The sequence below is a fragment of the Taudactylus pleione genome, unplaced genomic scaffold, assembly GCF_031769625.1.
Source record: "Taudactylus pleione unplaced genomic scaffold, aTauple2 ptg000013l, whole genome shotgun sequence".
Taxonomy (NCBI): Eukaryota; Metazoa; Chordata; class Amphibia; order Anura; family Myobatrachidae; genus Taudactylus; species Taudactylus pleione.
The window spans coordinates 3,416,988-3,630,604 of NW_028284416.1; the positions used below are offsets into that span (position 1 = coordinate 3,416,988).

General features: G+C 47.8%; 2 protein-coding genes across 5 annotated transcripts; both read right to left on the bottom strand.

Moving 5' to 3' along the window:
* Positions 1 to 27,848: 27,848 nt before the first annotated feature.
* GRIPAP1 (GRIP1 associated protein 1) lies at positions 27,849 to 135,411 on the bottom strand. 3 transcript variants are annotated; one of them, XM_088470261.1, is made up of 28 exons: positions 135,243 to 135,411; positions 127,984 to 128,050; positions 126,200 to 126,261; positions 124,989 to 125,015; positions 124,647 to 124,754; positions 124,481 to 124,571; positions 123,992 to 124,125; positions 121,138 to 121,186; positions 120,184 to 120,254; positions 116,843 to 116,878; positions 115,505 to 115,536; positions 114,368 to 114,415; positions 114,179 to 114,278; positions 112,528 to 112,605; positions 112,279 to 112,371; positions 108,478 to 108,612; positions 105,070 to 105,165; positions 104,779 to 104,991; positions 103,459 to 103,572; positions 103,149 to 103,226; positions 102,974 to 103,069; positions 102,697 to 102,753; positions 101,706 to 101,805; positions 54,715 to 54,842; positions 52,769 to 52,891; positions 52,327 to 52,420; positions 39,109 to 39,263; positions 27,849 to 29,345 (listed from the first exon to the last, which is right to left on the bottom strand). In XM_088470261.1, exons 1-28 carry the CDS (start codon positions 135,282 to 135,284, stop codon positions 29,256 to 29,258), a joined length of 2,517 nt encoding a protein of 838 aa, XP_088326387.1. In that variant the 5' UTR covers positions 135,285 to 135,411; the 3' UTR covers positions 27,849 to 29,255. The 3 variants fall into 3 exon arrangements, with proteins under 3 accessions (XP_088326387.1, XP_088326379.1, XP_088326395.1); XM_088470253.1 differs by having other exon boundaries at positions 124,427 to 124,571; XM_088470269.1 differs by lacking the exon at positions 112,279 to 112,371 and having other exon boundaries at positions 124,427 to 124,571; positions 135,243 to 135,410.
* A 4,506-nt stretch (positions 135,412 to 139,917) lies between these two features.
* Positions 139,918 to 179,002, bottom strand: TFE3 (transcription factor binding to IGHM enhancer 3). Of its 2 annotated transcripts, none has more exons than XM_088470280.1 (10): positions 178,642 to 179,002; positions 163,105 to 163,218; positions 159,910 to 160,150; positions 158,163 to 158,411; positions 155,949 to 156,041; positions 153,264 to 153,381; positions 153,094 to 153,150; positions 150,384 to 150,459; positions 145,094 to 145,241; positions 139,918 to 143,139 (listed from the first exon to the last, which is right to left on the bottom strand). In XM_088470280.1, exons 1-10 carry the CDS (start codon positions 178,743 to 178,745, stop codon positions 142,774 to 142,776), a joined length of 1,566 nt encoding a protein of 521 aa, XP_088326406.1. In that variant the 5' UTR covers positions 178,746 to 179,002; the 3' UTR covers positions 139,918 to 142,773. The 2 variants fall into 2 exon arrangements, with proteins under 2 accessions (XP_088326406.1, XP_088326413.1); XM_088470287.1 differs by having other exon boundaries at positions 178,906 to 179,001.
* Between the last annotated feature and the right edge of the window lie 34,615 nt (positions 179,003 to 213,617).

A 213,617-nucleotide genomic window follows, 5' to 3' on the forward strand; every position in this document is an offset into this window, starting at 1 on the left:
CACTTTTAACAGATACAGGTGTAGGATGGGAGTATTAATCTGCACTGCAGCACTGGGGACATATTCAGTGGGTAGGATGGGAGTATTAATCTCTGCACTGCAGCACTGATAACATATATAGGTATAGGATGGGAGTATTAATCTCTGCACTGGTAACAGATACAGGTGTGGGATGGGAGTATGAATCTGCATTGCAGCACTGGTAACAGATACAGGTGTAGGATGGGAGTATTAATCTCTGCACTGAGGACAGATTCAGTGGGTAACATGGGAGTATTAATGTCTGCACTGTAGCACTGGGGAAAGAACATGTGTAGGATAGGAGTATTAATCTCTGCACTGCAGCACTGGGGGCATTCGGGGTAGGATGGGGTATTACATTCTGTACTACAGCAGTGATGACAGATACAGGTGTTTGATGGGAGTATTAATTTCTGCACTGCAGCACTGGGGACATATACAGGTGTAGGATGGGAGTATTAATCTCTGCACTGCAGCACTGGGGACAGATACAGGTGTAGGATGGGAGTATTAATCTCTGCACTGCAGCACTGGGGACAGATACAGGTGTAGGATGGGAGTATTAATGTCTGCACTGCAGCACTGGGGACAGATACAGGTGTAGGATGGGAGTATTAATGTCTGCACTGCCGCACTGGGGACAGATACAGGTGTAGGATGGGAGTATTAATGTCTGCACTGCCGCACTGGGGACAGATACAGGTGTAGGATGGGAGTATTAATGTCTGCACTGCCGCACTGGGTACAGATACAGGTGTAGGATGGGAGTATTAATCTCTGCACTGCAGCACTGGGGACAGATACAGGTGTAGGATGGGAGTATTAATCTCAGCACTGCAGCACTGGTGACAGATACAGGTGTAGGATGGGAGTATTAATGTCTGCACTGCCGCACTGGGGACAGATACAGGTGTAGGATGGGAGTATTAATGTCTGCACTGCCGCACTGGGGACAGATACAGGTGTAGGATGGGAGTATTAATGTCTGCACTGCCGCACTGGGTACCGAACAGTTGTAGGATGGATGGGAGGTATACATATAGCAATGAAGTACTGGTGACAGATTTAGGGGTTAGGATGAGAGTTATAAACTTTTCACTACAGCCCAGGGATGGGGAACCTCAGGCCCGGGGGCTGTATAAGGCCCGGGGAATCACTTGGCCTGGCCCTTGGAGTTTTTTTCTGCTAGCCTCATCTGGCTAGCAGGGTGCCTAGAACGTCACCCTGCAGCCAGAATCTATGCAGCAGTGCCGCCTGGAGGGTCCTTAGCGGGGCTGTCAGGCAACTTTTAGCCTGGGGGGCAAATACATGCAGGCGGCCCTGGCAGAGGAGTAGCGTGTAGCCAGGGTGCCCGAAGAATATGCGTGCTACGGCGCCCACCCCCCCTCAAGTGTTCCAGAGAGGAGGCTCGCCATATGGGATTAATGTAAAGTAATAGTAAGCCCCTTATATAGTTCCCCCAGTAGTGGTCCCCCCTGTGCAGTGACCCTTGTGCCCCCAGTAGTAAGCCCCTTATATAGTGCCCCCAGTAGCAGTCCACACCCCATGCAGAGCCCCCAATAGTGGTAACCCTTATGCAGTGCCCCTTAAATAGTGGCCCCAGTTGTAATCTCACCCCTATGCAGTACCCCAGTATTGCCCTTTGTATAGAGCCCCCAGCAGTGGTCCCTCGATGCAGTGCCCCTAGTAGTAGTCCTCTCCTCCCTATGCAGTGCCCCTAGTAGTTGTCCCCTCCCCTTGTAGTGCCCTTAGTAGTAGTAGTCCCCCCCTTGTAGTAGTAGTCCCCCCCCTTGTAGTGCCCCCAGTAGTAGTCCCCCCCCTTGAAGTGCCCCCAGTTATAATCCCCAGTAGTGGTCCCCCCTTGTAGTGCCCCCCCCTGTAGTGCCCCCAGTAGTGATCCCCTTGTAGTACCCCCAGTAGTGGTCTCCCTCTTGTAGTGCCCCCAGTAGTAGTCCCTCCCTCTTGTAGTTCCCCCTGTAGTCTCACCTTGTAGTGCCCCCAGTAGTAGTAGTCCGCCCCCTTGTATTGCCCCCATTAGTAGTATTCCCCCCCTTGCAGTGCCTCCAGTAGTGGTTCCCCCCTTGTGGTTCCCCCAGTAGTGGTCTCCCCCCTTGTAGTGCCCCCAGTAGTAGTATTCCCCCCCTTGCAGTGCCTCCAGTAGTGGTTCCCCCCTTGTAGTGCCAGCCTCCCCCCCCCCAGTAGACACACATAGTAAAAAAAAAAAAAACACTTACCTGAATCCCCGCTCCCGCCGTCGCCATCCGCTCCTCCGTCTGTCCTTCCCGGGCATTATGGGAGAGACGTCATATGACGTTATGACGCCTCTCCCATTGCCCACTGTGGGAGCCGGAAGATGGAGCGGCTCCTGCAGTGGGCGCAGCAGCAGCTAATGAGAGTCTGACAGACTCTCATTGGCTGCTGATCAAAACAAACACACAGCTGCCGGAGCCGGCGACTGTGTGTTTGTCACTTGTGTAGCGCTGACCGAACTCCGTCCGGTCAGCGCTACACACGCACAGTGACACAGACACAGTGACAGTGACACAGACTGCCGGCCGCCCGCATGACGCTGCGGCCCGGGGGGCACATGGCACGATGCTCCGTGCATTGCTGTAATTACACGGTGATGATGTCACACGGAGGGGGCGTGGCCTGCACCCGGCCCGCGAATAAAGTATGTATCAAAATAGCCCTCAGCAGAAAAAAAGGTTCCCCACCCCTGCTATAGCCAGTTACACAAAGTATCTGGGAGTATTACCTTCTGTAATGGAGACTCATGTAGGTGTAGGATGCCAGATGTAATCTATGCACTGAAGCCAGATGCAGGGAATTTATTATGGGACTATAACATTTTGCTACATTACTACATTATGAAATATAGGGAGTATGATGGGTAATATCCAGCACTGTCAGAGAAGGTAGAGGATGGGAAATGTAACATTAGGACTGCAGCACTGTACAGGTGATGGGATGAAAGTAATGATCATTGCACTGGAGAACTAAAGCCAAAGAGGTATGAGGTAGCATTAACCTCTGCCCTGGAGCCATTGGGAATGCGGAAAGGATGGGAGTATTAATCCTTGTTTTGCAACACTGCTGTCACCGAGAGGGTGGATTTAAAGTAATAATCTCTGTAATACAACACTGCAGTCACTGAGTGAGAGCGGAGTGATCGCTAATACAGTTTTAAAGTCATTGAGAGGGAGTAGAATACGGGTGGTAATCTCTGTAGAAGTACATAGCAGTCACTGGAAGCAGTAATCTCAGCATTGCAGTAAATGAGGGAGCAGGTAGATTAGAATAGCAGTTACTGAGAGTACAATCACTGAGAATACAATCACTGAGGGTGCATTCATTGCGAGTGCAGTCACTGAGAGTACAATCACTGAGTGCGGTCACTGAGAGTACAATCACTGAGAGTGCGGTCACTGAGAATACAATCACTGAGGGTGCATTCATTGCGAGTGCAGTCACTGAGAGTACAATCACTGAGTGCGGTCACTGAGAGTACAATCACTGAGAGTGCAATTACTGAGAATACAATCACTGAGAGTACATTCATTGCGAGTGCAGTCACTGAGAGTACAATTACTGAGAGTGCAATCACTGAGAGAGCATTCATTGCAAGTAGTCAATGAGAGTGCGGTCACTGAGAATACAATCACTGAGGGTGCATTCATTGCGAGCACAGTCACTGAGAGTACAATCACTGAGAGTGCGATCACTGAGAGTGCATTCATTGCGAGTACAGTCACTGAGAGTACAATCAGTGAGAGTGCGATCACTGAGAGTGCATTCATTGCAAGTGCAGTCACTGAGAGTGCATTCATTGCGAGCACAGTCACTGAGAGTGCGATCACTGAGAATAAAATCACTGAGAGTGCAGTCACTGAGAGTACAATCACTGAAGAATGCAGTCACTGAGAGTACAATCACTGAAGAGTGCAGTCACTGTGAGTACAATCACTGAGAGTGCAGTCACTGAGAGTGGGGGTAGTAACAGGACTGCAGTAACTGACAGAAGGGTAAAATTGTGGTATCAGTCTCTGTAATAAGTACTGCAGTGCAGTCACTGAGAGGAGGGCATGATTAGAGTATTCATCTCTGTAATACATGACTGCAGTCACTGAGAGGAGGGCATGATTAGAGTATTCATCTCTGTAATAAGTACTGCAGTCACTGAGAGGAGGGCATCATTCGAGAACTCATCTCTGTAATACATGACTGCAGTCACTGAGAGGAGGGCATGATTAGAGAACTCATCTCTGTAATACATGACTGCAGTCACTGAGACGATGGCATGATTAGAGTATTCATCTCTGTAATACATGACTGCAGTCACTGAGAGGAGGGCATGATTACAGTATTCATCTCTAATACATGACTGCAGTCACTGAGAGGAGGGCATGATTAGAGTATTCATCTTTGTAATACATGACTGCAGTCACTGAGAGGAGGGCATGATTAGAGTATTCATCTCTGTAATACATGACTGCAGTCACTGAGAGGAGGGCATGATTAGAATATTCATCTCTGTAATACATGACTGCAGTCACTGAGAGGAGGGCATGATTAGAGTACTCATCTCTGTAATAAGTACTGCAGTCACTGAGAGGAGGGCATCATTAGAGAACTCATCTCTGTAATACATGACTGCAGTCACTGAGAGGAGGACATGATTAGAGTACTCATCTCTGTAATACATGACTGCAGTCACTGAGATGAGGGCATGATTAGAGTATTCATCTCTAATACATGACTGCAGTCACTGAGAGGAGGGCATGATTAGAGAACTCATCTCTGTAATACATAACTGCAGTCACTGAGAGGATGGCATGATTAGAGTACTCATCTCTGTAATAAGTACTGCAGTCACTGAGAGGAGGGCATCATTAGAGAACTCATCTCTGTAATACATGACTGCAGTCACTGAGAGGAGGGTATGATTAGAGTACTCATCTCTGTAATACATGACTGCAGTCACTGAGATGAGGGCATGATTAGAGTATTCATCTCTAATACATGACTGCAGTCACTGAGAGGAGGGCATGATTAGAGAACTCATCTCTGTAATACATGACTGCAGTCACTGAGAGGAGGGCATGATTAGAGTACTCATCTCTGTAATAGACGACTGCAGTCACTGAGAGGAGGGCATGATTAGAGTATTCATCTCTGTAATAAGTACTGCAGTCACTGAGAGGAGGGCATGATTAGAGTACTCATCTCTGTAATACATGACTGCAGTCACTGAGAGGAGTGCATGATTAGAGAACTCATCTCTGTAATACATGACTGCAGTCACTGAGAGGAGGGCATGATTAGAGTACTCATCTCTGTAATAAGTACTGCAGTCACTGAGAGGAGGGCATCATTAGAGAACTCATCTCTGTAATACATGACTGCAGTCACTGAGAGGAGGACATGATTAGAGTACTCATCTCTGTAATACATGACTGCAGTCACTGAGAGGAGGGCATCATTAGAGAACTCATCTCTGTAATACATGACTGCAGTCACTGAGAGGAGGGCATGATTAGAGTACTCATCTCTGTAATACATGACTGCAGTCACTGAGAGGAGGGCATGATTAGAGTACTCATCTCTGTAATACATGACTGCAGTCACTGAGATGAGGGCATGATTAGAGTATTCATCTCTAATACATGACTGCAGTCACTGAGAGGAGGGCATGATTAGAGTATTCATCTCTGTAATACATGACTGCAGTCACTGAGAGGAGGGCATGATTAGAGTACTCATCTCTGTAATAAGTACTGCAGTCACTGAGAGGAGGACATGATTAGAGTACTCATCTCTGTAATACATGACTGCAGTCACTGAGAGGAGGACATGATTAGAGTACTCATCTCTGTAATACATGACTGCAGTCACTGAGATGAGGGCATGATTACAGTATTCATCTCTAATACATGACTGCAGTCACTGAGAGGAGGGCATGATTAGAGTACTCATCTCTGTAATAAGTACTGCAGTCACTGAGAGGAGGGCATCATTAGAGAACTGATCTCTGTAATACATGAGTGCAGTCACTGAGAGGAGGGCATGATTAGAGTACTCCTCTCTGTAATACATGACTGCAGTCACTGAGATGAGGGTATGATTAGAGTATTCATCTCTAATACATGACTGCAGTCACTGAGAGGAGGGCATGATTAGAGAACTCATCTCTGTAACACATGACTGCAGTCACTGAGAGGATGGCATGATTAGAGTACTCATCTCTGTAATAAGTACTGCAGTCACTGAGAGGAGGACATCATTAGAGAACTCGTCTCTGTAATACATGACTGTAGTCACTGAGAGGAGGGCATGATTAGAGTACTCATCTCTGTAATACATGACTGCAGTCACTGAGAGGAGGGCATGATTAGAGAACTCATCTCTGTAATACATGACTGCAGTAACTGAGAGGAGGGCATGATTAGAGTACTCATCTCTGTAATACACGACTGCAGTCACTGAGAGGAGGGCATGATTAGAGTATTCATCTCTGTAATAAGTACTGCAGTCACTGAGAGGAGGGCATGATTAGAGTACTCATCTCTGTAATACATGACTGCAGTCACTGAGAGGAGGGCATGATTAGAGTACTCATCTCTGTAATACATGACTGCAGTCACTGAGAGGAGGGCATGATTAGAGTACTCATCTCTGTAATACACGACTGCAGTCACTGAGAGGAGGGCATGATTAGAGTACTCATCTCTGTAATACATGACTGCAGTCACTGAGAGGAGGGCATGATTAGAGTACTCATCTCCGTAATAAGTACTGCAGTCACTGGGAGGAGGGCATCATTAGAGAAGTCATCTCTGTAATACATGACTGCAGTCACTGAGAGGTGGGCATGATTAGAGTACTCATCTCTGTAATACATGACTGCAGTCACTGAGATGAGGGCATGATTAGAGTATTCATCTCTAATACATGACTGCAGTCACTGAGAGGAGGGCATGATTAGAGAACTCATCTCTGTAATACATGACTGCAGTCACTGAGAGGAGGACATCATTAGAGAACTCGTCTCTGTAATACATGACTGTAGTCACTGAGAGGAGGGCATGATTAGAGTACTCATCTCTGTAATACATGACTGCAGTCACTGAGAGGAGGGCATCATTAGAGAACTCATCTCTGTAATACATGACTGCAGTCACTGAAAGGAGGGCATGATTAGAGAACTCATCTCTGTAATACATGACTGCAGTCACTGAGAGGATGGCATGATTAGAGTATTCATCTCTGTAATACACGACTGCAGTCACTGAGAGGAGGGCATGATTACAGTATTCATCTCTAATACATGACTGCAGTCACTGAGAGGAGGGCATGATTAGAGTATTCATCTTTGTAATACATGACTGCAGTCACTGAGAGGAGGGCATGATTAGAGTATTCATCTCTGTAATACATGACTGCAGTCACTGAGAGGAGGGCATGATTAGAATATTCATCTCTGTAATACATGACTGCAGTCACTGAGAGGAGGGCATGATTAGAGTACTCATCTCTGTAATAAGTACTGCAGTCACTGAGAGGAGGGCATCATTAGAGAACTCATCTCTGTAATACATGACTGCAGTCACTGAGAGGAGGACATGATTAGAGTACTCATCTCTGTAATACATGACTGCAGTCACTGAGATGAGGGCATGATTAGAGTATTCATCTCTAATACATGACTGCAGTCACTGAGAGGAGGGCATGATTAGAGAACTCATCTCTGTAATACATAACTGCAGTCACTGAGAGGATGGCATGATTAGAGTACTCATCTCTGTAATAAGTACTGCAGTCACTGAGAGGAGGGCATCATTAGAGAACTCATCTCTGTAATACATGACTGCAGTCACTGAGAGGAGGGTATGATTAGAGTACTCATCTCTGTAATACATGACTGCAGTCACTGAGATGAGGGCATGATTAGAGTATTCATCTCTAATACATGACTGCAGTCAGTGAGAGGAGGGCATGATTAGAGAACTCATCTCTGTAATACATGACTGCAGTCACTGAGAGGAGGGCATGATTAGAGTACTCATCTCTGTAATAGACGACTGCAGTCACTGAGAGGAGGGCATGATTAGAGTATTCATCTCTGTAATAAGTATTGCAGTCACTGAGAGGAGGGCATGATTAGAGTACTCATCTCTGTAATACATGACTGCAGTCACTGAGAGGAGTGCATGATTAGAGTACTCATCTCTGTAATACATGACTGCAGTCACTGAGATGAGTGCATGATTAGAGTATTCATCTCTAATACATGACTGCAGTCACTGAGAGGAGGGCATGATTAGAGTACTCATCTCTGTAATAAGTACTGCAGTCACCGAGAGGAGGGCATCATTAGAGAACTGATCTCTGTAATACATGAGTGCAGTCACTGAGAGGAGGGCATGATTAGAGTACTCCTCTCTGTAATACATGACTGCAGTCACTGAGATGAGGGCATGATTAGAGTATTCATCTCTAATACATGACTGCAGTCACTGAGAGGAGGGCATGATTAGAGAACTCATCTCTGTAACACATGACTGCAGTCACTGAGAGGATGGCATGATTAGAGTACTCATCTCTGTAATAAGTACTGCAGTCACTGAGAGGAGGACATCATTAGAGAACTCGTCTCTGTAATACATGACTGTAGTCACTGAGAGGAGGGCATGATTAGAGTACTCATCTCTGTAATACATGACTGCAGTCACTGAGAGGAGGGCATGATTAGAGAACTCATCTCTGTAATACATGACTGCAGTAACTGAGAGGAGGGCATGATTAGAGTACTCATCTCTGTAAAACACGACTGCAGTCACTGAGAGGAGGGCATGATTAGAGTATTCATCTCTGTAATAAGTACTGCAGTCACTGAGAGGAGGGCATGATTAGAGTACTCATCTCTGTAATACATGACTGCAGTCACTGAGAGGAGTGCATGATTAGAGTACTCATCTCTGTAATACATGACTGCAGTCACTGAGAGGAGGGCATGATTAGAGTACTCATCTCTGTAATACACGACTGCAGTCACTGAGAGGAGGGCATGATTAGAGTACTCATCTCTGTAATACATGACTGCAGTCACTGAGAGGAGGGCATGATTAGAGAACTCATCTCTGTAATACATGACTGCAGTCACTGAGAGGATGGCATGATTAGAGTACTCATCTCCGTAATAAGTACTGCAGTCACTGAGAGGAGGGCATCATTAGAGAACTCATCTCTGTAATACATGACTGCAGTCACTGAGAGGTGGGCATGATTAGAGTACTCATCTCTGTAATACACAACTGCAGTCACTGAGAGGAGGGCATGATTAGAGTACTCATCTCTGTAATACATGACTGCAGTCACTGAGAGGGCATGATTAGAGAACTCATCTCTGTAATACATGACTGCAGTCACTGAGAGGATGGCATGATTAGAGTACTCATCTCTGTAATACATGACTGCAGTCACTGAGAGGACGGCATCATTTAGAGAACTCATCTCTGTAATACATGACTGCAGTCACTGAGAGGAGGACATGATTAGAGTACTCATCTCTGTAATACATGACTGCAGTCACTGAGATGAGGGCATGATTAGAGTATTCATCTCTAATACATGACTGCAGTCACTGAGAGGAGGACATGATTAGAGTACTCATCTCTGTAATAAGTACTGCAGTCACTGAGAGGAGGGCATCATTAGAGAACTCGTCTCTGTAATACATGACTGTAGTCACTGAGAGGAGGGCATGATTAGAGTACTCATCTCTGTAATACATGACTGCAGTCACTGAGATGAGGGCATGATTAGAGTATTCATCTCTAATACATGACTGCAGTCACTGAGAGGAGGGCATGATTAGAGAACTCATCTCTGTAATACATGACTGCAGTCACTGAGAGGAGGGCATGATTAGAGTACTCATCTCTGTAATACACGACTGCAGTCACTGAGAGGAGGGCATGATTAGAGTATTCATCTCTGTAATAAGTACTGCAGTCACTGAGAGGAGGGCATGATTAGAGTACTCATCTCTGTAATACATGACTGCAGTCACTGAGAGGAGGGCATGATTAGAGTACTCATCTCTGTAATACATGACTGCAGTCACTGAGAGGAGGGCATGATTAGAGTACTCATCTCTGTAATACACGACTGCAGTCACTGAGAGGAGGGCATGATTAGAGTACTCATCTCTGTAATACATGACTGCAGTCACTGAGAGGAGGGCATGATTAGAGAACTCATCTCTGTAATACATGACTGCAGTCACTGAGAGGATGGCATGATTAGAGTACTCATCTCTGTAATACATGACTGCAGTCACTGAGATGAGGGCATGATTAGAGTATTCATCTCTAATACATGACTGCAGTCACTGAGAGGAGGGCATGATTAGAGAACTCATCTCTGTAATACATGACTGCAGTCACTGAGAGGAGGACATGATTTGAGTACTCATCTCTGTAATACACGAACTGCAGTCACTGAGAGGAGGGCATGATTAGAGTATTCATCTCTGTAATAAGTACTGCAGTCACTGAGAGGAGGGCATGATTAGAGTATTCATCTCTGTAATATATGACTGCAGTCACTGAGAGGAGGGCATGATTAGAGTACTCATCTCTGTAATACATGACTGCAGTCACTGAGAGGAGGGCATGATTAGAGTACTCATCTCTGTAATACACGACTGCAGTCACTGAGAGGAGGGCATGATTAGAGTACTCATCTCTGTAATACACGACTGCAGTCACTGAGAGGAGGGCATGATTAGAGTACTCATCTCTGTAATACATGACTGCAGTCACTGAGAGGAGGGCATGATTAAAGTACTCATCTCTGTAATACACGACTGCAGTCACTGAGAGGAGGGCATGATTAGAGAACTCGTCTCTGTAATACATGACTGCAGTCACTGAGAGGAGGGCATGATTAGAGTACTCATCTCTGTAATACACGACTGCAGTCACTGAGAGGAGGGCATGATTAGAGAACTCATCTCTGTAATACATGACTGCAGTAACTGAGAGGAGGGCATGATTAGAGTACTCATCTCCGTAATAAGTACTGCAGTCACTGGGAGGAGGGCATCATTAGAGAACTCATCTCTGTAATACATGACTGCAGTCACTGAGAGGTGGGCATGATTAGAGTACTCATCTCTGTAATACATGACTGCAGTCACTGAGATGAGGGCATGATTAGAGTATTCATCTCTAATACATGACTGCAGTCACTGAGAGGAGGGCATGATTAGAGAACTCATCTCTGTAATACATGACTGCAGTCACTGAGAGGAGGACATCATTAGAGAACTCGTCTCTGTAATACATGACTGTAGTCACTGAGAGGAGGGCATGATTAGAGTACTCATCTCTGTAATACATGACTGCAGTCACTGAGAGGAGGGCATCATTAGAGAACTCATCTCTGTAATACATGACTGCAGTCACTGAAAGGAGGGCATGATTAGAGAACTCATCTCTGTAATACATGACTGCAGTCACTGAGAGGATGGCATGATTAGAGTATTCATCTCTGTAATACACGACTGCAGTCACTGAGAGGAGGGCATGATTACAGTATTCATCTCTAATACATGACTGCAGTCACTGAGAGGAGGGCATGATTAGAGTATTCATCTTTGTAATACATGACTGCAGTCACTGAGAGGAGGGCATGATTAGAGTATTCATCTCTGTAATACATGACTGCAGTCACTGAGAGGAGGGCATGATTAGAATATTCATCTCTGTAATACATGACTGCAGTCACTGAGAGGAGGGCATGATTAGAGTACTCATCTCTGTAATAAGTACTGCAGTCACTGAGAGGAGGGCATCATTAGAGAACTCATCTCTGTAATACATGACTGCAGTCACTGAGAGGAGGACATGATTAGAGTACTCATCTCTGTAATACATGACTGCAGTCACTGAGATGAGGGCATGATTAGAGTATTCATCTCTAATACATGACTGCAGTCACTGAGAGGAGGGCATGATTAGAGAACTCATCTCTGTAATACATAACTGCAGTCACTGAGAGGATGGCATGATTAGAGTACTCATCTCTGTAATAAGTACTGCAGTCACTGAGAGGAGGGCATCATTAGAGAACTCATCTCTGTAATACATGACTGCAGTCACTGAGAGGAGGGTATGATTAGAGTACTCATCTCTGTAATACATGACTGCAGTCACTGAGATGAGGGCATGATTAGAGTATTCATCTCTAATACATGACTGCAGTCACTGAGAGGAGGGCATGATTAGAGTACTCATCTCTGTAATAGACGACTGCAGTCACTGAGAGGAGGGCATGATTAGAGTATTCATCTCTGTAATAAGTATTGCAGTCACTGAGAGGAGGGCATGATTAGAGTACTCATCTCTGTAATACATGACTGCAGTCACTGAGAGGAGTGCATGATTAGAGTACTCATCTCTGTAATACATGACTGCAGTCACTGAGATGAGGGCATGATTAGAGTATTCATCTCTAATACATGACTGCAGTCACTGAGAGGAGGGCATGATTAGAGTACTCATCTCTGTAATAAGTACTGCAGTCACCGAGAGGAGGGCATCATTAGAGAACTGATCTCTGTAATACATGAGTGCAGTCACTGAGAGGAGGGCATGATTAGAGTACTCCTCTCTGTAATACATGACTGCAGTCACTCAGATGAGGGCATGATTAGAGTACTCATCTCTAATACATGACTGCAGTCACTGAGAGGAGGGCATGATTAGAGAACTCATCTCTGTAACACATGACTGCAGTCACTGAGAGGATGGCATGATTAGAGTACTCATCTCTGTAATAAGTACTGCAGTCACTGAGAGGAGGACATCATTAGAGAACTCGTCTCTGTAATACATGACTGTAGTCACTGAGAGGAGGGCATGATTAGAGTACTCATCTCTGTAATACATGACTGCAGTCACTGAGAGGAGGGCATGATTAGAGAACTCATCTCTGTAATACATGACTGCAGTAACTGAGAGGAGGGCATGATTAGAGTACTCATCTCTGTAATACACGACTGCAGTCACTGAGAGGAGGGCATGATTAGAGTATTCATCTCTGTAATAAGTACTGCAGTCACTGAGAGGAGGGCATGATTAGAGTACTCATCTCTGTAATACATGACTGCAGTCACTGAGAGGAGTGCATGATTAGAGTACTCATCTCTGTAATACATGACTGCAGTCACTGAGAGGAGGGCATGATTAGAGTACTCATCTCTGTAATACACGACTGCAGTCACTGAGAGGAGGGCATGATTAGAGTACTCATCTCTGTAATACATGACTGCAGTCACTGAGAGGAGGGCATGATTAGAGAACTCATCTCTGTAATACATGACTGCAGTCACTGAGAGGATGGCATGATTAGAGTACTCATCTCCGTAATAAGTACTGCAGTCACTGAGAGGAGGGCATCATTAGAGAACTCATCTCTGTAATACATGACTGCAGTCACTGAGAGGTGGGCATGATTAGAGTACTCATCTCTGTAATACACAACTGCAGTCACTGAGAGGAGGGCATGATTAGAGTACTCATCTCTGTAATACATGACTGCAGTCACTGAGAGGGCATGATTAGAGAACTCATCTCTGTAATACATGACTGCAGTCACTGAGAGGATGGCATGATTAGAGTACTCATCTCTGTAATACATGACTGCAGTCACTGAGAGGACGGCATCATTTAGAGAACTCATCTCTGTAATACATGACTGCAGTCACTGAGAGGAGGACATGATTAGAGTACTCATCTCTGTAATACATGACTGCAGTCACTGAGATGAGGGCATGATTAGAGTATTCATCTCTAATACATGACTGCAGTCACTGAGAGGAGGACATGATTAGAGTACTCATCTCTGTAATAAGTACTGCAGTCACTGAGAGGAGGGCATCATTAGAGAACTCGTCTCTGTAATACATGACTGTAGTCACTGAGAGGAGGGCATGATTAGAGTACTCATCTCTGTAATACATGACTGCAGTCACTGAGATGAGGGCATGATTAGAGTATTCATCTCTAATACATGACTGCAGTCACTGAGAGGAGGGCATGATTAGAGAACTCATCTCTGTAATACATGACTGCAGTCACTGAGAGGAGGGCATGATTAGAGTACTCATCTCTGTAATACACGACTGCAGTCACTGAGAGGAGGGCATGATTAGAGTATTCATCTCTGTAATAAGTACTGCAGTCACTGAGAGGAGGGCATGATTAGAGTACTCATCTCTGTAATACATGACTGCAGTCACTGAGAGGAGGGCATGATTAGAGTACTCATCTCTGTAATACATGACTGCAGTCACTGAGAGGAGGGCATGATTAGAGTACTCATCTCTGTAATACACGACTGCAGTCACTGAGAGGAGGGCATGATTAGAGTACTCATCTCTGTAATACATGACTGCAGTCACTGAGAGGAGGGCATGATTAGAGAACTCATCTCTGTAATACATGACTGCAGTCACTGAGAGGATGGCATGATTAGAGTACTCATCTCTGTAATACATGACTGCAGTCACTGAGATGAGGGCATGATTAGAGTATTCATCTCTAATACATGACTGCAGTCACTGAGAGGAGGGCATGATTAGAGAACTCATCTCTGTAATACATGACTGCAGTCACTGAGAGGAGGACATGATTTGAGTACTCATCTCTGTAATACACGAACTGCAGTCACTGAGAGGAGGGCATGATTAGAGTATTCATCTCTGTAATAAGTACTGCAGTCACTGAGAGGAGGGCATGATTAGAGTATTCATCTCTGTAATATATGACTGCAGTCACTGAGAGGAGGGCATGATTAGAGTACTCATCTCTGTAATACATGACTGCAGTCACTGAGAGGAGGGCATGATTAGAGTACTCATCTCTGTAATACACGACTGCAGTCACTGAGAGGAGGGCATGATTAGAGTACTCATCTCTGTAATACACGACTGCAGTCACTGAGAGGAGGGCATGATTAGAGTACTCATCTCTGTAATACATGACTGCAGTCACTGAGAGGAGGGCATGATTAAAGTACTCATCTCTGTAATACACGACTGCAGTCACTGAGAGGAGGGCATGATTAGAGTACTCATCTCTGTAATACACGACTGCAGTCACTGAGAGGAGGGCATGATTAGAGTACTCATCTCTGTAATACATGACTGCAGTCACTGAGAGGAGGGCATGATTAGAGTATTCATCTCTGTAATACATGACTGCAGTCACTGAGAGGAGGACATGATTAGAGTACTCATCTCTGTAATACATGACTGCAGTCACTGAGAGGAGGACATGATTAGAGTATTCATCTCTGTAATACATGACTGCAGTCACTGAGAGGAGTGCATGATTAGAGTATTCGTCTCTGTAATACATGACTGCAGTCACTGAGAGGAGGGCATGATTACAGTATTCGTCTCTGTAATACACGACTGCAGTCACTGAGAGGAGGGCATGATTAGAGTATTCATCTCTGTAATACATGACTGCAGTCACTGAGAGGAGGACATGATTAGAGAACTCATCTCTGTAATACATGACTGCAGTCACTGAGAGGAGGACATGATTAGAGTATTCGTCTCTGTAATACATGACTGCAGTCACTGAGAGGAGGACATGATTAGAGTATTCGTCTCTGTAATACATGACTGCAGTCACTGAGAGGAGGACATGATTAGAGTATTCGTCTCTGTAATACATGACTGCAGTCACTGAGAGGGGGTAGAATGAGGGTACTCACATGTCGAACTTTCAGATATCGATATTGTGAACATGTCGATATTCTGCAGGTGCCGACGTGTTCCATGTTAACGTTTCAACAATGTTACCATCATAACTGGCAACATAGTGTAATCATTATGATCGTCGACATAATGACAGCATCCCCACTAAACGATGAGGTACAGTTCTGGGGTCACTCTAACTACATGATAACAATGATGGGAAAATTCCCCAAAATGTGATTTTTTTTCCCCCTTATTTTCCACTATAACAGAGCATCGAACACTTGGGTCTATTCATCATCACTTCATTTATACAATTTCATTTATACAAAAGCAGGTTAAAATTAAAATTTAAAATTTTCACTTTCCTTTGTATAAATTGTCATCTATTCATTACAAAGGTAACGCAGGAGACATCACGGTAGGCCAAGAGCGCTTGTTATATCACGGCATACTTGCCTACTTAGGGAGTGCGTGAAAGCAGCACCTATGAGCACGGCAGTAAAGTGGACATCTGAGAGGCGTGTCATACATGTGATGGGTGTGTACTGCTACATCTGAGGGGCGTGTCATACATGTGATGGGTGTGTACTGCTACATCTGAGGGGCGTGTCATACATGTGATGGGCGTGTACTGCTACATCTGAGACAGTGGCGTAACTAAGGTATTTGGAGCCCAGGGCAAGTTAAAAAAATTGAGCCACCCCCGCCCAAGTAGGTGCATGTGCCAAAAAAGTGGGCATGGTACAAGGGGTGAGTCCACTGGGAAATGGAGGCATGGCAACATGACACACCACCGTTTCTCATCACTCTGGGAACATTCCTTTCCATTCCATACGCACCTTAATACCCCAAGTAGCAGTGCCCCTCTTGGAACGTCCACTGTAGTAGAGCCCCTTATGCAGGTCCCCAGTCGCAGTGCCCCCTGTAGTAGTGCCCCTATGTAGTGCACCCTTATACAGTCCCCCTAGTAGTGCCCCTTATACAGTGCCACTAGTAGTGGTGCTCCTATGCAGTGCTCCAAGTAGTGCCCCCAGTAGTGATCCCCCTTATACAGTGCCCCTTAGAAAGTGCCTAAGTAGTATTCCCCCCTATGCAGTGCCCCCAGTAGTGGTCCACCCTATGCAGTGCCCCTTATATAGTGCTTGCAGTAGTAGTCCTCCCTATGCAGTCCCCCTATGCAATGCTCCAATAGTGATCCATCCTATGCAGTGCCCCCCGATAGTGCCCCCAATAGTGGTCCCCCCTATGCAGTGCCCCTTATATAATGCCCCCAGTAGTGCCCCTTATATAGTGCCCCTAGTAGTAGTCCCCCCTATGCAGATCCCCCCCCAGCAGAGCCAGACAAAGACACACACACAAAAAAAACACTTCCACCAGAACCGCGCATAACTGAACCTAAGTTCACGCATGTGCAGGAGGACTGCTGAATAAGACCTCCAGAGGTGCCGCTCCCCTATTTGAATTTTGGACTGCGCTGTGGCCCCCCCTCAGCAGTGCTAATTTTGGTGGATCTTTGGATCAGCTGTCTCCGCGCCAGAGCAATGTTGATTTATTTAGCTGCTTGCGACGAGTCAGAATGTTAATCCTCGGGGGCCGTTGACAATTGACCATTGTTATGGTCACCATTACAATAATGCTGGATTCACCCATCTGACTGATTGCTGGAGGCCAATGTTTTCAGCAACGGTTATTTACCCCTGTCTGGTGTCTGGGGCATTCCCATAAACCTGTGAACAGACTTTGGGCCTGATAGCGCCTGTTGCCGGTATCGCGCCTGCGACTTTATGCAAATGTGGCTAAAAACTCCCGATAATCTGACTGAGAAAGTCCGGATTGTTTGGTTGTCAAAGCCGTCCGATCCGCCTGGCCATCGTTCACCATGCAGCGAATGGCGGTACTCTGATTATTACGTGCCCGCTCCTCCATGCACTATTGAGCAGTCTATGGCCGGCTTCAGACTACAACTGTTAACAGATAACAGATAAAGGTCCAGACGCTCAGCACAAGAAAGATGGAGGATGTAGGATCAGTGTTTTCAATAAATGTGTTATTCCTTTCAGATATCATTGACCATTACAGCGCTCCCTCTTTGTAAAACCGCTCTTGCAATAGTAGCCCTGGTGGCCTGTGTATGAAGGTGGTGCTATAAACGTGGCTGGTGTATTAGCTGAAGATCAGATCAGTTTTCAGGTCACACACATTAAGCAGCGTTGTAGCAATCATGCTGTATCTGTACATCCCTCAGCCCTGCACAGATTCCTATCTCTCCTCATTCTGACATCAGAGATAACCGGGGAGGCTGTCCCCTCCTGTGCCTGACTGCACTGCTCTGTATCACAAATGTGCATTGTGTTCTGGTAAATGAGTTCTACAGTAGGTTCTTAAACTTTTGTGAAGATTTGTGCCCTCAAATTATAGTTCTCCGGGCTGTCACTGCAATGGTATGCAATCGGAATCCCGACGGTCTAAATGGTGAACGTCGGCATCCCAACTGTCTAATCCCGGCAAGGGTCTAATGACAGGCATCGAAATCCCAACGCCTGTCATTTACCTATGCCGGGAGCCCGACCCCCGGCACCCCGATCGGGCTCGGACAGCCGTGGGGGGGAGGGTTAGGGGCTCCTGGGGGGGGGGACGTAGGGTTAGACACCCCCCGGGAGGGTTAGGCTAGGGCAAGGGTGGGTTAGGCACCCCCGGGGGGAGGTTAGGGTTAGGCACCCCCCCGGGAGACTTAGGGTTAGGCTGCTGGAAGGGGGGGGGATAGGTCAGGCTTGCCGACATTTAGCTCCCTCCTTACAGGGCTGGGGGCGTGACGCAGCCAAAGGGGGCGGGGCCCAGCACCTGACGCGGCGTTGGGGGCAGAGCATGGGGCATGACAGCGCAATTGCATCGAGGCTCCGCCCCCTCTTCACAATGCCGTGATTAATGGCATTGTGCAGCCAGGGGCGGAGCCATGATGATGCGATTCAGCAAGAATGGCGTCACCGGCTCCCCTGCTGCCGGGGTTTTTACTTAAAAGCGCGGGGGGGTGCGGACACATCGCTGGGGCCGGGAGGATTGCCTGCCTTCCCGGGAGGTCGGGAGAGGCGCCCGATTTTTGGGAGGCTCCCGACCAAATCGGGAGGGTAGGCAAGTATGGGTTAGGTTTAGGCACTTAGAGAGGGGTTAGGGTTAGGCACCCCTAAGGGAGGGTTAGGTTAGTTTGTACTTACCTTAGCTGCTGTCGGAATCTTCACTGGTGCCGGTCTTCCGGCGTCGGGATTTGAACCGCCGGACACGTGTCCGGCAGTAAATCATACCGATCCCACTACAATATAGTCTGCGTAAGAACACTATAGCCTCTAGATACACTGATAATATAGATACCACATCTACAGTGTATGCAGAGATTTATGTCTTTCCATTTAGCTTCATATGCGTCTGGCCGTTCAGTGGAGTCCATTAGCAATTTGAGTCCATTAGATTGTAAGCTCCCATGAGGAGAGCCCTCTCCCCCTTCCAGCTATATATCTTGCTTCTTGTGTCTTCTGTAGGACACTTGTTTGTTATACACCTCATATATTACGTCCTAGGTTTAATCCTCCCACTATTCCTGCATTAATGCTCCTCGAATGTCCCGTTGAGTGTTTGTAAAATGTTGCACCTCATAATAAGGTTATAATAATAATAATAATAATACTAATGAGTCTCGGACAGCTTTTCTGTGTATTTATATTTCAGAGTGCGCAGTCCGAAAACACAAGTGCTGAGACCTAGTTCTGTGCACCCCACAGATTACCTCAGATCCGCTACAGGGGTCGGTCTGCTAAAGTGGTGGGAAATGCAGAAGGTGTGACTGCGTATAAATATACCGAGGTTTTATTTTATTATACGTTTCTCCTCATCAGTATTATTTATATCAATATAATAATTTGCTACGGTCTGTCCGTCTCCAACATGCAAATGGGACAGACCTGAAGAGGAACGGAGTAAGTATGAGGGCGGGGGGCAGGATGGAGCCGGGGAAGGGAGAATTAGGATGTAGTGGTGCTGGGGGTGCACGTGAGAGGGGGGGGGGATTTGCAGTCAGAACAGGGGGTAGATCAGGTGTGCTTAGTACAGAGGAACGCACTAAACATTTCACATCACAGCCATTAGTGTTACAGGAAAGCACAGAGCAGCATTTAGTGTTACAGGAAAGCACGGAGCAGCATTTAGTGCTACAGGAAAGCGCAGAGCAGTCATTAGTGTTACAGGAAAGCGCAGAGCAGCATTTAGTGTTACAGGAAAGCACAGAGCAGCATTTAGTGCTGTAGGAAAGCACAGAGCAGCATTTAGTGTTACAGGAAAGGGCAGAGCAGCCATTAGTGTTACAGGAAAGCACAGAGCAGCATTTAGTGCTGTAGGAAAGCACAGAGCAGCATTTAGTGTTACAGGAAAGCACAGAGCAGCCATTAGTGTTACAGGAAAGCACAGAGCAGCATTTAGTGTTACAGGAAAGCGCGGAGCAGCGTTTAGTGTTACAGGAAAGCGCAGAGCAGCATTTAGTGTTACAGGAAAGCGCAGAGCAGCATTTAGTGTTACAGGAAAGCACAGAGCAGCATTTAGTGTTACAGGAAAGCACGGAGCAGCATTTAGTGCTGCAGGAAAGCGCAGAGCAGCGTTTAGGGCCCGATTCAGAGATAGACACAGAGCCAAGATTTATGCAGTTGAGCGATTTTTTGCTACTGCATATGTTCAAAAAGTCCAGGAATCCCGTTACTGCGCAGGCGCAAACCCAAGTGTCTGTTATATGTATGTATATATATATATATATATATATAAAAACAGATATATACATTCAAATGGGATCATTAGTATAATTTCCCTGCATTGGTTATAAGGCACAATGGCCCTCATTCAGAGCCGCTCGTTAGCGGCAGTACGCTCGTTCCGAGCGATGTTTGCACATCTGCGCATGCGTACGGTTTTTAGTACGCATGCGCGAACCAGTCAGTGCGGCCGAAAATCGTTGGTACGCAATATAGCGAGTGCCTGCTATTTTGAGTGACAGAATGAGGCGTATGTGGGTGGTAACAGGGGAAGGTGCTTGAAAATGGGGAGTGGAGATCCGAACGCAGGCGTGCTTAAAGGTCAAAACGGGCGTTTTATGGGTGTGCATATTTAAAACAGCAGCGTCAGTGACCACGTCACTGGGTTATTTTATAGCCAGAACTGCTCGCAAATTTGTGGTAGCAAACACCAACCACAAGAATAGCGAGCAGTTCATACGCTGGTCGATGTACTCGATTAATCTAATAAATAGCGGACATGACGTAGGATGCGAGCGGCCAGGGGGCGTTTTTAACAAATAAACGAGCGTATGTTTTGCTCGCTCGTTCAGACTTAGAGGTGTGAACAGACTGCAATGTGCGTACGGATCATTTGAATAGCCACCCCTTGTTTTTAAACGAGCGACCACAAATAGCGAATGGCTCTGAATGAGGGCCAATGATCCCTATGGCTACATGTATTGCCTGAAAAGTATCAGTGTGTTTTCATCAACATGTAGATCTTACTGACTGCTTTGGGGCTAATTTACATTTGGATGCAAGTCAGATTTATGACACGCCCCTCAGAAGTAGCGGTACACACCTATCACATGTATGACACGCCCCTCAGATGTAGCAGTACACACCCATCACATGTATGACACGCCTCTCAGATGTAGCAGTACACGCCCATCACATGTATGACACGCCCCTCAGATGTAGCAGTACACGCCCATCACATGTATGACACGCCCCTCAGATGTAGCAGTACACGCCCATCACATGTATGACACGCCTCTCAGATGTAGCAGTACACACCTATCACATGTATGACACGCCTCAGATGTAGCAGTACACACCTATCACATGTATGACACGCCCATCACATGTATGACACACCTTTCAGATGTAGCAGTACACGCCCTTCACATGTATGACACGCCTCTCAGATGTAGCAGTACACACCTATCACATGTATGACACGCCCCTCAGATGAAGCAGTACACACCTATCACATGTATGACACGCCCCTCAGATGTAGCAGTACACGCCCATCACATGTATGACACGCCCACTTTACTGCCGCGCTCATAGGTGCTGCTTTCACACTCTCCCTGACATGCTTTTTCAAAAGTAGGCGAGTATGGTTTACAATAACCATCGCAAATGTACAGACCACGCAGCTGGAAAGTACGCGTCTCACCGCTCGTACACCAACCGCATTGTGGAGCACAAAGGGTAGGCTGAGATTAGCATCTGCATATTCCCACAACCGCTATTGCGAGCGCAGCCCCCATTACCAACCATCAGGCCCTTAGTGTGGTACATGGCGATCGCACTGGGCACACACGGGCACGGATATTCCTCCAGGAGTCTTTTATGCACAAACCGCACCTCCAATATCACCCACGCTAATAACCGTTTGTTTGCTTTTTAAAAGTTGAATCCATCTATAGCTTTCCGCGTGCCGGGCATTTATGGGTTGGTGCGGGATCCCAGCTGTCAGAATTCCAACACCGGCATCCCGACAGGGTCACAATCCCGACAAAAGGAGATAAGTATACTCTCCTTCCCCTAACCCTCCCTCCCGCTGCCTAAACTCTTCTCCCCTAGGGGCCTATTCATCAACACTAAAATAACGGTTTTAAAGTATTCATGAACACAGGAGCTATCGCTGATATCTCCTGGATAAATCCATCTGCGTTAATTTCCACACTCCCCGTACATTAGCACATTATTATGGGGATGTAGGAATTAGGCTATTCATCAAATTCCGAAAATTATGTATTTTCGGAATTAGATGGTGTTACAATACGCCACTCTCAGGCGTATAGCAGGTTACACTTACGTGCTGTCAGCTGGGCAGGTCCGCCTCCAGCTCCCTCGTCCCTCCTCCGGCTCCTGCTCCGACATTGTGTTCTCCCAGCAGAACACAGTTAAAAAAAAAAAAAAAACCCACAATAAAGTTTTAAAAAAATAAATAAATCTTCAGACGGGAGGTCAGGGTTCGCAGCTGCAGCCTGTAATAGGCAGCCAGGTAGGTGGGAGAGCGGAGCGGAGGGGAGGAGGGGGGTGGTTGGGGGGACACAGAATTACCGTGGCTGTAGGCAGTGCTGCACATGCGCCAATTTTGTGAACGTAACGGCGCATGCGCAGCACTAACAGCTGCGGTTAGTGTAGACAGGGAAAAGCCGTCATCGCAAAAATAACACCTTTTCGGAATAGATACTGATGGAGAGGAGGAATGATGATTCCTCCGGTAATTAGGTAGAACTCAATGCCAGGTCTAAACCTAATTACCTCCATCGATTTGTTTAGTGTTGATGAATAGGCCCCCTAGTGCCTAACCCCAACCCCAACACTTACTGTCGGGAGGCCAGAATCCGGGATTCTGACTGGTGTCGGGAATCCAGCGCCAACGCCAGCCGGGATAATAACTACATCCCAGCAGTTACACTCTTTCTTGTCTGTATGTGACAGTTTGATATTACAGGAAAATACCTATTGCGGAGCGGGCAGTAAGACGTTCCAAAAATGGGAGAAAAATGCATTTAATGCGAATAATTATTTTTTAATCACCGATTTCTCATTTTAATGACGGCGTCAGATGGAAGCTCTGTCGTTCTGTGGAACGGCAGCACGTTTCTCGCTTGATTGAAGCGTTATCTTGGGACATCCAGTGGTTCTCCGAGGATGAACTCCCAGCAGCATCTGTTCCTGATTAGCAAAGTCAGCAGCCACACTGATCATCCTCTAAGGCAGATGACATAACCGGCCGATGGCACAGAAAAACATGGAACGTATTAAATATAATCAACACATATATAAAAAAGGAAATTAAAACATCTAGTTAAAACACACACACATATATATATATATATATATATATACTATAGCAGTACAAAGGAACATATAGTCCCGAAACATTGGTGTCATTTTATGTTCATGTATTTCTAAAATACACAGAGTTAATTTAATATTTTCAAATCAGTCCCTGACTGCCGTTGCTTGTGCGTACTGCTATAGTGGATGAATTTGTCCAGAGGGCACCGGAGCAATTGAAACCCCGTAGGAAGAGTGCCATTCCGAATTGGATTATATATATATATATATATATATATATATATATATATATATATAATGTTGTTTGTTGTCACACTATTTATCATTCGCAATAAGTTAAATTGTTTGTGTTATATACAAAAAAAAAATCTAAATTATACAGCTAAAACACATTAAAGGGTCTATTTGATAAAAGCTATATGAAAAGATTTTTTGTCGCTTTTCCCGGGCGACACTGGCCATCGGAGCTAAGTGTAGTCTTCCCACTTGCCAGGCTAGTTAGGAGCCAGGGAGAGTATGTAATGTATCAGACGTTTTATAAACATCCAAAAAAGTAAAACTAAATAAAGTAAAAAATTTGAAGAAAAAAAAAATTATATAGAAATAAAAGCAAAATATACTTGTCATTGTATAGACCAGGGGTTCCCAACCACGGTCCTCAAGGCACACTAACAGTCCAGGTTTTAGAGATAGCCATACTTAAGCACAAGTGACTTAATTAGTACCTCTAATTATTTTGATTTAACCATCTGTGCACAATCATGGATATCACTAAAACCAGGACTGTTAGTGTGCCTTGAGGATCGAGGTTGGGAATCACTGGTATAGCCTGTGCTATATAAATAATAGCTAGAAGCTGATTGGTCGCTATGGGCAACTCCTGGGGGGGGGGGGGGGGGGCTATAAGAAAATTGAAGCAGGCTACAACCCATGTATGAAGATGGTGGAAATGGGTCAAATGTGGCCGTTACGGAGTATGATGGGATACGAAGATCAGCTTAGGGATCCAGTGGGAGAAGACTTGGGCTATAGAATAACCAAATCCACTTGAAATTCTTTATTCTGAGACCAGACAACTGTAGCCTGTGATGTATCAGCCGGCCTTCTGTTGTGCATACCGTTGGCTTGCGTCTCCTTATGCCTAGAAAGCAGAACAGGTGGTGGGCCAGGTGTAGGCTAAGAGCAGTAAGGGTGCGTTCACCTAAATGCGACACAATTGAACGAGGACACCTTCACAGATCCCCCTTTAATAAGGCGCATTTCTTACAGGTGCAATAATCACGACCAGCAGCACCATCTAGCCGCTCCTGACGGGCGGATCGCCTAGCAACCCCAGAAGACAACACTTAATTCATTAGCATTGCGGCTATATTACATGATGTCATGGGCATTTGGGCTACTGAGAGGAAGAAGATTCCAAATTGAGTTCTAAAGAGGAAAACTGATGTATTTAATTTGAAATTTGATAGCGCCATTTAATTACATTTTATATAGAAAATGTGACTTTCATTGTTACAACGCTGTCATGACTCTATTCTCACTTCTTTAGATGTCACTTCATATTCTACCAACATCCAGAGTGCACATATGGGTCAGTTTTGCCTGATAATTATTGTCACTTTAAAAATACGGTCTAACTTACCGGAATCGCGGTCGTGTCCGTCACTAACAGGCAATTAAAAAAGGGCCCTGATGTACGCCTGGTGCAATACGGCTGTTTTGGCGAGATGCAGCCTGAATGAGTCTTATCTTGTGTACATTCAGGTGTTGGTGAGATTGATTTCCTGTTGCATATTAGTATAATGTAGTTGTTGTTGCTGGAATATAAAAGTCCTTCCATCACATAATACATTTGCAGTTATTAAACCCCACAAGCAGAGGAGACAGACCTTAACAACGCTGGACTTTGTTCAAACGTACATAAAGAATTAATGATAGATTGCATTGAAATCATTCTACTCAAACTAGTAAATTAACAAGTCGTTTAACGGCTTGTAAAGTTGCAGCCATGGAACGCAGGGCGTAATGCTCAACACGTGTATAAAAATCAGATCATTTGTTCAGTTTATTTAAGAGATGAGCGGTTCGGTTTTGTTCAGATCTGACAACGTCATCTCATTGGCTATCCGGCTGTCACGTTTTGGATAGCCAATAAGATGTTTTCAGTTCCAAACTTGGGCAAAGTTGGTGAAAAGGACACGGTGGATACCGAACCGCTCATCGCTTGTATATCGCACCCTCTTCCATTTGTTTAATTGATATTATTAATACCAGCTTTGCCTGAACACAACAGATTTTATTTTTGTATGTATGGATGAAATATATAGAATAAAACACCCCCTAGTATGATATATAAGCTGATTAGTCACCAAGTGGGGCATTGCCATACTGATTTACCAATCCACAGTCTGGGATGTAGTCACCATCCCAGCGGTCAGGATGCCAACACCAGAATCCCAACCACCGGCATCCCAACAGTAAGTATTAAAGATAGGAGGTTTAGACAGCGGAGGGGGGGAGAGTGGTTAGGTTTAGGCTGCAGGGGGTTAGGCCACGGGAGGGATATGTTTAGGCTACAGGAAGGCAGGGTTAGGCTGCGGGGAAGATTTAGGCTGCAAGAAGGGAGGGGTAGGCTGCGGGGAAGGAGGGTTAGGTTTAAGCTGTGGGAAGAGAGGGTTAGGTTTGGGCTGCGGGGAGGGAGGGCTAGGCTGCGGGAAAGGTGGGTTAGGCTGCGGGAGGGTTAGGCTGCAGGAGGGGAGGGCTAGGGGAAAGGTGGGTTAGGTTGCGGGAGGGTTAGGCTGCGGGAAGGGAGGGTGAGGCTGTGGGAAGGTAGGGTGAGGCTGCGGAGAGGATTAGGCTGTGGGAAGGGTTAGGTTTAGGCTGCTGGAGGGGAGGGTTAGGTTGCGGGAGGGGAGGGTTAGGCTGCTGGAGGGGAGGGTTAGGTTGCGGGAGGGGAGAGTTAGGTTTAGGCTGCGGGTAGGGAGGGTTAGGTTGCGGGAGGGGAGGGTTAGGTTTAGGCTGCGGGTAGGGAGGGTTAGACTGTGGGTAGGGAGGGTTAGGCTGCGGGAGGGGAGGGTTAGGTTTAGGCTGTGGGGGGCAAGGGTTAGGCTGTGGGAAGGTTAGGCTGCGGGTAGGGTGGGTTAGGCTGCGGGTAGGGAGGGTTAGGTTTAGGCTGTGGGAGGCGAGGGTTAGGCTGTGGGAAGGTTAGTTTTAGGCTGCGGGAGGGTTAGGCTGTGGGTAGAGAGGGTTAGACTGTGGGAGGGGATTGTTGTTTAGGCTGCGGGTAGGGAGGGTTAGGCTGCGGGTAGGGTTAGGCTGTGGGTAGAGAGGGTTAGACTGTGGGAGGGGATTGTTGTTTAGGCTGCGGGTAGGGAGGGTTAGGCTGCGGGTAGGGTTAGGCTGTGGGAGGGGATTGTTGTTTAGGCTGCGGGTAGGGAGGGTTAGGATTAGGCTACTTCTTACCTTCAGGCTTCAGGATTGTAAATGTCAGGATGCTGCTGTTGGTATTCTGATTGCCGGCTCCCCGTAACCAGCGTCGCAGTGTAAGTGCTCTCATACAGAACATCTGCGATGATGCTATACTGTAACTCTCAGCACTGTGTACATTTCACACCATGGGGTATAGTATTCATAATGCATTACAAAACACACACTACAGACTTACACACAATGACACAGCGACATTCACACACACTCACAATATGTATATGAAGACTAGTCAGCCTATATAGCTATATCAGTTCTACATTCATAACTTCAAATTATATGTCCAAATTCTATATTCTCCCTAATGAAATGAACACACTCTGTAACCTTATACCTTGGGACAATTACAAAAGTGACTTTGATTCTCCTTATAATTTACACTTAGTGTTCGTTACCCCTTATATAAATCCCAGCAGCAGGCACTATAATAATACTGGGCAGCCCATTAGGCGGGAGCCTGGCCACTTGTAGCTCTCCAGTCATTGCCTGCGCTCAGCCAGAGGAACAAGATCGGTGGGCAATTTGGTCGCAGACGTAGGTGGCCCGATATCATTGGTACCTGTTACTGCGATCGATGATCCGACCATCTTATTCATTTCTATCGAGTCGGTTGCGCAAGATCGCGCAACCGGCTCGACGGCATCCGCCCACTCGTAATAACCTTTATCAGATGCGAATCAAACACCAACACTCTGAATAGTTAACACTTTTATTTCCAGTCATGTTGCAGTCCTGTGCTGGCAGGTGGCATGCGTGACGTTACAATATGGCTGCTTAGAGTCGCATCCCTATATGATCGCTGCTGTACGCTCATCATTCCTCTCGCCGCCCCTACCCAGCCCGGTGCATAGCTGCACTTTATTTTTTTGTTATAAAGAAACGAAAAGTGTCCAGAAAAACAGTCATTAAAATACACATCTGTCATTGCTGACCGGCTACCGATAACCAACACATCTCCAGTGTAATAGGGTCCGCTTCGTCCTGGCGATAAGACACAGACATACAATTTCACTCACAATAATATATACAAGTCATTTTACATGGTGCATTATATATATATATAAAGCAGAACCTCACGCCAGGCAGAGCCTGACCCTTTGCACAGCAGGTCCCACCATCTGCAGAACATGATGGAAGTTGTTTAGTTGAGCGACGATTTCAGACCATGCTTGTGGATTTCCGTGTGAGAGCATGCAGGATACGGCTACGCCTGTCCCGATTTATCATGCCTGTACCTTGCAATCTCTAAACGAAACAGGCCTTTATGCTTTCATATTCCAATTCAGTTAGAGGAAACAGTATCTGGAGAGCGCATGAACCATAAACCTACTTCAGATACCCTCAAACTTGACAGAGCCTCGAACGAGGGTCCTACTGGTCCCCATCACCTCATCCTGGGACTGGTTACATTCGCCTTTCATGATTGGCGGAACTGAACACAGTTCGTACATGTTGCAATCTCCCGCTAACAGCCACGTGCGCAGTTGGTGGCGTAAGCCGCTTCTGTAGCCCATCCCTAATTACTGATCGGTCCATTGTATCATTTCACCTAGACATGATTAAGAAAATACTGGAAAACACGGCCTGCTGGGGACACCTGGAAACATCTGAGTAGCCTCGGCGTAAGTTGCATGGAGGATGTACGGTGCGAGGACAACACGGGTCACGTATGGTCACCGCCAAGGACATAGTAGTATAGCAGGGAGGACATCGCACTTTAGGGGCAGTGTGAAAGTAACATCACTATAAAATAGCCATTAGTATAGGGGGGGTCGTGGCCGAGAACAGAATAAAAATGGATCTTAGCATAAGGACGTTGTGGGAAATGGGGGTCTATCTACAGTATATATTAATGACTTCAGATCTGTGCAAATGTCCTGTACATTGTAACTTGGAAGCCGCCCTCACTCCGCAGCGCAGGGATTAGAGAGGAGGCTGTTAGGAGGCAGTGGAGCAGGTAAGTGGACATACACATACACATAGGTGGAATGCACAAGTCGGGGAGAGATTAAGACTAGAATTGAGGAGAAGATGCCCATATACAGGGAGACAGGAATTGGGGGGGGCTAGGCTAGTTCAAAATCTGAGATAGCAGAAGCGAAGACACAGTCCAGATTTCAGCTTTTGGAAGGGGTCTGGGGGGTCTCCTGGGCCGACACACATTCCTTGCTCAGTCGGACAATCTCCTGCGAGAGGGCTTCTAAGTCCTGCAAGGAAGACAAAAAAAATAATGGGGTCATACCACTTACAAAGGAGGGGGAACTTCACCGGCCTACACACAGCAGGGGCTGCCATATGCATGAGGATTTCAGGATATCACAATCACAAAAAAGAGCTGGAAAGACTATCATAATATAATAAAATATATATATGATACCTGTATCTAAGCTACTGCTGTACAGCCGTGACTCTGCCGTTAATACCTATGTGGGACACTTTGCCGCATAGTAGATAAGTTATAGGTGTGTTACCCTCTGCTCTTATGTATTCCATAATAACTACCATGGCGGCTTTAGGAGCTGATTTTGAAGCGTAGTCCTGACATCTGAGGCTTTGTGGTAATACAGAGCACATCATGCTACGGAATCGGTATGAGACACCGGCGCTCGGGATCCCGGCTGTTAGAATCCCAACGCCGGCATCCTGAAAGGGTTAACATACCGCACTTGTTGGGCGGTATGCTAACCCTCCCCCTCTGCCTACCCTAACCCTTACCCTCTTTGGTGCCTAACCCTAATCTACCCCCCTAGTGCCTAACCCTAACCTCCCACTCCCCTGTGCCTAACCCTAACCCTCCCCCCTTAGTGCCTAACCCTACCCCGCCCTCTAGTGCCTAACCCTATCCTTAAACCGAACACCCCGATACTTATCTTCTGTATCCAGTAAGTCGGGATGCTGGTGCCAGGCTACTGACTGAAGGATTTCGGCACCGGTAATAGGAGCGTCGGCATCCAGACCGCCGTGATGCCGAACGCATACCCATGCTAGATATTATGGAAGAACATGTAGCAGTTACTGGAAGCAGACTTCTACAATATTGGCCAAGAGGACTAATATCGGAGGCTGACATTTATACCACCAAGTCCGTAATTTTTAGTCCTTGTACCAGTACTGCAGAAATACCTTATAGTATATTATGATGGACGGAGGACGTGCGGAGGGAGCTGTATCACTTTCGCCGGCCCCCTCCCCTGGAGCGCCTGTCCATCACGTGGAGCCCCATGCTGCCTACATGAAGGTTAAAAACACAACTGAAGAAACCTGCATCCCCCAGCAGAAGCAAAAGGCTTTTCATGTTGCTATTCCCAGGTTGCAGGTTCTATGCGATCAGAAAATCAATGGGACGGATTCCTTGCACACTGGCAGCCTGAGATCTGTTTGACCTTCTCTCGTCCTCCGTGTACACCACACAGAGCAGGCCACCGGTCTCCGGGCGTGCTCAGAGGACGATGAGTGGAATTGCCATGTGTGCGCGCATGAGTGTGAGGGGCAGACAGATTAGGGGAGGGGGGCCGGAGGCAGAGCTGTCAAGCCCCAACGTTCACTCTTGTGAGACAGACTGAAAAATGAGACTCCCGGCCAATCAGAAGTTGGCTGGCTTTGTACAGTGGGAGCACGCTTCCCCACACGGAAGGTGTGCAGCCCAGTGATCACAGGGGGGAGAGTCGGCACTCGCCCTGTCTGTAGGAAGATGTTCAGTGTAGCAGGAATATGGCAGCACCAGTTTCTGGGTGTACTGAGGCCAGTGTATGAGTCACACAGATGATCCTCTCCTGCATCCTTGGACGCAGCAGAGGATCACAGGGGCCGGCAGGAGGAGCCTATTTACACAAGACACGCCTCTGGTGGCGTTAGCTTATTATTGCACAGCCGCTGCGTATAAATGCAAAGCAGTGGCAACATTACCGTACAACGCTGAATCAGGCATAGACATAATGAATTCTAACAACTGACGCTATGTTACGCCCAGGGTTGCATAAAAATCTGATTTTTTTTTTTTTTTAAATCATAACGGATTTATTTGATTTAAATCAGATTTTTTGGGGATTTAAATAGGATTTTTTATTATTTTCTTTTTTTTTAGTAAACGTTTTACATTTTTAAATGTTTATTTAAAAAAAAATGTTAATAAAAAAATCATATTTAAATAAATAAATAAATCCGGTTTTTTATTTTTATATATTTTTTTAAAAAATCCCAAATTTTATGCAACCCTATTACGCCCCTTATAAATGACACATTTTCCTTACAGCACTGGACGATCTTTTTTTTTTCTCTGGGAGATGATGGAATTTCCGATATATACCCGAACGTCAGCTGTCTAATAACACGGTCTGATTTTACCTCACAACCTGCCATGTTACCCGTATACTGCTCTAATATGCACTTTAAGGTATATATAAAATTGTATTATTATTAAACAATACTCTGTAAACCAATTCCTTGGATTAGTAATTCTGCCGACAGAATGTGCTTTTGCTTGGATGCATGTATCTGTGTGTGTGGCATGTATGTATGTGTGTGTGTGGCATGTGTACATATACACTCAGTACATTTCCATATAGTCTTGTACATTTTTTTCTCAGAAAGTTCACTCCCTTTATGATATTAGGATATAATTAACAATCGCCCAATCCTCATTAAGTTCTAAAGTTTGATCACTCTAACCTCATGGGACTAGTAAATCACAAAAGGTTTGACTTTGTCAGTATACTGTATGTAACAAAAAAATAAGACAATTTGAAGAAGCAATATGTGAAAAAGTAAGTACACCCATATCAATAGAGAAGGACATTTCCTAATCAGGTGCTCTTTGTTATTTGGTCATCAGGAAGCGTTACCACTTCTACATAATAGCAGGACCTCTGGCAGGTCAGTCTGAAGCAGTCCGGTAGGGATGTAGTTATGACAGTGAGATCCCAACAAGGGACTTTAGATAGGCGTCGGAACGACAGCCCGGACTAGGTGAGTCTGGAGCACCATTAGCGTTAGCGGCGGGTTACGCTTAGGGAGGGTAGCGGGGTTAGGTTTGGGGGTTGGGGTTAGGTACGCTTAGGGGGGAGGGTTAGGCACTACTAAGGGAGGATTAGGGAGAGGGAGAGGGGTAGGGATAAAGTACTTACAGTGCATCCGGAAAGTATTCACAGCACTTCACTTTTTCCACATTTTGTTATGTTACAGCATTATTCCAAAATGGAATAAATTAATTTTTGTCCTCAAAATTCTACACACAGTACCCCATAATGACAACGTGTACAAAGATTTTTTTTTATTTTTTAGATTTTTGCAAATTTGATGATAATAAAAAAATAAAAACTAAGACATCACATGTACATAAGTATTCACAGCCTTTGCCATGAAGCTCAAAATTAAGCTCAGGTGCATCCTGTTTCCACTGATCATCCTTGAGATGTTCCTACAGCTTAACTGGAGTCTACATGTGAAAATTCAGTTGTTTTGGACATGATTTTGAAAGGCATACACCTGTCTATATAAGGTCCCACACTTGACAGTGCATGTCAGAGCACAAACCAAGCATGAAGTCCAAGGAATTGTCTGTAGACCTCCGAGACAGAATTGTGGGGAAGGGTACAGAAAACTATCTGCTGCTTTGAAGGTCCCAACGAGCACAGTTGCCTCCATCATCCGTATGAAGTTCAGAACCACCAGGACACTTCCTAGAGTTGTCCGGCCGTCTAAACTGAGCGATCGTGGGAGAAGGGTGTTGACCAAGAACCTGATGGTCACTCTGTCAGAGCTACAGCATTCCTCTGTGGAGAGAAGAGAACCTTCCAGAAGGACAACCATCTCTGCAGCAATCCACCAAGATGAATGCAGCAATGTACAGAGACATCCTGGATGAAAACCTGCTCCAGAGCGCTCTTGACCTCAGACTGGGGCGACGGTTCATCTTTCAGCAGGACAATGACCCTAAGCACACAGCCAAGAAACTTTTTACATGTTGTCATTATGGGGTATTGTGTGTAGAATTTTGAGGACAAAAATTAATTTATTCCATTTTGGAATAAGGCTGTAACATAACAAAATGTGGAAAAAGTGAAGCGTTGTGAATACTTTTCAGATGCACTGTACCTGACCTTCGGGCTGCCGGCATCGTGGTTCATACCCATTCCGTCAGGTCTGTGTTACCACCTCTATATAATAGCAGGACCTCTGGTAGGTCAGTCTGGAGCACTCAGGACTGTGTTGCCACCTCTATATTATAGCAGAACCTCTGGTAGGTCAGTCTGGAGCTTTCAGGTCTGTTACCACCTCTATATAATAGCAGAACATCTGGCAGGACAGTCTGGAACACTCAGATGTGTTACCTACTCTAAATAATAACAGAACCTCTGCAGGTCAGTCTGGAGCACTCAGTTTTGTGTCACCACCACACCAAGGACAGAAGTTCTCTGTAATGAACTCAGAGCAGCAGTTGTGCTGCTCACCGGTCTGGGAAGGGTTATAAGACTATTTCCAAACAGTCCAACTTCTTACAGTGAGAAAGATTTTTTTTTCTATAAGTGGAGAACAATGAGGGCAGCTGTCAATCTTCCCAGTACCGAGTGTCCTAAAACAGTCACCCAAAGATCAGATCATATGAGGCTCAGAGAAATGACAGAGGACCCAAAGGCGACATTTGCGACTACCATGAAGACATACATTGAATAACTATGGCATTCATAAAGGAACAGCCAGGAAAGATGCTCTTCTATCTCTGCAGAACAAAAGGCAGCAGTATGGCTTACATTTGCAAAGTTGCATCTGAATGAAACAAGAGACTTCTCGAATGATTGTCTTCTGGACAAATGACAACAAATTAGAGCTGTTTTGGTCATAATGCACAGGACAATTTTTGGGGCAAACCAAATACATCATATCACCACAATGACCTCATACCAACCGTTTAGCATAGGAGGTGGCGGAGGGTGATCATTTGGGATTGAGCTGTTGGAAGGATATATTTTATAATATATAGAGTCCTCCATATATAGCGTCCAGCATCAACTCCGCTATATACCAGACCATTCTAGAGGAAACCAGCTTGGCCGAAACTGGGTCATGCAACAGGAGAAGGATCCTTAGTGCACCACTGAAGCGACAGCCGAAGGGATGACCTAGAAAAGAATCAAGGTTTTGGAAAGTCCAGACCTCAATCCCTTTGAGACACTGTGACGAGCTGCGTATAAACCACTGCTCTCCAATGCCAATAAACTGAAGCAGAGTTGCACATACTGTAGGAATGCGACAAAATTGCTTATATATGACGTAAGAGGCTGACAAACTAATACATAAAACTATATCATCAGGTAGTCTCACCTGCAGTTCCAGCATTATTTCCAGTCTACCCCTTGTCAGAAGTGCCCCTGTATCGCCAATCATGTTAGTAGGATCTCCCAAGTCATCAGTAGAGTTCCTGGCTCTCCTACCGTGTTGAAAGTATTCACTCGGCACAAAATGAGTCTCCCTGCCTCTGCCGACATATCACTGCTCTCTCAGCATATCAGTAATCTCCCTGCTTCCCCCAGCAGGTAGGTACTTTCCACATCTTCCCCAGCATGTAGGTACTTTCCCCATCTCTACTAGCACATTGGTACTCTCCCCATTCCCCCAGCACGTTGGTATTCTCCTTATTTCCCCCAGCACATTGGTATTCCCACCAACTCCCTGGCACATAGGTACTCTTCTCCATCTCCCCCAGGACTTTGGTACTCTCCTCATCTACCCTAGAACTTTGGTACTCTCCTCATCTCCCATAGCATGTTGGTACTCTCCCTCTCTCCCCCAGCACGTTGGTACTCTCCCGCCCTCCCCCAGCACATATGGTAGTCTCCCTGCCTCGCGCAGCACATTGGTAGACTCAGTCTCCTTCAGCACATTGATAGTCTCTGTGCTCCACTGGAACTCTCCCCATCTCCCCCCAGCAAGTTGGTAGTCTCCGTGCCTCCCACAGCATGGTTGTACTCTGTGTACCTCCCCCAGCATGTTGGTAGTCTCTGTACCTCCCACAACATGGTGGTACTCTGTGTACCTCCCCCAGCATGGTGGTAGTCTCTGTACCTCCCACAGCATGTTGGTTCAATAAAAAAATAACAAAGCAAAATATGTTAGGACTTTTCAAAAGATTAGATTTATAATTTTAGGAAGAGATAATAATCAGACCTTCAAATGTAAAAATACACATTCGAGATAGGGTGTAATTTATTTTTTTTCCCCTACAAACTCTGGTTTCCAAATCCTGTATATTTATATATCTAGATGACCCACTTATCGAACACTTTACTCTCACTAGCACTCTGGTGTCTTTTCTTTAAATACTTAATTTTGTAAATCTGGAAGCTGTAAATCCCGGGGTTTAATCAGGTCATGTAAGTTCTTGGGGCTCCTTTCACCCAGAAAGCACAAGCGATACAATCACCAGGAAGGGCAGTCCTGAGCCCACCGCGATTAATAATTCAGTGGCTCTGTATCCATCCCAGAAGATTGTCCCAGCTTCACCTGCCTGGAAAATCAGTTTCCTGCCCAGAGAATAGCTAAAAACAGCCGCAGATTACGCCGTTGCCCAAAGACACAAGTGACCAGTTATAATCACTGATTCACAAATTACCTGCAAGAAAATATGCTGCAACCTGCCGCAATCAGACAGTTACCTTCATTAGCTAAAATTTACTACAACAGGGTCCGAGTGGGTTACATTGCTTTTTTTTTTTTTTTTTTGCAGTCATCTATGACACGATGTTCAAAAAGATCCATTTTATACACTGCATCACTGTGCAGATGTTGAGTGGACATAATGATCATAAAAGTTCTGTTATACTTTGCCTTCCCAATACGCAATGTACTACCTAGCAGGAGACTGTCCTTTGGGAATACCTGCAACAGAACATGGGGTGACATTGAGTTAGATCAGCTCGGCCCCCTGCTTGCCCAAGCCCCCCCCCAGACTATCTGGGATCAATACGCAATAGTTTACAAATTGATTGATAACAACGATGGCTTTCCGATTCTGCAATCTGGCCTTCCAGACGGGCATCAACTAAAAAAAGCTTTGCCGGGTGAACCGAGAAGATCATCAAATGTTTGCAGGATCTGGCGCCCAAAGACCGTGTCCCGCTTCTTCTGTAACCTTTATATAGTTCCCTAGTCAGTATTCCCCTCTAGAATCCTTTTGTATTAACATATATGACCCCAAGAGTCCCACTGTGACTTTTAATCAATTATCGTTATCTCATGGTCAATGGCTGGAAGACCTGGTTGGAGGGGGGGTTGTACACCATGGCGCATGGCCAAATCAAAGAGAAAGCAACCAAGAGTCTGTGTCCAGATTATAGAGAGATCCTACTTAGGTGGTACCTGGCGCCCACTCGTCTTCGGGCGATATTCTCAGTATCCTAGGGTGGCTGCTGGGGGAACGGGGTCATGATGGCACCCTGTTCCGTAGTTGGGTGAACTGCCCCAAGATAATGAGCATTTGGCTGGAGGTACAGTACATTACATTACAGTACATTACCGTCTCCCCTCCTGACCCCACACTATCCCAGAGATAGCCAAGTGCACGGAGTAGCCCATAAGACACAGCTAGAAGACTACATGACCTCCCCGGTCACATCAGTCATCAATACACCCTGGTAATGTGGCCTCTCCACGGCTGACATAGGGCCTGATTCAGAGCCGCTCGTAAGCAGCCACTCGTTCGCTCCGAGCAATGTTTGCCCAACTGCGCATGCGTATGGATCGTTATACGCATGCGCGAACCAGTCAGTGCGGTCGAAATTCATGTGCTCGCAAAATAGCGAATGCCTGATAATTTGAGTGACAGAATGAGGTGTATGTGGGTGGTAACAGGGGAAGGTGCTTGAAAACGGGGAGTGGAGATCAGAACGCAGGCGTGCTTAAAGGTCAAAACGGGCGTTTTACGGGTGTGCATAATTAAAACAGCAGCGTCATTGACCACGTCACTGGGTTATTTTATAGCCAGAACTGCTCGCGAAATTGTGGTAGCAAAAACCAGCCACAAGGATAGCGAGCAGTTCATACCCTGGTCGATGTACTCGATTAATCTAATAAATAGCGGACATGACGTAGGATGCGAGCGGCCAGGGGGCGTAGTTTTCCAAAAAACGACGCAAGTTCAGACCTAGAGGCGTGAACAGACCGCAAAGAGTGAACGGTTCATTTGAATAGCCACCCCTATTTTCAGGACGAGCGAGCGCTAATTGCGTCCGGCTCTGAATCAGGCCCATAGTCTTTTTCTCTAAAAACAACAAAAGTTTTTCTATAATAGAATACACTGCTGTGATATCTGTGCAATACCCACAAAGATAAAGCTTCTGCTCCTACGAACTCCCCGCAGTCCTTCCACATCAGTTTCACGTCTGGCGCCGAGTGTTGGTAAACCTGAGCCGCCATTTGCAATGACCCTTGCTGCCCACCCCCCCTGCATAACGTCCCCTGCCCCGGTACACAGAACTAGTAGCCCTGCACCGGGTGCTGCGCCCCCAGAGTGGAATAGTCTGCAGAGCAGTATCATTTTCCAGCAGTACAGTTATGATGGTAATGACAGGCTGTAATTAGAGCAGAACAGCGTGCGTAGCGGAATGCCTTGCTAGCTCCTGCGGAGGGAGAACCCCTGAGTGCTTCTGTATCAGCACATTGCTACAATGGTTATTTCCAAGTATTGATTACCGGTGTTGCATAATGATAAGTCTATTATTGCTGTGTGGCTGATCTTCCACGCAGCTCGGAGCTTCCCCAAAGCGCTTGTCTGCTGCTGGGTTTTCACCTGAGCTGCAGGAGCATTGCGGGGGAAGAGCTCAAACACTCCACGGGGACATGGGGCCGAGGTCAGGGGGAGGCCAGGGAGTGATGCGTGAGTACAGAGACCGGGCTCACCTGTACTCCCAGCGTTCCTTCCAGCCCACCCTGTCAGAAGTGCCCCTGCATCGCTAATCATGTTGGTAGCAGCTCCCCCTCTCCCATATATCCCACCATGATGAAGATATTCCTGCAGTGCCTCACTCAGCATAGTCTCCCTGCATATTGTTAATCACCCTGGTTCCCCAGGCATGTCGGTACTCTAGCCATCTCCCCAGCATGTTGGCACTTCCCACAGCACGTCGGTAGTCTTCCTGAACTGCCCTACACTCTCTCTCGCCCCCAGCAGGTTGATAGAATCTAACTGGCTCCCCAACATGTCGGCACTACCCTTGTTTCCAATAGCAGGTCCATAGTCTCCCTGACTCTGATAGAACACCTGTGGTCTTCCATCTTCTGAAAACACATCTGTGGTCTCTCTTACTCTCCCAAAATATCAGTAGTCTTCTGCCCTTCCCAAAATAACAACTGGTCGCCATACATGTACATGTCTGCCTGCCTCTATCAGCATGCCGGTAGTATTCGTGCCGCTATCAGCATGCTGGTAGTATTCCTGCCTCTATCAGCATGCCGGTAGACCTCCTGCCTCTATCAGTAAGCCGGTAGACTCCCTGCCTCTATCAGCATGCCGGTAGTATTCCTGTCTTTCTAAGCATACCGGAAGTCTTACTGTCTCTATCGGCATGCCGGAAGTCTGTCTCTATTAGCATGCCAGTAGCCTTCCTGCCTCTATCAGCATGCCGGTAGACTTCCTGTCTCTATCAGCATGCTGGTAGCCTTCCTGCCTCTATCAACATGCCGGTAGCCTTCCTGCCTCTATCAGCATGCCGGTAGCCTTCCTGCCTCTATCAGCATGCCGGTAGACTTCCTGCCTCTATCAGCATGCCGGTAGACTTCCTGCCTCTATCAGCATGCTGGTAGCCTTCCTGCCTCTATCAGCATGCTGGTAGCCTTCCTGCCTCTACCAGCGTGCCAGTAGTCTCCATGCCTCTATCAGAATGCCGGTAGTCTTCCTGTCTCTGCCAGCATGTCGGCACCTGCTCCCATTCCTCCCATCACATTATTAGCACCCTCCGTCACCCCGAGGGCACTCACCTTCTGGAGGTGCATGTTTTTGGTGAGCTGCTCCTCCAACATGTTCTGTAGTTTTTTATTCATCTCCCTCAAGTTTTCATCACCAGGTTTCACCAGGTCCCTGAGAACACTACCGAGACTGCTGCGGTCTACCTGCCCATGGGTGGCGGACACATCTGCGGGGGAGAGAAAACCATCGGTTAATCCAGAAGACAGAAACAATCTATCCTAGAATTCAGTAAAGAAACGTTTCAGAAAGAAGGAGATGAAAAACCAGAATTAAAGAAAGGACGACACAATCTCTACCTCAAAAACCTTCATATTATATAATCCAGATGGTTTCATCGTCTCTCAGAGCCACCTGGGAAGAGCAGAACATGGGTTCAGAGAAAGTGGGGATGTGGGAGGAGTCCAGTGCGTGGGAGGAGCTAGTGAAATATACACTGGGAGGAGTCAGGATAAGGTATACGGACCCCACAGACTTACTATACCGCAGACAGAATTTATCATCATTATTTTATAAGATGCTTCTCCTAACCTATGTCCTTCTAAGAGCCCGAAGTGCAGCCTTCTTATGAGTGACGTATGAAGTATTCCATCTCTGTATCTCTGTCATGGTGACGATTCAACACGTACCATGTAATAAGGGTTCTGCCAGGCCCCAGTGTGCCCGCTGTACGTCTTGCCAGTTAGACAGGGATAAAGCAATGGTTTATTGATCGAGGTGTAAATAATTCAGGTTTATACAAACCAAATCTCTTTCCTCAGATCAACCACCACTCAGCAAATTGAGAATCAAGCAAAACTCCCCCCCCCCACTCCTCAGAACGCTCCGGCCTCCTCATGACACACCCCCACCCCCACCTCCCCATTTTATGCCTTAGTAAATAAAACATAGGCCAATCTTCCTGCAGCTAAATTATTCACACCTTACAGCCCCCCACTTGCTGACAGCCTCAAAATCCACAGTACGTGTCAGGTCCTGTTAGTCTCAGATCAGGCGGATGGGGTGGGGGCCAGGCATTATTGTGTGATATAGGATTGGAGGGGAAAACCGAACAGCATTAGGGTAAAGCAGGGTCCCCAGGCACGCTGCTACTGTTACAGAGGAATCCGGAGTTATGCCAGCCATGTGCAGACTATAGGGTGATTGCAGACACAGACATATAAGGAGGGGGGAGGAATCGGGCGCTGCCCCTGGCACATATTAATGGCACTGAGAGAATGAAAGTGACAGAAGCAGCTGCAAAACGGAATGTGAAGCCTTCAAAAGACGGACATACTGTGTCATTGTGCAGTTCATCATCATGGGCAGCGATGGGGCAGAGACTACTAACATGGGCAGCGATGGGGCAGAGACTACTAACATGGGCAGCGATAGGGAAGAGATTACTAACATGGGCAGCGATGGGGCAGAGACTACTAACATGGGCAGCGATGGAGCAGAGACTACTAACATGGGCAGCGATAGGGAAGAGACTACTAACATGGGCAGCGATAGGGAAGAGACTACTAACATGGGCAGAGATAGGGAAGAGATTACTAACATGGGCAGAGATAGGGAAGAGATTACTAACATGGGCAGAGATAGGGAAGAGATTACTAACATGGGCAGAGATAGGGAAGAGATTACTGACATGGGCAGCGATAGGGAAGAGATTACTGACATGGGCAGAGATAGGGAAGAGATTACTGACATGGGCAGAGATAGGGAAGAGATTACTGACATGGGCAGCGATAGGGAAGAGATTACTGACATGGGCAGCGATAGGCAAGAGATTACTAACATGGGCAGAGATAGGGAAGAGACTACTAACATGGGCAGCGATAGGGAAGAGACTACTAACATGGGCAGCGATAGGGAAGAGATTACTGACATGGGCAGCGATAGGGAAGAGATTACTAACATGGGCAGCGATAGGGAAGAGATTACTGACATGGGCAGCGATAGGGAAGAGATTACTAACATGGGCAGCGATAGGGAAGAGATTACTGACATGGGCAGCGATAGGGAAGAGATTACTGACATGGGCAGCGATAGGGAAGAGATTACTAACATGGGCAGCGATAGGGAAGAGATTACTGACATGGGCAGTGATAGGGAAGAGATTACTGACATGGGCAGCGATAGGGAAGAGATTACTGACATGGGCAGCGATAGGGAAGAGACTACTGACATGGGCAGCGATAGGGAAGAGATTACTGACATGGGCAGCGATAGGGAAGAGATTACTGACATGGGCAGCGATGGGGAAGAGATTACTAACATGACAGCGATAGGGAAGAGATTACTGACATGGGCAGCGATAGGGAAGAGATAACTGACATGGGCAGCGATAGGGAAGAGATTACTGACATGGGCAGCGATAGGGAAGAGATTACTAACATGGGCAGCGATAGGGAAGAGATTACTGACATGGGCAGCGATAGGGAAGAGATTACTAACATGGGCAGCGATAGGGAAGAGATTACTGACATGGGCAGAGATAGGGAAGAGACTACTAACATGGGCAGCGATAGGGAAGAGATTACTGACATGGGCAGCGATAGGGAAGAGATTACTAACATGGGCAGCGATAGGGAAGAGATTACTGACATGGGCAGCGATAGGGAAGAGATTACTAACATGGGCAGCGATAGGGAAGAGATTACTGACATGGGCAGCGATAGGGAAGAGATTACTGACATGGGCAGCGATAGGGAAGAGATTACTAACATGGGCAGCGATAGGGAAGAGATTACTGACATGGGCAGCGATAGGGAAGAGATTACTGACATGGGCAGCGATAGGGAAGAGATTACTGACATGGGCAGCGATAGGGAAGAGACTACTGACATGGGCAGCGATAGGGAAGAGATTACTGACATGGGCAGCGATAGGGAAGAGATTACTGACATGGGCAGCGATGGGGAAGAGATTACTAACATGACAGCGATAGGGAAGAGATTACTGACATGGGCAGCGATAGGGAAGAGATTACTGACATGGGCAGCGATAGGGAAGAGATTACTGACATGGGCAGCGATAGGGAAGAGATTACTGACATGGGCAGCGATAGGGAAGAGACTACTAACATGGGCAGAGATAGGGAAGAGATTACTAACATGGGCAGAGATAGGGAAGAGATTACTAACATGGGCAGAGATAGGGAAGCGATTACTAACATGGGCAGAGATAGGGAAGAGATTACTGACATGGGCTGCGATAGGGAAGAGATTACTGACATGGGCAGCGATAGGGAAGAGATTACTGACATGGGCAGCGATAGGGAAGAGATTACTGACATGGGCAGCGATAGGGAAGAGATTACTGACATGGGCAGCGATAGGGAAGAGATTACTAACATGGGCAGCGATAGGGAAGAGATTACTAACATGGGCAGGGATAGGGAAGAGATTACTGACATGGGCAGAGATAGGGAAGAGATTACTGACATTGACAGCGATAGGGAAGAGACTGCTAACATGGGCAGCGATGGGGCAGACTCTGGTACAGACGACAGGAGTACTTGGACCAACAAATTGGCACCAATAGGATGTGAGGATTGGAGTAGTCAAGATCCAAACTAATAACATCGTTGGATCACCAGAAAGAGCAGGATTCACATTGAGCTGTGGAGGTGGCATATGTCAGGCTGGCAGGGAAAGAATTACACTAACAGAGTAAGCAGCACAATCAGCAGGATCCAGACACATTATAAAAGAACTGTTACCTAATCTGCGCTAGACTGTATTAAGTCCCTAATGACAATCACCTACCACACAAATTTTTGGCAGACAGCAGCACTGCAATACTTAACTCCTGTCCTGCCTGAGTCCTGCATCAGCTGCAACGCTGAAATCCTGTACAGCGTCACCCTCTACTGCCAGTCTGTACAGCGTCACCCTCTACTGCCAGTCTGTACAGATTCACCCTCTGCTGCCACAGTCTGTACAGCATCACCCTCTCCTGCCACAGTATGTACAGCATCACCCTCTCCTGCCACTGTCTGTACAGCATCACCCTCTCCTGCCAGTCTGTACAACATCACCCTCTCCTGCCACAGTCTGTACAGCATCACCCTCTCCTGCCACAGTCTGTACAACATCACCCTCTCCTGCCAGTCTGTGCAGCATCACCCTCTCCTGCCACAGTCTGTACAGCATCACCCTCTCCTGCCAGTCTGTACAGCATCACCCTCTCCTGCCACAGTCTGTACAGCATCACCCTCTCCTGCCACAGTCTGTACAGCATCACCCTCTCCTGCCAGTCTGTACAGCATCACCCTCTCCTGCCGCAGTCTGTACAGCATCACCCCCTCCTGCCAGTCTGTACAGCATCACCCTCTCCTGCCAGTCTGTACAGCATCACCCCCTCCTGCCAGTCTGTACAGCATCACCCCCTCCTGCCAGTCTGTACAGCATCACCATCTCCTGCCACAGTCTGTACAGCATCACCCTCTCCTGCCACAGTCTGTACAGCATCACCCTCTCCTGCCACAGTCTGTACAGCATCACCCTCTCCTGCCACAGTATGTACAGCATCACCCTCTCCTGCCACAGTATGTACAGCATCACCCTCTCCTGCCACTGTCTGTACAGCATCACCCTCTCCTGCCAGTCTGTACAACATCACCCTCTCCTGCCACAGTCTGTACAGCATCACCCTCTCCTGCCACAGTCTGTACAACATCACCCTCTCCTGCCAGTCTGTGCAGCATCACCCTCTCCTGCCACAGTCTGTACAGCATCACCCTCTCCTGCCAGTCTGTACAGCATCACCCTCTCCTGCCACAGTCTGTACAGCATCACCCTCTCCTGCCAGTCTGTGCAGCATCACCCTCTCCTGCCACAGTCTGTACAGCATCACCCTCTCCTGCCACAGTCTGTACAGCATCACCCTCTCCTGTCACAGTCTGTACAGCATCACCCTCTCCTGCCAGTCTGTACAGCATCACCCTCTCCTGCCAGTCTGTACAGCATCACCCTCTCCTGCCAGTCTGTACAGCATCACCCTCTCCTGCCAGTCTGTACAGCATCACCCTCTCCTGCCAGTCTGTACAGCATCACCCTCTCCTGCCAGTCTGTACAGCATCACCCTCTCCTGCCAGTCTGTACAGCATCACCCTCTCCTGCCACAGTCTGTACAGCATCACCCTCTCCTGCCACAGTCTGTACAGCATCACCCTCTCCTGCCCCAGTCTGTACAGCATCACCCCCTCCTGTCACAGTCTGTACAGCATCACCCTCTCCTGCCAGTCTGTACAGCATCACCCTCTCCTACCAGTGTGTACAGCATCACCCTCTCCTACCAGTCTGTACAGCATCACCCTCTCCTACCACAGCCTGTACAGCATCACCCTCTCCTGCCAGTCTGTACAGCATCACCCTCTCCTGCCAGTCTGTACAGCATCACCCTCTCCTGCCAGTCTGTGCAGCATCACCCTCTCCTGTCCCAGTCTGTACAGCATCATCCTCTCCTGCCACAGTCTGTACAGCATCACCCTCTCCTGTCACAGTCTGTACAGCATCACCCTCTCCTGCCGCAGTCTGTACAGCATCACCCTCTCCTGCCGCAGTCTGTACAGCATCACCCTCTCCTGCCGCAGTCTGTACAGCATCACCCTCTCCTGCCACAGTCTGTACAGCATCACCCTCTCCTGCCACAGTCTGTACAGTGGGACAGCATCACCCCTGGTCACACGCACAGAGTACCTATACAGGGTGAATCTCTCCAACGTTGCACCTCCAGCAATGGTTACCTTTAGCTGCCCAGCACTAAACACAAGCACCCAGTCTTACACTCCGCAGTTAGGCAGTCAGAGCATTATTACACTGCTGTATGGGACATTTAAAAGGCTCATTTAGCCAAACACCAGTTATTCTCTAAACAGCTTAAGAATCTGGCTAAGAGCATCAGGGGCATAATTGAATAACAATTACAGTCAGTACGCCTTATACAATGAATATATTATGATTAATGGATAGAAGTATAGAGGATTGATATAGCACCAAACACGATCTGCTCATCATTTATTTCCCTGTCCATTGATTTTTTTTTTCAATATTATACGGCGTAACACCAAATATCACGTTGCTATACCTGTAATGGGGGTGGTACGCCTGCCAGGGGGTTTCACCTCTCATACTTATTTCAGTGGAAACTGGAAATACATTTAGTCGGGATAGTCAAGATATTTCTGTATAACATACTCCCGGGTCTGCAGATTTCAAGCAACACATGTGAAGAGAGGATTTGTGCCTAGATCACAGCTCTAACCTACGCTTCAGTAATTCCAGGACTAATTGTAAGAATGCCCGAATTATCCATCCAGTAGTGATAGCATCCCCTTCTACCACAGCCCTGCAAACATCAATTATCCTCTGCAAGATCCCTTCTCACTACCGCAGAGAACCCCTCTCAGAGCTGCATCATATCTAATTTAATCTGTGCAAGTAGCAAACAGCTTTACCGTGCCAAGTGCAACTACTAGTTTTCCGGAGATATTCATTATGTCTGTAAAACGCCAGCTTTACTTTCTGTACCGCAGAACTAAGCATTTGTCATTCCACGACAATACACGGCAACAGGGCAGATTCATTTATTGCAGAAATAGTTATTGAGATCCTATCACTTGCTGTATTTCCTGCTGGAGCAATGTATGGCACAGTATGAGTGCCAATTTCCCCCGACACCCAGGAGGGAAGATAAAGACAGGGTAAGGGTGTTTGATCCCAGTACAGATAACATTACAGTGAAGAGTACTGAGTTTGCCCTGGTCTATACCACTAGAACTGGACCTGCAGCAGATTTGCAGATATGCACCATGATTGTATAACACATTGTTGAGTGTTACTCAGACATCCATCGTAGCCGGAGCTCCTAGAAGATCGATAGGACAGTAGCCCTCATTCAGAGGCGGTCGTTAGATGCAAGCGGTCGCGCTGAATCAGGGCGGCCGCTTGCATCCTGAACAGCCGCCTCCTTGTCGATCGTTAAGCTGTGGGTTACCACCCACAGCTTAACGACCGACCAGGTTGATGGTCGCGATGGTGATCATCGGGGCTTACGACCAGACCGTAAGGTTGGGTCTGGGCAGTCGTAAGCCCCAGGGAGCTTTCTGCTCTGATGGAGCAGGAAGCTTCCAACTGACATCACTGATGATGTCAGTGCGGCCGCCCACAAAATTGTAGGGGTTCGTAAAGGAACGCCTCCGTTTTGCAAACCACTCCCCCGGCCCGTCTACCAAACGGGGGCAGCTGTCGATCAGCATCGACAGCTGCCCCTTTGGTAGCGAGCTCCGGAGCGACAGAGTTTCTCTGACGCTCCGGGGCTGATACACGCGCAGTGCGGTGCGCAGGCCTAACTATCGAGTCGATAACGAGCGCTTCGGCGCTCGAGACCGACTCTGAATAAGGTCCTGTGTCTTGATAAGATTTGATGCAGGTTAACATAACTGAGACTAGTGGTATGAGTTGTTACATCATCACTGTCCCTATCTCCGTATAAGGACTCTACCAAACTGCCCACTGCAACAAGACTGTCACACCGAGAGTCACTCCCTGCCTGCTCAGTAGGGACGGCCATCGGTAGGTTACCCATCGATGGTACCATTGGTGGATGACCTCAATGGTAAGAAACCATCGGCTGTGAACCATTGATGGTTTCATCCACTGATGGTCACCACTGTTTTAATAATGGCCGGGCAGTGGGCCAATCAGGGAGTGGGGACGGGGCTCCGTGTGTCATGTTGAGGGCGGAGCTAAGATCAGTGCCCTGGCACATGGAGGGGAGAGACAAACAAAACATTGTTTGGCTCTGTGCCATCGATGGCGGTGAACCATTGAATTACCGCCATCGATGGCAAAACCATCAACCAGCAGCGGTTAATTACTGATGGTCGATGCCATACCAACTGTTCTGTGATAGAAACTCCTCCCTCCTAATCTGTTGCATAGGGCTGACAGACGGTCTCATTCAGATGCGCTCGCAAGCGGGTCGATGTTTCTCAAATGCGCACGACGGAGGCGCTTCTGTCATGCGCATGCGCGAGACCCTAATAACGACGGGGTAGCCGTCGTTATGGGTCTCGCACCAAAGGGGGCGTGCCGTCGATGGTGATTGACAGCACGCCCCCTTTGGTGGGCGTGCCGAGGGCGTGGCTGCCCAGACGGAGGCGTTCCCATGGGAACGCCTACCGTCTGGGTCCGGCCCCACTGACTAGTGATGTCAGTGGGAGTGACTTTGGCTCTGATAGAGCCAAAATCACTCCAGGGCTTGCGGCAATGAGACCCTACCGCAAGGGTCTCGTCGCAAGCCCGATGGGCGCGATGGTCTTGACCATCGCGACCATCATCAGGGACGCTCGCATAAGCTGTGGGTGGTAACCCACAGCTATGCGAGCGTCCAAGAGGCCGCCTCGCAAAAAAAAAAAAAAACACGCCCTGATTCAGGCCCAGAGTCTGGTGACGCTCTTATAATGTATATTATTCAGGTCAGTAGCACACAGCCTTCCACAACAATGTAAAGATAAACCATATGCAAACAAACCATTGAATAATATTAAGCTGACAGCCATTTACCAAACAATGGTCTCCAATGAGCAGAATGGCACTAAGAATATTTAGTATCCCATATTTACCAAAAGCTGTCTTTTTTTCCCCCACAGCTCCAGACCCTTTTGAGAGGCCTTTCACCCAGGCCCATACCTCAGAAGCTTAAAAAATATCTGTCACATTCAAACACTGGAGGCAGCCATTTTGTGCATGGATAGCCGACTCGGTGATGTCACCAGCTCCCATGAAGTGAATAGGATGCGTGTTTAGGACTACTGGGTACAGCAGACAAGATGGCTGCCTACATGTATGTGATGTGTGGGTTTACTTCCACAGTGCGTTACTAATAGTGTAATATGAGGGACTGGTGTGAATGGCTAAAAACACAAACGCAGTGGAATACATTGTTGTAAAACAAAGGTTATTATTACAGGTTGGGTATCCCATATCCAAAATGCTTGGGACCAGGGGTATTTTGGATAACGGAATATTCCGTATTTTGGAATATTTGCATACCATAATGAGATATCTTGAGAATGGGACCCAAATCTAAAGACAGAATGCATTTATGCGTTATATACACCTTATACACACAGCCTGCAGGTCATTTTATACAATATCTTTAAAAATGTTGTCCATAAAAAAAAAAAGTTTGTGTACATACATGAAATTCATTTATGTTTCATATACACCTTATACACACAGCCTGAAGGTTAATTTATACTGTATTTTAATAATTTTGTGCTTCAAACAAAGTTTGTGTACATTGAACCATCAGAAAGCAAAGGTTTCACTTTTTCAGTCATGCTAAAAATATTCCGTATTTCGGAATATTCCATATTTCGGAATATTTGGATATGGGAGACTCGACCTGTATTATTATTATTAATAATAATAATAAAATAATAATAATGGAATATGCCAGCATTATATAAATAAATGTTAATAAATGATTGATAATATTTAAAAATATATAATTATCTAGGCACAAAAAAAAAATAAAATACAGCACATGACAAAAGCAAGAAGTTAGTACTGAGAAAAACTCTATCCCCGGAACCAATATAATTTCTGACAGCAGCACATTCTTGGAGCGGATAGAGCGCAATTCTATTGCAGCCAGTGTGAATAATAATATAACATTATATATACAGTACATAGCTGTGTGTGTACATACTAGACATACCCAAAGAGGAAGAATGGAAGTAAGGAGCACAAATGACTTTAAACAGTTTTCAGGTGGAGGAGTTGAGGCCACACGAGTGGAGACGAGGTAAGAAGATCCACACGCTGCCCAAGGACAGAGAGAGAGAGGGCAGCCAAAATGAGAGCTAGGAGGGGGGAAGAAAGCGGACGATGCCAACACAGCCTGGCAAACAGGTGGCGAGAGGAACGCCAAGCACTGGCATTTTACCCACATCCGCTCAAGCACCCACAATGCTTGGCAACAGCCGAATATTAAGCGCGAACTGTTGAAATCTCAGCTAGAAAATGTTTATTATAGCCATTAAAGCTGATCACTCGTACGTGTAAATAACAACGCAAAGACATTTCAGTTACAGTAAAATACTTTTACATCCATGTTACATTCCAGAAGATGGATGTTATTAAGCCCATGCTTAGCGTTTATAACGGTCCATGTGTTTCATTGTGAAGACATGAAGACGATTTAATCCAGAGACTATAAACCTCCCTTTCTTACATACAGCAGGAGTGGAATGTGTTGCAGCGGACCAGAGGCCGATCTACTGTGAAATGAATGACGCTTCAGATTCAGGGCACCTAACCCCGGAGGGGCCCCGAAGAAATTTTTTTTAAAGAGTGAAGTTTTCAACAAAATCAATGGAGTTTTTTTTAAATGTGTGTTATTAATATAAGGTTATTCTAGTAATAGAATCATGAGTTGAAGTACTTAATATTGACCTTAGAATATGCTCTACAGTAGTGTATGTAGGGGGGGTTTCTGGATACCCAGAAACCCCTCCTGATCAGCACTGGCCGGCAGACACAGCTCCGACCAAAGGATGGCACTCATGAGCTGGCCGGGCGCAGAATAAAGAACTGCTGTCAGTGTCACTGCTGAGTTGAAGTACTGCCAGGTGTCACTAGATGCTCCCATCTCCATTTGTGCTGACCCTTCTATCAGAAGTCGACCCTGCACTGCTGACCACAAACTGAAAGCTGTGCTGACAGAGGGGTGGCATTCAGCGCAGGGGCGAGAGCACACAGCGTGAGGGAGAGACCTGACTCGGGGGGATTCCAGAGATCCCACTCAGGAGAGTCAATAGCCAGGATCCTACAGAGGAAGTGAGTAAGTTTTTGTATGTAATCTACCTACAATTTATCTCTCTCTCACTGGGGGGGTTCTACATCCATCTATCTATCTACAGTCTCTAACTCTCTGGGGAGTTTCTACATCTATCTATCTATCTATCTATCTATCTATCTATCTACAGTCTCTAACTCTCTGGGGAGTTTCTACATCTATCTATCTATCTATCTATCTATCTATCTATCTACAGTCTCTAACTCTCTGGGGGGGTTTCCACATCTATCTATCTACAGTCTCTAACTCTCTGGGGAGTTTCCACATCTATCTATCTACAGTCTTGTACTCTCTGTGGGGTTTCTACATCTATCTATCTATCTATCTACAGTCTCGTACTCTCTTGGGGGTTTCTACATATATCTTTCTATCTACAGTGTCACTCTCTGTGGGGTTTCTACATCTACCTATCTACAGTCTCTTACTCTCTGGGGGGGTTTCCACATCTATCTATCTACAGTCTCTAACTCTCTGGGGGGTTTCTACATCTATCTATCTACAGTCTTGTACTCTCTGTGGGGTTTCTACATCTATCTATCTACAGTCTCTTACTCTCTGGGGGGGTTTCCACATCTATCTACAGTCTCTCACTCTGTGGGGGGTTTCTACATCTCCGCCATTTGGGCCTCAAGGTCCTTGCAAGGGCAGCAAGGCCCTTTGGACCTTGTTGGATGTTGCCCTACTGTTGCTGGTTGCAAAGGGGCCCCCAAAACAGTTCAAGCTTCAGGGCCCCAAAAATGTAGATCCGCCACTGCAGCAGACAGGCCGACTCGAAGAATCCAAGTTACCTTATCTATCTAACATACAGATGTGTCCAGGGGAGTTTCTAGAGAGGAGGGGGCCCGTGAGCAGTCTCTGACGCGGGCCCCCTCCTCTCCGCCCGGCAGTGCACTGAGCTGTGCGCGGCCAGCGCCGGAGTTATAGACTCTGGCACTAGAGTGTGCCCAGAGTCTATAGTGTCTGTACAGGTCACCGGGAAAATGGCCGTGGCGGCCATTTTCCCTGTACTGTGCATGCGCAAATGACCGGAAAATGGCCGCCACGCCCATTTTCCAGTCGTTTTACATCGCCGGACCCCTGCGCTGACGTGGGGCTCCAGAGAGGTAAGTAATATTATGGGTGCAGGGTGTGCGGTGCGGGCCCCCCTGGACCCAGGGGCCCGTGTTCCCCGCACACTCTGCACCCATTATAGATACGCCCCTGGATGTGTCCTTACTTACTGGGTGTCTTTACACCATATGGAGCAAGACGCCTGGCGCCACTGAGGCGAGTAGCGTTCCTCATCTGAGCTGCGAAAAGCAGCCCAGAGTGTATCAGAGACAAAGGGCTGTGACTTTAACCGCACAAGAATTGAAGTACAACAGATAATTTGAGGTGAACTTAAGTGGCGGCTGCTTGCGTCGGAGACCTTTTTACACAGATTCAGACTTAGTCACACACATATGAAAAATGCCGCACACCCTGTTGATCAGTGTACGCTAGCAATGTATTTTGGTCGCTTTCAGATGTTTAAATTATGTAAATAACGCACATTTTGAGCAAAAAAAAACACTTTGCGTGGCCGACGTGCACAAGACCTGGTGCACAGAGAGGGGCCATTTGGCGCGGCAAAAGCAGCAGTAAAAAAAAATAAATGGAGACATCTGTAGTCTGCAACAGATATCGGCTTTAAAGAGCAAAAAAAAAAATATAAGAACATAGGGCCTGATTCAGACCCGGACGCTAAGCCGCGAACGCACGCTATGGCCGATAGTCGCCAGTCTACGCATGCATCAATATGCGCATGCGCGGGACACTCACTGCGCTCGGGAATTGTGCGCTCGTAGTACACAGACTGGACGCTACTTTGAGTGACAGATAGCGCCGTTTGTGAGTGGTAACAGGGGAAGGTGCTTCTGAACAGGGGGAGTGGTGTTGCCAATGCTGGCGTGTCTGGGCGTTTAAACGGCGTTTTATGGGTGTGCATAATTAGCATGGAAGCGTCACTGTACACGTAACTTGGTTGTATTTCAGCCTGCAGTGATCGCAGTGCTTGCGGTGGGGTAGGGTCTACCTTAAGCGCTGCGTGCAGCTCCGATGGCTCTCGATGTGACTGATTAATCAGACACTTCCTAGAGATAATGTGTGCTAAGACAGAAAAGTGGGCATCCTTAGACCGGCGTGCGTTCACTCTACCATCGCTCTCTAATACATAAAGGACGTCCTTAAGTCTTGCCGTGCGATCGCTGAATTTGCATACTCGGCCCCTGACGGCTGCGAAAGTGAGCTGCTTAGCGTCCGGGTGTGAATCGCCCCCATAGATTATATATATATATAGTTATACTACTACAACCCCCAGCCCTGCCTTAAGTCATCAAAGATGGTACAAGCCCACGCACCTATCCTGCTGTCCATCACATAGGTCTCGATAATGGCGCTCTTACTGCGTAGATCCTCAGCCATCGAGGAGCTACTCACTTCTAAGTGCTTAACCTGCAGTAGAAAAGAAAGGACATTAAACCCTCATTTATAGCCGCTGGCAGAGCAGCATTATGTACAAAATGAATGGAGCCTGCGGTAAGCGCATGTAGAGAGAAAGCATTCATGTGGTGATAATATTTTTATAAAACAATCACCTTTACCCAACACAACCAGAGCCTGAAAGATTCAACCCTCACCTATGGAATTGTGGGTAGAGACAGGCAGACTGTTCCTATTAATATCTATAGGTGAAGTATGGAGGCAGGACTGCCATATAAACAGCAGCAATACAGAGATGTAGATTGTTAGAGCTCATCAGTGCAGATTAGGGACAATGTAGGTAGAACAAGGATGTGTTACCTTTTCTTCTAGCAACCATTTTTCCTGCTGAATTTCGGCTAGTCTCTGGAACAATTCGGACACCTCCTCATCAGACAGCTCCACCGGTCTCTGTGGCTGGGACTGAGGGCTTCCACTATTAGACTAGAATGCAGATCAGAACTCCTTGATTACCTGGAACTAATCTGCCTTTATACAGTGCCTGGCCACATTCCCACTTTATAACAGGATACATTTCTTCTATCCTAGTCATAACCAGACCCTTTCCCTTACTGACATATAAAGGTCCATCCCATTATATCTCCCAATGTCCTCACTTCCCACCCAGTCATATAAAGGTCCATCCCATCATATCTCTCAATGTCCTCTCTTACCACCCAGTGATATAAAGGTCCATCCCATCATATCTCTCAATGTCCTCTCTTACCACCCAGTGATATAAAGGTCCATCCCATCATATCTCTCAATGTCCTCTCTTACCACCCAGTGATATAAAGGTCCATCCCATCATATCTCTCAATGTCCTCTCTTACCACCCAGTGATATAAAGGTCCATCCCATCATATCTCTCAATGTCCTCTCTTACCACCCAGTGATATAAAGGTCCATCCCATCATATCTCTCAATGTCCTCTCTTACCACCCAGTCATATAAAGGTCCATTCCATCATATCTCCCAATGTCCTCTCTTCCCACCCAGTGATATAAAGGTCCATCCCGTCATATCTCCCAATGTCCTCTCTTCTCAACCAGAGATATAAAGGTCCATTCCATCATATCTCCCAATGTCCTCTCTTCCCACCCAGTGATATAAAGGTCCATCCTATCATATCTCTCAATGTCCTCTCTTACCACCCAGCAATATAAAGATCCATCCCATCATATCTCCCAATGTCCTCTCGTCCCACCCAGTGATATAAAGGCCCATCCCATTATATCTCCCAATGTCCTCTCTTCCCACCCAGTGCTATAAAGGTCCATCCCATTATATCTCCCAATGTCCTCTCTTCCCACATAGTGATATAAAGCTCCATCCCATCATATATCTCAATGTCCACTCTTCTGACCCAATGATATAAAGGTCCATCCCATTATATCTCCCAATGTCCTCTCTTACCGCCCAGCAATATAAAGATCCATCCCATCATATCTCCCAATGTCCTCTCGTCCCACCCAGTGATATAAAGGTCCATCCCGTCATATCTCCCAATGTCCACTCTTCTGACCCAGTGATATAAAGGTCCATCCCATTATATCTCCCAATGTCCTCTCTTCCCACATAGTGATATAAAGGTCCATCCCATTATATCTCCCAATGTCCTCTCTTCCCACATAGTGATATAAAGCTCCATCCCATCATATATCTCAATGTCCACTCTTCTGACCCAGTGATATAAAGTTCCATCCCATTATATCTCCCAATGTCCTCTCTTACCACCCAGTCATATAAAGGTCCATCCCGTCATATCTCACAATGTCCTCTCTTCTCACCCAGCAATATAAAGATCCATCCCATCATATCTCCCAATGTCCTCTCGTCCCACCCAGTGATATAAAGGTCCATCCCGTCATATCTCCCAATGTCCACTCTTCTGACCCAGTGATATAAAGGTCCATCCCATTATATCTCCCAATGTCCTCTCTTCCCACATAGTGATATAAAGGTCCATCCCATCCCATCCCATCCCCCAATGTCCTCTCTTCCCACATAGTGATATAAAGGTCCATCCCGTCATATCTCCCAATGTCCTCTCTTCCCACCCAGTGATATAAAGGTCCATCCAATCATATCTCCCAATGTCCACTCTTAGTTCTTCCACAGGTGTAAATTTGAGGAGGAAGGGATGTGAGGGTATTTATATCATTACACAGGTCTTCCAACTCAACACATTGCCATAGGCTTCCTCCACCACAAAACCGCCGAGTCCGTAGCTAAGAAGTCTTGTAACACCCACATCACGCCCTTACCTTATTGCTGCTGGGAGTTGCATTTTCCTTCATAATCTCCCTGTAGCTGAAGGAGGAGACACTGCTGCTATCACCAGTCTGCGTCCGACTAGGAGAACTAATCTCAGCCAACACCAGATCCTCCAGACCTAGGGAAGAGACTGTGAGTGAGTGACCAGCAACACAGCAAAGTGTCAGTGCCATAACTGCAGGCTATCGGCCCTTAGAAGCGTGCCTGTTATTTTAGACAATAACTAACAGCATAATGACATCACAAATGCTATTTGTTAACATTACTACAGAAAATGGGCTTATTTAAAGGGTAATGCCACTCAAAATTGATGCAACCTAATTGAAATCATTATGCTTAGTACTATCATTTACTGAAGTGACTCCTAATACTCGTGATAAAAAATGTACCTGAAATCACCCGGAGAAGACTCAGAAACACACCTTTGCTGATATTTACCATACATGTTGTGAATAGGTGATTTGCTTTGGCAACACCTGTAACCACTGAAATAATAAGAGCGGTGCCCAGTCTGATTACAGGCGTTGCTAAGGAAGATGCTGCATGTCAGTAAAAAACCTGCCTGCACGTGGCAGTAGCAGTGTGTTTGCTTTTACAACAGAAAATTTCAGGCATAAGTCATAGCTTAAAGATCAGGAGTTATTCATGTAACTTGCAGTACCCATAGCAATATGGCGTAACTAAAAGCAACCAATTAGATTCTAGCTGCAATTTTTCTACAGCAGTTTTAAAAAAAGAAATAAAATAGTGCAAACAGCAGTCTGCTTAGGCATGATGGCAGCCATGAGTGCTCCTCTGAGGGCTCTTCTGCTCCCTTAAAGTGGGGTCAGTGTATATTAACTATAGACTTACGGTTTTGTTTGTCAGGATAAAATGGAAATGTATTATCCTAACAAAGCACTATTGATGTGGAAGGAGTACCGTACTAAAGTGCACCGTATACAAATTACAGTGAATTAGCCAAGAGATGTTTATGCTTTCCAGTATTATGTTGTTGTAAATGGGATGTGGAGTCATAATCCCGGCAGTCAGGATGGCCACACCAGGGGCGCCTAGAGGCTCGGGGGGGGGGTCAGGTACTAATCGCTGCTGTGTGCTGGGCTGCAGTGGGGGGCTGCTCGCGGCTGCTGAGCTCTCCCCTCCACAGCGCCCAATAAAATATAATTTTTTAAATCCTAAGGGAGTGTGGCCATGCCGGGTGCGGTTAGGCCACGCCCCTTCGCTCAGGTCCACTCACCTCTCTATGCCCCTGGCAGACACCAGAATCCCAGCACCCGCATCCCGACAGTACAGTGTTACGGTTAGGCACTAGGGCAGTGTTGGCTAACCTTGACACTCCAGCTGTTATGGAACTACATAACCCAGCATGCACTGCTACAGTTTTGCTATTAGGGCATGCTAAAACTGTGGCAGGGCATGCTGGAGTGTCAAGGTTAGCCAACACTGCACTAGGGTAAGGGTTATGCTGCAGGAGGAGGAAAGGGGTATGTTTAGGCGGAATCGGTATGAAATACCGCTGGTTCGATTCCCGGCAGCGCCTGGCCGACAGATGTGCAGAGCCCGGCAGCGGAAGCCCGACAGCGCTGGAAATCCAGACTCCCTAAGGTAAGTATAAACCTAACCCCCTAACCCTCCTTAGGGGTGCCTAACCCTAACCCCCCCCCTTCCCCGCTGCCTAAACCTAAGTCCCCAGGGGGGGGAGGGGGTGCCTAACCCTAAGTCCCCCCGGAGGTGCCTAACTCTCCCTCCCCCTAGCCTAACCCTAACCCTCCCGGGGGGGTGCCCTAAACCTAACCCTCCCCCCCTGCGGCTGTCCGCTCACGGCGCCCGAATTCCTTCAATCGGGATGCAGGGCGCCGGTCTTCCGGCGTCAGGGGAATGTCAGGAGTCTGGCATTTCACCCTCGCCGGGATATGACAGTCGGGAAGCCGGCTGCTGGTATTAAGGCAGCCGGTTTCCCGATTGTATACCGTTTAGGCATAGGATACTTACTGACAGCCAGCGCTATTTTTCAACAGGAACTCACTTCCTGGACCTCACGTTAACTGTGACAATGTCCTGGGCCAAAATGTATTTTCCATAAGAGAAGTTTTATTTTAAAGTCCCTTTTGAGTGCCTTCTTTTCTAAATACGGTATATATGTATAATTAAAATATGTATATACAGTGCATCCGGAAAGTATTCACAACACTTGACTTTTTCCACATTTTGTTATGTTACAGCCTTATTCCATAATGGAATAAATTAATTTTAGTCCTCAAAATTCTACACACTATACCCCATAATGACAACGTGTAAAAAGTTTTTTTCGAGATTTTTGCTAATTTTATAAAAATAAATAAATTAGAAATCACATGTACAAAGGTATTCACAACCTTTGCTCAATAATTTGTTGATGCACCTTTGGCAGCAATTACAGCCTCAAGTCTTTTTGAATATGATGCCACAAGCTTGGTACACCTATCTTTGGGCAGTTTCGCCCATTCCTCTTTGCAGCACCTCTCAAGCTCCATCAGGTTGGATGGGAAGCGTCGATGCACAGCCATTTTCAGATCTCTGCAGAGATGTTCAATCGGATTCAAGTCTGGGCTCTGGCTGGGCCACTCAAGGACATTCACAGAGTTGTCCTGAAGCCGCTCCTTTCATATCTTGGCTGTGTGCTTAGGGTCGTTGCCCTGCTGAAAGATGAACCGTCACCCCAGTCTGAGGTCAAGAGCGCTCTGGAGCAGGTTTTCATCCAGGATGTCTCTGTACATTGCTGCATTCATCTTTCCCTCTATCCTGACTAGTATCTCAGTTCCTGCTGCTGAAAAACATCCCCACAGCATGATGCTGCCACCACCATGCTTCACTGTAGGGATGGTATTGGCCTGGTGATGAGCGATGCCTGGTTTCCTCCAAACATAATACCTGGCATTCACGCCAAAGATTTCAATCTTTGCCTCTCATGGTCCGAGAGTCCTTCAGGTGCATTTTGGCAAACTCCAGGCGGGCTACCATGTGCTTATTACAAAGGAGTGGCTTCCGTTTGGCCACTCTACCATACAGGCCTGATTGGTGGATTGCTGCAGAGATGGTTGTCCTTCTTGAAGGTTCTCCTCTCTGCACAGAGGAATGCTGTAGCTCTGACAGAGTGACCATCGGGTTCTTGGTCACCTCCCTGACTAGGGCCCTTCTCTCCCTGATCGCTCAGTTTAGACGGCTGGACAACTCTAGGAAGAGTCCTGGTGGTTCCGAACTTCTTCCATTTATGGATGATGGAGGCCACTGTGCTCATTGGGACCTTCAAAAGCAGCAGATATTTTTCTGTACCCTTCCCCAGATTTGTGCCTCGAGACAATCCTATCTCAGAGGTCTACAGACAATTCCCTGGACTTCATGCTTGGTTTGTGCTCTGACATGCACTGTCAAGTGTGGGACCTTAAATAGATAGATGTATGCCTTTCAAATCATGTCCAATCAACTGAATTTACCACAGGTGGACTCCAATTAAACAGTAGGAACATCTCAAGGATGATCAATGGAAACAGGATGCACCTGAGCTCAATTTTGAGCTTCATGGTAAAGGCCGTGAATACTTATGTACATGTGATTTCTTAGTGATTTTTTTATTAAATTTGCAAAAAACTCAAAAAAACTTTTTACACGTTGTCATTATGGGGTATAGTGTGTAGAATTTTGAGGACAAAAATGAATTTATTCCATTTTGGAATCAGGCTGTAACATAACAAAATGTGGAAAAAGTTAAGCGTTGTGAATACTTTCAGGATGCACTGTGTGTGTGTATATATAAATATATATATATATATATATATATATATATCTCATACAAACAGTGTCAGCTTGACAAATTGTTGCAATATTTTGGAACTAATATTCCCTGTATTTATAGAATTACAGTTTGAAAAGTAACTGAGAGCCGAGTTTGTATGATATTTTTATATGTAGATGGTGTGGTCACATTGCAAGGGCACCCCAGATGGTTGAGTGCCGTTAATCAATCCAGTTTCACAGGACACCAGTCACAGGCTGTGCCGTACACAGTGTCACAGGACACCAGTCACAGGCTGTAACATACACAGCGTCACAGGACACCAGTCACAGGCTGTACCATACACAGCGTCACAAGGCACCAGTCACAGGCTGTACCATACACAGTGTCACAGGCTGTACCATACACAGCTTCACAAGACACCAGTCACAGGCTGTACCATACACAGTGTCACAAGACACCAATCACAGGCTGTACCATACACAGCGTCACAGGACACCAGTCACAGCCTGTACCATACACAGCGTCACAAGACACCAGTCACAGGCTGTACCATACACAGCGTCACAGGACCCCAGTCACAGCCTGTACCAAACACAGTGTCACAGGACACCAGTCACAGGCTGTACCATACACAGCGTCACAGGACACCAGTCACAGGCTGTACCATACACAGTGTCACAGGACACCAATCACAGGCTGTACCATACACAGTGTCACAGGACACCAGTCACAGGCTGTACCATACACAGTGTCACAAGACACCAGTCACAGGCTGTACCATACACAGCGTCACAGGACACCAGTCACAGGCTGTACCATACACAGTGTCACAAGACACCAGTCACAGGCTGTACCATACACAGTGTCACAGGACACCAATCACAGGCTGTACCATACACAGCGTCACAGGACACCAGTCACAGGCTGTACCATACACAGTGTCACAAGACACCAGTCACAGGCTGTACCATACACAGCGTCACAGGACACCAGTCACAGGCTGTACCAAACAGTGTCACAGGACACCAGTCACAGCCTGTACCAAAGACAGCGTCACATTACCCCAGTCACAGTCTATACCATATACAGTGTCACAGGACCCCAGTCACAGCCTGTATCATACACAGTGTCACAAGACACCAGTCACAGGCTGTACCATACACAGTGTCACAGGACACCAGTCACAGGCTGTACCATACACAGTGTCACAAGACACCAGTCACAGGCTGTACCATACACAGCGTCACAGGACACCAGTCACAGGCTGTACCATACACAGTGTCACAAGACACCAGTCACAGGCTGTACCATACACAGCGTCACAAGACACCAGTCACAGGCTGTACCATACACAGCGTCACAGGACACCAGTCACAGGCTGTACCATACACAGTGTCACAAGACACCAGTCACAGGCTGTACCATACACAGCGTCACAGGACACCAATCACAGGCTGTACCATACACAGCGTCACAGGACACCAGTCACAGGCTGTACCATACACAGCGTCACAGGACACCAGTCACAGGCTGTACCATACACAGTGTCACAAGACACCAGTCACAGGCTGTACCATACACAGCGTCACAGGACACCAGTCACAGGCTGTACCATACACAGTGTCACAAGACACCAGTCACAGGCTGTACCATACACAGTGTCACAGGACACCAATCACAGGCTGTACCATACACAGCGTCACAGGACACCAGTCACAGGCTGTACCATACACAGTGTCACAAGACACCAGTCACAGGCTGTACCATACACAGCGTCACAGGACACCAGTCACAGGCTGTACCAAACAGTGTCACAGGACACCAGTCACAGCCTGTACCAAAGACAGCGTCACATTACCCCAGTCACAGTCTATACCATATACAGTGTCACAGGACCCCAGTCACAGCCTGTACCATACACAGCGTCACAGGACCCCAGTTGTCATGACAATCCATAGAGCATTTATTATCCTTGATTTGACACTTTGCGGCATGCACATTGTGATCTCCCCTGTGCCAGGCAGAGGTGACAGCAGCCCACCCATCCTTGCAGGAGAATGAAATAAGCCCAGGACCGTTATTACTGCAGCTCAGCACTTTCCACCATTACTTTTGAGGAAGGGTTTGGCTGTTCCAGCCTCCCACCTCCTGACTCATCACAGCCATGAAATATTAATGCCCTGCTGAAAGTCTTAATGCTTCCAGTGGGATCTAGAGGGAGGAGGGGAGTGGGTGTACAACCCAGCAGCCAGCACTCATCTCAAGGAAAGGAGAGCAAGCGGAATAGGGGGCGGAGGAGCCGAAATCCCCCCCATACACAAAACCTGAATAAACCCTGGCTGGTTACAGAGGCACGCAGCCCATCTATATGCAGAGACAGAGCATTGATTCCAGATCCTGATAACACTCCCATGCCGTTTGTCGCCACCAGATTAATCAGAACACAGAAATAGCAACACGCTCCTTAAACATGGCAGCTAACGTAGTGATGGTCCTTCTGTACGCCACACACGTGTAGGGGCTCATTCACTAACTGCAGCATACGTGGATGTGCAGCGTATTTATAAAGGCGTAAATGCTCCGGTCGGAGTAGCGCCTGCAATAGCGCCATCCGATGCATAGCGAGCACCTGTCACAGCGTATTTGGGGGTCTATTTACTAATCAGCTCCCAACTGTCATTTTTCAAACACAGCCTGTGAGATGACAGTTGGGAGCTGATTGGCTGGTACCTTATCACTTTTCACTCTGTCTCCTAACACTGCTTAGTAAATAGACCCCTTAGCTGGAAAACGCTGTGCGCACGCCAATAATAGCGGCCGCCCACCTACGCGCCTGTGAAGATTTGCGTGACTGTAGTCCTTATACAAGTCTGCACCTGGAGGTGCGATACCAGGGCTGGGAGCATTTTAGACTAGACCAGGCACAGTAAAGACATATTTGCGCAATTGCGAAAACTCTGTTGCACGGACGTGTATTATGCAGGGAGTTGCTAGAGAAGTATTTAAAGGCTTATTTACCTCTAGCACTGAATGTGCACTTGGCAAATAACACAGTTATAGTTACAAACATGGTCGTAACTGCATGATGTATATCTGTTGTAAATCAGGCGCGTCAGCTATTGGCGCCAACCTGAGCGTATCTTCCGATAGTTGCAGATTTGCCAGTAATTTTAGTTCGTTTGTTTTGGGATTTTTTTTTTTTTTTTTTTAGCGAGTGCAAATTACGCCTGTATCTTGGGGCACTAGCCAGTTGCTTTAACTGGGACGAAGGCCCAGGCTGACATGAGCACGGCGGAACCCATTAAAACATAAGTTCCGTAAAGCCGCGATGTGCGACGGTGAACACTGAGCAGTTATGGAAATACCCCAATTTTGCAAACAATATAAAATCTTCAAAGTTATGTGACAAACAGGGCCTGATTCAGAGCCGCTCGTAAGCGGCCGCTCGTTCGCTCCGAGCGATGTTCGCACATCTGCGCATGCGTATGGGTTTTAGTACGCATGCGCGAACCAGTCAGTGCGGTCGAAAATCGTGTGCTCGCAAAATAGCGAATGCCTGCTAATTTGAGTGACAGGATGAGGCGTTTGTGGGTGGTAACAGGGGAAGGTGCTTGAAAACGGGGAGTGGAGATCCGAACGCAGGCGTGCCAAACGGTCAAAACGGGCGTTTAATGGGTGTGCATAATTAACAAAGCAGCGTCATCGACCACGTCAGTTGGTTGTCTTTTAGCCTGAACTGTTCACATGATTGCAGTAGGAAAATCCAACCACAAGCAGTTCATACGCCTATCGATGTACTCGATTAATCTAATAAATAGCGGAGATGACGTATGATGCGAGCGGCCAGGGGGCGTTTTTTCCAAAATAGTGAGTGCATGTTTAGTTCGCTCGTTCAGACATAGAGGCATCAACAGACCGCAAAGAGCGAGCGCTTAATTTAAATAGCCAGCCCCTTTTTCTGAACGAGCGTCCGCAAACAGCGTCCGGCTCTGAATCATGCCCACAGTGTGCTGAGCAATTTCCCAGGACGCAGCCACAGTGTCTACTTGTTACTGCTGGAATACAATCTTTACGGGCAGCTTATGGCACTGTGGATGTACTAAGGAACGTCGCATTAAAAAAGCCTGGGGAGATTACAGCGATAATTCTTTCAATTAAATCTTAAATAACAGAATGTTATCTGTGTATAAAAAAACCATTTGGCCCACAGATTGGATTTTCCCTGAATTGTACCATACTTTAAGTGAAAAATCCATCCTTTATTTAATCTTCCATTAACCTCACATAGTTGCAGAACGATATCACAGCAAGCAGCAAATTTGTTCTCAAAACCAATATTGGGGTGTTAGCTCTGTGGCCAAAACGTACCGTTCCAGACGCCGCCTTGAGAGTTCTAACATGGTAAAAAATAAATGTACACGTGCTGTAACCCATAACCAGACCTGAAGTTCCGTTAATCTAACTTGTACGATAGAAACAAACATCTGATTGGATGCTATGGGGTACATCGGCTATGATAATAACTAAGACAATGGGACTGGACCCCTTTGGTTGACCCATGTCCATTTAAATACGTGTCTTCAAAAGTCACTGGCAGAACGATAAGATTTCTCCTCCCAGCAGTCAGGAGATGGCTTGAAGCCGGTTATTCAAGGGGTCTGTTGCCCCAAATAGAATATGCTGTTTAATGTAGACATCCCCTTTAAAGTACTTATTTGGGCTCCAGTGCCAAATGTCAGAGGGATCTATTTACTAAGCAGCGTCAGGAGACAGAGTGAAAAGTGATAAGGTGCCAGCCAATCAGCTCCCAACTGTCATTTTTCAAACACAGCCTGTGAGATGACAGTTGGGAGCGGATTGGCTGGCACCTTATCACTTTTCACTCTGTCTCCTGACACTGCTTAGTAAATAGACCCGAGAATCTTTTATGCAAATTGGCAGGGCATGCTGCAATTTGTAGTTCCACAGCAGCCGATGAGCCACAAAATGACCCAACCAATTCATTTATTTTATAATTGAACCATGCAGTTTAGGCGTCACATTAGGGGTTAACGCAAAATCAATCAGCAGAAGTCAGAGTTTAGCAATTTCTGCCATCGATTTACATTTACGTCTAGTGAGCACAGCCCGGTCTCCTCCATTGTGTTTAAATTAAAGGAAAAACACATTGTACTGTGAGCAAGGTTTAGATTTGACATTTTCCAATACGCATTAACTAAAATAAATGGACATAAATGAATCTGTTTATTTTCGGCGCTGACAGAATTACTGCGCACTTGGCCGATTATATTGTTGCCTCTTATGATGACAATTTCAGGGAACACGGAAGGATAATTTTTTTTTTTTTTATGTTAAATAATGATTTTCGCACTAAGAAAAAAAAAGGTTTCCTTCAGTATTAATCCTTTCTTAAAGAATTGCGCACATTAAAAACGTCCGTTCAACTTTTTATTTAGTTTGTATTACCCGGTCGATGACCAGATGATTTGTGAAGCTTGTTATTTATTTTACAGCTGGGCATATTCGTACGGGTGTTGTTTTTAGTCACCCATGGGTGTGCATCTGAAACCACAAAATGCTAATAAGCTGGGTACATACTAGACGATGTGGGTATCCAGAGACGGTACAATCTGGTGTACAACTGCCCGATATATCGCTCCCGTTGCATCCAGAAGCATGGTGTCGTCTGCTGTTTTTTCAGATTGTCCTGTACTGTAGGCAGATCTGAAGATACGAGGAACGACGCACGGGAGAGTGCAATAGTGCGTACACATAGGACCATGTGGACGATTTGTCATTCCGAATTGCCCCGAAGCGACAAATCATCCAAAATCTTGTCTACTGTGCACCCAGCTTTAAAGGAGTAATAATCTCTCTGGGGAATACGTAAATCCCTCTTAGCACTCAGGCATTCAATAACAGTGGGCACTTGAAAACAAGAACTTAAACTTCTGTCTTTTCAAACTAATTCGATACATGTCGGCTGTGCGGGTGCTGATCCGCTGAAGGGCGCTTCAGGTCACTTCATAGTGCTTGGGTTTCAGATTCAGGTTTTTTGGTTTCTCAAGCCTTCTTAGCAACCAATCAGATTCTAGCTTTCATTTGTCTAGTATGCATTATAAATTGATAGCCAGTATATAATTGGAAGGGGAATACCTTCAACTTGATCTGCGCCCCCTGCTATTAAGTGGACAAGACGTTAAAGTGGCGTTGCAAGTGATGAACCGGTCAGAGGCACTGACCGTTCCGTTCACTGTGCCCTTCGATTCCGTCAGCTGCGGCAGCTTCGTCTACGGGTCCCAGACTGTATGTCTACGCAGAGTTACAGCACACATCTACAGAGTTCTCAGTAGCCAAAAGAACACATAAGCTGAAAATCAGCCGTGGGCACCGCTGGGTATTTTTGTGACTGGCGCAGGCTGCCAGCAAGTGCTGGTCAACGCAGCCAAAAGAGGGAAAGATTTGCCAGAGAGGTGAGTTAGTACTTTCCCTCTTTGCCAAATTTGCTTTTAATACAGTCAAACAATTGTAATACATCTCCCCGTAGGTTTGATAATCCCCCCCCCTCAGGCTGAATTTCGCATAGCATATACTGACAACATTATCTAATTGAATTAACAGTCACTGGCCTAAGTGCTGATCCCTACATTTTCGACAGTTCGACCGTTGGTTGCATCTAAAGATGCACCCAGAGTTGTTCGAGCACATGAAGAGGCTCAAAGAGGGCGTCTCCGTTCTTGCACATCCGGACGCACGCTTGGGCACCAGGGAAGGACTTCTAGCGGCATTTTCATAAAGTCACAGAAGCAAAAGTCGCACAAAACAGACGGTGCAGCAAAATCAGGCCCATATATCGGGTACAGGTGGCTGCTGTGACATAAAGGGAGGGATTTTATTCAGAGCGATGGGTGTGAAGTGTTGGAGAAACAGGGGGGTGAAGGCACTTCGTGACCAGTAACATTGCCAATTAACACTCGTCCCCCATAGAGGTGCGCGGGTTTTGTAACAATTTATTTGGCTACCATATAAAGCGGTAATGAGTGCAGCCGAACGTTGCTCTGAACTGAGGTACTGATTCAGAGCCGCTCGTAAGCGGCCGCTCGTTCGCTCCGAGCGATGTTCGCACATCTGCGCATGCGTATGGGTTTTAGTACGCATGCGCGAACCAGTCAGTGCGGCCGAAAATCGTGTGCTCGCAAAGTAGCGAATGCCTGCTAATTTGAGTGACAGGATGAGGCGTTTGTGGGTGGTAACAGGGGAAGGTGCTTGAAAACGGGGAGTGGAGATCCGAACGCAGGCGTGCTTAAAGGTCAAAACGGGCGTTTTAAGGGTGTGCATAATTAACAAAGCAGCGTCATCGACCATGTCAGTTGGATGTCTTTTAGCCAGAACTGCTCGCATGATTGCGGTAGGAAAATGCAACCACATGAATAGCGAGCAGTTCATTCGCTTTTCGATGTACTCGATTAATCTAATAAATAGCGGAGATGACGTATGATGCGAGTGGCCAGGGGGCGTCTTTTACAAAAAAACGTCCGCATGTTTTCTTCGCTCGCTCAGACATAGAGGCGTCAACAGGCCGCAAAGAGCGAACGGTCAATTTAAATAGCCAGCCCCTTTTTCTGGACGAGCGAGCGCACATAGCGTCCGGCTCTGAATCAGGCCCTGAATTCTGACCCAAAGTAGCGTCCTTCTGGAAGAAGGAGGTCTGGGAAACCTAGTGTATATTAGGCTATCTCATGGGCATCAGCACAGGGGCACCTGAGCAGTCACCTCTGATACCTGTCCCCAATCACAGAAAAAGTAGTTGCTGGTTCACGATTGGGCAAAATAACCAGAAATCCAATGTGATTTTATTTGGAGGTGGTCGGTTAATTGTTGCTGGGGAAATACCTCCAGCACAAGGCAAAGCTAAGGGCACCAGCGCCTGGACTCTCTGGTCACTAACAGGTGGGCAGGTGGGACACACACACACGGACAGGAGGTGATACAGAGGTATATGGAGCCTCAGGTGTGGCAGGTGGGATACACACGCAGACAGGAGGTGATACGGAGGTATATGGAGCCTCAGGTGTGGCAGGTGGGATACACACGCAGACAGGAGGTGATACGGAGGTATATGGAGCCTCAGGTGTGGCAGGTGGGATACACACGCAGACAGGGGGTGATACGGAGGTATATGGAGCCTCAGGTGTGGCAGGTGGGATACACACGCAGACAGGAGGTGATACGGAGGTATATGGAGCCTCAGGTGTGGCAGGTGGGATACACACACAGACAGGGGGTGATACGGAGGTATATGGAGCCTCAGGTGTGGCAGGTGGGATACACACGCAGACAGGAGGTGATACGGAGGTATATGGAGCCTCAGGTGTGGCAGGTGGGATACACACACAGACAGGAGGTGATACGGAGGTATATGGAGCCTCAGGTGTGGCAGGTGAGATACACACACAGACAGGAGGTGATACGGAGGTATATGGAGCCTCAGGTGACGGGGCAGCAATCAGACAGGCCTGACCCCAGACGCTCTCATTGACTAAGGCTGGGGTTTGTTACTGCCTAATACTGCGCCAGGATCGTTTTACAGCGTGTGGCTCCAGCACAGAGCATCCAAGTATTGGATTTTTAGTGTCAGGATAAAAGAAGGAAAACAAACCCTGGACAGGAACATTTAGAACAGGGCTTCTGAGCACTGACAATGATGCGGAGATAACGAGGTGTCTCTGGAGGCCGAGACCAGGGGAGAGGAGTGTGCGAGACAAGTGCACAGTGCAGCCCGGGCCCGTCACCACAGTATCCAGCAATAGCCCAGTATATGTGCAACTAATGATCCTGCAGCATCCTGGAGTTTACAAGAATGAGCCTACAGAGTTAGAGTAACAGTATGGGAACAAGTTATCTTACAGCACCCTAGAGAATCATTTTACATAGAAGAATAATTTTGCAGTATTCCATAATATGATCCTGCAGTACCCAGAGTAACACAGTATATGTGCTATGAATGATGCTGCAGTACTCAGTGTAACACAGTATATGTGCTATGAATGATGCTGCAGTACTCAGTGTAACACAGTATATGTGCTTATATGAATGATCCTGCAGTACTCAGTGTAACACAGTATATGTGCTATGAATGATCCTGCAGTACTCGGTGTAACACAGTAAGTGTGCTATGAACGATCCTGCAGTACTCGGAGTAACACAGTATATGTGCTATGAATGATGCTGCAGTACCTGGAGTAACACAGTATATGTGCTATGAATGATCCTGCAGTACCTGGAGTAACACAGTATATGTGCTTATATGAATGATCCTGCAGTACTCAGTGTAACACAGTATATGTGCTATGAATGATCCTGCAGTACTCAGTGTAACACAGTATATGTGCTATGAATGATCCTGCAGTACTCGGTGTAACACAGTAAGTCTGCTATGAATGATCCTGCAGTACTCGGAGTAACACAGTATATGTGCTATGAATGATGCTGCAGTACCTGGAGTAACACAGTATATGTGCTATGAATGATCCTGCAGTACCTGGAGTAACACAGTATATGTGCTTATATGAATGATCCTGCAGTACTCAGTGTAACACAGTATATGTGCTATGAATGATCCTGCAGTACTCAGTGTAACACAGTATATGTGCTATGAATGATCCTGCAGTACTCGGTGTAACACAGTAAGTGTGCTATGAACGATCCTGCAGTACTCGGAGTAACACAGTATATGTGCTATGAATGATGCTGCAGTACCTGGAGTAACACAGTATATGTGCTATGAATGATCCTGCAGTACTCGGAGTAGCACAGTATATGTGCTATGAATGATGCTGCAGTACTCAGTGTAACACAGTATATGTGCTATGAATGATCCTGCAGTACTCGGTGTAACACAGTATATGTGCTATGAATGATCCTGCAGTACTCGGTGTAACACAGTATATGTGCTATGAATGATCCTGCAGTACCAGAGTAACACAGTATATGTGCTATGAATGATCCTGCAGTACTCGGTGTAACACAGTATATGTGCTATGAATGATGCTGCAGTACCTGGAGTAACACAGTATATGTGCTATGAATGATGCTGCAATACTCAGTGTAACACAGTATATGTGCTATGAATGATCCTGCAGTACTCAGTGTAACACAGTATATGTGCTATGAATGATGCTGCAGTACCTGGAGTAACACAGTATATATGCTATGAATGATGCTGCAGTACCCAGAGTAACACAGTATATGTGCTATGAATGATGCTGCAGTACTCAGTGTAACACAGTAAGTGTGCTATGAATGATGCTGCAGTACTCAGTGTAACACAGTATATGTGCTATGAATGATGCTGCAGTACCCACAGTATATATGCTATGAATGATGCTGCAGTACCCACAGTATATATGCTATGAATGATGCTGCAGTGCCCACAGTATATGTTCTATGAATGATGCTGCAGTACTCAGTGTAACACAGTAAGTGTGCTATGAATGATGTTGCAGTACTCAGTGTAACACAGTATATGTGCTATGAATGATGCTGTAGTACTCGGTGTAACACAGTAAGTGTGCTATGAACGATCCTGCAGTACTCAGTGTAACACAGTATATGTGCTATGAATGATGCTGCAGTACCTGGAGTAACACAGTATGTGTGCTATGAATGATCCTGCAGTACTCGGAGTAACACAGTATGTGTGCTATGAATGATCCTGCAGTACCAGGAGTAACACAGTATATGTGCTATGAATGATCCTGCAGTACTCGGAGTAACACAGCATGTGTGCTATGAATGATGCGGCAGTACTCGGAGTAACACAGTATATGTGCTATGAACGATCCTGCAGCATCCTGGAGTTTACAAGAATGAGCCTACAGAGTTAGAGTAACAGTATGGGAACAAGTTATCTTACAGCACCCTAGAGAATCATTTTACATAAAAGAATAATTTTGCAGTATTCCATAATATGATCCTGCAGTACTCGGAGTAACACAGTATATGTGCTATGAATGATCCTGCAGTACTCGGAGTAACACAGTATATATGCTATGAATGATGCTGCAGTACCCACAGTATATATGCTATGAATGATGCTGCAGTACCCACAGTATATGTGCTAAGAATGATGCTGCAGTACCCAGAGTAACACAGTATATGTGCTATGAATGATGCTGCAGTACCCAGAGTAACACAGTATATGTTCTATGAATGATGCTGCAGTACTCAGTGTAACACAGTAAGTGTGCTATGAATGATGCTGCAGTACTCAGTGTAATACAGTATATGTGCTCTGAATGATGCTGCAGTACTCAGTGTAACACAGTATATGTGCTATGAATGATCCTGCAGTACTCAGTGTAACACAGTATATGTGCTATGAATGATCCTGCAGTACTCAGTGTAACACAGTATATGTGCTATGAATGATGCTGCAGTACTCAGTGTAACACAGTATATGTGCTATGAATGATCCTGCAGTACTCGGAGTAACACAGCATGTGTGCTATGAATGATGCGGCAGTACTCGGAGTAACACAGTATATGTGCTATGAACGATCCTGCAGCATCCTGGAGTTTACAAGAATGAGCCTGCAGAACTAGAGTAACAGTATGGGAACAAGTTATCTTACAGCACCCTAGAGAATCATTTTACATAAAAGAATAATTTTGCAGTATTCCATAATATGATCCTGCAGTACCCAGAGTAACACAGTATATGTGCTATGAATGATGCTGCAGTACTCAGTGTAACACAGTATATGTGCTATGAATGATCCTGCAGTACTCAGTGTAACACAGTATATGTGCTATGAATGATGCTGCAGTACCTGGAGTAACACACTATATATGCTATGAATGATGCTGCAGTACCCAGAGTAGCACAGTATATGTGCTATGAATGATGCTGCAGTACTCAGTGTAACACAGTATATGTGCTTATATGAATGATCCTGCAGTACTCAGTGTAACACAGTATATGTGCTATGAATGATCCTGCAGTACTCAGTGTAACACAGTAAGTGTGCTATGAATGATGCTGCAGTACTCAGTGTAACACAGTATATGTGCTCTGAATGATGCTGCAGTACTCAGTGTAACACAGTATATGTGCTATGAATGATGCTGCAGTACTCAGTGTAACACAGTAAGTGTGCTATGAATGATGCTGCAGTACCCAGAGTAACACAGTATATGTGCTATGAATGATGCTGCAGTACTCAGTGTAACACAGTATACGTGCTATGAATGATCCTGCAGTACTCAGTGTAACACAGTATATGTGCTATGAATGATGCTGCAGTACTCGGTGTAACACAGTATATGTGCTATGAACGATCCTGCAGTACTCGGAGTAACACAGTATATGTGCTATGAATGATCCTGCAGTACCTGGAGTAACACAGTATATGTGCTATGAATGATCCTGCAGTGCTCGGAGTAACACAGTATGTGTGCTATGAATGATGCGGCAGTACTCGGAGTAACACAGTATATGTGCTATGAATGATCCTGCAGTACTCGGAGTAACACAGTATATGTGCTATGAATGATCCTGCAGCATCCTGGAGTTTACAAGAATGAGCCTGCAGAACTAGAGTAACAGTATGGGAACAAGTTATCTTACAGCACCCTAGAGAATCATTTTACATAAAAGAATAATTTTGCAGTATTCCATAATATGATCCTGCAGTACCCAGAGTAACACAGTATAAGTGCTATGAATGATGCTGCAGTAGCTGGAGTAATACAGTATATATGCTATGAATGATGCTGCAGTACTCAGTGTAACACAGTATATGTGCTATGAATGATGCTGTAGTACCCGGAGTAACACAGTATATGTGCTATGAATGATCCTGGAGTACCTGGAGTAACACAGTATATGTGCTATGAATGATCCTGCAGTACCCGGAGTAACACAGTATATGTGCTATGCATGATCCTGGAGTACCTGGAGTAACACAGTATATGTGCTATGAATGATCCTGCAGTACCCAGAGTAACACAGTACATGTGCTATGAATTATGCTGTAGTACCCGGAGTAACACAGTATATGTGCTATGAATGATGCTGCAGTACCCAGAGTAACACAGTATATGTTCTATGAATGATGCTGCAGTACCCGGAGTAACACAGTATATGTGCTATGAATGATGCTGCAGTACCCAGAGTAACACAGTATATCCGCTATGAATGGTGCTGCAGTACTCGGTGTAACACAGTATAAGTGCTATGAATGATGCTGTAGTACCCGGAGTAACACAGTATAAGTGCTATGAATGATGCTGTAGTACCCGGAGTAACACAGTATAAGTGCTATGAATGATGCTGTAGTACTCAGTGTAACACAGTATAAGTGACTTCTCATAGTCAGGGTAATCAGAGAGACAGGGGAGCTGCCGGTCACAGGAGAGCCAGTCGACGCTGCCGCCCTGATGAACTACACTTGTTATATGACGATACCACCACCTGGTAAGAAGAGATTGGCATAAACTAGCTCAGAGAAGTGGTCAGTGACCTGTGAAACGCGTAGCCACCAGCTACTTTATTCTACGACTCTGCAATGTAACGCACGAGAGATGCCGCTTACATTTCATTCCACCATTGTTGGAACCAACTGCAACAAACCTTTTATAAACTTTGACGCCATTCGCAAGAAGTGGTACCGCGTAATTCATTGGTAGTTCCTGCGCCGCAAAAGGTCCTTTTCTACAGTCACTGCATGAGGTTCTGGAACCCGCTTTCTCATTTAAAAGGCAGCAAACACCATTGCACTCATAAGTGCCTTCAGTGAGGGGCCGCAGACCCTTCTCTCCGCCATTTGCGTGTGAGTACCTTCTGTGACTACTAATATACAATCTTTCACTAGATAACAATTAGCATTCCCCTCTGATCACCGGCTGCTGAACATGACGATTTGTGAAGATGTAGTTTTAAATTTTTTTTTATTTTTTAACCAATTGGTTATTGACAACGTTACGGTCTCTGCAAATTAAACTCTTTGGGGCTAAAATTCAGCCACTTGTGGAGCGTATATTGTATTATTTGCATTGAACCTGCTCCAACCCCAGGCATCGGTGTGGGCGATAAAACATTGTACCAGGCAGGCACCCGCACACAGGCTGTGGCATCTAGTGACATGCGACATATACCCATTTTTTCCACGGACGCTTATTTTGATTTAGTTCCAATTCTGCACTAGATATAAAAAGTAACAAAACATATACAGGCGCTACGGATGCTCAAAAATTCACAATAAAAAATAAATAAAAATAGCATAGGATAAAAGTCAGTAAGATTTTTTTTTATTTAATTTTTTATTTAATTTTTATTGTGATTTCTGAACATCCAAAGCGCCTGTATATGTTTTGTTACTTTTTATATTTATTGTCGTTCTAAACAGTAGGGGTACTGTTATATAAAACAGAATAGGCTGCAGATGGAAAGGGAGCCAACGAACTTCCGTCTCTTTACCATTTCCAATTCTGCATTAGGCCCGATGTTTTTATATAATTTATTTATTTGTGGTCAATCTTTTCTGTTTGCTGGACTTAATACTGGAAGAATTGTTGAAACGAGAGGAAATAGTGTCTCCTGTCCACTAATTATTTAAGGTGGACCCAGGAGGAGGACGCCCAGATCCAGGTTATTAGTCATTAATTTTCTCCACATCTTAGTGAAAAATTCAGAATCATTTCAAGGCAAAATGTGGATAAATTATTACAAACTAATAGGAAATGGATTTGTGTCCTGGGCAGTATAATGAACTCATTAGCTGCTGTAATAATACATTCTGTGGTCTGGATAAACAGTTGTATGTAAGAGCATCATTAGCGATCTGGAGTCTCTCTGAGTAAGTATAGACAGTCACTGCGGCCCTGATTATTCTCATATTATCGAGTACTCTATAGGAAGACAAAAATCCAAGGGTTTGTCTTAGTGCATGTGTTCCCCTTTAAGAGGAGGTTGTTCCAAAGCATAATCCTATGCCAGGAAATGTAATATGAGGGGGACTAGGCAGAGAGAGTGGGGAAATAAAGAGAAGGAGCGATAAGGGGCAGAAGACCCAGAAGATAGCATAATACAGTCAGGGGAAGGAGAGATGAGAGGAAGAAGAGCAGGAAGATGGAGAGATAAAAGGTAGCAGACCAATGGGATGGGAAAATTAAGAGGATAAAAACCCGGGAATGGCGTGGTAAGGGGAAGGAGACACGGAGGATGGAAAGAATAGGGCAAGGAGAACAGGAGGATGGCCAGGTGAGGAGAAGGCGAATGGAAAGATGGGAAGGAGAACAGGAGGATGGCAGCTGAAGAGAAGGAGAACAGGAGAATGGAAAGATAAGGGGAAGGAGAACAGGAGAATGAAAGATAAGGTGAAGGAGAACAGGAGGATGGAAAGATGAGGGGAAGGAGAACAAGAGGATGGAAAGATGAGGGAAAGGAGAACAGATGGGTGGCCAGGTGAGGGGAAGGAGAACAAGAGGATGGAAAGATGAGGGAAAGGAGAACAGATGGGTGGCCAGGTGAGGGGAAGGAGAACAGGAGGATGGCCAGCTGAAGAGAAAGAGAACAGGAGAATGGAAAGATGAGGGGAAGGAGAACAGGAGGATGGCCAGGTGAGGAGAAGGAGAACAGAAGGATGGAAAGATGAATGGAAGGAGAACACGATGGAAAGATAAGGGGAAGGAGAACAGGAGGCTGGAAAGATGAGGGGAAGGAGAACAGGAGGATGGAAATATGAGGGGAAGGAGAACAGGGGGATGGAAAGATGAGGGGAAGGAGAACAGGAGGATGGAAAGGTGAGGAGAATAGGAGAACAGGAGGATGGAAATATGAGGGGAAGGAGAACAGGAGGATGGAAATATGAGGGGAAGGAGAACAGGAGGCTGGAAAGATGAGGGGAAGGAGAACAGGAGGATGGAAATATGAGGGGAAGGAGAACAGGAGGCTGGAAAGATGAGGGGAAGGAGAACAGGAGACTGGAGATGAGGGGAAGGAGAACAGGAGGATGGAAATATGAGGGGAAGGAGAACAGGAGGATGGAAAGGTGAGGAGAATAGGAGAACAGGAGGATGGAAAGGTGAGGAGAATAGGAGAACAGGAGGATGGAAATATGAGGGGAAGGAGAACAGGAGGCTGGAAAGATGAGGGGAAGGAGAACAGGAGGCTGGAAAGATGAGGGGAAGGAGAACAGGAGGATGGAAATATGAGGGGAAGGAGAACAGGAGGCTGGAAAGATGAGGGGAAGGAGAACAGGAGGATGGAAATATGAGGGGAAGGAGAACAGGAGGATGGAAATATGAGGGGAAGGAGAACAGGAGGCTGGAAAGATGAGGGGAAGGAGAACAGGAGGATGGAAATATGAGGGGAAGGAGAGCAGGAGGATGGAAAGATGGGGGGAAGGAGAACAGGAGGATGGAAAGATGAGGGGAAGGAGAACAGGAGGATGGCCATGTGAGGAGAAGGAGAACAGAAGGATGGAAATATGAGGAGAAGGAGAACAGGAGGATGGAAAGATGAGGGGAAGGAGAACAGGAGGATGGAAAGGCAAGAAGGAGAAAAGGAGGATGGAAAGGTGAGGAGAATAGGAGGATGGAAAGATAAGAGGAAGGAGAACAGGAGGATGGAAAAGTGAGGGGGAAGAAGGACAGGAGGATGGAAAGGTGAGGGGAAGGAGAACAGGAGGATGGAAAGATGAGGGGAAGGAGAACAGGAGGATGGAAAGATGAGGGGAAGGAGAACAGGAGGATGGAAAGATGAGGGGAAGGAGAACATGAGGATGGAAAGATGAGGGGAAGGAGAACATGAGGATGGAAAGGTGAGGGGAAGGAGAACAGGAGGATGGAAAGGTGAGGGGAAGGAGAACAGGAGGATGGAAAGATGAGGGGAAGGAGAACAGGAGGATGGAAATATGAGGAGAAGGAGAACAGGAGGATGGAAATATGAGGAGAAGGAGAACAGGAGGATGGAAAGATGAGGGGAAGGAGAACAGGAGGATGGCCAGGTGAGGAGCAGGAGAACAGGAGGATGGAAAGATGAGGGGAAGGAGAACAGGAGGATGGAAAGGTGAGGGGAAGGAGAACAGGAGGATGGAAAGGTGAGGGGAAGGAGAACAGGAGGATGGAAAGGTGAGGGGAAGGAGAACAGGAGGATGGAAAGGTGAGGGGAAGGAGAACAGGAGGATGGAAAGGTGAGGGGAAGGAGAACAGGAGGATGGATATGTGAGGGGAAGGAGAACAGGAGGATGGAAATGTGAGGGAAGGAGAACAGGAGGATGGCCAGGTGAGGGGAAGGAGAACAGGAGGATGGAAATGTGAGGGGAAGGAGAACAGGAGGATGGAAAGATGAGGGGAAGGAGAACAGGAGGATGGCCAGGTGAGGAGCAGGAGAACAGGAGGATGGAAAGATGAGGGGAAGGAGAACAGGAGGATGGAAAGGTGAGGGGAAGGAGAACAGGAGGATGGAAAGGTGAGGGGAAGGAGAACAGGAGGATGGAAAGGTGAGGGGAAGGAGAACAGGAGGATGGAAAGGTGAGGGGAAGGAGAACAGGAGGATGGAAAGGTGAGGGGAAGGAGAACAGGAGGATGGAAAGGTGAGGGGAAGGAGAACAGGAGGATGGAAAGGTGAGGGGAAGGAGAACAGGAGGATGGAAATGTGAGGGGAAGGAGAACAGGAGGATGGAAATGTGAGGGGAAGGAGGACAGGAGGATGGAAAGATAAGGGGAAGGAGAACAGATGGTGGCCAGATGAGGGGAAGGAGAACAGGAGGATGGAAAGGTGAGGGGAAGGAGAACAGGAGGATGGAAAGATGAGGGGAAGGAAGACAGGAGGATGGAAATATGAGGAGAAGGAGAACACGATGGAAAGAGAAGGGGAAGGAGAACAGGAGAATGGAAAGGTGAGGAGAAGGAGAACAGGAGGATGGAAAGATGAGGGGAAGGAGAACATGAGGATGGAAAGGTGAGAATAGGAGGATGGAAAGATGAGGGGAAGGAGAACAGGAGGATGGAAATATGAGGGGAAGGAGAACAGGAGGATGGAAAGATGAGGGGAAGGAGAACAGGAGGATGGAAAGATGAGGGGAAGGAGAACAGGAGGATGGCCATGTGAGGAGAAGGAGAACAGAAGGATGGAAAGATGAGGGGAAGAACAGGAGGATGGAAATGTGAGGGGAAGGACAGGAGAATGGAAAGATGAGGGGAAGGAGGACAGGAGAATGGAAAGATGAGGGGAAGGAGGACAGGAGGATGGAAAGATAGGTTAAAAGGACGCAGAGTGACATTGAAAGGGAATTTAAATTAGGAGGGTGAAGACTTTCCTGCCACTGCTGTGGCCATCACTGTTTCTGCAGCTATTGCTTCTTCAGCTCCTTACACTTTTGTTCTGGACTCAAACTCTGCAGCCACTTCCACTTTGTACTCTGTAGCACTCTGCTACTTCTGCTTTACAAACTGCTGTCCCTCTTTTACTCCTGCCTCTCAAACTGCATGACTCATTTCTTCTGCTCTACCTGCTCCCTCAGCTATACCCGTTCCACATCGTGCTGCTCCCCCAGATGCACCCACATGACACCATGCCGCTCCCTCTACTACACCAGCTCCTTACACTGCCGCTGCCACTGGTGCTAATGCTACAACTACTACACACTGGGCCTGATTCAGACCCACTCGCTAGGATGCATTTGCTCGTAGCTGCCGATATTTCGCAATGTGCGCATGCATCGCACTTCAAGTGCACGAACCAGTCCATGCGATCGCGAAACGATCGCTCCATGTCTAAAGACGCCCGGCCAGAATGAGTGACAGGAGAAGCTGTTTGTGGGTGGTGACTGGGGTTGGACAATGAAAACGGGGGAGTGGAGGTGCAAACGCAGGCGTGTCTGTGCGTCTTAACGCCATTCCAGAGGCGTGCATAATTAATACGGAGCGACATAGAACACGTCACCCGGCTGGATTTTACACTGAAGTGCTCGCAGTGCCTGCGGTAAGGTATGGTCAACCACAAGCGCTTTGTTCGCTTCCGATGGTTGCATATACTTCCTGGAGATGACATGTATAAGTGGGTGTCTTAATACAGGCTGGTGGGCATCTGCATACACAGGGCAATCGCATGCTAAGACATAGTGGGCGGGCTTATGCCTTGCCATGCTGTTAGCCAAATTTGCATTCGCATCGAGTGAACGCATCTAGCGAGAGGGGCTGAATCGGGCCCACTGTTCTATACCTGCTTTGTATGCTGCAGAAACCTCTACCACTCCTACTTCATGTATCCCCTGGCTACACTCTACTGCTTCTACATCACACACTACAGCCACATCTACTGCTTCTACATCACACACTACAGCCACTTCTGCTGCTTCTACATCACACACTACAGCCACATCTACTGCTTCTACATCACACACTACAGCCACATCTACTGCTTCTACATCACACACTACAGCCACATCTACTGCTTCTACATCACACACTACAGTCACATCTAGTGCTTCTACATCACACACTACAGTCACATCTACTGCTTCTACATCACACACTACAGCCACATCTACAGCTTCTACATCACACACTACAGCCACATCCGCTGCTTCTACATCACACACTACAGCCACATCTACTGCTTCTACATCACACACTACAGCCACATCTACAGCTTCTACATCACACACTACAGCCACATCCGCTGCTTCTACATCACACACTACAGTCACATCTACTGCTTCTACATCACACACTACAGTCACATCTACTGCTGCTGCATCACACACTACAGCCACATCTACTGCTTCTACATCACACACTACAGCCACATCTACAGCTTCTACATCACACACTACAGCCACATCTACTGCTTCTACATCACACACTACAGCCACATCTACTGCTTCTACATCACACACTACAGCCACATCTACTGCTTCTACATCACACACTACAGCCACATCTGCTGCTTCTACATCACACACTACAGTCACATCTACTGCTTCTACATCACACACTACAGCCACATCTACTGCTTCTACATCACACACTACAGCCACATCTACTGCTTCTACATCACACACTACAGCCACATCTACAGCTTCTACATCACACACTACAGCCACATCTAGTGCTTCTACATCACACACTACAGCCACATCTACTGCTTCTACATCACACACTACAGCCACATCTACTGCTTCTACATCACACACTACAGCCACATCTACAGCTTCTACATCACACACTACAGCCACATCCGCTGCTTCTACATCACACACTACAGTCACATCTACTTCTACATCACACACTACAGCCACATCTACTGCTTCTACATCACACACTACAGCCACATCTACTGCTTCTACATCACACACTACAGCCACATCTACTGCTTCTACATCACACACTACAGCCACATCTAGTGCTTCTACATCACACACTACAGCCACATCCGCTGGTTCTACATCACACACTACAGCCACATCTAGTGCTTCTACATCACACACTACAGCCACATCTACTGCTTCTACATCACACACTACAGTCACATCCGCTGCTTCTACATCACACACTACAGCCACATCTACTTCTACATCACACACTACAGCCACATCTACTGCTTCTACATCACAAACTACAGTCACATCCGCTGCTTCTACATCACAAACTACAGCCACATCTACTTCTACATCACACACTACAGTCACATCCGCTGCTTCTACATCACAAACTACAGCCACATCCGCTGCTTCTACATCACAAACTACAGCCACATCCGCTACTTCTACATCACACACTACAGTCACATCTACTGCTTCTACATCACACACTACAGCCACATCTACAGCTTCTACATCACACACTACAGCCACATCCGCTGCTTCTACATCACACACTACAGCCACATCTACTTCTACATCACACACTACAGTCACATCCGCTGCTTCTACATCACAAACTACAGCCACATCCGCTGCTTCTACATCACAAACTACAGCCACATCCGCTACTTCTACATCACACACTACAGTCACATCCGCTGCTTCTACATCACACACTACAGCCACATCTACTGCTTCTACATCACACACTACAGCCACATCTACTGCTTCTACATCACACACTACAGCCACATCTACTGCTTCTACATCACACACTACAGCCACATCTGCTGCTTCTACATCACACACTACAGCCACATCCGCTGCTTCTACATCACAAACTACAGCCACATCCGCTGCTTCTACATCACACACTACAGCCACATCCGCTGCTTCTACATCACAAACTACAGCCACATCCGCTACTTCTACATCACACACTACAGTCACATCCGCTGCTTCTACATCACACACTACAGCCACATCTGCTGCTTCTACATCACAAACTACAGTCACATCTGCTGCTTCTTCTCCTGAACCACCTTCCCACTATTGCTGGTTCTGCGACCTCTTACTGCTACCCACTTTGCCATTCCTGCTTCTCAGGCAATTAGTTTCAGTCTGATGCCACTCTGCTACTCCTCCTTCACACACTGCCGCTTTCTCAGCTACTCATTAACCCTTTCACTACTGCTTATACTACATTCCCCTCTGCTGCACCTCTTCCTCTGCAGTTCCTATTTCATATGATGCCGTCTCCTCTACTATTCCTGTTTTATTATAACTGCTCCACACTACGCTATGTCCTCTGCTTCTCATTGCTTTCCTTTGTACCCTATTACGAACTGCCCTCTGCACACAGAAATGTATTTATCCCCCTTTTCGCCTTCTACATTGCCCAGTTCGTCTTCAATCCTAGCAGCGCAGTGCATCATGTCTGCTTCTCCAACATCCCACTACTATTCTCCTCCTGCTACAGATGCTCACATTCCCACCTGTGTAGGAGTTAATGTATCTGGAATTGCCTAATGACATGTCCGAAGTTAATTATTCTAGCGTTTAGAGGTAATTTACCAGGAATGCAGCAAATCAATCAGGAATGATGTTCGTAACAAAGATTAAAGGAAATAAAATGATTTCTGTAGCTAATGGAGCTCTCAGAAAGAGAGGTAGAGAGAGGGGGGGGGGAGAGAGAGAGGAACAAGGGGCAGAGAGAAAGAGAGAGAGGGAGAGTGTCAGAGGGGTAAGAGAGAGGGAGAGAGTGTCAGAGGGGTAAGAGAGAGAGAGAGGAACAAGGGGCAGAGAGAAAGAGGGAGTGTCAGAGGGGGAAGAGAGAGAGGGAGAGAGTGTCAGAGGGGGAAGAGAGAGAGAGGGAGTGTCAGAGGGGGAATAGAGAGAGAGGGAGTGTCAGAGGGGGAATAGAGAGAGGAAGACAGTGTCAGAGGGGGAATAGAGAGAGGGGGAGAGAGTGTCAGAGGGGGAAGAAGAGAGGGAGAGAGTGTCAGAGTGGGAAGAGAGAGAGGGGGAAGAGAGAGAGAGGGAGGGAGAGAGTGTCAGAGGGGGAAGAGAGAGAGAAAGGTGGGAGAGGGGGATGCAGGGAGAGAGAGAAGGATGGAGGGAGAGAGAAGAGGAAGAAGGAGAGAGAGTGTCAGCGGGGGAAGAGAGATAGAGTCAGAGGGGGAATAGAGCGAGAGGGAGAAAGTGTGGAAGGGAGAGAGAGAGAAGTAGGGAGAGAGAGGGTGGGAGATAGCGAAAGAGAGAGAGAGAAGAAATGGAGGATGGGAGAGAGAGAAAGGTGGGAGAGGGGGATGCAGGGAGAGAGAAGAGGAAGGAGAGAGAATGTCAGTGGGGGAAGAGAGAGAGAGTCAGAGGGGGAATAGAGCGAGAGGGAGAAAGTGTGGAAGGGAGAGAGAGAGAGAGAAGTAGGGAGAGAGAGGGTGGGAGATAGAGAAAGAGAGAGAGAGAAGAAATGGAGGATGGGAGAGAGAGAAAGGTGGGAGAGGGGGATGCAGGGAGAGAGAGAAGGATGGAGGGAGAGAGAAGAGGAAGAAGGAGAGAGAGAGAGCACGAGAGAGAGAGAGAGAGAGAGAGAGAGAACAAGAGAGAAAAAAAAATGGAGGGAGTGAGTGAAATATAGAGAGAGAGAATAGCCCAGACACAAGCTGCAAGTTCTACCTTGTAAATAAATACAGATTTCTCTCTGTATAACACCAGCCGGACACACTGCATTAATAAATAATGTGATGCTATACAAGCCTGTGACAGAGAATAAAGCATGTACAGTATATTAGGAGATAAGACGTGGGGACTTGTTAGGGTGTATTGTATGCAGGTTGGTAGTAAGTGTTGGGTACGGGATGCCGATGCTGGGGTCCCTGGTGGTCAGAATCTGCTGGGGTCCCAAAACGCCAGCAACCCGACAGGGTAAGGATAACGACACCTGTCACTAAGTATCCTAACCCTACCCCTAACTCTACCTCCCCGCTTCCTAAACCTAACCCTTCCCCCCACGGACTAAACCTAACCCTCCCCACTGGTGCATAACCCTAACCCACACCCCTAGTGCCTAACCCTACCCCTAACTCTACCTCCCCGCTGCCTAAACCTAACCCTTCCTCCCACTGCCTAAACCTAACCCACACCCCAGGTGCCTAACCCTACCCCTAACTCTCCCTCCCCGCTGCCTAAACCTAACCCTTCCCCCCACTGCCTAAACCTAACCCTCCCCACTGGTGCATAACCCTAACCCACAGCCCTAGTGCCTAACCCTACACCAAACTCTAACTCCCCGCTGCCTAAACCTAATCCACCCCCCTAGTGCCTAACCCTTCCCCCTAACTCTCCCTCCCCGCTGCCTAAACCTAACCCTTCACCCCACGGCCTAAACCTAACCCTCCCCACTGGTGCATTACCCTAACCCACCCCCCTAGTGCCTAACCCTACCCCTAACTCTCCCTCCCCGCTGCCTAAACCTAACCCTTCACCCCACGACCTAAACCTAACCCTCCCCACTGGTGCATAACCCTAACCCACACCCCTAGTGCCTAACCCTACCCCTAACTCTCCCTCCCCGCTGCCTAAACCTAACCCTTCCCCCCACGGCCTAAACCTAACCCTCCCCCCACTGGTGCATAACCCTAACCCACCCCCCTAGTGCCTAACCCTACCCCTAACTCTCCCTCCCCGCTGCCTAAACCTAACCCTTCCCCCCATGGCCTAAACCTAACCCTCCCCACTGGTGCATAACCCTAACCCACCCCCCAGGTGCCTAACCCTACCCCTAACTCTCCCTCCCCGCTGCCTAAACCTAACCCTTCCCCCCACTGCCTAAACCTAACCCTCCCCACTGGTGCATAACCCTAACCCACAGCCCTAGTGCCTAACCCTACACCAAACTCTAACTCCCCGCTGCCTAAACCTAATCCACCCCCCTAGTGCCTAACCCTTCCCCCTAACTCTCCCTCCCCGCTGCCTAAACCTAACCCTTCACCCCACGGCCTAAACCTAACCCTCCCCACTGGTGCATTACCCTAACCCACCCCCCTAGTGCCTAACCCTACCCCTAACTCTCCCTCCCCGCTGCCTAAACCTAACCCTTCACCCCACGACCTAAACCTAACCCTCCCCACTGGTGCATAACCCTAACCCACACCCCTAGTGCCTAACCCTACCCCTAACTCTCCCTCCCCGCTGCCTAAACCTAACCCTTCCCCCCACGGCCTAAACCTAACCCTCCCCCCACTGGTGCATAACCCTAACCCACCCCCCTAGTGCCTAACCCTACCCCTAACTCTCCCTCCCCGCTGCCTAAACCTAACCCTTCCCCCCACGGCCTAAACCTAACCCTCCCCACTGGTGCATAACCCTAACCTACACCCCAGGTGCCTAACCCTACCCCTAACTCTCCCTCCCCGCTGCCTAAACCTAACCCTTCCCCCCACTGCCTAAACCTAACCCTCCCCACTGGTGCATAACCATAACCCACCCCCCTAGTGCCTAACCCTACCCCAAACTCTCCCTCCCCGCTGCCTAAACTTAACTCTCCCCACTGGTGCATAACCCTAACCCACCCCCCAGGTGCCTAACCCTACCCCTAACTCTCCCTCCCCACTGCCTAAACCTAACCCTTCCCCCCATGGCCTAAACCTAACCCACCCCCCAGGTGCCTAGCCCTGCTCCTAACCCCAATACTGTCGGGATTTCGGTGGTCTGGATGCTGGCGCTGGGATTCTGACTGATGTCGAGATTCCAGCACCAGCATTCTGAGTGCCAGAATCCCAACAGCCGGTATTTAAACTACATCCCGGCAGTAAATGATATGGCGTTTTTTTTATTTTTTATGTTACACCTGGTGGCAAAAAGGCGCAATGTGTGGAAGAGGCCGTGTGATGATAGGAGGCCGTGTCATTATAGGAGGCCGTGTCATCATAGGAGGCCGTGTCATCATAGGAGGCAGTGTCATCATAGGAGGCAGTGTGATCATAGGAGGCAGTGTGATCATAGGAGGCAGTGTGATCATAGGAGGCAGTGTGATCATAGGAGGCAGTGTGATTATAGGAGGCAGTGTGATTATAGGAGGCAGTGTAATTATATGAAGCAGTGTGATTATAGGAGGCAGTGTAATTATAGGAGGCAGTGTAATTATATGAAGCAGTGTGATTATAGGAGGCAGTGTAATTATATGAAGCAGTGTGATTATAGGAGGCAGTGTGATTATAGGAGGCAGTGTAATTGTAGGAGGCAGTGTAATTGTAGGAGGCAGTGTGATTATAGGAGGCAGTGTGATTATAGGAGGCAGTGTGATTATAGGAGGCAGTGTAATTGTAGGAGGCAGTGTGATTGTAGGAGGCAGTGTAATTGTAGGAGGCAGTGTGATTATAGGAGGCAGTGTGATTATAGGAGGCAGTGTAATTATATGAAGCAGTGTGATTATAGGAGGCAGTGTAATTATAGGAGGCAGTGTGATTATAGGAGGCAGTGTGATTATAGGAGGCAGTGTGATTATAGGAGGCAGTGTAATTGTAGGAGGCAGTGTGATTATAGGAGGCAGTGTAATTATAGGAGGCAGTACCAGACTAGGAACTAGTGGTGGACGAGAGAAGCAGCTTAGATTACATTGCGGGAGATGTGAATCAGGTCTCTCCTGTACTCCACCATCAATGACTGCCAGAAACCCAATGATCTTCCTAATTGCCCTGATCACCAAACGATCCACTCGGTGGCAGATTTGGACAGATATCGGTTTGTTCTACAACTGGGCAGAATGACCAGGTCTAGCATGGCACAACTAAACTTCCATGCCCCGACTGTGTCGTTCACTGTCCCGAATTTCATCCTATCAGAGTTTGAATGGACACAGTGTAAATGGCTATTGGGATGACCAATAATGCTTAATAAGGACTAAATGATCAGGATACTACCCGTGAGATTTGGGCCAGCGTACAATATTGAGTGCACTGCGGCAGACCCGTGTTATTCAGCCTTTGTTAGCGCCAGGATTCAATAGGACCTATGGATTGCCCCAAAGTAATCAATGTGAGACAACAAGGCATAATGGTGATTCCCTACCACTGCTGCATAGCTCTCTAATACTCTGCTAACACCCGACTCATAGCCTGTAACCGCAGCAACTAAGTGACCCAATACTCATCTCACTTAGCTGATAGTATTAGATGTAATAGATTAGGGAAATCTAGGAAATGTGTTATGACTATATAGAGTATTTTTATTTATTTACTAACAGCTATTCATATAGTGCACACACAGGGCCTGATTCAGACCAGCTCGCGAGCGCTATGCACTCGCAAGCGGGTCGATGGTGGCCCAGTGCGCATGCGCACGACGGAGCCGGCTCCGTCGTGCACATGCGCGAGACCCGGATAGCGACAGGCAAACCGTCGCTCCGAGTCTTGTACCAAAGGGGGCGTGCTGTCGATGTTGAGTGACAGCACGCCCCCTTTGGTGGAGGGGCCGGGGGGGTGGCTGCCCAGACGGAGGCGTGCCCATGGGAACGCCTACCGTCTGGGGCCGGCCCCACTGACATCACAAGTGATGTCAGTGGGAGAGATTTCGGCTCTGTTAGAGCAGAAATCTCTCTGGGGCTTGCGGCAACGAGACCCTACCACAATGGTCTCGTCACGACCATCTTCCTGGCCGCTCGCTATAGCTGTGGGTGGTCACCCACAGCTATGCGAGTGGCCAGGAGGCCGCTCTAAGAAAACAGATGGCCGGCCCTGATTCAGAGCGAGCGCTCTGTCAGAGCGTCCGGCTCTGAATCAGGCCCACATTCCACAGCGCTGTACAGAGAATACTTCAGTCATTCACATCAGTCCCTGCCCCAGTGAGCTTACAATCTATATTCCCTACCTCATGGACATGCATATACACACTAAGCTTCATTTCAGAAGACCAGTAACCTACCTGCATTGCTTTTGGTGTGTGGGAGGAAACCTGGAGCACGCAGCACTGGGAGAACATACAAACACTGTACAGATGGGCCATGTCTGGGAACAGAAATCATGATGCTAACCACTATGGCATCTGTGCTGCCCATATATGATATATATGCACCAGATATGGCTGCTTGCACTTCGGGGGATTCACGGTAGATAAAACATTGATTATTTGTGCCAACACCTCTACGGGACTCACTGCGCTGGGTTCCTACTGGGCCTCACATGTAATGGGATCTGCCCAACGATGTCAGAGCTGTCACTACGTACATGAAATAACAGGGCTTAGGATAGTGATTCAGAGATGGACGCTGTGGTACAGCCGCCGTGTCTTAGTACGCAGCCGCTGGGCTAAAACATTGCAAAAGCTGCAGGAGGCGCCTTCAGTAAAAAGACCCCCAATGCTATGCTGCGCAGATCCGCAGACAAATACTGAATTTACTTTCATCTCTGAATTAGGTCTATAGATTGTAAGCTTGCGAGCAGGGCCTTCCTACCTATATATCTGTCTGTTATTACCCAGTTTTGTTCTATTAATGTTTACAATTGTAAAGCGCAACGTAATATGCTGCGCTATATTCCAATATCCTGCCAAATAAGCTTCAGCTAATGAGACCAGACTCCTGAGTAATGCCATTTACACAGCAGTCCGTGCGCCGACATGGAGCATCCCACCTACAGTACGGATATTCTGCTCAGTAGACAGAAGGGGTGTGATATAACATGTCGGCGATCAGCATGCCGACATGGTCTGAATAGTGAAATTCAGGCTGTCCACATGGTCACAATTTTGACATTTAACATGTCGGCAAGTAGTGTCGACATGTTCAAAATGTCAACATTAGGCATGTCGACAGTATTTTACCCAAACCGCAGGCTAGCCATAACCGTCTTATAAGGTAGACATGCATCATAGCGACATTTAGTCAACGTAATTATGAACATGTCGGTATTCTAACTGAATTTGTCAACATTACAGTGTCGACATAGTAACGACATGCCCAGGGAAGAGCTATAAAAGGCAGCTTCACTAAAATAAAGAGAAAACATATGTCCCAGCTCCCTAAGAACAATATACAAAGAAATCAGCAGAAAATAATTCTGGGTAATTCCATTTAAATGACAACAACTCGCTGGGTCGATGGGTTTGATGCGGTGTATTTCCATATATCACCAAGGCAGTGGATCCCAAACCCGGACCTCAAGGCACTCCAACACTCCAGGTTTTAAGGATATCCATGGCTGAGTACAAGCAGACTTAATTAGTACATCAGTCAATTTGATTTAACCATCTGTGCTCAAGCACGGATATCCTTAAAACCTGGACTGTTAGCATGCCTCGAGGACCACGGTTTGGGAGCCGCTGACTGAACGTAGCTTCAAAGTCGCCAAAATAGATCTCCAAGCAAATCGTATTTTAATATAAAGTGCTGCATATGCTAGAGACAGTCATTAGTGGCGTCATTCACTTATCTAAGACTTGGTGAAAGTCGCACTGGTTAATGAGGCGTAAAACGGGGCACAGAAGGGTTAAACATAATCTATATTTCTGCCTTTGCCGATAATGAGTAATTCGGACGGACTGTTTTTAATTTCCCGTTGAAGAATTAAAATGCCTGTGTATTACTTCAGCTGTATTAATCCGCCATTTTGTCCATTTCTGAACGAATAGGAATTATCTAAATGTAGCCATTAGGGTAATTGGATTTGTATGCGCATTTATAAGCCATCCACTTTACTGTTGGCTGTTTATGTGGGTCCTGGCTGCGCATTCTGTGAAATAGGCAATTTGTCTCTCCCGCTCGCCCGTCCGTGTGGAGTCTGACGCTACCCGTATTCCCAGAGAAGCAATTTTCCCTCCCACAGTAGCTGGTTAGATCCGTTTTAGAGATTGTTACCATTCCAGAAGCCATGCATTTATCACAGTCCTTTCCGTATTGTACCTTACACGGCTTTACACTGTTTTACCATTAGTACTGACGTTTAAGTGACCCCCCATCCAATCAATATTAACGAGAGTGCGGCCAATCAACAAATAGGAGCTAGTTATTCTGTGACATCACAAGTTCTTGTTGAGTTGATCATTTATTGGCTGCATTCAAATAGAAGGTCAGCTACAAAATGGCTGCTTCCACCAAACGTGTGGTAAAAGTTCTCAGGGGTTCCTCATAAACACCTTGAATATCGGGCTTAGCCCCACAGACCCGGGGGCCTGAGGAATGACAGCCCAACACTCGCTAGATTGCTGCAGCGGCCTCTGCTTAACCACCAGTTACGTGCACGGTCAAGTTCCATTTATAAGCCCCTGGGGTCAATAAAAGTTACCCGTGGGTTGTAGCTGATCTACATTGCTTAGTGTTCATTCTAGCACCCTGCACCTGTCACAACCAGTGCAGTTCTTCTTTCCTGTCAGGGGTGTCGCTCTCTGCTCTGGTGCTTCTAGCACACTCTGGTCTGCATCTCAGCAGTTTGCTAGAAGCACCAGAACGGAGTGAGACCCCAGGCAGGATAGAGGAACTACACGGGCTGTGACAGGTACAGGGTGCGAGAATGAACACTAATTGCTTTCGGCTGTTCTCTTCTTGTGGGTAATATGAATGTCACAACCCTGACGTGCTCGGTTCCCCACAATAAATGTGTAATTCTCCCCCAAGGTGTGGCATAGCCACTTTAAAGTAGGGATGTGCAGGCTCGGATAGGTTCGAGTTTGCACGCTGAGTTCGGATTTTTCCCTCCAAAAAACGTGACTCAGAAGGAGGCAAAATGTCATCTTGCATAGACAAATATCATCATTCCTGCCTCTTTCTGAGTCCCGTTTTTTTGGGGGAAAAATCCGAACTCGGCGTGCAAACTCGAACCTATCCGAGCCTGCACATCCCTACTTTAAAGGAATGTGGTCAGTCACCGCGGGAAAATGCTGTTCCTAAAACTAGGGCTGGCGTTTCTTCACACAATGGCCAGCAGTGCCATAGGCCACCTAACAGTTCTCTCAGAACGCCCCCACAGAGCCCCAGGGTTAGCATTACTTACCTAAATCCGCTGCCGGGATCTTCACCCCTGCCAGGCTTCCAGCGTTGGGATTTGAACCATGCGGCCGGCGGTAACACATACTGATTCCCTTCTACGCTGTCTTCATAAGGTCGTACATTAGACTCCCAGACTCGGGATACTCCCCCCCCCCTGTGCTGTAGTTACTCCGATCCTCAATAACTCAGCCACAGTGAAGCTGTAGCCTTCACACAGCCATTGGGTTTATTCCACCGCTGTGGTGGGGATAGGCTTACGCTGCCATTACACTTTGCAGTTGCAGGCTGCTGCGACTGCTTTAGCGTCATTTACCGCTGTCTCCTCTGCGACTAAATGCTCGTGCACTGCAATCCAACATGGTGTCCCTAGCTAGGAGAGTAATCATTGCTGCCGCCAGGCTCCTTCACAGCCTGAAACATGGACACACCGTGGGCCACATGCCGCTGCTGTAGTGCCAGTTTCTTGGCTGTCCTGGCAGAATCCTTCCCTCCAGACCACTTACTGTGCTCTTATGCAAGAACAATGGGCTCCACGCTGCCAGGCTTAAGGTGTATTAAAGAATCAGCTTTAATCTGCGGGCCGCAGGACAACAGCAGTGCAGGGACAGGAGTCGCCACACGAGCGAGCAGCGTCCATGATAATGTGGCTGTATACATGGGCTACAAGCCATCCTTTAATCCTGTTTAATGCATTGTTCTGGGGGTGGGATGGGCACAAAGACATAGGGGCGAATTTAATTAAAAGCAAAACGTTTTCGTCGATTTGCGCTTTTAGCCTGTTTTCCGCTCTTCACCCTATTCAATTCCAGGATGTTTTCACCTGCGCAAAAACAGGCGAATAAGTTCTCCGGCCAGAGGCAGGCGAAATGAGGTGCAAAATCTCTATTTTGTGGGGACTTGATTCAGAACCCTTTGGAAAAAGAATAATAAGGCAACAAAAAAAAAAAAAAAAAAACTTAACACACCCTAAAAACGACTTGTCATTTTTGGGGCGAAAATGTAAAACGTGTTGGAAATTGGGTAAAAAGTAGTGGGCCTGGTATTTTGGGGGGCTATAAGGCTGACACAGGTGTTTTTAGGATTGCAGGAGGCTGCATCAGGTGTATTTTTTCAGTTTTTTTAAATCTTCAATATAAAGACACCAAAATATACTAGTACCCATCATGTACCCCAAATTTAACTACGGTACTTATTTTTCTCAAAAAACACATTGCTTTATATCATTTTTCCACACTTGTGCAAATATGCATATAACAGCCCTCTGACTCAATATAAGATCACTAAATACTTTTATTAGGGCTATTAATACTCTTCTATATTGATCCCCAAGGGTCACTTACGCTTCTTATGGGGTACAGCCTGAATTCCCCAAAATATGCTGGCCTTTTACTAGTTTCGCTATTCACTACATTCGCCTATCCGCGTTTTCGCCTTTGTTGGAATTGAATAGGGAGAAAAGCGGGGACACACATGGCGAATACATCGCGTCCAAACAGGCGAAATCATTGCGCTTTTCGTCTCTAATTGAATTCGGCCCATAGTCTGCAAAAATTAAAAACTGAAAAATATATGTAAATTCCCTGACTCAAAGAGCTAATCGGAGACTGGCTGCTGATATAGACAGACAAAAGGTAATTCAAACACTGCATACACACACACACACGATTTTGTTACCAACGATTTTCTGAACGATTATCTGTCAGATTTTTTAAAGTGTAACGAACGATTTTTTTTGAACTACAAACAATTTTTGCATATTCCCTTAATGAAAATCGTTGAGCTGGTTAGTCTGACTGAACTACAAATGTTAAGGCGCATGAACGATAATCGTTCATCGTTTTAAGCGAACGATTTTTTCTCAACGATTGAACGATATCGTTATCGATTATCGTTCAAAAAAATCGTGTGTGTATGCACCTTTAGAAACGGAATAGCAAGCGCTCTGTTAGAGTGAGGCAATAAAATTGTAACACAGAGGTAATAATGTTTCAAACTCATCAACATTAAACATAATAAATATTAAAACAGAAAAATGGAAAAAAAATTAAATTTTGTTATAAACAATTCATAACCCGCATTGACTCAGATGAATCATTAACGGAGGTAATATAAGATCTAAGGAAATTTTGATGTCTCACATATAATAGGTAAAGTGCATTTATTAGATGCAAATATCTGCATAGACGTGCAACAGTATAAACGCTCACGGGACTCCTGCTGGCATGAAAAATATAGTCCCAAATGCATCAACGTCGCCCCAATAGCTGGTGCATGGATTCCACTGGATGTATGGAAACGACTAACAGGCTTACGGGACTCCTGCTGGCACGAAGAGAGGAAACCAGCCCAATGGGCATCGTCGTCCCCCAGGCAAGTATGTAGCACCGACCGGTCCTGTTAACGGTCAATAATCCCTACAATTGCTGCAATACATCCAAGAGCACTGAAGTATGCAGATTACATAGCGGTAGAATCACAAGGTCCCTGATGCGTTTCAGTGCTAAGCACATCTTCATCAGAACCATACTGTATAGGTCTGCTTGAATCAATGTGAAACTACCTTATGTTACCTCTGTGTTACACTTTAATTGTCTCACTTCAGTTTGGAAAAGTGCTGGGTTTCTCTTTTCTGTGGCAGCCAGCAAACCCATAACCGATGCAGGCTGGCCCCCATATCAGACCACCAGGGTAAGGGTAAGCCTCGACATGTACTTTGACTATAGTGTGAGTTACATATGCAGCTAGAAGCAAGAGGACCAGCACCCTCCCAGCACTGGCACCGGAGACTGTGGGACAGCTGATCTTTACACTTTCCGAACAAACTTACTCTACCTCTTTGTCAAAAGGTTCTACGATCACCTCTGAGATGAATTTCACACCAGGACATTTGGGGCCTAATCCAGGGATGCATCCCAGCAGCTGGACCTTACTGACAGCCAGAGCTTACTGACCTTACTGACAGCCAGAGCTTACTGACCTTACTGACAGCCAGAGCTTACTGACCTTACTGACAGCCAGAGCTTACTGACCTTACTGACAGCCAGAGCTTACTGACCTTACTGACAGCCAGAGCTTACTGACCTTACTGACAGCCAGAGCTTACTGACCTTACTGACAGCCAGAGCTTACTGACCTTACTGGCAGCCAGAGCTTACTAACCTTACTGACAGCCACAGCTTACTGACCTTACTGGCAGCCAGAGCTTACTAACCTTACTGACAGCCAGAGCTTACTAACCTTACTGACAGCCACAGCTTACTGACAGCCAGAGCGTACTAACCTTACTGACAGCCAGAGCTTACTGACCTTACTGACAGCCAGAGCTTACTGACCTTACTGGCAGCCACAGCTTACTGACAGCCAGAGCTTACTGACCTTACTGACAGCCAGAGCGTACTAACCTTACTGACAGCCAGAGCGTACTAACCTTACTGACAGCCAGAGCGTACTAACCTTACTGACAGCCAGAGCGTACTAACCTTACTGACAGCCAGAGCTTACTAACCTTACTGACAGCCAGAGCTTACTAACCTTACTGACAGCCAGAGCTTACTAACCTTACTGACAGCCAGAGCGTACTAACCTTACTGACAGCCACAGCTTACTGACCTTACTGACAGCCAGAGCTTACAGACCTTACTGACAGCCAGAGCTTACTGACCTTACTGGCAGCCACAGCTTACTGACAGCCACAGCTTACTGACCTTACTGACAGCCACAGCTTACTGACCTTACTGGCAGCCAGAGCTTACTGACCTTACTGACAGCCAGAGCTTACTGACCTTACTGACAGCCAGAGCTTACTGACCTTACTGACAGCCAGAGCTTACTGACCTTACTGACAGCCAGAGCTTACTGACCTTACTGACAGCCAGAGCTTACTGACCTTACTGACAGCCAGAGCTTACTGACTTTACTGACAGCCAGAGCGTACTAACCTTACTGACAGCCACAGCTTACTGACCTTACTGACAGCCAGAGCTTACAGACCTTACTGACAGCCAGAGCTTACTGACCTTACTGACAGCCAGAGCTTACTGACCTTACTGACAGCCAGAGCTTACTGACCTTACTGACAGCCAGAGCTTACTGACATTACTGACAGCCAGAGCTTACTGACATTACTGACAGCCAGAGCTTACTAACCTTACTGACAGCCACAGCTTACTGACCTTACTGGCAGCCAGAGCTTACTAACCTTACTGACAGCCAGAGCTTACTAACCTTACTGACAGCCACAGCTTACTGACAGCCAGAGCGTACTAACCTTACTGACAGCCAGAGCTTACTGACCTTACTGACAGCCAGAGCTTACTGACCTTACTGGCAGCCACAGCTTACTGACAGTCAGAGCTTACTGACCTTACTGACAGCCAGAGCTTACTAACCTTACTGACAGCCAGAGCGTACTAACCTTACTGACAGCCAGAGCGTACTAACCTTACTGACAGCCAGAGCTTACTAACCTTACTGACAGCCAGAGCGTACTAACCTTACTGACAGCCAGAGCTTACTAACCTTACTGACAGCCAGAGCGTACTAACCTTACTGACAGCCACAGCTTAATGACCTTACTGACAGCCAGAGCTTACAGACCTTACTGACAGCCAGAGCTTACTGACCTTACTGGCAGCCACAGCTTACTGACAGCCACAGCTTACTGACCTTACTGACAGCCACAGCTTACTGACCTTACTGGCAGCCAGAGCTTACTGACCTTACTGACAGCCAGAGCTTACTGACCTTACTGACAGCCAGAGCTTACTAACCTTACTGACAGCCACAGCTTACTGACAGCCAGAGCGTACTAACCTTACTGACAGCCAGAGCTTACTGACCTTACTGACAGCCACAGCTTACTGACAACCAGAGCGTACTAACCTTACTGACAGCCAGAGCTTACTAACCTTACTGACAGCCACAGCTTACTGACAGCCAGAGCGTACTAACCTTACTGACAGCCAGAGCTTACTGACCTTACTGACAGCCAGAGCTTACTGACCTTACTGGCAGCCACAGCTTACTGACAGCCAGAGCTTACTGACCTCACTGACAGCCAGAGCGTACTAACATTACTGACAGCCAGAGTTTACTGACCTTACTGACAGCCAGAGTTTACTGACCTTACTGACAGCCAGAGCTTACTGACCTTACTGGCAGCCAGAGCTTACTGACCTTACTGGCAGCCAGAGCTTACTGACAGCCAGAGCTTACTGACCTTACTGACAGCCAGAGCTTACTGACCTTACTGACAGCCACAGCTTACTGACAGCCAGAGCGTACTAACCTTACTGACAGCCAGAGCTTACTGACCTTACTGACAACCAGAGCTTACTGACCTTACTGACAGCCACAGCTTACTGACAGCCAGAGCGTACTAACCTTACTGACAGCCAGAGCTTACTGACCTTACTGACAGCCAGAGCTTACTAACCTTACTGACAGCCAGAGCTTACTGACCTTACTGACAGCCAGAGCTTACTGACCTTACTGACAGCCAGAGCTTACTGACCTTACTGACAGCCAGAGCTTACTGACAGACAGAGCGTACTAACCTTACTGACAGCCAGAGCTTACTGACCTTACTGACAGCCAGAGCTTACTGACCTTACTGGCAGCCACAGCTTACTGACAGCCAGAGCTTACTGACCTTACTGACAGCCAGAGCTTACTGACCTTACTGACAGCCAGAGCTTACTGACCTTACTGGCAGCCACAGCTTACTGACAGCCAGAGCTTACTGACCTTACTGACAGCCAGAGCGTACTAACCTTACTGACAGCCAGAGCGTACTAACCTTACTGACAGCCAGAGCGTACTAACCTTACTGACAGCCAGAGCGTACTAACCTTACTGACAGCCAGAGCTTACTAACCTTACTGACAGCCAGAGCTTACTAACCTTACTGACAGCCAGAGCTTACTAACCTTACTGACAGCCAGAGCGTACTAACCTTACTGACAGCCACAGCTTACTGACCTTACTGACAGCCAGAGCTTACAGACCTTACTGACAGCCAGAGCTTACTGACCTTACTGGCAGCCACAGCTTACTGACAGCCACAGCTTACTGACCTTACTGACAGCCACAGCTTACTGACCTTACTGGCAGCCAGAGCTTACTGACCTTACTGACAGCCAGAGCTTACTGACCTTACTGACAGCCAGAGCTTACTGACCTTACTGACAGCCAGAGCTTACTGACCTTACTGACAGCCAGAGCTTACTGACCTTACTGACAGCCAGAGCTTACTGACCTTACTGACAGCCAGAGCTTACTGACATTACTGACAGCCAGAGCTTACTAACCTTACTGACAGCCACAGCTTACTGACCTTACTGGCAGCCAGAGCTTACTAACCTTACTGACAGCCAGAGCTTACTAACCTTACTGACAGCCACAGCTTACTGACAGCCAGAGCGTACTAACCTTACTGACAGCCAGAGCTTACTGACCTTACTGACAGCCAGAGCTTACTGACCTTACTGGCAGCCACAGCTTACTGACAGCCAGAGCTTACTGACCTTACTGACAGCCAGAGCTTACTAACCTTACTGACAGCCAGAGCGTACTAACCTTACTGACAGCCAGAGCGTACTAACCTTACTGACAGCCAGAGCTTACTAACCTTACTGACAGCCAGAGCGTACTAACCTTACTGACAGCCAGAGCTTACTAACCTTACTGACAGCCAGAGCGTACTAACCTTACTGACAGCCACAGCGTACTGACCTTACTGACAGCCAGAGCTTACAGACCTTACTGACAGCCAGAGCTTACTGACCTTACTGGCAGCCACAGCTTACTGACAGCCACAGCTTACTGACCTTACTGACAGCCACAGCTTACTGACCTTACTGGCAGCCAGAGCTTACTGACCTTACTGACAGCCAGAGCTTACTGACCTTACTGACAGCCAGAGCTTACTAACCTTACTGACAGCCACAGCTTACTGACAGCCAGAGCGTACTAACCTTACTGACAGCCAGAGCTTACTGACCTTACTGACAGCCACAGCTTACTGACAACCAGAGCGTACTGACCTTACTGACAGCCAGAGCTTACTAACCTTACTGACAGCCACAGCTTACTGACAGCCAGAGCGTACTAACCTTACTGACAGCCAGAGCTTACTGACCTTACTGACAGCCAGAGCTTACTGACCTTACTGGCAGCCACAGCTTACTGACCTCACTGACAGCCAGAGCGTACTAACCTTACTGACAGCCAGAGTTTACTGACCTTACTGACAGCCAGAGTTTACTGACCTTACTGACAGCCAGAGCTTACTGACCTTACTGGCAGCCAGAGCTTACTGACCTTACTGGCAGCCAGAGCTTACTGACAGCCAGAGCTTACTGACCTTACTGACAGCCAGAGCTTACTGACCTTACTGACAGCCACAGCTTACTGACAGCCAGAGCGTACTAACCTTACTGACAGCCAGAGCTTACTGACCTTACTGACAACCAGAGCTTACTGACCTTACTGACAGCCACAGCTTACTGACAGCCAGAGCGTACTAACCTTACTGACAGCCAGAGCTTACTGACCTTACTGACAGCCAGAGCTTACTAACCTTACTGACAGCCAGAGCTTACTGACCTTACTGACAGCCAGAGCTTACTGACCTTACTGACAGCCAGAGCTTACTGACAGACAGAGCGTACTAACCTTACTGACAGCCAGAGCTTACTGACCTTACTGACAGCCAGAGCTTACTGACCTTACTGGCAGCCACAGCTTACTGACAGCCAGAGCTTACTGACCTTACTGACAGCCAGAGCTTACTGACCTTACTGACAGCCAGAGCTTACTGACCTTACTGGCAGCCACAGCTTACTGACAGCCAGAGCTTACTGACCTTACTGACAGCCAGAGCGTACTAACCTTACTGACAGCCAGAGCGTACTAACCTTACTGACAGCCAGAGCGTACTAACCTTACTGACAGCCAGAGCGTACTAACCTTACTGACAGCCAGAGCTTACTAACCTTACTGACAGCCAGAGCTTACTAACCTTACTGACAGCCAGAGCTTACTAACCTTACTGACAGCCAGAGCGTACTAACCTTACTGACAGCCACAGCTTACTGACCTTACTGACAGCCAGAGCTTACAGACCTTACTGACAGCCAGAGCTTACTGACCTTACTGGCAGCCACAGCTTACTGACAGCCACAGCTTACTGACCTTACTGACAGCCACAGCTTACTGACCTTACTGGCAGCCAGAGCTTACTGACCTTACTGACAGCCAGAGCTTACTGACCTTACTGACAGCCAGAGCTTACTGACCTTACTGACAGCCAGAGCTTACTGACCTTACTGACAGCCAGAGCTTACTGACCTTACTGACAGCCAGAGCTTACTGACCTTACTGACAGCCAGAGCTTACTGACATTACTGACAGCCAGAGCTTACTAACCTTACTGACAGCCACAGCTTACTGACCTTACTGGCAGCCAGAGCTTACTAACCTTACTGACAGCCAGAGCTTACTAACCTTACTGACAGCCACAGCTTACTGACAGCCAGAGCGTACTAACCTTACTGACAGCCAGAGCTTACTGACCTTACTGACAGCCAGAGCTTACTGACCTTACTGGCAGCCACAGCTTACTGACAGCCAGAGCTTACTGACCTTACTGACAGCCAGAGCTTACTAACCTTACTGACAGCCAGAGCGTACTAACCTTACTGACAGCCAGAGCGTACTAACCTTACTGACAGCCAGAGCTTACTAACCTTACTGACAGCCAGAGCGTACTAACCTTACTGACAGCCAGAGCTTACTAACCTTACTGACAGCCAGAGCGTACTAACCTTACTGACAGCCACAGCTTACTGACCTTACTGACAGCCAGAGCTTACAGACCTTACTGACAGCCAGAGCTTACTGACCTTACTGGCAGCCACAGCTTACTGACAGCCACAGCTTACTGACCTTACTGACAGCCACAGCTTACTGACCTTACTGGCAGCCAGAGCTTACTGACCTTACTGACAGCCAGAGCTTACTGACCTTACTGACAGCCAGAGCTTACTAACCTTACTGACAGCCACAGCTTACTGACAGCCAGAGCGTACTAACCTTACTGACAGCCAGAGCTTACTGACCTTACTGACAGCCACAGCTTACTGACAACCAGAGCGTACTAACCTTACTGACAGCCAGAGCTTACTAACCTTACTGACAGCCACAGCTTACTGACAGCCAGAGCGTACTAACCTTACTGACAGCCAGAGCTTACTGACCTTACTGACAGCCAGAGCTTACTGACCTTACTGGCAGCCACAGCTTACTGACAGCCAGAGCTTACTGACCTAACTGACAGCCAGAGCGTACTAACCTTACTGACAGCCAGAGTTTACTGACCTTACTGACAGCCAGAGTTTACTGACCTTACTGACAGCCAGAGCTTACTGACCTTACTGGCAGCCAGAGCTTACTGACCTTACTGGCAGCCAGAGCTTACTGACAGCCAGAGCTTACTGACCTTACTGACAGCCAGAGCTTACTGACCTTACTGACAGCCACAGCTTACTGACAGCCAGAGCGTACTAACCTTACTGACAGCCAGAGCTTACTGACCTTACTGACAACCAGAGCTTACTGACCTTACTGACAGCCACAGCTTACTGACAGCCAGAGCGTACTAACCTTACTGACAGCCAGAGCTTACTGACCTTACTGACAGCCAGAGCTTACTAACCTTACTGACAGCCAGAGCGTACTGACCTTACTGACAGCCAGAGCTTACTGACCTTACTGACAGCCAGAGCTTACTGACCTTACTGACAGCCAGAGCTTACTGACAGACAGAGCGTACTAACCTTACTGACAGCCAGAGCTTACTGACCTTACTGACAGCCAGAGCTTACTGACCTTACTGGCAGCCACAGCTTACTGACAGCCAGAGCTTACTGACCTTACTGACAGCCAGAGCTTACTGACCTTACTGACAGCCACAGCTTACTGACCTTACTGGCAGCCACAGCTTACTGACAGCCAGAGCTTACTGACCTTACTGACAGCCAGAGCTTACTGACCTTACTGACAGCCAGAGCTTACTAACCTTACTGACAGCCACAGCTTACTGACAGCCAGAGCGTACTAACCTTACTGACAGCCAGAGCTTACTGACCTTACTGGCAGCCACAGCTTACTGACCTTACCGGCAGCCACAGCTTACTGACTTTACTGGCAGCCACAGCTTACTGACCTTACTGACAGCCACAGCTTACTGACCTTACTGACAGCCAGAGCTTACTGACCTTACTGACAGCCAGAGCTTACTAACCTTACTGACAGCCACAGCTTACTGACAGCCAGAGCGTACTAACCTTACTGACAGCCAGAGTTTACTGACCTTACTGACAGCCACAGCTTACTGACCTTACTGACAGCCACAGCTTACCAACCTTACTGACAGCCAGAGCTTACCGACAGCCAGAGCGTACTAACCTTACTGACAACCAGAGCTTACTGACAGCAGTAGCTTACTGACAACCAGAGCTTACTGACCTTACTGACAGCCAGAGCTTACTAACAGCTGGAGATTACTGACCTAACTGACAGCCAGAGTTTACTAACCTTACTGACAGCCAGAGCTTACTGACAGCAGTAGCTTACTGACCTTACTGACAGCCGAAGCTTACTGACCTTACCGATAGCCACAGCTTAATGAACTTACTGACAGCCGCAGCTTACTGGCCTTACTGACAGCCAGAGCTTACTAACCTTACTGACAGCCAGAGCTTACTAACCTTACTGACAGCCGCAGCTTACTGACCTCACTGATAGCCGCAACTTAATGACTTTACTGACAGCCGCAGATTACTGACAGCAGGATCTTACTGACAGCAGGAGCTTACTGTTCTTACTGATAGCCTCAGCTTAATGACCTTACCGACAGCCGCAGATTACTGACAGCTGGACCTTACTGACAGCAGGAGCTTACTGACCTTACTGACAGCCGGACCTTACTGATAGCCGGAGGCAAGTAGGACAGAGGCACAGATGGGGGAGGGGAAGCATTAGGCTGCCAACAACTCAGCAAGAAACTATATTAACAATTCAACCAGTTAATGTATATATGAATTTAGATATGAAAAAGGACTGAATATACATGGCCCATATATGAAAATGTAAAACCATTCCTAAGAGTAATAATAACACTCACTCAATAAGCCACAAATGTAATCCTTCCATCCAACGTGCTCTGATATCACAGCACCAGCATCCAGCACTGCAGGTATCTCCACATTTACAGCAACGGCCACCAATGTAGTCTATAGAACGTGGGAAGATACAGGGGTCTATGTACTAAGCCTTGGAGGGAGATAAAGTACCAACCAATCAGGTCCTAACTGTCATGTCACAGGCTGTGTTTGAAAAATGACAGTCAGGACCTGATTGGTTGGTACTTTATTTCCGTCCACTTTATCGCTCTCCAAGGCTTAGTACATATGGGGTCTATTTACAAAGCCTTGGATGGAGATAGAGTGAACGGATATAAAGTACCAACCAATCAGCTCCTAACTGCCATGTCACAGGCTGTGTTTGAAAAATGACAGGAGCTGGTTGGTTGGTACTTTATCTCTATCCAAGGCTTAGTAAATAGACCCCATAGTAACTAATGGAAAAACCTCTTATGTGAAGGGACCCAAGGGAGATGTCTCAATACAGTTTGGATACAGCACATGGCTCAGTGTAGAGCTGTCATTAAGTATATATATATATAAATAGTCAGAAATCAACTGCACTCGCCACTCCCAGATTTGGGGTGCAGATCTGCACTAGCCATTCCCAGGAATGGGTGCAAGGGGCTTGTGACCACATTGCTTAAATAAATAAAATCAGAAAACTCAGCAATCACCATGTTTAAACACTCGCAATAATGTACAAATAATGGGGTTTTGGTTCATGGATTGATCAATGCATTTAAGCCTGCAGCCCACATCACGGGACCCCACTTCTCTGCAGGTCCTACACTATCTGTCACACTGATGGAAACCTGGTAGCTGCTATCACATAGTTTAAACTATATATATATTTGTGACATTACTACATAATTTCCTCTTCTGGAAGCTGTCACAGTCAGACATTATGTTGGTTAGTGTAAAGTGTAGATCTGCACCATGTTAGATCCCATCCCATTCCAATAACACTGCATTTCAGTCCTTCGAGGCAACCGCGCCTCTTTACTCTCCAGAACCGTTTCCTTTGGTTAGAGGGACAATTTTATTAAGGATTCACCTGTGGAAGAGAAAGCCCTGCTTCCTTCCATCTTATCCAGCATAACTGTTATGGCCGTGCCCTGACTTCCAGGTCTCATGCCGAATTCCTCTGCCCGGCAGGTTGAAATCGCATCTATTCATTTTTATTTTGTCTATATGTAATGGTCACGTATGTCGTTCTGTCGTCTTGTACGCCGCGTGATGTTACAGTAATGCTTTGGTCTTTGCTTTGTACTTGTGCTATGGCTGTTGTGTATTGTATTTGCGCTCTGTAATTCTGTTGTTTTAATGTTTTCCCACTGTAGACACTTTGTAGCGCCTTAAATATGAGATAATAACATTAATAATAATAATATTAGGCCACTAGCTGTTGTCCTGGCTCGGCCTGGATTTCTTTTCTCTTCACCCTTTTTTCTCCTCTTCTTTTACCCCCTCTTACACCACCCCTCCTCCCTCCCATGTGGTGATGTCCTTTTTATCACCACTTCGTTTTATGACATAGATTTATATTCTGAAGCAATTCATAGACAAAGTAGGGAGGTCAGTACTCAGAGGTCCTGTATGGTCACACGCATGGAAATCACATGGCAGAGGGTGGGGTCAGCCCTACACTCACCTGTCCGGGTTTTACTGTTGGTGAGAATGTCCTGCAGGCGCTCCTGCAATTTATCTGCCCTCTTCCTCTCCAGGTGCAGCTGCCTTTTCAGGTCTTTTAGCTGCGGGTAATAGCGAAATAATGCTTTTTATTAATATGGTAGGCAAGGGGTCTGTGCCCTGATGTCTGTGTATTAGAAGGAAGGGAGAGGTCATTGTGTCCTGATATCTGTGTATTAGGAGGAGGGGAGAGGTCAGTGTGTCCTGATGTCTGTGTATTAGGAGGAGGGGAGAGGTCAGTGTGTGCCCTGATGTCTGTGTATTAGGAGGAGGGGAGAGGTCAGTGTGTGCCCTGATGTCTGTGTATTAGGAGGAGGGGAGAGGTCAGTGTGTGCCCTGATGTCTGTGTATTAGGAGGAGGGGAGAGGTCAGTGTGTGCTCTGATGTCTGTGTATTAGGAGGATGGGAGAGGTCAGTGTGTCCCCTGATGTCTGTGTATTAGGAGGAGGGGAGAGGTCAGTGTGTGCCCTGATGTCTGTGTATTAGGAGGAGGGGAGAGGTCAGTGTGTCCTGATGTCTGTGTATTAGGAGGATGGGAGAGGTCAGTGTGTCCCCTGATGTCTGTGTATTAGGAGGAGGGGACAGGTCAGTGTGTCCTGATGTCTGTGTATTAGGAAGAGTGGTGACGTTTGTCTATCCTGATGTCTGTGTATTAGGAGGGGAGATGTCTGTGTATTAGGAAGAGGAGAGAGGTCTGTGTCCCGATGTCTGTGTATTAGGAGGAGGGGACAGGTCAGTGTGTCTTGATGTCTGTGTATTAGGAAGAGTGGTGACGTTTGTCTATCCTGATGTCTGTGTATTAGGGGGAGGGGAGATGTCTGTGTATTAGGAAGAGGAGAGAGGTCTGTGTCCTGATGTCTGTGTATTAGGAGGAGGGGAGAGGTCTGTGTCCTGAAGTCTGTGTATTAGGAGGAGGGGAGACATCTGTGTATTAGGGTAGGACGTATACTCACAGCGGCACTCCCTCTCTTCTCCAAGATTTTCTGCCCATCTGCTGTATCCTTTACGTCCTGATAATTAAAACAAATCTCTATTACTAAGCAACATCATTGACGGTCACCCGCGATACCCAGATAGGAACTGAATATTCCTACATTTAGTGAAGTTACAGTTCCAATAACAGACATCGCAGTCATGAACAACACGAGCCCCGAGCTGAGGAGGCACCGTGTGGGGGGGGGGGGGGGGGGGGAGTATGCAGTGAGCGTGGGGTATGAGTGGGAGTCTCACCTGTCTTAGCTGGGCTATTTTCTCATTAAAACCCTCTCTCTCTCTTTCAAAAGCCTTCATTTGCTCCATCAGTTTCTCCAGCTCTTGTTGTTTCACCTGTAGGAGGTGACAGGAACGGCATAAACCCTCTGTACTGCTGTCACAGGAGCCCAGCGATATCAGGTCCCAGACTTACCTGCAGCTCAGCCGAATGTTCCTCCCGCCGTTTCGCCAAGTCCTCCTCGTGCTGCAGCTGATTCCGCTCAACTGTCTCCTGCAACAAGTACAACAGATTGATAAATAGGAGATATATAGATAAATATGAAAAATAGACAGTAAGGGCTAGATTTACGAATCTGCCGGGATTATGAGCGGGTTGGAGCTAAAAATTTAAAGCGGCACTAACATTCAGTGTAAAGCACACCGGGCTTTACACTGAATGGGAGTGCCGCTTTAAAGTGCATTGTAAATATAGCCCTAAAGCTCAGGCCCATTCCCACACTCACCTCTGCCTCCTTCAATCGTCGTTCAAACCAGCCTTTGGTTCCCTCTAGTGACTGGATCTGTAAGCGCAGCTCCTCCGTGGTTTGCTGCAATCCTTCCAGCTCTCTACATCGGGCCTGAAAACCATATTGAGGTTATTTATACATACTGTACATCTACCCTATAAGTTAGATACAAATATAATGAGCCCATTTACAGCGTCACTGGTGACTTGGTAGATATCTGGCTTGTCTCTTGGAATGTGACAGGTATTTAACTTTCCATGAACCAGGTTGAAAAAAATCAATATGGCGAACCAGGCGGGGTATCTCACACCCCACGCAATACTTCACCGTAAGTATACTAATTTAGTACGACAGTAATATCGACTGTCATAACATAAATTCTTGTCCCTTGAGGCATAAAATAAAACAAAATAATAAAAAGGGAATAAACTCTTTAATCTCTTAAATCAAGAAAACTAAATAAAAATATTTTATATGAATTAAACTTATACGTCTTCTAGTAACGAGTCTGAATCACAATCGTTATTAGTAACAATTAAACTTATGAACAATTTGAAATGATTAAAATAAACTGCGTCAACTCGTCTTAGTGAGATCACTCTTGGCGGGCATCTAGGCAGATACCCAACCAGATGGAGTACGAGACGCCCACGTACTCGCTGCGCTGGCGCTCACCATACTAAACCGCCGTCGCTATGCAAACTAATAACGTTGCAACTCGAAACGGCAACTTGCACACAGTATATTTTATTTTTTTTTAGATCTTGCTGGGGTATGCCACACCCCGCCTACAGACGTTCACCGAAGGTTAAACGCCTCACCACCGAGCAGGGCCCTGCAGCAACTGACCAATCACGAAGCTGATCCACAACAGAGTCTTAAATCGCAAGGTACATAAAAGCCTAGGGAGATGCAGCTTCTAGAGCCACGTGCAAACGGCAACTATACTTAATTGTTACAGCTGACAACAATCACTATAAGCTCCACTGAGGGAAGTTGTGTTATTACCAAGAGTATTGTGATGTTTCTTACCCAACAATACAATTAAAAAGACTCAAAAAATAAAGTCAGTTGCCCCTTCACTAGCAATGGAGGTTTTCAGGATCTACTCAACAAAGCCTTGTAACTGATCTGCTGAATGAGCCACACAGAAAGATTTAAAGCGATCCTGAAAACATGCCCTGCTGTTTGTAGAACCAACGATCAGTATATGCTGGAGCTTGGTGGCTACAGACGCATGTAAGCAGCGTATGTATTGCGTGTGATCCTCTATAAATGATCCGAATGTGGTCAGCGGCGATTCTCTGGCAGGTATACCTTCTCGTCCCTCAGCTGTACCCGCAGGTCTTCCTCCCCGCGGTTCTTCTCTTCGTGAAGCTCCCTCAGCTCCTTCTCATATTTGGCGCGGATGCTCAGCACCTCCTTCTCGTGCTGGAGCTTGATGTTGCCCACCTCTTCCTTGTGCCGGGTCTTCTCCTGCTGCATCTCGATGGCCATCTCGTCCAGCATGCCTTTCCTCTTGTCCGCGCTCTGCAGGGATCAGGAGCAGGTGTTAGCCGCCAGGCGGGAGGAGGTCAGGATATAGGCAACACGAAGGGAAGAACCTACCTTGCGGGCCTCATCCAGGTCCTGCTGTAACTGCTGCGTCTCCTGCTTCTGCTGCTGCAGTTGCTCTGCCAGGCGGCCATTAGCGCGGCCGGACTCCTGAGAGACAGAAAGGGGAAATGTATCAGATGCTTCTGCCATGCATGAAAGGGTTTCTACACCTTCCATCAGGCCATGCTCCCAATCCTGGGATCTCTCCCATTATCTTCAAGGAAACAATGCCACTAACTAACTGAATGCGGGTAATCTCCGATTTACATAAGAAATAACCTGCTGTAAGAAATACTTACCAGACTAAGGGCAGTATTCAATTTGGCTGCGAAAAGCCGTCATTTTCGCCTATTTTGATTATCCCCGTATTCAATTACAAAGACTATTCGCCGATGCGAAAAGTCTTTGTTAAAAAAAAAAAGGGGATAACTTTTCACCGTGTTTCACATGGCGAAAAAAAGTGCAGAATTGGGGTTTAGGGGCGCAGGCTTAAAAAAAAATAGCCTGCACCCCTGGGAGTGTCCCTTAAAAATAATGTGTCGAAAAAAAAGTTTACAAAAAAATAAAAAAAAAATCGGGACACCCTTAATTTTGAATATTGGGGTAAAAAAAATAAAAAAAATATGGGGAACAAAATTCTAAAGTAGCGAAATAGACTCCAGAGGGGTTCCCGAGTATGCGGCAGGTGTTTTCTTCACTACGGGTAGTAGCGGAAGGTGTATTTTTGAAGAATTTTAAAAATGCACTTTAGGGACTTAAAAATATGCTTGCACCCATTTTCATGTACCCCAAATTTGTGGAAAAAAAACCTAAGTGCTTTTCTTCATCACTTCTTCACAGGTGCAAAAAAGCACCTTCCGCGGCTATTTAAAACCCCTAATTAGATTCACCAGGGAAAAACGGGGGTAACCATAGTGACCCCCCATGTCTGGACATCTGTAGGTGGGTCCCAGGAACATTTCCAGAAAATTCCCATTTTTTTGTCGATACTTACCTTTCCGCCGGCTCCCGTTTTCGCTGATTCCTAATTAAATATGGGGATAAAGCGTCAAACCTCCGATGTGGAGCGAAAAGTCCACAATGGACTTTTCGCTCCACATTGAATACCCCCCTATAACTTTATTAGTTTGCAGCAGATTTGACATTCCTGGTAAAGCTAGGACCACACAGACTTGTTAGGGAGCCAATCAAAAACCAGAGCCAGGGAGACTGCGGCTTCTGATTGGCTCCTCCCTCTGCAGCCATTTAATAGTGATGAATGGAAAAGTTCCCAACGGTAAGGTGCTAACGCAGCTTTACAGGACCACTAAAACCCCCAATCGCCATCCTCAGATATGAATCGTGCAGGTAAACCGCCAACCAGTCATTGCGGTCGGAATTCGTGCGCTCGTACAACAACGAAGAGCTGCTAATTTGATTGACAGAATGTACCGTTTGTGGGTGGTAACAGGGGAAGGTGCTTGAAAACGGGGAGTGGAGATCCAAACACAGGCGTGCCTAACGCTCAAAACGGCGTTTAATGGGCGTGCATAATTAGTAAAGCAGCGTCATCGACCACGTCACTTGGTTGTTTCTTAGCCTGAACTGCTCGCGGTGATAGCGGGAAGAAAATCCTACCACAAGCAGTGCGAGCAGTTCATACGCCTTTCGATGTTCCCGATTAATCTAATAAATAGCGGAGATGACGTAGGATGCGAGCGGCCAGGGGGCGTCTTTACAAAATAGCGAGCGCATATATCGTTCACTCGCTCAGACATAGAGACGTCAACAGACCGCAAAGCGCGAGTGCTCAATTTAAATATCCGGCCCCTCTTTGAGAACGAGCGTCCGCAAATAGCGTCCGGCTCTGAATCAGGCCCACAGTTCAGTGTTACCCTGACATTCAATGCAGCTATGCTAAAAAGTTCAGCATCGCCTCTCCCTCCGTTACAGACCTCTGAAGACTCGCCCACTTTTTTGAACAGTGTCAAGATTGGATCCCATACAGGTCACACAGCAGATACAGCAATCACCTGACCTACTGTGTGACCTATCCGGTCCTGCCCCTGTGTATGATTCCACCAATCCGAACAAAGCATTTCTGCACAGCGACCCTGCAACCTGTCTGTCACTGTGTATGCTGTATTAGAGGAGCCCCTTACCCCTAACACAGCGTCCGGGGAGTGATATAGAGCATGACGGGACTTATTTGGCTTATTATAAACACTCCAGTTGTTGAAGTATATTTATAAATTATGCCCTTCCCAATTGTTACCACTCCCTCCTCGGTAAACCTCCATTCTTTGCTGTATTTAGCAGGGGGGTCAGCTTCCCGCTGCCATATCTCTCTGTAACTGGGGAATGACAAAACCATGGATCTAATGCATCTGTATTAGAGCTGTGGTATTGGCTCTTCCCAACTAGAGAGAATGGCGATCAGCGCCTAATGTGACTGGCAGATGTCCTGACTTTATATAACGTGCCGGGATCCACCTAAGTCATGGCGATGATGGAGGATCCTCAGAGAGCTATTACTAGGAAGGGGATTTTGGACTCACAGCAGGTTTAATATTAGACACATAATGACGGGGACAGGAAAGGCTTAGACATGAACCTAGGTCAACGAAACGCGCTGCATCTGAAAAAATTTTTTGTACTGATCATGATTTTCTAAAAAAAATAAAAAAATTGTTTTTTAACTTTTTTTTTTTTGACTGCGGATTTATCTTTTATGTTGCTGTGTGTATAACTTTATTGATTTTGTGAACATCCCGCTAGACGATACGGGCAATTTGTGTACTTGATGATAGATCGACATTTCAGGACACATAGGACTATGGACTATGTCGACAAGGACTATACAGACGTCACTATGTTGACACCGCAATTTTGAATCGTCCACATGGTTAAAATGTAGACATGTTTATATAGCCATGGACGTCGAAAATACAAATCTTAGGGGTAGTGAGGAGTTGTCGACAATTCAACTTGTCGACATTATGGCAATGTTGACGTGTTCTAAGTGGACATTGAACATGTGACAGTGACTATCAACACAGAGTACTCGTTGACACTGTGTAGTCATCATTATAAACGTTAACTCATACCAAACCCATTGTAATGGACTGTAATAATAATAATAATATAAAAAAAAAAAAAAAATGGCTGAAAAATTAAACTTGATGGACATTCCTTCACGTCTCTAGTCACTGAACTGTAGTAAGTAATAAATAGCGCAGTTCACTCAACCATAAATATTGCACTGCACCTAAAGGAACAGAAGCCCCAAACGTCATAGGGTTTGCAATCTTTATACATACTGTATATGGAATCAGCGCAGGAGAAGTCTTTGGTTTGTTTAGAGCAGGTGTAGAAAACTTGTGGCTACACACACACTCGCGCCACTAATCCTCCGACCCCCCCTCCCAAACGTGTCCTCACCTGGAGTTGAGTCTTCAGGTCCTCTCTCAGCGCCAGAAGCCCCTCCCTCTCGTTCTGCTGCTGCTGCAGTTCCGCCGTCAGTGCTGAATTTTGGTCCCGCAGCAAACTGAGCTCCTGGGTTCTAGAGCTTTGAATCTGCAGGTAAAGAAAAGCTTCATAATGGGCTCCAGTAATCCGGATTTCCCACAAAACTAACTCATGGCAAAAAGGCACAGAACTGGGTGGTGCAGATGTGAGAGTTTATACGGGGCCAGGTCTGTGAAGATCTGGGCATTGGGCGGATCAAGGGCTAAGTTATCAAAAACAGAAATGAGCCTCTGTAATCGATCAGCCTGGGTGGGAGACGGTTCGTTCTTCTATAAGAGAGAACCAGGCAGCATCCCTCCTACCGTGCCAAAATCTTACTGCTCAATACGGCTACAGGCAACACTGGGTAACGAAGAAGAGGGTGACGTTTATAAAAGTTTTAAAATTGCAATCACCGTGCGTCACTAAACTCCCTTTTACTCAGCGATGATTCTGGGAAAAAGGATAAGCCCTTTGTGCCTCGTGGCTCAGCACCTAAAGAATAATTATGCTGAATATTAGTTTTGCCTCCCTAAAATAGCTCCGAAACCAATCAGCAAGACAATTGGCGATTGGTTCCGGAGACTGACTTCAAACATTTCTGTTGGCAGATTGTTATTTAAATACCAAGAAAATGAAATAATAGATAGAGCGCTAGTTTGCTTACAAATTGAATTTTTATCTACTGTGTTCCAATAGGGCAACTGAAGCCTACTTATGTGATACCAGAAAATCTGCCTTAGCATGGAGCGAATGGACTAAAACGTCCACACCAAGAGGTGATGGATTATACAGCCGTACAATATCGTGCCGTGATGAGATGGATGCTGGAAGGCCCTAAGTACAAGCCTAATTTGGAATTTAGGGCCTGATTCAGAGCCGGACGCTTATGCGAGCGGCCAAAAAAATGGTCGCGATGGTCAAGACCATCGCGACTGTCGGGCTTGCGACGAGACCCTGCGGTAGGGTCTCGCTGCCGCAAGCCCAGGAGTGCTTTTGGCTCTATCAGCCAATGTGATGTCAGTGGGGCCGGCTCCAGACGGAAGGCGTTCCCATGGGAACGCCTCCGTCTGGGCAGCAACGCCCCCGGCACGCCCACCAAAGGGGGCGTGCTGTCACTCACCATCGACAGCACGCTCCCTTTGGTGCGAGACCCATAACGACAGCTTATGTGCATGCGCATGCGCATTAGGGCACCATCGACCCGCTTGCGAGCGCTCAGCGCTCGCGAGCGGGTCTGAATCAGGCCCTTAGAGTGTTGATCCTCAACGATATACAGTACAGTATAGCAGTACATTTTCAAAGCACTTGTTTTTATGGATTCTTAACACAAAACTGTCTCTGGATCCATTAAGTGATAACACCAAGGCCCGTATTCAATTTGAGGCGAAAAATCCGGAACCGCGATACTTTTTCGCCGATGACGTCATTTTCGCCTGTTTTGATTTTACTCCATATTCAATTAGAAGGACTTTCCGCCTAGGCAGAGTCAATGCAATGTAATAGGCGGAAAAGTTTTGAAGATGAATGGCAGGCGGGAAAAAGTGCAGAATTGGGGTTTTTGTGGTGCAACGTTGCGGGAACCCCCGTGCAGCCTTCAGACAGTCCCCCAAAGGTAAACTGTGTCAAAAAAGATTTAAAAAACACTTTAAGACACCCCCAAAAAATCACTTTGAAAAAGGGGGCAAAAAGTTAAAAACTAGCAAACTTGACTCTGGGGGGGTCCCCAAGTATGCCCCAAGTGTTTTTTGATTGCAGGGACTTGCGGCAGGTGGATTTTTCACGATTTTTTCAACTTCACTTTAGCAACTTTTAAATATGCTGACCCCCATTTTCAAGTACCCCAAATTTGCTGGGATAAGTTATTTTCTGGGAAAAATACTCCTGCACCACGTATAGAAAAACGCTATTTAGCAGCTATTGAGCCCGTTAAAAACACCAAATACCTTCAGCAAGCCAAATCGGGGGGTACCATAGCTAACCCCCATGTCAGAGCATCTTTTGGGGGGTGTCAGGCTGATTTCCCCAAATCTGACAGGACTTTCCGCCTGTTCAAGTTTCGGGGGGTCCCGTTTTCGTGTACTTCCAAATTGAATGCGGGGTAAAGCGGGCATGCGCGCGATACTTTTCCACCTATAAAACAGGCAAAAAGTCCGGGACGCGGAGAAGTATTGCGCCTCGTCTCAAATTGAATACGGCTCCATGTCTGACACTGATGTTTTGATATAGTACTAATTTGAAATTATTATAAAAGTTTTACATTTTATTTAATGCACATTGTTTCAGCATTACCTTAAAATCAATTCTTGGGCTGGAATTCAAGTTTTTTTCGTGCCCGATCTCACCTCTATACAAATGAATTCTCCTCCTGTTCTTTAAATACCCCGGTGTCGTTTTACGCGTGATATAGATCGTGGTCTGGTGGCAGAATCGTGATGAGGAAATGTGTTGTATTTTTGGGGAATTGTCACCAAAAGCAATTGGTGTCAGTCAGTACATTTACTGACAAGACAGAGATCGGAGCATTTTTGTGTCCATCCGTAAAATAAATACATAACAATAGCAGTCAGTGAGGAAAATACCTTCCATGGGTAGTGCCTGTGGTATGGAAAGAGGAGGAATTCCCCATTCTTTCCATAGTGATTATACCGACCATTGTCACCAGTCTCCCAGTGCAACACATGAAATGGTAAGATTTCCCTACTGACACTAGTAACAGGCAACTCATCTAGGTTGTGGGAACCTTTGTATTAATAAAGATTATTCCTAGGGGTAAATTTACTAAAGTGAGAGTTTTAGAAGTGATGTTGCCTATAGCAACCAATCAGATTCTACTTAACATTTAACTAGCACCTCCTAGACGATAATAGTTAAAGGAGCCCATTTATCAAAGTGCATTTGAGGTAAATTCCCCGAAAACACCGGTTTTCGGGGGTTTACCTCAAATACTAAGTATCCCCCGAATGTATGAAGGAGGGACCGCAGCAGGTATCTCCGATATCTATATATATATAGGATGATCTCCGATACCTGCTGTGATCCCTCCATTGCCGCCGGCAGCCGCCTCCCCCATAGGTTTCTATGGGGGATGCGATGCTGCCAAATGTATCAATATCAGGAATGCGAAGCATTCCCGATATTGGCCCCAGCAGCTAACACCATCTGCAGACAGCGTTAGCCGCTGTGTCCTATGGGCACTTACCCGCATTTCAGCCGGCGGAGGGATCTTCCAGATCCCTCCGCCGGCAATGGGCGCCGCTCATATGCAGCCTGGAATGCGCTCTGGCCACATCGCAGGGATGGGCTCTTTTGGAGCCCGTCTCCCTGCATGTGCCGGGTCATACATTCGGCCGGTATGATTGCATTTTGCAATGCGATCATGGGCGGTACTGCATGCCCTGATCGCATTGCAAAATGCAATCCTTAATAAATGGGCCCCAAAATCTGATTGGTTGCTAAGGGTAACATCACTTTCAAAGCTCACTTCTAAAAACTCTCACTTTAGTAAATTTACCCCCTAATGTCATATTTGATACTGTTCATATAACATTTTTCTAAAATTGTTGCCCTAGTGGTAGTCAGTCCGAGGCACGAGGCACTTCCAGAAACTTGCTCCTGCCCACAAATTAAGAAACTCCACTGTGTCTAGGTGTCCATTAAATACACAGGATTTGGTTCCATTGTCACTTTCTGGTGGATGAATGGGATTTGCGTGGAAGGGGAAGGGTGGCGTACCTGCTCCAAGGCCGCTAGATTGGTACGCAAGGCATCGTTCTCGGACAGAATGTGGTCAACCTGCTCCTGGCTCTCCACACTTTGCCAGGCTACCTGCACTCAAGGGGGGGGGAGGGAGGCAGCACAGGAGAGCAGGGGCGAGCACAAGGCAAGCAACAGGAGGAAAGAGAGGACAGTTTAGTGATAGAAACTGAGCCAGAGGTAAGCGCACGGCACTGCGGGCACAGAGGCCACCAGCGGGTTCCATACCTGCTCCTGCAGCCCGTGAAGGGCCCGGTCGTGGTCCTGCTTTAGGTTCTGGATCTGCTCCTTCAGCTCAGCACAATTCTGCAGAGAGAGATAAACTTTAAATGACCCACAAGCGGTGTCTTCAGGAGATCCAGACCATTATTTATCCAGGTTTACAGCAAAATGCTCTAGAACCCTGTCTGCACACTATTGGACAAATGTTCTACGTCATCACTAGAGACTATTTATAATGATGGATACGGGTTCTAGAACCATACTGCTGAGTGTATACAGTATATGCGCGAGTCTCGCCACGTCACTGCGCAGTGCGTCCCCTCATCCAAATACATTTTTAAACAGTTAGATCTGATCAGGCGCTTTTTATATACTTGCGCCCGTTTAGGGGCTACCCATGACCTGGTGAATGGATTAAGCTTGCTTGGGCTATATGGCTGTACACGGACTAGGATTCCTGTTCTGTCAGCTGCCTTCTATAAAGGCTTCTTCTGGGGGCCAGGACCCGTAGATTACCCAGGGGGTAGCCCCTGCTGAAAGCTGGGGTTCTCATTAGGCTTTGTGTCTCAGGCTTAGCAATTTCTAGTCGCTAGTAGCACAATGGGCTCTCCCCCAAGACAGTGCGTTATAATGTTACTGTACAATCATTAGAATGTAAGCTCTCATGAGTAGGACCACTTGTGCTTCTCCTTACTAATCCATCCATCTACTCCTCACTCCACAAAAGGGCGCCTAACCACTTGGGGCCTGATTCAGACCAGGTCGCAAGCGCTGAGCGCTCGCAACCGGGTCAATGTTTGCCCACTGGGCATGCGCACGACGGAGCGGGCTCTGTCGTGCGCATGCGCGAGACCCGGCTAGCGACGGGTGCTCCGTCGCTTGTGCTCCTACCACAAGGGTCTCGTCGCAAGCCCGATGGTCTTGACCATCGCGACCATTAACCTGGCCGCTTGCATAGCTGTGGGTGGTCACACACAGCTATGCGAGCGGCCAGGAGGCCGCTCCTAAAAAAACCCCCCAAAAAACGCCCTGATTCAGAGCGAGCGCTCTTTCAGAGCGTCCGGCTCTGAATCAGGCCCTTGGTGCTTATCTGAGTATTATGATCACTAATGCAGCAATGTGTATAAACCTTGTCCTGCATTGAATTGTACTGGAAGTCACTGGTTTCTTGTTCTCTTATTTACGTACTGTGTAAGGCGCTGCCGTATAAAGGATAATAATAATGCAATGATAGACATTCTAGAACGTCACTGACAAATATACACCACGGGTCTGCTTCAGGGATGTACGCTACGCTGATATTTCCGCAGTTGAAAGATATTCGGTTAACTTCATGCGCCATGCGTCTAAGTCACATTGCATCTGCGTCAACCTACATTGCCGAACTCGCACACAGCGACTATTTCCTTGCAGTCTGATTGACAGGGAGCGTTTAGGGGAGGTACCGGGGAGTGACGGCAAAGAAAGTGGGCGTGTCCCACCGTATCAAAGACCGCCAATAGATGTAGACACAGAGGGGGCTCTGCAAATGTCCTAGAACTTCACTTATGCAATACGGCATGAAACAAGGGCGCAACGCGTCCTGGAATCCCACAGCCGGGGACCGCAGACACACAGGACAGGTGCGCTGAGGGAGGCGATCGTGGTCCTCACTTACCTGCTGTGCCGCCAGTAACTCCTGCTGCGCTTTGTGGTTACGTAGGGTCAGAGCCTTCAGCTCCTCCTCTTTCCTCTGCTGAATCTCCTCGATCTTCGTCCTTGTTAGGAGAGAATAAAGTCAGTAGGACGAGTGGGGTGGGGAGTAAGCCCCCCAGCCAGCGGGGTACGAGGCGGATCGCGGACTCACCTGCTGTCATTGTACAGAGCTTCCTTGTCGGTTTGGAGACGTAAGTAACTGTCAGGGTGAGATGTAATAAGATGTCAGCCATATTTATTACCAGTTATTTATATAGCGCACACATATTCCGCAGCGCTTTACAGAGAGAATAGTTGGCCATTCACATCAGTCCCTGCCCCAGTGGAGCTTACACTCTATATTCCCTACCACGTGCGCACACACATACACACTAGGGTTAATTAACTTACCAGTATATTTTTGGAAACCGGAGTAACATGGAGAAAATACAAACTCCACACAGTTAGGGCCGTGGTGGCAATTGAACCCATGACCTTATTGCTGTGAGGCAGTAACGCTAACCATTACACCGTCTGTGATGCCCAATATAATCCATGTGTCTATACAAGCCCGTACGCCAGTCGTGATTACTGTATGGCTAGCAGCGCCGGTCTTCCCTCCCCCCCCCGTCGATCTTCCTTCACCCATTTGTTTTGTGCGCACATCTTCTGGATTTATCCATAAGGATTAGTGATCCCTATATGAGCCTCTGCTTCCTTTGTATCCAGCATTCAGAAACTGGAGCCGGGCACCAGCAGATGGAAACCTCCCCATGTGTAAGACCCTAAACTTCCAATCAGCGATGTTCCCGGGGGTATTACACAGAAAAGATTAAACCTTTATTTAGTTTTGGCTCCTGGGACACAGGGAGACATAACGGGTTCTTCAAGGTTACAAGGTCTATTAATGTGATCATTACCCCGACGATACCTCTGAGATGTCCCGATTTAGGCAGTACGGTCCCGATTTGAGGGCTGTGTCCTGCCCAGCGGGTTGGAAAGTTGCTAGGTATGTCCGCTGCCCCGCTGCACACCTGTGGTTGGTGCATATGGCAATGAATGGGGCTTTGAGAGGAATGGAGGGGTGGTAAGGGGCAGCCTAGTTCTCCATTGCCCTCTATAAAGGCTGGGGGGCAGGGACTGTGGATTACCCAGGGTGACACCCATAACGGAAGCCCCTGGTGAAAGCTGGGGGTTCCCATTAGGCTTTGTGTGACCATTGCACAGTATGTCCCAATGCAAGAGACTACAAAATTAGGAGGCTTGCACTCATGCACCGACCCACCCCCTACATTCTGCACTCACTTACCTGTCGTGCTTCTTCTTTAATTTTTCAGATATCTGTCAGAGGAAAATTAGGGAGTCAGGATTGGGGGGAATGGTCACAAAGCACTTACACCCGCAGACTAAAAGTCTTAAGACACTTCATTTTAAAAGAAAAAAAAAAAAATAGGTAAATCAAACATAATATGCCCTGAATGGATGCATGATGGCAGAGGAACCCCGACTGAGAATTCGCAGCCATTCAGTGGGGAGCCAGTAATCAAGAGAAATCAGCCTATCAGTTCACTAGGATCCAGTGACATCACTAGTCACACAAAATGGCTACCACCACTGTACCTCAATGTGTATGAGAATGCAGCCTACCGGCTCACTGAGATCCAGTGATATCGCTGGGGCACAATGGAAGCAGTCATTTTGTGGGGCTGAACCAGTAGTCATCAGAATACAGACCATCGGGATCCAGTCACATCACTGAGAGATCGCTTATTCCTAGTATGTTAATAGGTCAAATGTTGATTCAGCCTACAAAATGGCCGCCGGCCCTCAGTGCAGGCAACATGGGCGCTATAATAAGAACAAGGTAAAGTACATCTAGAATATAAATCTCTATGATGAAAAATGTGCCCCATATTTCCCATATATTAGACCAGGGGTGTCAAACTCGGGCCATCCAGCTGACGTGGAACTATACATCCCAGCATGCCCTGCAACAATTTTAGCATGCTTTAATAGCAAAACTGTAGCAGTGCATGCTGGGATTTGCAGTTCTAATGCAGCTGGATGGCCCGTGTTTGACACCACTGAATTAGACTCTACGATAGGAACATATAGGGAAAAGAGCCCCTCCCATGTCTTTCCTCAATTCCAATATAAATGAATAATATAAGTCACTTACTTAAGCTGGCCACACACTAGACCAACTTACATCCAACCAGCCAACTTGTTGATTGGTTGGAATGAAAATCTGGTAAGGAATGGGAGTAAATGATGATCAGCAATTTGCTCCTAAATGCCAGAAAACAGATGAAAATGGTCGTTCAGACAAGTTTGTTAAATGTTTGAGCTAAACTATTTGTTCAAACAACAGTTTTGGTCCATTTCCCAGAGTTTGGGAGCAAATTGCTGATTGGTTGGAATGAAAATCTGGTAAGGAATACAATCAACTAGTTGGCTGGTTGGACAGATAATCTTCAGATGTGTGGCCAGCTTTACATGTAAAATAATGTAAAGAGCAAACATACTAGGCCCATTGTAAACAATATGTATAGGCAGGCTTTACACATTTAGGTCACATGACTGGTTGCTATGGGTTACTACATTGTTGGTAAATAACCCTTACTGAATAAATACCCCACCCTCTCACCTTTGTGTTCTCTTCTTGTGCCCTGGAGATCTCCCCCTGCACAGAAACACATGGAGTCATACGCAGAGTAGAGATAATTATATCTGACAGGCACCGTACAGCAACGACCCCTCCTCCATCCAATCACTAATCATTGAGACCCACTGTAATATCTGACTACCCTATAGGAAATGAGGAGGTACCGCGTACAGGGGTATTATATATACAGCCATGGCCAAAAGCTTTGAGAATGACACAAGTATTGGTTTTCACTGCTTCAGTGTATTTAGACCTTTCTGTCAGATGTTACTATGGTATACTGAGGTAACATTACAGCATGACATAAGTGTCAGATGTTACTATGGTATACTGAGGTAACATTATAGCATTACATAAGTGTCAGATGTTACTATGGGATACTGAGGTAACATTACATAAGTGTCAGCTGTTACTATGGTATACTGACGTAACATTACAGCATTACATAAGTGTCAGATGTTACTATGGTATACTGAGGTAACATTACAGCATTACATAAGTGTCAGATGTTACTATGGTATACTGACGTAACATTACAGCATTACATAAGTGTCAGATGTTACTATGGTATACTGAGGTAACATTACAGCATTACATAAGTGTCAGATGTTACTATGGTATACTGAGGTAACATTACAGCATTACATAAGTGTCGGATGTTACTATGGTATACTGAGGTAACATTACAGCATTACATAAGTGTCAGATGTTACTATGGTATACTGATGTAACATTACAAGCATTACATAAGTGTCAAAGGCTTTAATTGACAATTACATTAAGTTTATGCAAAGAGTCAATATTTGCAGTGTTGACCCTTCTTTTTCAAGACCTCTGCAATTCGCCCTGGCATGCTGTCACTCACCTTCTGGGCCACATACTGACTGATGGCCGCCCATTCTTGCCTATTCAATGCTTGGAGTGTGTCAGAATTTATGGGGTTTTGTTTGTCCTCCTGCCTCTTGGGGATTGATCACAAGTTCTCAATGGGATTAAGGTCTGGGGAGTTTCCTGGCCATGGACCCAAAATTTCGATGTTTTGTTCCCCGAGCCACTTAGTTATCACTTTTGCCTTATGGCACGGTGATCAATCATGCTATTCTGCAAAAGGTACAAGGATTGGACTGCTGAGGACTGGGGTAAAGTTATTTTCTCTGATGAATCCCCTTTCAGATTGTTTGGGGCATCTGGAAAAACACTTGTCCGGAGGAGGAAAGGTGAGCGCTACCATCAGTCCTGTTTCATGCCAACAGTAAAGCATCCTGAGACCATTCATGTGTGGGGTTGCTTCTCAGCCAAGGGAGTGGGATCACTCACAATTTTGCCTAAGAACACAGCCATGAATAAAGAATGGTACCAAGACATCCTCCAAGAGCAACTTCTCCCAACCATCCAAGAACAGTTTGATGATGAGCAATGTCTTTTCCAGCATGATGGAGCACCTTGCCATAAGGCAAAAGTGATAACTAAGTGGCTCGGGGAACAAAACATCAAAATTTTGGGTCAATAGCCAGGAAACTCCCCAGACATTATGCCAGTCAGCTACACTGGCCTCCCCTCTATGCCAGTCAGCTACACGGGCCATCCCCTCTATGCCAGTCAGCTACACGGGCCTCTCCTCTATGCCAGTCAGCTACACGGGCCTCCCCTCTATGCCAGTCAGCTACACGGGCCATCCCCTCTATGCCAGTCAGCTACACGGGCCATCCCCTCTATGCCAGTCAGCTACACGGGCCTCTCCTCTATGCCAGTCAGCTACACGGGCCTCCCCTCTATGCCAGTCAGCTACACGGGCCATCCCCTCTATGCCAGTCAGCTACACTGGCCTGCCCTCTATGCCAGTCAGCTACACGGGCCATCCCCTCTATGCCAGTCAGCTACACTGGCCTCCCCTCTATGCCAGTCAGCTACACTGGCCTCCCCTCTATGCCAGTCAGCTACACTGGCCTCCCCTCTATGCCAGTCAGCTACACTGGCCTCCCCTCTATGCCAGTCAGCTACACTGGCCTCCCCTCTATGCCAGTCAGCTACACTGGCCTCCCCTCTATGCCAGTCAGCTACACTGGCCTCCCCTCTATGCCAGTCAGCTACACTGGCCTCCCCTCTATGCCAGTCAGCTACACTGGCCTCCCCTCTATGCCAGTCAGCTACACTGGCCTCCCCTCTATGCCAGTCAGCTACACTGGCCTCCCCTCTATGCCAGTCAGCTACACTGGCCTCCCCTCTATGCCAGTCAGCTACACTGGCCTCCCCTCTATGCCAGTCAGCTACACTGGCCTCCCCTCTATGCCAGTCAGCTACACTGGCCTCCCCTCTATGCCAGTCAGCTACACTGGCCTCCCCTCTATGCCAGTCAGCTACACTGGCCTACCCTCTATGCCAGTCAGCTACACTGGCCTACCCTCTATGCCTGTCAGCTACACTGGCCTCCCCTCTATGCCAGTCAGCTACACTGCCCTCCCCTCTATGCCAGTCAGCTACACTGCCCTCCCCTCTATGCCAGTCAGCTACACTGCGCTCCCCTCTATGCCAGTCAGCTACACTGGCCTGCCCTCTATGCCAGTCAGCTACACTGCCCTCCCCTCTATGCCAGTCAGCTACACTGGCCTGCCATCTATGCCAGTCAGCTACACTGCCCTCCCCTCTATGCCAGTCAGCTACACTGGCCTGCCATCTATGCCAGTCAGCTACACTGGCCTCCCCTCTATGCCAGTCAGCTACATTGCCCTCCCCTCTATGCCAGTCAGCTACACTGGCCTGCCCTCTATGCCAGTCAGCTACACTCACCTGCCCTCTATGCCAGTCAGCTACACTGCCCTCCCCTCTATGCCAGTCAGCTACACTGGCCTGCCATCTATGCCAGTCAGCTACACTGGCCTCCCCTCTATGCCAGTCAGCTACATTGCCCTCCCCTCTATGCCAGTCAGCTACACTGGCCTGCCCTCTATGCCAGTCAGCTACACTGCCCTCCCCTCTATGCCAGTCAGCTACACTGCCCTCCCCTCTATGCCAGTCAGCTACACTGGCCTGCCCTCTATGCCAGTCAGCTACACTGCCCTCCCCTCTATGCCAGTCAGCTACACTGCCCTCCCCTCTATGCCAGTCAGCTACACTGCTCACTATAATTCAGCTCAAACTCCTCATCTATAAGGCCTTCAGTCTCCCCCAAACAAAGATGCTCAGTACTCTCTCCTACCCAATCTCAGCAGGTCATCAATGAGACCATCTCTCCAACATGGAAGACTCAAGCAATGTGTACTGCTCACAAGGGCCGACATGAAGTCCCTTACACGCCGCGCAGCCTGTCACTGCCCATCACTGACCTGTAGTGACCCTATCCGGTGTCTCAGCAGCTTGTTCTCTTCTGCCTGTGTTGCTAGTTTGAGTGTTATACCTTTGAAGAGAAAGAAAGATATTTTGGGCTTACACTGAATAAATAATGACATAAAGAGGAACAATATCATAGAAAAGCTGCTGCCCCTTATCAACCACTCGGATTCCAGCAGTCATTTTTGTTTTCCTGCACCTTAGGAAATGTAAGCATGCGTCTGATTGGTTATTACAGGACACACCATTTTTCTACATTTACCTGCAGAGCACTTTAGAGTAAAAGCTCCGTAGATTCCTCTACCACTGTATTCAACGAGAGACGTTAGCTTTCTGTGCAATGGCTGTTAAATAGTGGACTAATGTATAATTAATATCCTACTATATATAATAAGTTCTTAAACAGGGTATTTGACCGGGGTATGTGCAACATTTTCTATAATGGAATGGCGAGGAGATAGGGGATGACGACAAGTGTACGTGTGAGCTAGGGAATTTAGAGAGTTCCAAAGGGGCAAGGACTATAGTGAATTCTCTGTACATCACAGAACAATCCGGTGGCACTATATAAATAACTCCTGGCTATGCTATTACCCATTCTCCATGCTATTCTCTCTCTGTCTGATACCTCTCTGGCAGCCATAGAGAACAGTTAGTGGCATGGAGTGGTTACAGCTACCCACCAGGACCTGGAAGATACATATTAAATGAAGGAAAGCCAGGCGCTGAAGTTGAATAATAAAATATAAAAGAAAAAAGGTATCACACATCACTGTGAAGCCAATTAGCCGATCATTCAGTTATTCGGAAGCAGGAACTTTTCTCTATATACACCTTATGACACCGAGAAGACAGAACGGCAGCGTGGTCTGTACAGCAGCACTGACCCACCTGGGTAACTGCAGGCTGATCAGAGAGAGAGGAATGACATAAACACTCTCTGCACTCACCTTGGAGAGTATTCTCGGGCAGCTCCCAGGTACCTGACTGTTCCCCATCCTGCAAAATTAGACAAGACGACAATAATAACCTCCAGCGGTCACTGGGAACCAACCAGACAGCTTCCTGTATGCCCTTTCACCAGAGGATTAGGTTGTAAATACATTTACACTAGCTAAAAACATTATACTTATTAAAACTACTATCTATGAAAATATCATTATTTACTAAAGCGCAAGAAACATTTTAACATAAAATATGTTGAATGTATACCCCACAGCAAGGCCATGCTACAGTAAATGTCAATTCCCAGCTAAAATAGTACAATGGTTACATTTAAAAAGTGACATTACATACATCTGCAGCCTACCCAGTCACTAGTAAGTAGTGACATCACTGAGAATGCAGCCTACCCAGTCACTAGGAACCAGTGACATTACTGAGAATGCAGCTTATCCAGTCACTAGGAAGCAGTGACATCACTGAGAATGCAGCCTATCCAGTCACTAGGAGCCAGTGACATCACTGAGAATGCAGCCTACCCAGTCACTAGGAACCAGTGACATTACTGAGAATGCAGCCTATCCAGTCACTAGGAAGCAGTGACATCACTGAGAATGCAGCCTATCCAGTCACTAGGAGCCAGTGACATCACTGAGAATGCAGCCTATCCAGTCACTAGGAAGCAGTGATGTCACTGAGAATGCAGCCTATCCAGTCACTAGGAACCAGTGACATCACTGAGAATGCAGCCTATATATTCACTAGGAACCAGTGATGTCACTGAGAATGCAGCCTATCCAGTCACTAGGAACCAGTGACATCACTGAGAATGCAGCCTATCCAGTCACTAGGAAGCAGTGACATCACTGAGAATGCAGCCTATCCAGTCACTAGGAAGCAGTGACATCACTGAGAATGCAGCCTATCCAGTCACTAGGAACCAGTGACATCACTGAGAATGCAGCCTATATATTCACTAGGAACCAGTGATGTCACTGAGAATGCAGCCTATCCAGTCACTAGGAACCAGTGACATCACTGAGAATGCAGCCTATCCAGTCACTAGGAAGCAGTGATGTCACTGAGAATGCAGCCTATCCAGTCACTAGGAACCAATGACATCACTCGGAATGCAGCCTATCCAGTCACTAGGAACCAGTGACATCACTGAGAATGCAGCCTATCCAGTCACTAGGAAGCAGTGACATCACTGGGAATGCAGCCTATCCAGTCACTAGGAAGCAGTGACATCACTGGGAATGCAGCCTATCCAGTCACTAGGAACCAATGACATCACTGGGAATGCAGCCTATCCAGTCACTAGGAACATCACTGAGAATGCAGCCTATCCATTCACTAGGAACCAATGACATCACTGGGAATGCAGCTTATCCAGTCACTAGGAACCAATGACATCACTGGGAATGCAGTCTAGGAAGCAGTATCCCTGAGAATGCATTATGTGGTCAGCAGAATCTTTATATCTATGCAACAAACAATCCTCATTACAGGGATGGTTCTAAGCTGCAGCCAACTCTTTCAGCTTAGAATTCCATGGGGGTGGGGGCACCAGGAAAGGGGAATAGTATAGATGGAGGCGGATGAGACGTTCTGCATATGTATAGAGAGGAGTCCTCATTCACTTTGCGTCTATACGCCATATGGGGAGAAAGAGACGCTTTGCGGGGTGTAGCGTACCGTACTTTTACTGAAATTTTGCTTATTATTTGCATGGCTGACGCAGCGAAACACTGCTCACAGGCCCTGATTCAGAGCCGGACGCTCTGACGGAGCGCTCGCTCTGAATCAGGGCCATCCTTCTTGTTTTTCAGAGCGGCCTCCTGGCCGCTCGCATAGCTGTAGGTGACCACCCACAGCTATAGCGTGCGGCCTGGAAGATGGTCTCGATGGTCAAGACCAACGGGCTTGCGACGAGACCCTTGTGGTAGGGTCTCGTTGCCGCAAGCCCCAAAGTGCTTTCGGCTCTAACAGAGCCGAAAGCACTCCCACTGACATCACTTGTGATGTCAGTGGGGCCGGCCCCAGACGGTAGGCGTTCCCATGGGAACGCCTCCATCTGGGCAGCCACGCCCCAGGCCCGTCCACCAAAGGGGGCGTGCTGTCACTCAACATCGACAGCACGCCCCCTTTGGTACGAGACCCGGAGCGACGGAGTGCCCGTCGCTATCCGGGTCTCGCGCATGCGCACGACGGAGCCGGCTCCATCGTGCGCATGCGCACCGGGCCACCATCGACCCGCTTGCGAGCGCATATCGCTCGCGAGCGGGTCTGAATCAGGCCCACAGTGCACTGGAGAAGTCGGGCTGTGACTTTAGTTGCACAGGAATTAGTTTTAAATATGTACAATGTCGCAGATGAAGCGGAAGGGAACTTGTCGTGGGAAAAAGCAGCGGCTGCTGCATCGCGGCCCTTCGTACACAGAAGTACAAATGTCGCACATCGGATTGACCAGTGTAGTCTAACAAAGATGTTTTATTGCTTCCAGTAGCTTTATTTATGCTAATAAGACGCACATTTTGAGTGAGAAAGGCGCTTGTAACGACCGTGTGCATCGGGCCCTGGCGCGCTGGGAGGGGCTATTTGCTGCGACTTGAACTGGTCTGTATGAGGACACATCTGTAGTCACCTGAGAACACAACAATGATGGTGCATCAAATGGGCTGCGCAACTGCCGCTCGTTACAGGCAATGTCGCAGAACGTAAAGTCCCATGTACGGATGTTTTATTCTTTATAATACCATTATATAAATCATGCTGGAAAGGTGAAAGAATGGACCTAATGTACCTATATAACATAACAGTGTTACAGAGTACTGAGTGGGAGGATATTGGGTGAGTCACCTGCTCCTGCGGAGCCTGCCCGTCAGTTTGTGTATCCGACGCCCCAGGACCGGCGAGTGAGGTGCGGAGCCCGTTAGCCTGAGATTCCTGGCTCCGCAGTGCAGTTATCTCCTTCTCGTGCCGCTCCTGAAGTGCTGGAAGGGTTAAAGCCACAAAAAAAAGGTCACACGGAGTTTATTATAAGAATAAAGGGAAGGATCTGAGGGATGAGAGACGGGACCCCGGCTACAGATTGTCTCTTTAACACGACCCAGGGGAACAGAGCATAGTAATGCAAACACAAGGGTCCCAACCAATGCTCAGAGCCACAAGACCATTACATCAGCAGCACCAGAGCCAGGTACAGACACAATAACTGTGTGCAGAGCTGGCCGAGGGAGCCATAGTGGAGGGGACACTTCGCACACTACATCCATAGAGGAAAAAGTGTTATACAGCCAACTGTCCTCTGCAGCGCGGTGTTCTCAGCCTGGAGCCTCCTCATCTCACCCTCCGCATCCCCGGGGACACCGTCCGGAGGAGAGCCCCCCTGCTTCAGCTGCTGGTTTTCTGACTCCAGCTGTTCAATTTGGGAGCACAGCTGTGGAGGAGAGGTGATGGTGAGTAACGGGACACAGGATGAGGGCCCACGGCCCGCCAAACAATGTCTGCTTACCTTGGACAGCTCCTGCATCAATGTGCTGTTCTGCAGCCGGAAGTCATCCTCCTGACTGTGCAACTTTCCCTGGAGCATCTCATTCTCACCCAGCAATGCCTCCACCTCCTGCAGGGACAGCAAATATCTACCTCCACCTTCTCCATCAACTACCCCACACAGCCCTCTCCCATAGCCCAATCTGCACACAGAGACTAGAGAGACAATATATAATAATGTACAGAGAAGCTGGGATTCCCACCTCCACCCAACAAGACCTGATCACAATACATCCTTATAATGGGGTATAGATAGAGCATGAGTACTAAACGCTGAATGGAAGGTCCCACATCTCCATCTTACCTGGGCTTTCTTGCTTTTACTGAGTGCCTGTGAAAAAAAATCAATGAGTCAAGAGTTGTAGATACACTGCTCCAATGCCACGTAGAGACAGACACCACAACACCAAACAGACACACAGCATCCCGACGCCGCAGGAGGACCCAGCATCCCGACGCCGCAGGAGGACCCAGCATCCCGACGCCGCAGGAGGACCCAGCATCCCGACGCCGCAGGAGGACCCAGCATCCCGACGCCGCAGGAGGACCCAGCATCCCGACGCCGCAGGAGGACCCAGCATCCCGACGCCGCAGGAGGACCCAGCATCCCGACGCCGCAGGAGGACCCAGCATCCTGACGCCGCAGGAGGACCCAGCATCCCGACGCCGCAGGAGGACCCAGCATCCCGACGCCGCAGGAGGACCCAGCATCCCGACGCCGCAGGAGGACCCAGCATCCCGACGCCGCAGGAGGACCCAGCATCCCGACGCCGCAGGAGGACCCAGCATCCCGACGCCGCAGGAGGACCCAGCATCCCGACGCCGCAGGAGGACCCAGCATCCCGACGCCGCAGGAGGACCCAGCATCCCGACGCCGCAGGAGGACCCAGCATCCCGACATCGCATGACGACCCAGCATCCCGACACCGCATGACGACCCAGCATCCCGACACCGCATGACGACCCAGCATCCCGACACCGCATGACGACCCAGCATCCCGACATCGCATGACGACCCAGCATCCCGACACCGCATGAGGACCCAGCATCCCGACACCGCATGAGGACCCAGCATCCCGACACGTCATCCCGACAGCATTCCAACAACAGAAGTTAGGAGAGACAGAGCCATACACAGACACCGGCATGAGAGAGACCACATCACACAAAGCTGTAGATTGGGCCAGGGGTGTTGCACACTCTCTCTACAGAAAAGAATTAGGCTGCTTAAAGAAAGTTCAGTGGATTTGTCTGGTTTCTGGACACATCTAGCAGTCTGAGCAGAAGACCCTCTTTCCTGTGGAGCTGGTTTTGTTTTAGCTGTGAAAGCCGCTCGGTCATATACAAGGAGGATCTCTTGCACCGATTGTTACAACGCATCGGCGTACTCAACGAAACGTTCTAATTCACCGAGCGCCACTACCTACCATCTAAATCAACACAATACCGTATGGCTTTGCCTTTAATGCTCGGTCTGCTATAGCATTACAAATCTACAACATGCACATACTGTACCTTTTGAGCTTTAAGAAACTCCTTCTCCTGAGACGCCTGTTTCTGACGGAGAGATGTGAGCTCTGACGATTGAATCAAATAAAAGAAGTGTCATTCCGGCACATATCCTGCGACAGACCATTAGATGGAGCCATTCTGGGCATACTGGTAAATTCATTGGTGTGGCTGAGACCCCCATACAACCTTACGAACAGGGTAGATGTGCCTATCCTGCTGGTGCAGTATGCCTAGCACGTTTTGTATTGCTACTCTTTGATTCCAAAATTGGGGATCCGAGTCAAGCAAAAATCAGAGCCCCCACCCCTAATAGCGACTGATGGTATCTACTAAAGACGAATTCAGCTTTGTGGTTGTCACCAGACGCCAGTGATAAAGTAGTGGAAATCAATTGGGTCAGAAAATATCCCTGCTGTGCCCCCTGGTCCCGGTTTGCATGTGGACACGTAATTACAGTATATGCAAAATTAGACTGCATGACCCAGGTTGATCCTTGTGTACAGACAAGAGAACCAACCTGGACTGAGTAAGATGATGTGTGTCTGGTCTACGTCCTCCCAAGACTGTAAGCCTGTAATATATCCATGCAGTCCATATAAAAGTGCATAAGATCTATACGAGCTCTAAAACTTTATACTAAGACACTGCCCCTGTTGTGTTTCTGTGACCTACAGACTGGAGGGCAGTCTTTAATCCCCCCGGCTATTCTGTGATGAGCACAGATTAAGCCTCAGCTTTCTGCCAGCTACCCAGCACCCCTGTCCACAGTAGACAGCTAGGAGGATTTAGTCAGCAAAGAGGTGCTGCAGCAGCTACAAGCTATCCAGAAGCATGAGCCATTCCGATGGAGTAGCCTGGCAGCAAAACCCTCCTATAACTATGGGCACGATGCTGCTGTCATTTGCGGCCAGTGAGCAGTTGGTTTGGATAAATGGCACCAGCAGGAGATGTCACTAACGACAACTTCCAGGAACCACTGTGCGGAGGGCGTCACAGTGTAAGATGTCACATTTCACTTCTAACGTAGCCTTCTGGTGTGTGTCTGTCATAGTGATTTTACATGGCGAGCTAAGTGTGGCTGAAAACAAGCTCTCGCTGTACATCGCTACAGAATATGTCAGCACCACATAACTAAGCAGATATAGACAATATATACAGCATATTCAGAATAGGTTGGTTATGGTGTGTATGGCAGACAGATTCCAAATTCCAATAAAGAATTGTGTTGTAACATTTTGTCATACTAACAATCCTTAAGGACCCTACACACTAGACGATATCTTGGCCAATATGGCTGATTCCGACGCATCGGAACGACAAATCGTTTAAATCGTCAAGTGTGTACGCACTATGCGCGCTGCAGTGGCGTCGTCCATCCCATCTACAGATCTTCTCTACATGCAGGAAACTCGAGCAATTTCAAAAAGATTCCCCTCAGATCGTGCAGTGTGTACGCACTACCGAATGGTCAGGCGATATGGTTACATTCTATAGTTAGCGATGAAACGACCGAACGACGCACGATATATCGTTTGTTAGATTGCACAGTGTGTATGCACTAGATTGTTTGTCCGGGAGTGTCACTGACAACATCGCATCGTTTGCGAGCCGTCTAGTGTGTACCTAGCATAAGTGCGCTGCTGCCCTTTGTGGTGTTTTTGCATGTATGATAGAGAACCCGTCACAGTAGTCATACAACATACTACACAGAGAAGGGTCAGGAATGAATGGGGGGATGGGGTATCATCCCGAGGGCGCAAGGAAGGAAATATGAGGGTCGCGCTCACCCTGGTTGTTTTTTCGCAAGCTGTCTGATAGTTGGTAGTTTTGGGTTCGGAGCTCCAGCAGCTGAGCCTATTACAAGAGAAAGAGTTACCATATACAATATATATATATATGCTGTAACACAGCTGGCAAACCCTCCCCCGACCTCATAGACAGGACTGTACCCAATCACACTCCACTTCTTCTTCTCCTCCTCTCCCCCTCCCCCCCCAGAAGCAATCATTTACTTTCAAATGACAGAATGTGATTGGTTGCTGCAGGTTACAGCACTTCATAGCACCGCATTTCAGAAATATCCCCATTACACAATTACAGGCAAAGTGGGCAGAATATCTTCTCCTCAACCAGACCATGATACCTCACTGGCTCCTAGCACAGGGTCACATGATATCTCTTATACCCAGATAAGCCACGGCCAACATGCCAGCACTCAGCAGTGCAATAGGCAACATCCCAGCAGAGCGGCATGCGACATCCCCGGTACAGACCCAGCAGAGCAACATCCCCGGTACCCAGAACAGTGAATGGCGACATCCCCGGTACAGACCCAGCAGAGCAACATCCCCGGTACCCAGAACAGTGAATGGCGACATCCCCGGTACCCAGCAGAGCAACATCCCCGGTACCCAGAACAGTGAATGGCGACATCCCCGGTACCCAGCAGAGCAACATCCCCGGTACCCAGAACAGTGAATGGCGACATCCCAATACCCAGCAGAGCAACAGAAACATCCCCGGTACCCAGAACAGTGAATGGCGACATCCCCGGTACCCAGCAGAGCAACAGAAACATCCCCGGTACCCAGAACAGTGAATGGCGACATCCCCGGTACCCAGCAGAGCAACAGAAACATCCCCGGTACCCAGAATAGTGAATGGCGACATCCCCGGTACCCAGCAGAGCAACAGAAACATCCCCGGTACCCAGAATAGTGGATGGCGACACATCCCAATAACTAAAAGGAAAAGAGGGGAGGGGATATCATCGCACAGACAAAATGAAAAAAATAACATATATATATATATATATATATATATATATATACACACAAATAAATAACCACTGTTCCTATAATAATGTGACTAGTCCTTAAAAAACGAATGCACTAAGGTGGTGGTGGTGCTCACTAGAGTTGATATGATTGGTAAAGAAAGGGGAAAGAGAAAAAACTGTGTGGTGAGCACTCTTTTAAAATAAATATGAATGTTAAAACATAACTTTTAATAAATCAAATAATAATGACCAAGTACCATTGGTACATAACAAAACTGGATACACATAAATGAAAAAAGAACATTAATCTAATTGACAGATATATGACAAAACAAAGACAAATACAGACAAAAAACATTAAGGCATGGTGATGAAAGTACCGATATAATGTGGTACATCAATCAATAAATCACTTACTGCAGCTCTATCTAAAATGAAGTTGTGCTACATTAATACAAGGCGAAATATAGAAAAAAATATTTATCATATCAAATCACCAAAATGGTGTTATAAATAGAGAGTTAGTTGGTATCATAAAATACAAACATACATGTGAGAAGAAATATCAGAAAAGTCAGGAAAAAAGAGATAATGTAGGCAGCTCCGCTGTATCCCACCTGGCCTAAGGCCATCTATGGGAAAACTGCTAAGCCTTCTGCACGTAATAATCCTTAGAAACAACAGAGTAATTAATACATTGCTCAGATGTGTATTCTCACCCCTGGGCGTCTTGCTGACGTATAGGACGCACGAGGGAAGACCAATTTTCTGAGTTAGTTTTCAATCAATCAGAAAAATATAGTTGTGATAAATTTATTAAATGAATTTTCTTACAGAAAATTTCATATGGTTTAAAGTGTAAGGATAGTGAGGGAAAAGGACCGTTACCACCAGTTCTACCACTACACACTTGTTTTTAATAACCATAGGTGAGAAGTGTGACATGGAAGGACGGTAAACCCTCCTGAAAGGAAGAAATGAGTAATATGTTGCTCAGATGATCCTTTCTGCTTTCAAGTATCATACCAAAGCATAGGACACCTGATGAGAGAAGTACTGATCTGAGATTCTACCTAATCAATATGGAAAAGATACACTAATAAAGAATAGTTAGTTATAAACACCTAAATTATATACTTTCAGAATATCAATAATTCGGTGCATTGAACAGTGCAGTATGTGCCAAAGAATAAAGAAAAATGGCAATATTATGTTTTGAATAGAATACAGCTAGTTTGTGCTGTCATTATGCCATACTTAAAATGAGATACAGCTAGTCTATGCTGTCTACTCACCTGTTACTGACTAGAGATACACATTTAATGAGTCTGGTGGAAAAGCATATAGTCTAATATATTACGCGTATATTCAACAATGGGGATGTATTTTTCAGGTACAAATCAGACATACACATCGATTAAAGCTCATGGTTGGATAATAATGATAGATATTTATCACGATGTAGTCCCTGATTGCTGCATCATATGTATAGACCGCAAAGTCAACTATATACATGTATGTATGCTGATCGAAAAATATACAGATAATGGCAAAATCATGTATTGAATAGAATACAGCTAGTCTACGCTGTTATTATGCAAAAAATTAGAATAAGGTTCAGCTAATCTATGCTGTCTGATCACCCGTTACTGACTAAAAACACAAATTAATGAGTCTTAGTAGAAAGGCATATAGTAAGCTGTACTGCACGTGTATTCATCAGGGGGGGTGCATTTTTCAGGCACAAGTCAGATATAAACATCTAGCGTTCCCGCTAGGCTGTTTTAGCGGGGCGCGGCGCCCTGCCCTCCTTCTGGAGGGCAAAAAGCACCCTGCCCTCCAGGAGGAGGGCAAAAAGCGCCCTGCCCTAACAGCCTGCGGGAGCCGTTCTCACCCGCGGGACGCAGTGTCCCGCGGGTGGACAAACATGCGGTGATCCGGTCACCGCCGGAGAATAGACGCCGGGCGCATGCACCCGGCATCTATTCTCCCTTTCTGCAGCGCTTGGGGGCTGCCCGGCATGTCGGTAAGCGCCGGGCACGCCCCCAAGTATGACGAAAAGGGGACGCGTCTTATAGACACGCCCCTTTTCATAACCACGCCCCCTTTTCATAACCACGCCCCCTTTTCGGGCGCGCACAAGATTGCCCTCTCTAGCTCCGGCGCCCTGCCTGCCGCCGGTGCTAGAGGGAACACTAAACATCGATTAAAGCTCATAGCTGGACAATACTGATAATAATAAACATTTATCACAATGTGATCCCCGATTGCTGCAGCATATGTATAGACCGCAAAGTCAACTATACATATGTATGCACGCTGATCGGGAAATAGTAAAGATATGGTGCAAGACCCACCCCTACAGTAAAAACATTGCCTATTGAACGATAAAGCAGGTGTCAGTAACAGAGAGGTGAAGATACCAACTAAAAGCTGGGCTTGTCTCATGCTGCGCAGCCACGAGCACCCGTCCTGCCGACGCGCGTTTCGCCTGAAAGGGCTTGTTCACGGAGGGAACAGCTGCAGAGGCACGTCTGTGATGCCCCAGGTAAAGTACTATAGTAAACCAATCATCCGGCTCCATGTCACAAACGACAGGTTAGTAAGCCTATCCGTGACCCAGCGTTATTGGAACCAATGAAAAGGAGGTGTGTAAGAATCCTCCTATCACCTCATACTATGGTGAGATAGATGTATGGGCTGTCCAATACACGTTCTTATAACAGTATCTTATATTAGAATGAGCTCAATTGTCTCGTCAGGCTGAGTGCACAGCGCGCGGTTAGTAAATCAATTATCACATACACGTTACCAATGGTAACCAACCGTGGAGTGAACTTAAAATGAAGTAAAATAAGGGAGCCCGAAGAAATGGAAAATGAACAGAAATTCCTGCCATCCTAAATTTTAGCTAGGCAGGTAAGAGTTGTCATTAGAAAGCACCCTGCAAAAGTTTTGTCGACTGTAATGAGAGAAGGGAAACCTAGTATGTATCATTGCTTATGCTCCGGAATTAGAAAAAATGCAGATGCTACCATATGGATCATCAGTAAGAATAACAATAATAAAATATGTTAAATTCCAAAACATCTGCTACATATCGTATTGATGTGAGAAACATGTATAGAGATATAAAACCATTGGAATTACTCTATAATGACATTACTCTTAATTAGTGTCAAAAAAGGTGCAGACATTATGATGGTATAATATCAAATAGTCCCATATATCTTAGTATAAATACTTATATCATAGTCCTGGATACAGGTTGAACCCGTATAATACCGATAGATTATAATAAGTGACTGAAGACCCATGTGAGTAAGTGAAGTAACCAAAATTGGGTGAAAAGGAAAAGGAAAAAGAAAAAAAGGAAACACATGGTGCTAAGTAAAAAGGTGATAAGTAAACATTTAGGATAACCAATATGGTTAATAATGTGATATAATAGTGAAAGTCTGTGTAACACCATTTTGGTGATTTGATATGATAAATATTTTTTTCTATATTTCGCCTTGTATTAATGTAGCACAACTTCATTTTAGATAGAGCTGCAGTAAGTGATTTATTGATTGATGTACCACATTATATCGGTACTTTCATCACCATGCCTTAATGTTTTTTGTCTGTATTTGTCTTTGTTTTGTCATATATCTGTCAATTAGATTAATGTTCTTTTTTCATTTATGTGTATCCAGTTTTGTTATGTACCAATGGTACTTGGTCATTATTATTTGATTTATTAAAAGTTATGTTTTAACATTCATATTTATTTTAAAAGAGTGCTCACCACACAGAGTTTTTTCTCTTTCCCCTTTCTTTACCAGACACATCCCAATATCCAGCAGAGCAACAGAAACATCCCCGATACCCAGAACAATGAATGACGACATCCCAATACCCAGCAGAGCAACAGGCAACATCCCCGGTACCCAGAACAGTGAATGGCGACATCCCAATACCCAGCAGAGCAACAGAAACATCCCCGGTACCCAGTAAAATTACAGCCAAAATCTCCAGTACTCAGCAGAACAACAGGCAACATCCCCGGAAACCACACTGTATGACACATCCCCGCTACCCAGGAGGGCAACGGAGGACATCCCCGGTACCCAGTAGAATGGCACAAGACATCCCCGGTACCCATCAGAGTGAGGGGAGATCCCCAGTATCCAGCAAAGCAAAAGCCACGCAACTCAACAGAGCAACAGGTGGCATCAACGGTACAAGTACAGAGTGATACATGTAGGACTCCTTTAATTTTGGGATGTAGAATCTGAACATCACAGGGTTCTTGTAGGGGCACATGACATCACAGGGGCCTGACAGGGGCACATGACATCACAGGGACATGGTATAAAATCACAGGGACCTGGCAGGGGCACATGACATCACAGGGACCTGGCAGGGGCACATGACATCACAGGGACATGGTATTAAATCACAGGGACCTGGCAGGGGAACATGACATCACAGGGACCTGGCAGGGGCACATGACATCACAGGGACATGGTATAAAATCACAGGGACCTGGCAGGGGCACATGACATCACAGGGACCTGGCAGGGGCACATGACATCACAGGGACCTGGCACGGGCGAATGACATCACAGGGACCTGGCAGGGGCGCATGACATCACATGGACCTGGTAGGGGCGCATGACATCACAGGGACCTGGTAGGGGCATATGACATCACAGGGACCTGGTAGGGGCGCATGACATCACAAGGACCTGGTAGGGGCGCATGACATCAGAGGGACCTGGCAGGGGCACATGACATCAGAGGGACCTGGCAGGGGCGCATGACATCACATGGACCTGGTAGGGGCGCATGACATGACATGGACCTGGTAGGGGCACATGCCATGACATGGACCTGGTAGGGGCACATGACAGCACAGGGACCTGGCAGGGGCACATGACAGCACAGGGACCTGGCAGGGGCACATGACAGCACAGGGACCTGGCAGGGGCACATGACATCACAGGGACCTGGCAGGGGCGCATGACATCACAGGGACCTGGCAGGGGCGCATGACATCACAGGGACCTGGCAGGGGCGCATGACATCACAGGGACCTGGCAGGGGCGCATGACATCACATGGACCCGGTAGGGGCGCATGACATCAGAGGGGCATGGTATAAAATCACAGGGACCTGGCAGGGGCACATGATATCACAGGGACCTGGCAGGGGTGCATAACATCACATGGACCCGGTAGGGGCGCATGACATCAGAGGGACATGGTATAAAATCACAGGGACCTGGCAGGGGCACATGACATGACATGGACCTGGTAGGGGCACATGACAGCACAGGGACCTGGTAAGGGCACATGACAGCACAGGGACCTGGTAGGGGCACATGACTGCACAGGGACCTGGTAGGGGCACATGACAGCACAGGGACCTGGCAGGGGCACATGACAGCACAGGGACCTGGCAGGGGCGCATGACATCACATGGACCCGGTAGGGGCGCATGACATCAGAGGGACCCGGTAGGGGCGCATGACATCAGAGGGACCCGGTAGGGGCGCATGACATCAGAGGGACCTGGCAGGGGCACATGACATCACAGGGACCTGGCAGGGGCTCATGACACCACAGGGACCTGGCAGGGGCACTTGACAGCACAGGAACCTGGCAGGGGCACATGACATCACATGGACCCGGTAGGGGTGCATGACATCAGAGGGACTCGGTAGGGGCGCATGACATCACATGGACCTGGCAGGGGCTCATGACACCACAGGGACCTGGCAGGGGCTCATGACACCACAGGGACCTGGCAGGGGCACATGACAGCACAGGGACCTGGCAGGGGCACATGACTGCACAGGGACCTGGCAGGGGCACATGACAGCACAGGGACCTGGCAGGGGCACATGACAGCACAGGGATCTGGCAGGGGCACATGACAGCACAGGGACCTGGCAGGGGCACATGACAGCACAGGGACCTGGCAGGGGCACATGACAGCACAGGGACCTGGTATAACATCACAGGGATCTGGCAGGGTCACATGACACCATAACAGGGACCTGGCAGGGGCACATGACATCACAGGGACCGGACAGTGGGGTCTCTGACACACACACACATGAGAATAACCCCGTCAGAGCACAGCTAGGGGTAATAGCAGCTCCCATCATTCCTGTATGGCAAGAGAGTGACTGCTGATAATGGGGGCTGCAGGTATGACATGACGTCACCGGTGCTGCGTAGAATGATGTCACCAGAGCCGGCCTGGGGACCCGGTTACCTGCATCCGCTGGAACTCATCCTCTGACAGAGCCTGCGCCATCTTCCTGTCACAGCCCTGGCACCGGCACTGCACCCCCGCCGCTCCGCTCAATGGTACAGTCCAGCTGTCACCATAGAGACACACCGAGAACAGACGGGAGCTGGTCGCTGCCAACAACTACAGCTGAGGGATAGAAAGACAGACGAACGAGCGCTCGCCACCTGCTGGGCACACCTAGTATTGCATTGGCTGATCATCTTACACTGGAGCACGGGGGCGTTTGAGAACGTTCTTTTTTATTTGAGTGTCAGATTAAGAAAATAACTTTTGGGCCTGATTTAGAGATGGACGCAGTTAGCATCGCTGCAGCTGCTGCTGCTAACTTATTCCAATGAGGCAGGAGGTGTCTGTAGAGAAAAGACTCCTCCTGACAGCATTGCAGATCCGAGTGCTGCGTCCGAAGACGCATTATGGGATCACCTGATCACCATCGCGACCGGGACACAGTAATCGACCATCTGGGGGCAACGGAACTGCTCAGCCTGGGTCAGGAAGTCTGCGTCGGAAAACGCTGACCCTGACCCCAGCACACCATGAAAGTGGGGGCAACAAGCCCCCGTTTCCGGGAACGCAGGTCGGCTCCACCCACTCCCTGGCCCCCAAACGGCTACAGCCTGCCAGTCAGGCAGCCTTGGGGAACTGCGGCATGCGCCGATCCTCTAACATTGGAGATGTACGCAAACCATCGGGGTTGCATCCTTCATGGGCTGGCAACAGTCGCTCTGAAACCAAACATTTGGAAACCCCCCTCTAGAAATCCTGCGTTTGACCCAGTGCAGACTCAGGATATCTCTCAGCGCAAGGGGGTGTGGACTTGCGTCTGCCAGGCCACACCCCCTTGTGCATAACGTTTTTGTCACAGAGTGTCCCCCAACCTTCGGGACACTGCGGCCCACGGGTGGAAGAGCAGGACTGTCCTGCAGAAATCATCACGGTTGGGAGGTATCATCCCAGGCAGAAGGTACCAATCACGAGCAGGGTTGAACATGCCTTCAACCCTTCTCGTGACCTGGGTTGAAATGCCGGGTGGGCTTGTTTCAACCTGCGCCTTTCACACTACACAGTAACCTGGGTTATTGCTGCTAGTGTAAAAGGGCTATGACTTAGTGGTCGCATACACAGTGGTTTCTGGGTAATCAGATATTGCTACAATGAAATTTATGTGAACATTTTGGACAGAGTATTCTCTCCCATTGATTTCTTCATTAGTGGGTTCTTATGTGTATACTCCCTTTGTGGCACATACCCCTATTGTGTGAAGTTGATATAATTGAGGTTCAATCCTCTGTTGTCTGTTATACCCCTTTCACATCGCAATATGGCCCGGCCGAGTTGCATCCAGGATGGGCGCGTGAACAATAATTATTACCAGCACATGCGTTATTACCAACTGGTATTATAATTACTGCTCTAGTAGCAAGTGCACAAGGACTACCACTGAATGTTACAGCCTCGGTAACAGTATTTTACCAAAATAAATTTATGAAATCATATAAACACCGAAAAGATAACTCGGAACAACATCTCTGTGCTATAATTGCATTTATTACAGATCATACTGTACAATCTGTTTTATATCACATTTTATGTCTAAGGGCAGTATTAATTTGGAGCGAAAAGCCGTTCTTGGCAAAACTTTTTCGCCGATGACGTCATTTTCGCCGATTTCACTTATCCCCGTATTCAATTGTAGCGTCTTTTAGCCGGTGCGAAAACGCAATGCAATGTAATAGGCGAAAAAGTTTTGCCTATGAATACCCGGCGGAAAAAAGTGCAGAATTGGGGTTTTGGGGTGCAGAAGTGCGGAAACCACTCTGTACCCTTTGTACCCCCCTTGACGCAAACTGCGTAAAAAAAACGCTTAAAAAACCCCACAAAGGACAGCCCTAAAAAAACACTTTGAAAATGCGGGTGAAAAAATTCAAAGTGGGGGTACAAATTCAAAAACTAGCGAAGCAGCCTTTGGGAGGGGTCTGCAAGTATGGGGGGAGGAGTTTTTTTGATTGCTGGTGCGTTTTGGCGCTTTTTAATGCTTGACTTTAGCGATTTTTAAATATGCTTGCACCCATTTTCATGTACCCCAAATTTGTTGGGACTACTTATTTTCCCCCAAAAAAGTTGCTAAATGCTATTCTTCACCACTCTCCCAAAGATGCTAAATAGCTCCTATTGAGACCAAATACCTTTTGCAGGGCTATTCGGGGGTACCCATAGTGAAGCCTCATGTCAGGGCATCTTTAGGGGGTGTCAGGCTGATTTCCCCCAAAACGCCTATTTAGTTTTCGCCGTGTCCGGTCTTCGCCAATTTGGAATTAGATACGCGGGGACGCGCGTGATAACTTTTCGACGGCAAAACCTCCGATGATGGCGAAAAGCCTGGCAACTGACTTTTCGCTCCAAATTGAATATGGTCCTAAGACACACATTCTAATTATCAATTTTATATCGCAGGTTTTTATATTATTGTTGTTATTAAAGAGACTGAATAAAAGTTATGTTTTATTATACAATTATCTCTGTGCACCGCAAAGGACAAATCTTTCTCTGTCCTCTCTATGTTCTAAGGATTATGACTGATCTAGTACGGAACGGAAGAAGGTCAGATAACATCCAGTTATTTGGAGGACAGATAAGGTAATCTGCAGTTAGGAACATGGCTGTTGAACAGTGTATCTGGTTCCCAGGTTCAGCATATTGCAGATAAGGAGGTAGATAGACGGAATACATAGGATTTACCGCTGGCCGCATGGCCGGCGGTTCTAATTCCGACAGCGGCATCCTGGCAGAGGAAGAAATCCTGATCGTCAAAGGTAAGTATTTCCTAACCTAATTCTACCCCCTAACCCTCCCTTAGGAGTGCCTAACCCTAACCTCCCCCCCAAGTGCCTAATCCTAATCCCCCCTCTAAGTGCATAAACCTGACCCCCACCTTCCCCGCCGCCTAAACCTAAGTCCCCCAGGGGGGTGCCTAACCCTAACCTCCCACCGGGGTTGCCTAACCCTACCCTCCCGGGGGGGTGCCTAACCCTAAGTCACCCCCGGGAACCCTAAACCTAACCCTCCCCCCCCCCCCCGTGGCTGTCCGCGCCCGGCTTACCTTCGACCTTCGATCAGTAAGCCGGGTGTCGGGCTCCCGGCATCGGTAAAATGACAGGCGTCGGGATTTTGACGCCTGTCATGTAGCCCTTGCCGGGATTAGACAGTCGGGATTCCGACGGTCAGGATTCTGTCCATCTGCTTCCCGACTGCTTCCCAGATAGACCGTTGAAGGGTATTTATGCTTCCGTCCAGCTCTGCGCAGGCCAAAGTTCCTGCAATACGCCCTTACTAAGCTTTAAGAGAATGCCCCATTATTGCTTGGTTATGTCACTTCAGTCGTGATTGGAGATGCGCTTGGAATGCAAATGACATTGTATCACCGTTACTTGCGTACGCTCTGCCCCATAGCAGGTGCACTGCGAAAGCACACAAGACACGCTCCACACTAGGCATACGATGAGCTCCGCACCGAGCCCTGTGTCTCTGCCCTTCTTGCCATCGTGTTAAGGGCTGTGTGCAAGACAGATCATTACCTCAGTTATAGGGGAGGTGTATCATCGATGTTTTCGCAAACGGTCGATGTATTTTTTATTGATGTGTCGGAGTCGCACTGCGCATGTGTTGCGATGATCTTGCAGCACCAGTCGCAGAGCCCATTTATGCGCCAAGTGATTGTGGACGGTAACGGGAAAGGGGGTTGGCGACTGAAACGCAGACATGTCACGACCATTTCGGGGGGCACGTCAGAGCCTGCGACTGCGATCCTCACTCGGATGTTAAGGCTCCGGCATCTTACTGTCGTCGCCCATTCTTTGAAGCCATAGGGTTATAACTTTGATAATCGCCTGATCTGCGTCTGGTGCTGCGTCTTTGAACGCAAGCGTTTGGATTTGTGAAGCCGCCGGTATGCGTCTAAATGCAAATAACGGCGGCTGCGGCATTTGCTTATTTTCGCAGAGACGCAGTCGCAATGGGATTTGCGTCCATCTCTGAACCAGGCCCAAAGTGGATAAGTTGCCCATAGCAGCGCAGTCAATGAGCTTCTAGCTATTATTTATCTTACACAGTCTATAAAATGACAGAAGTTGATTGGTTGCTAGGGGCAACATCTCCCCCTTGTGGCGTGTGCCCCTATAGCATGTCCTCCTCTTCCGTACATGCAATCTCCACTTAGTAAGGTTCCACCATGGTTACATGGTACATGGCACAGGCTGTGGGTGGGACAGAGCAGGGAATGTAATGGAGGATTAAAGGCATCATCAGCTTGTAGTGTGGGAGAGACTGGCCGGATATATGCACCAGAGCACCAACATTAAATCATATACAATATGCTCCAATGCTTCTCTTTGCTCCTCTGATCGTTGTGCCTGGCCCTGGTGCATCACTTGGGGGATGTATTTGCCTGATCCACACAATATGAGGGAGAAGGGACAAGTGGAGGTGTTAGACATAGCAGCCAATGAAATTCAAGCTCTCATTTATCTAGTACTTTCTATAAAATGGCAGCCAGAATCTGATTGGTTGCTATGGAAACACCCCCACTTGTCCTCTAGGTTTCAAACTTCCAGAATGTTCCGCCATCCCCTCAGAACAGACTCCCACACAGCTTGTAGAGTGTAAAATATTTTAATTAAAGAACATTACGCGTAGTAGTTTGTATGATATAAAACACAAGAGATAATTCTTCATATCTATGTAAAAACACATTCTCAGTGAGGATATAGGGTGAGACCTGCACCCCCTAATACCCTCACTGCCCTATAACTGTAGTACCCCCAAATACATCTTTTGTCCCTACTTTGACACCCCCAAGTACATTAATTCATTCATCCATCTTATGCGTAGTCTGTCCGGCATAACATTCACCGAATATACACAGGTTATGTTACGTGACCACCTCTCGCACTCATTCTCTCACTCGCACAGTGACACGCACTCCCTGCCCGACCCACTCTCTGACAATCGCGCAGTCTCACCGTCAGCCTCCACTCAGACAAACTACCATCTGTGTCCCTGGATACACAGATATAAGTACTGCTTTCCCCAAAATATGAATGTATATAACAATAACCTCCTTTGCTGTCATTGTAACTGATCCCCTGACCTTTTGTGAACCTCCTTTTCCACCCGTCTTTTGCGGCCTTACACAGTGCAGATGCATTAAAAGCTAGCTCAGGTGACTGAAATGTGGATAAGAGCACATAGCTGTCGGTCTGACGGGCCTACATACAACAGTCCCAGACCCACCGACTAGCAGCGTGTCTCCAAACCCTACATTAGCTCACATGTAGACATCTACGTATGTCCCTAAAGGGTCAGATATTGCTCTCTACAGTTCTTCTACATCATCGTTTGTATTAATTTAATGAAAAGTCCTATAAGTCCTGGCAGCTTTCTTGGCTACCTCATCCATCCTTCTCTCCTGTTCTACCTGGCCGTCATTTAGAGGGGTATTCAATATGGGAGCGAAAAGTCCGTGCTGGACTTTTCGCTCCACATCGGAGATTTTTCTGGGCTAAAGTATCGGGCGCACGCCCGCTTTATCCCCGTATTCAATATAACATCTACGAAAACGGGACCTGGCGAATTGGGATTTGCGATAAACTACGAAATTTTCCTGAAAAAAATTGTAGGACCCCCCTAAAGCTGTAAAAACATGGGGGATCACTATGGGTACCCCGTTTTTAGCCTGCAAATGAAAGTCTGGGATTTAAATAGCTGCGGCAGGTGTTTTTTTCCCGACATTGAAGAAGTGATGCAGAAGAGCACAGGTTATTTTTTTCGTTTTTCTAAGGGGTCCCATCAAATTTGGGGTACATGAAAATGGGTACTAGCATATTTTTATGTCCCTAAAGTAAGTTTTTAAAAATTCTGCAACTGTGCACCTGCCGCTATTAATCTATTCTAGAATACACCTGCCGCTAATAGCCTATTCTAGAATACACCTGCCGCTAATAATCTATTCTAGAATACACCTGCCGCTAATAATCTATTCTAGAATACACCTGCCGCTATAAATCTATTCTAGAATACACCTGCCGCTATTAATCTATTCTAGAATACACCTGCCGCTATTAATCTATTCTAGAATACACCTGCCGCTATTAATCTATTCTAGAATACACCTGCCGCTAATAATCTATTCTAGAATACACCTGCCGCTAATAATCTATTCTAGAATACACCTGCCGCTAATAATCTATTCTAGAATACACCTGCCGCTAATAATCTATTCTAGAATACACCTGCCGCTAATAGGCTATTCTAGAATACGCCTGCCGCTAATAGCCTATTCTAGAATACAACTGCCGCTAATAGCCTATTCTAGAATACACCTGCCGCTAATAATCTATTCTAGAATACACCTGCCGCTAATAATCTATTCTAGAATACACCTGCCGCTAATAATCCATTCTAGAATACACCTGCCGCTAATAATCTATTCTAGAATACACCTGCCGCTAATAATCTATTCTAGAATACACCTGCCGCTAATAATCTATTCTAGAATACACCTGCCGCATACATGCAGAATAGCCCTGAACCTATTTCCCTAGTTTTAAACAATTTTTTCCCATTTTTTTTTTTTCACCCCAATTTTTAAATACATTTTTTGGGGTTGTCCTGCGATAATGACGTCATAGGTGCGAAATTAACGCAAAAACTGAGTTTTCGCTCCCATATTGAATACCCCTCTTAATGTGTTACTTCACACTGACAGACACTATCTTGCCGTCCGTTCTCTATCGGTCACCACCCTGTGTATGTCTTTAACGTTTGGTGTATCACTGTTTTGCTTGCTATTTTGTTTATCAAAGCAATGCTTGCCACCAGGCGCCATTTTGAATTTCATGCAATCTAGTTGTTACTAGGCGCCATTTCGAATCTCAAGTCCTCTGTATGCTGCCAGGTGCCATTTTGAAATTCATGCAATCTGTTTGCTACCAGGCACCATTTTGAATGTCATGCAATCTTTTTACTACCAGGCACCATTTTGGCCATCACACCCTCTGACCGTTACCCGACACAATCTCGTATTTCACACTCCTGCCTCACTCTCAGTCATGCTTAATGATCCTCAGTTGATATTCTGCTCACTGGCCTATACCGGGGGTTGACATAAACTGGCTTTCCTCAGTATCGAAGACTTAAGAATTGGTATTCGCTATCCAATAACAGCTCTATTACAAATAGTGTCTGCTTGTCCTTACTTCCACCTCTCTAAAGAAAAAAGGTCTAAGAGAAACTCTGTCCATCCGTAGGTGATGTTGGAAAATGAAAAGGGTTCGATCAGGCACTCAGTTCAATTCTGTGAGCAATCTTCAGCATCTGAATTCTCTTGAGGGCGCTGAGTACGCCAGTCTGGTGGGAGAGAATACAAACTCAGATTTCTCGGTATGCTTTGAAGGAGTTGCTCTCAGAAGTCCATTCTGTTGGAGTCTGTGTCTGATCAGGAGTCTTCCTCCATACTAAAGCTACTGTGCCGACTGCTGGTCTTGGAGGCTCCGGGAGAGACGGAAGAAAGAAGAGGGTCAGCTTCCCCTAGCGGGGAGAGTGTGTCATCCATGAGAATGTCTGCGATGGCTGAGTCCCCAGTCAGGCTCAGGTCAAAACTCAGGCCGTGATCCACCAAGTCAGTCAGGTGGTCTGAGAAATGGAGAATGCCCAGGTCTAAGGTGGAGGGGTCCAGGGGCTGAAGAGATTGAACACCAAAACCTGTAACCCCTCCAGATAATGGCTCTGCCTTGGGGATGGCCGTTAACATAGATGGTGGGGTGGCTGTATTCCCATGAATCTGAGCCTGCATCTCCAGCTCCTGAAAGACAACATGAAGTGGTAAGAACAGAGGGTCTGATTCAGAACGGATTGCAAGTCTGCAATCGCACGCACGCGCTCGCTGCAAAGATCGCAGTGCAATCACAGTACTATACCAAGACGCCCACCAGCTTATAAAGCCACCCACTTCCCATTACATACATCCGCAAGTTAGCTAAAACATTTGGTAACATCGGTAACATCGGACCCATACGCACAGCTGTGGTTGAGCTGACCCTGACTCACAGACTGCGAAAACTTCCTGTCGTCATCTAGACCTCTGGCTGCGTATAAGCCATCGCAGGGGCTTAATTATGCACGCCCCTGTAACGGCGTTTAAACGCACAGGCACAACTGCGTTCCTTCGACCACCCCTCCTCTCCACCCCCAAACGGTGCTTCCTGTCAGTCATTTCTTTGTGCCGCTGCGTATCCACTGCGCACGCATACCCGATGGCAGTGGCAGGGTTGCGAACTGCGATGCGTACGCAGAACACGAACATTGACCGGTTGCGTGCGTCCGCAGCCTTGCGATCCAACCTGATCAGGCCCCGAGATCGTTTACCTGGTGGAGGTTGGTGCTGTAATCTGTATAACGACCCATCATTACATATGTTCTCTAGAAGTGGTATAAGGGGCGTCAATAAAGAAGCACTTAATGTATAATAATATTCATGTTACTAGTATTTCCTAACATCATGTTATGAAGTTGGCTTTGCTGCTGAGTGCAGGTTTGATAATTCCCTCACAATACAGCTTGTGGGCGACGGCCTTGTATGACCGTACTTGGGGCCTCATTCAGACCCGCTCACAAGTGGGTCAATGGTGGGGCATTGCGCACGTGCGGCGTGCCCCGGAGCGAGTGAGAAATTCACTCGCTCCGGGGCTCGCTACAAACGGGGCGGCTGTCTATGTTGATCGACAGGTCGCCCTGTATTGTAGGCGGGGAAGGGGGGTGGCTGGACAAACGGAGGAGTTCCTGCCTACCACAAGGGTCTCGTCGCAAGCCTGATGGACGCGACCATCACCTGGCCGCTCGCAAAAGCTGTGGGTCGTCACCCACAGCTTAGCGAGCAGCCAGGAGGCCGGGTAAAAAAAAAAAAAGCGGCCGCCCTGATTCAGAGCGAGCGCTCGCTTTTTGCGAGCGCCTCTAAATCAGACCCTTGGCCCATGACCAGAAGAGTTTTTTCAAATTATTCTGAACTAATATTTTGGACACGTGAGCAATGGCGTATTCATAATGGGTGCAAGGTGTGCGGTGGACATGGGCCCCTGGATCCAGGGGGGCCCACACCGCACACCCTGCACCCATATATAGTTATACTTACCTCTCCGCAGCCTCCAGGCCGGCGCTGCAGATCAGCGAAAATCACAAGGAAAATGGCTGGCGGACATTTTACCAGTGACTTGCGCATGCGCAGTAGACATGTCCCCGAAAATAAGGCGCAAACGCTATTCTCCCTTAGACCCGATCATGCGCAGTCCATTCTGGCTCCAAGTCAGAAACTACTGCGCTGCCAGGAAGGAGGGGGTCCGCACTGAGTCTGCATACTGGCCCCCTCCCCTCTCAAAACGCCCCTGGTCGCGAGCACGCAAAATGCATGAAAAAACGTGAACTGCGCGAGTATCTGTAGCTGAACAAATAATTACTTCATTCATCTTCAGAAAACGCTTCTGTGTCTATACAAGGCAGGCGACGTGGACCCCCTTCCCTGCAATGCCCAAAAGTGGGCCTGATCCAGGGATGGACACAACGCAAATGTTTACCCAGCTGAGTGATTATCGGAGGTCTGCGCAATCATGCTGATTAGTTTTTTTTCTTCATTTGTCAGAATGGCCTCAACTCGTTTCATTACACAGACGCTGTATTGTATAAACCCATTGACAATAAGAAACCTTTACACCACACTGGATCAGCAATATACTGTAATGTGCATTATGCAGCGCACGCATTACCTGGACACGCAGCAGAAGACTCTGGTTCATATGCTCCAGTTTCCGCTGCCTGCCCTCCAGCTCCCGCACCCTCTGCTGGTCTTTCTGCAGTTTCCGGATGTACTCTACAGAGGCCTTCAAGATGGTGCCTTTATTCCAGCGCAGCTCCCTGTTAGCGAGAACCAAATAGAGAACAGGATTCAGGACAGGGCAATGAGGGAACACAGGTATTAATGCAGAAGAGATGAGTGGACTGAGATGAAAGAAGGACGAAAAATAGTTAGAGAAATAGGCCGAATCAAGCGTAATAAAGAGGAAGTATGGGAGCTGGTGGAAAAGTGTACAGTAATAAGGAGCAAGAATGGGGAACTGGAGGTAAGGTGTACAGTAATAAGGAGGAAGTATGGGGAGCTAGACGTAAGGTGTATAGTAATAAGGAGGAAGTATGGGGAATTGATGGTGTGGTGCAGAGTAATAAGGAGGAAGTATAGGAAACTGGGGTAAGGTGTACAGTAATAAGGAGGAAGTATGGGGAGCTGGAGGTAAAGTCTACAGGAATAAGGAGCAAGTATGGGGAGCTGGAGGTAAGGTATACAGGAATAAGGAGCAAGTATGGGGAGCTAGAGGTAAGGTGTATAGTAATAAGGAGGAAGTATGGGGAATTGATGGTGTGGTGCAGAGTAATAAGGAGGAAGTATAGGAAACTGGGGTAAGGTGTACAGTAATAAGGAGGAAGTATGGGGAGCTGGAGGTAAAGTCTACAGGAATAAGGAGCAAGTATGGGGAGCTGGAGGTAAGGTGTACAGGAATAAGGAGCAAGTATGGGGAGCTGGAGGTAAGGTGTACAGTAGTAAGGAGCAAGTATGGGGAGCTGGAGGTAAGGTGTACAGGAATAAGGAGGAAGTATGGGGAGTTGGAGGTAAGGTGTATAGTAATAAGGAAGAAGTATGGGAAGCTGGAGATATGGTGTACAGGAATAAGGAGGAAGTATGGGGAGCTGGAGGTAAGGTGTACAGTAATAAGGAGGAAGTATGGGGAGTTGGAGGTAAAGTGTACAGTAATAAGGAGGAAGTATGGGAAGCTGGAGGTAAGGTGTACAGGAATAAGGAGCAAGTATGGGGGGCTGGAGGTAAGGTGTACAGTAATAAGGAGGAAGTATGGGGAGCTAGGGGTGTGGTGTACAGTAATAAGGAGTAAGTATGGGGAGCTAGAGGTAAGGTGTATAGTAATAAGGAGGAAGTATGGGGAATTGATGGTGTGGTGCAGAGTAATAAGGAGGAAGTATAGGAAACTGGGGTAAGGTGTACAGTAATAAGGAGGAAGTATGGGGAGCTGGAGGTAAGGTCTACAGGAATAAGAAGGAAGTATGGGGAGTTGGAGGTAAGGTGTACAGTAATAAGGAGGAAGTATGGGAAGCTGGAGATATGGTGTACAGGAATAAGGAGGAAGTATGGGGAGCTGGAGGTAAGGTGTACAGTAATAAGGAGGAAGTATGGGGAGCTGGAGGTAAGGTGTACAGTAATAAGGAGGAAGTATAGGAAACTGGGGTAAGGTGTACAGTAATAAGAAGTAAGTATGGGGAGCTGGAGGTAAGGTGTACAGGAATAAGGAGGAAGTATGGGGAGTTGGAGGTAAAGTATACAGTAATAAGGAGGAAGTATGGGAAGCTGGAGATATGGTGTACAGGAATAAGGAGGAAGTATGGGGAGCTGGAGGTAAGGTGTACAGTAATAACAAGGAAGTATGGGGAGCTGGACGTAAGGTGTACAGGAATAAGGAGCAAGTATGGGGAGCTGGAGGTAAGGTGTACAGGAATAAGGAGCAAGTATGGGGAGCTAGAGGTAAGGTGTATAGTAATAAGGAGGAAGTATGGGGAATTGATGGTGTGGTGCAGAGTAATAAGGAGGAAGTATAGGAAACTGGGGTAAGGTGTACAGTAATAAGGAGGAAGTATGGGGAGCTGGAGGTAAGGTCTACAGGAATAAGAAGGAAGTATGGGGAGTTGGAGGTAAGGTGTACAGTAATAAGGAGGAAGTATGGGAAGCTGGAGATATGGTGTACAGGAATAAGGAGGAAGTATGGAGAGCTAGAGGTAAGGTGTATAGTAATAAGGAGGAAGTATGGGGAGCTGGAGGTAAGGTGTACAGTAGTAAGGAGCAAGTATGGGGAGCTGGAGGTAAGGTGTACAGGAATAAGGAGTAAGTATGGGGAGCTGGAGGTAAGGTGTACAGTAGTAAGGAGCAAGTATGGGGAGCTGGAGGTAAGGTGTACAGGAATAAGGAGGAAGTATGGGGAGTTGGAGGTAAGGTGTATAGTAATAAGGAGGAAGTATGGGAAGCTGGAGATATGGTGTACAGGAATAAGGAGGAAGTATGGGGAGCTGGAGGTAAGGTGTACAGTAATAAGGAGGAAGTATGTGGAGTTGGAGGTAATGTGTACAGTAATAAGGAGGAAGTATGGGAAGCTGGAGGTAAGGTGTACAGGAATAAGGAGCAAGTATGGGGGGCTGGAGGTAAGGTGTACAGTAATAAGGAGGAAGTATGGGGAGCTAGGGGTGTGGTGTACAGTAATAAGGAGGAAGTATGGGGAGCTAGAGGTAAGGTGTATAGTAATAAGGAGGAAGTATGGGGAATTGATGGCGTGGTGCAGAGTAATAAGGAGGAAGTATAGGAAACTGGGGTAAGGTGTACAGTAATAAGGAGGAAGTATGGGGAGCTGGAGGTAAGGTCTACAGGAATAAGGAGGAAGTATGGGGAGTTGGAGGTAAGGTTTACAGTAATAAGGAGGAAGTATGGGAAGCAGGAGATATGGTGTACAGGAATAAGGAGCAAGTATGGGGAGCTGGAGGTAAGGTGTACAGTAATAAGGAGGAAGTATGGGGAGCTGGAGGTAAGGTGTACAGTACTAAGGAGGAAGTATTAGGAAACTGGGGTAAGGTGTACAGTAATAAGAAGTAAGTATGGGGAGCTGGAGGTAAGGTGTACAGGAATAAGGAGGAAGTATGGGGAGTTGGAGGTAAAGTATACAGTAATAAGGAGGAAGTATGGGAAGCTGGAGATATGGTGTACAGGAATAAGGAGGAAGTATGGGGAGCTGGAGGTAAGGTGTACAGTAATAAGGAGGAAGTATGGGGAGCTGGAGGTAAGGTGTACAGGAATAAGGAGCAAGTATGGGGAGCTGGAGGTAAGGTGTACAGTAATAAGGAGGAAGTATGGGGAGCTGGAGGTAAGGTGTACAGTAATAAGGAGGAAGTATAGGAAGCTGGAGATAAGGTGTACAGTAATAAGGAGGAAGTATGGGAAGCTTTAGGTATTGTGCAGAGTAATAAGGAGGAAGTATGTGGAGCTGGAGGTAAGGTGCACAGTAATTAGTAGAAAGTATGGAGAGCTGGTGGCATGGTGCACAGTAAAAACAAGGGAGTATGGAGAGCTGGGGATATGGTGTAGCGTAATAAGGAGGTATAGGGTATAGTATAGAGCAGGACAGGAAGTGTGGAGATTAGAGTATTGTATAGAACAGGACATGAACTGTTAAGAGATGGGGGGTATGGTAAAAGATTGAAGAGGAAGTTCTGTAGGAGAGATGGCAGTATGGTATAGAGTAGGAGAGATGACGTTATGGTATAGAGTAGTAGAGATGGCAGCATGTTGTAGAGTAGGAGAGATGGTGGTATGGTATACAGTAGGAGAGATGGCGGTATGGTATATAGTAGGAGAGATGGTGGTATGGTATACAGTAGGAGAGATGGTGGTATGGTGTAGAATAGGATAAATGGCGATATGGTATAGAGTAGGAGAGATGGCAGTATGGTATACAGCAGGAGAGATGGCGGTATGGTATAGAGTAGGAGAGATGGTGGTATGGTATAGAGTAGGAGAGATGGTGGTATGGTATAGAGTAGGAGAGATGGTGGTATGGTATAGAGTAGGAGAGATGGTGGTATGGTATAGAGTAGGAGAGATGGTGGTATGGTATAGAGTAGGAGAGATGGTGGTATGGTATAGAGTAGGAGAGATGGTGGTATGGTATAGAGTAGGAGAGATGGTGGTATGGTATAGAGTAGGAGAGATGGTGGTATGGTTTAGAGTAGGAGAGATGGTGGTATGGTATATAGTAGGAGAGATGGCGGTATGGTATATAGTAGGAGAGATGGTGGTAAGGTATACAGTAGGAGTGATGGTGGTATGGTATATAGTAGGAGAGATGGCGGTATGGTATAGAGTAGGAGAGATGGTGGTATGGTATACAGTAGGAGAGATGCTGGTATGGTATAGAGTAGGAGAGATGGTGGTATGGTATATAGTAGGAGAGATGCTGGTATGGTATAGAGTAGGAGAGATGGTGGTATGGTATAGAGTAGGAGAGATGGTGGTATGGTATACAGTAGGAGAGATGGCGTGGCGGTATGGTATAGAGTAGGAGAGATGGCGGTATGGTATACAGTAGGAGAGATGGTGGTATGGTATAGAGTAGGAGAGATGGCGGTATGGTATATAGTAGGAGAGATGGTGGTATGGTATAGAGTAGGAGAGATGGCGGTATGGTATATAGTAGGAGAGATGGTGGTAAGGTATACAGTAGGAGTGATGGTGGTATGGTATATAGTAGGAGAGATGGCGGTATGGTATATAGTAGGAGAGATGGTGGTAAGGTATACAGTAGGAGTGATGGTGGTATGGTATATAGTAGGAGAGATGGCGGTATGGTATATAGTAGGAGAGATGGTGGTATGGTATAGAGTAGGAGAGATGGTGGTATGGTATAGAGTAGGAGAGATGGTGGTATGGTATACAGTAGGAGAGATGGTGGTATGGTATATAGTAGGAGAGATGGTGGTATGGTATATAGTAGGAGAGATGGTGGTATGGTATAGAGTAGGAGAGATGGCGGTATGGTATATAGTAGGAGAGATGGTGGTAAGGTATACAGTAGGAGTGATGGTGGTATGGTATATAGTAGGAGAGATGGCGGTATGGTATAGAGTAGGAGAGATGGCGGTATGGTATACAGTAGGAGAGATGGCGGTATGGTATACAGTAGGAGAGATGGCGGTATGGTATACAGTAGGAGAGATGGCGGTATGGTATAGCGTAGGATAGGATGTGAGGAGAGGTAGATGATTGCCTCAAGAAAAGACAATAAAGGGGAAGACATGAAAGAATGAGAGATGTAGACAGGGGAATGCGCCTCTCTGTATATTCCCACAAGACTGGCCCCATATAAAAGTGGAAATGAAACCAAGGACAGGAAAGACCATAAACGCGTGATACTGAAGTAGTAATATACATAGCTCTCTGGTGAACACACTTACGGGTCGCTGGACTTCGGTATGAGTGTCCCCAGCTCTTTAATTCTATCATTAATGTTGAATCTTCGCCGGCGTTCAACTGCAGAGAGAGGAGGCATGGTCAGAGGAACATGGAGGGAGCAGAGGAGATATAATTACGGTCTCTCAACACTGTGGCCTGGACCATGGTGTTATCTGTGTGGGGTTTGTATGTTCTCCCCGTGTATATGCAAGGTTCCTCCACAATGCTTTGATTTAATTTCATGACCCAAAAATAAACTGCTACATTAATTGTCCTCCAACTAAATTGGCGCTTGTGCGAGAGTGCGCGGTTTCTGGTAGGCAATTCAGCCTTAAGCTCCACTGGAACTGGGGCTGGCGTAAATTGTTGGTGCTGTGATAATGCCATATAATATGAAAGAACTGTCTCGTCTTGTCATCATCAGGTGAGCCAACCACAAATGTTCTATACCTGGGAGAAAAGCAGCCTTGGAAGCATGGCGGGGACGCTGCAGGGAACGGGTTACTTAACCCTGAACATGCAGAGACCTGAGAGGCTGCTTTGCAGGATTATGTCACAGGAATGCCGGCAGATCCAGTCACGCAAGATTTTTTATCCTCTTCATATTTGCAAAGTATTTGCTTTCTACCCACATCATTTACATATTCAGGGCCCGACTGTGTCCAAAATGCGCACGCGCCACAGAACGCCATCGTAGACTGTACCATGCAGACACACACAGGGATGGAAATTCAAAGTGCAGACGGATCGATCTGTGCGCTGATTGGTCTCTCTTTGCGTGAACTGGGCGTTTCACGCACGGAACATATCAGTCTCTGGTAGTGTCCTGGGAGTGTCATGGACGCGCCGGCCGTCATCCGTGCCAGTTTGTATGCAGACGGATCTCTTGCTCCCAGCATGCGGTGGGTGTATGCCCCCATACTGTTGATGACAGCTGATGATACTATTGATGGTCCTGACGCGCGGGACTGATGTCACATGCGTGGACTGGAAAGCAAGACTGGCCCACGGCACATTATCGTTACGCCCTAGTGGTGATGACGATTATAATGATCAAGCTGTGTAAATCCAATGATCAAAGAAAGAAAAATAACTGGTTTATTGGGAAAAAAAAAAAGAATATAGGACGGCATTCAGAGTCGGTTGCAAGCGCCGATGCGCTCGTAACCGACTAGATAGTTAGTCCTGCGCACGCGCAGCGACCACAGTGCGTGCGCAAGCCCCGGAGCGACAGAGAAACTCTGTCGCTCCGGAGCTCGTTACCAAAGGGGTGGCTGTCGATGTTGATCGACACCTCGCCCCGTTTGGTAGGCGGGCCGGGGGGGGGGGGGGGGGTTTGCAAAACGGAGGTGTTCCTCAATGAACGCCTACCGTTTTGTGGGCGGCCGCACTGACATCATCAGTGATGTCAGTGGGGAGCTTCCTGCTCCATCAGAGCAGGAAGCTCCCTGGGGCTTACGAGTGCCGAGACCCAAACTTAGGGTCTGGTCGTAAGCCCCGATGGTCGCGAGGGTGATGACCATCGCGACCATCAAACTGGTCGGTCGTTAAGCTGTGGGTGGTAACCCACAGCTTAACTAACGACCAGGAGGCCGCACTTCAAAAATGAAACGACTGCCCTCATTCAGAACGAGCGGTCGCTTCTTGCGAGCGCCTCTCAATGAGGTCCATTGTGTCATTCCCAATAGTCCTGATTCAGGACTAAGAGAAAATAAAAAGGAGCAATAAAACAAGGAGTAATTTGCATCTTGGCAAAACCACGTAATGCAGGTGGGGCAGAAAGATTAAGGTGCCCATTTATCATCGTATATATTTGTGGTTTAATCCCCGAAAACACAGGTATTCGGGGGTTAACCGCAAATATTAAGTTCCCCCAGATGTATGAAGGAGAGACTTGCTGCGATCTCTCCATTCCCGCTGGTAGCCGCTTCCCCCATAGGTGTCTATGGGGGATGCAATGCTGCCAAACTGACCCACTTCTGGAATGTGATGCCTTCCGGAGATTGGCCCCCTGCAGCTGACGCCATCTGAAGATGGCAGTAGCCACTGTAGCCTTCGCATAATTAGCAATGGCGGCTGCGGAAGTGCAGTCAGCGTGACTGCGCATGCACACTAGCCCCGGCAGCACTCTGGGCAAATCGCAGGGACGCGCTCCTTTCTGAGCCTCTGTCCCTGCATGTGCCGGATGATACTTTCTGCCGGGAGGGTCGCATTTTGCAATGTGATCATGGGCGGTAATGTCATACCCAGATCGCATTGCACATGCGATCATTAATAAATGGGCTTCTAAGACTTGGAAAGGGACATGTTCTAGCTTAATTCTAAATTAGCGTGTAAAAGCAAAGCTGCCCAGCATTTGTTTGCTACATGCAAGAGCAGCTGGTATTTTCCCTGCATGCAAAACAATAAAGGCATGTGCACCCCCCCGCATTACAACATGGTATGTTCCTGGAGCTTATTGCTCCTTTTTTTAAATGTCTTCCTAACTGTGCATCAGGCCCAACATGTGCCCAAATCGGTGCAAATATTCCATCTCTTGACTTCTTCCTTTGGATTAACAGCCCAATATATTACAGCGTTCATGTTTTTATATATATATGACCCAGTGTCAATGTCCCTTCGTTTGCCGCACACTTTAATCAGCTCCAATCACTCTTCCCAGGCAGTTCCAGCCATTGTATCATGGTAAATACCCCCCACACACACACTTACTCAGGTTGTGGTTATCTTTCTTCTGACGCTCCTTAATCATTGCTTTTGCCTCGTGTTCTGTGGAGAAGAAGAACGAAACAGAGACAGTAAGATGGTTCCGTCCGCACATTCCGTAGAAGACTGAGAGCGAGTATAACCGTGACGGATGAGCTGTGTACGCCATAACCCACCAAAGTACTCTTTCTTAACGTTCGGCAGCTCAGCTGGGCAGGAGTTGCTGACGGCGATAGCCGGAGCGGAGATTTCGGGGGCACAATACATGTCCAAGAGGTTACCGGTGACAGGCAGCTAAACAGACAGGAATATTATATTATTATCTTTTATTTATTTGGCGCCACAAGTTTTCCGCAGCGCCTTACAAAGTATATAAACAAATAGGTTGACCCGTGACTTACAGTACAATACAATATAGGCTGAGGATAATATACATTGCTACATTAGCGACCATAACACCCAGATAAGCAACAGAGCATAAGCAACCAAGGACCTCATTCAGAGTCGGTCGTTGCGGGCCGCACGGTCGTACTGGAAAAGGGACCGGATATGCAAATGATGCACTCGCATGTTGCGTCCCTAAGGTCGGATCGGTAGCTGGCCGACCAAGGGGAGGATGCGGTGGGAACGCAAAAAAAACGCCCCCAACTCGTACGCATTACACGTCATCTCCGGCCATATAAGGATTAATCGCGAGCATCGGAAACCATCGGAACTGGTCGTAGAGCTAAAGGTTGACCATAACCTCTCTTAAGCTCTACGATCATGTCAGTGTAAAACCACCCATGTCACATGACACTACTTTGTTAATTATGCACTCCCATAAAACGCTGTTTGCATAATTAGGGACGCCTGCGTTCGGATCTCCACTCCCCCGTTTTCAAGCACCTTCCCCTGTTACCACCCACAAACGCCGTAATCTGTCACTCAAACTACCGACCTGGCTGTGTTCAAAGAGAGAGAAATTTCTGATCGTAGCGGCTAGTTTGCGCGCGCACATTGCGAACTTTACGCATGCGCAGTTTAGTGAACATCGGTGGCGTACGACCGTGCGGCCGCACCGACCGACTCTGAATGAGGTCCCAAGTGTTTGGTGCCCTAGTGGGGAGTAAGGAGTAGATTAAAGTAAAGTGAAGAGAAGCACAAGAGGGTAGAGGGCCCTGCTGGTAAGAGCTCACATTCTAAAGGGGAGGGGCAGATAAACAGGGGTGGCACAGATGGGGTAGACGGGGAGGAAGGAGCAGGTAGCAGCAAGTTAGGATGAGAGCTGGAAGGCTTTGATGAATTAGTGGGTCTTGAGAGCCCGTTTGAAGGATTTTAGAGAGGTGCAGAGTCTGATGGGAAAAGGGAGAGAGTTCCAAAGGTGGGGATCATTAGTATTTATTTCATTAGTGAAAGCATCATTACTATTATATATATTGTATACGCTCCCATTGTATGTATCCTTTACGTGTTATCGTTACTCTGGACTGGCAATATATTAAATTAAAATTTCCTTCCTCCATCTAATTGTTTTCCATGATATTGCGACCCCCCCTGACTTGTATATCTCACCCATTGCCTCTACTGACCACTGATGGTCGCACCTTTTAATTTTTCTGATTAATTTAAAGCAGCAATTCCGTAAAGAAAGTTATTTATTTTTACTTTAAACAGCAAGGTAAGTACATTTTAAGCGTGCATCTGATGTCGTCTTTCATAGCTACCAATCGTACCCTACACGCACGCATGCACACGTGTACGCACATGCCTCTCAACATGTCATGTGATCACAGAGTGGGGGGGAGGGGATGATTTTATAGTACAAGGAGCAGACAGTGGAGCTCATTCAGGGCCGCTCGCAAGTTGCGGCTGCTCGCTCCCAGCGTATGCAAATCCGGCTAAGTGATGGCATGGCTGGCTCTCGCTTGGCAAGGCATTAGCACGCCCACTATGTCTTGGAAGACGCCCACTAGCGCACGTCACCTCCAGGAAGGATTTCAGTGTAAAAAGAGGCTGGTGATGTGTACTATGACGCTGCCACTTAATTATGCACGCCTCTGTAACGGTGTTGAAACACTCAGGCACGCCTGCGTCCGCACCTCCACTCCCCCGTTTGCACTGTCCTGCCCCTGTTACCACCCACAATCGGCCTCTCCTGTCACTCATTACACTGGGCTGTCTTAGCTGGGCGAGCGGTTTCCGATCGCTCCGAGTAGTTCGCGCACTGCGAACAATACGCATGCGCAGATTAGCGAACATCGTCCGCAACGAGCGGACTCTTGCTAACGAGCGTCTCTGAATCAGGTCCAGAGCTCGCAGGGATGCCCAATGCCTCTCTGCTCACTACATCAAGTGCTATGTGACTGTGGTTGCCGTGGTAAGCACATGATACCATGCAAGATTATAAATCATTAATAGCAGCCTGAAGAAACAAACAAAGGAAAAATGGTAAATACTAATGCGGTCGCAACTCCGGACGCCTACAGTGATCGCAAGTCCTATGCGATTATTCGGCCATATTCTGAATTGTGCGCATCTTTGCGATTGCACCCCCAGCAGCCCAGCTGCCAAAGCAGCCATCATCAATCATCACGCCTCCCGTATACAGTCACGCCTGCCCCAGTACCCAGGTCCTTGTTGGCTCTCGACGGCCCCGCCTGCCACGTGCGCCCAGCTTACTGATAATCCCTAGATGCTGCCACATTGGGACTTACATGTGACTCGGGGACGGGTCCTAAGCGCCTTCTTATAGTGATTTATTCTTTTTTCGTGGGATTGCGGCTTTATAATGACAAGCTCTGGATTTATTGTAATACACGGCATATTTAAAATGTGGCGAAAATGTCATTGTGAAAAAGGAAAGTGCGCATATAACTTACTGTGCTCGGTAGGTTTTCCCGCTCCATATATCCCATAATTTCATCATTGTAGCTGGATTCTAAGCTTATGATCTCCTCGATGACATCTTCAATCTAAAACGGTTGAAAAACAAATGTCTAAGGAAAAAATAAAGGTGAACTTTAAAACACAAACCTCCTTAGTGTGCTCCAGGGACTGCTGACATAGAACTATTCTACTGACCTATTATTATCTCTGTGGGCCTGATTCTGGGTGGGGGACAAAGCAAATTAAAAGCCAAGCAATTTTGCACCTGGAACAAACCATGCTGCAATGCGGGGGGGGGACGGACAAATACATTTATTATTTTTGCATGCAGGGTAAATACCGGCTGCTTTTGCATGTAGCCCAGAAATACTGCCCAGCTTTATTTTACACCGCAATTTAGAATCAAGGACCTCATTCAGAGCCGGACGCTATTTGCGCTCGCTCGTTCAGAAAAAGGGGCTGGCTATTTAAATTGAGCGCTCGCTCTTTGCGGTCTGTTGATGCCTCTATGTCTGAGCGAGCATCCGAAACATGCGCTCGCTATTTTGTAAAGACGCCCCTTGGCCGTTCGCATCATACGTCATCTCCGCTATTTATTAGATTAATCGAGTACATCGAAAGGCGAATGAAGTGCTCGCTATTCTTGTGGTAGCATTTTCCTACCGCAATCATGCGAGCAGTTCAGGCTAAAAGACAACCAAGTGACGTGGTCGATGACGCTGCTTTGTTAATTATGCACACCCTTAAAACGCCCGTTTTGACCGTTTGGCACGCCTGCGTTCGGATCTCCACTCCCCGTTTTCAAGCACCTTCCCCTGTTACCACCCACAAACGCCTCATCCTGTCACTCAAATTAGCAGGCACTCGCTATTTTGCAAGCACACGATTTCCGACCGCACTGACTGGTTGGCGCATGCGCATTACGACCCATACGCATGCGCAGATGTGCGAACATCGCTCGGAGCGAACAAGCGGCCGCTTACGAGCGGCTCTGAATGAGGCCCTCAGTTTGGACATGCCCCTCCCAAATCTAAAGGTGCCCACCCACTAGCCGACGGAGTAACGAGAGCACGATTACGACATTCTAATCGTGCTGTTGTCTCTCCGTCTGTGATGAGCCTGCACTGAGCCTGCACTGAACGAGCAGGCGTTCAGTGCAGGCTCATCAATCATCTGGCAACATGCTGAACCTGACGATATCGTCAGGTTGTCCAGCATGTTTGCCCGATGATAGATGTCGGAAACTACCAGCGAGCGCGCGCGCATCGCTGGTCGTTTCCGACCTTAAAGTGCCCGATTTGCGGACGATTTGCAAACGACTGCACGATAACGACGTCGTTATCGTGCAATCGCCTGTCAAAATCGTCAAGTGGATGGGCACCTTAAATCTCATACATCAGCAAACAACTGGGGCAATTCGCTGTTCTGCCAATGCCTGGATTGGATGATCGGTAAAATCCAACATGTTGGATAATCTCGATTTGACGATTCTGATCCAAAAATTATTGGAATTGGCGAGTCGGGGATTTTTAACATATAGGGGTCTATTTACTAAGCAGTGTTAGGAGACAGAGAGAAAAGTGATAAGGTGCCAGCCAATCAGCTCCTAACTGTCATCTCACAGGCTGTGTTTGAAAAATGACAGTTAGGAGCTGATTGGCTGGTACCTTTATCACTTTTCACTCTGTCTCCTAACACTGCTTAGTAAATAGAGCACAGAATGAAGCAATATAAATTAATCTATATACATTTAATAAATATTAAAAGGGGATGACTTCTATTAACCATTTGCAAAGCGCAATGGATTATACTGGAGCTATGTAAGTAATTGTTAATAAAATTATAATAAATAAACATATCGATATAAAGGGTTCTATTTACTAAGCACTGTTAGGAGACAGAGTGAAAAGTGATAAGAAAGTGATAAGGTGCCGGCCAATCAGCTCCCAACTGTCATCTCACAGGCTGTGTTTTGAAAAATGACAGTTGGGAGCTGATTGGCTGGCACCATATAACTTTCTTATCACTTTTCACTCTGTCTCCTAACACTGCTTAGTAAATAGACCCCAAAGTGTTGTTCCGATTCACTGAGGACTCGGGAGCAAAGAGAGATAATTCCAGGCAGATTATTAGGTTTATTAGTGACGTGACCCCTCAATCTATGTTGGCAGGTGGGTTACTTTTCCCCTGTTGTATATACCACCTACCTCTTTTTCAGGATTGGAGCCAATTTTCAGCATAGCCAGGGGGCTGTTGGGGGCGCTGCTGGCTGAGGGGAGCATTGAATGTTCAGGCTGCGAGGAGGCGCCGCCTGCAGGGGCTGGTACGGTGGAGCTTGGGGCGGAAGCATGAAAGGGCATCTTCGTTCCGTGCGTGGTGGAGAGGTACTGTTTGACCTGCTGCCTCTGCGACTGCTGGATGTGGTACTTTGTAGGATTCTCCAAGTGGGTCTGCACCTGGTAAAACAAAACACGTATGACGGTATGGCACGCCGACATAACATGGCATTTATCATGGTGAATGTACTGAAAATGCTGAAGCTTGGAAAAAAAAAAAAACACTTAGGCAACGCGTAGCTAACTCTGTGACTCTCAGTGTATTCAATTTCTAACCAATCAGAGGGAAGCCAGCGTATTGGTATACATAAGCCAGCCATTCGCAACGTAAGCCCCTCATGGAATGAGTCATGCAGCACCTAAGTGGTTGTCTTTTTTTCCAAAGCTGCAGCGCTGTGGAATCTACAAGGACCTTGGGAATATAGGTGAATAATTAATGGGTAAACGAGGGATGTATTGGGGTGGTTCTACTGCCACAAAATAATTTATCTAGGGGTGGTTCTTTAAACGTGTTTTTTTACAGGTGGATTGCAGGTGCCAGTGATCCTGGGCATGATGACACTTGTTGTTCTTCCAGTGCCAGCATGCCCTGGCAGCCATTAAATTGGGCATGCCAGGGCTTGCTGGGACCGGTATTTCATCAGCAACAAAACACATTTATTATATTATTAACCTAACACCCACCAGGTACTGGGAATGGCCACAGTGCTTATCAGCAGAGGGCTAGTTTTTCCTAGAAGGGGGGGGAAACACCCCTGGGAAATACAGCCCGAGCTGATAGGTCTAGGGCTGATTGACACTGTGATGGGCGGACCCTAGGTTGTGTCCCCCCTGTTATAGTGCCACCAGCCCTGGCTGCCAGTGTCAGACTGGGACATGAAGGGCCCATCGGGGGGAATACAGTGGTAGGGGCACATGCTTAAAAGGGTGTGGTCATCCACCAGAGGGGGTGTGGTCATCCACCAGAGGGGGTGTGGTCAGCTACCACAGATGCTTGGCTAACCAATGGGCAAATCTTGGTGTAGTTTCTATAGAAGAGAACCAAGCCCCCATGCTGATCAGTGTTCCTGGTAACTGTCCATCTAATAGAGGAACAATCTATAATTTGAGGTCTGGAACCTGACACCTAGAGGAACGGTGGGCCCACAGACAGTGGGTCCCACCGGGGATTTCCCCTGGTCCCCTATGGACCAGTCCAACCCTGCTGGCTGCTGAAGCCTAGTGCTGGTAATAACATTTTCAGGGGTACTCTATGATCTGTCTGGCAGTGCTGGTGCTGGTTACACTTTCATTGGCTCATTCCAGCCTGAGAGTAGCTCACAGCTTGGGATAATTGCTTTTCAGAGAACTGGAACAGTTGATTAAATTGGCTCATGTGACTGCAATCTCAGGCCGGCGAGCTTACTAGTTAATACCAGACACCCGCTCCAAGCAGCCATTTTTCCGGTGATTTGTTAGTTCGCCTCAAAACACCAACATCTAGGGCTGTGACATCACTGAGAGTGCGTGGACCAATCAGAAGCCTCAACCACAGACACTGTGGCTTCTGGTTGGCCCACCTGCTGTCACTTTACAGCTAGATGGCTTTCTGTCAGCGCGGAAAACACATAGGCCTTACCTTTAGGATCTCCAATGGCACCTGTGCCGGGGTGGGGCGGCTAGCAGGGTTCACGCTGATAGCGGGCGTGGAAGCCGCCGCATTGCTGCGTTCTGCTGAGACCTGGGCGGCCTGCTGCTTTTGTTCCCGGAGTTCCTGCTCCTGTGCCTGCGCCCTCATCAGCTGCTGCCGTAGCAGAATCCGGGATGACATTGTGCTGGGCGTCTGAAGGGGAGCCTGAGGGGACTGCGCTGGGGTCTGGCTGTTAGGGGACAATAAGGTGAAGCTAGATTAGACTTCAACACATTTTTTTAAACAATTCATATAGACACTGGGGGAAAAAAGTACACCCTATTACACATTTGTGTTTTTACATGACAGGACATAATTAACAATCATCATGTCCTCACCAAGTCCTAAACCTGATGCCACATACTGTATAAGCAAGGTAGTAGACCCCTGATTCAGTAGCTTGGACAGACAACGTTAACCCTTTTCTTTATGAGTCCGTCAGTATCTTGCGTTGTATTTGAGGAATTTTGTCCCACTCTTCATTACAGCACTACCTCAGTTCATTGATGATGGACGGTATTCAGTGGCGTATCTATAATGGGTGCTGGGTGTGGGGTGCACACGGGTCTCAGGGTCCAGGGGGGGCCCACACAGCACACGCACACCCTGCACCCATGTTCAACATTTATTTCTCCAGAGTCCCATTTCAGCAGCGACAGTGCTGCATAAATCATAGGGAAAATGGTGTGGCGGCCATTTTCCCGGCTATTTGCACTGTAGAAAAATCACAGGGAACATGGTGCGGGCACCAAGTTTCTGGAGACCTGCGCATGCACAGCAGACACTGGCACGGTGCCAGAGTCTACTCACTAGAGAGGCGTGGACCTGGACGGAGACCGCACACAAGCCCCCTCCTCTCTGAGGGCATTAATTTATGCACAGGTCAATCTTCACTGACTGGACTGATGGCCTCACACAGGTATGGAACTATTGATGGTGTAGCCAGTGTACTGCACCAGGGCCCGCGGGAATGAAAGGACGCAGAGACGGAGACTATGCGGTACTAATAATGAGTACAAGTGCCTCATTATAGTACGCCAGTCGGCCAGTCACTGCGGACTGTAACAAGGGAAGAGGCAGACTGGCTGGAGGAGGCTACTGATGCCGGGGAACGTCCAAAAGAAATGTCGGTCTGATGTCATGATCTTGTGACTGTCTAGATTGCATTAAAGGTAACACTTTGCAGCAACACTGATCGTTTTTGCTGCACTCACTGTAAAAGGTTTATCATGGCTGCTCCCAAGCCAAATAAAACGGACGAAACAGAGAAAATTATTAGTATAGAATCGCTAGGTTACTAATGGTTACCTAGTGGTCCCCACCCTTGAAGTCAATGTTGGGAACCGCTCATTGGCTGAGAGAGGCGGAGGCTCGCCTCTCTCAGCCAATGAACGTTCAGCCAATGCATTTCTATGTGAAATGCAGCGGCTGAGCCAATATTCGCGAAGTACTGTTCTTAGAGGACGCTACTGTGTGTGGGTCCTGGTTTTTATTTTTTTCAGAAGATGGTGGGTGCCTACATGGGGAGGACATGATACAAGGGGTAGGTAAGTACGGATTTCTTTTTTTTTTTAACAGGTCCCGATCTTGGATTCTACTGAAGAAAGGGACAGACCATTGCTAGGGACAAGGTAAGTATGTAGTGAGTGAATGAGTGAGTGAGTGAGTGAGTGAGTGAGTGAGTGAGTGAGTGAGTGAGTGAGTGAGTGAGTGAGTGGGTGCATGTGTAATAAAATAATAGAACCTTCGGTGTTTGTGTTATGTCGTTTTTTAAATATTTATTTTGCAGGTGAACTAGAGACTCCAGCGGGCCCTTAATATCCCGCATGCTGGTACTTGTGGTTCCCCAAGAACTAGCATGCGGGGGAGGCTTGCTGGGTTCTCTAGGTTTCCTGTAAAGGACAATATTATTTATTGTATTTTTTCACACAATCAACCCGGCACCCACAGCCCAGGGGTGCCAGGGATAACCCCCGGGCTATCAACCCAGGCCTGGGGTGCCCTAGAGAAGGGGAACCCCTTTATTGGGGGTCCCCACCTCCTCAGGGATCCCCGGCCTGGGCTGACTAGCATGGGGTGATAATGCTTTGGCAGGGGGACCCCGTGAAGCGAGACCCACGGCTGTGTCTTTAAACCCCCGCTAGAAAACGTCTGGTGCTGGTTGTGGATGATACAGTGGACTCCTACTCATTTTGTCCCCCATATTTCCACAACCAGGACTGGCTCACTGAGCCTGGTGCTGGTTGATGAAAATACAGGGGACCACTTAATCTTTTTTCACAACCACGACCGGCTCAGAAAAGCTGGGTGCTGGTTGTGCTTTTAGGGGGGACTCCGCTACGTTTTTGTTTACACTTTGATAGGTTTTTATTTTAGCACAGAAGCAAGTACGGATCTCACTGATCTGTGCATGTCTCTGTGTAACTCACACCGTGTAATGAAAGTCGCATTATACGGTGTGAGTTTACCCGCAGTTTTAACTCCCATGCACTCTCATGTGAGTCAAAATGGTGTAATGGTTAGCGTCACTGCCTCACAGCACTGAGGTCGTGGGTTCAATTCCCACCACGGCCCTAACTGTGTGGAGTTTGTATATTCTCCCTGTGCTTGTGTGGGTTTCCCCCGGGTACTCCGGTTTCCTCTCAGACTCCAAAAATATACTGGTAGGTTAATTGGCTCCCAACAAAAATTAACCCTAGTGTGTATGTGTGTGTGTGGGGGGGGGGTACATGTGATAGGGAATATAGAGTGTAAGCTCCACTGGGGCAGGGACTGATGTGAATGGCCAAATATGCTCTGTAAAGCGCTGTGGAACATGTGTGCGCTATATAAATAACTGGTAATAAATAAATAAATGGGATCCCTCAACTTGAAACCTATTTCATTCGGCTCTGGATGTTTGCTTGAACAGAGAAATCTAATTTCTATTTTTGAAACTGCTGAGTTTGTGTCAGAGACTTATCTCACGCCCGGGGTCAGTCAGCAGTATTGCAGGTTTTCTGCTGGATGTAGGAACCTTATCTGAGTTTCCTGTTGACTGCTGTTCCCTGTATCCTCCATATCTCTGTATGTCTACATCATGCATTCTTTCTGCCTATGTGTCCCTGCTGGGAGTATGAACAGCTCTCCTGTCTGATAAGTCACCTGGCAGGTATCGGCTGGCTCTTCAGCTGGTAAAACTGCTCCTCGCTCGGCTCTAGAGCTGTCTCAACGTCAATGTCAGCGACAATGCCGGACTCGGGCAACAGCGGGCTCAGACTGTTGGGATAAGACAAAGAGTGTAGTGTCCATTAGTAATAGGCATCACGTTTCTCCTAATTCACAGACATCAGTACACAGACCTCTCCCCTCCTCCTTACAGACATATTATATATAGACGTCTCCCCTCCTCCTAATACACAGACATCAGGGGTTCACTGATCTCTTCCCTCTTCCTAATACACAGACATCAGGGGACACACTGACCTCTCCCCCCTCCTAATACACAGACATCAGGACACACAGACCTCTCCCCTTCCTCCTAATACACAGACATCAGAACACACTGACTTCTCCTCCTAATACACAGACATCAGGACACACTGACCTCTCCCCTCCTCCTAATACACAGACATCAGGACACACTGACCTCCCCCCTCCACCTAATACACAGACATCAGGACACACTGATCTCTCCCCTCCTCCTTACAGACATATTATATATAGACCTCTCCCCTCCTCCTAATACACAGGCATCAGTGGTCACACTGATCTCTTCCCTCTTCCTAATACACAGACATCAGGACACACAGACCTCTCCCCTCCTCCTAATACACAGACATCAGGACACACAGACCTCTCCCCTCCTCCTAATACACAGACATTAGGACACACTGACCTCTCCCCTCTTCCTAATACACAGACATCAGGGGTCACACTGATCTCTTCCCTCTTCCTAATACACAGACATCAGGGGACACACTGACCTCTCCCCTCCTCCTAATACACAGACATCAGAACACACTGACCTCTCCCCTCCTCCTAATACACAGACATCAGGGGACACACTGACCTCTCCCCTCTTCCTAATACACAGACATCAGGACACACTGATCTCTCCCCTCCTCCTTACAGACATATTATATATATACCTCTCCCCTCCTCCTAATACACAGACATCAGGGGACACACTGACCTCTCCCCTCCTCCAAATACACAGACATCACAACACACAGACCTCTCCCCTCTTCCTAATACACAGACATCAGGACACACTGACCTCTGACCTCCTCCTACTACACAGACATCAGGACAGACTGACCTCTCCTCCTAATACACAGACATCAGGGCACACTGACCTCTCCCCTCCTCCTAATACACAGACATCAGGGCACACTGACCTCTCCCCTCCTCCTAATACACAGACATCAGGGCACACTGACCTCTCCCCTCCTCCTAATACACAGACATCAGGGCACACTGACCTCTCCCCTCCTCCTAATACACAGACATCAGGGGACACTGACCTCTCCCCTCCTCCTAATACACAGACATCAGGGCACACTGACCTCTCCCCTCCTCCTAATACACAGACATCAGGGCACACTGACCTCTCCCCTCCTCCTAATACACAGACATCAGGGGACACTGACCTCTGACCTCCTCCTAATACACAGATATTAGGACATAGAGCTCTAGTCTACTTAAATATATAATAGTCTGTTAAAGTGTGTCGCGACTGCAACATGAATTGCGCCTCTAAAGGCTCCCACTGCAAAGCGCTACGCCGGAGAGGATGTAGGATCTGCCGGGAATGGGGTAAGTAACGAGTCTGCCTCTAATCTGTCCCATAGGTAGAGGTGACATCGCTATGCTGGTTATTGTGACGCTCATACATCCATGTGTCTGAACCTGCGGTTGGACTGCCGTAGTCTTCTTTGTTTGGTCACAGCGAGTGGAAGATCTTCGTACGTTTCGTCATGGCGGATGGGGGAAGACGTGTCTGTGAGATTAAGGGCCCCATTTACAAACAAAATATAACCCCTTTAGTGTTCGCTAAAGGGGTTATACCATCTTCCTGTATTTAGTAAACAGCTGTAATCTTAGATTACCGCTGTTTGTACAGCATCGCTCTCGCCATCTAAAAGATGGCGAGAGCGATGCGGGCCCCATTGCCGGCAATGGAGACCCGGCGGTGCCTCTCCGGCTTCAACGAAGCCTTCCAGGCACTGCCGGGTCTCCCTGTCATGCACATGCGCAGACGGACCGTCGCGCATGCGCATGACCCTGGAGCACCGTCGCTGCCAGCGTTAGGCTGCCAGCAGCCCAGGAGAGGGTCTCGTCGAGGACGAGGATTCCGCTGGACTTCGCAGGACCTCGCCGGAGAGGTAAGTATTACTAAATACCAGTGGCATTTTCGTTTGTATCACAGTGATACTAAACGAAAATTGCCGCTGGTATTTCCCTTTGTTTGTAAATGGGGCCCTATGTCCGAGATGTGCGATTGCAATTTGTGTTAAACTTGGAAAAAGGGGAAATGAAACTCATGAATGTTGCGGCAAGCATACGGTGCAGAACAATTATCCGTGCTGCAGTAATTCAGTGGGGGAAGCAATTCAAAGAGGGTAATACGCAAGTGACAGACGTAGCGCGTTCTGGGAGACCATCCACCGCGGTTACAGATGTCAACATTGCCAAAGCTGCTGAGATGTTGCAAAATGACAGAGAATTAACTTTACGTGAACTTTCGGCTTCACTTGGTATCTCATTAGAACGGGTTCAGCATATTGTGACAAAATGAACTGAAAATGCATCACGTGTATGCCAAGAACGGATGCAACGACGAGTTGAATCATGTAAGTACACCGTTCGAATGTCGGAGAGGATATCCGATTTCCTGACATCGATTGTGACGTGTGACAAGCTTCACGTAGAGTTAACCTTCTGTCATTTCGCAACATCTCAGCAACTTTGGCAATGTTGACATCTGTAACTCATACATGCCTACCCTCCCGGTTTTCGCGGGAGGCTCCCGATTTTTCGGGTAACCCCCCGCACCCCCGGAAGGGTAGGCATTTCTCCCGCATTCTGCCCACTTCCTAGTGAAGTGGGCAGAATTAGGAGAATACCCGCGGCAATCGCGGGTATCCGTGAAGGGGGCGGGGCTTAAGCTGTGATTCTGCATGAATCACAGCATTTGGCCCCACCCCCTATGTAAATTGTGCCCAATCGCAGCAATTTTAACGTGAGGGGGCGGGCTTAATGACGCGAATCATCAAGCCCCGCCCCCGTCGGCCCCCTGATGCTTCTCTTACCCGGGCTTCTCCCGGGAAGAGAATGTTAAATGTAGGCAACCCTGCTATAACTGCAAGTATGGTCTCCCAGAACGCGCTCCGTCAGTCACTCGCGTATTACCCTCTTTGAAGTGCTTCCCCCACCAAAATACTGCAGCACGGCTAATTGTTTCTCCACCGTATGCATGCCGTAACATTTCATGAGTTTCATTTCCGCTTTTTCCAAGTTTAACACAAACTTCAATCACACATCTCTGGCGTAATCTCACAGACACGTCTTCCTCATCCGCCATGACGAAACGTACGAAGATCTTCCACTGGCTGTGACCAAACAAAGAAGACTACGGCAATCCAACCGCAGGTTCATACACATCGATGTATGAGCCTCACAATAACCAGCATAGCGATGTCACCTCTACCTATGGGACAGGAAAACAGAGGCAGTCTCATTACTTTTCAATCAGGCCTCGTGTACAGGTGTGGGAGGGAGGGGGCGGGAGGGAGCAGGGAGACCTTGGTGACCAGGCATATGCCAGGTGTGATATTCTAGTACAGGCCTGGCCAACCTGAGGGTCTCCAGCTGTTGTGAAACTACACATCCCAGTATGCCCTGACACTGTTTAAGGATTTTCTAATAGCAAAACTGTGGCAGGGCATGCTGGGACTTGTAGTTTCACAACAGCTGGAGAGCCACAGGTTGGCCAGGCCTGTTCTAGTACATTAATAAATACATTTGGATATAATATTTCTCTCCCACGAAACAGCTGCCCTGCATCCTACCCTTTACCATCTGTGCCTCTGACCCTTCATGCATATGTCCTGAATGGTATCACTATACTGAACCAATAGGCTCAATTCTCATGGTAATGGTTTCAGGCCGCACAATGGCTCTGGAGGGTTGTTGATGTGACTCGCTGCCTGAGACAGTGGCAGATATTTATTTCTGGGAACTCCTGTCACATGAATGGAAACTGAGAAGTTTTTGGTCATAGGGATCAAATTCAGTGCACATTGCGACATCCTGTGGAGAGCGCCTCAGCCTCTATAAATATTTAGTGTTCTGCACTTCCTTATAGTGCCGTCTAAACAATAGCAAAATGGCGGAGGAAGTACCTGAAGCTGGAGCCTGACCCAGTTTCCCTCTCACCCTGAGAGATGTGACGCTTTACAATGGTGGCTAGCTGCATCCCAAATTCACTCTCTTTCCTGTTACTGAGCCTCCTCCCTTCCTAAAGGGACCCTCATAGGTGAGGGTATAACACAGAAATCCCCTTTCCCTGTAAAGCTAGTGTCACATGGGCAGGTACTGTACACGAGGCAAAGGTATTGTCACACGAGCGTTGAAACGCTCCATGAACGTCACAGAAAGTGGCGACAGCCTTATGCGGGCCATACACGGGGCGATTTGAAAACGTACGACACCTCGGTACGTTTTCAGATTCAGCCCGATGCATCGCATGCTGCTGTGAATGGTAAGCGATGCATCTTACAAGATGCTTCGGTTACCTATTTAACAGCGTGACGGATCGCAGATCCTATGGTTTTTCCATAAGATCTACGGTGCCGATGTACGACGGCGTGGACGCGCATCGCCGTCGTACAGCATGCCAAACCACACACGATATGCACGATTGACCGTTGCGATCGATCAAAATCGTGCACATCGTCTAAAAAATCTTACCGTGTATGGGCCTCCTAAGGTTCAAAATATCAGGCTGACAGGCAGGGAGCGTTCGGGGGAGGCAACGGGTCGGCTAAAAACGCAGATGTGTCCCGACCATTTTGGGGGCATGTCACATCCTGAGCCTGCGATCCCCTACGCTAAAGAAAAAACAGGGCTCCGCAATTTTAGTTACACCGGCAATTCTGAGTGACCAAAGACTGAGTGACCTTTACCCGCACCTGTTGAAGAGCACCCCCCCGCCCAGGGGCAGAACTATGGGAGACAATGTAGGCACCTGCTGCCGGGCTCCAGCTCTGAAGGGGCACCTCCTCCATTGTGCCAGTACTGGGAACCGGGAGAGCCGTCGGCAGCTAGGCGTATGTGTACGCAGTTGCTGACAGCTGCGATGGCTCTGGTTGGCATGTAGCATATTTTCGCAGAGCCTCAACTTCAAAAATCGCAGTGGCAGCAGCATTAGCGTACAGCTCTGAGGGCCTCATTCAGAGGCGGTCGGAGGATGCAAGCGGTCGCTCAGAAACTCGGCGGCCGCTTGCATCCTGACCGCCCGCCTCTGTTTCGGTCGTTAGGCTGTGGGTTTACACCCACAGCTCTAACGACCGCTATGATGATGGTCGCGATGGTCAGAGACCATCGCGACCATCGGGGCTTACGACGAGACCCTAGGGTAGGGTCTCACTTGTCGTAAGCCCCGGAGAGCTTCTGGCTCTGTCAGAGCCGGAAGCTCTCCACTGACATCACTAGTGATGTCAGTGGGGCCTCCCCCAAACGGTAGGCGTTCCCATGGGAACGCCTCCGTTTGGGCTGCCACCCCCCGGCCCGCCTTCCAAACGGGGCGAGCTGTCAATCAACATCGACAGCTCGCCCCCTTTGGAAAGAGACCCGCTATGACCGGCGCTGTCGGTCGTAGCGGGTCTCACGCATGCGCACGAAGGAGCCGGCTCCCTCGTGCGCATGCACACTTGACAAACATCGAGGCGGCCGTGCGGTCTTAGACCGTACGGCCGCCTCTGAATGAAGGCCTGAATCTCATGCCCAATGTACATACTTAGGGCCTGATTCAGACCCGCTCGAAAGCGGGTCGATGTTGGCCAAGTGTGCATGCGCACGAGGGAGCCGGCTCCGTCGTGCGAATGCGCGAGACCCGCATAGTGACAGGCAAGCCGTCGCTATGGGTCTCGCTACAAAGGGGGCGTGCTGTCGATGTTGAGTGACAGCACACCCCCTTTGGTGGGCGTGCCGGGGGCGTGGCTGCCCAGACGGAGGCGTTCCCATGGGAACGCCTACCGTCTGGGGCCGGCCCCACTGACATCACAAATGATGTCAGTGGAAGTGCTTTTGGCTCTGATAGGTCCAAAAGCACTCCAGGGCTTGCGGCAGACGAGACCCTACCACAAGGGTCTCGTCGCAAGCCCGATGGTCGCGATGGTCTTGACCATTGCGACCATCTTTTTGGCCGCTCGCTATAGCTGTGGGTGGTCACCCACATCTATGCGAGTGGCCAGGAGGCCGCTCTAAAAAAAGAGAGGGAGGGCACCGATTCAGAGCGAGCGCTCTGAAAGAGCGTCCGGCTCTGAATCAGGCCCTTAAAACCATGGACTATCTGTGTACAAATAATACCTCTTAATGTCCTGCACCGTAGTATATAATTCAATCCTTACAATAGACAATTTATCTTGGTAGACACTGAAGTGATGACATCACAGCTCAGCCATTTGCAACCGATTACATCACCGCCTATGCAGACCTTTTCTTGTGTATTATAAACATTGCTACACAGACACAAAAAACACTACCAGTATGTATACGTATGGCCCGGATAATAGTGCATACATTACAGTGGCATGTGCTATCATTGACAATGGCACCGTTCCTGGGACATTTTAGAACCTAGGCAGAAATGTCCTTATACTGCAAGATACATTGTATAATATGTTATCTAAAATACATTACATATCTCTGGCTGATTGCCAGGCGGACTTTCCCCAGAACAATGGAATAACATTTGACTCCTTGCCCTGGCAGGAGCAGGGCACACGCATTATCGGGGCATACTGACCAGCGAGGGTGAGTGGCCCCTGGGAGCCCATTACCCCGGTTACCAAATGATCTTTTTAACTTTTTTAGGTTATTTCAATTGACCTCAAAGGGGCCTCATTTACAAAGGGCATCGCGTGGGATGCTCAATGCAAAATGTATTTTTTCGCGCCCGTACACCCATACTTGTCCTGCGCTGTACACCTCCGTTCTTGATTCGGGGCATGCAAGCAGGGGCAAACGCAGGGTTTGTGGAGAGTGTTTTCCATATTCTTAATTTTAGAATATGGCCAGCCCCATAGAGGAGGCATAATTAGCACTTAACGAGCTATAGTCTGGTCTGGCGCGCTAATGGAGTGCCCAGTGCCACCCACACAAAGCAGAGATGGTAGGAAAGCTGCGGTCACTGGGCATGTGCAGCTGCTCAGTTCCATCCCTTATTCTGCATGTTGTGGCCGCAGCTCTAATAAAATAGAATTCTTAAATATAGCTGCTGGCCTTGAGGGGGTTTCCGGGCAGCTGGAAACCCCCTCTGTGTTTGCCTATGGCAAGATATATCTTAAGAAATGCTCTGTGGAAAGTGGGAAAGTCCTCCCTCCAACCACTTTACTATCCCCTTCATTCTGTTACACATTCGTTTTTCCTATTGCTTAGTGCCACCGTCTGTGGGTCCCTATACACACAGCAAGGAATGTCCCTAAACATACGCCTTGCACACACTTTTATCTCACACCAACAATCTTGCTCTGCAAAATGTGTTCCAAGCCAGGCACACCGGAGCTAGGCACTCCATGCTTAGGAAAGACGGCCCTCAAACTGCCAAACTCTCCGACCCTCTCCAAAAACAACTTTTTAACTCTGCAGCGCCGCCATCTTGCTTTGGATACCCAATGCGCATCGGCGGGCATCTGGGTGCCATGCTTGCCTACTGGAGAATTTGGGAGTCTCCTGGTGAATTCCAGGCCTGGAATTCACCAGGAGACTCCCAAATTTCTGGACCCGACCTCTTCCTTGGTGAATAGGACTGTCCAGAGGCTTCACGAAGTGCCCATCGCTGAAAAAAGCAGTAATTCTTGAGGGTTGGCTGTGATGACGATCGCCCACCTGTACGCCCTTACCAGGATCTCCTGGTGAGGACATTTAAAAAGTAGGTAAATATGTGAAACGTGGAAGTTAAAGGGGACATTGCCCTCTGGCTTTTAGCAATTTGGCATTTATTACGACCTGCAGTGAGTTTATTAGTTCCCTGCCTCTTTATAGTGTAATACGCCATTTAGGGGCGTATTAACGGCAGAGTAATGTGGCCCCCCCCAAACCCCACAACCCTCCTCTTCCGTGACGCCATATTAATATTTGGGAAGATGGTTCATGTGCCCAAGAGAGCAAAGATGTCACTGGAAAAATGGAGCCGCAGAGGAGGAGGGACCCACTTGCTGGCACAAGGTAAGAATACTACGGGCACTGCACGTCCTGCACCCATTATACATAAGCCTGTGCGGCCACTGCTGTGGCTATCTGAGCATGCGCTGTCCCCAATCGTTCATGGCGACAGTGTGCATCCCTAGTGTGCCGTCACCGAGGCACCGCGGAGGCAGCCATAGTCCGGCCTTGCCTTACGCCTCAGTGACGTCACTGGTTCCTAATGAATTGATAGGCTGCTTCAAACTGAATATTGGCAAAGGCCACAGTATGTCCGCCTCCGCTCTGTACGCAGGCGAAGCGCTCTCCTTAAACAGACTCTATTGTCTCCTGGAGTTTTCGACTGGGGCCTGAATAATTCTAGACACATTGTTACCGGCAGCTTGGCATCAGGCCTATTTTGCAGCTCTCGATACTTAGAATTAAATAAATAATGCCTATCTGTAAAAGGTGGAAAGAAGCCATCCGAGGAACCACTCTTACCTAGTGCTGGGGACCCTCACACCCAGTGCCGGGGGCCCTTTTACCTGGGGACCCTCATACCCAGTGCCGGGGATCCTCACACCCAGTGCCAGGGGCACTCAGACCCAGTGCCGGGGGCCTTCACACCCAGTGCCGGGGGCCACACTTACCCAGTGCCGGGGGCCCTCACACTGGCAGGACAAGGAGTTTGTTGGAGTTTATTATACTGATTGCACAACTACAAGTCTGAGTTGAGAGAAGGGGGAGAGCTTTCTGCTGATGTCAGCCTGTTCTGAGACTGAGGAGGGGGCAGGTACAAAGATAAACCCTGTGTTAATATTAAGGAACTCCAGTCTACTTATTCTTTAACCCTTCGACGGTCAATAGAACTCTTTGACTATCAGAGCCCGTCTGTGAGCATTGGTGGCTGATTAACCCTCTCCTACCAGAAATCCAATGTACTTAGCTAGAAGAACCCATGTCTGCACATTGATCTCGGCAAATATTTATTATTATTTATTAACATTTTCTTAATGTGGCAGCAGTATACTCTGCAGCGCTGTACAAGTACAGATTTGTCCCCTTGTTTTCATCGGCTGCGCGTTTCTGAATGACTAAGCAAAAGGATAGTATTGCTTCACTGTGCTCCTTCCCCCACCATACACCCACAGTACTCCTGTGTGCATGGCAAAAACAATCCATTCCCAAGAGCTCACAGTCTAACCATACACACAGCCCCCCTCCCCCCCAAACACACTGGTAACCACTCAACTTTGACCCTATCTCCAACACTGCTTTCCCCTGCACAACAGGGATCCAAATACATAAACCCTTGCAATGCTTCCCTGTCCTTGCTCACAGATAATACTACACCCCAACTCCTACACCTCACTCACACACTGTTCCCCCAACATCTACAACCATCTCCTGCACCTCACTCACACCCAGCATCTATAATCATCTCCTACACCTCACTTACACACATTCCCCCAACATCTACAACCATCTCCTACACCTCACTCACACCCAGCATCTATAATCATCTCCTACACCTCACTCACACACTGTTCCCCCAACATCTACAACCATCTCCTACACCTCACTCACACCCAGCATCTACAACCATCTCCTACACCTCACTCACACACTGTTCCCCCAACATCTACAACCATCTCCTACACCTCACTCACACCCAGCATCTATAATCATCTCCTACACCTCACTCACACCCAGCATCTATAATCATCTCCTACACCTCACTCACACACTGTTCCCCCAACATCTACAACCATCTCCTACACCTCACTCACACCCAGCATCTATAATCATCTCCTACACCTCACTCACACTGTTCCCCCAACATCTACAACCATCTCCTGCACCTCACTCACACCCAGCATCTATAATCATCTCCTACACCTCACTCACACACAGTTCCTCCAACATCTACAACCATCTCCTACACCTCACTCACACCCAGCATCTATAATCATCTCCTACACCTCACTCACACTGTTCCCCCAAAATCTACAACCATCTCCTGCACCTCACTCACACCCAGCATCTATAATCATCTCCTACACCTCACTCACACACAGTTCCTCCAACATCTACAACCATCTCCTGCACCTCACTCACACCCAGCATCTATAACCATCTCCTACACCTCACTCACACACTGTTCCCCCCCAACATCTACAACCATCTCCTACACCTCACTCACATCCAGCATCTATAACCATCTCCTACACCTCACTCACACACTGTTCCCCCAACATCTACAACCATCTCCTACACCTCACTCACACCCAGCATCTACAACCATCTCCTACACCTCACTCACACCCAGCACCTATAATCATCTCCTACACCTCACTCACACACAGTTCCCACAACAACTACAACCATCTCCTGCACCTCACTCACACACAGGGGGTCATTCAGACCCGCTCGCGAGCGCAGGACGCTCGCAAGCGGGTCGATGTTGCCCCACTGTGCATGCGCATGACGGAGGGAGCTCCGTCTTGCGCATGCGCGAGACCCGGATAGCGACGGGCTTTCCGTCGCTCCGGGTCTCGCACCAAAGGGGGCGTGCTGTCGATGTTGTTTGACAGCACGCCCCCTTTGGTGGGCGTGCTGGGGGCGTGTCTGCCAGACGGAGGCGTTCCCATGGGAACGCCTACCGTCTGAAGCCGGCCCCACTGACATCACTAGTGATGTCAGTGGGAGTGATTTTGGCTCTGATAGAACCAAAATCACTCCAAGGCTTGCGGCAGCGAGACCCTACCGCAGGGTCTCCATCGCAAGCCCGATGGTCGCGATGGTCTTGACCATCATCATGGACGCTCACATAAGCTGTGGGTGGTCACCCACAGCTATGCGAGCGTCCAGGAGGACGCTCCATTTTCATGGAGGAGGGCCCTGATTCAGAGCGAGCGCTCTGGTCAGAGCGTTCGGCTCTGAATCAGGCCCACAGTCCTCCCAACACTTACAACCCTCTCCTACCACTCACACACAGTCCTCCCAACACCCACACCTCACTCACACAATCCCCCCACACATACAACCATTTCCTACACCTCACTTACACACATTCCCCCAACACCTACACCTCACACACAATCCTCCCCAACACCTACACCTCACACACAATCCTCCCCAACACCTACAACCATCTCCTGCACCTCACTGAGGCGCCCATTTATTAATGATCTCATTTTGCAATGCGATCACAGCGGCTGGATGTATTAACCGGCACGTGCAGGGTGACGGGCTCCGAAAGGGCCCATTCATGCGATGTAGCCGGAGTGCATTCGTTGCTGCTGCGCATACGCAGACCCGCGGACTGCACATGAGCGGCGCCCATTGCCGGCGGAGGGATCTAGGAGATCCCTCCGCTGGCTGATATGTGATAAGTGCCTATAGACTACAGCGGCTAACCCTATCTTCAGATGGCGTTAGGTGCTGAGGCCAATATCGGGAATGCTTTGCATTCTGGATATTGGTACATTTGGCAGCATCGCATCCCCCATAGAAACCTATGGGGGAGGCGGCTGCCGGTGGCTATGGAGGTATCGCAGCAGGTATCGGAGATCATCCTATATATAGATATCGGAGATACCTTCTGCGGTCCCTCCTTCATACATTCGGGGGATACTTAGTATTTGAGGTAAACCCCCGAAAACGTGTGTTTTCGGGGATTTAAACTCAAATATTGAATGATGAATGAGCACACACATATGCACCTCACTTACACACATTCCCCCAACACCTTCACCGCACTCACACACACTCCTCCCCAACACCTACAACCATCTCCTGCACCTCACTTACACACAATCAACCAAACTAACCTATTCCTCGATCACACAGTCCTCCAAACACCTGCAATCGTCTTTTGCACCTCACCCACACACAGTCCCCCAACACCTACAACAATCATCTACACCACACTCACACACAGTCCCCTCAACACCTACAACCTACCCCTCAATCACACACAGTCCTCCGAACAGTGCAATAATCTTATGCACCTCACTCACACACATTCCCCCAACATCTACAACCATCTCCTGCACCTCACTTACACATATTCCCCCAACACCTACATCTCACTCACACACAATCCCCCCAACACCTACAACCATCTCCTGCACCTCACTTACACACATTCCTCCAACACCTACAACCACCTCCTGCACCTCACTCACACATATTCCCCCAACACCTACATCTCACTCACACACATTCTCCCAACACCTACAACCATCTCCTGCATCTCACTCACTCACACACAATCCCCCCCAACACCCACATCTCACTCACACACAATCCTCCACAACACCTACAACCATCTCCTGCACGTCACTTACACACAATCAACCAAACCAACCTATTCCTCGATCACACAGTCCTCCAAACACCTACAATCGTCTTTTGCACCTCATTCACACACAGTCCCCCAACACCTACAACCATCATCTACACCACACTCACACACAGTCCCCTCAACACCTACAACCTACCCCTCAATCACACACAGTCCCCCGAACATTGCAATAATCTTTTGCACCTCACTCACACACATTCCCCAAACACCTACAACCATCTCCTGCATCTCACTCACTCACACACAGTCCCCCCCAACACCTACAACCATCTCCTGCACCTCACTTACACACATTCCCCCAACACCTACATCTCACTCATACACAATCCTCCCCGACACCTACAACCATCTCCTGCACGTCACTTACACACAATCAACCAAACCAACCTATTCCTCGATCACACAGTCCTCCAAACACCTACAATCGTCTTTTGCACCTCACTCACACACAGTGCCCCAACACCTACAACCATCATCTACACCACACTCACACACAGTCCCCTCAACACCTACAACCTACCCCTCAATCACACACAGTCCTCCGAACAGTGCAATAATCTTATGCACCTCACTCACACACATTCCCCCAACATCTACAACCATCTCCTGCACCTCACTCACACATATTCCCCCAACACCTACATCTCCCTCACTCACAGTCCCCCCAACACCAGCAACTTCTCACTCACACGCAGTCCCCCCCAACACCTACAACCATCTCCTGCACCTCACTTACACACATTCCCCCAACACCTACATCTCACACACACAATCCTCCCCAACACCTACAACCATCTCCTGCACCTCTCTTACACACAATCAACCAAACTAACCTATTCCTCGATCACACAGTCCTCCAAACACCTACAATCGTCTTTTGCACCTCACTCACACACAGTCCCCCAACACCTACAACTCACTCACACACAATCCCCCCAACACCTACAACCATCTCCTACACCTCACTTGCACACATTCCCCCAACACCTACATCTCACTCACAATCCCCACAACACCTACAACCATCTCCTGCACCTCACTTGCACACATTCCCCCAACACCTACATCTCACTCACAATCCCTCCAACACCTACAACCATCTCCTGCACCTCACTTGCACACATTCCCCCAACACCTACATCTCACTCACAATCCCCCCAACACCTACAACCATCTCCTGCATCTCACTTGCACACATTCCCCCAACACCTACATCTCACTCACAATCCCCCCAACACCTACAACCATCTCCTGCACCTAACTCGCACATATTCCCCCAACACCTACATCTCACTCACACACATTCCCCCAACACCTACAACCATCTCCTGCACCTCACTTGCACACATTCCCCCAACACCTACATCTCACTCACAATCCCCCCAACACCTACATCTCACTCACACACAGTCCCCCAACACCTACAACCATCTCCTGCACCTCACTCACACATATTCCCCCAACACCTACATCTCCCTCACTCACAGTCCCCCCAACACCAGCAACTTCTCACTCACACGCAGTCCCCCCCAACACCTACAACCATCTCCTGCACCTCACTTACACACATTCCCCCAACACCTACATCACACACACACAATCCTCCCCAACACCTACAACCATCTCCTGCACCTCACTTACACACAATCAACCAAACCAACCTATTCCTCGATCACACAGTCCTCCAAACACCTACAATCGTCTTTTGCACCTCACTCACACACAGTCCCCCAACACCTACAACCATCATCTACACCACACTCACACACAGTCCCCTCAACACCTACAACCTACCCCTCGATCACACACAGTCCCCCGAACAGTGCAATAATCTTATGCACCTCACTCACACACATTCCCCCAACACCTACAACCATCTCCTGCACCTCACTTGCACACATTCCCCCAACACCTACAACTCACTCACACACAATCCCCCCAACACCTACAACCATCTCCTGCACCTCACTTGCACACATTCCCCCAACACCTACATCTCACTCACAATCCCTCCAACACCTACAACCATCTCCTGCACCTCACTTGCACACATTCCCCCAACACCTACATCTCACTCACAATCCCCCCAACACCTACAACCATCTCCTGCATCTCACTTGCACACATTCCCCCAACACCTACATCTCACTCACAATCCCCCCAACACCTACAACCATCTCCTGCACCTAACTCGCACATATTCCCCCAACACCTACATCTCACTCACACACATTCCCCCAACACCTACAACCATCTCCTGCACCTCACTTGCACACATTCCCCCAACACCTACATCTCACTCACAATCCCCCCAACACCTACATCTCACTCACACACATTCCCCCAACACCTACAACCATCTCCTGCACCTCACTCACACATATTCCCCCAACACCTACATCTCACTCACACAGTCCCCCCCAACATCTACAACCATCTCCAAAAACCTCACTCACACATATTCCCCCAACACCTACATCTCAATCACACAGTCCCCCCCAACATCTACAACCATCTCCAAAAACCTCACTCACACATATTCCCCCAACACCTACATCTCACTCACACAGTCCCCCCCAACATCTACAACCATCTCCAAAAACCTCACTCACACATATTCCCCCAACACCTACATCTCAATCACACAGTCCCCCCCAACATCTACAACCATCTCCAAAAACCTCACTCACACATATTCCCCCAACACCTACATCTCACTCACACAGTCCCCCCCAACATCTACAACCATCTCCAAAAACCTCACTCACACATATTCCCCCAACACCTACATCTCACTCACACACATTCTCCCAACACCTACAACCAGCTCCTACGCACTCTGCAGCAAGACCAGCAATGCTGGGATGGGGACTACAATACACACATCAGCCAGCAGTACTGAGTATTGTAGAGCTTGTTACCTGAGCAGCTGGATGCTGTCAGCTCTGGAGCCCACCAGGACATAGACAGTGTGCTGAGGGGAGCTGTGCACAGGGAGGGTCTCACAGCCTATATCATGAGACATTGCTGGGGACTTCCAAAGAGTAGGGGGATCTGTCACTCCACCTTGCACTGGTTCAGGGTCCCTCTTGATCCACCTGGCACTTAGCCGGGGGGGCTCCCAATATTTTGTCTCCTCCTTTTTCGGTGACACCACAACACTCTTCAAATATTTTGGATTTTACCTGTTGCCCCTATTCTGTCCCTCTTAAAGCCTCAGCCTCCTTCTTCTCCCTGTATGTTGTTGACTCTCCCTGTGTCAGATCATACTGTACTTCCCATAACTAGGACACAGCAAAACAAGCCCACCCCCCTCCTTCCTCAGTGTCTGCCTCCCCCCCTCCCTTCCTCCCTGGGCAGGCCCAAAGACTTTCACCCTTGCAGTCCTGGATCAGGCATATTTCTGTCCTGCAGTTCTTACAATGGCCTGGCTGTGGCCTGTGGGATTGCAGGGGTTAATGGATGACTCATGGACTAGGGAAATTCCACAGTAGGCATGGTCTGACATAGGGACAATGGCACAGCCAATCAAAGGCCGCCCAGATGGAGACGTCAGCTGTTAACCCCATTTTACCTGCAATTGGACAGTATGTAAAGATGACAGACACTTGAGCATAACGTGTAGCGTAATAAATACATTATTGGCCACATGTAATAATATTATACAGAGCTTTTTTTTTTTTTTTCGGACTTTTTTGGCCTGGACTTTGGGCCTGATTCAGCACCGATCGCAAGTGCGAAGGACGATTGATGTGCGCAGGGTAGGATTGCGATCGCAGTGCGATCACGCACGCACATAGAAAGCCATGGCAGAGTAAATGACAGGACGTCAACGTTTGGGGGTGGTGATGGAGAAACGCAGGCGTGCCTGTCTGAACGCCGTTACATGGGCGTGCAGAAATTAGCCGCCCGGCAACGGCTTACGCAGCTTGAGTACTCGCTGCGTGTGATGAGACTTGTAATTTCTGTGTCAGGTCAGACCCTCTGTAATTGTGCGTGAGGGTCCGATGTTAATCGATGTTACCGATGTGTACGCAGGATAGCGAGTGAGAAAGCGGTAGTGGGCGTCTCTATGCTGGCTGAGTGGTTACAAGCATTAACATACTTTCGCAGCAGAACTGCGTGCGATTACGGAGCTGCGATCGCAATAGCAATCTGTGCTCTATCAGGCTACATCAGTCTATTTATAGTGTAATAAGGCTCCTGCACATGTTTAGTGACTGTTTCAGTAGTGGGGATGACATAGGTGTGGGCTGTAGTGGTCAGTACAAAACACAGATGTTAGAAGAATGGACGACAGACCCTTCCCAGGGGTATGCTCTTAGGGGTCTATTTACTAAGTGGTCGTTTTGCTGTCAATTCCAACCAGATGTGCTTCCAACACCTACAGCCACCCTGCACCATACTTGCCGACAATCTGACTGCCCCCTCCGGGAAACTAGTTCTCTATTCCGGGAGGGCAGAGGCTCCCGCACAAAGTATGCCCAGCACCCAGATTATACTTACCTTGTGCTGGCAAACAGGTCCCTCCACCTCCGCGGTGCCAGGAGCAGTGTTAATACCCGTGATGTGCGGTGAGGTGAGGCAGAGCCTTTCCTGTCCTACTTGGGTATAATCCAGTTTTGACTATAAAAGATGATAAGTAAAATGTAAAGAAAATATTATATGTATTATACTAATAATTTTTATAATCAAAACTCTGGAGTAAAAAGTGTATGGGAGGTGAGGCAGTGCCTCCCCTGACTATCTTTTCAGCACATCCCTGATCAAAACACACCAAATTTCCAGCACTATATACTGCCATACCTGCCGACTTTCTGGCTGCTCCTTCCGGGAGGGAGCAGCCAGATCGGCAGGATGGGGGGGCGTGGCTGGGACAAGAGGGAGTGGCCTGGTGGGTGACAGGCACTTGTGGGCATTGCAGGGCGGGGCCACGCGATCGCATCAGTTTGGACCCGCCCCCGCTACACAATGCCGATAATATAGGCATTGTGAAGCAGGGGGCGGGGCCAAAATGATGCGAATCGCGTCACTGCGCTGATGTGTGCTGGGCCTCAGTGACAGGATGCGGCACTTGTGTGCTGGGCTCAGTGACAGGATGCGGCACTTCGCTGATGTGTGCTGGGCCTCAGTGATAGGATGCGGCACTTCGCTGATGTGTGCTGGGCCTCAGTGACAGGATGCGGCACTTCGCTGATGTGTGCTGGGCCTCAGTGACAGGATGCGGCACTTCGCTGATGTGTGCTGGGCCTCAGTGACAGGATGCGGCACTGCGCTGATGTGTGCTGGGCCTCAGTGACAGGATGCGGCACTTCGCTGATGTGTGCTGGGCCTCAGTGACAGGATGCGGCACTTGTGTGCTGGGCCTCAGTGACAGGATGCGGCACTTCGCTGATGTGTGCTGGGCCTCAGTGACAGAATGCGGCACTTGTGTGCTGGGCCTCAGTGACAGGATGCGGCACTTCGCTGATGTGTGCTGGGCCTCAGTGACAGGATGCGGCACTTCGCTGATATGTGCTGGGCCTCAGTGACAGGATGCGGCACTGCGCTGATGTGTGCTGGGCCTCAGTGACAGGATGCGGCACTTGTGTGCTGGGCTCAGTGACAGGATGCGGCACTTCGCTGATGTGTGCTGGGCCTCAGTGATAGGATGCGGCACTTCGCTGATGTGTGCTGGGCCTCAGTGACAGGATGCGGCACTTCGCTGATGTGTGCTGGGCCTCAGTGACAGGATGCGGCACTTCGCTGATGTGTGCTGGGCCTCAGTGACAGGATGCGGCACTGCGCTGATGTGTGCTGGGCCTCAGTGACAGGATGCGGCACTTGTGTGCTGGGCCTCAGTGACAGGATGCGGCACTTCGCTGATGTGTGCTGGGCCTCAGTGACAGAATGCGGCACTTGTGTGCTGGGCCTCAGTGACAGGATGCGGCACTTCGCTGATGTGTGCTGGGCCTCAGTGACAGGATGCGGCACTTCGCTGATATGTGCTGGGCCTCAGTGACAGGATGCGGCACTTCGCTGATGTGTGCTGGGCCTCAGTGACAGAATGCGGCACTTCGCTGATGTGTGCTGGGCCTCAGTGACAGGATGCGGCACTGCGCTGATGTGTGCTGGGCCTCAGTGACAGAATGCGGCACTTCGCTGATGTGTGCTGGGCCTCAGTGACAGGATGCGGCACTTCGCTGATGTGTGCTGGGCCTCAGTGACAGAATGTGGCACTTCGTTGATGTGTGCTGGGCCTCAGTGACAGGATGCGGCACTTGTGTGCTGGGCCTCAGTGACAGGATGCGGCACTTCGCTGATGTGTGCTGGGCCTCAGTGACAGGATGCGGCACTTCGCTGATATGTGCTGGGCCTCAGTGACAGGATGCGGCACTGCGCTGATGTGTGCTGGGCCTCAGTGACAGGATGCGGCACTTCGCTGATGTGTGCTGGGCCTCAGTGACAGGATGCGGCACTTCGCTAATGTGTGCTGGGCTAGGGAGAGAAGCTGCTGCTGCAGCAGCTTTCAATGCTCTCTCTCTGCATGATGTGTGGGGGGCAGGGGTAGCGATTGCACCCGCTGATCTGCCACCGGCGCGTCTCCCCCCACCTGTGCAGTGCACGCTTGGCCACGCACATAGTGAATTTTTTTTGTAAGGCGAGGCCACACCATGCTGAGTTAGCCACGCCCCTCCCAGTACAGGGGCCCGGCGGAGCTGTCGGCGGTCCTGATTGTGATAATTAATGCTGCTGTGTGTTACAGTGCACAGGAGTGTGATTACTTTTGCTGCTGTGTGTTACAGTGCACTGGAGTATGATTACCGTTGCTGTTGTGTGTTACAGTGCACTAGAGTGTGATTACTGTTGCTGTTGTGTGTTACAGTGCACTAGAGTGTGATTACTGTTGCTGTTGTGTGTTACAGTGCACTAGAGTGTGATTACTGTTGCTGCTGTGTGTTTCAGTGCACTGGAGTGTGATTACTGTTGCTGCTGTGTGTTACAGTGCACTAGAGTGTGATTACTGTTGCTGCTGTGTGTTACAGTGCACTGGAGTATGATTACTGTTGCTGCTGTGTGTGTTACAGTGCAATGGAGTGTGAGTACTGTTGCTGCTGTGTGTTATAGTACACTAGAGTGTGATTACTGTTGCTGCTGTGTGTTACAGTGCACTATAGTGTGATTACTGTTGCTGCCGTGTGTTACAGTGCACTGGAATGTGATTACTGTTGCTGCTGTGTGTGTTACAGTGCACTGGAGTGTGATTACTGTTGCTGCTGTGTGTGTTACAGTGCACTGGAGTGCAATTACTGTTGCTGCTGTGTGTTACAGTGCACTGGAGTGTGATTACTGTTGCTGCTGTGTGTTACAGTGCACTAGAGTGTGATTACTGTTGCTGCTGTGTGTTACAGTGCACTGGAGTGTGATTACTGTTGCTGCTGTGTGTTACAGTGCACTGGAGTGTGATTATTGTTGCTGCTGTGTGTTACAGTGCACTGGACTGTGATTACTGTTGCTGCTGTGTGTTACAGTGCACTGGAGTGTGATTACTGTTGTTGCTGTGTGTGTTACAGTGCAATGGAGTGTGAGTACTGTTGCTGCTGTGTGTTACAGTGCACTGGAGTGTGATTACTGTTGCTGCTGTGTGTTACAGTGCACTGGAGTGTGATTACTGTTGCTGCTGTGTGTGTTACAGTGCACTGGAGTGTGATTACTGTTGCTGCTGTGTGTTACAGTGCACTATAGTGTGATTACTGTTGCTGCTGTGTGTTACAGTGCACTAGAGTGTGATTACTGTTGCTGCTGTGTGTTACAGTGCACTGGAGTATGATTACTGTTGCTGCTGTGTGTGTTACAGTGCACTAGAGTGTGATTACTGTTGCTGCTGTGTGTTACAGTGCACTGGAGTGTGATTACTGTTGCTGCTGTGTGTTACAGTGCACTGGAGTGCAATTACTGTTGCTGCTGTGTGTTTCAGTGCACTGGAGTGTGATTACTGTTGCTGCTGTGTGTGTTACAGTGCACTGGAGTGTGATTACTGTTGCTGCTGTGTGTGTTACAGTGCACTGGAGTGTGATTACTGTTGCTGCTTTGTGTGTTACAGTGCACTGGAGTGTGATTACTGTTGCTGCTGTGTGTTACAGTGCACTATAGTGTGATTACTGTTGCTGCTGTGTGTTACAGTGCACTGGAGTGCGATTACTGTTGCTGCTGTGTGTTACAGTGCACTGGAGTGTGATTACTGTTGCTGCTGTGTGTTACAGTGCACTGGAGTGCGATTACTGTTGCTGCTGTGTGTTACAGTGCACTGGAGTGTGATTACTGTTGCTGCTGTGTGTGTTACAGTGCACTGGAGTGTGGTTACTGTTGCTGCTGTGTGTTACAGTGCACTGGAGTGTGATTACTGTTGCTGCTGTGTGTGTTACAGTGCACTGGAGTGTGATTACTGTTTGCTGCTGTGTGTTACAGTGCACTGGAGTGTGATTACTGTTGCTGTTGTGTGTTACAGTGCACTGGAGTGTGATTACTGTTGCTGCTGTGTGTTACAGTGCACTGGAGTGTGATTACTGTTGCTGCTGTGTGTTACAGTGCACTAGAGTGTGATTACTGTTGCTGCTGTGTGTTACAGTGCACTGGAGTGTGATTACTGTTGCTGCTGTGTGTGTTACAGTGCACTGGAGTGTGATTACTGTTGCTGCTGTGTGTGTTACAGTGCACTGGAGTGTGATTACTGTTGCTGCTGTGTGTTACAGTGCACTGGAGTGTGATTATTGTTGCTGCTATGTGTTACAGTGCACTGGAGTGCGATTACTGTTGCTGCTATGTGTTACAGTGCACTGGAGTGCGATTACTGTTGCTGCTGTGTGTTACAGTGCACTGGAGTGCGATTACTGTTGCTGCTGTGTGTTACAGTGCACTAGAGTGTGATTACTGTTGCTGCTGTGTGTGTTACAGTGCACTGGAGTGTGATAACTGATACTGCTGAACGTTACTGTCTACTAAAGTGTTATAACTGATACTGCTGAATGTTACTGTCTACTAAAGTGTGATAACTGAGAGGCCGGGACCCCGATAATTAACATTCTAACTCACTGCGGCTGCCGGAGCAATTCATCATTGCTCCGGCACAGTGACAGCTAATGCTAAATCAGCTGTCCCTGCGAGCAGCTTCACTGCTCTTTTTCGGAGCAGTGAATGTTTTCACTGCTCCTTTCGGATCAGTGACGGGACTGCGCATGTGCGACCTACAGGTCACGCATGCGCACAATAGCCCCAATGTTTGTCGGAAGGAGCCGGACAGGGCCGGAGGGATGCAAAAAGATCCCTCTTCGCAACCCGGACCTCCTTCCCATAAGTGATGATGAATAGGCCCCTGATACTGTTGAATGTTACTGTCTACTAAAGTGTGATAACTGATACTACTGTCTACTAATGTGTGATAACTGATACTGCTGAATGTTAAGCTGGGTACACATTGACAGATATATCTGTCCAATCTGTCTGGTGGGAAGGAAAATCTGGTAATGTATGGGAGCAAATACCAATAGAACTTTGCTCCAAAACCCTGGAAGACAGACCAGATTTTCCTTTCCACCAGACAGATTGGACAGATATATCTGTCAGTGTGTGTACCCAGCTTTACTGTCTACTAATGTGTGATTACTGATATTGCTGAATCTTACTGTCAACTAGAGTGTGATAACTGATACTGCTGAATGTTACTGTTTACTACAGGGTGATAACTGATACTGCTGAATGTTACTGTTTACTACAGGGTGATAACTGATACTGCTGAATGTTAAGCTGCGTACACACCTATAGATATATCTGTCCAATCCGTCTGGTGGGATGGAAAATCTGGTACTGTATGGGAGCAAATAACAATAGAAATTTGTTACCAAACACTGGAAAACGGACCAGGTTTTCCTTCCCCCCAGACAGATTGAACAGATATATCTGTAGGTGTGTACAGACCATTACTGTCAACTAGAGTGTGATAACTGATACTGCTGAATGTTACTCTTTACTACAGGGTGATAACTGATACTGCTGAATGTTACTCTTTACTACAGGGTGATAACTGATACTGCTGAATGTTACTGTTTACTACAGGGTGATAACTGATACTGCTGAATGTTATGCTGGGTACACACTGGCCAATATATTGGCCGATCAATTGATCGTCCAATATAACTGCTAGCCGTTGGCCAGTGTGTACAGACTTTGTCTGTGAACGGCGTTGTTCACAGACATATCGCATTGGCTGCGCTGCACAGTCGATGAACAGAGATGTCTGCAGACATATCTGTCCATTGGCAAGTGTGAACGAACGGTCTGCAGACCACCTGTACGCACACAGCAGCAGCCGCAGGGAGGGGGGGCGGCCCTGCCCTGCCTCCGTGCCATCAGGACCCGATCTGCAGATATATCTTTCAGGTGTGTACCTACCTTTACTGTCTATTACAGTGTGATAACTGATACTGCTGAATGTTACTATCTACTACAGTGTGATAACTGATACTGCTGAATGTTACTGTCTACTACAGTGTGATAACTGATACTGCTGAATGTTACTGTCTACTACAGTATGATAACTGATACTGCTGAATGTTACTGTCTACTACAGTATGATAACTGATACTGCTGAATGTTACTGTCTACTACAGTGTGATAACTGATACTGCTGAATGTTACTGTCTACTACAGTATGATAACTGATACTGCTGAATGTTACTGTCTGCTACAGTGTGATAACTGATACTGCTGAATGTTACTGTCTACTACAGTGTGATAACTGATACTGCTGAATGTTACTGTCTGCTACAGTGTGATAACTGATACTGCTGAATGTTACTGTCTGCTACAGTGTGATAACTGATACTGCTGAATGTTACTGTCTACTACAGTGTGATAACTGATACTGCTGAATGTTAAAGTACACTAGAGTGTGATAACTCATATGGCTGAGTGATGTAAGTTGAGCTTCATTCCCATTGTGTTTGTAGCATTAGTATGATGCATGAAAACAGGTATAAATCCTGAGCCCGTGGCACCTACGTGACCATTTACTTCTGGACCTAAAAGCTAAGCAAACCATCTCCCAATCCCTCTCCCTGTATTTAGAGACCAACAAACCTGAAGTTACGTCTCTATTTACTTTTTGGTGCTCCCTGAAGGCAGGTATTCGGGGCTCAGCCACACAGGCAGGAGCACGCCTACGCAAAGCGCCAATATCTCGCCAGACTGATAGAATCCCATCTGGCTGACTTAGGGCCTGATTCAGAGCCGGACGCTCTGACCAGAGCGCTCGCTCTGAATCAGGGCCCTCCTACCTAAAAATGGAGCGGCCTCTTGGACGCTCGCATAGCTGTGGGTTACCACCCACAGCTTATGCGAGCGTCCATGATGATGGTCGCGATGGTCTTGACCATCGCGACCATCGGGCTTGCGACGAGACCCTGCGGTAGGGTCTCGCTGCCGCAAGCCCAGGAGTGCTTTTGGCTCTATCAGAGCCAAAAGCACTCCCACTGACATCACTAGTGATGTCAGTGGGGCCGGCTCCAGATGGAAGGCGTTCCCATGGGAACGCCTCCGTCTGGGCAGCAACGCCCGCGGCACGCCCACCAAAGGGGGCGTGCTGTCACTCACCATCGACAGCACGCCCCCTTTGGTGCGAGACCCATAGCGACAGCTTGGCTGTCGCTATGTGGGTCTCGCGCATGCGCACGACAGAGCTCCCTCCGTCGTGCGCATGCGCATTAGGGCACCATCGACCCACTTGCGAGCGCCCTGCGCTCGCGAGCGGGTCTGGATTAGGCCCTTAGAATCTAAACATAAATCATCCCCATCCAATGGTAAACTTTATTGTGATCTTCTCAAGGTACGAGAGGAGTGGAATATTTTGGCCTTGAAAGAGGTTTATAAAGCTCTGTTCAAATTGAAACAGAAATAATACATACAGGGAGACAGGGCAGGTCGTTTGCTCGCAGACAATTGTGCGGGAAACTGGCACCGAATTACAGTGATTACTAACTTGAAAGGCATTAAAGTTCCAGACTCCTCAGATATTGCTAATAGCCCCCATACACGGTGCAATTTGCTTACAATCCAATATCGTTTGCGATTTCCTTTGAATTCCTGTACTCTCCCGGTCATAGGATATTGCGCCTGATTCAGCAAGAAATGCACCGATGCAGACGCACGCAATCGGCTGATATTCGCGGTCTGCACATAAATAATGGATAAGTATACTTACCCGTTTCTTGTCGGGATACCAATCTTCGGGATGCCGCTGTCGGTATTCTTACAGGAGGCATGCCGACAGCCTACATACCCATTCCGTTTCTAATAACCCAGGGCTCGACAAATCCCCGGTGCCAGGTCGCCATGGCTAACAAATTTTGCTGCCTGGCTACTAGATTTTGCAGTGAGGGAGGAAGCAAATCCTCATCAGCTCCGGTGGAGATTTGTGCCTATAGTATAGCGGTGTTCATATCATGCACAGGAGTGCATGTGCTGAGTGTCACCTGCGGTGACTGCTGTACCTGTGTCCGTCCCGGCCTGCGCTCCATCCCGGCCTGCTCTGACGACTCCTTCCATCCCGGCCTGCTCTGACGACTCCTCTCCATCCTGGCCTGCTCTGATCCCTGCTGCCTGTCCCAGTCTACGCTGAACCTCCTGTACGTCCCGGCTGTCTACTGTCTTCTATCTCCGGCTGCATAGAGCTCTCCGGTAGTAGGGTCTATGCGTGGCCAGGGATTGTGGAGCAGTGTCAGAGGGATAGTGGTGTGACCACGAGGGGAGGGGGGTTTTGTTGCGCTTTCTGGCACCATTATTTTATGTGAAATGTGGTCCATTATTACTGGAGGGTGTGGGGTGGAGCAGGGGAGCTGTGCAGAGCAGTGAGGGGGCCTCCATTTTACTTTATCCATTCAACTGCGACCATTTTGTGGACTAGTATAGTGTGTATAACAGTTGCATAACACACACATCTGTGCTCCTCACTCACTCCTGTAATTTTTTTGGGGGGGACAGTGATCTGGCTCCTACACTTTCATCCTGGTTCCTAGATTTTAGAAAAATGTGTCAAGCCCTGTAATAACCCATTTGTGATATTAAATGCATTTAGGAGATAATGTAGCCAGCATATAGACAATCACAATGTCAAAAGGTTGACACCATAATGTTGACATGGTTAAATTATCGACACCCAACATGTGACACCTGCAAAATTAGGACACATGAAATGTCGACACAGTCAAATGTTGAAAACAGAAATGTTAGTGATTAGGGTTAAGGTAGGAATTGGCGTTAGGATAGGATTGGGTTTAAGATTTGGGTGTCGACATATTGGCCCTTAACATGTTGAACTAAATTGTACCTGTTGTCAGTATGGTGTCTAGATAATGATTGTTGTTTATATTCCCTGCGCTAATAAGAGCCGAAATAAGCCTTGATTGAAATAAACCACAATAAGTTTTATCAAAAATATAAGGAAATTTTATATCCTAAAACAACAATATGACCGGTCACATAATAAATATCACATATAAGACAATAATAATAATGTCTACAAAAAATTAATATAAATACTACAATATATATTGAAACCTAAAGGAGGTGGATCCTAAAAAACCTGTTATTAGTATTACCAGAAAAAATATTTATGATGTGTAATACTTGAAGATTATGATTCACATCAATTGATGCAATATATTTGTAGTCCCGTAGCTAGTTCAAAAGAACTCAAAAAGTTCTGTGGAGTTCTGTGGAAATCCGTAATAATAGTGCTGGCTCTGAAGTATGAATCATACGGTGTGCACACAATATAAAGATGTGGACAAGGGGAGACAAAGGGAGGCACTTCTCCAAACGGAGGTATCAGGCATCAACTATCTGTTAAATAAATACAGTCCTGTAACTCACATGTTGTGTCCAGCCTCAACCTTATTCGCAAGTGTATCAGCTGTGTAGTGTATCTGTGTCTCCGAGGCTCCACGGTAGTCAAGTGTACACAATCCTGTGGCTCTCCTGATACGCCCAGATTCCACTTAAACAGCAATAGTGCGTCCAGCCATGTAATAAAGTAACCAAGTCTCCGGGGCTCCACAGCAAACGACAAGTGTTCAACGTGTATACACAATGGGTCCAATAGTTAGACTGACGCGTTTCGCACCACAGTATGGGGGCTTTTTCAAAGAGTGATCTGTTACTCCATGGGACCCTTCCTTACAACAGGGCAAAGATCTTCTCATTGATGATCAAATTGATTTCTGTCATTTGCACCTGTTAGGAAACCACCTCCTGATCCACCTCCTCTTTCATTAAAAAATATGTAGTCCAACAGTATTTGGCACGCACAATAGCGAATTTATAAAAAAAAAAAAATCTCTAAAGCAAATAGTATCTTTACAATTATACTAAAATAATATTATACATGGACAAATGTGTACATTGACATATATATATACATATAATATGAGAATTTATCAAAGTAAATATAAAGAAAGGAGAAAAATAAAAATAGATGAAATAAATCAATAGTGAAATTAAATCCCAGAACCAATTGCATCCTAACCTGTATCTCTACCTCTGTCCTATCTGGCTTTAAGTAATCTGTCACTATAAACTAACATATCAGTGACAGAGGAAAATAGTCACAAGAGAGACCTAAGCAATATAAATAAAAATGAAAATAAAACATAAAAATAATTACTAGCCATAGCACATCAATCTAATAGTACTAAAATAATGTTGACACAGTTAATTTATCGACACCCAACATGTGACACCTGCAAAATTCCGACACATGACATGTCGACACAGTCAAATGTTGAAAATAGAAATGTTAGTGAGTAGGGTTAAGGTAGGAATTGGCGTTAGGATAGGATTGAGTTTAAGATTTGGGTGTCGACATATTGGCCCTTTACATGTTGAACTAAATTGTACCTGTTGACAGTATGGTGTCTAGATAATGACTGTCAACATTCTGATCATGAACAAAAACTTAGCAAAACTATTTCGGAGCTCTGTGGCTGCGCTGTGACTGCGTTGTGGTTTTCCGTGCGCTGCTGGCTCAATTTATTTGTTTCCCGCAAGTATACTTTGGGGAGCTCAGACGACCTTCAATGACCTCCTGAACCCATGTGAAGCCAAAATTAGTAGCCGCCAACCAATTTCTACTTGGGTATTTTCACGCAGCTCCAGCGGGTATAACGTTTTCCAGTTCACTAGAGTGTGGCAACAGGCACTGGCAAGTGATACTGTGCACTAGTTTGTCAAGTCAGATAATGCATAGGGGCCTATTTAGTTTTCCCCGTGGAAAGGGTAATTTTAGGATTGCGGCTATTTATTGATACACTCATGTTAGATAACTCATTGATATCTCTAACGTATACTAATGGCCCATTTTCATACTTGCCCACTCTCCTGGAACAGCCGGGAGGCTCCTGGCAGCTCCCGTACGCCCGCGCAAGAGGGCAAGTTTCCTGCACCGGCTGCTACCCGTGCAAAATCCTAAAACGTTTTCTGTGATCTTCTAGTGATAAATATCATTGTGCAATGACAGCAGGAGACAGCCCTGTGACCACAAAATCCACTCCATACTCTCAGTTCTGCTATACTGGTGCATTTTGTGCATCAGGGGTCTGATTTATAAGAAGTCATGGGTGGGCCTAATACCCCTTTCCACTGGCCAAATAACCTGGGTTATCGGGTCGAGGCTCAGTGTAAAAGGGGCTGGGGTTGGATACCCGGGTGGAGTGACTCGGCAATCCAACCCAGCAGGCATGAACTAGGGAACGACCTGTGTAACACGGCAGTGTGACAACGGGGGGGATCCGCTATACTTTTTCGCGGATGATGTCATTTTCGCCTGTTTTGCTTTTACCCCGTATTCAATTTGAAAGACTTTCCGCCTAGGCAGAGTCAATGCAATGTAATAGGCGAAAAAGTTTCGCCTATGAATATCAGGCGGAAAAAAGTGCAGAATTGGGGTTTTGGGGTGCAACGTTGGGGGAACCCCGTGCAGCCTTTAGAAAGTCCCCCAAAGGTGAACTGTATCAAAAAATAAAAAAAAAATACACTTAAGGACACCCAAAAAAATTACTTTGAAAAAGGGAGTGAATAAAAAAAAGTTGGGGTACAAAGTTAAAAACTAGCGAACTTGACTCTGGGGGGGTCCCCAAGTATGCCCCAGGTGTTTTTTTGATTGCAGGTGTTTGCGGCAGGTGGATTTTTCACGATTTTTTCCACTTCAGTTTAGCAACTTTTAAATATGCTGACCCCATTTTCAAGTACCCCAAATTTTCTGGGATAAGTTATTTTCTGCAAAAAATACTCCTAAACACTATTCTGCATCATGTATAGAAAAACGCTATTTAGCAGCTTTTGAGCCCATTTAAAAACACCAAATACCTTCAGCAAACCAAATCGGGGGGTACCATAGCTAACCCCCATGTCAGAGCATCATTTGGGGGGTGTCAGGCTGATTTCCCCATATCTGACAGAACTTTCTGCCTGTTCAAGTTTCGCCGGGTCCCTTTTTCGTGTACTTTCAAATTGAATACGGGGTAAAGCGGGCACGCGCGCGATACTTTTCCGCCTACGAAACAGGTGAAGTAGGCGAAATGAGTGATAAAACTCGCTGTGTATGATAAATGGTGCTCCAGCCAATCAGCTCCTAACGGTAATTATTCAAACAGATGACAGTTGGGAGCTGAGTGGTGAATGAGGCCCTCAGTATCTCTATCGTAAGAAAGTCGCTGTGATTCATTTTTTGCTGTTGCTTTTAAAAAAAATTTTTTAACCCAATTATACGACTTCCCTACGGAGCCTAGGATAGCGTGGGGCTGGTTGGCATTTTGTCAGGGGGTTTCCAGCCTTGTTGTACCCCTCCTTTAGCAGTAACCAGTGCAGGCTACTTATTAGAGTATAGGAGGGGGCGACATTTTATGTATTAATGATTTCCTGTGTAATCAGTGACGATCAGAGCTGACGCTGTATCAGAACCCGCACGTGTATCCTTCATACCAGTCCTCGGGGACCCACAGATAATGCAGCACCTAGGAGGAGACATATCAGGAGCAATGCGCCTGTAACTAGGACGTATCTCCAGGGGTGTGCCACAGTTACCTATGGTACTCCTAATACGCTCTATAATTAGCTCCTTATCAGGATTTTACAGGGGGAGGGTTACACTCATATGTACAGGGCACTGACATACACAAGGTTTAACTCCTCCTGGCTATCCCACTGAGCTTCTGGGAACCAGACTGCCATGGGGGTTAATATGTTGCGTTGCTATATTTATTTATTTATGCTTCTGTTCCTCAGGGGTCTATGTACTAAGCCTTGGGGCAGTCTCCGACACGGGCCCCCTCCTCTCTGCCCGGCGGCCGGCAGCGTACTGAGCACTGGAGTTATAGACTCCGGACACTAGAGTGCGCCCAGAGTCTATAGTGTATGCACAGGTCACCGGGAAAATGGTCGCGGCGGCCATTTTCCTTGTACTGCGCATGCGCAAACGACGGGAAAATGTCCGTGGCGTCCATTTTCCAGTCATTTTTACAGCGCCGGACCCCCACGCTGACGTAGGACTCCAGTGAGGTATATAATACTATGGGTGCAGGGTGAGTGGTTTGGGGCCCCCCTGGACACAGGGGCCCATGTGCCCTGCACACCCTGCACCCATTATAGAAATGCCTCTGCCTTGGGGTGAGATAAAGTGGATGGATATAAAGTACCAACCAATCAGCTCCTGTCACCTTACAGGCTGTGTTTAAAAAAATGAGTTAGGAGCTGGTTGGTTGGTACTTTCTCTCCAAGGCTTGGGCCTGATGCACAGCTGAATTCAAATTCATTTGTATATGCATTAACATTGTGTACATGGAATAAACTTGTCTGCTCGCCTGTGTGCAGAGTTGTGTCTTTGCGATGCGCCCACCCCTATCTGTGGAACTACACATCCCAGGAGGCCCTGCCACAAGCCTGCTGCTGGAGTAAATGATACACCCTGGAAATCTGGATGGATTTGAATAGTTCTTGGTTTATCCCTGGTGATCAGATTTGATATAACCATTTCCATCTACTTGCTCTGTATGATTCCAATCTAATTGGATCTGTGATGCCATGATACTGCGAGCGTGTGGCGTGATTACTAATGCTGGCTATACACCAAGTGGCCGAATCGGTAAGCCATACACACTTAGCCATCGGCCGCTCGATATGTCTGGCCAGACACCACAACTGGATGAACATTTAACTGTGCCCGCCCAGCTGTGATGCCAGTGACGGCGGGTCTTCTGGCCAGTGGGCCTGAATCAGAGCGAACGCTCTGACCAGAGCGCTCGCTCTGAATCAGGGCCCTCCTACCTGAAAATGGAGCGGCCTCATGGACGCTCGCATAGCTGTGGGTTACCACCCACAGATTATGCAAGCGTCCATGATGATGGTCGCGATGGTCAAGACCATCTCGACCATCGGGCTTGCGACAAGATCCTGCGGTAGGGTCTCGGTGACCGCAAGCCCTGGAGTGATTTTGGCTCTATCAGAGCCAAAATCACTCCCACTGACATCACTAGTGATGTCAGTGGGGCCGGATCCAGACGGTAGGCGTTCCCATGGGAACGCCTCCATCTGGCAGCCACGCCCCCGGCACGCCCACCAAAGGGGACGTGCTGTCAGTCACCATCGACAGCACGCCCCCTTTGGTGTGAGACCCCAAGCGACGTATTTCTCGTCGCTCGCCGGGTCTCGCGCATGCGCCCAACATCGACCCGCTTGTGAGCGAGTTTTGCTCGCAAGCGGGTCTGAATGACCCCCAGTGTACGGGCAGTCGATGGGTCACCCGTACACAATATATCTGGATGATACTGTATATCAGCATTGGCTGTGCTGCATGGCCGACCTCATATGTTTAGGAAAGACGTTGTTCACAGACATATCGGGTGTACACACACACATCGATGCTGTAGCGATATATCGTTCATTCTGCAGTTGATTCTGCAGCCTTTTGACACCATCAATAGCTGATCACTACTTCAACCTCTCTCTTCTTCTGGGATCCAGAAAAGTGTACTCGTAAATCTCCATTACAATCGGCTGCTGTCTCCGCAGTTCTGTCTGTCCTTGATCTGTAGATCTTTTCATGGACGTCTGATTAATGGAGTTGTACACACACTTTGCAGTGTATGCCCATTGCTGGTCACCAAAAAAGCAAAAACAAAACATCAAACCAAAAAACCACACACACAAAGAAGACTTGTTAAATGTATTTTGCAATAATAGTAGTGAAACAGCTTTGACCTGCCGCCCTCTACATCTTGTGGGAGAGTTCCTGCCCCGTCTTAGGGCAGAAACACCAACGGTGACTTGCTAGGCAACATTCTCGTCCATATTTGGTTCAGCTCCAATGATGACTACCTCCACCTAATGCACACACGTTAGCGATATATTGATAAATTACGCCGCTCGTCCAGACTATAATGATGACAGACACAGGGCCTAATTCAGACACGCTCGCGAGTGCTGAGCACTCGCGAGTGGGTCTGTTGGCCAAGTGCGCATGCGCACGACGGAGGCGGCTCCATCGTGCACATGCGCAAGACCCGAATAACGACGACCAAGCCGTCGTTATGGATCTCGCACCAAAGGGGGCGTGCTGTCGATGGTGAGTGACAGCACACCCCCTTTGGTGGGCGTGCCGGGGGCGTGGCTGCCCAGACGGAGACGAAGTGATGTCAGTGGGAGTGCTTTTGGCTCTGATAGAGCCAAAAGCACTCCAGGGCTTGCGGCAACGAGACCCTACCGCAAGGGTCTCGTCGCAAGCCCGATGGTCGCGATGGTCTTGACCATTGCGACCATCATTTTGGCCGCTCGCTATAGCTGTGGGTGGTTACCCACAGCTATGCGAGCGGCCAGGAGGCCGCTCTTAAATTCAGAAGGACAGCCCTGATTCAGAGCGAGCGCTCTGTCAGAGTGTCCGGCTCTGAATCAGGGCCACAGTTCTTACACTGGTAGGCACACTTACCAATTTCCTGCAAGCCACCTCCGGTAGGGGTCAGCCTGGTCAGGAAGGCAGAGGGCGTGGCAGAAGAGGGTGGTGCAGGGGAGTATGATGGTGCAATGACATCATCAAGGCCACGCCCCGTTATAAAATGCAGCAAATTCCCAGTATTGTAAAGTAGGGGGTGGTTCAATGATGGTGCGATTCAGCGTCATGGGCTGCACAAACCTCCACTTTACTCACTGGGTGGCTACGGACAGCCTCTGGGAGGCTTGACTACTCTTCCAGATGTCCGGTAGAGCCACACTAGAAATAAGGAGCCTTCCAGACCTTATGGGAGAGTAGGCAACTATGCTGGTGATGGGGACATGTTCGACGGCCAACAGAGCCAAATTAAAGGGAAGGACACAGGACCTCATTCAGACCCGCTCGCAAGCGCTGAGCGCTCGCAAGCGGGTCAATGTTTAGGCCCTGCGCACGCGCAGCGGTTGCACTGCGCGTGCGCAATCCCTGGAGCGAGAGAGAAATTCTCTCGCTCCGGAGCTCACTACAAAAGGGGCGGCTGTCGATGTTGATCGACAGCTGGTCCCGTTTTGTAGGAGTTGCGGGGGGGGGTGGTCCTTAAGGAACGCCTGCCGTTTTGTGGGCGGCCGCACTGACATCAGCAGTGATGTCAGTGGGGAGCTTCCTGCTCGATCAGAGCAGGAAGCTCCCTGGGGCTTGCGGTTGCCGAGACCCAACCTTAGGGTCTCGTCGCAAGCCCCAATGGTCGCGATGGTCTTGACCATCGCGACCATCAACCTGGTCGGTCGCTAAAGCTGTGGGTGGTAACTCACAGCTTAGCTAGCGACCAGGAGGCCGCATTTCAAAACTCAAGTGGCCGTCCACATTCAGGGCGACCACTCGCATTTTGCGAGCGCCTCTGAATGAGGGCCACATTGCCTAGGCACGTACTGTCACACAGACATGCAGGTAGGAGCCGACACAAAGTGTGCCACCTGAAGGCACTCACCTGTTTGGAGGGGCATCACTTACAGGTACTCAAACCCCGGTGCACGTTGTGAGTCGTTGGTGATGTCGGCTGCAGGCCGCGTCCGATTCACAAAATAATTGCGCAAAATGTGGTAAAACTACTGCGGTGGCGATCATATAGAGGGATTATAGTGTACTGAACACTCATTTTTAGAAAATAAAACATGTTTCCTACTCAGTTTGGGAAGGGGAAGTCTGCTGGTACTAATTAGTGTGGTTTTTAAACAATTACAATTTAATATTTGTATATCGTTTAATTTGCATATGACAGGCTTCACGTGACTTTTTATATTTGCATCCTGAAGGAAGTCCTTGATGTCATGTGATGTTGTGCGCTTGTGATTTCACATACACCATTTTGCCTCCCAGCACCAGAAAACCGAATGGTGTAGGACTGAGATAAACACTAAAATGTAATAACTTTCAGGCATCGATGGGTCTGGCCGATGTTTTAAAGGGGCAATCATTTGAAAGGCAAAACAAGGTTGTTTTTGCTTTGTAAATGATTGCCTCTTTAAAACATCGACCAGACCTGCAGGCAGCCGAAGTTGTGTGGGCCCGAAAATGGGTGTGGCTTGTGTAATAGGGGCGGGTCTACAGAACACAGGGCGGAGCCTCGCAGCTTCCCCCGTTTACGTCACTTTTGGGGCATGCCGCAGCCCCCAGGCGGTCCGTACACAAGAGAACAGATGCCGTGCACATGATGCCCAGTCCCAGAAAAACGGGACTGCCCCGCTGGAAGCGGGACGGTTGGGAGGTATGGTGATGTCACCAAATGTAATAGTCTGCATGGTGCAGACTATTACATTTCCCTTATGCAGTGTACTTGGAATTTATATTCATGAGGAGGGATACAAAATCAATTTATCTCTTAGGGATGTGGTATGATAGGTCGACAGTCATAATGTCATAGTGTCGACAATGGCCATATCGCCATTTATCATGTGGACACTAATGAAATGTTGACATGTTGGAATGTTGACATATCGTCCCTGGTGTCCCGGTGGTCATTTACCGGCTCCTGACGGCTGCAGCGTCTCCAGTGCGGCTTCCGGGTTTGGGCGGTCATGTGACTTCCAGGTCAGACCTGTGATCCACCAGCGTTCTGATATGTATTCTTCTACTATCCCTAACACTAATCCCTACCCCTAGATCTCCCTCTTGTGCCAAACTCTATCCGCCCCCTAGTGCCTAACCTTAACCCTCCCGTCCCCCAGCTTATCCCTAATGTCGACAATCTGCCACTGTCACCATGTTGTAAAGAAGAGGAATTAGCTTCTGCACAAGTCTATGATATCAGTACATTTCAGATTAAACCCTGTATTATTATTTTACCATGTCGTGTTCCTGTTCGGACTTGCTGCCAATGACGATCAGTGAAGGCAATCCCAAAAAAAGAGAGACGAAAGTGATTGTCTGGTAATTGCGTACAGTTTAAAACAGAAATTTTAATGTGTTTGAATTAGATAAAACCAGCGAAATATAAAAAAAATAGATAAAGACAAATTGCTTGTGTAAAAATGTGCAATAAAGAAAGAAATGTTACTGCAGACCAAAGAGTCCTGCTGGGTCTTTAATCATGCTTTCCCTTACATTGGTACCACGTGTGTGTAGAATGAATTATGGTGTAAACCTTCCATTTGATTTAAACATGATAACTGTTGACATTGAGGTGTCGACATTATGAATGTTTACCTAATGACTACATACGCCCCTCTTTATTTTAACTATTTAATCACCGTTTATTGCACTGGACTCCATTTGGGACATGATACAAGAAACCATCTGGACAAGTCCATACACTTCTGAACATATTTGGTGCAGTTCTCTTTTCTCACCACTTGGTGTCAGTAGTGTTATGGTTTTCACATTTCCTTTGTGTTTTTTTAGTTACTGTGTAAAGTTTTGATTCCTGGGCCACCTGTTACGCTTACCGGACCTCTGGTATCACCTAGTGGTAAAGTCACAAAGCCAGTGTGTGTTCACTTCTGCTTCACTGGTGACAACCAGGGACTAACTCTGAGTACAAAGAAAGATGGTAGACAAGCAAACTATTCATTGAAGACTTTTCACATCTCTAACTGGAGATGTACAAAGCTACAAACCATATATGAAAACTGGATAAACTAGGGATGGAAGATATTTGATTTTGTCAGGAGTGTCTGCAACCCCCTGTAAAGTAGGGATGACCATCAGTTGGTGTCCATAGATGGTTACCATCAATTGGTCCATCAGTGATTACGATCGATTTCACCAGAAAAAAAATCTGTGGTGAACCATCGACGGTTAGCACCCCTCAAGGGCCACCACTTTTCGGGGAACGGCGGGCTGCGAGCCAATCAAAAATGGGGTGGCTGCCGTCCCGTCAAGAAAAAAAATAAATCGTCTCCCACTTGTCCATTGATGGCGGATAACCATTGTCTCTCTGACATCGATGGCAAAACCAGCAGCCATCGCCAGTTATCCATCGATGATTGCTAACTATCGATGGACGATGGCCATACCTACTGTAAAGTAGGTCAGTCAGTGGCGTATTTATAATGGCGCAGGGTATGTGGTGCACGGAAGTCCATTATTATTATTATTATTATTATTATTATTATTATTCTTTATATGGCGCCACAAGTGTTCCCCAGCAGCTTACAAAGTACATAGACAAATAAGTGAACAAGCAACAAGTGACTTGCAGTACAATACAGTGCAGGACAAGGACACGATTTATATACATTGCTGCATTACAGGCTTGCCTACCCTCCCGATTTGGTCGGGAGCCTCCCGAATATCGGGTGCCGCTCCCGACCCCCCGGAAAGGTAGGCAAGCCTCCCGGCTGCAGCCTGCCCCCCGCACAACTACTAGAAACCCCCGCAGCAGGGATGCCCGATGACGCGATTCGCACTGAGTCGCGTCATCGTGGCTCCGCCCCCCGCTTTACAATGCCTTTATTTTTGGTATTGTGAAGAGGGGGCGGGGCCACGATCACGTGTTCGTGCGGCCCCGCCCCCAAAACGCAGTCATAGCTGGCCACGCCTCCCCCTCTATGCAGGCATTCAGCTCCCTCCCGGAAGGAGGGAGCTGAATGTCGGCAAGTATGCTGCATTAGTGATCATAACACTCAAAGCACCAAAGGGCGTATCTATAATGGGTGCAGGGTGTGCGGGGAACACGGGCCCCTGGGTCCAGGGGGGCCCCGCACCGCACACCCTGCACCCATAATATTACTTACCTCTTCGGAGTCTCCCACGTCGGCACGGGGGTCCAGTGCTGTAAAACATCTGGAAAATGGTACAGGGAAAATGGCCGCCGCAGCCATTTTCCCTGTGACCTGTGCATACATTATAGACTCTGGGCACACTCTAGTGCCAGAGTCTATAACTCCAGTGCTGGCCGCTGGGCGTAGAGGAGGGGGCCCGTGTTGAAGACTGCACACGGGCCCCCCCTCTCTAGAAACGCCCCTGGTAAACAACCAGGTGTTAAGTGCCCGAGTGAGGAGTAGATGACAGTAAAATCAAGGAGAAGCACAAGAGGGTAGAGGGCCCTGCTCGTAAGAACCTACATTCTAAAGGGGCGCGGAAGACTAACAGGTGTGACACAGATGGGGTAGACAGGGAGCAAGGAGAATGTAGCAGCATGGTCTAAGAGGGGCCTGGAAGACACTATGGGGTCTATTTACTAAACCTTGGATGGAGATAAAGTGGATGGAGATAAACTACCAGCCAATCAGCTCCTGTCATTTTTCAAACACAGTCTGTGACATGACAGTTAGCAGCTGATTGGCTGGTACTTTATCTCCCACCACGGCTTAGTAAATAAACCTTTAATCCACTGTGTCGTGAGCGGGCCACCAACCCCCAATACTTGCTGCTGACTGCGCCACCCTTCTGGCAATGTATTCGGAAGGATGGCGCCCTGAGAAAGTCATGACGGCGAAACGCGTAGTATTGTTCATGTCGTGACTTTTCATTCTTCACTCCTTTACTATTCCAGTCATCTGTGGCCACACCGGGGCAGGATTACCGGCACACTATTACCATAGTGATAATAACGCTACTTACATATCACCTGGGCAAGATGGGGGCTCATCAAATCCATGTTTTACTTCTTGCAATTTTCTTTCTGATTACATATAATAAATATTATTAAAGCAGTGACCACTCTAGGATACTAATTCATATACAGTATATCATACAAAGGGGCATATTTCACAACCCGCATTTTTTATGCAGATGTGATACTTTTTTTAGTGTAAACTCACAGCGAAAATGAATATCTTCACGCAAATTTACTAACAATCTCTTGCAAGGATACAGGCTCCAATAAGAGCCCAATACTGGCGAAGAGCTGGAAGCATTATGATAGCGTAACGCTATCACACTGCTTCCTGGTCTGGGCCCCAGCACAGACTGCCGCGTATGCATCAACGGGGGCTGGCGAAGAGAGAACCGCAAGCTCCCTCTCCGTAAAAATTTGCAAATCAGTAGCCTTTAGGTTACTATAGGATAACGTCATCTGGAGTTGGCATTATCCTATGGGGGCCAAGCTCCAGAATGCTTCGCACTTAGGACCTGATTCAGACCCACTCGCTAGATGCGTACGCTCGCACCCAGCGTATGCAAATTTTGGCAGGCAGGCAATTGCACAGCAAGGCATTAGCACGCCCACTATGTCTTGGCCTGCGATCGCTCAGTGTATGCAGACGCCCACCAGCCTGTCTTAAGACGCCCACTTGCGCACGTCATCTCCAGGAAGTGTATGCAACCATCGGTAACATCGAGTACCATCGGATGCGATCGCCGTGCTTGAGGCTGACCATACCCTACCGCCAGCACTGCGAGCACTTCAGTGTAAAAAACAGCCAGGTGACGTGTACTATGACGCTGCCTATAATTTATGTACGCCTCTGGAACGGCATTGAGACGCACAGGCACGCCTTCGTTCACATCTCCACACCCCCATTTATAGTGGCCAGCCCCTATCACCAACCACAAACGGCCTCTCCTGTCACTCACTCTGCTGGGCAGTCTATGTGCAGCGAACGAACGCTTCCCGATCTCTCGCTGCGGTTCGCTCATGCGCACTGCGTTGCGTACGCGTGCGCACAATGCGAACATCGGCCGGCTACGAGTGAACGTTCCTAGCGAGCGTGTCTGACTCAGGTCCTTAGCACTTTCCTGCATTGATGCATTGTTGCAGGATTGGGGAAGCACGTGGTTGCTCACTGCCTCGATGAATAGCTTTGTATCGATCTGGATTGTCCGCTGCTCGGAGCTCAGGCACTCTTCTCAGACTTTGGTCTGATGCACAAATTGTCATATCTAGGCACAGATACTGTAGGTTGACCTGCTGATGCCAACCTTCCGATAGATAAAGTGGACAAAGTACATCGTGCCATTGCTTTGTCTTTGGCAGCAGGGAAGACTTTACGTCAATAGCGGCTTTTGTTTGGAATGTAAAATTTTATACTAAAAGAGAGGTTGTTTATTTGTAGGAAGCTAGAACGGGGCCTGATTCAATACGGATCGCAACTGCGATTGCAATAGCGATTACGCACGCAGTCTCACTTCGATAGTATGCTAATCCATTGCGATCGCTATGCCGTCGCAGCATAACATAAGGACGCCCACTTTACCTTACACACATCCGTAATGTTTAGCAAGACGGCAAAGCCATCGGTACAATCGAGTACCATCGCAGCCTCACGCACACTTGCACAAGCTCTGACCTTACTCAGGAATTGCTAACTTCCTCGCACGATGTTGAGTACTCAGGCTGCGTATGGCATCGCAGTGGCTAATTTACACACGCCCCTGTAACGGCGTTCAAACGCCCTGGCACGCCTGCGTTTCCTCGACCACCCCTCCGTCACCTCCCACAAATGGCACTTCCTGTCAATCACTCTGCGATGGGTCTGCGTAGTCACCCGATCGCAGTGGCTCGGTTCGAGCACGAGTACGGCGATGGATGCCCAGTACGCAACAATCGGCAATTTCCGTGCATAATAGCAGTGGCGATTGGCAATGAATCAGGCACATTGCTTGGTGGCATAATCATATTTTCAAAGTTACCGTCGGCTCTACAGGTTTGGGCTTATTTCAATGGTGCCGGATGTGCCATTCACGGCATGTAGAGTCAGTGTGGGAGGGTTTACCCAGGAATCTCCTTTCGCTTGTACACTTTCCGATTACTGTGGTGCTGGCACTGCGAGGGAGAGCTTGCGTGATAAAAGTATTATATTCTGGTGTCGCAACTTGGGGGCTGTTCAGGCCATAAATCGGTGGCAGGCCTCCCTGATTCCAGCAGTGTGCCTTCTTGCTCAGCTGGTCGTCTGACCTGCAATATAGGGCCTGATTCAGACCCGGTCGCAAGTGCTGAGCGCTAGCAACCAGGTCGATGGTGGCCCAGAGCGCATGCGCACGATGGAGCCGGCTCTGTCGTGCACATGTGCGAGACCCGGATAGCGACCGGCAATCTGTCGCTCCAGGTCTTGCACCAAAGGGGGCGTGCTGTCGATGTTGAGTGACAGCACGCCCCCTTTGGTGGGCAGGTCGGGGGGGGTGGCTGCCCAGACGGAGTCGTTCCCATGAGAACGCCTACCGTCTGGGGGCGGCCCCACTGACATTACAAGTGATGTCAGTGGGAGAGCTTTCGGCTCTGTTTGAGCCGAAAGCTCTCTGAGGCTTGCGGCCATGAGACCCTACCACAAGGGTCTCGTCGCAAGCGATGGTCGAGATGGTCTTGACCATCGCGACCATCCTCCTGGCCACCGGCATTAGCTGTGGGTGGCGTCCGGCTCTGAATCAGGGCCATAGTCTTCAGGGCCAAGCACGTGCTGAGGATTAAAGACTCTATCGCTGATGCACTGTCCATATTTATTTGGAGCAAGTTTAGGGAATTGGCGCCCTGCTAATGCAGAGTTGCCATCAATTGATGATTTATTTTTTATGGGTATCCTATGTTAGCGCCAGGTCTCGGGCAGTAGTATCTGAGGAACTGGTCGATATTTCCTATTCTATACCATTGATATCACCAAGAGTATTTTCAAATTCCAAAGGCTCTTAAAGGCTGGGCTAGCGGCGCCTCACCTGTCCCTGAGGACGAGCAGCATCCCATAGATAGCAAATTGCTGCCTTGTTTGTTAGTGGTTCTTCGTGTTGTGGGGGTTTTCTCTTGGCCTTCAATGGGGCACTGGGTGGGGCAGTTTGCGAGCTAGTGGCGCACGCTAAGGCAGTGGCGGTGGTTTTGCCTTTTCATGTTGTTTTTGTAAGTGAGGGTTCGGTACTCTGCGAGATCCCGTGTTCTAAGACTGACCAATTGGGTACGGGTCGCTGGGTTACATCGGTGGCCTGTAGTCACACTTGGACCTGCCTGGTGCTTCTGTCAACTGTTTATTTGGCATTGAGACCACAGGCGAGAGGTGCTTGGCTGGTACATGAGGAAGGCACCCTTTTGACTAGGTTTGGTTGGGTGTTTATGAGGGGATCGGTATGAAATACCGCCGGAAGATCCACCAGTGAAGATCACGACAGCAGCTAAGGTAAGTACTAACTAACCTAGTCCCCCCCAACCCACCCTTAGGGGTGCCTAACCCTAACCTCCCCCCCCAAGTGCCTAACCCTAACCCCCCCTATAAGTGCCTAAACCTAATCCCCCCTTCCCCGCAGGCTAAACCTAAGTCTCCCGGGGGGGGGTGCCTAACCCTAACCTCCCCCGGGGGTGCCTAACCCTAACCCCCCTTCCCCTAGCCTAACCCTAACCCCCCCTGTAAGTGCCTAAACCTAACCCCCACTTTTTATCTTCCATCAGGTTATTTCTTCCTGATTCCCAAATTTCACCAACATGTCTCCTATTTTTATTTACTGGTGTAAGGAATGTTTATAGTTATTACGAAGACATGGGTCACAATCTGCCCTCAACCACTAGGGCGTTTAGTAGGTAAAGGGGTCTATTTACTAAGCAGTGTTAGGAGACAGAGTGAAAAGTGATAAGAAAGTGATAAGGTGCCAGCCAATCAGCTCCCAACTGTCATCTCACACCTTATCACTTTCTTATCACTTTTCACTCTGTCTCCTAACACTGCTTAGTAAATAGACCCCAAAGTGAGAATTTGGGCACAGGATCACCTGCATGAAAGTGGAGGCAGCCATTTTGCAGGCCGACACAAAACTCATGCAAATTCATCAAAATGGTTTCTCGCACTTGGCACCACAGGAACCAGTGACGGTATAGAGGAGGAGGCCACCATTTTGAGGGCTGTGTTATTTTTTTTTTATACTGCTTCATAAAAAATGATGCAACACATGCAGGAAGTTCAATTAATTTTTCACATGCCTTGTAAAGGTGTCAATGCTCCACTCACCTTCAAACGCCAATAAAAAATATATATGTATGTGTGACTGTATAATTAGCCTGACATTCCATAACAGAAATATAACTACAGGTAGCAAAACCATTTAGGATATACCTACTTAAGAATGAGCCTTTTGGGATGTAGTGGTGGTAGGCTGCGGCCTAGTGTCTCGGAAACGTGTCATTGTGTCCACAGTGTCGGCTGTGGAGTTCTGTGATGTGCACTATCGGGCAGGTAATCAGACCCGGAAATGGGCGTGATGGCATAGACTGGCCTGCTCTCCCGAGCTTGTGGTAGCATTCCTCAAAATTTGAGAGTCTCCTGGACTCTCTGGAAGGGTAGGTTAAATCTCTCCATACTCTGAATGCTAATTGTTAAATTCAATTGATTCACAACAGATCTGAACGTTATCGTTCAATGGGCCGGATGCGTCTATAGGAAGCAGACGCAATAGCGATCCAAGCGAAGGATCCGTAGACGCTGCCTTGGACCAGCGTCTCAATCTAGGCGGCAGCACCGGCCAGTCTGAGTGAGCTTTAGCTTACTCTGCGAGGCCATGAAATCTGCGTCTACCGACGCAGTCCCTGGCCTCTGCACTCCCAGAAAACTGGTGCGAAATGACCCCATTTCCAGAAACGATGGCCAGGCAATGCCCCCCGCTCCGCCTTCTGAAGCCACAGCATGTCAATCATGATGGGGGATCTGAAAGCAAGATCGCAGGACCCGACTTGCACATGTGATAAATGGAAAACTGCGTAAAGCCACACAACAGCGCCCGGACCTCACCCAGGCCCAATGTATGGGGACGTCATTGTTTGATTTGATTTTAAAAAAATATTCAACCTTCCAGACCGTCGTTCGGTCTATATCATTCAGTGTAATTAACGCCATGACCATGCATTGTACAGACGGCCGATTCATTACAGATGGCAACTGCAACAGCGTACGCAGATCGGCCGAGGGTGTATACTGCGCATGTTTAATGGATAGGTCCATCCTGGCAAATATATTATTTTTATCAAGTAGCACCATAAGTCCCAGCATACCCTGGCAGGCATGAACTGGTTGTTTTTTCTTGAGCTTTTAACACCCGCAAGCTACTATTCATCCTCAGTAATAAGAATCTCACAACTGCAAATAATAATTAGAAGTCGGTGACTTACGCCTGGATGTGATCTGTAATTGGTAAAAGTACTGTACTATGAATAACCAAGTGTACATGCAGCCTAAACGCAGACAGAATGACGATTACCTAGATTAACCTTTTAGTGAATATGTTGTTTCAGCATTAATGGACTGTATACTGATGTCTCCGTCCATTCAGAGCCCCCACCTGCTCCTCCGTCAGCCCCTGCTCCCTTCCTGTCTCCCCCCTCCCCTATTCTGTCCATGACACTACAGAACTGTTTAGTATCATAATAAGGGGATGTCACCGCGTCCCTGGACAGGATACGAGCTAACCAGTGACATCTTCAGCCAAAAGCCCCTCGCGCGTTAACGCTTTAATGACGAGTGATCTTTAGCCATCTCAAAAATGTTATACAAAGTGTTGTTTTTTCCCCCTTATAGTTGTGGACTTAGGGCCTGATTCAGAGCCGGAAGCAATTAGCGCTCGCTCGTCCAGAAAATAGGGGTGGCTACTCAAATGGACCGTTCGCTGTTTGCGGTCTATTCACGCCTCTAGGTCTGAACGAGCGAACAAAACTTGCGGTCGTTTTTTGGGAAACTACGCCCCCTGGCCGCTCGCATCCTACGTCATGTCCGCTATTTATTAGATTAATCGAGTACATCGACCAGCGTATGAACTGCTCGCTATTCTTGTGGTTGGTTTTTGCTACCACAATTTTGCGAGCAGTTCTGGCTATAAAATAACCCAGTGACGTGGTCAATGACGCTGCTGTATTAATTATGCACACCCATAAAATGCCCGTTTTGACCTTTAAGCATGCCTGCGATCGGATCTCCACTCCCCGTTTTCAAGCACCTCCCCCTGTTACCACCCACATACGCCTCTTCCTGTCACTCATATTAGCAGGCATTCGCTATTTTGCGAGCACATGAATTTCGGCCGCACTGACTGGTTCGCGCATGCGTATAACGATCCGTACGCATGCGCAGTTGGGCAAACATCGCTCGGAGCGAACGAGCTGCCGCTTACGAGTGGCTCTGAATCAGGCCCTTAATGCTACATCTGCATGGAACTAGAGGAATATTTACTAAAGTGCAGGTTTTAAGAAGTGAAGATGTTGCCCATAGCAACCAGATTCTAGCTATTATCTTCTAGAAGGGGCTAGAAAAATGTTAAGTAGAATCTGATTGGTTGCTATGGGCAACAACACCATTACTAAAAACCCACACTTTAGTAAATATACCCCTTACTTTCTCTTGTGTGTGTGGGAAGAAGTCACTTTGTCGACATTAATGCTATGGACAGTGGAAACGTTGACACGATTATGACGGTGGGAGAATGCTGACGCGGTTGTAATGTGATTTAAACATTTTGACAGTGTTGGCATTATAAAATTAAATATGATCGTACAGCATCATGCTTAAAGCCGACACGGTAATTATTTATTCAGATTACAACTGCATCTGCATTCTTCCATCGACATAATGTCGACATTTTGACTGTCGACAGCATTACTGTGGACACAACGAATGTATCCAGACTATATAGAGCTATTTTTACTAAAGTGAGAGTTTTTAGAAGTGGAGATGTTGCCCATAGCAACCAATCAAATTCTACTTAACATTTAACTAGCACCTTCTAGAAGATAATAGCTAGAATCTGATTGGTTGCTATGGGCAACATCTCCAATTCTAAAAACTCAGTTTTTTTGGAAAATTACCCCTATGTGTCTGGTTTCCGATTAGCATGTATTTGCAGTTATGCAGACATTGCCTTACTAACTCGGCCCATGTTATACTTGCCTACTTTTAAAAAAGAATATCAGAGAGCTTGTGAAAGCAGCACCTATGAGCGCGGCGGCAAAGTGGGCGTGTACTGCTACATCTGAGAGGCGTGTCATAAAATTGACTTACATCCAAATGTAAATGTGCCCCAAAGCCAGGGGATTAGCTATAAAGGGTGCAGGGGGGCCCCGCACCGCACACCCTGCACCCATAATATTACTTACCTCTCCAAAGTCCCAAGTCAGTGCGGGGGTCCGGTGCTGTAAAACGACTGGAAAATGCCGGCAGCGGCCATTTTCTCGTCGTTTGCACATGCGCAGTACAGGGAAAATGGCCGCCGTGGCCATTTTCCCGGTGACCTGAGTATACATTATAGACTCTGGGCGCACTCTAGTGCCCAGAGTCTATAACTCCGGCGCTGGCCGCGCACAGCTCAGTGGCTGCCAGGCGGAGAGGAGGGGACCCGTGTCGGAGACTGCACACGGGCCCCCTCCTCTCTAAAAACGCCCCTGCCCAAAGCAGTCATACCCCTTTTACACCGGAGCTGTAACCCGGGTTTTTGAAGGGATAACCCGGGCAGCTCCCTGGTGTAAAAGGGGAGAGGGTTGGATCGCTGGGTCGAGTGACCCGACAATCCAACCCAGGTAACTAGCGGGATTTAACACGGGCGTAGGCCGTGCAACCCTGCTGTGAGAACAGCGCACTCCGGGTCACAATGACCTGGAGTGCGCTGCTAGCCGGCCGATTGGTCCAGCTTCAGTGGTGCTTGGAGATGACGTCATCTCCAAGCGAACAACTTTCACTCCGCAAAAGCCGGGTCTATGCAGACCCGACTCTGGTGTGAGCGGCGCCGACTCGGGAATATCCCGAGTCGGCGCCGGCAAAATTCCGGGTCTGATCCGGATAGGAACTTTGTTCCAACTCCGGGTCAGACCTGGAATTTAGGTGGAAAAGGGGTATTAGTAAGATCAAATTTTTGATTAAAACACACTAATACCCCTTTCACACTGAAAATCCGGGTAATTCACTTTTACCCAGTAATTTGCTAAACAACCCGGGATTTTCCCCTGTGTGAAAGGGTCATCCCGGGACTAAATTCACGGGTCTCCGACCATGGTTTTTTGCAGGGTCGTAGACCTGGGAATTAAGGCCTTCATTCAGAGGCGGCCGTACGGTTTACGACCGCACGGCCGCCTCGATGTTTGTCAAGTGCGCATGCGTACGAGGGAGCCGGCTCCTTCGTGCACATGCGTGAGACCCGCTACGACCGACAGCGCCGGTCGTAGCGGGTCTCTTCCAAAGGGGGCGAGCTGTCGATGTTGATTGACAGCTCGCCCCGTTTGGAAGGCGGGCCGGGGGGGTGGCAGCCCAAAGGGAGGCGTTCCCATGGGAACGCCTACCGTTTGGGGGAGGCCCCACTGACATCACTAGTGATGTCAGTGGAGAGCTTCCAGCTCTGACAGAGCCAGAAACTCTCCGGGGCTTACGACAAGTGAGCCTACCCTAGGGTCTCGTCGTAAGCCCCGATGGTCGCGATGGTCTCTGACCATTGCGACCATCACACTAGCGGTCGTTAGAGCTGTGGGTGTAAACCCACAGCCTAACGACCGAAACAGAGGCGGCCGGTCAGGATGAGGCCCAAAGTCCCGGGTTGACCCTTTCATACAGGGAAAAATCCCGGATTGTTTAGCAAATTACCGGGTAAAAGTGAATTACCCGGGATTATATTTTCCTGTGTGAAAAGACAGAAAATGTAAAAAAAACTGCCACGCAAAATGCCGGGTAAAAGCTGTTTTTTTTTTGCCATTTTCTGTCTGAAAGTGGTATGATACATTACAGAAAATGCATGTGGCCATAGGGATCATTGTGCCTTATAACCAATGCAGGGACAAGATACTAATGATCCCATTTGAATGTAAATATCTCTGTTTATTTTTATATATAACATATTCATAATGTGGGTAAGGTAGAATCAGGGAGATTGCTGGGCTCTTCAGGGAGACAGGGAGATTGCTGCTATCTCAGGGAGTCTCCCTGACAATCAGGGAGTGTTGGTAAGTATGACCCATGTCTACAGCTTGAAACATCTGCAGACGTTGACAAAACGCGCTGCTGCTTTCTCTCCTACCATCCATCACACTCAGTGGTGACAGGACCTTTACCAGACGTCATGCTTTTTATGTGTATGACATTTATTGATGCTAATTAAATCATATATCTATTTTTATTACACACATTGGTGCAGTTATGTTTCTTTATGTATCAACTCAAGGGGAGCGATTACTAATGGTCACCTGACAGAGTAATTCAATTGTTGCTCTGATTGGGCACGAATGTGGCGGGCGCACAGATTTCTGCTCACACCCTCCTGAAGTGGCAAGCAGAAATCTGTCCTGGTTTGGGAGGGGGGTGCCAGCCAGGACTTAAGACAGGTTTTTCGCCGTTTTACGTGGCTAAACCCGGTCTATTTGGATGCGACATGTGCAAAAAGGCATGGGGCGCTCAAAGACTATTGAATATCACCCCCCCCATCTCCATTCGCTTTAGATGGGAGATCAGGCATGATAAAACAATTGAATCGCCCCCAAAGTCTGCTATTTACCATTTTCACCGTGCGGCAATGGTCTACTGATTTTCCTGCGTATTTACTTATTGGAATAGTTTGGCCGGATATTAGCTAACTCACATGAAAAAAAAAAAATATTCCAATAAAATCAATTTATTGTAGTTGAAAAATAGCTCACTATGAAAGTGATTGATTTTGCACTGGGCATGCTCAGAAGTGAATGCACATATATGCGCCTTTTCAGATCTGCACGCATTTTGCACGTATAACAAAGACCAGGGGTGAGGAACCTTTTTTCTGCCGAGGGAAATTTTGATATATATAACATTATTCGCAGCCCCCGGTGCAGGCTACGCCCCCTCCGTGTGACATCACATGGGGGCGGGGCCACAATCGCAGGTGACTACAGCAATTCCCAGAGCATCCCGAGGATGCTCCGGGGAGCTGTTAGGGCAGCGATGTGACCGTGTGAAGTGTCCTAAGGATGCTCCAGGCGGCACTGCTGCATAGATTCTGGGCACCCTGCTGGCCAGATGAGACTAGCAGAAAAAGTTCCATGGGCAAGACCAAATGATTCGCGGGCCTTATACGGCCCCCGGGCCTGAGGTTCTCCGTCCCTGGTGTAGACAGACATAACAATATTGAACATTTATACCAATAAAATAAGGCCTCCTTAAAGCTATCCTTAATGCTTTTAGTCCCTGTACCTAGATTCACGGCAATGAATGGGTTATTGTTCTGTAACAAAGCTCTTTGGCAGCGGAACAGTTAATGCCAGCATCCAGGCTTTCTTGGAGTGGGAGAGATTATTATGCAGCACTTAGTATATGGGATGATATTCATCTGGCAGTGTAAGAGTTAATATCCATGAGCTGTCTCAGAGGGGGCTCTTGGACCCTGGCATGGGGCCTGGGTGCCTGTATAACCTGCTCTTGAACTGAATGTTAAGTGCTCTTGTGTATGTGTCTTGTGGCAGCCTGTAGGGCTCTGGCCTTAGAGACACTGCATGTGTTGTGGGCATTCTTCAGTGTAAGGTTTAATTACCAGTGCCCGTGGGTTTTGACAGTAATGGATTAAATATTTGTGCCAATGGGGTATAGAAGTGAATGGGTTAAGTGCTTCTGTTTCTGGTGGCTATGGAAGTGAATAGGTTAAGTACCTGTTCGGTTTCCGGATAGAAGATCTACAGTGTCTAGAGAGACCGTCAATAGGGCGACACCAGATGGTAAATACACAAATGGTCAACAGGATCAGAAGGTCAACAGGGTCAAATGGTCGACAGATAAGACCCCATACACGGGGCGATATAGTAGGCGATCCGGCTGATTGGTGCGATTTGCCTGCTATATCGCATTGTGTATGGCCCTGATATCGATCCGAGCGCGCTCCCGCAGGGTCGTACATCGCACCCCCTGATCTTTCTGCAGGACCATAGGATCAGGGGATGCAGTGTGCGATCCCATTCATTGCTATGCAGGTGAGACAGGGGGGAGCCGGCATATCAGGTGGTCGGCCACCCGATCGCACTGTGTTTGCAGACCGCCCGATATGTCAGAACGACGGATCCCCTGCTGCCTTGTACGGTGCCATCGCACCGTGTATGGGGGCCTTTAGAGGTCGACAAGGCTAAAAAGATCTACATTGTCAAAAGGGCCTCTGGCAAAGAATGGGTATAGTGTATGTGGTCCTATGACATTGAATGGGTAACTATTGACTTGGTCTCTAGCATTGAATGAGTTAAGCACCTTTGGGCATGGGCTCTAGCAGTGAATGAGTTAATCACCTGTGCCCATGGGCTCTGGCAGTGATAGAGTTATATACCAGTATTCATTGGCTCTGTCTAGCAGTGAATTGGTTAAGCACATGTGCCCATGGGCTCTGTCTGGCAGTGAATGGGTTAGATGCCTGTGCCCATGGGCTCTGGCAGTGAATGGGTTAAGCACTCGTGCCCATGGGCTCTGTCTGGCAGTGAATGGGTTGAGCACCTGTGCCCATGGGCTCTGTCTGGCAAGAAATGGGCTATATACCTGTGCCCATGGGCTCTGGTAGTGAATGGGTTTAGGTACCTGTGCTCATGGGCTCTGGTAGTGAATGGGTTAAGTACCTGTGCCCATGGGCTCTGTCTGGCAATGAATGGTTTCAACAGGGCTGTAGCTAGGGTAGTGCGACCAGTGCCATGGCACAGGGCACCGCAGGGTAGGGGGCGCTGTTTGGGCCTGCCAATTTTCTGTTTATTATCATTGTCACTTGTAGCTTCCTATTATTTCAACCCCAGCATCTCCTGGCCTCTCCCATCGCTTTCCTGGCCCTTCCCCATGAGGCCATTCATCTTTTTTGGGTGTGTTATGTCCCTTTGAAAAATGAGGGGGGCGCCAATGCTCTTTCTGGCACAGGGCACCAAAAAGTCTAGCTACGGCTCTGGGTTTCAATACCTGTGCTTTGGGGGTGTGGCAGTGAATGGGTTAATCATCTGTGCCCATGGGCTCTGGCAGTGAATGGGTTAAGCACCTGTGCTCATGGGCTCTGTCTGGCAGTAAATGGGTTATATATCTGTGCTCGTGGGGTCTAGCAGTGAATGTGTTAATCACCTGTGCCCATGGGCTCTGGCAGTGAATGGGTTAAGCACCTGTGCCCATGGGCTCTGCCTGGCAGTGATTGGGTTAGATACCTGTGCTCATGGGCTCTGGCAGTGAATGGGTGAAGCACCTATGCCCATGGGCTCTGTCTGGCAGTGAATGGGTTAGGCACCTGTGCTCATGGGCTCTGGCAGTGAATGGGTTAGATACCTGCGCCTATGCGCTCTGGCAGTGAATGGGTTAGATACCTGTGCCTATGCGCTCTGGCAGTGAATGGGTTAGATACATGTGCCTATGCGCTCTGGCAGTGAATGGGTTAGATACCTGTGCCTATGCGCTCTGGCAGTGATTGGGTTAGATACCTGTGCTTATGGGCTCTGGCAGTGAATGGGTTAGATACCTGTGCTCATGGGCTCTGGTAGTGAATGGGTTAGATACCTGTGCTCAAGGACTCTGGTGGTTAAAAGGTTAAACACATGTG

Excerpts from the sequence above, each read along its gene's own strand:
- GRIPAP1 (XM_088470253.1), bottom strand. The coding sequence starts at position 135,284 with ATGGCGCAGGCTCTGTCAGAGGATGAGTTCCAGCGGATGCAG. Across the intron at positions 101,806-102,696 it reads AGAAGAGAGGGAGTGCCGCT|CTAAAAGACCTGAAAAGGCA; the intron begins GTGAGTATACGT and ends TATTACCCGCAG. Across the intron at positions 39,264-52,326 it reads TGTGATGGACAGCAGGATAG|ATGTGTCCGCCACCCATGGG; the intron begins GTGCGTGGGCTT and ends TCTCCCCCGCAG.
- TFE3 (XM_088470280.1), bottom strand. The coding sequence starts at position 178,745 with ATGTCTCATGATATAGGCTGTGAGACCCTCCCTGTGCACAGCTCCCCT. Across the intron at positions 153,151-153,263 it reads CGTTAAGAAAGAGTACTTTG|AACACGAGGCAAAAGCAATG; the intron begins GTGGGTTATGGC and ends TCTTCTCCACAG. Across the intron at positions 143,140-145,093 it reads GTCTTCTGCTGCGTGTCCAG|GAGCTGGAGATGCAGGCTCA; the intron begins GTAATGCGTGCG and ends GTTGTCTTTCAG.